The sequence below is a fragment of the Ambystoma mexicanum genome, chromosome 6p (genome assembly GCF_040938575.1).
Source record: "Ambystoma mexicanum isolate Mex_15411 chromosome 6p, UKY_AmexF1_1, whole genome shotgun sequence".
NCBI lineage: Eukaryota > Metazoa > Chordata > Amphibia > Caudata > Ambystomatidae > Ambystoma > Ambystoma mexicanum.
This window is the reverse complement of record NC_090935.1, coordinates 1428162854-1428451211: the sequence shown is the minus strand read 5'-3', so window position 1 is coordinate 1428451211 and position 288358 is coordinate 1428162854.

Below are 288358 nucleotides of genomic sequence, written 5' to 3'. Positions count from 1 at the left end.
GTGCACATTTTGTTCAAAACCTACATCATATAGTTATATTCCCTTTAAGTGTTTATCAAACCCAGGAACCTCTTACTACCACTAATAAAAGAGTGTTGTTAACCCTGTAACCTTGTGTCAATTGTATCATTTACTCAGCCTCGCCCCAAATTGATGGTAGAAGTTGGATATGACCAAGTTCTGATAGCTTTGAACTGACTCACAGACAACGTGCAAGGCCATATGCTGTGACAATATTAAGAAACTACCCTGAATAAAACCTACCCTAAAGAAAAAACCCTAAAGCCGCCCATTTTAAGTGAGGTTGACACCACATATCGAGACATCCAGATCCCATCCTCCTAGTAGCTCTCAGTCTGCCTACTCTACCGGATGAAGGTAGACGATAGGCAGCTAGGCAGCGTAGAATCCATCTACAGCTTCCACTCTGGTGTAGTGGCTTATCCCACACCCATTGGATCACTGGAACAACAAGAGAAGATGTGTAAAGTCAACTTCCCTTTTCCGACAGGGACTAGCTCAATTAACCACCCAGGTCTTCCATATTAGGGAACCCAACAAATTAATATCAAGTGGCACAATTAATCCATCCACCTTGGTGGGTGTTTTAAATATTTGAACAGCCAACCAAGTGATTGTCGATAAGTGCCACAAAAAGTCCCTCTAGCTACTTCACACCGCTGTAACGGGGTCTTGCCATTCCCCCGGCCCGTTACAACTTTTCAATTAAGGGTAAGACTTCTGGGCGCTCTTGTCCAACTACAAACATATCGCAACCACTCCAGCCTCATCCTCTGAGAAAAACACATGCAGCCTGGGCCCACTACTTTTAGGTGACCTTCACGACACCTGTTATGTGTTAAATCCAGAAGGACAACGCTCTTATGGAACCCTTAAGAAGAGTCTTTTACAACATAGTGCCAAAACAATGATTACTATTGGAGGAAGTTAAGAGAACTAATGAATCTCACAGGCAGTTGGCAGGAACAATTGAGGATTCAATCCGACTTAGCCTTGAGCAATTTGAAATATCATTGCCTACTCAACTGCAACTTCCTGTGCGAGAAATGTATGCACCCACCACAGAGTAAGCCTATGGGACACCAACATGTAGGGGGTTCAACACTCTCTGACAAGGACTATAATATATAACTGTGGAATGTGCCAACCCAGAAGGTACCCCCACAACACCCAAGAGTAGAAAGTAGTAATAAATCTTTCCAGGGGGAATCCTCTTTTCCTCTGCCCAACCGAAGGAAATGTAACTACATGGGTGAACCAAATATTGAGGAATTCTCAAACCGCTAACACCACTACTTTTACTTGAGCATTGAAACCAACGTTTACATAGATAACACAAACTCTCATATCCTTCTTTTCCTGTGGCCAGATCGGCCGTATGTCATGACGGCGTTCATGGAATCTTCAACAGGAACCTATGGAGATTGGCTGATCCTGCCCTAGAGAAGATTGGACTAATGAAAACCAATCCCTGCTAGAAGAAGATGCTCTGTTAGAATCCCCACTTCTGCTGGCCCCAGAAGATTGTCTGGGATAGAGAGCCAGCCATCGACAGTAAAAAAACTCATCAAAGATCTCTTATTTAGTTGGTTGTAAAACGAACAGCAGGATGACCAATCCTAATAGATCCCAAGAGACCTCTCGCCAGGAAGAAGGCTTCAAATTACATGTGTCAATGGCGGTTCTATGTCATTTCATTGATGGTTGTAATTTTGATGGGTTTTTTACGAGTATTTTTTGCTGAAAAAACGAATCAAATTGTTTATTTACATTTTTGGGGATTGCCCCCTAAAGCCCCCATCTCCTATTGTTTTTTTTAACTATTTCCGACCCACTCCACCTCTTAAATACACGTTCCCAACCCCCTTACATATTTCGATCTGTTTTTTTGGTAAAAAAAATACTTGTTAAAAAAACCATCCAAATTACACCTGTCGATGAAAGAACGGTATAACTCAATGGCGACTCCAGAGTGTACTCTCAGACTTGAATCCGTCTATATGTCCACAGGGAATGCACCAAAATCCCTGCAGCAGTATTGCCGTTATTGACCGAAGAGACGATTCTGGGTACCAATCTTGCCTACTTGCTGTGTTCTTTGGGTGCTTTGCATTTGCTGTAATTATTATTGGTCGAAACCTGTAGCCGTAGCAGTAATAAAAGGACCATGCAGGGAGCACACTCAGATTTATGTGAGCCGAACATGTGTATGTTTCTCAGGCTCACAGATCAGTTTATCTGTAGGAAAGGCTGTCTCTAATGTTTTTCTTTTGCCTTTCATTGCTACAGGACCTGTAATTTCGCTCTAGCAAACGTTCACATACACCTTTTCCAGTCACCTTCCAAAGTGGAGCAAAGTGGAGCAAAGAGGAGCACCCACCATGCCCCGGCTCCTCATTCCTCTACTGCACGCATGATGCCTTCCACCGCTTGTTCTTACACTTTACACAGCCCACCGACAGCTTTACCATACGTTTATGGAAAGGCAGGCTTCCTCCAGTTGCCTCTTTCTGTAGTCTCAGCAACATTACAGAAATAAAATACTGGAAAACAACCTCCCTTAAACTTGCAATGAAGCCAATCTGTTGGGTTTCTAAAGTTAATGAAGAGTGTGCCAGGCAATTAGGAGGTTAGTGACACATGAAAAGTTACACTTACAATGAAAGCGGTGCTTTTCTTATGCAGAAAACATTTATGTTTCAAATAACTTTATATACCTGCTCAGTTCTCTGTGTCAACATGTCATCAATGCAGCAATCAAAGCAACATTTTGTATACACCGGAAAAACACAGCTGCTTATGATTTCTTTGGAGGGAAAACGGGAAAATACTGAAACCTAGATTTCAGATTATTTTCAAAGCCCTGGAAAAAAACACTAGGATTAAAATAAATCCAATTTGAAAACTGGAAACTCTAACTATGGCTGAAGTGTAGCTCCCTTCTTCCAGGGAATTTGAAGAATTCACGCCTCCCATACTAACCCTCCACCCCCTTCACGTGGTAAGCCCTAGAAAATCAAGTGCAAGTTAAGAACGTCCGATTAGTATTGTCTCAGGCATTTACCAACGGGTTCTCTAAAGAACATTCAAAGGAAGTCATTTGTGCTAAGTGGTCCGAATTCCCACCTGGGACTGAGCTGAGACTGAGCTGGTCCTGCGCTACCTGGTGCTCTTCATTGAGGGTGGATAAGATGGGATCCCACCAGCCCGCTGTCCCCCCAAAGACATCCTAAGGCTACAAAGTGTGTCCGACTGTGGACCATAGAACCACATCCCGCAGCGTGCCAGAGAAACACAAAGACAAAAACGCAGAGAAGCCTGTATACACTGGAAAGGAACTGTGGTTCCACAAACCTGTGGAATTTGCAAGTTCCAATGAAACTAACAAAGAAGATTGCCATCAGGCAAGCAAACAGATGCCACCTCGTAGACTGGGACCTCTGAAGGCCCCATGAAAACTGAGTTCCAGCAGAGAGGAATGCTGCAAAGTAACGCTCTGCCGCCTCTCAGTGTTGGATTTGCAGGCCCAAGACCCTAATAGAACTGAAGCAATAAACCTATACTGAGACCCCACTAATAATAGTTTAACAAGCGGCAATGGAGCATATCCAATCTGGGTAAAAATTCAAACATCAATTATGAAACACATATCAATGGCAAGAGCCCCTAGACAGGAAGACAGAGAAGGAGAGACTCCCGGTGGAGGCAGTGATGCCGATCCTCACTCCCACACACAAGGGGAGATTTGTGCTGTGATGGAGGAAAGTGAAGATACTCTCTGCCCAGATGGAAGAAGCTAATGTGCAAGCCATCCAGACCTTCTGCCCCTGGAAGAGGAAGTGATCCAGCGGCTGTGCTGCACTGTTCCTCTTCCTCCATGGAATTGGAGGGCAAAGCGACAAAGAAGAACCCTTGGCAGGATGGTTGAGGAATATAATTTTCCTGACAAGCACCCTAAAGAGAGGGGAGAAATGATCATTATCAAAAGTTATGAAACCCAGGTCCAGGAGGAACCTGTTATGAAGCCAGATGTGAAGACAAGGGGCCTCATTACGAGGAGGGCGGTAAGGGGTTAACGCCACTGGTAAAGGTGCCGGCGCCGTTAACCCCTTACCGCCTCATTACGAGGTCAGCTCGCGGGCCTGGCTCAGGACGCCTGGTTTACCAGACGTCCTTAGCGGGTCTTGCGAGCGGCCCAGCATGCTAACAATGGGCCTGTCATTAACAGGCCCGTTGTTAGCATGCTCCCCATTCCCATTGAGCCCTATGGGGGCTCAAATGGGAATGGGGATGGACCGGGTCCGGGTTCCCTGAATGGGGAAATACCGGGCCCTCCAAGGTCGGAATGGCCCCTTATTAAGGGCATGGCTACCTCCAAACTCATAATGAGGCCCCTTTCACCTGTTGCGGAACTGGTTGCACATCCTAGGTTCAAGAGGGAACTGTTGGGAACCCACCATGAAGTCGAAGTCCAGGAGGGGCTGGTTGTGTAACCAGTTGCAAAACCAATGTTGGGGAGGCATCCATTATAAAACCATTGTACAGTCAAGGTCCAAGAGGGAACTGTTGCAAAGCCATTTGGAAAATCAAGGTATACAAGCGGTCTATTATGCAATCGGTGTGAAGTCAAGGTCAAGGAAGGGCCTCTTTTGAATCCCAGGACCAAAAGGGACGTATCAAGAACCCACAGGGCTAGTGGAAGCCCAGAAGAGCCAGTGAAGGCTGAGGAAACCCTAGAAAAGGAGAGTGATCAGCGAGACGCCGAACTCCCGGAGAGAAATCTAATGTGTCCAGTGAAAGCAGAGAGGTCGGAGTGAGGAGCCAGACTGTGAGTAACGCTGTAGGCCTTCCCAGAAGGATTTTACTGGCTTTCGTTCTTTCTAAATTATGGATAGACTTTTGAAGATTATGTTTAAGACTTTTTCTTGGGGAAAATCACTGGAACTGTGTGTTGTTGGAGTAGTGGTAGCCAGGTGACTACTGTACTCAGTAAGATTAGCAGTTAGCCATCACCTGTGGATCTTTCTGTTGAGAGCTACTGTGTTTCAAGGGAGACAAACAACTTGGTGTGAGACGCCTGAAGAGAATATCCCACATTTCTGTTGAGATCCCTCATTCACAGTATGTTTAAAACATGCACGATTTAGTTATAATCCCTTAAAGCATGCATCCAACCCAGAAACGTCTTACTACCAGTAATACATTGTTTGTATTAACCCTGTGACCTTGCTTCAATGTATTTATTTATTTATTTAGACCTTTGTAGAGCGCACCTAACCCGGAGGCAACTGGGTGTGTCATTATTTCAGCCTCATCATACCCTCTTGCTGTCATTTCACTCTCTATTCCTCCTCCTCTTTCCTTCACTCGCTCAACCTTCCTCTAGCTCTCTCTCTCTCTCCCTTTATCTTTTCCTCACCCTCTCTCTCACACTCTTCCAACCTCTGTTTCTCCCTCTCAAATTTTCTCGTTCTCTACTTCACTATACAACGCTGACAAGGCGTCCACTCATGTTATCCCTCACTCCATGTTGCCCTGCTAATCTGGTACTTTTGCACCAGCATGGCTGCATGGTTGGGTAAACCATACAGGTTGCTTTCTTTGCAGTTGTAATTGCAGTTCAGAACCCTGCAAAGCAAGCACCGCCATCCAGGTCACATTGTCTGAGCCTGAACCTCCATGTGCAAATGTCCACAGCTGCTGCCATCTCTGACAATACGGCCATTTATATAAAGGTATCCTTCTCATATGCAAACTACCTTTTCACAGCCCCTGTCCAACTTCAAGTCAAATGAAGTGGCGGTATTACTTTCTGCGACATGCCTTTCACAAGCAGAGAGAGGCAGTGGCCCTGAGGCTCCCCTCTGCCTATGCTAAGAGCGCAAGCAAGTGGGAAATGAAAAAGCATTGTGTGGGTGTGCATATTTATGAAAATAACAGTATATGCAAAAATGACCTTGCAAGTGCAGTTTTATACCATAGACCACACACAGAAGGCGGAGGTTGCTGGAGTGCTGGGGCTGGAATCTGCATCCTTGGGCGCAAGCCCTGCCCTCAAGAGAATGCGCTCTGCGGGGAGGCGGGGCTACCCGGATGTCATTTCTCCTCCCCCTATCTAGATCACTCAGAGGTCAGGTGCAGAGGAAATCATGGTGTGGATCGGGATTCCTCTTGATCCAGATCGGTCTTGTAACGCCCAAAACATAAATGCCCAAGTGAAGCATGGTTGTTCCTATTCAGGTTTTTATTTCCACCTGCGTGTGAAATGGAGGTGGGAATGAAACATAAAATGCATTGCAAGTGACAGACTCCTCAAGGCCTACCAATGGCAATTTGCACACATCACCCATGTGCGTAAGGGTTCCTGCAGCCCCGCACCAACATGGGTCTATACCTGAGGCATGCGATTGGTGCTTAGCAAATAATGGGAGGTCCAAGCTGCAAGAGAGTTATGCTCGTCCCCGGTTCACCTAGGTCCAGTTCTCCTCGGAGAATCAAGGACCTGCATACTGGCAATGCCAGAAGCAGAATGCAAGGTGCTCTTTGCTGGAACCCTCTCTTTATCTCAATTAACTGCAGCTGGTGCTTGGAAGGGGAGGAAGTTAGGGAATTGGGGATAAAGTCAACATGCCAATGTCAAACAATGAAGAGAGAGATATGCAGGGCGTTCACGCTGGAACGTTAGCTTTTACTCTGTACTTTTTTCTTTCTGTCATTGGGCCTCATTACAACTCAGGCGGTAGGGGTTTTACGGCGGCGTAAACAGCGCCGACCCTTACCGCATGAGTACGAGGTCCCTTAGCGCCATGGAGGTTTTAACACCTGCTTTTAGCAGGTGTTAAAATCCATGGCGCTAAGGGACCATGGAGTTAATTACGCCACCGTAATTTACGGTGGCGTAATTAACGCCTTCCCCACTCCCATTATGCCCTATGGGGCAAAATGGGAATGGGGAAGGGTAAATGGGAAAATGGGGATTTACCGCCCCGCCAAGGTCGGAATGGGGCGGTAAATCCGCCAAACACCATGGCGTAAACATAGTTTACGCCATGGTGGTAAAGTCACGGCCCAGGCGGTAACTTACCGCCTGGGTCGTAATGAGGCCCATTGTATTTTTCCTCATAAGTCCTTGTTCGTCTATGGGAAGTTGACAAGGATTTATCAAGACAGCTCACTAAGCTAAGGGTGACGCATCTACTTAAGATTGGATGTTCATCCTGGGAAACAAGGACAATGCAATACATCAAATGTGGCAACAATAGAAAAAAGGACAATTTTGAGCTATCAAAATGAACCGCCAAAAAGCGGCTTGTGCAAAGAAGGCACAGAGTAGTGAACAAATACTGTCACGATTCACTCCCTTTGATTTGGTTCCACCGTTTCGGTGCTTGGTTTGGGCTCTGTTAACTATTGGACTTTTCTTTCGACCCTTGAGGTACATTTCTGTGGTGTTCTTGGAGCTCTAGACCACACTTCCTGCTTGACCTCCTATCATATCACTTGTGGGGGTTTCACCGCAGATGTGCTTTTTGTACCCCAAAGTCTACAGGACAAAGTTGGGCGGAGGAGGATAAGGAACACCTCTGGCTGACAGGTAATAGCATTGATCGCACTTAAGATATGTCATAATGTGGCATTAAGCCCCCGGTCCAAAGGCTGGAACAGGGGTAACGGACTGGCAGTCCAAATTAACGGCCCAGTGAAGCCCCCTTGGAATGGAGGCTTAAGTTCATTACCACCCTGGGCTATCAAAGCGGTAACCTGGGGTGCTAAAGAACTCAGGTTAGTTCAATCAATCGTTTTTTCTCCTCGCCCCGTGACAGAGAGAAAATAGCAAAATCCGCTCCACTCCTTTACTGACATTGGAATGGAATCTACAAGGACTCAACACATCTGCTTATGGGCAAAATACTCCACTCACCTCCTGTTCCAGGATCGCCAGTTCTCTTGGTCCGCTGGTGCATCCCCACCCGCCTACGGTCAGCTCTGACACACTTGTCTACTCCAACACCATGCTGTAAATTCTGTGTTCTTTTCCATGCCTGTGCCTCCACAATATCAAAACCGGTGGGGTGGGGGCACCACCTCCCTTGTGGCTGCTTTCATCTCTTGCCGAAGGTCAATTTCAAGCAAAGCGACTCACCCTCCAATGAAGAAGTAACACAAATGTAACAAACCTATTTGAAAAGAGAAGGCTCCTGCCCTTCAAAGCGTTCATTCCTAACTTGCAATAGAATTTATTTTATTTGATTGGTTGGCCAGCCACTTCTACCAGCTGTGCATAAAACAACAATACAGATAATTTAGGCAGTCCCTTTGCAGGGTGCCTTTGTAAAGTTTCATTGATAGTATCTGGGAAGTTTAGGAAAGAACGGTGGTCGACGGGAGTTCCCCTGCTGCAGAAATAAGGTAAATGGGGAGTGGTAAGGCGGAAAGCAGGATGGAGGGTAGGGGGAAGATGGCTGCTGGGGGTGCCGGTCATCAGGTGGGATGGAACGTGGGCTTGCACCGGTGGTTGAAGCCCACGTTCGTAGCCACCTGATTGGCTGGCACCCCCCGCCAGGGTGCTAATTAGCTTTAAAAGCCTCTGTTTACTTCAGTTCAGCAATGGTCATCCAAAAGGATCGAATGCCATAGGGTCGAGTCAATAGGACCTAAAACAAAAGGGTCATATTTTTTTGGGGAAATATATATAGTTTTTTGGGTTTCCATATAGGAAAAAAAGTGTTTTTTACCATAAAAAAGACGGTTTGGGGTGGAACCCCCCCCCCCCCCAAAAAAATTAATAAATAAATAAATCGACCCTTTTGTTTTCGGTCCTTTCGATTCGACCCTTTTGTCATTCGATCCTTTTCATTCGAAACTTTGACCAACAACTGTTGCAGAGTTCTTGTTTGTGGCTGTTCCTCTTGTTGCAGGTTCTATATTCCTAGGTTCTAATTCCATTCCTGTTTCCTGATGCCATGATTTTTTATTTTGTTTGCTCATTAGTATTTCCAGCTTCATGGATTCGCTTTCTAGCATTCTCCTTTTTTGAGATAGCACAGTCCATTCTTCTGTTCCTGAACAGAACAGTTTGTCTGTGTTCTTTAGTTTCCTGACCTAGCTTTGTTCCACAGTCTAGCCCTGACACCCGAGTCACACCTTTTGAGATATTTCCTCCTTCTTGTTCCCTTTCTTTTCCCTTTCCTGGGGGTTGAAGAGAGGTTTGGGCTTGCCCTTTTGGTTTTCCTGCTCCTGTTCCTTGGTTCCCTATAGGAGCTTGTTCCTGGTTTTCCCCTGCTCTCCCCCCTTGGTTCCCTATTGATTGTTAGATGTATTGATCTGCTGTCCAGCAAATGTATGAATGCCGATGTTTCCATCTCTATCCCGTAAGAGCTATTCATATGCACCCTGGGTCAACAGTCCAATGTATAAACTATCCTCCCTTTGCTATTTTAGCCTGTCAGAGGTACCTGTTTTATCACCAGGGTTTATGTGCTGGCATCCCAGGTGGTGTTTCTTGTCCTCATGTGTTTTGCCTTTAATTTGACTTATACAAAGCAAGCAATGGTAGAGTCTGTGAGCTTAGACATTTGACAGTACTATATTTGTGACTTAGGGCTGACAGCATTCCTAATAGCAATTGTGGACGACGGGCTTGCTGACTTCCCTTGTAATCATAACGAATTTCTAAGTATTTACCCTACATGCTTTTTCGTATATATTAGTATCAGTGCGTACTTCCACAACCTGTGTGTTAGCGTGCCTGTATCTTCAGGGGTCAAGTCCTAAAAAAAAATGGGATATGCAATTGGATGTGACATCACCAGAAATTCGCATTTCAATGTAAAATATGCAAATTTCATTCAATTGGCTTTGGATAACCATACAAATTGCCAAGAGCGAATGGCATTTGCCTTTCATAAAATCAACACACACAAAAAACCAAGAGAGGATATTTTCTTCTTATAGTGTCTTGAAAACGTTACAAGGTCTGCATGTTTTAAACTCCAGTAATCAATAGAAATGTTGACCCTGGAACCTGCAGTCCAGAAATGTGGCATTTCACCCTAAGTTGGAAGCTATTTTCCATCAGGTTATATGGTGCAGTTGTGAAGTGCCTTGCCTGGTCACCGCGGTCAAGCCCCAAGGTCGGCATCAATTCACAAATTCCAAAAAAAGGCAGTCAAATGTTTCTCATTTTACACACTGCCTCTAAAATACCATGTGGGATGGCGTCCGCACTCTGAAAAATGTGGGTGGACATCGTCCACCCGCGCGTTCCCTCAACTTGAGCCCTGTGTATCTTGGTTCCTGAGTGCATTTTGTTTGATATGCATTTACACCCTGTGTGATCTTATGCAGATTTCCCTTGCCAATATCATCTGCCTTCTTACTCCCCTTGACAGACCCTTGACAATGACTTAGCTTGTCTATTTAGATCAATGATCAGCACAGGCATGATGGTGTGAACTTCAGAAAAGGATGGCATATACTTTGGTAGGACTAATCCAGAAATCCAGAGGAAGGGAACATCCCTCTGGCATAAGGAACTCTGTCCTCCTGGAAAGTTTGTGTTGGAGTTACGCAGTCTTCTTTTGAACATTTATAAACCACTTAAGGCCAAATACATTACCCTTTTGACCTTAGAGTTTATTTTGTTAGAGCGTCAAGGCATGAATAGTACTGTGGACACCGGACGATTTTGCTTTGGACATTCTGACACTGACAGGTCCTTAGTTTTGTTTTTAGGTAGGGAAATACCTGCAGTGCAGGGACAGAGAGGCATTCTTCCACCTCTTTTTATTTTAATAAAAGTCTTTGAGCAAAAACGATGAATCCCTTGTGTCGAAGTCTCACTCCCGGCTCCTCACAGAATACACTGCTTTCCGATCAGTGTGATGTATAGAACTGTTAGGCCACTCCGATTGGCTGGAACTCAGGTTAGTTCAATCAATCATGGAGAGAAAATAGCAAAATCTGCTCAATTCCTTTACTGACATTGGAATGTACTCTACAAGAACTCAACACATCTGCTTATGGGCAAAATGCTCCACTCATATCTTGTTCCAGGATCGCCAGTTCTCTTGGTCCGCTGGTGCATCCCCACCCACCTACGGTCAGCTCTGACACACTTGTCTACTCCAACACCATGCAATGAATTATGTGTTCCTGTCCATGCCTGTGCCTACACAAAATCAAAACCCGTGGGGTGGGTGCACAGCCTGCAGCACCTCAATTGTGGCCGCTTTTAGCTCCTGCTGAAGGTCAATTTCAAACAAAGAGATTGACCCCTCCAATGAAGAAGTAACACAAATGTAACAAACATATTTGAAAAGAGAAGGCTCCGCCCTTCAAAGCGATCATTCCTAACTGTTGTACGTGATTAATAGGGACACAGCCCCTTTAAGAACACACACACACGGGGAAGCGGGAAGAGGGCGGAAAGGGAGGGGACAAGAGGGGAGTAGGGCATTTACTATGTAGAGGTGAATAAAGGAGGTTCACAGCATGAGCAGCTCCATCTGTCTATTGCGTGTGGACGTGTGTGTATGGTGAGAGCCCCAAGAACTGGCGACGAGGCCGACACAAACCTCCGTGTGACGGCAGCAGTTCAGGAGGGCCTGTGCGCCCAGCAGTTCAAGTGGGCCCGTGTGCCCTACAATCAAGCAGAGGCCTGTGTGCTCTGACGGAGGGCCTGTGTGCCCAGCAGTTCAGGTGGGCCCGTGTGCCCTGCAATCGAGCAGAGGCCCATGTGCCCTGCTGGAGGGCCCGTGCACCCATCAGTTCAGGTGGGCCCGTGTGCCCTGCAGTAGAGAAGAGGCCCGTGTGGGAGAGCCTGCCTGGCCGACGCATCTTGGGGGGCCCGTGTGCCCAGCTGGCGAGGTGGGCCTGTGTGCCCTGCAACCGAGTAGAGGCCCGTGTGCCCTACAACAGAGGAGTAGCCCAGGTGCCCTGCAATCGAGCAGAAGCCTTTGTGCCCTGCCGATGTTAAGGGCCTGTGTGCCTGCACATTGGAGCGGGCCCAAGCGCCCAGCGACCTGGGGTGAACGACCTCGTGGGCCCGTGCAGCCGGCATCTATCAAGTGGCCCGTGCGCCCCTGGAGGGAGGGACCAGCAGCTGTGGAGCCGCCAGAGCGGAAAGGAGAAGACCACGCCTGCGACATCCGTGACTGCGCAGAAGGCCCGGCTGCCCGGCCGCTTTATCCCGCCCATCCGCAGAGGAGGAAGGGAAACAACGGACCGCTCCGGTCACGCGCCATCAAGTAAGGAGTTCTGACGGGGGTCGGGAGAGGAATGACCCACAAATAGGGGAAACCCTGTCTCCCACAAGTGACATTCAAAACAATAATGCTAAAACGTATGACTAGCAGCATTAACCCCGCGTCTCCCACTAGGGGGGAAAGAATAACAACAACAAGCATAAGCGTGACAGTGAATAGAAAGGCCAAACCCTAGGACCCAGCAGCAATATATGAACACACTACAAGCCAAGGAGAATCACACGGCTGGCCCTACCATACCAGGCTAGCAGGTAGAGATTACCCATAAGGAAAGGACATACTGGCACACGAAACAAGTGACCATAGTGCCTCAGGAAACGGTTAAGACCGGTGCCCACGTGACACCTAAGCAACTACACTATACACAGCAGCACCATCATGTCAGCTCCGGATGCAGCAGACGCCAATGCCCAGCCACCAACGCCAGGAGCACCCTCCTCCCACACCAACTTAATGAGACGACCGGCGCCATTCACACTGAATCCACACCACGACCAGGGTCAGCGATGGGAAGAGTGGGTAGAAAAATTCGAGGACTTCGTAGGTGCCATCAGCACACAAGAACCACCCAACATACTCTGCATTTTCGCCAATGTGGCAGGGAGAGAAATCAAAAACATCATACGCACGATTCCCCCACAGGATCGTACCACGTATTCGAAACTCTTAGAAGCCATCAACGAGAAGCTTGTCATTTCACCCAACCGTGACTATGAGCGATACACATTCAATCAATGTGGCCAACTACCTCATGAATCCAGAGGGGAGTTTGTCATCCGACTGCAAAGAAAGATAACTAAGTGCGACTTTGCCAACTTTAATGATGACGAAGCAATAAGGTTACGCATAATAGAAGGGTGCATATCTTCCATGTTTAGGAAACACCTCCTAAAAAAGCTCCTCTCCCTAAAAGAAATTTTGGATTTGGCCAGAGTATACGAAAGAGTAGATGTCCAAGCCGCTGCTATTGAAAACCCAAAAAAAGGAGACATCATCGCAGCAGTAAGCCCCTACACCCGGCATCCGACCTCACAAACCAGAACGACTCCCAGATATTCTGCTCAACGGACCCAGGGTGACCACCAATGCTAGCGCTGCGGGTTCGAGTACCCACACAGAGGACCATGCCCTGCCATCGGCCAGCGCTGCCTAAGATGCGGAATGGAAAACCACTTCCAAGTGATGTGCAAGGAACAGCTCAACTCGCCAACTAACTGCTAGCCGCGCAGGGGAGACACACATGGAACAACAACAATGCCCCATCGAAAGAAATGCAACATATCCCATGAACTCCTATCAACGCCCAAACACCATGAGGGCACTAGAAGGTCTCCAGATTGAGCCAGACAGGAGAGATCATGAACTGTATGACATCCGCCAATGAGAACCAATGCAAACACCGGAAAACGGAGCGACATACATGAGGGACCCCCTGCCACCTCATGAACAGGACATAGACCCCTACACCAACTCCCCACCGAGACATCAGCTAGGGGAAGACGAACAAACCTATTACTTGCAAGATGGCTACGATAGGGAATACGTCTGACTTCTCAGCGTCGACGTCGAAGACGCCTCAGCTCCCAAAGTGACAGTACAAATGGGGAACACCAGGAACAAGTTTGTGGTCGACACGGGAGCGATGGTAAACGTCATGAATGAAGACCTGTACCGTGACATCGCCCCTCTGTACCCCCTTCGAGAATCCAGAACACACATCTTCCAATGGGGAGCAGCCCTACCCATGACATCAAGGGGACAATTTCAATGTGACCTCACATACCGCAATCTCAAGGTGACATCCACGATCCACATCATCAAGAGCCCATCCATAGATCGCTGTCTCCTCAGCTACCAAACAGCCAGTGCTCTGGCACTGATTGACCTACAATATGACCGATTGGAAATAATAAAGGGACACCCCTCAACACAAGAAACCATCATGGCAATAATAGGCCGACCCCTCGCAAAAGGAGACCTCAAACATCAGTTCCCCAAACTATTTGAGGGAGTGGGAATGCTCAAGAACTCACCCATCAAACTACACATCAACCACAACATCACGCCGGTGCCACAGCACCCCTGTAAGGTGGGCTTCCACCTTCAGTAACAAGTGTCAAAGGAGATACAGCTCCTCCTCCTCAATGATATCATAGAGAAGGCAGAAGGCCCAACACCATGGGTATCCCCAATAGTGATAGTGCCCAAAGACAACGGACGCCTACGCATATATGTCGATATGCACATCCCAAACACCGCCATCCAGAGGGAGAGGCACCCAGGCCCAAGCCTGGAAGACATGCTTATCAGGTTAAATCAGGCGAGGCACTTCTCAAAACTAGATCTCAATCAGGGCTACCACCAGCTCGCCCTGGACCCAGACTCAAGACCCATCACCACCTTCGCAACCCATGACGGGCTATTTCGATACAAGAGACTACATTTTGGTATATCATCTGCTGCGGAGATTTTTCAGGAGACAATCAGACGCCTGATAGCATCTGAAATGAATGCCCTAAACTATAGTGATGATATTCTGATCTTTGGAAAGGATCAAGAACAGCACGACAATGCCCTAATAACTGTTTGTAAGACCCTCCAAGAAGCAGGATTGACATTAAATGAACTCAAATGTGACATCAACAAGACCAGCCTCAAATTCTTCGGGCACATATTCTCCAACAAAGGAATAACAGCCGACCCGGTCATTACCGACCTCCAAGCCCCCACGACAGCGGCGGAACTGCGCTCCTTCTTAGGCATGGCAGGATATTGTGCACGCTACCTCCAGAACTATGCCACAATCACTGACCCGCTCCGCACCCTCCTGAAGAAGGACCAACCTTTTGTCTGGGACGCACCCTGCCAAACAGCGTTCACGACCATAAAAGAAAGCCTCACCAACAATCGTCAGATGGCATACTTTCATCCAGAGTGACAAACCATCATTACGGTAGATGCCAGTCCAGTAGGACTCGGAGCCATCCTTGCCCAGACCGACGCCAAAGACAACGCCCGGCATGCATTGGTGGCATACGCCAGCCACGCTCTATCACACGCAGAAAGGGCCTACTCACAAGTGGAGAGGGAAAGCCTAGCCGCGTTATGGGCCTGCGAGAAATATCACCACTTTATCATCGGACGGAAGTTCACCCTCGTAACAGACCATCAGGCACTCCTCTCAATATTTGGCAACCGCAAAACCAAAATGCCACCCCGCATAGAGCGCTGGGGAATAAGACTACAAGAATATGACTACGTGATCACCCACAAACCCGGGGGAGAAGCCAACCCAGCGGACTACCTGTCTAGGCACCCCACGATGAACAAAGACGACACCCTGGCCCATCAGGCCGCTGACTACATCTCCTACCTGTCCTCAAATGCCATGCCACCGACGATCTCAACTGCAACATTTGAGGAAAGAAGCAAGGCCGACCCAACGATCAAAGCCGCCGTCTCCCTCACCCGCTCCAACAAATGGAGAGAGCGCCAAAAAAGAGGTAACAGAGGGGAGGAAGCAGACAAGAAAGAGCTCGATCGGCTAGCCAAAGTGAACAAAGAACTAATAGCCACGGACCAAGAAATATTACTGCGCAGAAACAGATTAGTAGCCCCGAGAGATCTAAGGAAGACCCTAGTAACACTAGCCCATGAGGGCCACAGGGGGATTGACAACACAAAATGAATTCTTAGAAACTACGTCTGGTTTCCTTACATGGACGTGATAGTTGAAGACATGCTCATGCACTGTAGACCCTGCCAACTTGCAGCAAAGGGGCCAACCCCGAACCCCCTCCAACTAACCACACTTCCAACAAGGCCCTAGCAAAAAGTCCCGATGGACTTCTACGGACCCCTGGAAGAAGGGGGGTACCTGCTAGTTATAATAGACGAATACTCGAGGTTCCCATTCATCAAGCAAATACCTTCGACATCATTCACATAAACAGCACCCATCGTAGATGAACTATTCAGCAAGTGGGGCATCCCAAACATTGCCAAGACAGACAACGGATCCCCGTTCCAAGGACGAGAATTTGCGAGGTTCGCGGACCACTTAGGATTCCACCACCAGAAGGCCCCAAGCCAACGGGATGGTGGAACGGTTCATGGCCACCATCAAATTGATCAGACAGAAAGCTGTGGCAGAGCAGACACCCCACATTCAAGCCATCTGAGGAATGCTCAGAAGCTACCGAAACACTCAGCATGATGCGACGGGAAAGCCACCGTCCGAACTCATGGTGAGATACCAACCACGAACACGCATCCCCCGGTTGGAAGATTACACACCAGAAGAAGATACGACCATCAGAGAACGGGACGCCGAAAAGAAGAGAAAAGCCAAACAGTGGACCTACAAAAAGAGGAGAGCGAAAGAACACCAACTAGAGGTAGGAAAAACTGTCCTAGTCCGACAAACTGAACGTAAGAAGACAGACACGCGCTACAGCCCAGAGCCTCGGGTCATCACAGCCATCAAAGGACCCATGATCACTGCGACCGGAGAACCAGGGGACATCACCCGAAACTCCTCATTCTTTAAGAGACTATGGGCCTCATTACGACCCTGGCGTTAAGGGTTTAACGGCGCCGTAAAAGGTGTCGGCGCCGTTAAACCCTTAACGCCTCATTACGAGTTCCCTTTGTGGGACCCGACCTTAACGCCTGCTTTTAGCAGGCGTTAAAGTAGGGTGCCGCAAAGGGACCTTGGTGCTAAGTACGGTGCCGCAATTTGCGGCACTGTACTTAGCGCCTTCCCTATTCCCATTAAGCCCTATGGTGCAAAAATGGGAATGGGGAAGGGCCCATGGTGAATGGGGAATTACCGCCCCGACAACCTTGGAATGGGGCGGTAATTCCGTCATTCACCATGGCGGACCCCGGCATGGACCATGGTGCTAATAGCACCATGGTTTAGCGCCGGGGTCGTAATGAGGCCCTATATCTAGAAGAGCCAGAGAAACAGGAGATAGCGGCTGAAAGTCTAAGCGGGGAAGACAAAACAGGACCCCAGTGGAAAACGACTGGTGAAAGCAGGGAATCCCCAGGGAGACCTCTCAGAACAATAAAGAGACCAGTGAGACTCATCGAACAGATGTAACTGGACTTTCATGTTAAGCACGGGGGAGGTGTTGTACGTGATTAATAGGGACAAAGCCCCTTTAAGAACACACACACACAGGGAAGCGGGAAGAGGGCGGAAAGGGAGGGGACAAGGGGGAGTTGGGCAGTTACTATGTAGAGGTGAATAAAGGAGGTTCACAGCATGAGCGGCTCTGTCTGTCTATTGCGTGTGGACGTGTGTGTATGGTGAGATCCCCAACACTAACTTGCAATAGATTGTATTTTATTTGATTGGTTGGCCAGACACTTCTATCAGCTGTGCATAGAACAACAATACAGATAATGTAGGATCAGGGTTGTCCAACTCCGGGCCTCGAGGGCCAGAAACCTGACAGGTTTTCAGGATATCCCCCATTAATATTCATGAAGAAAAATGTGCATACACTTAGAATCATTGTATACAAATTTATCTCCTGAATATTAATGAGGGGTATCCTGAAAACCTGACATGGATCCCGCCTTTAAAGCCTGGAGCTGGACAACCCTGATGGGTACTCCCTTTGCAGGGTTCCTTTGTAAAGCTTCATTGATAGTATCCAGGAAGTTTAGGGTAATATCAAGGGATGTTTGCTAACAGGGAGACATACATAAGTATGGTGTACATTTAAGCAGTGGCTTATTGTTTACATGATTACCTTTTACATATATGCAGTGGTTTCTCAGCAGGGTTGGACAGGTAGGTCGTTTAGGAAGTGAGTGCATCAAGGATGCCAATTCGCCGGCCAGCAGGTGGAGCTTAAGGGCAAGGGTCAGAGAGGTTGGTGATATTTGCAGAGAGGAGAGAGGCCAAGGGGGAGAGTAGAGAGGGATGCAGTTTGCAAGGTGAGGGGGGGCAGCTTGCCCATAGATAGGAAGAAGAGGAGTAGAAACCTGAAATAGGGGAGCAATACCCTAGCTTTCAATTTAAACAAACCAGAACCTGCAAAAATAATCACTCAGACAAATGCCACCTATTAAATAAAGGTTGCATACTAAACAAATTGCTTGGTTCCTCGGCATTAGTAAATACTGTACACATTATTGTATAAAAGCTATTGCCACTGGCCAAAGGCAGCATACATCCGTGTGCTCATCCTGCTTTGAGAGGCCATGTGTTCTCCCCTTATGGAATGTTAAAACAAAGGGATGTTTCAAGGTGAACGCTAAGGACACAATGTGCCACAACACCAAAGAAATTATGCAGGCTGCAAACACAAGGTGTCCTCCTTCCGGTGTTAAATTGATGTGAGGTGGCACCGGGGTCACGCCTGCGCAGTATAATTGGAGGGAGATGTGCTTTCCCTGATCTCCCACACCTTGTTCTAATTGAAGACCAGGACATTTTAGCCTCGATTCTACTAACCCCGAGTCACTAAATATAGGCTTTGGCAGGCTGAAGAGTCCACCTGAGGATAGTGTAGCTTTAATTAACATTCTCGATTTACGGAATGATGATGCTTTTGAGGTCTTTCCAACATTCATCATTTAAGCCGTGCCTTCTGGAACATCATAAAAACAGTCTTATAGATACCCAATATGTATTGGTCAAAAGTATGTTTTTTATTTGTATTTTTACTGGTTAGCATGTTGATAAAACTGACATGCCAGATAGAAGAAAGTTTGGGCGAAATCAAGAAAGGACGGACACCATAACTAATGCGATGAATATTCAGGATAATGTGCACAAGGGAAACAGTCCCCAGCTGCAATTTAGTGAAGCAAGGCATGGCAATACTCAGGCAAAGTAACGTGAAGATAGCATGTAGACAGCAAGAAAGCAACACATATTTGATGAGTTTGATCAAAATGAGATGTCCACAGCCATGCCAGGAGGCTGTAGCTGTCCCTCCTGTCTTCTCCATGCTTCCCCCAGCACATCACTCATAGGTTTTTTTTTTAATCTCACCAGGGCTGGTTCTCAGTCAGATTTATTTTGAAAGGTGCCAGTGCAGCACTCTCCTTCAGGTTTGTTTTGATTGCATGTTAGCAGGACTGGTGCTTTCTGTAAAACCTGTGATTGGCACGCCCGCGTATGTGGCGCAGAGAGCCACTCACAGGGTTGCCATGGCATAAATGTTGGTGTTGCTGCATGTATGCCCCATTTACACCCTGGGATTAAGTCCTTCCAGGCCACACCAGCGCTGTGCGCCTACATGTATCCAATGTGCTGCTGCCTGCCTATGCCCCTATTCCACAAGACCTAAAGCAAATGTGTGTTTTGTGGAATGTTATGTGTTGCATGTGTGTTTAATGCATTGTGTGTATGAGTGCGTGTGTGTGGGCAAGTCTAGTTGAGTGAGTCTGTAGCTTTGTGTGTGTAGGCACGGTTGCATGTGTACGTTAGGGTTAGAGTGTGTCTGGCATGAGTTTGGGCGTGTATGTGTGTGTATGTGTATTTTAATCATCTATGCATGGTATTTGCAGTGACCAATGCCGGCATAGATAGTTTATGTGTCAGAATCTTAATGCATGTGATTAACAGTGAACATTACTGGCAAAGATAGGTTGATGCCTGCAACCTATCTATGCCAGTGATGGTCACTTTAGATCATATACATGGCGCGCTTCAGTTTAGCCTTCATGCATGTGATTCAAAGTGACCATTGCTTGCTTAGACAGGTTGTGGCAGTAGCTTCATGCAGGTGATTCACAGTGACCATTGCTTGCTTAGAGAGGTTCTCCCATCTATGCCAGTAATGGTCGATTTAAATGAAAAGCATGAAGTCATTGAACCTGCATTCATGTAAATTAAGTGACCATAATTACTGGCATAGATATGTTGTCCTATCTATGCCAGTAATTGTCACTTTAAGTCGTATCCAAAAGCGCATCAGTCATCATGTATCTGATTTAAAGTGGACATTTCTGGCTTAGATAGGTTGCCTTATCTATGCCAGTAATTGTCACTCAAAATCATATCCATGAAGTAAATCAGCCTGTACGCATGTCATTTAAAGTGACTATTACTGGTATAGATAGGTTGCCCTATCCATGTCAGTAACGGTCCCTTTAAACCATATCATATGCAAGAAGGGATTCCTGTATGTGACTTAAAGTAGCCATTACTGTCATAGATGCATATCTATGCCAGTAATGGTCACTTTAAATAAATGGCATCTATACAAGTAATGGGCAGTTTAAATCACATGTGTGAAGTTCCTGCCACAACCTATTATGCTCATTTAAGTCAAGTGCAATCGCCCAGGAGTCTAAGCTTTCTCCTGCCTTGTTCCACTCAAATAGTGGGCTGTTGCACTCAAGCTAAATTCTATCCCAATGTGCCCCGCCATCAGGAAGAAACGAAACACTCTTCTCTTCTGTAGCTGGGTTCAGAGTTTGGGACTAATCACTGCAAGATTCTTCCCCCTTGTCAGATTCTTTTGCATTGTGGGGTGAGGAGGAGCAGTCGCATTTCAGAGAGAAATCTAAGATTCCTATTTGGGGGGAATTGTCTTTTTATTAAGAGAGAGGTATTTGGTGCCTCCATTTTAGAATGCACGATACATGATGCACAGTGTTTTGAATATTATTCTCTGCACCATTCTCAGTACTCATTTTTATTTGCTCAGCGAAAGTACAGTTTCAACAAAAAAAAGCTTAGTGAAACAAATAGCTTCTAAATCCATCATGTAAAAAGGCAATCACAAAGTGCTTAGGCCAGTGCCATTGCTGCCATAGATGGTGGCAGCAACCTCAAGGATGCGATTTACACTGACCTTTACTGGCATGGATAGGTTGTGGCTGAAGCCCCTTGAACATTGTATACAGTGCTACAACATAGTGCACTGTTGTTGGCATGGCATTTAGTGGATTTTTTCTTGCGTTACCCTAGAGAATCAACTGTAAATTGTGTTTTTTTACGTAATTTTTCTCACATATTTTGCAGAAAAATACATAATTTCATCGCATTATTTTAAACATTATTCTCAGGGAGGTTATCCCCCCCCTCACCCTCTGAACCACCCTTAATTATTTTGGCATCTCTCGCTGTGCTTGATCGCTTAAGCTAATTTATTTTAAGGAAAACTGTGGAACCCTCCACTAAAAACATTGACCACCCGGTGAGGGCTCACCCATGAATCACTTTGGCATCTTGGTATGCCTTCAGGAGCTTACCGCCCCTCTGCCCCCATCTCCAAATGCCGCATCCATGACTGACCCATGCACACACAACCATATTTACGCAGCTGTGCTCAGCACAACCACATCATCTCTACACACACAGGAGTAGCACAGGTAAAGCCAATAGGTCTGGTCTGTGGAAAGGGGATCTATATGTGTGCGTGTGTGTCAGAATTAATCCATGTGGAGACTGCCTGCAACTGAGGTGCTGCTTGTAGAATGCATGTCACACACCTTTTCTTAGACACATGTCATACAAAGGGATCATGTGCAAATATAAGGTATACATCTTTTATTTAACCCGTACAATATAACAAAGCGTTATGTGCTGAATGATCGGAGCGCACATTCATGTTGTACACTAAGGCTCTGTGCAGACAAGACAAGGCCCATCATTGTATAAACCGTAACTGCAAAGGCCCAGGCTTCCAGGGGGCTGCAGAAGTGAGAAGCAGGAGAGCGTGCTTAACAATGAGGAAGGCACAGGAAGGGGACCACTGTTTGGCTGCAGACCAGAGAAGTCTGCATATGGGGTGTACGGAAAATGGTGCCCACAATACATGCTAGCATGAAAATAAAAAAAACGCATTCATGCTGCCAGTCCTGGTTTTTAGGGTTCCATCAAATTGCATTTTTGTGCTTGCACTCCTGTGTTTCTGCTGGGAAAATGAAACTACAAATACTTTACAAAAAAGGGAATGGTGTGAGCTATGATGTCAGCATTTGTAAAACATCTCAACAGTTATTCAGGACATCTTGAGAGATTTATTTCTGCATATTTTCAGATGAAAGTAGTGGAAATATCTGCCCCATTATTGGGTTAATTGTTAAATACAAGGAAATATAGTCTCCACAATCTCCTTGGCTGCCCTCACTGTGGCCTCATCCCCTTAGAGATACAATTTCATGACATTGCAAAAACAAGCCCAACCCTCTTCTGGGGTTCCTTCCTGAAGGACACACAACCCTAACATGGGCATACAATACAGTTTTAGTACTTATTCCACTTGGTCACAGACCGGCAACGCTAAATCTGACATGCATGGTTTATGTATGGACACTTTTTGAGGCTATACAGAGCTAACAAAAGGTTCCTTTGATCTGGCACTAACTAGTTTCTGCAAACCCTCTGACATTCTGGATATCCTCTCATGCCCTTTCATCATGCAGCCATCATTTCAATCCATCTGGCCTTGTCCCATTAGACTAATTTCCTTGCTAATCTATTTTGCCTTCTCATTGGCCCGAAGTCATTTTCGCTTCCAGTCACCCTTTTACAATTTTTGCCACTAACCGCAGATTGACACTGCCAGGTGGCAGATGCTTCTTCAGCCACTCAACAACAATTTCCAAGCTCAAACCCTGGGCCCATCGCTCTTCATTCAATTTCTGTCCCAAATAGCTGCTCCCATGTTGTTGCAGCTGTCACCTTCGCCCCTTGGCCAGCCAGTCCCCCAAACAAGCAAGTGTGCATGTTTATTTTTATGTGCGTGTGTTCAAAACAACTGTATCCCCTCACAATGGATTTTCCATTTAAGAGCCTTTTTCCACTTTGTATAAAGCTCTAGCCTTTGAATTTCATTGCGCTAAGTTGTACAATATGCTCCCGAACTATGCTCACACAATCTACATTATGTTTCTACGTGTATGCAAATATAAAATGTATCACCGTAGACACAAATTAACACTAAAAGTAACCTTTAACAAACCTCAATTAACTATTCTAGATGCATGCAAAACTGCAACGTTGGAACAACATCACACCCATTCTTAACATTATATGGTGCGCACAATGTGAATCTCTCCTTTCTATTGAGATAAAATCTGTCTACCCCACAGGACCACCCACATGCTGCGTAGCAATGTAGTAGGCTGGGCGACTCTATGGAGCCTAGACCAACCAGCAGTAAGACGGCAGTGAAGGCAGGTTGGCCTTATGGATTTAGCAATGTTAAAAAGCCAGTATAGACAAGGCAGCCTACTGGAAATAGCTGAGGCAATGCAGCAGTCGGGCTGCCGGCGGAATAGATCTACAATGTGATGACTGAGGGGTCCTGAAAGACGAGCCATGGTGAGGTGCTGAATGGCAGTGGGAAAGACAGTTACCAGTAGTGAAGAGGACTTTGAAACACTTTAAATCAATATCCAAACTGCCTCTGAGAGAGAACCTCTCTAAACGCTCAATAGCAAAGCACAGAACGAAAAGAGGAAAATTGGATGCAGTGATTGGTTTTCAGAATGTGTTCCTGGTATGCACAGGCACGTTGCAGTTCATTGACTTTTGGTTGCTCTGGCCATGTTGTGCACAGGGACGAAGTCTCCACAGTCATACTGTCATCTTGGCATACTCCCAAGACAGAGTGAAATTGAGCTATTGCCCTTGTCTATCATGGATATTGCCATCCCAGTGGAGTAACAAGGTAGGTGTTCAGGTCAGATGTGTGAGGGGTCTACCCAACAGGTCTATGGCAACAGCACAGGGTAATTATAGTAGACAATCAAGAAAAAGGAGCACTTAATTCCGGATAGTAACAGATGATATGGTGGCCAACTCATACTGAACATATTTGTTAGGTTATGTTAAGTTGAGTTATACAGCACACCAATGCCATTTCCATGGTCTTCAGGCCCTCTCATGGCTCTTTAAGATAAAGTGGGGTGGTATGATTTGTGAGGGAGAGAGGGATAGTATAGGTGTTGTCCTCATCTGTTGATGCGTGTAGAACCAGGAGTAACTGGCATCTGTGCGTGTGAGCTTTCTGGGTATGATTTGTTTTGGGCCCTGGGTGCTTATTGTTTTTGGATGGAGGCATCCAGTGTTTGTGTTGTTTGGTGTCAGAGGTTATTGTGTTTATGATTTGGTTAGAGAGTGATGTGCAGGTTGTGTGTTTTAGCAGGGTGGTTTGCTAGCACATCTGTGCATGTGTGGTAAGTGTGAGGTGTGGGAGTGTGGAAAAGAAAGGGAAAATGGTTAGTGTGTTTTGGGTGGTCCCTGGGTATTGTGCAGCTCTGCTGTTGTTTTTGTTTGTTGACAATTATCTCGCTATTCCTTTATTCTGGGTAACAGTTTCAATGCCTTTATAGACAAGGTTTGGGCAATGTATGCAGCTGGAGTGGTCTGTTCATTAGGACGTTTGTTGTGTAGTTGTTGGTCCATTCATATCTTGTTACATTAGTTATGGTATATTCTAATAGACGCTAAACCTACTAACATTCTACTTAGCATGGGTTTCTCTATGAACATTACTAACATTTCAATGGAACATTTCACATAAGACAAATCTTGTTAAAACATTTGATTTTCTCCAACATCAAGACAAGTATGGTGCTAGAAAAATTGACATCATTTACATTTCAAATATACCTATGCATCAACTACCCTGTGCAGGTGGATAGTAGTGAATGCTTTAGTTATTTAGAGGCCACCTGACATATAAGCAAGGACCTTGTTAACGCAGGGCTATGTGTTAAGCTATTTACATGCAAAAGGTAACTTGTTTGCATTGGCTCATGTAACTTTGCATTCACAAATACTGTACTTGGAAATCTTTATTTTCGATCCTGAACATTGACTTCCACTCCAAGACAGGATACTGTTCAAGACTGCATGTATCATCTACAAAGTAGTCACGAATAGCACACCAGCGTACTTGGCAGCTAAGCTCTACATATCTGGTGGCACAAGCTCCTCACACACCAAATCGACCAACCGGCTTGAATCACAACTCGTCTGCAGAGAGATAACCTGCACCCACCCCCTGGAACTCGATCCCGGTGTCGGCTCGGAATGCACCCATAATTCTTCAATTTCACCAATCTCTCAACACATGGCTCTTTCACCAACACCTGACCAAAGACTAATTCCAATGGACACCGATGCACTGACCTCACAGTACTGCGCTACTGTTAAAAGATGCCAGTCCAAATGCTGGTTACCCACACTCTGTACAGTGCTCTGCTGCTCTTGAGCTAGGTCCGCACTTTAAACAATGAAATAAAAATAAATTCAAATGAATGGATTCCCTTCTATCCAGAAAAATGCACAATTCATAAAAAAGCCTGCATGTAAGGCTTTCAGTCTCTTTATATTTCTGGACTGTAGATGCACTGTTAAAGCAATAGAACCCAAGGGAGGGGCATTACTGGTCTGTAATGCCCCCCGAAGCATCAGTTGTGTGAGCCCTGGGGCATTACCAGTGGTAATGCCCCCCTCTTAGGGTCCTATAGCTATTAGTATCCCGGCACGTTATACCAGGGTACTAATAGTTTATTTTTCTCAAGTTCAGAAACAGCGTGTGAACCGTTTCACAACTCGAGAAAAACTACAAAAACAAATCCACGCCATGGATCAGGGGGAAGGGAACTCCATGGAGTCCCTTCTCCCTTTTCATGGCAACCGTTGCAAGATCGGTAAGCTACCAGCACCGTTGTTACCGGACCGGCAAACTACGAGGTCTGCGAGCGGGTGCTTGGCGGGACAGCATCCGCTCGCAGACCTTGCCGTATGCCCTGGCACCATTCATGAATGGTGCCAGTGCACCGTCCTCCCCATTTCCACTGAGTCGAATGGGACTCAAATGAGAATGGGGAGTAATATTTTCTGACGCCCGGAAATGGGCGATTACCAGGTCCGCCGGGGCTGTAATGCCCCAGTAATTGCCCATTCCTAGGCACCAGAAAATCCATGACCCCGGCGGCAGCCATGCCGGTATTTACCGGCATGGCTACCGCCAAGGTCGTAATGACCTCCACTGTATTTTATTTTGTCTATTGTAGAGGAAAGTTTGAAGATTAAATTCTGAATAATATGTCACTTTTCTTAAGAATTATATTTTAATTTAACGGCTACAAGTATAAGATTTTATCTGTTTTGAAAATAGTAGTAAACTGATGAGGGAGTTCCTGAGAGTTGTGCATTTGCGTTACTTATTGTTTTCAGTGAGTCTTTTTAGTGCCTCTTTAATTGGATCACTAAGCCTTGGATCTTACCCCATTGCACCTCAATATTCATTAAGATTTTAAAGTGTTTTCACGCTGAGCTGTGCATTTCCACCTCCTGTTTTTTTCATTTGAATTGTGGTTGGCTCACTTTTTGTTTATTGCATGCAAATAAACAAAGTATTACTTTTACAAGATTAATGCAATTACGACTAATAGAGCTGAAGTATTAGGTTTCACTGAAGAGGATGCACAGAGGATTTTAAATCTGATTAAAACTACAGGAGAAGATTTGGGCAGTGCAAACTTAAAAACTGGACTACACAGCTAGAAAAGCTTATTCATAGAGAAATTAATGATAAGCTACATGCCACAACATTGACTCGATATCACCGAGCACAACGCATCCGGTGAGGATTGCGTGTATCATTAGAGCCAGCTTTGCATAAGGACAACCCTGCCTTCGTGAGGAGGTGGCAGCAGATCCTAAACAAATGTTTGACAAATTTGATCATTTTAATGATTGAGAAGCTGTCCAATTACCTCAAAAACCTTAATGAGGAGATCAACTTGATTAAAACTAACTTAATAACTTTTATGACACAGGAACAGTTACAACCTACTTGATGACACTAATTCCAAATTTGAAACATACAAAAAACAACTTGAGAATGAGAAAGGAAAGGAAGATTCGTAGAGACACAACTCGACTACAAACTTGATATTGTCTACACCTGGCAGACAACCAGGCCTTCAAAAAAGACCGAGACAGGTACCAAGGGCTAGACGGGATAGTCTTACTGATAACCTTTCATCTGACCTTTCCAATGTTGAATCGGATGAAAGAGTATCACATACTGATAAAGGGGAAAGAACAGATCAAGGGGGAGAAGCAGTGATACTGCTGTTCTAACAAATAGGCAGGTCTCTTTTTTAGACCAAGGAAAAGTCGACAAAGCAAAAAGAACAAGCCCTCAGAGAAATGCAACTATTCCTACACAGTGGACTTAGTCGTTAATATCTCGGATTACAATTTATCCAGATTTGAACAAAGGGTTCTGCAGAAAGTTTTGTCTTTTGTGCCCCAAAATACTAGTACCCTGTTGCAGGAGAATATTGATTTTTTACAAACTAGTGAAAAAGATTAAATTGAAATTATTTTTTGAGTTTGAAGTGAAGTAAAAGCAAGAAGTCTGGCTCAGGGGAAATCCCCACGACCAAGTAATGGAGAAGTCCAGAAATGTGACAAATCACTGTTTATTTAGAGCTCCTCTAACAGGGATCAAGTTATGGACAACGCAGCATTCTCCAATGCTTTCTCAACTCGTTACAGGCTTGTCATGGAGTTTTATTCAACTGTGATGCCACAAACAAAAGATACATTTCTAAAACCTCAGATCAGATGGGATTGGGTGAATAGTATGGATCGATATGTATTCTATATGCGGTGGATGATCTAATTGGTCCAGCCATATCTGGTAGCTCGGCCTGCAATCACCTACAAGATGTTGCAAGTGAAATCATGTCATGCTAGTGTGTTGTGAGTGGCTTCTGCAACAAAGTGTGAACGAGTGTTAGAGGCAGGTAGGGATTGACCAGTGTGGGCTTTCTCAGCCTTGATGCCTTGGAAAGTTACCAGCACATGAGCACAATGGGGGTGATGAGAAGGACCTCAGAGTGCCGCCTTTCCCAATAAGGTTACCACTCTTTGACTCCCGGCCCACAATCAAGGACATTCTAGCATTCAACTTCATGCTGTATTGCACCCTTTTGTCCCACTGAAATGGATTCTCTGAATAAGCCTTCTCTGCCACTACAAATCACGTGGGTGGGGATTGCATTTCGGATTATCCTGCTCAGTACCTTGTTAGGATTTTAGCTGGTTTTACTATAGATGTTATTGCCTCCCTTGGCCCCTGGGGACTTGTTCAGGCCTTCTCCTCCTCTGTGTCAAATGCAAGCTTATGAGAACCTGACAGTTCTGCTACATTTGTTTCTTGTTTCTTCAGATAGAGTTATGTCTCTTGCCTGGGATTTGCTTACTGTCTGTACTTTTCCAATGCTGTCTCAAACCTGCCGTTTCATAACGACCTTGGCACTGTGCACTTGGTGTCAGAGCTGTGGCTCTTTTTGCTGGCTCTTTCTCCCCGCAGATGGTTCCCATTCATCTACCATGGCTGCGTTTACATGGCCACTCAGTTGAGTTGCGTTCTTCATCAAGTATGCACTTATATGTGTTATTTGTGTGATTGGTATTTCCGCATAAGAGAGATAGGGTGTATGTGATCTCTATTTTAGTGATTGTAAGCATGTTCTTCGTGTCTAAGAGAAGTTTGGCCTCGGTGTCTGTGTAGCTTCATGCAGGGATGCATGTGCTTCATGTCTAATATGTGTGTGTCTGTGTGTGTGTTCAGCCATGTTGCATCTTCATGATTACTTTGATGATGTAATCCGGTTATGGTCTGTATGGCTGCTTCAGTGAGTTGCATCTTTCACCTTGGTGGCGTACTGGTGGGGGGAGGAGGGGTGGACACCCACTACAATCACCCTTGAAGACCCCCCCACTACTGATGGGTGTCTTGTGGTTCTACACCTTTACCACCCCCTCAGGTCGCTTGAGTTCCTTCTGTGATTGTCCGTGCTCCAGGTCATTTTCGCCTCTTCACTCTGCGCAATTTCAGTGATCTTTTCATCCTCCGGTGGGTGTCCAGTTTGCGGACCCCATCCACTTCTATGTCCTTCGGGGGCACCATCAAGGCTGGTGTGTTCAATGGCTCCAGGGTACATACCCCTCCTCTATTTGAGGGTGGGGGGGCATCTGCATGTGAGCTTCAGGCACTATGGTGGTCAGTGAATACTGCTGTGCCTCCTCTTCAAACCATGTACCTTCGAAATATGTCTGCAGCCTCTGTTCTCTCCAACCTTTACTGGACCTTCATCCTGGTACCATAGTGGTGTTATTCTTGAGGGGCATTCTGGGCAGAGGGCCTGCCTTGTTTCCTACCCATGTGAGCAACTTGACATTCCTTACCCACTCCTTGAGATGCTCATCATTTTCTATCTGCCACGTCTCCACTGGAACTGTCAGGAGAGCTTGTGCTTTACTTCCCTGCAGCCCTTAGACCCATTTTCTCCTGTAAACAGCCATCCACACATTGGTAGTTGATATCTCTTGCAGCATTCAGGCATTCCCCCTACCTCTTTTCTTCCTATATTAATCCATTGCAATTCCCTTTTACTGTTCTTGCTTCTCCTTTGTTTTCATATTGTATCACGTCATCTGCGCTACAGCAACCCTCTGTCTTTGTCCGTGTTTTCATGTAACTGTCCTCATATGGGAATATCTTTTGTGGCATTCATCGTAGTGTAGCCTGCTTCCTCTGCAACCGCCACAGATGTCCTGGAAGTGGGAGAGTACAGGTGGCAGGGCTCTCCTGAAGCCTCTCTCTCCTCTCTCCACAAGTCTCAGATGCTGGTACTATATATATTGTTAGTGGTCTGTGCCGAATTGGTCATACAAGCACTTACGTGTTTAAAATTGGTAATGACGCTCCATTGGAGCTGCTTCATCTCTTTCGTGATACTAGCATTGAGCCAGGTCATTACTTCGGTAACTACGGGAACATATACCATATAACATATACTTGTTCAGATGCATATATGCGTAATGCATGCATAATATATTGTTGCTTTTCGTAATACTAGGAATGTAAAGAAGTAGAGATAGCAGAATGCAAAACAAACCTGGCTACAATTATTTTCCAGCAGTGCAATTGCACAGGTTGCCAGTTTCCACACCCATTGCCTTGTATGCAAGTTATATCTTGTAAAACCCACACCACTACCATCAACCACGAGCATCGGGGTAGCCACCTAAGTGACACTCCAATATCTATGGTGGGATTCAACAGCCCATTGGTAGGTTTTTCGTTTGGACAAGCTGTTATCCCTAAAGCATTTTCTTCTGAACCCCAAAAACTCTTCTCTTGTCGCTGTCCCCTTTGTCATCTGCGTGAACACCATGTTTATTTTTGTAAGACACTAATAATATAGCCTTTCGAAGGCCTCTGGGTTTAAACACCTGCAAATTGCTCCAAGTCTAGGAACCTTTCATCAGTCCAATGCTCCTTCAATGGGTCCTCGTGCTGGATAGTAGGATAGTCAGTTAAAGGGTACACTATGATCATGGGGGACACAAAGTTGGGGGATAGGGCCTTCTGTCTCTGCTCGTGGGCTCGAGTGCAGGGACATTCGATGCACATTCCTCCCTCTTGGGTTTGTTTAAAAGTCGAATAGAACAAATGTGCGGGGCATTTAGACTAGAACCAGCTGCGCATTGCCAAGAACGTATGGGGAATATAAATGCCTGAGTAGATGCACTGGGCATGCTGCGGGTGGTGGTGTAAAAAGTGACTCTCTGTCCTAAGAGTCCCGAATTAAAGTGTATAAAACTGGGAACACAACCACACTGCACAGATCAAAAACAATAAGGTACAATAGAGATATTGTTCCATCTGCATAGTCCTCACGGTCCTTGTCTGGGCTCCAAAAAATATTGTGAATCTCGATCATCTGTCGATGTCTAAATGATAGCTGCAGAGTGCTGAGTTGGCCGGCATTCCGTTACAAGAATAGCAAAAGGCTGTAGTAAGCCGTTCGTTCCTGGACAAGGACTGTGAGGTCGAAACACACGTTGGCTGTGCCGACTACATTAAAGACTGCACCACTTGCAGATGGAACACAATCTCTATTGAACCTTATTGTGTTTGATCTGCGCAGTGTGGGTGTCTTCCCAGTTTTATGCTATTTGTTTAAAAGTCCACTTACCCTGAAACACAAAGGAAATTGGGTGAGTTTCTCAAAGTGTATATACATTTTATTATTAGCACTCCCTGCTATTGCCTTGATACGTGCTATTAATACTCCTACCTTTTATTCACCTTGTGTTCACCTACTCCTTCCATCTCATTCATTTTTCACATGCTCACTTCCCAATTTGCCTCTGTGTTCAATATCATTATTTGGTTGCACTCTTAATTTCACTGAAGAATTAGCTGTCCCACTTTCCTTTAACCACATGCGAGAGAAACAAAGAACAAAACAGAAATGACAGTAATAAAACCTGGTCCGTGTCTTCGCCACTTCTTCTACTTCTTCTGGATATGTTCATGAGCTCAATTTATTTATCCCGTAGAGACCAAATGGGGACAAAAAGTAATGATAAAGTACTGAGTAGAATGTTACTCCCCTTTTAATGAGCTCTCTTTTCCCCTTCTGCGCGTGGATCTTTGGCCTTGCCGCCGTGTGATTCAGCCATGTGACGGGCAGGCAATTTCTGCACCCTGGGCAAATGCGATGGTGATGGCTTTAATGTGAAGTCCAAGAATGTTTGTTTTTTTTCCTTCCAACAACGCTGGACTTGTCGTTTTATGCTAATGTGTTGGCAGGCCCGCATTAGCTATCTTGGTCGTGGCATTTTCTTCTTGTCCATCTTCTTTATGCTGCGTTGGGTCACGACCATTGCTGTTCCCTGCTGTGTTGTTCCTGCAAAACCTAACTGCTGATTTTTGTGCCCTCCCTAATCTTTCCCTATGCTGACACACCTACCCCTGATGCTGAAACAAGTGCATGAGATGTATGTGTGCATGCAGGTGTGACATATGTGTACACAAGTTTGCCTACCATCTCTAATATATACATTTCTGTCCCTTCTCCAAGAACACTAGCAATACATTTCTCATAGAACATAACATTACTTTTCAAACATAACAAAAACATTACATAACCTTTCAGTATATTTACATGTTCTACATCTAATAGAGAGAATTAATTTGTTGTCTTTAATAGCCACCTTATAAGTCCCATACTTTACCTGTGCCTCTTGCATCATACAAAAAATACAAACACTTAAAAACCCATCCACTCCTCTTTCCCTTTCTACCTGTTACTCACCTGCGCCTCCTTCTCTTTCCATGAAGACCAATAGATGACCTCACACACTCCTTTCACTTCCACCAGTACCTCCCATTCACCCGTACTCACCTCTCCTTCACATCCACGAGTATCTCCTTCCTCATGTGTTGCTCCCTCCAGTTACCTTAATATGCTACACCAATGAGGCCATATCAAAGAATGACATCCCTTAACCTTATGGCCCACCCAGTGTCCGTTAATCATATACAAAATATTGTGTTACTTACTCTTGTACGTTGCTTCCTTGCGCTGGCAGATGTGTTCCCATTCTGCAGATTGTGCTTCTCCTTACAGCCCCTCATTCCTGGCCCTTGTTTTGTGTTCAGTCAAACAGTTTATTTCCACTACTCAATCTGTTATTATGCTCATGTTACAGGAATATTGTTTGATATTGTGGGGGGAAATCCTTATGTACCGTAGGTGTTGCACCCTCCCCCTCGCATGGCCCAAAAAGGAAAAACAGGCAAACCCCCCTGTGAGTTACCCCTCTGTTTCCACATATTTTGTGTACTTTGCCCTCTCTTTCCGCACCTCCAACTTTGCGTCCTTCAATGTGCAACCATTGTGCGTGCTACCAGATCACAATTTGCTTAATACTGATGCCAACCCCTCCATGTCTCGGTTTTCTATTTTTAGTTGGTACATGAGACTTATATTAATACCCATTCATTTGGTATAAACACGTCTCCAGCTATCAAATGAGTCAGCCTGTCTGTGGTGCAGGTTTAACTCGCGGCACAAGCGTCTGACACTTTGTGTGATCTTGGGCATAATGTGGTCATGTACTGTATTGTGAATGGTGTGCCATCCCCCCTCTTTGTTCCTGCTAATTATATTACGTCCCTACCCTGCTCTTGCATGCTTGGGGAAATGTGTCCTAATTGTACACGCTTGCTCTCTCTCTCCCTCCCACATGCTCCTCACCCTTTCTGTGGTGATTATTTTCACAATTAAACTACACACATCTATATCTAAGTCTTCTTACTTCTCATAATTATGTCTGCATGTCTCATCGTGGCCCTGTCTTGTTACCTAATGTGTTGGCATGTCCAGGGACCCTTAAAGTCATAACTGTGTCAATGTGTGTGTGGGGAAAAGTTGGGTAAGGCATCTACCTCTTCCGAATTATCATCCCACAATGCATCTAAACTCCAAAAGTGGTTTCCCTTCATTAATCAAAGCGTCTCGCCCCACCATGCTACATGACTGCCCTGTGTACACTGTAATGTGCCCTTCAAAATGTCCCACTCATTGCTGAAGAAGGCACTCGTAATGGTGACACAATATAAAAAAAATTGGGAGAGGGGCTCTAATGTATCCTAATGCAGTACTTGGAAGCAATGACTGAAATATTTCTGGCACAGTCCCAAATCCTAAACAGCAGATCTATTGTGTGCTTTGAAAACCAAAAAGTGACCTGTGGAATTGAAGGGGTTATCTGCTGGGGTCAATCTAATTTGTGCATGTCTTCAATGAAAGGGAATGAACCCTAGTTTGAAGACGTGTGTAGACACTATCATAAATGTTCACATCCAATTTTAACCCACATAAACATATCCAAATGTGAACCAATCACCAAACCCAAATGGGTCTGCACCCCATACAATCTTAAACACAAATCCATTATTCTTACATACCAATTAAAAAACACCCTAATGACACCGCCTTAATACACTACGTGACAAAATCAACTAATTGAAAACCACTCAATCTCAAATTCCTTTTACGGAGGTTGTCAATAATACCGTCCCCAAAAGTGACCTCCACTATCAAAAAACAACATTATTATCCATATATTTTGTAAAAACATGAATAGAAATAGTCAGTCCAGTGAGTTCTGACTCTGGGGCAGCATTTAGATACTGTTAGGGCTGGGCCCAGGCCCAATTAAAGCCCTACATTAATAATACATTTTCCAAAACATATCACAACAACCATTCTAATACTCTCTCCACTGGCAATGCCAGTCAAATACTACTTTGCTTACCATATACAATATTTAGCTTCATCCTGATATAGATAGAAATTGCAAATCTTAAAAACCTATTCAACAATCTGCACTAGTCATATACCTACAGCCCTATAGACCTTATCTATAGCCTTACTCATTCCTATATATTGTAATCCAAATCTCATGCTTTCCCAATATATTTTTCCTGTGCTCCCCTTATGCGGCTTAGATCACATCACTAAAAGGAATGTGTCCTCTTTAATTAACCTACTTCATAGCCCTCTTCTCTTCTGCTCCCAAAAATCACATGTTATAAGCATGCTAAGGTTTATGCCAGCCGTTCACTATCTTGTCAACGGTCCAAAAATACCACCCTCTTCCAAGGCCCCTCTTCTCCTCTTCTTTGTGCCACTGCCATTTATATTTTTCTTTCTTCCCCAAGCCACCATTTCAAACTTGCCATCTCATCTTCACATGTAAGTTAACAACCAGCAGCCAGCAAAACCGCATCTCCTTTACCTTGCATTCAAATATTAGTCAATACAGTTCCTAGGTCTTATGCTCTTTCCCTAATGCATAAACACTTGCAATGCTGTCATTTGTCATGTGATCAAAATCGACATTCACTAGAAAAAAACTCTTCTCTTCCTATATCCAATTGTTTGTGTGTGTTGCTTCTCTAACACCCTTGCTATTCCAAAATGTGGCTTCTCTCGGGGTTGGCCCCATGTATCATTCTTCAATTACCAACTAAAATGCTCAAAACCCTGTCCTTTTACTACTTAATTTTGTCTTCTGTCACTCCAAGACATATGTTAAAAAATAAAGCTGCATGTACAAATGCCCACTGAGCTGGATCCAGCCAGCCTGCTCCAGTTCCCCCACCCTCTTCACCCTGTAGCTGGCAAACACAGCCTGCCTGCTGCAGAAATGTGGTCTCCTGCCAGCCATTTACAAAAGGTTGCTTCTCCCACATGGGGAGTTCTCCTGCAGCGGCACATTTTGTGTTAAGACACAAAGAGCACATAAATTAGACAGACTGCAAAGCCAAAATGCGGACGATACAAAGAAGAAAGGAAAAAAAGCATATACACTTTACTTAAACGACATTAACCATTCATCAAATTAAACAATACATCTTCCCCACTTGCATACAAACTCCATAATCTGACCAAAGTCCACACCCACATTACACGCTCTCTGCATTTGTCAGTACACACTCTCTGCATACCTGGGTGCACCCCAAACATAACAAGAAAACCACAATAAAACCTTCCAAAAAGCACATAACACAAGCCACACTCACTCTAAATTCCGCCCTAAAGGCCAGTCAAAATGCCACAATCTTTTTGTTTCCCAAAACTTCAAAACCACTTTGCCTTGCTACAAAACAATGCCTTTCCCATTTTTCTTGACCAACAACTCTGTACCGCACTGTGGCTCAACAACCTTCGGAGTCCTATTAACAACCTTTTGTGACGTCACCAACCACTGTGCATGTAAAACAATTTGGGTGCCCTCTTAAACCCCTCGACACACAAAAAGACTACAACACAGTGCACCACAAATACACAAATACGGCCGTCTTCCTGTGCTTCTTCACAGGGGAATATGTCTTAAATACCCACTCAAATGCATGTGGTCCTTCTTTTACACCGCAGCCAGCATAGGATCAACCTTTTTTTTCCCTTTTTTCCTATAAAATTCAATAAGGTACTACCGTCCACAACCTAAGCTAACGCCTAGCCGCAGAGAATCATCTCGTCATCCATGACCTAGCTACAGCTTGGAAACAGGGAATCTCTCTAAATAACATAAAATGACAAACAGCAAGACATAACTCTTTCCCCAGTTCCCACCCACCTGTATTTTATCAGATTACCTGACTCATACTTACCCACTCCATGGATCTGCTGAAGCCCTCGGACACCGTCACTCCCAAAATCTGCCACTCCACCTTGCAGATCTGCTGGATGTTCCATGGGAGGCAGGCTGGAATACAGAGGAGACAGTATATTGCCAGGGGTGTTAGCGACCATCCTCTGCTACCACTTGAAGTGAAGTTAAAGCAAGAGGTCTGGATCAGGGGAAATCCTCACGCCCAAGTAACGGAAGAGTCCAAAAGTGTGACAAAACCACTGTTTATTTAGAGCACTCGTAACAGGGATCAAGTTATGGACAACGCAGCATTCTCCAATACTTTCTCAACTCGTTACAGGCTTGTCAGGGTGATTTCAAGGGGGCAGGCAGGGCCGTCCGCGGACCTTCGGGGCTGGGGAGGCCCCAACTCCTCCCGTGTCCCAAAAGGAGTATGAGGCACACACAAGAGCAAGGTAGATACTGCTGTTTATTACAGAAACAGGCAGGGACGAACTCTCAGACCAGATGCATCCGGGAGGCTCTCATCATTAGTGGGCTTGCACGCCCTTCTTACTGTTGTATGATGCGCTACGTGCGTTACCTGGGAAAACTATCCCCAAAACCTAGCGCCACTTCGGGTTGGCTCCCCGAGTGGTAAGATCAGTATAGTTACCTATATCAAAGTGTTAATGGGTGAGGAAGGGTCAGGTGGTACGCTTGTGCCATCCCTAACAATTGCTACAACAAATTTGTTACAAAGGGACACTTGGTGATTGGCTAGACTATATTGGCGTCATGATGCGCCCCTCGTATTCGTATTGGTTCATCCGCGAGCCCCCAGGCCTGGGACCATCGTTGTTCCCAGCTTGCGGTGTACCTGGTGCTGGCAACAATGTGTGGCTATGTGTCAGTGATGGACAATATACAGGTCTGACTAGTGGCTGGTGTGCGTGTCTTTCCCATTGCTGTAGGTGTCCAATTTGTCACTTTATTATTGCAGACTGTGTCCCAGACGTGAGACCCCAGCGCTCTTCTGTCCCGTAGGCTTGGCATCATATCAGGTCGGCTTGGTCACGTGTGGCGAGACCGTGGCTGGAGCAGAATTATGAGCATTTGATTTGTATTTCAGCTCTTACGAGCGTTTAGCAGTGGCAGGTGTAACCTTGGCGCGGGGAGCTTGGCATGTAGATTGCAACATTGCAGCCTTGGCTGTGGGCTCTCGTTGGGGCTCGTTCTGCGTGATCAGCGCTTTGCAGTTTTCGTCTAAGAGGCTTCTGCCTGGGGACTCTTGCTTTGCGGCCTACCTGGGCCTAGGTTCTGGGTGGCGGTACAAGATCCATAATATGGGGGTCGCGAGGGGCGACAGAGTGTCATATGCATTAGTAGATATGTAGGGTGGCGTCTTCATGGCGTTAGTGGCGAAAAAGCGTCTGTAAGCATATACACGAGCTCTTCAGGCATCTTGCCTTTCTGCGGTGCTGTAGGTGGCCTATGTGGAAAATAATAACGGTGCATTTCTGTGGGTGTATACGGTCCTCTGTGTCATAGCACTGAGTATGTTCTTCGTGCAGGTTGGTGTGTGAGTGACCGGTGTGCATGGTGGCACGTGTGTTCTTTTCTGTTGGCTATGTCGTCATGGCATCTCTAACGATGATGGCATTTGTGGTTATTGTTCTAATCGAGTTGGTCCATTAAGTCGACGTCAGTTCCACCTGAGGTTCCCGCACGTGGTTTCATTAATAGGCAGGCTCCCTGGCCGTGTGGGGTGTGGCCACAGTGGATCTTGCCGTCTGGTGCGGGGGTGAGCGGGTCGAATTCTTCTCGTGGGGGGTGCTTGGGCCGTGACGTCCTAGGCCATGGTTTGGATGAGAATGGGGGCAAGGGATTCTCCCATTTTTCCTCTTCAGGCTTGTCATGGAGTTTTATTCAACTGTGACGCCACAAAAAAAAGATACATTTCTAAAACCTCAGATTAGATGGGATTGGGTGAATAGTATGGATAGATATGTATTCTATATGGGATGGATGATCTAATTGGTCCGGCCATATCGGGTAGCTCCACCTGCTACCACCTACGAGATGTTGCAAGTGAAATTGTCATGCTTGTGTGCTGTGAGTGGCATCTGCAACAAAGTGTGAGCAGCGTTAGAAGCGGGTAGGGATTGACCAGTGTGGGCTTTTCTCAGCCTTGATGCTTTGGAAAGTTACCAGCACATGAGCACAATGGGGGTGGTGAGAAGGACTCAGAGTGCCACCTTTTCCCAATAAGGTTACCACTCTTTGATTCCCCGGGCCGCAATCAAGAACATTCTAGCTTTCAACTTCATGCTGTGGTGCACCCTTTTGTCCCACTGAAATGGATTCCCTGAATAAGCCTTCTCCGCCAATGCAAATCACGTGGTAGGGATCGCATTTCGGATTATCCTGCTCAGTACCTTGTGAGGATTTTAGCAGGTTTAACTATAAATGTTATTGCCTCCCTTGGCCCGTGGGGACTTGTTCAGACCTTCTCCTCCTCTGTGTCAGGTGCAAGTTGATGAGAACCTGACAGTTCTGCAACATTTGTTTCTTGCTTATTCAGATACAGTTGTGTCTCTTGCCTGGGATTTGCTTGCTGTCTTTACATTTCCAATGCTGGCTCAACCCTGCCTTTTCTTAACGACTTTGGTACTGTGCACTTAGTGTCGGAGCTGTGGCTCTTTTTGCTGGCTCAGCAAGACTGGATATTTCTCCCCAGAGATGGCTCCCATTCATCTACCATGGATGTGTCTTCCATCTTGCTTTACATGGTCACACAGTTTAGTTGCATTCTGCATCAAGCAAGCAGTTATATATTCTTTGTGTGTTTGGTATTTCTGCATAAGAGAAATAGGGTGTAGGTGATCTCTATCTTAGTGATTGTAAGCATGTTCTTCGTGTCTAAGAGCAGTTTGGCCTCAGTGTCTGTGTAGCTTCGTGCAGGGTTGCACGCTCTTCATGTCTAACACATCTACGTGTGTGTGTGTGTTCAGCCATGTTGCCTCTTCATGATTACCTTGGTGATGTCATTCGTAGGGCTGCTTCAGTGAGTGGCGTCTGTCACCTTGGTAGTATACTTGTGGGGGTGGAGGGGTAGTCACCCACTACAAGACCATTGAGGAGGTAGAGACAAATGAATCGCCTGAGTTTTTAGAAATTCGACCTGAGTAGGTTTAATCCACCTATACAAAACTCAACCTTTGATGATTTTCAAAAGAAAATACATGAAAAGTCTAGTAAAATAAAATCTTTAAGGAAAGGCTATGCCAGTTTTTCTTATCGCCAAAGGAATACGCTGAAAAAATGAATGGACAACAGGGATCTTATCTTGAAGCCAACTGATAAAGGTTGCACACTGTTGTTGATGAACAGATTGCATTATTAAAGAGAGATTGAAAGGCAATTAGCCAATGCAGAAACTTACATTGAGTTATCTCACAACTCGACAGAACAGGTGAGGGCATCAATAAAAGAGACATTGGATGATTCATTTCACAATGAATTTATATTGGATCACACTAAATCATTCCTTAACAACTTACATCCTTTTATTGCCAGGAAACGTGGGGCTGTGTGGGCTCAAGTGGGCATATGCAGCCGGAGCCACCAGAAACGGGCAATTAAGCCGGGGCGATGTTTTGTTCAGGGGCCCCAGACCACGCTGGGACTACATTTCCCATGAGTATTGGCCACAACGTGCCATGCGCGTGTGCGGAAGAGGCATGCACATGAGCTCCGTGCCTGCTCGTGCCAGGTGCTGGTTATTGCTGTTTTAGGCACATACAGGGGAGCGGAAGATCCGTTATGACGTTTGAACAAAAGGGCAGCGGGCGGTCCCCAGCTGCTTGCTGCTTCTCTGTGGCATCTCGGCCTAGCCACGGAAGGCTCACCAACCTTTGGCTGAGGTTGGGAAGGTATTCTGCCATTGTGCTGCAGACTCACTCTACTTGTGACCATGCTGGTTTGGCAGACATTCTGCCTTTGTGCTCCAGACTCGCTCTCCTAGCGACCACAGTGAGCAAGCCGGTTCTTCACGCCTGCGCCTGCATACATGGGGAGACCTCTAGAGGCTTACCGGGCCTGAGATAAGTGCAATGTTGAATGTATGATGTACATGTATAAACTTCTATGTGCCATGCAGTTATACACCATTGGCCTTGTGAAAGTTACAGGGTCATGGTTTGGCATCCATGTGTCTTTACTAATGGCACAGCACCATCATTGTTTGGCTGAGTGCTTAGTACATAGGCTTGCAGCATTCAGTCTGAAACCATGTATCTGTTTGTTCCTAACTTTGCTAGGATGTCTGCTTTCCATGTGCTTGTTTTGTAATGTGGCTGAATCACAGCATTCATGCAGCCACCACTGTATGTGGCTTCTTCCTGTTTTATCTTTGCTAATTGTAGCTATCACTACATGTTGCTTTCCATTTTTGTTTTTGCTGTTCATGTTTGAAGAGTTTTGGGAGGTATCAGGTTAACAGGAATTGTGCAGAAATAAGAACTGGGCAGAAGTATCAGTACAACAGGAGTTTTGCAGACTGGTGTGAACAATAGTGTATGTTCATTAGTAGGTATCAATTTAAGGGTACTTACAGTGTTGTTTTCCTTATTTCCCCCTACCTATCCAATCAAGTCTCTCTAACCCTCTTTCCGGTTCAATAGCTTCCTCTTCCCTATCCACAACCTCTTCCTAGCCCTCTTCCCCTCATTGGCTGCCTCATGGTGACCTGTCAGTTACCAGCCAGGAACCCGTGCCAACCAAGATGGGAGGGTCGTACTCCATTCGGCTTCTGTGGTTAGGGGGGGTTGTGACTTGCACCCTTACAAGCCTGACAATTATGCCTGTTAAGTATGTACTGCCGAAGAACCACAAAAATGTGGAGAACCCTCCTGGAAGACCTATAATAGCGGCTATTGACAGTTTGTTGGAACCACTTGCTCAGTATCTGGATGGGGTGATCCAACCATTGATACAAACTAGTGTGACTTACATTAGGACACCAACCAATTTTTGGCAAAGATACCAGGGATGTCACAAGCCCTTATACGAACATTGGGCATGAAAAAAGCTATGAAGCCATGGAATGCCTTTCTTTTGTCAACGGAGAACTGTCAGGCAGATAAGATGCTTGTTTTGACTCTCTTAAAGATTGTCTTGCAGAACAATCTCTTTAAGTTTGAGGATTGCATCTTCTTACAAATCCCTGGTACACCCATGGGGGCGACCAGGGCCCAGCTATACCTTCAGATTATATTTAGAAAAACAGAATGTTTTATCTTCAGAAAGGTGGATGCAGACTTAGAAATGTTATTTTAGGTATATCGATGACATCTTTGGTATTTGGAAAGGTCCATTACAGGAGCTGCTCAATTTTTTGGAGTTTATGAATCACCTTCGACCACTTATTAAATTTACAGTTAAATATAGCTACACACAAATACATTTTTGGGATGTACAACTATATTACGTAAATGCTGAGTTGAGATCGACATTATTTACTAAACCAACTGATCGGAACAGTCTATTACTTGCGACCAGTTTTCACCCGTCATGGACACTTCAGCAGGTCCCTCTGAGTCAATTCCTCAGATATAGATGTATCATTTAGAACCAAGAGGACTATCAGACACAAATAGGCAGGATGAAAGAGAAATTCCTGATTGAATCAGTAGCTGCACGAGTTACTGAGAAACCTCTGGAATCCTTGTTTGTCCCCAATAAGAGCAAAACATATCCTACGTTAGTTTACATGATAACATACTCTTTACAAAGCAGGAGGATGAAACAAACTGTCAATCAAAACTGGGATACGTTAAAAATGGATCCCACCCTTGGAAGGCTCTTTTCAACACCACCTGTTTGTGCATACAGAAAAAAGTCATAAGGAATTGTTTGATAAGAGCTGACTATCACTCAAGGGGCCTGGCAGATACAGTAAGAATGGCCATGCACCTGTGTAACAATTGCCAGCATTGTAGCAATGTTATCAAAGATAAGGTTATCTCACACCCATATTCAGGGAAGAAGATTACATTGCATCACTCCCGTTCTTGTAACTCAATGAAAGTAGTATATGGTCTACAATGTTTCTGCGGGTTCTTTTATTTTAGTATCACCATGTGGAAAGCAAAGACACATTGGATGGAACATAAGTCCAACGTGCGATTAAGGAATTTGAAATCCCCAATGGTTTTGCATTTTTTGGAAGCGAAACATAATTTGGCACAAGTGCAAGTCACTTTCCCAAGAAGAGGAATGGATGTAAACACAAGATTGTTGCAGAGAGAGCTTTTTTGGATTGAGCATCTGAACTCCATATCCCCTAGAGAAATTAATATTGAATATGATCTGTCCAGTTACTTATAAGTTCCGAGGGGTTTCTAATTCTGTGTACGGCAGAAGGAGATATCATCTCGTTGTCAGATTGTGAGTGGGCTGATATACCAGTTGTATACTTGGTTTAGCGTCAGGGGTACAGTTTAAGTTGTTGTTATCATTCAGAGCCCGAATATACAACATGACAAAGAGTGCGTTTAAAGGGATTCATGTGTTTACATGATGCAGGTACTTTATGTGAAATGCCATTAAGATCTCCTGTGAATTTGAATGTCATATAATCTGAATAATGTGAGCAGGACACATGTGGAGGTCACCCATGGAAGTACTGCAAGGGTACACACATGTATACTTGGGTTCATTCATTTTAAGAACAGGAACCTGTTTTTCTTGTTATTAAATTACAAAGTTAACATGGTTTTAACTGGCTAACTTAAGTAGAAATTAACATGGTGTCATGCATTCATGGACAAGGGCTTGTCAAATGATTACATTATGGCTGTGTTGCCTGTGCATGAGTGACCACTGTGCAGGCAAGGGGTGGTTGTCATGTGCAACGTGGATGTGCATTGTACCTTCTAACTTGTGTTGCAATGGTTATACTTGGCTACGTCATCTGCTCCCCTTCCTGCATCTGTGTCTTGTAAGGGGGGGGGGTCATTGCTTCACTGACTCAGTTTGTTGTGGCCTGAGCCCTCACATGGATTGTGTATGCATGCTGGGGTTCACGTTGCTTGCATGCATGGCAGTCTGTGTGTTTGTGAATGCCTGCAGGGGTGGCCACATATGGGACCATATTTCACTCAGTCACTCACCAGATTGCCCCTGGCTCCAAACTCGGCCACGCCCACGCCTTCGACCCGACCATGTGCAAGATGCCACTGACCATTTCCTCCCAGGGTTTGAGTTGGAGTGGTTCTACTGTGTCACCTCCAGTGGCATCTGTTTCCTGGCGGTGGAGGGATATTAGGCTCCTGACCCTGGCATTAAGATCATTCCATCGCTTCATGTCATCGACCTCGTGTTGGACGTGGCCTACAGCCACCACCTTACCCCTGATCTCAGCCCACATGGTGTTATTCTGCTGTTAGCTCGTCTTGTGGTTTTGGGCCCCACATAGCTCCTCGGAGTTGGCCGCAGCCTGCTCTGCTAGTACAGTCAGCTCTTGCTCTGGGAAATTTGGCTTATGCAGCCTCATAACAGACACCCTGCCTTTGACCTTTCCTTCTGACATTTTTGGAATTGTCTGGGTGTTTGGATAGCACTCCTCTGTCCAGATATTTTATAGATTGTCATTTAAAAAATGGCCGCTGCTGTGCTTCCTTTTATCGTGATGATGAATTTACGCCAACGGTAATTCCACTGACTGGCATGGCGGTAACGGAAATTCCTCAGATTTCTGGTGGAAATTCCGCCATGTACTGGGTTTTCGGATGTAACTCTGCTGAGCAGAATTATCGTTACTGCTGTCGTTCGCTGCGCACATGCGCCAGGTTGGAATACGGCAGTAATTCCATAGTTCCACACAGCGGTAATGCTAATTTCGCTAAAGCGGAGTTACTGCCGATTTTGACCTGTACTCGTAATGAGGCCCAAGTTGTGAATCTTTTACTGGAAGTTAAGAGTTTTTACTTTTTCTTGTTATGGAACTTTAAACAAACCTGAAGAACCTTTGTGATTATATGGAGACCCAGAATCAGGGGAGGTTCTTGAAGACCCTGGGAAGTATCATATTAACCCAAGATTGAATGCAGGGCACTCCACCTCCTTTACCTTTTCTTTGTATAAGTGTTAGGGCCAGTTTATAAGATAGGATTTGGACAGAAGACTATTTTTTCTTTTGACTACTGACAAGCAGCTAAGTTTAGTTTGATAGGCACAGAACTCCCCTTTAGCAGCAGGTCCTCTGGTCCGAGCCCTTCTTCTTGCCACAATAGTTTGTGAGTAAAGGAGTTCACAGTGCAATATTTTTAACTTATGATATTAGAAAAATTTATATGCAATTTGAAAACAATGCTAGATAAGATGATCATTTGATCATAGCTGTAACTGAGAAACATATTTTGTAGACTCTCAAAATAGAATGTGAACTCGTTTCACATGAACAAAGAACAATACACTTTTCAGTATATCAAAATATATATCGTGAGTGAACCCATGATATCACAATGGGCTTGGAAAACAACATAAAAGGCTATTGTGCAAGGTTGGCACAGATAAAACGGATATACACAATACTTACTCATTACTAGGAACACAAGGGTGAACTATTGCAATGTGTTTGTGCATCTGCACCATCATCATACTCAACATGGATCTTGTAATTTGATTTTGAAAAATTGTGTACGCGCACCAGACGGAATAAACCATATTCGGGCACATATGACAACTAAAAGGAAACTGAGTATGAAAAAGACAGATAATACACCATAATCGGATTTGGATTTATCTGAATATGAAGGTTTTCAACCTGTTTCTAAACACATCCAGTGTCTTACTTGTTCTAATCTCCAGTGGAAGTTGGTTCCAGATTCTAGGTCCAAATACTTCAAATCTTCTATCTGCTCTGGAGACACAGTTAGACCGTGGGACAAAGATTAGAAGTTTGTCTTCAGAGCAGAGCTTTCTAGTTGGGCAGTAATGCTTGATCTTATCAGCAAGATAATAAGGGGCAAGCCCCTTAAGGCACTTATAGACCAAGCAAGCTACCTTAAACTTGATTGTATCCACCATAAGCCAGTGGAGGGATCTCCGCATTGTGGAGACATGGTCCCATTTCTTAAGATGACCAACCACTCTAACTGCAGCATTCTGCGCCTTTTGCAGTCTAGCAATCTGTTTGGCTGGGATACCTCCAAGGCGACTCTTGCAGTAGTCTAGGTGGGGGTTGGTCATTGCCCCCACCACCACTGCCTTATCCTCTATTGGAATAAAGGGAAGCACATTCCTTAGAAGACGTAATGAATAGAAAACTGTCTTCACCTTCGCCCCAACCTGTGCTTCACTACCCAGGTTCTCATGCCAAATACATCCTAGATTCTTGATTTTTTTGGAGTAGTGAAGATGTTCCCCTAAAATCAGGGGGGAGGGGACTCTGTCCCTCAACCAACATTTTGGTCTTTGGGCCGAATAGTGCGATCTCTGTTTTAGTTGTATTGAGCTGCAGATGATTGTACATCATCCACTCATCAATCTCCCCCATGCACAGATTGACATTTTCAAAAGCATCAGCGATGTTCTGAATCTCAATGTAAATCTGAGTATCATCTGCGTATGAGTGAAACTGCAGACTATACTTCTTGAATATATTGAATATTGGGCGAAAGTATAGATTGAAAATTAAGGGTGACAGGGATGAACCCTGTGGCGCTCCACAGTCCAGCTCCACACTTTCTGAGGTAAAACCTTCCAGTATAACCCTTTGCATCCTGTCTTTTAAGAAAGATTGAAACCATTTGACCACCAATTCTGAGGCTTTCCCCATGTGCGTAATACATTGCAGCATAATAGCGTGGTTCACAGTGTCAGGTAGGCTTCCCTGAAGTGTTGCTGCTGGGTCATGCATGGTGATGAGGTTCTTCGTTGGCTATGTTGGTCATACAGCCAGAGCTTTCACGGCAGCAAGTGTGCTCCACCAAAGTTGGCATTACTTCACATCAATGGCACGTACACCAAGTGGAAACGTCTTGTATGCAACGAGGATCAGGATCCTGCAATCAATCATCACCACTTTCACTTGATTCACCACCTTTTCGCAGACTTTCGCTCTCATGCATTTCCTCTTCAGTATACGCCAGCTTGTAACGGAATAGTTGAATTCCGGCCATAATTTGTTAGTATTGATGGCAGAGAAAATCAACTGCGGGTGGAAAAAAAAATATATTTTGTTTTTTAAATAAATAATGCATTGATGGTTCTTGGCATATATAACAAAAGTGAGAGAACACACATACATGCTCTAGAAAACCAAAATGCAAAGACATCAGGAATAGGCACAAAGTTGGAAAGTTATTATTGGCACATGGAAAAGCCTACTGATTTAAGAATATAATTTATATCTGGTTTAGAAAAGACATTTGTCAATTATGTAATAATTATTGAAAGGCAAAGCGCTTGTAAAGAAAGTCATTAAAGCTAGTGTAAGCAACTTTTTTTGTTCTATTTATCGTAGTTGTTAGGTAGCTTAACAGAGCAAAAAGGAGTAGTTGAGGCTGAGAATGAAAAAGACGGACACAAAGGCAGGAGAAACTCCAATGTTGTCTGATCAGAAAGGGTTTGTTGACAGTTATAGAGCAAAGAGGTGTCTTGTGATTTCCATCTAGATTGTGAACAGCGGACATTCTAATGAGACGTGCACTTGAGTGGTGTCAAGAGGCATTAGCTTAAAGTTATGATTTGCACAAAAAGGTCTGGGAGCCCATCTACCAAAACGAACACGGCCAAATAACCTCTTCTAATGGAAGGTGCCCGCTCAGGATTGTCACGATATATTATACGGCACAAGCAATTCAGGGATCTCCTTCCGCTGCAACGAACGTGGCGCACAATATAACGCTTTTTATTATGACACCAAAAATTATTTTTAAGGATGCCTCCAACCCGTCTCGCACCCAACCTCCACCAGCACCGCTTGTCACAATAGACCAGGAACCAGGCCGGTGTGTTGTCTATTGAATACTTTATTAATGTATTATTTTAATATCAAAGCAGAGCAAATAGATGACAGCAGCCACTAAAGGAAAATCAATTTTACTTTCAATTGACAGAGGCAACTAACAGGTAGGCTTTTGGCAAAGAGATCACTCACACTTGAAAAACAGGTTGGGTTTAATATGACAGATGCAAATGGGAATTTTTTTGTTTTTAAAACACACAATTTACACACATGGGAAAATTCGTTTTTTGCTCATAATGACTTTAATTCTTTGGGAAAGCACTTTATGACTAGATGACTCACAATACACTGCGAAGAGAGAGTTAGTTTTGAATGCCAACTGTCCCAATCCCGTGAAATAAAATCTAGCAATTCATTGATTTAATAAGCAAAATATACTAGGGATCTACACCTAAACAGAGGTTTATTTCCTGGGAAAGTGACTGAAATGCACAGATATACAAATGATTCTTCAACAGGAAAATGAATTAAGGACTTTCAAGGGGGAAAAGTCTACAATCACAGGCAAAGAAGAGATGATTTTGTTCAATGGAAAACTGACTTAAATGCACGAGCAAACACAGGATTTGTCAATTGGAGAGTTACTACAATGCACAAACAAGTAAAAATGTTTTCAATAGGAAAATGACTGAATTACACAAACAAATACGATAGGACTTATATTTCCATGGGGATTCTCTATGGCAATGCTGAAATATATAGGACTTATTGAATCTATGGCAGGAGAGGTCTATACTTATAAGAAAAGGGCTTTATGATCATGAAGGGGTGCCAGGGCTTCACTGCAGGGACCATCAAGGGGTCAGTCAAAGCCTCTCTCTGTCCTCCACATAGGTCCTATCCAGCTCCTGGCTTTACTCCAAGATTAGGCCCAATCCTGCAAGGATGGTTCCAGATTTTTGGCAGCAGCACACCTCATGATTTTTAGGGAGAGTCCCTCACTTGAGGCAGAGTGACATATTTATAAGCCAAATTACATCACTGATGTGTCATCTTTCTCACAGAATGGATTGGACAATTTTCAGAGGTTCCCTCCTAGCTGCTGGGGGCGATAGGTCCAGAGAATGGAGGAGTGTTTTGAGATGCCAGAGGAGGATACCTCATCCATCATCTAACTAAGAAAGGAGGTTGGATCTGGATTTTGCACATGAAAATCTCCACTATCACAACTGCCCTTTCTCACCATATTATGCCACATATGGCAGCATTTTTGGATACTATATTTTTCAGTGAATCGCATAAACTTTGTTTGATGACTGTGCGACTTGTTGGTGTGAAGCTATAGTATTTCCTCGTTTACGCCCAAACTATATTACTGAAAAATCTGGCATTTGGTGGGTGAATATTTATCACCTGTTACACATTCTCTCAAAATCAATTTCTTTCTTATAACTTTTGGTATGTTGGTGTCACCAAAATCGCTTTTGGCCTACCAGATGCGGGTTTCTGACAGCTTTCCCGAAATCTTAACATGAATATGTTGTGGTGAATATTATGGATATTACAGGATGAAACGAATATCTCCTATTTTACACAATGGGAAATCAGCTCCCTCCTTAAACCTACCCCCTCCTTTGCCATGTGTGGCAGTGACGTCAAGAGGGGCCTGTGTTGAGATTAGATCACATTCCAAGAGCTTCAAAGGGCTAGTTGCCAGCTACAGTGAGTTTTATTGCCGCCTAAGTGGTTTGAGTCATAAACTGCTGCAGAGCAAAGCTATCGTGCCCATGACAATGGGCTTTGAAATCTAGTTTCATGTGTGAAGAAGCCACCAGCAGAAACGAAACCTACTGGCAAGCAATTCCCCTTAACCTTTCCTTCTCAACTGCATTTTGCCTTATTGGCTTGCGTTTTAATTTGACATGAACTCTGCAAATGCACCCCATTTATATATTGAGATATCACTGCCACGCTGTTCGCTGCAGACAGTGGTTACATGTGGGCAACATAATTACATTTTTCAAGACTTTAGCTATACACGTGAATACTTAAAGTGTTCATGTCAAAGGTACAATTTCCAGGTTAATGAAGAAAGTTCCAGCCGTGAAACCTTTCATCCTGCTGTAGTTTCACATCTCTTTGCAGATTCTATGAATTATTCTTTCCTTTTGTGATGGGCTCATGAAGGACAAAATTATAGTTCCGTTTTTGCATTTTTACACACATTTTGAAGAGGATGCCTCTAATATAAAGGGCAAAACGGATTTTGAATGCAATGATTTCTGTCAACAGGAGTGATGAGGGGTGACAAACATCATGGGGCAATGGGGGTGGTGGGGGTGCTGACAAACATCATGGGGCAACGGGGGTGGTGGTGGATAACAAAACATCACAGGCAATGGGGGTTGTGGGGGGCTGCCAAACATCACAGAGGTGGTGGGGGACTCACCTCACGATCTGGTAACGAACAGGGAACAAACAGGGGCCTTAGAAGGAAGGCCTTCGGGAGGGGGTCTGGTGTCCACCTGCCAGCATCAGATTGGCCCTTAACAGCATCCCAAAGGCCAATCACGCTACAGCAGGAGCTGTGGCAGGTAGGGACAAAGGCGAAGATGAAGCATGCCACCATCTTGGAAGGTAGTAGAAAGAATATAGCGCTGGTATGGCCGTGCATGTAACACAAACAGAGTCATGGAAATCCATGGTGCCACTCACCAGGCAGGATGGAAAATGCCAGTTAGAGCGAGGACTGCGCACACTGCAAATCGCATAGTTTCAAAGTCGTGCAGGGATTAGATTCCAAATGGGGCATGCCAGGTTCCACAAAACAGCAGCAGTCCCCAGTGTCGGGGGCAGCCTCATGATGGTAGTCAGGTCCCCAGGAGGGAGGGAGAGCAGGTCCGGTGAAAGCAGAGGGAGGAATGAAGTCGAAGTGACTTCCTCGGTCCGACTCAATCCTTTGAGGAAGGCCAAAACGCAAGAAGATGTGGTTGATCATCAGGGCAGCTGCTGTTTCGGCCTTGCAATTTGGGGCCGTGAGACATTCCACCCATTTGGTAAACAAGCATGTTACCGTTAACATGTACTTGTTTACTCTAGAGGAGCGAATCACTGGCCCGATGAAATCTACCTGGCACACAAGCGTTCCCAACGCCGCGCACAAGTTCCTTTTCCCAGTTGTGATCAACATGGTAGGAGCACCCATCCACATAAACTGTGGGCATCCCCTGGCACGTGTCTTCTTCATAGATTTGTGCGGGGAAGTCAGGTATGACTCCATGTTGTCTTGTGTTTTTAGACTTTCATCCTCGAGACAATTTTCTCGAGCACAATCGTGCAAGTCAGCCAAACCTTGCGCAAGGGGACTCTTCTTGTTTTGGCCATATCTGACCTCCACAGGAAAGCCTTGTATGGACAGAAATCAAGGAAGTAATTCTGGTATTACTCACATCCCCTGCCCGGATTTTGTCACTTTGGAGGTATTGCAAAGGCTGGTGAGGAGTCTCGACGATGATGTGCTCCACCTGGATAAACGAGCAGTTATTTTTCAATGCCCACACTGTTGCCAGGAGTGCTTTCTCACAATCGTTGCATTTTTCCTCCACGGAGGACAAAGTCTTACTCGCATAGGAGAAGACTTTGCTGACCTTGTCTTGTTTCTGGTATAATACTGCTGTTAAGAACGTATTTGAGAACCCCTTCTCCAAGAAGAAGAACTTGTTTTTGATGGGGTAAGCTAGACAAGGCGCTTGTGAAAGGCTTCTCTTCAGTTGTTTCACTTGCTCTGGACCCCACTCCCACTAAACCCCGGCTTTTAAAAAATGGACCAAAAGTGACCTCTGCGTAGTCCTCTATGAACTTTCTACTATAATTAGTCAGTCCAAGAAAGCTTCTAGTTCATGCAGAGTCGTGGGGTCTTTCAGTTTTAGTAATGCTTCGACCTTTTTTGCCTGGGGACAGCGACCCTCAGGGGTGATTTCATGCCTGAGGAAGTTCACGCAGGTCTTACACCACTGTGCCATCTGGAAGGACAGTTTTGCTCCGGCTTCCTTCAACTGTGTCAGAACATAGCAGATTCCTGCTATATGTTCCTCCACGGTTGAGCTTTTAATTAGAACATCGTCTACATAGGCCAAGTTTCCCCTTTCACCCAAGTCTGGCATGGACTTTGTGTAGAAAAATGGTAAATTAATTGCCAGAGTTTATATATCCAAAGGGGGTTCGGGTCCACATGTACTGCTGCCCCCCGAAGGTAAAGGCCAGCTTGTACTTGTCTTCCCTACTCACGGGTACTGTCCAGTATCCATTGATCAGGTCAATGGCGGTATACACATTTGACCCTTGGATCTGTGCCAGTTCCTGAATAATGTAGGGAAGAGGCCATCGGGACATGTGGACCCATTTGTTCAACTCCCTAAGGTCTGCGCACAGTCTCCATTGGCCATTGGGTTTTAGTATCCCCAGGACCGGATTATTAAAGGTACTGTGGACTGGACGAATTATCCCACGGGACTCTAAGTTCTTTATGATCTCTGTGAGTGACTCCATAGACGCAAGAGGCAACCGATATTGCTTCACGAACATGGGAGCCATCCCAGGGTCCGGGGGTATTGATCTAGAATGTATCTCAGTGCGAACACAGTCACAGGAGTCCACAGCAAAGATTTCTTGAAAATCCAGAAACACCTGCTTCAGCTTCTGCTTTTGCTCCTCGGTCTCACAGGCATTAGCGAGGTTGATTTTGTTCCTCAACCATCTGTCTGAAGCCTGGAAAGACCTCAGGTTTGGCCATTTCTGCGGTATCCTCCAGCTGCATGGAGAGATCTCTCGTTATGGTGTTGGCCTAGACAGTAAGTTTCAGGTAGGAGAGGCAGTCACTGTTGACCTGAAATACCACCTCATCCTTCCTGATGTTGCAGGTCACCTCTTCCCCTCGTAATGGCAGGAAGAGTACACAAAGAAATTCCCCTTTGCCGGGTGAAATTTTTTTCTGGAGGTAAGTCATCATCACAGTCATAGCAGTCATTGGGGATCTGTCCCATGATTTTGTTCCTTAAGTCAATAGAGAAATGTTGGGTATTAAACACCATTCCAATGAAGGTGTCTGCCCCCTGAGTGATACTCCTAGGGTCGCTGTTATCCACCAATATTCAAATGGTGTTGTGTTCTAAGTCAATTAGTGGTGTCAGGTTCAAATACAACTCCTGCTGTTTGAGGTGATGAGTAAAATTTACATAAGCGTCAGGTTTTGGAGTTTCTGTCCTCTCTTAATTTTTAGGGGGATGGTGAATTGTCAGACCAGTCCTGGGATGGTGACCTCTTCTCCAGTTTGAATTTCAACTGCAAATGGCAGCAATTGAGCTGACCAAAATGCTTTTTCAGGATTGTCAAAGCCCATGGGGTCACCCCGCAGTTGGGACCAGACTTTGTAATTTATGAGGTCCAAATTAATTGCGAATCGATTGAGAATGTCACTGCCTAAGTAGAAGGCAGAGGGGATATCTCGCACAAACCAACAATTATGCTCTGTGCTTCTATCACCAATGGACATTTTTTGCTAGTCAGGAGATGTTTGGAATTGGGAGTTTCCAGGACCATTTCCCACTTATCAATCAATTTAAATGTGGGAATGGTCTTATCTTTTGGGAGTTTCCTGGATAACGCTTCGCTGATTAAGCTTTTTCCATTATTCAGCCATACTCGAGTGAGAACAGGCTCCCCCCCTCATTTACCTGAATGGGAAGAATCAGCTGTTCACCCTTTTTCTGAATATCAGCCAAGCTTTGAGCTGGTTTTTCATCACCTTTTATCATAGGGTTTGTGATTTCTTCCAATCATGGATCAGTATAACATTTCAGGGTATTCCCTTCAAATCTGGAATGCCACTTGAAACTGGAAGGAAGGTTGATTTTCAGAAATGGAGAAGCGTTCCCATCACCAGTTTGTTCTCCTACAGAGATTACAGTTATGTCGGGGACTTGATTGTTCCTAAAGTGGAACTCAACTTTGTCAGACTGCTGCTCAACCATATGGCAAGTGGCATTTAGACTTACATAGTCGTGCTCTGTTTTAATTTTGTTGGCTGGTTAGTCTGTGTCCAAAGGACCTTGTTCACACAGTTTATTAGGGGTGACAACCTCCAAAGGAGGTCATTCCCTAGGAGACAGGGTGTGCCTTCTGGAGTGACGACTATGACCGGGTGTTTCACCTTGTGTCGCCCAATTTTGATATTTAGATCTGTAGTCCCCTCGATGGAAATGTCATTTCCATCGAAGCTCTGGAGCAGTCCAGGAAGAGGTTTAAGGAGAATTAGGTGACTGACCCCCCTTCCTGAATTGATTTGATCAAATGCCTTTTTGGATAGAAGGGTGGCTTCGGATCCTGTATCCACCAGCACTGAAAATGCACCCTGGCCCTGCACCCTGACAGGGGCCACAAATCTGCCTTCTTTCTCCTCCAGGCGACAAAGGAAATGTGCATTTTGGGCCAGCTGGGCGGGTAGTTTCTTTATTTTGAACTCTGACACTGTGTGATCTTGGGCAATTTTCAGTGTTGAGTTCGGGAATCTGTGAAGAAAATTTGGCATCCTAAGATTTGGGGAATTGGGGATTCCCTTTTTCCCCTGATTCTGTGCTGTCCCCCTTTTCCTGGAGACAGTCACCTGAACCGTTTGCAGGGAGGATCCCTCCTTTATTTCTGAGTCATTGGGGTGACATTTCTAGGGTTCAGGGATAGGCGGTTCTGGGTCTGTCCCCATACTTGCCCAGTCTAAGTTAGGGTCTTTTGGGACCCATTTTTCTTTGGGAGGAATCCCCCGTCCTTGAAAGAGATGACTTTCTAAACTGAATCCACCAGGGATTCTTCCCCTTCAAACTGGAGGACACAGACTTCCTCCACAAAATGGGTCTTCTTTATCACTTGGTTTCTTCTACTTACCCTCTGTTCCCTAGGTTGCAGCTTTTTGGGGGTAGGAGATTTGGGTTCGGGTTCAGAGTTTTCTAGGGGATTTTCACGGGTGTGGAAGGAAGCTTCCTCTAGGACTTTGCATCCCCCTTCCCCCGTGCCTCCTCTTCTGGAACCTGTTGGTTGTCAGGGGTTTCTCCCCGTCATTGCTCTGATGGCCAGGCCCTGGGTTTGAGCTGCTCTGGGCAGCCATGTTCATTTGAAGGCTCTGCTGAGCCCTCAACATGCGACTCAGGTCTTGGGTCAAGCTCTGGACCTGGCGCTCCAGTTGGGACACCCTCTCGGTTTCATCTGAGGGTCTAGGATCAAACCTTGGCTGCTCTCGGAAAGGGTAACTGTCCCTTCTCCCAGAGTAGCTTGGGTATGGAGGGTTTCCCTGGGAGCCCTCCATTCTTGGTCTCCCTTCTTCCTGATTTGGTGGTCTAGAATCCTGAAAGCGGGGAGAGAGAGGAGGATTATTCTGGAAGTTGGGATTTTGAGGGTACCTAGGGAAGAAGCTTAAATGGGAGGGTTGAATATTACTGCCCTCCTGAGGGAAGTTTTGTGGGAAATTTGGAGGTAAGTTTGGTGGGAAGTTTCCAGGGGCCGCACTTACCTGATTGGATACCCCCTTGGGCCGGGGGGAGTCCATACGTACCCCAAGATGGGTCTGTTCCCCTTGTACCTCGGGCTGATGTAGGTGGCAGAGTCAGGTGACACATTTGCGGGGTTCTCTGCCTGGCTACCACCCATTTGAGACTGGTCAGAGGGTCTCCTCTGCCTCTCATTTGGTTTGTTAGCGGGAGGTGTATTCTTAGGCCCCCCCCTTTTCTAGGTCCAAATTTTGGGTATTCTTCACCTCTGCCACCCTGGCAGCAGCGGGGGTGATGGACGGTTTGGGATTTTTGGGGGAATTTTTGTTTTCCACAGGCTTTTGGACTTCATAGATCCAGGTAGCCTGTTCTATTACCCAGTCCAGAGTCCTTTCAACGTGGAAGTCCTTAACCAGTTGTGTCATTATGTACTTAGGGAGAGCATGAAAATAGGTATCAATGAACTCCCTACTGTTTGTGCGCACCCGTCTAGAGGTTTGGGCAAATGCCTGCTACAATTCTTGTACAAACTCTCTCTGTGCCCGATCCTCTCCGAACTGCAGGTTGTAGACCGCCTTGCGAGCCTCCTGGGGGTTGCGGTGCACGGAGAAGTGTTTCAAGATGGCCGCATTGTAGGTAGACCATCTTGAATGATTTTGGTCCTCCAGCCCAACAAAGAACTTGACAAACTCCATAGAATGATGGTAATTTTTAACACCAAATTACGTCATCATCTAGTCATAGAGCTCCAGATGCTCCTGGTATTTTTGTGGTACAGGGTCATGAAACTTGGCTTGTATTTGTCAGATGGGGTCTTTTACCAGAGTTCTCTTTTGTTTGGCAGCCTTCTTTTTCCACTGCTCCTGAGTGCATTCACCCTCAGACCCATAGCTGCTACTATTAGTGGTCTCGTCCCTATCCTTTAGGTGCTCCATGATTCTTTGAGACTGGGAGTCACTTCCAGAATGACAGGGTCTAGTCTCTTCTCCCCTGCTGTATTGTGGGCTCTCTGGGTCACTTCCCTTGGACTCCCTTTTTCGCTCACACAGGAGTACACATCTGACTCCACCCTTCTTCTGAAAGGGTGAAGGTTTTCAGGATGCTCTTTTGGGGCCTAAACTCTGACCCTTCTTTATCTGCAAAGTGGACCAGATGGTCTCTTTGTAACCTATGTCTCTGCCAGTCTAGCTCCCTGATCTTCCCATCATAGGAGTCCTCCTGGTCAGATGTATTGGCCAAAATGTTTTTGAACCTACGCTATGATGAACATTCATCAAACTCTGATGGGGGCTGACCTTCCGGCTCAGTCATGCTAGGCCTACTTAAGTTTAGCTGCCTCCTATTCTCCTGTTCTTGCGAACTCATAGGCATGAAGTTAGCAGTGCCCTGTGCATACCAGGTGGTGAGCTGGCTTGAGGCCCCTGGTACAGAGGGTGTCACACCGTAATCAAGGGTTGCCCTTCCATTCCCTAACTGTTTCGGGGTTCCTCAAGGCCTGATTAAATCTAGCCCGTTCTTTTTCTAATCTCTCTAATTTATCTTTCTCAGCCCCTATTTCTTGGTAATATGCAGAGGCCTGAACTTTGTGCTCTGCTATCAGGGCTTGACCGGCTTCTATGACTTTACCTTGTGCTACTGCTTCCTGGAGTCCCCTGTTCTCCTCACAAACTGTCTCATTTTCTTTCTGTGCATCTTGTATTGTCTGGAAATACGCAGACCATTTCTTTTAAAGGAGACTAATCTTCTCACTCTGCACATTTTTGGGCTGTATTGTCTGCTCTAGGTCACATTCTATTTGTCTCATTTGCCCCATTATTTTTCATTCTCTAATTTTCTGTCAGTCAGTTCCTGAAAACATGACTCACCTTTCTCCAGGTCTCCCTTTAACTGGCACACTTCCTGGCATAGGCGTCTTTTTCCTGATACAGTGTTTTATTCAGTTCACTAAGGTTATCTCTCTGCTGTTTCATAGCACTCAACTTCTGGCGCTCCTGGTCAAATTCCTCCTAGGAATGGACCTCTTTAATAATCAAATGATTATTCTCCTCTTTCACTTGCTGAATCTGATTTTGCAAAGCACACATGTCCTCTAAGCAGATGGGGTACAAGTTTGGCTGGCGCCTTGAAAATGTAACACAGTTTACCATCCACTAAATGTACAAATACTTCAATGGGCTAGTCTGCTGTGCTACACTCTCACGGGTGGAAACAACTCTCTTAATCCCGGACTCGAGCCCCCAAATTTTCACAATATATTAAGCGGCACAAGCAATTCAGGGATCTCCTTCCCCTGCAATGAACGTGGCGCACAATCACAATATAACACTTTTTATTATCACACCAGAAATTATTTTCAAAGAGGCCTCCAACCCGTCTCGCAGCCAACCCCCACCAGCACCCCTTGTCACAAAAGACCAGGAACCAGGCCGGTGTGTTGTCAATGAATACTTTATTCATTTATTATTTTAATATCAAATCAGAACAAATAGATGACTGCAGCCACTAATGTTGTGGCAACACAATGCACAGACTTCTAGAAAGTTACCAGGTTAAGATAGACTGTGATGCTCCTATTTATTTGTATGAAAAGCAAGACAAAACAATTCAACTAAAAATGATTTCAGGAAGGTGAAGTACTCCCCCCTGCAACACACCACCCCAAACAACAATTTGATTGAACCCCTTAGAATGGAAGGCAGTGGCAGCGGTAGGTATACAATAGCAAAATCGTTTTGGGGTGGTGCCCACGGACACAATGTGGGGAACCAGCAAGGAGTGGGGAAATTTCATTTTGGGGTACAATGGAAAAATGGGTTTTCAACGATTTAATACTGCTACGATGGGACAGCACAAAAGGGCACTTTGGGATGCTTACACTAGAAACAAGTAGGGCTTCAGAACAAACTAGCCAGCACACAATAGGAAACTCAATTTTTAGACATGCAACATATAAAATAAAATAAAGGGAATGCAATTGTAAATCCGTTATCAGCAGACAGTAGGGGAAGAGCGATAGACCTGGAATAAACGGTTTTAAAAGGTTAAGCACATTTTTAGAGAAACGAAAATGTAAATCATTCTTGTTTTTCTAATTCTGCAAATGACAGAAAAATGAAAAGGGGATGCAATTTGAAATCCATGATCAAAACAGGGTAAGGGAAGATGGATAGATCAGGAAAATGATTTTTAAAAGGTTAACCGACATTTCTAGAGAAACGAAAATGTAAATAATTCTTGTTTTAACCAAGTCTGCAAATGACAGGCAGGCTTAAGGCAATGGGGAACTCACATAGGAAAAGCTGTTTTCCTTTCAATTGACAGAGGCAACTAACAGGTAGGCTTTGGGCAAAGAGATTACTCACAACTGAAAAACGTGTTGGGTTTAATATGACAGATGCTAATGGAAATTCGTTTTTAAAACACACAATTTACACACATGGGCAAATTCGTTTTTTGCTCATAATGACTTTAATTCTTTGGGAAATGACTAGATGACTCACAATACTCTGGGAAGGGAGAGTTAGTTTTGAATGCCAACTGTCCCTATCCCGTGAAATAAAATCTGGGAATTAATTGATTTAATCAGCAAAATATACTAGGGATCTACACCAACAACAGAGGATTCTTTCCTGGGAAAGTGACTCAAATGCACAAATATGCAAAGGATTCTTCAACAGGAAAATGTAGTAAATATACAGGCATGCAAAGGACTTTCAAGGGTAAAAGGACTATAATCACAGGCAAAGAAGAGATGATTTTGTTCAATGGAAGACTGACTTAAATACATTAGTAAACACATGATTTGTCAATGAGAGAGTTACTACAATGCACAAACAAGTAGACAAATTTTCAATAGGAAAATGACTGAATAACACAAACAAATACGATAGGGCTTATTTTTCCATGGGGGGTTCTCTATGGCAATGCTGAAATATATAGGGCTTATTAAATCTATTGCTGGGGCGGTCTATACTTACAAGAAAAGGGCTTTATAGTCATCAAGGGGTGCCAGGGCTTCACTGCAGGGACCATCAAGGGTCAGTCAAGGCCTCTCTCTGTCCTCCACAAAGGTCCTACTCCAGCTCCTGGCTTTACTCCAAGATTAGGCCCAATTCTGCAAGGATGGTTCCAGATTTTTGGCAGCAGCACACCTCAAGGTTTTTAGTGAGAGTCCTTCATTTGAGGCAGAGTGACCTATTTATAAAACAAATGACATCACTGATGTGTCATCTTTCTTGCAGAATGGATTGGACAATTTTCAGAGGTTCCCTCCCATCTGCCGGGGAATAGGTCCAGAGAATGGAGGAGTGTTTTGAGATGCCAGGGGAGTATCTCTCACCCATCATCTAACTGAGACAGGGGGTTGGATTTGGATTTTGCACATGAAAATCTCACATTATCACAACTGCCCTTTCTCACCATATTATGCCACATATGGCAGCATTTTTGGATACTATATTTTTCAGTGAATCGCATAAACTTTGTTGGACGGCTGTGCGACCTATTGGTGTGAAGCTATAGTATTTGCTTGTTTACGCCCAAACTATATTACTGAAAAATCTGACATTTGTTGGGTGGAATATTTATCACCTGTTACACATTCTCTCAAATGTTTATGGTTGTCACATTTATGCAGAGGTCAAAATCAATTTTTTTCTTATATTTTTTGGTATGTTGGTGTCACCAAAATCGTTTTTGGCCTATTAGATGTGGGTTTCTGACAGCTTTCCAGAAATCTTAACATGAATATTTTGGGGTGAATAGTATGGATATTACACGATGAAACGTATATCTCCTATTTTACACAATGGGAAATCAGCTCCCTCCTTAAACCTATCCCCACCTTTGCCATGTGTGGCAGTGACGTCAAGAGGTACCTGTGTTGAGATTCGATCACATTCCAAGAGCTTCAAAGGGCTAGTTGCAAGCTACGGCCAGGTTTTATTGCCGCCTAAGTGGTTTGAGTCATAAACTGCTGGAGAGCAAAGCTATCATCCCCATGACAACAGGCTTTGGAATCTAATTTCATGTGTGAAGAAGCCACCGGCAGAAACTAAACGTACTTGCAAGCAATTCCCCTTAACCTTTCCTTCTCAACTGAAATTGTCTTTTTGGCTTGCATTTTAATTTGACATGAACTCTGCAAATGCACCCCATTAATATATTGAGATATCACTGCCACGCTGTTCCCTGCAGACAGTTACACTTTTCAAGACTTTGCTGTACATGTGAATACTTAAAGTGTTAATGTCAAAAGCACAATTAATTACCAAGTTACTGAAGAAAGTTCCAGCCGTGAAGCCTTTCATCCTGCTGTAGTTTCACATCCCTTCGCAGATTCTGTGAATTATTCTTTCCTTTTGTGATGGGCTCATGATGGACAAACTTACAGTTCCTTTATTGCATTTTTACACACATTTTGAAGAGGATGCCTTTAATATAAAGGGCAAAACAGATTTTGAATGCAATGAGTTCTGTCAAAGTGAAAGCTCCATTCTGCAATGCAGGTTTACACACAATCTGGTCATTTTTATTTACATGCTGAATGCTGCAGTTTCTGACAATATGGCCTCAGCCATTTCAGACCTTTTTCCAATGTTTTCTCGTGTCTTCCCCTTAGGAGGGGCAATGAACATTTTCAGGCATCTCCACGTTTGGACGCCAACATTCACTCCTTTTTGTTTGGCAAGGGCTTCATTTTGCACATTACTCTAGCGCAGGCCTTTTACTGAGGGGCATGTGCCACCATTGACTCTGGTCTGTAGTTATGGGGTTCAGGGCCATTTCAGCTCACAAGAGGGTCGACAACCATGGTTCTGCTCAATCTACCTTTCACAGAGGAGAACTAATCATTTGCATATCAGTTTTTGTCCCACCCACAAGGGCAGTCCAGCAGGTTTTTTGGCTGTGTCCGTTCTCGGTAGAGGAGCTCCCATACCTTTTTGTGAAATTTTTAGGAAATTGGGGTTTTACCCTAAGTTACCCAGGGTAATCCAGACGTAGACCCCTTGCTCACTGTGCTTAGAGAGGCACAGCTTTACCTAACTGATGACGCTTGACTTGGCAGAAACACATGTCTGGGTTGCTGTTGGTACTCTTGTTCAGAGAATTGCCTAGCATTTCGTTGCTGGACTGCCCTTGTGGGTGGGAGAAAGACTGATATGCAAATGGATATTTCTCCTCTGCGAAAGGTACAGTGTACTAAGACGTGTTTGTAGATGCTCCTGAGTGGGCACCTTCCGATAGAACAGGTTATTTGGCTGTGTTCGTTCTCAGTAGAGGGACTCCCTGACCTTTTTGTGAAATTAAAGTTATCATTTGCTGATATCAGCTAGAAGGGCCTGTGTTATGATTGACTGCCACCAGGGCCATTGAATTTAGGGCGATTGATCAACTTGTTAGATTATCAAAAGATGGGGGTTTTCAAAGTTCCTGAGAGAACGTCTCCTTTAAGCCATCACCAGGTGGAACCAATCATATTGTCCCCTGCATAAGCTTTCAGTTTGCTATTTGGTGTGTGAGATGTCCCCTTGGTTTGGCCTAGTGTGCTCCTTTTCTATTTCCTCGGTCCTGCAGATGCCATCCCTGGAATATGTAATGGTTGCTATTTGATTTGATAATAACTCTTTCTAGGTGGTCAGTGTGGTGGGCAGATGTGGGCTGGGAACCAAATGTGGACCTGGAAATGTTTTGCAAAGAGGCCCCTTATTACACTGTGCAAGCGGATATAGTGAGGAAGACCAACCGCTCTAAGTATGGTTTTGTTGTAGTTCTCCCCCAATCAAATATGGAAAAATGTGTTGAAATGTTGAAAGCACATTTGGTCATATATGAAGTTTAATAAGAAGTTAAACACATCTTATGTGACAGCTTTTTGTTATGAGAGGATTAAGATACTGGAAGCTTCATTTAAAATGCAGTCAGTGTGGATGGGGTGAGGGTAAGAGGAGCAGAAAAACAGGTTACCCCACAAAAATGGCCTGTGATGCACTGAACAAACAGTAAATCTCCAGAGTTCACTGTTGGCCAGTACACCACTGGACTGGCAGGTTTCATTTTTGCTGAATCCTTCTGAATCCTGCAGCCCCAGATGTGCTTCTGCCCCCATTTGCCCTCTTGTACTTAAAGTATAGTCAATGTCTGCTTTTCCAAGTGGTCGCTTTTTACTTGCAAGTTAGGTCCGTATGCCATAGTTCCTTTTGGTGCCATTCCCTGGTGACAGCCATAATACTACTGTGGTCCAACTGTTCTATAATGGTGTCCTTCATTGCCAGTCCGACATCCCTACATTTTGTGGCACTAAAAAAGATCGTTCCCTCCTTAGATCTGACCTGAGGCTGTGAACAGTTACATCTGGTTGGGGCAGTGGAGTTGTAGGACTCATACCTTAAGGGTTGCTTCGACAATTAATGTTATCTGACATGGACCGTTCTGTTCCAGGCTCTACAGGAGCCAAAAACCTTCAAGGACCTCTGCGCCTTTCAAGCTCCTTGCTGTTTCTCCCTAAGCCTCGCTTTCTCCTCCTCTCGCTTCTTTCGAGAACTGGGGGGTGCATGGGGGGAACTGGGGGGTGCATGGACGGCACCGCCCTTTCGAATAGGTCCATTGTTGTCTTATGTGCACAGGCTCTGGAAGCAAGGGGATCAGGCATGGAATTCATGTTCTTCATGACTGCATTTCCTGTAACGCAGGTTGTGGCAAGAATGCTCTAATCTGCTTGATGTTGGGCCCTTGTGGAGTGCATTGTATCACCTAACAACCTAAATAACGATTTTTGCAGAATGCCCAGGCAACAACATGATGTGAAATTGTATCATTTAATAGAATAGAAAGGGAGGAGGGTGATCTTTAGGTACTGTGAATCCTTCACTATAAAACATCCACGCAGTTTAAATCCTGCTTCATGGAATGGTGTGGTAATGTGCTTGCCAGGTACTGAAGGTTTGAATGGAATGTTTAGCGTGAAATGTTGGTCGGAGCGTTGGGTGAGTGTGCTGAGAGTGTCAGTTTGAAGGGAGCTGGCTGGTGTGTGAATGGGACAGTGGTCGTGTGTTACATCTTATCTCTTAAGTGTACTAAGGAACTGGAATAAATACACCTGTATAATTTACGTTAGAATCCTGTGTGGAAATTCTTCACAAGTGCCAGGTTACTTCATTTGGTGACGAGGTGGTCTTCTGCCCACAGACTATGACGGACGATACTGGAACAAGCGAGCTGTCGTGAGGGGATCAGCAACCATCCCCACAGCCACAAATCACCCCTCCCCCCCATGACCCATCCACACACGTAAGGAAGGGGGTGTTAAGTCAGGGTGTCAGTTTGTGGTGCCCAGCTCCTTTGGATTTTAATCAGTCACAGTGCCAGGGCACAAGGTGGGGTAACCTTGGGACCCCATAAGGAGGAAATCTGCCGCTAAGTGAGAGTGATGAGGTGGAGTTCCCAGCAGTCAATGGTTACAAACAGTGGGTCTGCTGCTACTGATCCTTCTTCCTTGCTGATCAGTGGGATCCTTTCGTGGATCAGCAGGCCGGTGGTCAGAGGCATAGACAGGGTAGGGCCTGAGCGGGCAAGGCCCACCCAGTATCTGCAAATGCCCACTCAGCAGCGCTGTGTGGGCATTTACAGATGTTAATGTCACTGCGGTGGGCCCAACTACATTACCCTCAGGCCCCACTTGTTAGACAATCCTAGCCACGCCTCCGGCGGTGGTGTTGACAAGTGCAGAACATGTTCCCTTCAGAGTGCGCAGATCAGCGGGGTGGCTGTAGTGGTGGAGTTTGGAGGAGTTCAGAGGTTCACCATGACCAGGTACGGTGCTGCCGGAGGTCCTCTTCTTCTTGGGATGTCTCCTAAAGGGCCAGAGCTGGAGATTTCCATCTGGAGAGATGATGTTTGCCGTTAGTCACCCTTGTCAGCCACGCAACTCTGCAAAAGCTCCTCCCACTTCCCAGTGTCCCTAACATGTTGAAGGAGGAACCTGCACTGCTTATCCTTGGACCTTATTTTGAGGTGAAGCAAGTCAAATATACTCTTCACTGCCACCCCAATGCTACTCATCCTGGCTATTAGCAATTCCCTCTGCAGTCTGAACTTTTCGCATCCCATCATATAGTGGTCCACCGTTTCTGGGCTTCTGCACACCTCACAATTTGCAGATGTGACTCTGCCCATCTTAAACATCGATCCTTTCAAACCTGCATGGCCCACTCTTAGCCGATTCAGAATAGTTTCCTCTCTGCGTGCCAACTGTACATTCCCCCCCACATCTTTTACACTGAACCTTCCTTTGTACCGCGTACATGTGCCTCCCCTACCTGCTCGTATCACATCTGCATTGCGATTCTTCTTTAACACCACCTTTAAACACCACCTGAACTTCAGACACACTTCAGGGGATCTCTATATCCACTACCACCCTAGTAGTGGCCTCATACGCAGTTCTGTCCACCAATTAATTTCCCAATATCCCACAATGACTGGGGATCCATGCCAACTCAATCCCCATCCCACCCACTGTGCATTTCTGCAGCTGCTGTCTAATACAAAACAATGTATTTTATATCGCCGTTCCATTCCTCAATAGCTTTGAACACGCTCAACGAGTGGACAAATTTCACTTTTACCAGCCGTTTCTCCATAGCTCTAACCACTGCCATATTCACTGCCATCAACTCTGTTGTGCATATGGAAACATTATCTGATAACCTTGCCTTTTTAAACTCCTCTTCCTCCTTAAAATAGTAGGCCATACCTACTTTGTGCCTGTCAGGGTCCCTGGATCCATTGTTATATACTTGTGAACCTGCTTTACCACCCACATACCCAAGTGCCAATTTTTGGGATTTCCCTTCCATAGCCCTTTTTTTTCACCACTACCTTTGTCAATCTAAACAGATTTTCGGTTTGTGCAACATCCATATGAGAAACAGCACTCTGTCAACATTCTCTACAATCTGTAGCACCTCCGCCCAAGGCGCCTCGCTAACCTATCAGCATTAAACCCAAAGGCCCCCCCTCTTGTCTCCCAGCTTTCACCTTTGTATACGTGCATCCAGTTAACCTCCAGGCACTTTTTTATTGGGTGTTACTCACTGTAGGAGTGGCATTTCAACCAATATTTAACACATAGTTCCACCCTCCTCAGGTCCAAGAGCAACACCCCTGCCAACACCTGCACGGCTTTAGTAGGTGATAACCTTACTGTGCATGTCACAATTCTCAATGATCTTGCCTGAACTCTATTCAACAAACCGAGCTGAGTCTTGCTGTAACTAAGCTGCAGTTGAACCCCGCATTCCAACACACTCCTAACCATTCCAATATACAGCAGTCTCATGCTCGTTTGACATCCCCCCACTCCTGGCACGACACCGGCCTTAGCAGATTTAGGTGTCCTTTACATTTCGCTACCGTCCTGTCCACCTGTGTATTCCAATTTAAACGCTCATCACTTGCTCCGGCACAATCCCATGCAGTCTAAGGTCCAGGTTTACTCTTGTTCTACGTCTATGAAACAGCAAACAAACTGATTTGGAGCCAGACATCATAAAGCCCCATTTCGTGCACCATCCTTCCTTGACATCCAATTTCATTTACACTTCATCTGAATATTAGCACTTAGCTTGTTTTTCACCCATAGCACCCCATCATCCGCATAGAACCCGACTTTACATCCACATTCCTGGACCTTTCCTATAACACCATCTACTGCTATATTAAAGAGGAAAGGACTAATAACGCTGCCCTGAGGAGTCCCGTTCTCTATCAGATATTCCTGGGATAGCATATCCCTCACTTTCACACAAAACAATCTATTTTCCCAAACCATCTTCACCCAGGAAAATAATTTCCCTTGAACACCTTTCTCCTGCAAAACGTAGAGCAGACCTCCTGTCCACACCCAATCGTAAGCCTTCCCCATGTCTATGAAGATTGCGCCCGCCATTTCACTGCAGCTCAAGGCCTCTTCAATGTAAGGCATCAGAGCAATCACGGCATTCATAACGGAACTATGTTTCCAAAATCCATGCTGGAAAAAACTTTGTTTACCCTCCTACGCCATAAAGTAAACCAATCTTTTACATGTCATTTTCTCCATTACTTTGCATAGGAGAGATGTCAGAACTATAGGTCGATAAGACCCACAGGAATCGGTTTTGTTTCTCTGGTTTCAAAAATGGGAGGATGGTAGCCCTCTTCCACCCAAGCGGCATCGTCCCACTGACCCACACCATATTATACAATCTGCTAAGATGATGTGCAACAAAGGAGACCCTGGTAAACTGCTCGGCGAGGAAACACAACCAGCCAATAACTCTGAGTGAAAATACAACCCAGCCTCTCCGAGTAATGACTACAAAAAATTGAAGTTAGCACATAATGTGAACTTTGAAAGAAATACACGAGCCCAAAACAAGGATTTTCTAAATGCCAAGACAAGCAAACCATCTCAGGACCCACGCCACATAAGGCAACAGAAAGTACATGCCAAATACCACCTAATATTGGAAAGAACTTTGGCGATAGATGATGGTCTAATCATGAATTTAAATTTTTTTTTGAGGCTCCTACATCATGTTCCATCTCTGCGGACCATCGAGTCTGGAGACATTAAAGCAGTAGAATTTATAAATGAAGCATGCCTTGATAAGGTATACTTGCATATCGATTCTAGATTAGTCTGCGACTCTCTACTCAATTGTGCTTGTGTGTTTCAGCCAAGTGGCTTTGACATCTCTGAATCGAATACCTCGCCAGCACTAGATGGGGAAGAAACACTGCTTAAACAGGACAACAAGCAATATCAAAAACAAAAGATGAAGTCAAATCACACGGAGCTAGAACTAAGTATGGATGACGTGTGGAAGAAGGAGTTTGAAATGTTTAATGCGAGTCGTCAAGTTCAACGTGCACTGCAAGAAGCGCAGCAAGGAGAGCAGATAAAAATGACGGTATAGTGCAACCATCAGTTACTGAAAGAAATGGCAAGCAACGTAAAATCCATGACTAATAGTGGGAACCCTCAGAATTGGGATTGGTTGGCTGTTACGCTAGCCAAACGCAATCAAAGCTAATGCCAAAACAACTAGAGAAGGGGACATTCTCCTTAGGCACTTGGAACACTAGAGGTTTTAGGCATTTATATAATACAAAAGGAGATTGGGCAAAGTGCCTGGACCTATTGTGTTTGCAAGAAACCTGGATTGATGGATGTCTGATTGCTGAAGAATTTGAGATTGCAATGAACCCCTCAATAAAAAAGCAAAAGGATGCCCGTGTGCAGGCCTCCTAACTCTAGTACGCAAACAACTCGGGATTCACAATACGAGAGTCTATAAATACCAAATTCAAGTGGTTGTAATGGTCCAAAGCATAGACAAAGATAAAGATGAATTTTGCTTATATATTATAAATTTATATTGGCACCATAAAGAGGCTGTTACAGTGTCATATATTGATCAAGTGACAGAAATAATTGATGAGATCAAGATTGTGGACAGTCAAGGAAATATTCTTGTATGTGGGGATTTAAATGTAAACTGCATAGAGGAGGCAATGAACACGGTATCGTCCAAACAAAGACTAGCACAAACATGGTGCGAAGAGATGGAATCGCTAGATTTTACAATGCTAAATGGCAATACATCAGGGGACATACCACCTAAAACAACTTGGCAAAGAAATACCAAAAAATCTGTGCTTGATTACATCTTTTCATCTGATAATCTGTTTAGTAACATCAAAGAGATGCAAGTAGTGGAAATGGATAATAGTGACCACAACTTAGTTAAAGCCTCTTTTGCAGCCCCCGTGCTGCGTAAGCCACAGACTTGGGAACATGCAGTAATGACCAACCCAAGCGGAAACAGACTTCCCATGAAAGCAATAAATATATCTGCAATTGCAGATGCATATCGTAATAACATAGATGCCATAGGTGTGGAATACACCCCCTTATTGGAGCAATATAAGGAGCAACCACATTGCTTTCGAAACTGTGCATTTAAACTCAAACATGTATACGATATTCAGGTGGTGAAACGCAAACGTGAAATGCGAAGAGACCTAAGGAATGTGACAGAATATGATCTAGCTATGCTATGTGAAGAAAAAATAAAGATCAAACAAAAATATAAAAACTGGTCAATTGCACATCGCTGCATCAGAGAACAACAAGATGCTGAAAGAATAATGAAATGCTTGGCAAATAAAAACTCGGCTGAATTTTGGAAAGTGCTTAACAATGAGTGTAGTGTACAACAAGCTATACAAACTAACATGGTGAGAGTGCCAATGGATCACACATTTTCCGACCTCCAACAAAAAGGGTCAGGTGGAGAACCTGTTTTTGCCAATCTTGAAAAGGTGGGAGCTTAACATCAAAAAGCTAACCTCATCTCAAGCGCCGGGCCCAAATGGACTAACAAATCATATCTTGAAGTCCAACCCTGAGGCCTGGGCGGAGTTTTGCAAATCACTGTTTGACAAAATAGCAACTGTATGTGCTACCCCTGAGACATGGAAAAAGGCAATTGTCGTATCCATTTTTAAGAAAGGCAGTAGAACAAAGCCCACAGACTATCGGCCAATTGTTTTGTTGGATGTTGTTGGGAAAATCTATGCAACACAACTATAACAAATGCTTTTGACGTGGATAACAAATAGCGGTCGTGTTGATCCTCGTCAATCGGGGTTTGTCAAGGGTGTGGGATGTGGACTAAATCTCCTCCTCATCAATTTAATCAAAATGGATGCCATAAAGAAAGGTGGCAAAGTTTATCTTGCCTTTGTCGATTTGTCACATGCTTTTGATAGTGTAGACAGAGAAGTGCTTTGGAACAAACTCAAGTCATGGAATTCTCCAGATAGCCTATTAGTGGCTAAAAAAGACCTGCACACTAATACGGAGATTAAGACCTGGCTGGATACTAAAGGCACTCTATCTGCTCCAATTAAAACATTTTGTGGGGTCAAGCAAGATTGTCCCCTTGCCTCAATAATCTAATAATCTTTAACCTATTCTTGTCAGACATTGGTGAAGCATTTGAAAATATCATCAGCATTGATCAAAAAATTAATGGAACCTTCTTGAGTTGGATACTCTATGCAGATGATCTTGTTTTGTTAAATCTCACACCCATTGGGCTACAGCAAACAAGATATGCCCTAGAGCAATATGTGGTAAAAAATGAGTTATATATCAACTCGAATAAATCTGAGATTCTAACTTTACAAGATCTGAGAAAAAAATCGAACTATCGCCATATTGGTTAAAGATCTGTCTGCTCCCCGGAGGCGTGGTGCCGTGGTCCAGCGGTGCAGGGCAACTTGACGGAGCACCACATCGGAGCGCTTCGGATCGTGAGTGTACCTTTGGAGGTAAAGCAAGGAGGGAAAGAGGGTTGTTTCTTTTGATTCAAGGGGTTTTGTTAGGGTGGAATTTGAATATGTGGGTTTGTAATTAGTCGAGTTTGCATGGATTGTAAAAGTGGATGTTTTGATGGAGTGGTTGAATTGTTATAATCATATATTTATAATTGTTCTTTTATAACGGGCTTAATACCGGAGACCAGTTTCTAAGTCCGATTCCAAGATTCGAACCTGTGTTGCTATGCGTTTTCTTGCTTCAAAGACACACGCATTGCCCCTGAGCTGTACTTCCGGGCCTCCTGTTCTTTGTTGAAAGTCACTTGTATATATTATTTACCTAGTTTGTTATTTTAGAGGTGTAAGGTGGTATCCTACCCCACATGCCTAGTGTGAGGCTTGTACTGATACCCTTTAGTTTGATTGTCTGTTTGGCTGGAGCCCTCACCTGAAGGTGGGGTGGTATCTTATGGTAAGCCCAACCGTAGACACCTTTCTGAAGTAGGCCCTTGACATTCTCTTGTATTGGCTGTGTGGGCAGAGCCCTTGCCTTGATTTTCTTGGTTAGTCGAAGTGGTGGAGAAGGCCGTACTAGTAAAAGAAGAGAGAAGCAAGAGCAGTGGTGCTGTTTCGAGAAAGCATTGCACCCCTCCTATGCTCGATTGGTGGGGATGTTTCATACAATGCTGTCTTTTGTGTGCAAGTGAGAAGTAGAATTAAAGTTAATATTGGAGCGAGGTAATTGTGGCATAAACAAATACAGTGAGTGAGTGTGGGGAACAACTAAGGAATCGGGTAAGGGTAAAAAGGGAGTTCTTTGGGTGAAAATGTTTTGTGCTGCAGGTTCGTCTCAGAACAGGTTTTTGTGAAACTATTTTTGTGTAACTATTTTTTTATAACTTGGGTTGGAGCATGGAGACTCATTTGTGCCATGTGCTGCCCGGTTATGAGCCAAAACTCCTGAAGTACCATACTACCATAGAGAATGGTTGCAGGAAAGATAAGGTGGTCGGAATGGAGGCCAAGAGTTGGCCAGAAATTCAAGCACATGTGCATTTTTGCAATAGAAGACAAGAAAAAGAGAGGTGGAGTGCAGAGCAGGCACAAAAAGCAGAGGCTAAGCTTGTTCAAAAGAAATTGGTGAAGATTTGTCTCGAAGTGGCAGTAAATACAAATTCTATGGAGGGGCAGCAGGGGCAATCGAGACAACATGTACACAGTGAATTGGGTATGATACAGGGGTGGATGGACCAGTATGTTCCCAGTCTAAGGCCAATGAGGGGGTTTCCAAGGTACAGGGGAGGATTTCCACATGGGTTCGGAGGAATGGGTCCTCGGTTTAATAGACAGATGGGAAACAGTTATGGAGGATTCTATGGGACTCAGTGTTGGTCATGTGGAAGGTTGGGACATGTGTCAGGAAATTGTCGTGAGCGACCGCAGTATTTTAACATGGGAGCTCAGCAGATGCAGGCCCAACCCTGCCATATACCCCAGTGTCTGCGCAATCATAGCAGGTATGGGTTGAACGGGTTCCAGCAACTGGGGCTGCACAGACCTATGGGATCCCACCGACCATGCCAGCACAAGCATCGGTACAGACATGGGACAAGAATCCTTTACCCAAAGGATCCGTAACTGACTACACAGGAGCAAGTGTTTTTGGAGGGAATCCTTTTCCTCTCCTTGGTGCTAATATGTACCAGGAGTAGGACAGCCCACAAAGATATCTGATGTGTACAGTGCTAACCGTTACCACTGACCCGGAAGAGGAACCCCGGATAGTTGTGCATGTAGGTGACCGAACATTCTCATTCATGGCGACACAGGGGCTACAAAATCTTGCATTAAGGAAGGCGAGTTCCCTTTGTCAGGCAAAATGATGGACACACAGGGATTCTCTGGGGCTATTCTGTCGGTTCCTTATACTGAAGATCTTCATTTTAAGGTAGGTACTCAAAATATATCAGCCCCTTTGTTGTATTGTACGGACACCCCAGCAAATCATTTGGGAAGGGACCTCCTGAGCAACCTACAGATGTCGATTGCTTTCACGGATGAGCGTATAGCATGCTCGACCCCAGGGTGGTATCCAGTAAGGGAAGCAGTGCGTTTTCAGACATATTCTAGCGACAGCGCAATTAGAAGGGTTCCCATACATTCAGCATTGTTTCTTTATGGGGTGATAGTTTTGTTGAGTTGGGTTCCAGGGATTCGAAATCCGACTTGGCGGGTACCTATGGAGTTTTTATTTCAGCCTGATGTCCTGCAGAAAGTAACACCAGGTCCCATTGTTATGATAGGCTGTTGAGATCAAGAAGAACAGGGTGGTTCTCTCAGGCACAGATGAGGAAGGCGGACAATGTTGCACAGTTCTATGCATCAATCCGACCTTATCGCTGAGGGACGTGTCCGACAAGCAATTGTTCAAAGACACCAAAGACACAGGAGAGATGCTCTTTGAAATTGGGGTGCCTTGCCAGATAGCGATAAAGCAAAGAGAAGTACAACAGACCATGCTCATTGTTAGAAATACATTGCCATATTGGAAGGAGAATTTGGGAAAATTGCCAGACCATTTATGGACCAGCAATCCTCATGATGTGGGGCTGCTAAAGAGTGTCGGAGCAGTGCAGATAAAATTGAAACTCGGTGCGATATTACTGCGGATTAAGCAGTAGCCTCTGTCTAGGGAGGCGGACAAAGGGTTTTATGAGATCATTATGTTGCTGTTAAAGCAAGGCATAATACAACCCTCTGTGTCGCCATACAATAAGGCTATCTACACTGTGAAGAAAGCAAAGGGATCCAGTTGGAGAATGGTCTGGGATTTGCGCCCACTCAATAATATTGTGAGGTGGGAATTTTCTGATGGTGCCGGATCCTGCCACCATTCTCTGTAACATCCCAACTGGGTCAACCCACTACACAGTGAATGATTTAAAAAATGCTTTTTTCTCTGTTCCCTTACACCCCGATTCTCGGTCCTCACAGCGTTTATGCTTCGTGGTCAGAGATTTCAGCACACAATGGTAGCCCAGGGGTATTGTGAATCTGTGAGTGTCTTTAAGAGGATGGTTCAAATGGATTTGGGAAATTTACATGTGTCTAGTACTGTAATTCAGTACGTGGACAATCTATTAGTCTGTAGCACTTCAGAAGAGCAGTGTCGAGGAGACTCAATAACGCTCCTCACCCTGCTCACGGAGAAGGGGTACAAAGTGGACAAAGAAAAATGGAGCAAGTAATATCGCCTGCAGGAAGAAAGGTATTGCCAGAGAGAGCCACCGCAGTTCAGAATGCAGCTCAGGCAGTCACGGTGAAAGAGATGCAGCTGCTTTTGCGGCTCTGTAACTATTGTAGGTCATGGATCTATGATTACTCTAGTTAAGTGAGGCCCTTACTGCAGGGACTCCAGGAAGCACAGAAGGTGAAAGGTAAGATAGAATGGTCTGAGGAAATGGGGACTTGCTTTTGGCAACTCAAGGCTGCCATCAGCAATGCTCCGATCTTGGTGACGCCGACTTACAAGAAGCCATTTTATCTATTATGTATTTTCCCATTTGAATGGGCAGGTAATGACAGCCATCCTGACCCAGCAAACATCACTAGGCCAATAACCTTTAGCAAATTATAGCAGACTCTTAGACCCAGTGGTGCAAGGACAGTTCCCTTGTGAGCAAGCTCTAGCGGCAGCGACCTTTGCGATTCAAAAGTCTTTGACCATTACTATGGGTTGCTCAGTGACATTCTATGTGGAGCATGCACGTTAATGACTCAGAGTTTCAGGGCATGAGGTAATTTTGTCAAATGCATCGATTCATCCTTTGCAATGTCACCTAGTCAATCCTGCAACATTTGTAGCCAAGCCGGGGCAGCCTGAGGATACTGTTTATGATTGTGCCATGTATGAGGGAGAAGAGGAGGAGAGGGTGAATGTGAAAGTGGATGTCCTGGAGGGGGGTGAAGTGATTATTGTTGATGGGTCTTCAATCATCAACCAGGAGACGGGTGAGAGGCATACGGGTGCAGCTGTCGTGGGTCTTACGGATTGGTAATCCTTGGTCAGAATGAATAGACAGTTGCGTTCTCAATTCTCTGCGTATGCAGCTGAACTAGTGCCACTCATAGAGCCGCTAGAAATGAGTAAAGAGGAAGGCAGGCACTGTTTATTCTGACTCTGCGTACATTACCTCCACCGTTCATTCTGGGTTATCAAGGTGGGAGAGAAGAGGGTTTAGGAGGTCTGACTGGTCCCCTGTCCAGCATGCTGTGCTGCTATTCCGACTAATTGAAGTGTTAACTTTGCCAGCTGTCAGGAAAATAACAGGTGGTCAGTACCGTACAATTATGTTATGGCACTGTACCAGTATCAAAGGGATGTTATGGCAGGAGGCTTATATGTTTTCATTGTAGACAAGGCATCAGATGGCTTCGTATAGCACCCCAACATCATCAAACTTCAGTGCCCAGCAGGCCAGAGTCAGCACAAGCCTTCCACCAGGCTCTAAAACACACCCAAGCCAGTGCGCGCACGCTGACTCGCGCTATAGTCCTTCGCTATAGTCCTTCCAGCAAGCTAGACGTGCCTTCCAAGAGCTCCTGCAGTCAAGCCACCGAGGGCCCAGCCCATGCCTGTAAAGCCTTCAGGATCTGCTCTACACTCAAATAAGTGCTATTTTCAGCACAACGTGGCGCGCCCAAGTGTTTCAACTTGTAGAAAGAACACAGCCTACAAACTCAGATTGCCAAGTCATGGGGGATCGCTGCATGTCATGTTCTGAACTCCGCTTTCTTTAGCTTTATGATATGATATGATATTATATTTTATTTATAGCGCACCTATACACAAGTGTTTCAAGGCGTGACAAGGCATGGGAGGGGAGCCAGGGGGGACAAGACAACAATCTTAGTAGGCCCAGTGACATTGAAATTGCGCAAGTGCAGGGGAGAGGAAAGGGGAGTAGTGCCGGGGCGACGGGGAGGAGGAGCAAGTGCAGGACATAGGATCGAAACATCGGGAAAAAAAATGTGTTCCTTAGTTGAGCTAAGACTTCCTGCAAAAACGTGGCGCAGCTTTGGGGCAATTGAACTTCTTCCAAACTCTGAATGAGACCACTGGCAGCCAAAACAAAAGTCGAAGCTAAGTAGCTTTCACTCTCTTGGTATTGAATAATGTTCCTCACACACAATGTACTTGGTTGAGCAAAAGGTAATGCAAAACTACTGTACGCACACACAGCATCTTCTTGCATGTCTAATGCAAGAGTGATTACACCTGATGCCCCTTTGTAGGAAGTAATATACACACAATGTACCTTTGCATGACGTAATGCAAAGTTCTATTTCTGAGTTCTGAGCTCACTGTGTGCTTCCCGTGAAAGCACACATTCTAAGCCTGATATCCCAGATTCCCTTTGTGATGCAGAGTTACAGAGCATATCTTGAGCAATGTAAAAGTTACTGAGTCTTTGCAAAAGGGTTTTCAATGTCATGCAAAAGAGAGTCCATATGTGCTAACCTATGCCAGAGTGAATGAGTTTACGAAAGAGCAGTGTTCAACCAACTTGGGAGAACCAACAGAGCCAAGGAGCATTTACCCTCATACCCCCTAGCCATCCACAACCTCTCCCTAATCCACTTTCCGGTTACTCTAACTCCCTGTACCCATCCAATTCAGTGAACCCTAACCCTCTTTCCATGGGAGGTTGTGGTTGCCTGTGTATTATCAAGGTGCAGGTGCCAAGACCTTACGGGGACGCAGGAGTTTGTGCTACCTCTGTGCCAGACCCAGAGGAGAACCTGATAGAAGCGCAAGCCTGTGTATTGTCAGCGCCTGAGTAGCACGAAATCCACGTCATGGAGGACATACTAAAAGTATTACAGGACCAAAAGTCAGAGCTCACAGAAACACGACAAGACTATGCAACTTTAGCTAGTCAGGTGCAAACACTCTCCCAACAAGCTTCAGTTCAAGCTATGCCCTTTCCCCCTAGAGCACCAATCACCCCTGTGCAGATGCAAGTAACTACTGAGCCACCAATCCCATTGGTGCCTCCAGAAAGGTATCAAGGTGATCCACAGAAATACAACCGATTTATTATGCAATGCAAATTACACTTCATAACTAAACCTGCAGCCTTCCGCATAACACAAGCAAGAACAGCGTTTGTGATTTCTAATCTCAGGGGTGATGCAGCGGCCTGGGCCACACCATTGGTACACAGAGACAACACCATCCTGTACAGTTGGGACTCTTTACCTGGAAGAATTTAGTAAGATATTCAGTTGGACAGCTTCATTAAGCAAGGATTGAGAGCTTTTAATGCTACGCCAGCAAGGACAGGATCTCATTACTAATGTAACCAGGTTTAACAGGTTGGCGGTGAAGACTGCTTGGCCACATGACAAGAGAATGGCCCTGTTTTATCAAGGATTGAAAGATGAGCTGAAAGATTTGATTGCACAAGTCGAGCCCCAACCAGTGGACTGTTCAGCCATGATAGATCTAGCTTTACGTTTGGACCAAAGACAAAATGAACGGAAACAAGATAGAAGAAAGTGGGAATCGAAACCAAAAGTATGCCTAGACCAGCAAAAGGCATCTCGATGATCTGAGAAGAATCTGGCTGAACCAATGCAAATGGGATTGGTGAGAGGGCCACTAACTAAGGGAGAAAAACTGTAGAGATGCTGCGACAAATTGTGCTTACACTTCTGAAAGGAAGGGCATTTTGTCCGCGATTAACCCACCAAACCCAAAAGTCAGAATCCGGGAAACACCAGTGCTCACCAGTAACCAGGGTTGCCCGGTCAAGCTTGCCTTCTGAGAACACCCGGAAACTCTTGGCAAATATACAACAGACAAATATACCACATATTACCCTTTCCGGCCATTTAAGTTGGCGAGGCAAATGGGTGGCTGTGTCATTGATACTGGCCCCTGGTGACACCAGCAATTTTATTGATGAGACCTATGCATGCCAGTTGGGCATACCACTCATTATGAAGGAACAGGAAGAAGAGATTAAATCAGTGGTTGGATCCCCTTGATATCGGGGCCCAAAACATAACAAGTCATTCTGGAGTGGAGTCACCAGCATAAAGAAAAATAGCATTTTGATCTCATTGCAGTCCCACTGTTTGGTTTGATTTTGGGCTTACCTTGGCTAGGCTTGCACAATCCCACAGTGAACTGGTCCCAGGGCTCAGCACAGTTGTCTTCAAATCATTTTTTAACACATTGTATCCACTTAGGATAATCAATAACACAGGGACCAATCCAACAGACCCCGAGGCATACGATTGGAAGTGTGACTACTGAATTGCTTTCAGAATATGTGGAGTATCAGGACATGTTTAGTAAGGTAGCCGCTGAAACATTGTCACCTCATCGATCATTTGACTGCAGAATAGACCTGGAACCTGGGGCAACATTACCCTGTAGTACATCTATGCATAAATGCAGGCTGAAAACGCTCATCTCAAAGAGTATATTGACACCAATCTCAAGAATGGGTTTATACAACATTCTACTTTACCTGTCTCATCTGCTCTGTTTTTCGTGCGCAAAGAGACTAGTGACCTAAGGACATGTATTGACTACAGGGCAGTGAATCGGATTACAATTAAGAACCGTTATCCTTTACCACTGATTCCGGTTTGCATGGACCAAGTATGTGGGTCAACGATTTGCACCAAAATAGATGTGCGTGGGGCCTACCACCTGGTGCGGGTGCATGAAGGAATGGAATGCTGCCTTCAGAACCAAATTAGGACTGTACGAATGCCAGGTCATGCCATTCAGTCTCTAATGCACCGGCCGCTTTCAACATTTCTTGGATGAGATCCTGTGAGGTTGCTTGGATGCATTTGCCGTTGTATGCATTGATGACATTCTTATCTATTCATAGAGCCCAGAGGAACATCAGAAGCATGTTAAGGGGATGCTACAGCAGTTACGGGAGTATAAACTGTACACAAACTTGTAGAAATGTGAATTTCATTACTCCAGTGTAGAATTTCTCTGCTTCATTTTTTCTCTGGAGGGTGTAACAATGAACAAGAAAAAGGTGCAGACTATCATCGATTGGCCATCTCCATCATCGGTTAAGGATATACAAACGGTGTTGGGCTTTGCCAGTTTGTATAGGCGTTTCATCGATGGCTTTGCAAAAAGGTGCTAGTCGTCGTGGACTCGTTAGCCAATCAACAGACTATTAAGAAAAGGAGTTCCATTTAAGTGGGCTGACGCTGCAGAAACGAGTTTTCAAAATCCTCAAACAAGCCTTTTCGTCTGCGTCAGTGCTGCTTTATCCAGATCCATCACAACAATTTGTGGTAGAAAGCGATGCCTCAGGTTACAATATTGGTGTGATCCTATCACAGTGCGATCATTCAGGACAGCTACATCCAGTGGCTTACTACTTGGGGGAACCCTTCTTCCGGCCGAACAGAACTATGTCATAGCTGATTGGGAATTACTGGCCATAAAGACGGCTTTTGGTGAATGGCGTCACTACCTCATGGGGGCTCAACACACCATCACTGTGTTAACATATCATCGAAACTTGAAATTCCTGAATCCCCCAGGGCCCTGAGCCCCAGACAGTTACGCTGGGTGATGTATTTCATGCTACTATACCATCCAGGAAAAGAAAAGAAGAAAGACAACATATTGTCACGTTCCACAGAGATTCCAACAACCACATCGTCCAGCAAAGAACAAATGAGCACCATAGTACCACCCTCAAGCATTATTGGTAGCATGGAAGTCGCTAACCTCTTTGATCACATAGGGAAGGCCATGACTGGGCAAGATCTGGTTTTCTGGAACAACCCATTTAAGCATCAAACAATAAGAGATGTGGTATTACCCTTTTGTGGATGTACATTGTATCTTCCAGACAAAGCTATTTGAGAGCAAGCCATTAAGTGGTGTCATGATTACCCATTCGCAGGTCATCCGTGAATCGCGAAAACACAATAACTCATCAGTAGACATTTCTGATGGTCACAGACAGATGATTCAGGACATACACTAACATGAATGAACTTGTGAGACCTGTCTACGCAATAAAGCAGATCCTCAGAAACCTACTGGGTAACTACAGCCTTGTTAACCAAGCTTGCCCACTTCATTCCGAGTAGGGGAATCCCAACAGCAAGTACCATGGTGGACCTGTTCCCACAACATAAAATATGTCTCTGTGGGGTGCCATAGCACATTAAATCAGACAGATTCACAATTCACTTGGCGTTTCTTGCTTGCTTTTTGTAAACATGTGAGCATTAACATGCAACTACCTACCAGTTACCACCCAGAAACCTATGGCCAGACAGAACGTGTGAACCAGACAGTGGACCAAGTCCCAAATACAAGGTGGGAGACAAAGTATGGCTAGCAAGATGCAATCTGCATTTGCCAGGGCCACATAAGTTCCAACCAAGATACTTCAGGCTATTTCTCATTAAAGCCATAATAAACCCTGTAGCAGTATGCTTGACTCTACCCTCACATGTACGTGTGCACCATGTGTTCCATGAAGAATTACTTAAACCCACACCAACTTCAGCACGCCTAGAAAGACCCCAACCTATCCTGGTAAAAGGCTTCCCAGAATATAAAGATACAGCTATATTAAATTAATGCATGGTACAGGGTCGCCTATGGTATTTGATAGACTGGGTGGGGTTCGGCCAGAAGAACGTTCCTGGGAGCCCCCACATTACGTATATGCTCCTCGACTCCTCTGCCTATTTTACTGTAACTACCCAGATAAACATGGACCCTCCGGTGGAAGGGGGAGTATTGTCAGGAAAAAACATGTGGTGAGTACCGTACAATTATCAAACACATGTTATTGCACTGGACCAGTATCAAGGGCATGTTATGACAGGAGCCTTATATTTTTCCATTGTAGACAAGGCAGCAGAAGGCCTCTTATAGCACCCCAACAGCATCAAACCACAGTACCAAGCAGCCCAGAGTCAGCACATGCCTTCCACCAGGCCCTGAGACACACCTAAGCCAGTGCACACATGCGCGCATTCACTGCAAGACCTTGCTCGCGCTATAGTCCTTCCAGCAAGTCAGACATGCCTTCCAAGAGCTCCTGCAGGCAAGCCACCGCAGGGCCAAATCCCCGCCTGTAAAGCTTTCAGGCCGGCTGTACACTCAGATAAGTGCTATTCTCAGCATCCTACTCTTAACAACGTAACGCGACCAGGCGTTTCAACTTGTAGAACGAATACAGCCTACAAACTCAGATTTCCGAATAACTGTGAATTGCTGCATGTCATGTTCTGAACTCCTCTTCCGCTCTGCACTTGCACTTACTTTAGCTTTTGTTCTCCAGTTGAGCTAAGAACCCCTGTAAAAGCGTGTCGCAGCTTTGGGGCCTTGAACTTCTTCCAAACCCTGAATGAGACGGATGCCAGCCATAACGAAAGTCAAAGCTAAATAGTTTTCTCTCTCTTGATATTCATTTATGTCGCTCACACACAATGTATTTCTCTGAGCCAGAGGTAATTCAAAATAAATGTACGCACACACAGTGTATTCTTGCATAATGTAATGATTACTCCTGATGCCCCCATGTAGGAGGTAATGTACACACAATGTACCTTTGCATGACGTAATGCAAAGTCCTATTTCTGAGTTCTGAGTTCACTGTGTGCTACCTGTGTAAGCACAAATTCTAAGCCGGATGTCCCAGGTTACCTTTGTGATGCAGAGTTACAGAGCTTTTCTTGAGCAATGTAAAAGTTACTGAGTCTTTGCATAAGGTAATGTGAAGGCTATTGAATGTCATGCAAAATAGAGTCCATATCTGCTAACCTGTGCCAATGTGAATGAGTGTACAAAAGAGCGGTGTTCAACCAACTTGGAAGAACCAACAGAGCTGAGGATCATTTACCCTCATACCCCCGGCCCATCCACAACCTCTCCCTAATCCTCTTTTTTTCGGTTACCATAACTCCTGTACCCATCCAATCCAGTGTACCCTAGCCCTTCTTACCCAGGAGGTTGCATTTGCCTGTGTATTATCAAGGTGTAGGTGCCAAGACCTTACAGTGAGTCAGACGTTTGTGCTACCTCTGCGCAAGACCCAAAGGAAAACCTGACACCAGCAGAGATAGGTTTAGTTAAATGAGCTTCCTATACTATCTGCACTAATTCAATAGCTTTCGAGAATGATGCCACAGACAAAGCGGCGAAGGAAGCAGCATATTTACCTTTTACTGAATCCAAGAAAATGGGAACCATGTCCCAACAGGTACCGTTACCAGCCCAATGCACCACAGTCCCGGTGCTTCAGATTATAGAGCTGCAAGAGAAGGTTTCTAGAGAAGAACAGGAGCTCTGGAAAAAGAGAGGATGGGTTCTCTCACCCACTGATTTGCTGTAGAGACAGGGGGTGATGGGGAAGTTAGTAATGCCTGTAACGCTGCTTCTCTTTGCTCTAGAGCAACTACACTACCCGTTGCATAATTCTCAATGACAAATTGCAGCAGAGCTCCAGGAGTAGTGGTTTATTCCGGACCTACAAGAGCAGGTAAGTAGATTCATAGGGAATTGTGTAGTGTGCAAGGAATTCCATCCGGGAAATACCAAGAGGTGGGTCTTGCACAGGCCCTGTGGTCCATTCAAGGAGCTCCACATTGATTTCGTGGACATGATTACGAGATGCAGTAATTTCAGATATCTGATCATGGTAGCTTGTCCATTCTCCCGGTGGCTTGAGGTTTGTCCCTGCGTACATCCTGAGGCTAAATCGGCAACAAGATTCATGGTGAATGAGGTATTTCCAAGGTGGGAAACTTGTGAGGTCCTAAAATCTGACAATGGAACCCACTTTTTTAATGCCTTGTTCGCAGAAATCACTTCACCTTTAGGAATCAAGCACTGGTTGTGCCTGGTTTACCACCCGCAGACTAACGGACTCATATAGAGGCTCAATGGGATCCTTAAGGCCTGTTTAGTCAAGCTAGGCAGTGAATTAAAGAAATCCGGCTGCTATTTCCTTTCACTGGTGTTATCTTACTTGAGAAGCCCCCTTTACTTAAGCCCTCATGAAATCATGACGTGGCGTGGGCTAAACACACCTCTCTCATCTGCATGTATGGCATCAGATGTACAAAAGACTGCAGCTGTCCCAGGAGAGGAGTTTAGGGAGTATGTTAGGGCTTTAACGAAAAGTGTTTAGATTATATCTTCACAGGTTGTGTCTTCTGACCAAACAAACAACAGGAGAAAACCGCGAGACTACCGACGATCAACACAAGACACAGCTACTCCCAGGAGACCACATCTACGTCCTCACCTTTGTGCATCATTGGAATTAGTGGTGTTTCCATGGGCCCCACCAAGTGATCTACTCAACTCTGACTGCTGTCAATGTGGAGGGCAACAATTGGATACACCTTATTGATACCCGAAGAGATACCGCAGCCCTCCATCAGCACAAGAGACGGCATAAAAGGTAAGTACGCCCAAAGGATTCATCATTTATTTCCGTGCAAAGGGGCATGTGATTGAAGATTCGGAATTTGAATCATTTTGTTTGAGGAAAAGAAATGTCTAAATATGGAGACTGTGTAAAAATGAATGTTTTTATGTTTTTTATGATTTTTGTGTCATCATGTCTGAAGATGACATCCAGTGTAAAAAAAGAAATATTTATAATTATCTTTTTGATAATGTGGATGATGAACTAGATCCCACAATGAATGCACATGCTTTTGCAGAGGATAACGTATGGTATAGCCATATGAGGAAGGTGGGGTGATAGAGATCCGTAGGATAATGCTACATCTGCTCTCTCATCCCCCATGCTTCTGGCATCCCTACAGTGTTTATCCGAGTGAGGTAGAGGTAGCAGATGTGCTATCTCTAGTGCACCTGGCCCTGTGCAGCATCTGAGGGCAGTTTATAGGGCAGTCAATTACGGCATCAATTATACCAATCTATGAAGAAGGTTCAGTTGCTGATCATAAAGAACAAAGAAACAAGGTGTGTTCAAAGAGCCCAATTGACTTTAGAAGGGGCTATTTTTTACTAAAAATCGATGGGATGAAGAGTTACATAGCAGGAGGAATTAGGGGATTCTCAAAAGAAGGGGTGACACTAATAAATCAAGAAGGTGGGACAGTGTAGACAAATCACTTGCGGCATCTGACTTGGCTCAAAGAGCCAGAAAAACCTGTTAAGATACAGACACCCATTTTTCTCTGTGTTTTAAGGGCGATGGCATGGTGCCCACTGGCACAAATGGAAACTGCAGCCGCACGCTTCGCATCACAGATCTGACTGCAGCTATGGCTGCTCTTCTAAACAACTTCTAGACCTGTGGAAAAATTGCATGCAGGCAGTTGCCTCCAGCCTGGCAAGGTGTGTACAGTTTCTCTACCCTTCACGCGCCCGTTCTCATTATCCCTGAGGAACATCTATTTTTGGCCCGTCCCAAGCCTTAAGTTACATCTTGGGCCCTTTGTCCACTGTGTCCCTTGCGTCCCTTTCATCATCTTATATGGACAAACCAAAGACTATGTTTGACAGTGAAAATCAGGAACAATTGCAACATGGGAGACAATCTAACTACCTTTCAGCAGCATCATCACAGGCTTTAGCGGACATTCCCAATCAATACTGGCTGTTTAGCCACACCAACGCTTTCTTTGCCTCTCTTCTGGCACCTGGCACCCAAGCGGAGGCCAATGCCAAATAGCACCAGATGACTAGATATTAACTTTTGCTTTTTGTGAACACTTCTGAGTCCGCGTTTAGTGTGTCATTAGGGAAGAGATGAGGGCATTGTACATACTTGATCTCCTGACAGCAATGGAGGGCAGAGTATGCCAGAAAATCGAGAGTACCCGCTACACATTTGTGTCTCCCAATGACACAGAGAATGGCACCTTAACTCGAACCATCGCCACCCTGCATAAACACAAAGTGATCATGGAGACTGAGGCTGGCATTTGTTTTCTTGGGTGCCTTCCTGGTTGAGCTTGGCTGTGAAGATTCTGTTGCCTATTTTTGTCTTTTTTCTTATCCTTTTCTGTTCTTGTCAAATGCTCTTACGATGTTGCTCTGGTCAGGAACCAACAGCTGCTGCCATGATGACTGTAGCCCTGTCCAAGGCTAGGGCCACCACCACTGCATCCCATATGGGTACTCAAACAGAAGTTGTCTTGTGTCCTCCACCAAATTGGCATGCTTGTGTGGAGCAGTGGGTAGATTGCGGAAATGGTGGGGGAACAAGTTGGGGTTGTCCCACGCAGTGTGCCCATATTGGGACTGGCATGATGGATGGTTGTGGGGTAGTTTCCCAAGGAGATGATTATGATTTGTTAATTAAAGTATTAACTAAAGGGGAGAATGTCGAGGTGGTCAGGAAGGGTCCCCATGATTACGAGGGGTTCATGTTGCACATGCCTTATTGATGACTGGGGGTGGTAGTGAACTGGGCGCAATGTTGCAATTTCATATGTATCAAATGTAGTTATTTATGAATGGGATATGTTACCCTCAGTGTTACTGATGTTTAGAACTGATACATATTAGATTTGCACGCACATAGAAAGATACAATGTTAAAACCACAAATGTAACATGAAAACGATCCATCCACACACAGGGTGCTCTGATGTACATTTAAACTGGGAGACGGAGAAAGTTTCGATGTGCATGCAGAGGGGGGCCTATCCAGAAATCTTGGGTAAAGAAGGAATATTATTCATAAGACATGCACACGTGTGAACATATAAAATTATTTTAATAACGAGTATATATAAATCTGTATGTAGTGGGGTTTTGTGAATCTATTTGGAATTTGCAGTTAGCAGTTGCTCGATGCATTTTAGGTAGCTGGGACTTTCTGGTTTTCAGGCTTGGGGGGTTTACCGGGGGAAGAATGAGTCAAACATTAGAAGGTCAGTTATCGAACAGGATGCAGGTTTATGGCTTAACAGTTCCACAAGGAACAAATGTTATCTTGCCCATTGCATTGAAGTCATTGAAGTTGCATAGAGGGGTTTGACCATTTGTTTGAGCCAGCAATAAAGATGGGGCCTGAGGCCAGGTTGTCCGGTGTTTAATTGTTTTCTCAGGGTGAATCTAGAGGCTGTATGTGTTGGAGTAGTGGTTGCATACATTAGTATGGATAAAGAGGAGTTAGGAGGCTGGGGCAGATGAGATCGCAATCAGTAGTTCAAAGAGAACCTGTTTGCTCAGACCATCCTTGTATTGCTAAGATAACCTGGCGGACCATGTGCAATTACACTTAAGGTTAAAAGGCTCTAGGCCAGTTGTTACTAAGTAATGATGTTTGTTGTATGTGAATGTTTTACTGTGACATGATGTCACGACCTACCATGGACCAATCCCCAGCAAAGGCAGACTTCGAACACGATCAGAAGATGGTAGTAAAGATTGTCGATGACCAATGAGAAAGAATAAATTGCAAAAAGATGGAACTTCTTTGTAAATGTTTTGTCATATCATGGTTGAGGAGTGGGTTGTAATAAAATATCTGGGAGTGTTTAACTGTTGCTAAAATGTATGTACATGTATCAATTGATGTGATTTGTTGAGACTTGTGTTTGTTTGGTCCTTCAGCACCAGATACCCACTCCCCAGATGTTTGTACAACAAACTTTCTTTACGGCCAAACGTGCACTCATTCCTTGGGTGGTAGACCCGGTTGGGGCTGAGGTAATTAGGAGTCTGCCTCCACACCTGGGGGACACAGAGGTGCAACACAGAGAAAGGCAAAAGTAAAAGCTCATAGGCTAAGAGGCTGGTCAATGGCTGGTCTTCACCCTTCCCTGTGCACCCTTCTCTGTTCTGTCAAGGTTGACATGTGCGTATGATCTGCTCATGATTACCTGCTCATGTACATAACTAACATTTTATTAGCTGAACATCCTATGGCATGCAAATCATAATAAGTGCTTTAGAAATGAGTTTTGTACTCCCACATTTTCCCACTATCAAATTGAAGAGCCATCTAATGTGAGTTGTAGTAGATGTTGTATTTGACATGCAAAGTGTTTTACGTAGGGATGTTATAGGTGTTTTTGGTGAAGGCATGTGTTTTATCATCAAAAGTAACCCAGATTATGTCATTTCATGATGCCATCCATGAGGGCTCCAGGGTTAGCATTGAAGATGCCTTCTCATGATGTACCATGTTATGTTGTGGCCTGTGTCAGCAACAATGCATCAAAGTACCACATCACAATGCTATCTTGACAGGGCAGTGCTACACTTCTTTATTGAGGGACGCTTTAAGTCTGTATTGGATGACACTTCATGTCTTTTCTGTGTTCACATTATCAATGCATGGGAATCTTTAACAGTAAGGTTAAACATGCTCTGACAATACAGTGATGATGACATCACACATGAAGCCACATGCCATCACATTTTACAACATTGATGACATCACTGATAACAACTTGCATGACATGAAAAAGGGACCCACAGGAAAAAACAGTTGGACATGACCTTTTACAATGAGTCATGTGACGATGAATGACAACAATCATGTAATGTGAATCACGAGATATGTATGAGAATGAGTAGCCACACACCAATGAATGAATGTGGAATAGACATGTGTAGTTTGGTGAACTAAACCATATCAATACACTTCTCTGAGAGTTGGTTTCCTGACCTCAGTGTGGCTGATTACAGGGCCTGTGTGATGGTGCAGATAAGGCCAGTGACATGTAAGGCCACGCCCCCAATTGTTCCCAAATGACAGCGAATATATAGAATAAGAAAACTAGAATAAAGTGTTATTTTGTGTATGCAACCGCCATGTAGAATGTAAGTAGGAGCATGTTTGTTTTTCCACACTGTAGGGAGCTATTTTGCCACATTCTAGGGAGGATTAGGTTGCTGAATACACAGAGAGGGAATGTAGTAAATGGTGGTACGCACAGGTAGGTGCGATACACATGTATAAAGCTTCATTAAAATGACAAGAGAAATGCAATATTTCCCTTTTGCAAGGCCCTGCACAGCACACAGTTAATAAAAGCACAGCATTGTAGTTACAATGCTCAATAGGGATTTTTGATGCTCCATAATGGTGTTCAGACGACTGATGGTGCCAAGGCTGAGAGGAGGGGAGGATAGCTGAAACTGCATGAATAGGCATTTGTCATGGTTTTAGTTTAGATAAGCAACAATTTAGTTTGTTTTGTTGTTAACAGACAGAAATATATACAAGTTTAATTTCCAGATGCACGCAGTAACATTGCCAATAGCACACTTGCAAGATATACCCACAGCGCCCCCACTAGTGAAGGCAGTTCAACGCACACACGAAGAACACATCAACAGGTTGAATAAATTGAAGCTAAAGGGTCTCATACACTGACCTCCCACTACAATGAATAAGCTATGCACATCATGACCCAATTAAGATCAAACACCTGCTAGCAGCTGCATGTATCAGAAGAGAGAATGGGACGAGCTGTCCAAGGTTGAGCAAATTGCCTGGGAAGTTGGGGCCCAGCGTGGGATGATTAGATGGGAGGAAGTTTGATAGTTCTTGGGCCAAGACAACAATCAAATTCTCCTTTCCCACCAGAAGTTATTGGACTGTTGTGGACAAGTGTAACACCCAAGGACACATCAGTAACAGGCACCAGCATTGTAACGGCGTCAGCAGGTTGTGGTGCCAACCACTTAGAGCACGTTTCGATGATGTACGGGACGTGACGTCTTGCATAGAGGGAGGAACCCCTGGGCAGGCTCAAGGATTATGATTGTCTAATTGAAAAAGCAATTTAAATAGCACTATACGAGACATATTTTAACAACCAATGGTCATTTGTAAATATAGTTTTTCTAATGAAGATGACGTAATATAACCCCATGGCTACCAGGAAGTAACTGAGAATGTCTGTGTACACTTCTAGGCCCAAACGAGATTTCCAAAGTCCTCGGAGGTTCGAAGGCTCCTAGCCGCACTCATTGGATGGTGTTGTTGGCCCGTCGATACCGTGATCTGTGAGCACAAACAAGGAGGTTGGCAGGCATCAAATCCTGCCCGATCTCGTGGGTTAATACACTCAACCCAGGGGAGTGCAGGCAGTGGAGAGAGGTTTGGCTTCTGAAGAGCTTGGAAATCTTAGAACGCGAGTATACCCGTGCACGAAGAACGATAGCTGTGTACATATGTATGATATGTTGCTTGTTTAATTGTTGATGCCAAGAGGAAGAGAAATAAGAGATATTTTTGGGGGAAAAGGGAGTAACAGCCTGTTGATGTGACCCAGAGAGAACACGTGGTTGTAGAAGTAAAAATTATAAGGAAATATTGAAGAAGTGGATAACCCTTTTGTATTAAGGGAGACAGCGTTGCATAGTTTTAGTATTGTGAAGAAAAGAGTATATTCCCAGAGGGGGAAGGGCATCTGTGCAGCGTAGGATGGTCCCATGTATGGAGAGACGACCTTGTTATATATCAGCGTAGTTATTGATTGTTGTATTTGGTATAGTAGGATTTTGTGTGTTGAGAGAGTTGATGTTTGTAATGATGTATTGATGTGTATGAGGGGGGTGAGTTGGATTGGAATTTTGTTTAAGGTGCTTTTTGGGGTATATAATAAATGATGGGAGGGGGATTTGATTAAGAGGAAAAAGGAATAAGGTGATGAATGCTGCTGGAAGAGCGTTGATTAATAAAATTGGTAAGGAGAGTATTTTATTGTGAATGATGGACACCCCACTGGCACATATGTGCACATCACTCCCCCAGTATCATGAGAGAATAGTTAAGTATCACACAGAGTGAGTGCAGGAAATGACAGGTAAAATGTTTAGAACATGGCACAGGGAGGAAACACATATGAAGGAAGTACTGCAGCACATGTGTACCCATCTGACTGCCACATATAAGAGAACGAAGTAAAATAAATAGATGAATCATTATTGAACTGTGAAGGATGTTTGAGGAAGAGGGGAAAGCAAGTTTGATTGTAGTAATGTGCGGCGCGATGAAATATGTGTACCACCAATAGGGCTGTACCGAATAGCATATTTAGTATTTGGCCGAATACTAAATAGTTTGTCAACTATTCGGCCAAAGCCAAATATGAAGCCGAATAGTTGCTTTATTTAATATATCATGTTCCATACTTCAAAAAACACACTTATTAAAAAAACAAATAAAGCACCATTTTAAATGCATTCTATACTTTTATTTCTCCTCAATGTAATTAATGTAGCATCTTTATTTAAAGAATAAAAGCCAGAAATAAAGCAGATTTAACCAAAATGAAGGAACCAAATGTACAGGAGATTGTTACATATTCAGTGCCAGTTAAAGTAGGAGGCTTCACAAATGCAAAAAGGACTGCCTTTGCGAATCAGATGTATTGCATTCTCTATCCAGTTGCAAAGCCGGTGTGGTCGAATTTCGAAACTTCATTGCAGCTCACACAGAAATGTATAAATTGGTTCATGCCGGCTCATGCAGGACACAAGTCAAGAGGAAATCTGAAATGTGTGAACTACATCTCGCAACTATTCACCTTACCCAGAAAAATGCTGCTCACTTATCACTTATCCTTGCCACTCTTTCTCGTCAATACACAAACATATGCAAGTTATAATTTCCTGATAAAATATCAGATAATGTTAAACTCAAGTACTTAAAAAAAGAAAAGGGGGGACTATGACGTACGCAATGGCAAGTGACATGACAGGAACTGAAGTATCTATTCACATTTCTTTCAGTTTGTTTTTTCCAAAGTACACATTGCATATAAACATTTGCCAAAAGAAAAGCTGTTCCTGTATTGTTGCAGGCTAAGTATAAAAGATGAGCACCTTTTTTGTCTAAGAATCTGTAAAAAAATGCCCTAAAGAGCAGATTACAATATAAGATATTTTGCAGCTGTGTGATAGCAATTTGTCTGGTCTAATTCTATTCAGTTTTGCAATATGAAGTTTATATTTGCCTTTCTGAGTTCATGTTGCATTGTATTCAAATGAGAATGTCCAGTTATTTGACAAGAGCCGAATAGCTAGAAACTATTCGGCCGGAGCGGAATTGCTTTTTTTCAGCCGGAATTCGGCCGAATACTTACTCGAAGCCAAAGTTCGGTACACCCCTAACCACCAACTGTTCCTCCTCCTCCGCAATGCATCCCAGCATCGACCGTGCCCAGACAGTTCCCATTACAGACAGCAGCGGGATATTCTATACCCCTGACGAAGATAGTGACAGAAGGACGAGACCGAAAAAAGAGGACAAATGGAATTCTCTTGCGTTGCAGGTAGAAAATGACAAACATCTGCACTTAGAAGAACAAGGGCGAGAAGCAAGGGAGGAACTAGAGCGAGAGAGGCAAGCAAGAAGAGAGGGACAGGAATAGGGACAGTTCCAGATAAATGGAGAGCAGGACAAATAATGTTTAAGATAGACAGCAGAGGTGAGGCTGCCAGCAAAGGTTATTGCGCAGAGCAAGAGGGGGGACCGGCCGAGTGGGCCAGATGGAGTAACCAAACAAATAAGGAGAAGAGAGACAGCCTTGCAGTATTGCTAATGATTCAGTGCATGGGGATGAGGAAGAGGAATGGGAGGATAATGTAGATGAAGTTGATGATATCCAGGGCAATGACAGCAAGTGAATGAGGAAGCGCTACCAGGACCCCATTTGTGGTGCCCCCGATAAATGAGAGAAGAGAATCATTATATAGAGATCGGTTCCAATACCTGCCCAGCCTCCATATGGCTGTGGCAACAGGGAAAAAGGTAAAGATTGTACCAACTTGTATAAAGCGGAGTACACAGCTACCCTTGTTGCAGAAGTTGACGGAATTGGCACAATCCATCCTGTGGTCCCAAACAGATAAGAACAATTTAAGTGCTAAATTGCTGTCTCTTACAGCAAGGGGCAGTCAAGTGGATTCATTAACTGAAAAAAGAACGCCAGGAATAACTTTAGCAGTGGGGGACATGAAGTGTTTATTTGCCTCGATAGTGGGAGACCAGGCACATGACCTGTGGAGAAGGAGAGGATACTCAGGCGTGACAGAACAGTAACAACCATGATGGATCACCATTTAATAATTGCAGGGCGATCATGTGGATGGCATGAAGAGTTATGTAACGAGATACATCAGACAAGACTGGCATAATGATGTGGAAAACGAAGCCATATGAGGACCCCATGCAGTTTATTGAGGGAATGAAAGAGAAATGGCACCTAAAAGCGAGAGAGGAATGGGACAAAAATGTCCCTGTGTTCTATCACATTGTTTGCCAAGGCCTACCTGACAGCGGCCCAAAATGCAATTGAATATTGTTCATTTTTGTAGGCTGAAGCAGGAGAAGGACAGGAAAAAGGTAGAGGATAGAGTGTGTGAGGAAGCGAAATTAATGCAAAAGAAGTTGGCGAGAATAGCAGCAGAGGGAGCAGTGATTACAAATACAGGAGAGGAACAATATCAGCCAAATTACCAGCAAGCAGGACCAATGGGATTTAATGGACGAAGGGGAGAACAGATCTATTATCGCAGAGGGAGAGGGAACTCACAGAGAGGAGAGTGAGGAGGATTTGAACAAGCATATTGAGGAAGATTTGATGGTTTTTAGACCTAGGTTTAGCGCTTATGAGAATTTTGGAGGGCAATGTTGGACATGTGGAATGAAAGGATATTATGCAAGAGGATGCAAAAGTAGAGGAATGGCACCATATGGATGGGTTTCTCAGGGTCATAGAGGAAGGGCAGCACATTTGGGCAGCACATTTGGCACACACGCACCTCCAAGGCAGCAGACACAGTATTCTTATGATGTACCGCAAGCACAGTAGATGTTATATGCCCTGACAAATACTCTTGATTATTGATCATGTGGCCCGCAAGATGACTCGTCCATTCAACAGACGTCCTCATCGCACAGAGAAGAAAGAGGTAACAAGTGGACCTCCTTAATGTCTTCAAGAGATCTCCTGAATGCTGGTGACTTGTTCCCGAGGCTAAACCAAGCTCCCACCTGGGCAAGAGACAGTTCTCACACCAACATTGACTACATCTTCCTAACTAGAGCTTTAGCTGCACAAGCTGTGTCATTTGAAGTATTGAAATCTACTGCCAGTGACCACGACTTACTGGCCTTCACGTGGAAATCACGCCCGCACAAAAACTTTTCATGCAAAATCAAGTTGAGTGCAACCGACAAGGAAACCGTCTAAAACTGTCTGTTAGATCACTAACGGCTATAACAACACACTACTTAAAGGGATCTGAGGAGCGCAGTTCGTTTGTTCTACCAGCACCCCTGGATTATCAGCCCCTAGTGGTCCATATTTATCTGCTGCTGAAAAGACCAAAATCATTCTGAACTCGCTTAACCACGCATATTGTAAGATCTGGTCGGGAAACGCCGAGATCTTAGGAAATTAAAGCGGCTCGCCCGAACACACACGTCACCAGCCAACTTATAACAACTAGGCACTGCTGAAAGATCTTACAAATCTTGAGTTTGACACCACCGCCTACACCTCTACCAACAGGACGCGGAACAAATGTTGAGAAATGTTTGTGGTCATAATCCCTGTGAATTTTGGGCACTACTCGGATCTGCAGATCGATCCGTGGAGGATGCTCTGTCCAATAACATCGGCGAAGAGACTTGGATGAATTTCTTCAAACTACTCTTCCAACGGACCGCCTTACCATCAGCGCCAGAGGAAAAATCCCAACCAGAACACTGGGTCGACTTGAGCCCCAAAGAAGACATACCACAGGTCATACACAGATTGAAACCATCCAGAGCCCCCGGCCCAGACAGCATCACCAATGTGGACCTTAAAAAGCACCCAGAGGAATGGGCGTCGCTCATTAGCCTGATCTTCAAAAGATGCTTGGAAGCAAAGTCGATTCCATCATCCTGGACCACGTCTATTGTGGTCCCTATATTCAAGAAGGGATGCAAAGAGGAGCCAAGAAACTATCGCCCTATTGCGTTACTCGACGTGATTGGTAAAGTCTTTGGAGCCCTCTTATTAAAGTGCTTCCAGCTATGGGCTAAAAACGCCCCCTGTGCATATCCTTTTCAAACTGGATTCACTAAAAACATCGGGACAACGGCGAATATCATGCTCATGAGCGCCCTAAAGAGCAAAATCATCGAGGGGGCTCCTCAAGTTTTCGTGGCCTTCATTGACCTGGCTCAAACATTTCACCAGGTCAATAGAGAGATTCTGTGGAAGAAATTAAAAGAGTGGAACTGCCCTCCTGATATCCTCTAACCTATTCGCGCTCTCCATGAAAACAGCAGACTGAGAGTGAGACTAAATCAAGCTGGTCTGTTATCTGACGAAATTCAGGTAGAACGAGGAGTCAAGCATAGCTGTCCACTAGCCCGGCCTTCTTTATAGCATATATGGGCGATTTCAAGGACTCAGAGTGTGCCATTAGATATTTTCCACCTACCATGGGCCTGATCAAAATTACCCGTCTGTTGTACGCCGATGATCTGATTCTAATGGATCACACCCCTATCGGCCTTTAACACCAACTGGACAACCTGGCTGCCTATATTCATAGAAATGACCTGCAAATCAACGTTGCAAAAACAAAGGTCCTAGTTCCGGAAAAAACACAAAAGCGAAAGGAACACTTGAACTGGTTCCTAGAAGGCTCGGCACTCGAAAAGGTACAACAATTCAAATACCTTGGTGTGACCCTCGACAGTTCAGGAACAAACACAGCAATGCAACAAAGCCTTCTGGAAAAATCAAGAAAACTTTCTACCCAAGCCTGGGCTTTGGACAACAAGTACAGCCGATTCTCATTGATCCCCATGATAAGATTGTACCAATCTAAGGTGGTGCCATCTCTAACCTGTGCCGTGGAGGACCTGCCCCAAATACCTGGGAAGCTATGGATCAGGTTGGAAGGCTACTTCTGGTGTACCGTTCTGGGTCTCCCCAAATCTACATCAATGATCCTAATCAGACGGGAACTCTGCCTCCTCTCACTGGAAGCAAAAATCCAAAGAAACAGCATGATGCTTTACAGGAACACACTGCTGCCCAACTGTACAAACATCCTGAGCATAATCATAGAGGAAACCGTGGGCTCCCGATGCAGTATGCTGAAAACATGGGCAAACACCTGCAAAGCAAAGTTGGATGAAATTCAATCGTCTGAGGCCGAGTTAATCCAAAATCCGATGAAGATTAAAAGGAAGATGGAGGAACTTGACTGGATAAAGACTCTGGACAGTGCCGCAGAGTACAAATCAACCAGTCACCGTCCTCCACAGCTGAGAAAACTAAACTCAGTTCCGAACTACCTAGAAAGATTTCCTAGTAAATCAGTCAGGAACACCTTTATGAGGGCACGTCTAAATCTACTTGAACCCCACGAGATCTTGGCAGTTAGAGGCCTAACCAATTCAAATAAATTTCGCTTTTGCTAAAAGATGAAGAAATTTAAACAATAAGGCATCTGCTCCTCAACTGCCTGGGAACCAAGGCCATATGTTTGAAATACCTGCAGGGGCACCTGTCTGTCTCTTACACCCAGGATGAACAGGTGTGGTGGGAGAGACTTATCAGTGGTGAAAGAACTTCTTGGACTATCGCTACCGCACAGACACTGAAGCAGATCCTCGGATCCTTAAACCAGCAAGCAAGCCCAGACATGCTTGTCATGATGCCTACCTCCATGGAGCCAGGTCCGACCCAGCAACCCCAGAGGCAGGCATCATTCCCCCCAGGGAAGTGCCAGCGGGCCCAAGCTGGGGCCCTTTGGACACAGTCCTGGCGCCTTAGGCGCCAGGCTCATGTTGGACCCCTGTCCTGGCGCCTTAGGCGCCAGGCTCATAAAGCTAGACATGTGTTCAAGTGTTTTAATGTGCACTTACCTGATGCAGACCATGCTGCTACATCCAGGCCCTCTTGAGGCCTGAATGGAACTACTTTACCTGTGGGACTACTTTCCACCTGGGTGTGGTCGGGGAAGGATACATACCTGATCGGTGGAAGGATACATGCCTGGAACTTCTTCCAAAGCTATTTAAACCACGCCCGATCAGCAACTCACGCTTCGCGTTGTTCTGCTCCTCGCAGCTGGACGCTCATCGTGTCAGCTCATGCATCTGGACTTCAGCCACGCCTGTCAGCATCCTGGGTTGCCTGCAAAGGGAGATAAGAGAGAATTGGAGAGAAAGAAGACCTTACCTGCTAAAGCTGCATCACGGGGACATCACACCGACGATCCTGAAAGGGAAGACTTCATTTTAAAAGCATTTCGCTTCGATCGCTGCAGCGCTGCATTTCACTCACCTTTCCTGGGCGCCTCCATCTTCAGCAGCGATCATCCGGATCCGCACCCACTTCCCAGAGCCTAGAGAGAAAAGACAAGAAAACAAGGTGAGAGAAGGAAGGGAAATAGGAAAAGCTCAGTTTCCTTCTAAGAGTTACCTGTTGGGTCATTCCCATTTCATTTCAGGTCCTGCCGCTTCCTGGCATTCCGGACCCCGGCCCCAATGGGTAAAAAAGACAAAGACATTGAATGAGCGAATGCAAAGACATTACCTGAACGCTCATCCAGAACTTACACTTCGGGTCGGCGCCATATCTCCGGCATTCCGAACCCCGGCCCCTAAGGGGAAAAAGACATAAGCATTAGCGATTGCTGCAATAAGACAATGAACATTATTATTAAGCTTGAACTTTTGAACTTGCAACAGAACTCTTACAGCGCCTCACCTGAATAGTCAAGCTTATTTTGAACTCCCATCAAACCTCAATCCAGTGAAGTAACTGGGTTTCAACGCGCCCCTGCATCCGAAGCAGGATGGAGAACTCATCCTTCCAGACCCTAAGGTGAGACTTCACGGGGAATCGTGGAAGGGTATCGAGGAGGGTTGGAAGGGAGTGGGAGGCTTGAGCATTATTCCGTCAGTAGGTAATACTCCCTTTTCACGCACAGGGGAATACTCCTGCGAGCCAGAAAAGCCAGAGTAGAGGGGCCCTTCCTGTCCATCATCAGAGTCCTGCCCTTCACCATTGAAGAAGCATCAGCACTCGAAGCCAGACCTGCGCCTCCGTGGGAATCAGGTGAGCATGACAATACTTCAGAACTAGGGAATCAGTGAAAGCGTGTTTTTACTGCATCAAAAAGAAAACTTTTTTCCTTTTTGTCTTCTCTTCTTTTCTTGTGTTGTTTCCTTCGTCTTGTAAAAATCATTAATTTGATTAAATCAAGTAAATAAAAAAAAACAATTTAAAAATACCCTTGATTATACACAGCAACAGACACAGACCCAAATTTACCAACAGCAACTGAATGTTTTACAAGCACATCTGACAGCATAACTGTTTGATACCAGCAGATGTTATGCCACATTTTGGGGGTTCCGCAATTATGGGAGGGAATCCTTTTTCACCTACAGGCACAAGCATGTATCCGCAATAGGACAATTCACAGGGGGCTCTGTTGTGTCCAGTACTATCAGTAACTGCAGACCCAGAAGAGGAACTGAGAGTGGAAGTGAGGATAAGGAATAGGACATTCTCTTTCTTAGTAGACACAGGGCGACTAGGTCCTGCGTCACAGAGGGGAATTCCTGTTGGCAGACATGATTATGGACACACATGGAGTTCCTGGGGCTATAATGACGGTTCCTTTTACAGAAGATTCACCAGTTACATTCGAAGTCACATACATTGTCAGTATCTTTATTATATTCACGAAGAACAACAGTGAATATTTTAGGGAGAGATTTGATGCACAAATTGAATATGACCATTTAATTCACAGAGAAGGGCATAGTGTGTTCCACACCCGGCATTCCTTATGAGAGTGCCAAAAGAGTCATTCAAGCATTTTGTGGCCAGAGAGTTATGAGAGGAGTGCCACTTAGTGCCAGTTTGTTCTCCTATGGAATACAGGTGTTGTTGGGATGGTCCCCACAATAAAGGACATGGTGTTACGGTTGCCCACAGAGTATTTGTTTACACCTAAAGTACCAACACACATTGAGTGTGGAACTGCTAGCATGGTGCACATAGAAGCATCAGTGGTGAAGGAGGGCCAAGTGATTTTGCATGCAATAGATGAAGAAGGCATTGACTGGTGTGCAGTTTTGGCGATCGACCCAGCGCTGCGACTGACCGACATTACTGACAAGGACAATGATGATGAGTTTATTTTTCCACCACCATATTGTCACAAGGATTTTGAGAAAGTGCCCAAAGAAATATGGACAAGTAACCCCCATGATGTGGGCTTCCGTAAAAGTATAGGAGCGGTTAGAATTACATTGAAGAAGGGAGAAATACTATCTGAGTAAAGCAATATCCCATGTCAAGAGAGGCGGATGAACGAATATATGTGACAATAGCTGTACTGCTACAGCAAGGCATAACAGTACCATCATAATCCCCATGTAACATGGCTGTGTACCCAGTGAAAAAACCAAAGGGAGAGAAATGTAGATTTATACAAGATGTGCGCCCCTTGCACAACACTGTGGAAGCAGAGTTCCCAATTGTTCCCAACCCAGCCACATTTTTGTGTAGCATTCCTACCGCTGCCACAGTTTTTACAGTTGATTTAAAAAATGCATTTTTTTCTGTTCCATTGCATCCAGACTCTCAATACCTCACTTTGTTTGCCTATAGAGTGAAAACATTCCAGCACACAAGATTACCACAGGGGTATTGTAATTCCCCTAGTGTGTTTAACAGAGTGTTACAGACAGACTTGATAAATATACAGACACAAAGCACTGTCATACAATATGTTGACAATCTGTTGGTGCGTAGCACCACGGAAGAGCAATGTAGGGAAGATTCAGTGATGCTCCTGATGTTATTGACAGAAAAGGGATATAAGGTCGACAAAGAAAAGTACTGTATTGTCAGAAAGCAGTGATTTATTTGGGACAAATAATATCAGCTGAGGGAAGGAGGGTCACACTAGAACGAGAAGAAGCTATTCATAAAACACCCCTCCCAGCAACAGTGAAGGAAATAAAGCCGTTTCTAGGTCTGTGCAATTATTGCTGATCATAGGTTTTCGATTATAATACGTATATCAGACCCTTGTTACACGCATTTAAATAGGCACAAAGGGAGAAGGGAGTTCTTACATGGACAGAAGAGATGGTTGAAGCATTTAATGAATTGAAAGATGCAATTACACATGCCCCAGTTCTAGCAATAGCAGATTATGCAGAGGAGTTTTTCTTGTTTTCCTATTCTAGTGGTTATGTGATAATGGCTGCCCTCACACAAAAATCTTTGATGGGGTACAAACCCCTACCATATTACAGTGGGCTGTTAGATCCAGTGATGAATTGACATTTTCCATCTGAGCAAGCACTGGCTGCAGCAGCATTTGCTATCGAGAAATCCATCAAATATGCCATTTCTTGTTGTGGTTGAGTGGACGATCTGAAGATGGTCTCTGTCACAATACAGATGAGAACCACAACTGATTTCCAGTTCACTGCCTGCTGATGGGTAAAACAATATGTCAGTCTTAATTTTTACTTTCTGTGACTGTCTAATATTCGTATATTGTCTATGTATAAGTATGTATAAGTATCGTGATCATTGTTTGTCTGTCCTCATTGTGTTCAACTAAACCAGGGCCTGTCACCCCCCAGTTCCCCGGTAACATAGGAATATATGTCTTTCTCAGTGTCAATTGTGATTATCATCCATAATGTCTTATGATTTTTGTAATATGTTGGGTCTCAAGGTTGCAGTGTAGAGACAGATTCACAGTAAGGTGTCCACACTTAATTAGTGCAACATGCTTATCGTGCACGTAGTTTCACATGTTGTCCCATTTAACAGATCACTAGTATGCCAAATAGAGGCTAAATGGTTTGGCAGAAAAGTAACACAGTAGTAATCCCTATGAGTTTTTAGTTTTTTGGCCCGTGTATTACAGTACATTTGTGTCCCCACCATGTGCATTTACTAAAGAGTGATTATTTTATATTATACTCCAGAGGCCAAGGTCGTGATGTTTGACCTAGTTTTTGTTGAACCATGTCAGCCAAGAACTGTCACTTAATTTCTTAGTTTACTTGCAGCTCCCTCACACTAGAATTGAGGCACATCAAACGCGAGCAATACCCTGCTGCGACTTACTCCTTTCTTCACTGAGGAACAGGCAGCAGGGTTACAGGGACTTCCCAAGCTCTTGCTCAGGGACTGTTTGGTGAGCTTGTTCGTGCACAGTGATTGCCTCATCACAACTTCCTCTTTCTTCACAGAGGAGCCTGTGGCAGGGTCCCAAGGGACTTTATCACTGCACGCTCGGACACAGTTCATTTATATAGCCGTCTAGATGTTTAGATGTTCGTTTTGTGAAAATGATATTGTGATTGTACGTGCATATTGAAAGAAGTCAGTCGATGTGTTCTGCCACATTGACCACAGTGTTAACAATATTTGGACAGTAGACAGTCGATGTGTTTCCGCCACATCGACCACAGTGTTGTAAAATGAGTACTGACATTCCCTGTCACTTGTTGGTTCATGGTACACAGTGTTAAGTGTTGATTGATGACATTCCTACGTCACTCATTACAAAGGAACACACTGTCGCTCTATTTCAGTGAATTTTGATCATACGGTCTCCGTGCCACAGGTCGCCGAGGTTGGTTGCATAGCTTTAATGTTCTTATAATTGATACCTCCTTGGTGGTCCACCCATGTCACACAGTCTGTTTGCTCACTCATCACGGGTCTCCCTACCCGTTCTGCCTTCAAGCCTGTTTAGCCTCTAAATTCTTGCACTCTCTCGGATTGCCACATCCACAGTTTGCAGTGTTTTATTTTTGAAATGTGTTATCTGATCACCTGCTGGCATTCTTAGACACCCACATAAATTCAGACATACGCTTTACTGGCACACACAAGTTGAATCTAATTAGAAAAAAAATATATATATATATAGTTACGCGATTGCAGTGTTAGCCTTGGTGATCGCTCAAGATTCCACTGGTCTCGTCTCCTTACAGTACTTTGCTTTCAATTCTGCAACCACCATCAGTTCTTGCTTGCTTGTACCTTCCTCAATGTGATCACCCCTCTTGTTTGTATTTCAACCTGTCACCGGCTGGGAAAACCAACCACAGTTTAGGGGGTGGGTGGGTTTTTTCGTAGTGAGGTTGCTTACCTGCAGCCCCTACATCCCATTTCTGTCTGCCCGCTCTATATTTTCTAGACTTCAGCATGGGCTCTGATTCCTCCCAAGTCAGCCAGTACACCCACCATAGGAACAAATGCCTTCTTTATGTATTCTAATCATGGAGCATTTACCTGTAGATATCTCACTGATTGGCATTGTTACACATGGTTTCAGAACACCCATCAATGGCCAAAAGAGGGGTCATTTGATTTGGATCACCTAGTGGCTTTGCGTGCTGCATTGGAACAGAGTAAAGCGAAGGTTACACAAGATCAGTGGGGTGCTTACTTTGCTTGGCACCAGGAGGCGAGTAAACGTATTACAGATTTGAGAACAAGATCACTCAAGAACACACAAGCAAGCAAAATTGGAGAAAGAATTAGAACAATATAAGCACTCATCACAGTCCGGCTTCCCAAAATCAAAATCAAACAAAGGCACTAGCCTCTACCCTAGTTTACCAGGGCCTCCCACCACAACCACCGAACAGGACATATCGACTGTACTGCCTGTAGATTTTCTGGACAAACTCAGGCCATACTCACCTCCACTGATCGCCACCACACCCATGGCGCCATCCCTACCCTCCCCAAGACCCGCTACTCCATCCTCACTGTCACCTATCAATCCACCCGCACTGCCAAAAGTAACCCTTGCCACCCCACCTCCTCCTTGTCCACCCGTCGACAACCTCCTCCATCCCAATATTCACAAAGTTTTTTTTGCGTTCTGCCGCAGGATTCCCTCCTATGGCCCATCCCAACCAGCCACACTAACCTTGGACTCCACTCCTCCACCTCAATGCCACCACAGCTTAGAGTATAAATGATCCGACTCCTACATCCAAAGATATTTCACATCGGCGCAGCCAGGCTATCCTGCGGCCAATGCTGCTATGCACACACTCACCTGACAAGACATTCAACTGCCATATACCATAATTTCCAAAACCCCATCTCTAACAATAGCATCCTCTACTGGTGCCACTACGGACACTGCGCTCATGTCCATGCGCACGTATCCTGTAAACCCTGTCGATATAGACGCACAGCCACTAAAAATACATACACATTGGAGCTCTACCGATCTCTACTACCATATGGCACAACAATTTCCATCCCTGCCAGACAGCCCTACCGTGTTCATGAAACATTTCAATACTGTTATCACCTGTTATGACTCTACCATTGCTGACCTCAAATAACTTTTTGGGCAGCCTTGAAAGAAACTATATACAAACAAATTATGGATATGCTGCAATGGCTTGACACATTTGCAAATGCAATCTGATTCTCCTTCCGACTACCTTTCATGCCTCACTGTTTCAATACATTTTCTGGGATTGCAAATGCAAGGGAACAGGCTAAACTGGCGTTGGCCTCACATTTCATCATGGCCCTACTCCCTGAACTGTCAAATAACATTCAGATCGGGGGGCAATCTGATTCAATTGAGAAAGCACTGTGTAAAGCTTGGGTTCTCCAAAGATGACTATGACATCGTCTGATGCTCTAATTGCTTCTTTATTAAAGTTCCAGTACATCATTTTAGGTTTAACATGTCAAGTACATCTGGGCCTAGGGCGACATGCACCGGCATCCTCTCAGGTGAGCTACATCTCTCCAACTGACTCACTCAGAACTCTCAACCATACATCAACATTCTCACAGGCTGCATTCCATGTTACTCACCCAACATTCCATACATTCTCACAAAAGCAACAGGGAAACCAGGTCACTACACACTGCAGGTTGCACAACATTTCTATGACTAAATGAAAAGACAAGAACAAGATGGTGTCCCTCATCTTAAGGTGCTACAGATACAGCATGCTCAACAAGAAACTTTTTCAGGAACCCGGGGATGCTCGTGTCCCCCCATCCCCGCCAACCTTATCTCCAGCAACACCCTCCTTTTGCCCAGGGTCAACAACAACCACAGTTCGCACAACGTTTTCCCCCTCAACAACCACAACCAAGGCAACACTTTTGCAGATATTGCAAGCAGACTGAGTCCCTCATTCAACAATGTGCTACTAGGCCACCCAGACCATGGCAATACGGTTCCACATCTGCATGAAATGACTTCATCAACCCTAAGAATTCTGGTTTCCACCTCCTTCGCCGCCCCCCACATCTGCATCCTGCAACTGTGGTTACCAGGATATGCATATTTTCTATGACCCTCAATAGGAATACCAGAGGGCCCCTGCCGTGATGTCTGCTGCTTTGTTCCCGCTGGGCCAGTCTGGTGCATATTCAAAGTGTAACATTCAAGGAAAAAGTGTTAATTGTTTAATTGATACAGGGACTCGCTGCTCAAAGCTCTCTGCTGCAGAATTCCAAAATGTTTCTGTTTCTGATTAAATTGTCAATGCTGTGGGTATCCCTGAACCACCATTCCACACGCTGTGTCAAATGAGTTGTCTGTCTCTATAGGTCCTATAATGGACCAACGTGCATTTCTATTGAGCCCTTGTTCACCTGCAAACCTATTGGGTATCAATCTTTTATGCAAAATGTATTGTACCAGTTACTGTTCTACTGATGGTATTTGCTTAGAGGTACTGCAAAGTAGACAAGCTGAATTTCTGTTCCTTTTACAACACTCTACTCCTCCAGAGTCACTTCTTTTACAACTGTTAAGTTGAGTGTCCCGAGGACAAGGCGTACCTGTATCTCCAGGAGTCTTGCGTGCCGAGGTAGCCAGGTCGTGGTAGAGGTAGACAAGTAGCTGGTGAAGTCTTCCGCAAATGAAGAAAAGTGACGCAAAGAACCGACCCCGGACCCGTCCTGTAATACAGGATTGAACTGGGGCCAGCTCCTGACGCCACGAATGACACTTCCCAATATTAACGTGGCGCCAGAACAGTGCAAGCACTGATAGGGAAGGTCGTAGATGTTACTGGCAAATACTGGCAAAGTATTCCAAGCAGCTATCCAGGGTGGTGAAAGTTCAAGGTAGCCAGTACAGGTAAGCAGAATGTTCAAGGTACCTAAATGCGAGTAGCAGCAAGTCCAAGGTACCAATGCAGGTAAACAGTAAGCCCCAAGGTACCGGTGCAGGTAAGCAGTGAGTCCAAGGCACCAATGCAGGATGAAGAACAGAGATCCACAGAAGCCGGAGAAGCGGACCAGGACCACAGGAACCCAAGCAGGAGGCGGGCAACTCAGGCAAATCGAAAAGGAGCAGGAAGGGGAACCAGGGGGGGAGGTTCCAGGGAACACAGGAGAACAGGTAAGGAGGAAGAAGAAGCAGTAAGGCAGGCCCGACTAGAGGAGGAACAGGAGAGGACCCAGCCCAGGACCAGGACCAGGACCCAAGAACCCAAGGAACAGGGAAGCGAAGCGGGTGGAAACCAACCGCGTTGAGACGCGGTGAAGAACAAAATCGGATCGCTTAAGTAGCGTTCCTGTTTGAAACTGAGGCTTGAACCGCGCTGCAATGCGCATGCGCAAACGGGTGCCGCCGCGCGAACGAGGCTTGGAACGCAAGCTCGCTCGAACAGCTACGTGAACGGCACCCGTGCCCTACACGGGTCTGGACAGAGAGACTCCGCCGGGGAAATGTGCTTGGAGCAGTGCGTCGTCTCCACAACCTGAGACGTGGGTACAACTGCCAGGAACCAGCACGCCCCCTAGGGCCCCGTCGCCCCGCACAGGTAGGTGTTCTAACAACAACAATCTACTCCCCCGGGGTGTTATGCTTGAACTAAAATGGCGCTGGTGCGCAGTGTATTCTGGGAGCGCTCGGAGCCATGATGGATATTTACTTCATACCGCAGTGAAAAGCTGCACACATTTTGCTGAGTGTTAGATTCACGGTGCTGAGGAAAACATGCTTTCCAAACCTGGTATGCGGTCAAGGACATTTCTGCTGGGAAAGCTAACTTTGGTATGGTTTGTTACTGTTCTCCGCGGAGCGTGTTTTTAGAGGAGGGAGGCACTCTGCTCCTTCAGGGTGGCTCTCGATTGACCCAGCTGGCAACCGACAGCTGCTCATCTACTGCGCAAGTGCCATTTTCAGAAGGTTCGAGAACTGCCACCCCTTTGCGGAGTGTGTATATATGCGGAAACCCAGAGGTGGTCAGGTGAGACTTCAGCCAGAGGAGGACACTTACGTCCAGCACTCCTGTGAGCTGTGGTGCTCTCGGCCTGGCTGTTCCCGGGGTCTTCCAGTCGCTTCTGGGCGAGATGAGGAATCCAGTTATGCTCACGGTGATGTATTTCCTTTTGAAATCTTTGCTTCTTCTGTGATTTATGTCTATGTTACATCTGTGAGTTATTTCTATGTTATCACTGGTTGCTTCTAAACTTTGAATAAATAGCCATATAAGTGCTGATTATCTTCTAAGAGTGTGTGGTTGCGAGTTATTGCGTCTTTCTGCGTTCAAAGTATTTGCTCTATAATTGCATTGGTGATTTATGTTTTTCCGTGCACTCTGGGGAGAGCAATACACAGGGTCTTCCTCACTCCTCTCACCAATGCAATCCATACAGGTACACAACTCATGGACTCACTACCTGTTGCCCTATGGGAGTCTCATGCTAATTATGTGGGGAAAATTCTCTCTACTAAACCCGTTTGCATCACTCTTAATCCTGAGGTTCCTTTGCCATGAATACCTCAATATAGGATCTCCCCACAAGCTGAAGAAGCAATCAAACCTGTCATTACCTCCCTCATTGACCAGGGCATTCTCTACTAAACCACAAGCCCATGCAATACTCCAATTCTTCTGATCTCTACAAAGGGTAGGGACACATTTTGTTTTGCTCACGATTTGAGAGCCCTTAATAAGGCTGTGATTCCCTCACATCCTGTGGTCCCTAACCACCTTACCTTTCTTTCATGCATTCCTCCCAACGCACCATTTTTCACATGCATTGATCTGGCTTCTGCCTTTTTCTCTGTACCCATCCACCCTGACTATCAGTACCTCTTTGCGTTCACTTACAAAGGAAGAACACTCATCTAAAGATCCCTCCCTATGGGTTTAGTGGACACACCCCCCTATTTTCCCAGATACTCAAAGAAGACCTTGAAGATCTCACTTTCCTTGGTGGCTCCATGATGATCCAATACGCTGATGACCTCCTGCTAGCATCCCCTTCTTTTGAGGCCTCCCTCTCAGATTCACAGGTCCTCCTCACCGCCCTAGCTGCCAAAGGTCACAAAGTGAATAAAGCCAAGCTCCAACTGTGCCTTCCCACAGTTCCCTATCTAGGCCATGACATTTCTCAAGGCACTAGGGACATAGCCCCCTAGCGTGTTTCCTGCATTCTGCAGTGCCCCATTCCCGCCACTAAGAGACACCTCAATTTTTAGGAATGAGCTATTTCTGTCACCCCTGGATCCTTGATTATGCCTCTACTGTAGCTCCTATGCAGAAAATGTTCTTGGATTCCCAGCCTGCCAAACTCATTTGGGCCCAGGGGCTACAACAGCCTTTTCTAAAATCAAGACTGCCCTCTCCATTGCCCCAGCCCTTGCCCTGCCTGACTATTCCAAGTCGTTTACCCTATTCTGTGATGAGAAAGAAGGGTGCGCCTTAGGGGTACTCACACCGAAGCCTGGGTATCTACAACACCCAGTGGCATATTTCAGCGCAGTTAGACCCAGTAGCATCCGCTTTCCCCTCGATGTCGCAGAGCGGTGGCTGTTTCAACTCTTCTCCTGACCAAAGCAGACAACATCATGCTCACCTACCACAAAAGTGTGGCAGTGCCTCACTCTGTATCAGCCCTCCTTCTTAGGGGTAAAACTCAACATCTAGCTGCAGCACGTCTCAACAAGTATGAGAAATGTTAACTCTCTGGCACCAACAATACTCTCATTAGAGGTGCCTCTCTCAACCTTGCCTCCCTTTTACCCACTCCTTATGACAGTCTCCCACATGATTGCCTTGCTGCAGCTGACATTGTTTCATCTCCACAAGCCGACCTCAAAGATGTCTCTCTCCCCAAGGCTGACCCTGTGACTCTGTTTCTGCCGTCTGACATCCTGGTACCACCGGGATATCATAAGATGGCGGCGGAACAGTAAATTCCCCATTCCCATGGAGTGCCGGTGCTTCAGTCAAAACACTGTTGGTAGGGGCCTGAACTCCCGGCAGGTCAGGCCTGCCAAAAGTACCATGCCCCTGCTGGCAGACTCATGTTTGGCGGTCTGGAAAGGGTGATATGATATGATATGATTGTTTATTTATATAGCGCCTATACACAATGTGTTTCAAAGCGCTTCAGGTGCCGGTACGTTGCTACTGGCACCCTTATTTCTGAGCCGCCAAACTTATGTTGAAGCCCCTAGTCCTCTTTGTGGATGGTATGTGTCCTAGGGATTCCTTAGGGATTCTCCAGTCAAGTTTTGCCATATGTCCTTTTTTGAAGTGTTTGAAGGCTTCCAACTCCCATCAGTATGTTCAGCACAAGTTGCTGAACTCATTTCCATCACACAGGCCTGCATGATTGCCACACAACGCAAAGCCACTTTATACACAGACTCCTGCAACACTTTTGGCATCTCACATGACTACGGGTCCTTCTGGAAACAGAGAGGCTATCTAACTGCACAGGTTACTCCCATTCTTAATGCACCTTATGTTGAAGCACTGTTTAACGCTATCCTTTCTGAGCTGGCCATTGTCAAATACAACGCCCAAGCATGCTTTTCTGATAGCATCACATAGTGTAATGCATTGGCGGATTGCCATGCGAAAAATGTGGCCCTACATGGCCCTCAGGCTCGTGATTATGTGCTGCTGTTTCGCCTCTCTTTAGAGGACCCCGTAGCAACCCTTTCCATCCTGGCAGACCTTCAAGACGCGGCCCCCCAGGTTGAGAAACTGAGTTGGGAAAAGAAAGGATGGGTTCGCTGCTCTGGTCGTTCCGAGGTCAATAAATGAGCACCACACACCGTGGATAATAAAAAGCAGCGCTCAGATACCTGAGGGTTCGTAGCGCTATATAAATGCTAAATTATTATTATTACTATTATTACTATGGGGTGATGGCATGGGGCATTTAGTGGCTCCAATGTCTTTATTACCTTATTTTGCACGTGTTGCACACTCTATGTCTCATTCAAGCAAGGGAAAGATGACAGCTGTAGTACAAAAGTACTGACACGCTTCCAGGTTCCCCTCCCTCGCACACAAGTGCTGTGCTCACTGCCCCACATGTCTCACTTTCAACCCGGGAAAGCCTGTGAAACAACTCCCGGGGCACACACACCGCCCCATTATTATTTCAATGCAAAAGTGTGCATCCTTTGAATACGTACTTGTAGTAATTGACAAGTTTTCAGGTTGGATGGAGGCCTACCCATGTAAGCACGCAGATTCTATTACAGTTGCAAAGAAATTGCTCAAGGAGTTCATTTCGCGTTTTGGCCTCTCAGTGTCCATAAACTCTGACAGAGGCACTCACTTCACAGGACAAATAGTGCAGAACATTTGTACCGCCTTAGCGATCTTTCAGAACGTTCATTGTAGCTTTCATCCACATAGTTCAGTGAACCCGCCTTGCAATGGTGCGCCACGAGACAGGGCTAGGCTGGCCAGCTGCCTTACCTCTTGTACTCATGGATATAAGGAACACTATCAATAGGGTGCACAGCCTTTCACCCCACAAAATACTTATGGAAAGGCACATGCGAATGCCAGTGATTCCCCTCCGACCCCCCAGTCTCCAGAACTTTGTGATTTACAACTGATCAATGATCTTGTTGTTTCCTATTGCAAAACACTAATGCTCATTGTCAGTTCTCACTTCAAGCAATTACAAGAAGCACTGCCACGACTGCCCAAAGCCCCGGGCCACAACCTCCTGCCAGGGGATTGGATGGTCTGGAGCTTCAACAGCGAAAGTCATCACTGCATCCGTGCTGGAAGGGACCCTTCCAGGTACTGCTTCCTACCCACACGGTGGTTCGCTGCAAAGGCCACGATTCCTGGGTCCACACCTGCATTGTGTGAAAACTGTGCTGCAGGCCGGTGACAACAAGCATCAAGGGGTCCAGGACAAAGACACCCCACCACCTGCCAGCTAGAAAGACACAGAAAAGCTGCCATCTCCAGGGGTCCGGGATAAAGAAACCCCTCTTAAACTACCTACCGGGGACCACACCACAGCACCCCCAGTGGCACATCATCCAGCTCTCCTGAACAACGAGCCTCTGCAACCCGCCCAGAGGTACAATTTGTGGAATGCTGCTACCAGGTTGCCTGTCTCCAACAGGTAACACTTCCACACAGAAGCACATTTCTGCTACACCAGTTTCCTACGGGTGACCCATTACTCTCAATACTTTTGTCATCAAGCAGTTACAATAACGCTGCACACCTGGAGTGTAGGTGTGTACGTCCATCCTGCCGAAGGGGCAGACCTGCTAGGAGAACCCAGCACCTCAGCTGTGGGCTTCATTTCTTCAAGTCTTAATTTATTCACTTGACACCCACACCAGACCCACGTCAGGTCTCTGGGTCCCCTCCTCGATGGTGCGTCTACCTGCTTTGCAGGTTCTGCCTTCTTCATCTTGCAGAAACAGTCTGGTGCACCCATCTGTGTTTTCTAATTGTGGCCCACCAGACAGACATAGCTGAACAGTGGCCATACTGCTTCCATCTCTACGCCATCATCATCGTCATTCCTGCTGGCATTCTGAACTTTATCATCACTTTCTCTCCAATCTAGCAGTACCTCTAACAGCTGGTACTCATTGGAACTTTTGGGCACATGGCCCCAATCTCCACAGGGCTGGACTGTGCAAGTTAGGAATAACGCTACTGTCTCACATATATCGTACTTTGGCTATTGTCTGTTTTCTCCCTAAAATGCAATGCAAACGTCTCTCAGCGCAACCTATGCCATTTCAATGATTACTGCTCACTTCTCCCACTCTCAAGCCACCCAGACTAACATTCCATGGAGAAGCTACTGGCCAGATTGGTGTGCCCGATTTATCATAGTTTTCAGCCTCATCCATCTCATTGCCTCCTTCCTTATTGCATACATTTTTCTATTTTGGACGCTACTCTGCCTGTCACTCCTGCCAGCCCTGCACACTGCCCTCTCTGTGTACACAGCGACAATGTAGGCTGACCCAACAGGAGAGTTCCTGAACTAACTACTATCACACGGTGCTCTTTGTTTCTCTCATTCGTCCCAGGATGCACGTATTTGTTATGTTACTGATATTATGCTGTTGCACAAACAGCTCACACCTTCCTCCAAAAATCAATACCTTCCTTAATGTCTCTTGGACTTACGCTGAGGTCTTGAATGCCTCTGACTGTTACGTCTGTGCACCTAGACCCACACATGCCCAGGGAGGTGTTCCACTGATTCCGGTACCTTTTGATTGATTGAGCTTCAGGGATATACCACACTCCACTTGTCCACTTGTCCACAGCCTTACCCTAAACCTGTTTCCGAAAGACCCCTATATTCCTTCCGGAAACGTTTACCTCCCCCTCGCATCCACGTCGCATTCACTCCAGCTGCCTTGATCACCTACACCCAAAGTGACTCAACGCCTATGGGAATTACCCCTCCACATATTCCTCTACACCTAACACCACTTACATCGCAGAACACAATTTCACGCTCCCTATATACTTGGTTTATGCTCATAGCACATACTACAAAATTAGGGGTACGTATTTAATCTGTGGTGCCTTTGCCTACCAGTGATTTCCCCTATGTTGGCACAGGTCCTGCACTATTGGTTTCCTCTGCCCTGCTCTCAGACACAGTGCCACCTTTCCAATGGCACATCCCACATGAGTGAAGAGGTCTGCCTGGGATTGGTTCAAAGGGGTTCTGGGTTTCCTATTTCCTCTATCAGCGGAGCAGTTAACAGAGCTGATTTGCACGCCCTCTCCCTCCTCTTTGAGCAAGTTGCTAACAATATAGCAAAAGGACTTGCAGTTCTCAACGCCAAACAAGTGGCCCTCAGAACTATGGTACTACAGAATACAATGGCCCTTCATTGTATTTTCACAGCAAACGGGGGGACCCATAAAATTATAGGAAGGTAATGCTGCACATGGGTTCCTGATAACTCCTCCTAGGTTGGGGATGTCATCAGGCACCTTCAAGAGGTAGGCAGCACACTCCACAACATTAATGAGGACTATTCCAGACCCCTATTTGCTTGGATACAGAATATTTTTGGCTCACTGGGCTCCTCCATTTTACATGGCATTCTAGTGATGATTATTGAACTGGCCATGTTAGGATGTCTCAGTTGTTGCCTGCTCGTGTGCTGTGCCAAGTGTTACGCTCACCTGGCTCCCACAGAGGTGTCGATCTGAACTGGACAGCTGCAGTCTCCACCAATGTGACGCGTAGGGCCGAGATGAAGGACTGGACTGGCCCACCTAGCTTAGTTTGCTTGGCCCGTAGGAATATTCTTCTGCAAATGGAGAAAGGGAATTAACCACCCGTGGAGTTGAGCGTAAATCCCCCCACCCCCGCTGTTCTCCCCACAGATCACCTTTGATGTCCCCTCTTATAGTCTCACCTGATGGTTTGAAAAGATGAGCTCTCCATCCTGCATTGAGCGCAGGGGCGCGTTGATAACCAGTTGCTTCACTGGCTTGAAGGAATTGGTGAGTTTCCAGAACAATATTGACTCCGAAAAGTATGTAGTTCGTAAGAGTTCACATGTCTGACTTTCACTCTTGTCCGATTCCTTGCAGTTGCAGCTTGACCCCAGCGAAGAGTTCCTCGTGGTAGCTGACGTAGTTCAAGTACGGATTTGGCTTATCCTACACAGTTCAATAAAATAAGGCCAGAATGTAACCTGTTGCTTGCTCCCTTATTCAGGTGTGGAGAGAAAATATGAAATTCGGGGAATAATGCCTCCGGCGGTAAAATTGGGTAAGTCTATTGTGGTGAGAAGAGTTCCCCTTGTTTGTCCCTTTGTCTCACCTTGTTGTCCTTTTGTTCCCCTTAGGGGCCGGGGTACGGCGAGGATGCAATGGAGACTGCGCCGATCCATGAAGAGGAATAGTACCCCCGGCGGTAATCAGGTAAGTCTATGGGGGTAGTTACTATTGCCTCTGTTTATTCCCTTGGCTCACTTTTGCTGTTCTTGTGTTCCCCTTAGGTGCCGGAGTGCGACAGGAACGTGCAGAAGGATGCAGTGGATCGTGAGGATGCTGCAAAGGCCGGTGAGTTCAACGCGGCGCTGCAGCAGGCGAGGCGGCGCTCGTAAAATACTTCTTTCTTCCAGCTCGAAGGCGCGGTGGATCCGGAATTCAGGTAAGGATCGAAGGTTTTGCTATTATTCTAACCTTTTCTCCATCTGTTCCTCCCTTTTTCTAGGAGCTGCAGACTCGAGGCGGGTGTGGCAGAAGACTGGATGTAGGCTTGCAGACATGGTGAGCATTACGCTGCTGGATGCAAAATAACGCGAAGCGTGTGCTGCTCTTTGTGCGTGGTTTAAATAGCTTCCAAAGTAGTCTTTACAGGTAAGTATTCTTCCCCAGCCCCACCCGAGTAAAAATAGTCCCTAGGTAAAATAGTCCCTTCCAAGCCTCATTTGGCTTGGAGCTCTGCAGCATGGTCTGCATCAGGTAAGCTAGCAGCATGGTCTGCATCAGATAAGTTCTACTCTATGAGCCTGGCGCCATAGGTGCCAGGACTTACTCTCCATATGAGCCTGGTGCCATTTGTACGCAAGTTTTGTGTTTAGAAACTTTTTTTTTCGAAATTATAACCGGATACAGGAGAAACTCACTATCTCTGGAGCCAGCGCATCACCAGAAACACCAACAGTGCCCGAGTGAAAACATAGAAATGCAAGCGGGAAAACACTAGGACACAGGCCTTATCCTCCTTTGCACCCTCTGTCTCTGATACAAGGTGCCATTGCGAATCAGACAGGCACCTTCCATCCTACAGTCCTGGAGATTCTGCACCTCAAAGAACATCTCTCGGATCAGCCGACTCAGCCCCCACCCCTCCAGAGGCGGCTCCTGATTCTGCACCCCCTAACCTTCGCAGCTACCTCTCTTTCCCTGCTCACTTCCTGTAACCTCTGTGTGAGTCCCCTCTGTATAAAGCTACATTGCTGCCCAGCTCGGTTCCTGCATTATACATCCCATACATACATATATGCGCACGCATCATATCCAGTCAGGTGTGCCAAAATCTCCTTTTCAATGTAATGGCTTTCATTGTGCAAACTAGAATCATGCACACTAAAAAAATGGATTGATAACAAATAACAGGCTGTGTGTGAGGTGGTTTTAGAGTCTGAGCAGACAAACAGTATTCTCGCCAGGGCCATTAGAAACAAGTTCCAAAAATGAAAGCTTTAGATAATTGCAATGCAAGAAATCTTGTTTCATTAAATTGATGGAAAGGGAATGATTAATGAAGGAATGAATTAGATCTCCCTTATTGCCACCACTCCCTCTTGTGACCACCGTAAAAGGTCAGACTGCCATGCATAAACAAAAAGCCAAATGGTTATTCGGGATGCAACCTTAACCAATGGGAAACCCGCTTGCTTTTCTGTACACTAAGGGAAAGGATGGCTAGAAATTAAATGTCTGGACCTGCAGAGTAAACATGTAATTGAATCGACATGTTAAATGCCATTCTTAACATACCCGTGTAACACAGGCGTGCTAAACTGCATGGATCGATACCTCGCCTGTGTAATGTGATCAACACTTTCTGAAGATTAACACTGATGGCATTCATTATGCAGCATTCACGGCAGAGATGGATTGGTCAAGAGAGGAATCGAGTGATTTCCCGACAGGCCTGTGCGCCTGACAGGTGGGGGGAGCTGGGAAGGGTTAGTCACATGCCAGGCGAGACACTCAGGTGACCTTGAAACCTTCTTTGTCCATCCTCGTCAGTGACCTGGAATGTGCCGGCAATGTGTGAAGGCATATTTCCATTGGTTGGAAGCAGTCACGCGCCTGGGAAATCTCTGTTTTCTATTTGGTCTGGTAGTGACATGGGCTCATGATGAAAGGATGGCGCTACGGTCTGGGGGACCCTCTGGGCTGTTGCTGGAGGATGTATGTGATTTCTTCGAATATATTTTCCATCTGGAGATTTCACTGAATCCATTTCACCAAAAAAACCACATCTTCTATTTTCTTTATTTCTTTTTTTAATGCAGGGGAGACCCCCCACAGCCCACCCCGTCCCTACCCAGCTTATACCCTTACCCCACACCCCACCTATTATGCATTACACATATACCATTTCCCCTACCTTTGTCAGAGAAATATATTCGGTGAAATCGAAATTCGAAGATATGGTATTGGAAGATATCTATGATAACGCGTGTAACTAAGGTATGTGTGGCAAGAGAGCAGGCTGAACTGGGGGCCAGGAGTTCCTTATCAACCTTCTTGGCTGAGCACAAAGCGGTCTTGGGAGGCTGGGGTGAAAGAGTTCAGGAGTGGGGGGATGATATAGAGGATATTGAGAAAGCTGCAGGAACGCTGGTCTTTTACTTTAAACGGCCTCAAGAGGCATGCATAAGGCGTTATGCTTGCACTGGTGTGCCACGGCAGACCAGTACAGAGACCTCAGTGCAGTTGGAACCTGGTCCTTCTTCCAGAGGTGACACTACAACTGAGCCGAAGCATTCTGTACGTCTGTAAGCTATGGGCGCTTCTTTTGGAAGCCCCAAATTCAGGCTATTTCTGTGTCCATTCCAGAATTGGAGACAATATTACAGTTCCTTTGTGAAAAAAACAGTCGTTGTAGCAAAGCCTTTTAAGGAGTTTTATGCTAATGAAGCAAATCATTTTTTATTAGTATAATATTATTTATTTGTATAGCACAAACCAGCTCTAGAGCAACAGAGCCCTGTAACATGTCACAGAACTTGCGGCTGTCAAAATCTAAATCTAAGAACCCAATGTTTCTTTATATTTATTTATTTATTTAGTTGCATTTGTAAAGCGCACATCGGCCCTTAGGCATCGTGGCGCTGTTGCAGAAAGCTTACTTAGTTGCGAGGGTAGTACAAGGAAATACAAAATATAGGTACGTTTCAGATATCAAAGTATACAGTATGTCCCTTGGTTACCTTGGAACAGGGTCAGGTTAAGAGATTCTTATGCAAGTTAGTTAAACCGTTTTGTTTTAAGAACTTTGCGGAAAATGGTGTAGGATGCTTTGTTTCTGAGAGCTGTGGGCAAGGCATTCCAGTGTTTGGGCGCTAGGTGTTGGAAGCTGGCCCCTCCAGCTTTAGTTCTTTTGAAGGTGGGAACAATCATCATGTTGATGTGATGTGAATTGCAGCTGTCCAAAACTCCATGGTAGGTACCCACAGTCAGGCGTTTGCCCCCAAAAGAATGATGGCAGTCTTGTTGGGTTTCTTTTCCCCTTCTATAGACATGTGAACGCATTTACTGTGTAGTCCGAGTCTTTCTATTTTTAGAGTTATTTGTGTGTTATTGGCGCCGCTAGACTACACAAAAGAGATCATTCTGCATAATGCCATAAGGGCTGGTAAGTAGCATACAAGCTTTGTAAGGTGTCAATTTGCTATTTTATGAACACTTTAACAGATATGATATGATATGATATGATATGATATGATTGGTTATTTATAACGTGCTTAATACCCAGAGGTTTCTAAGCATGGACCGGGTGATCGAACCTGTGTCCTGCTTCCAAGGCGAGCACGTTGCCCCTAAGATATCCTCCCGAGACAGAGCTTCACGAAGTCAGATAAGAGGGGTGGAGGAGGGCCTGTGACATCTTGTGGATTGCTCTACACAGCTCATGCGATTACCATCATTCATAAAAGGCTGGTTCAGACTTCAGATAGTACTGTCAAGATGGCACGATCCTGTCCATTTAAAAAACGGCGGGACTGTATCACTGACAAAGCTGAATTGTGAAAGGCCTGTCTGTGTAGGTCTGTCTTGTATCCCTTTTCTAAAATGTTGATGGTTGGCTTGGCACTAATGGAGTCAAATGCTCCAGCAGAAGGGACCCTCACCCCAAAGTCACTGGGCCTCATTACAAGCGTGGCGGTCCAGAAACAAGGGTGCCGGTAAGCTTACTGGCACCCTTGTTTCCGGAAAGCCACACTACGAGTCTGCCTACCGGGGCCGCTGCGCACGACAGGTCAGACCCTGCCGGACGCAGTGGCCCCGGTAGGTAGATTCTTCACGGAAGCACTGGCACCGTTAGCAACGGTGCTCCCACTCCCATAGACTACAAAGACAGTGGGCCTCATTAAGAGGTTGCCGCAAACCCTGTAATACCGAATCAGGCGGCTGACTTCCTGCACCACCGGGACTTGTGATCTCCCGGTGGCACCAGCAAGGCAGGCGCCTGATTCAGTGTTACGGGGTTGGCGGCAACCTCGTAATGAGGCCCACTGTCTTTGTGTTCATTCTTCTCCTAGAAGTGTGTCGGGGGATTAGAGTGGGGCGAGTTGATATCAGGCTGATGGGGGGAGAGTAGAAAAGGGCCAATTTGCCGAGGTAAACAAGCCCATCTCCTCAAAAGGCCTTTTCATCAGTACATTGCACTTTACGTTTCATTGTAAGTCTGGGAGCCAAATGCGGTCCTCCAAGAAGAGGGCCCCCCTCCACTGTTTCTTGATAATGAAGCACAATCTTGCTGCTTAGTTGCACTCTGTCGACGGCACGAGGACTTGATTCTTGCATAGTCTTGAGCAGAGACTTAGGGAGTGCTACAACGAAGGCAGACCTTTGTCCTCAACAAACTTTCCTCAGTAGTTTATGTGGTAGGGATAACATCCTGCAGAGTGGGCTTAGTCTGCAGCTCATCCCCATGGCCATTGCAATGAGTCGAGTGTAGAGAAGGTGCTCTGAGTGCAAGAGGAAGACTGGGTCACTTATTTAGTGAAATGGTGATGTTGGCTATTCAAGGGGGTGAAGCCAAAAGAAATGCAGTTTGGGGCATCTTTTTTCTTTATTCTAGTGCATCTTTTGGTTTAAATACACCTTCGATATAGTCATGAAATCAAAATCATAGGGTAATTAGTTTAACACTCAAAACAAACACACAGTCAAATACAGTATTAGAAGAGCAAACAATCAGCAAAATTACAGTCTAGGTTAAAAAGTAAGAACGTACCAAGTCACCACACCTAGTTCTAAATAAGACATTTTTCAATAAGTTTCCATTGATGTACACAGAGGCGGACTGCCAAGGGGGGGCAAAGGATCAATTGCCCCCAGACTGGCTGGGCTGTTGGCCAATGGGCCAGAACTACAAAATGTAAAAATAATAATTGAAAAAGACGAAACCCTTCAGAATCTAGACTGCCACAAAAGAACTGAGTGCTGCAAAGCTTGCTCAGATTCTGTGTAAATTGGGCGAGGCATTCGACTTGATTTTAGCAATGATGTAGATTGTGCTTGGGTGGCCCCCACACAGGGGCCTCCACACAGAGGGAGAGGAGAGTCTAGGTGGCAGGGACATGCTCATACCACCCAGTGGCAATGTATGCATTTAAACAACAGATTCTGTGACCCTGGATGGTAATGTTGGCACCACTTCTCCCCATACACCATCAGTCTGTTACAATCCACAGCAGCCTATTCATGGCGCCTAGGAAGGAAGGGTCCATATCTTGGTTTGTTCTTGGTTTGATTTTGTACGAATGCTTACCCAATGTTCTGGTGAATTTCTTCATCACAAGTGTGCTTGTGTCACGTTATATTGCACGGCACAAGCCGGCTAGGGAACTCCTTCCCCTACAATGGATGTGGCGCACAATAAAACGCTTTTTATTTTCAATATACTACGGATTCCTTTGAGTAGGCCTCCAACCCGTCTCGCACCCAACCTCCACAAACACCCCGTGTAACAATGGACCAGGAACCAGGCCGATGTGTATCAATAAGATATTTATTAATGTATTATTTAATGAAAAAGGAAAATACTCAAAATACAGCAGCCACCACTGTTGTGACAACACAAATGCAATGATACCCAATTACAATTCACACAGGTCTTTAATGGCAAAACAGAAAAATATTTTTTTTTTACAAAGTGATAGCACCAACGGTTTGGCACTCCCCCCTGCAACACTCACCCCCGCAAAACCAGCTAAACTTGATTCCCTTGAAGGGAAGGCAGCGGCAAGGAGTAGGGATAGAGAGAGAAAATCGGATTTGGGGTAAAGCCCACCACCACAAGATGGGAAGCCAGCAAAGAAAGTGAAAAACCTGTTTTTGGAGCAAAATGGAAGAATGGGATTTTGATTATTTCTCACAACTGTAGGGGACAGAATGAAAGCAAATTTGTATTGCTTACACTTAGGAGATAGGGAAAGTTTAGAGAATATTAATCAGCACACCAAGGCAAAAATTTAAATGAAGTGGGAAAATCGGTTTTGGGAGAAAGCAAATGCAAAGGGGAAAATAATATGGCAAATGGAAATTCAATTACACTGGGGCTTACACTGACAGGCAGCTCAGGGAATGGGTTTAGCTTACAATAGGAAAATTGGTTTTCAATGACAAGGACAGAGGCACATAACAGGTAAAGTTATAGGCAAAAGGGATTGTTCACAATGGGAACAACGGTTTGGGTTTAATAGGACCAATGCAAATGGGAATTTGTTTGGTAATTCACCCAATACACAGACAAATTTGTTTTTCAAGGAGACTAATTCTTTTGAGGCAACACTTTAATGACTATAACAATTAAATACAACACCAGGAACAAGATGGTTGATTTCGAATGGCAATGATCTTGAACCGTGAATTTCCATGGGGGAATTAATTGATTTACTTCAGAAAAATACTAAGGATTTACACAGACAACTGAGAGGTTTTTCAAAAGATATATGCTAACATACACAGCAAATAAGAGATTCTTCTATGGGGAGATGACTATATAACAATGGCAATTTGGGGTTTTCAATGGGGTTTTGAATTAAATGTACTATTACACAAATTAATGGTTTATGCAATTTAGGGCTGGGGTTATATGCTACTTAAAAAGTGAGGCCTGGTTTAGGATTCAGGAAAGCCAGCTGGATCTCAGGACACTCTGGACAGCTAGGGCCAGGGGTCTGGTCACTGCACGCTCAAAGATGGTAAGGTTCAACAGCCTTCTCTCTGTCCTCCTTCTCCGGTCTCCTGTGTTTTGTTTTTGTGTGCCTTTCTAAGTCCTAGTACAGCCCCCTTATATAGCAGAGATGACATCACTACTTTTACAATCTAAGGGGAGTACCCTGTAATTATCCCTGCCGCTCCGATAGGACAGTTACCATCCTTCTCTCTGCCTCCTGACAGGATTGGTTCAGGGGAGGAGAGCACCATCTGTCTGTTTGCATTTATGATCATTCTTTGTTCTCATTACCACTTTTTGGCAAAAATTAGTTATGTCTCATAACTTCATAATTATACTAGCCACTGTCATATGAAGCAGATATGAGGTTTTAGTTGGTCGTAGGGAATTAGGTAAGCCGATCGCCCACTCCGTACGAGGTAGTATGGCCCTTTGGCACGTTTCTGTTATTTTCATAAAATGTACAACAGTTATGAATCTGCAAATGGTCAAGCATGTTCCTAATTTAATTTTCCATCTTTTCACCAACAGTCACATTTGTCACCTGTTCAGATCCGCCAGAAAACTAGCCTAAATGGCCATTTCAGTCCCCAATGTCCTTGGTAAATGCAAACTATATCTTTAAAACCGCCTGGAAATTACATGAAAAAATGTCATGAAACGAAATGAATCCTCATTCTGATTGCTGCGAAAAAATGTCAATTGGGAGTGTCCTGTTTCACCTGTGGAAGGGCCGTTTCATCCCCCACAGCCATCTGTCTTCCTCTGGGCTCAGCCGGAGACCAGAGATATTTATTAGTCCCTTTGAAATTTACAGTTTGCTCTTTGAAGTGGGTGCAGGAAGGGCTCATACCTCCTGGTCATGCTTCCGCCACACTTTGCCTTCTTTGAAATCTCTTGGGAATTATGACACCCTCAGCAGCATCTCATTTTATTGCGGCATGGTTATAGGATATGTGTGATATCCAGCGGGAAGTGGGGCTTTGTCATTATGAAGTTCCTGCCTTCAGCCCGAACTGGTTTTTCCTGCAGTAAGTGCCTCTTCAAAGGTGACTGGAGTTTTGAGGGTTGGAACATAATATACATCTGCTTTGGACACCCCCCTCCGCCAAATCATTATTTCCCTTACATTTTCTGTGTGAGCATTGCTATCTTTTTCCAATGTGGCTATTTAAAGCCATTTTTTTTTCACACATGTGCCGGCCGTTTTTGCTTGTAATGTTTAAAATCCTATCTTGCAAGTCACAGGATTCTTTGATTTCTCCTTCGTGTGTGAATTTACATTTGCTGTTGGTCCCTTGATAATGAGGGGTAGGCCCCCTTCCACATGGTTCTTTAATTTGACATGAACAAAAAGAAAAAGCCAAGCTGCTGTAGAAGAGGAGCCAAGTACCCCACCTCAAACACTTCACCTATATCACCTATGCTGCCTATAGACTTTATACTGAAATATGAGACATACACGGAGCAGTTAAATCGACAAAGGGCAGAGTATGGACTCTGTGCAGTACCATTAAGACTACCAATATCTAAGAGAATCCTGGAAGCAAGATTCCCATTGTGAAAGCCATACCTGCATACGAAGAAGTATGACAGCTGTTCAAATGAGATTCCTAAAGAAGCAGAGCAGATAAACGGCAGAGATGAATGGCGACGTCACACAGCGTTAAGCTGACCTGTATAGAAGAGATGCAGAGACCAGAGAATGCATATATTCTATAAGGTATCAAGAAAGTATCGAGGATAAGTGACATCTTGGGATCAAGGTGAAGAATCTTATGCCACAGAACTGATGAAGATATCAAGTTAGTTTACATATGTACAGATGAAAGAAATGCAGGCAGCAAAGTAATCATGAAGCTAGCCTTATGCGTTATAGTGAATAGATCGTGACAAGAGCCAATATATACATATAAGCAATGGATGATTCCACTATGCATTATAGCAGTGCTAGACAGTAGCGAGAAGACCTCATTCTACTGTGTTGCAGTTAAAAAACAAGTTGAATTAACAAAATGAATCTCAGAAGGCAGAGTTGGATGAGCCAAGAAGCCAAGGTCTTATCAAACTGGAGCAAACTGACATTGGATACAAATCGTGTGAAAGAACAGAAGTCCTGTTCTTAAGGTATGGACAAAAACAAAAGACATCAGAGGTATATTAAGAATTAGTATTTTAAATACACCAGAAGCTCGATTCCATGGTCTCTAGTCACGTGGAAGGATGAAGTTGGACGAACGAGATGATCACACCTATGCATGAGGGCAGACCGTGCTTTCACTCCCTAAATTTCTCAGAGATAAGAACACTCTATAGGCCGACTTTCAAAGTCCTAATTGACACTAGACCATTGAGGTGATGATGGATTAGTATGCTAATTGGTGGAAGCTGGTACTAAGACGATCTCGCCAGCACCTGGATGTTCAGCCTGCCTGCTGCTGGACGTAGGTGGAAAAGTACTGACAGAGGTTAAAAGCCAACCAATTATAGAGGACCGCGTAATTAAGGGTCCTATATTTTTGTAGCCAATAGGACGTTGTACATTTAGTGATGTTCATAGTGGTCATTTTGAGGGGCGGGCTTAGTTGTCCCACCTGATATTAAGTACCCTATCACTTTCATTCACTGACTCATGCTAGAATAGAAAGTATACTTAGATATTCACTGAGAGCCTATCACTATTGCGCATAAGTTTTTGTAGATTGCCATGTAGGATGACGTTGGTAGTACACAGGTTAACATCATTGATGACTCATTTTGGGTGTAAGAACCCAACTTTTTTTAAGATGCATTGAGTAAGAGGATCGAGCAAGTCCGTTGATGTTCGTTGTACTCGCTGTTTTAGATAATTGAAAATACAACAGTCTTCCTTTTGACAAATTACCCGAGTCATTTTGTTTATTGATGTATGAATAAAATCTGCATCCCCATCCATCTCCAGGGTATTGCTACTCGCCTTAAAGAGCTGGGTAGCCTCCAGGTCACGTGGTAGCGGAGAGGATGGTTTGGTAAAAAATCCATCGCCATAAGTAAACTTTGGAGTCCCGGACATATATCGCACAACCTTTGCCATTCGGTTGACAGGATGTGAAGCTCCTCATAGATAGTGGTTAGTATAACTATTAAAACCCTGCAAAGTGGGTGCAACGAGTCCCTTGGTTTCCACAGAATCCCCTCTCAAGTGTTCGAGCAGCTGATCAGACAATAGTTTGAAGAGGCGGTAAAAGAGGTGTACGATTCCGAGAATCGGAAGAAGGAAAAATGCAAATGGTGAGTAAAAAACTAAGGAGTATGGCAATTGATGCATGCGTAGTGAATAAGAGGAAGTATTAAGGGAAAAGAAGAGTAACAGAGGGAGGTGGGATAAAACATGATGTAAGAATAAAAGTATTAGAGATTTTGAATAGACATTGACTCGAGTGTGGCTGAGCAAGTAAGAGATATCGTGAGAGAGGCCACGATAATATGATACGCCCTATATCCAAGTTTTAAAGAATGTTAGAAGAAATCTTAATCTAGAGGCCCGTAGCAGAACATATAGAAAACAAGTCTGATTAAAGGCAGACTTAAAGAGATTGATTTAAGTTCCGTCCGGAGCAATTTTTAGAGGGTAAGACAGACCCCGGAGAAGGGCTGTAGAGAGAAATATATGTGACCGGTTTAGTACGTCTGCTCGTTTCATGTATTCATGTATTTGTGATGATGTTATAAATGAAAAATTGCTGATAAAAGAGAAGCGCCAAAGTGGAAAAAGAAATTGATTGTTTTAAATTGAACTTGATGGTTGTTTTTTAGCAAGATTAAAGTAAAAAATTGTGATTGAAGGGATTGGAGCGCGACGATGGTGCACGCTCATGCTGTGTTGATTTTTTAAATGAAGTTTTAAATCTGTGGTAAAAGTAAATAAGCGTTAAGAGTCAAAGAATGACGAGGTTAGGAATGGAGGAGATTATTCCACTTGTTTATTTCTGTAAGCGACTATTGAAGTATGCACCCAAGCTTAGACAGTGCAGTGCAGAATGGGTTAAAGAGAACCGCAGACAAAACTTTATGCTGTGGTCGCAAGGAGGGCCACTATTGAAGGCAGTCTTGCAGCACATGATGACATATTTGCATGCTCCGTATAATGGGAAGAAGCTAGACAACCGACTTGTGAGCTTAGAACTTTGGGAAAATTTACCAACAAGAGAACGATTAGCAGCCTCCTTTCAATTGGATGCTTAATGTATGCAAAGAGGGGGGTGAAGTGCCCTCAGCTCCACCCGCCCCACCTGAACCAGACAACGAGAATAAGAAAGACTATGAGTTATACCCATTAAGGGAGCTTAAAGCAGTGACAGGGTATAGTAACCCAACATATGAGTCACCTGTGCAAAGCAGTGACTAGGTCCCAGAGAAAAATACTGAGAAAGATGTAATCTCTAATGCTCCTGAGGGATCGAGGAGAGATGTGAGAAGGAAAGAAGCGATCATGTAAGCACATCTCTAGATCTAGGAAGAGAAATCAAGAGATGGAAGGGAGAGAGAGATAAAACTGATGAGTTAGCACTTGTGCAGAACAAATGGATGGGCGGTCAGATTTTGCTTAAACTTGGTGGTAAAGGCATTGAGGATGTAAGGTAGAGAGGAGATCGAGATGAGCAAGACAAAAAGGATAAAGAAAGGGAGGAACGATCAAAGGACAAAGGGGCTAAAAGAAAACAGACAGAGACGGGAGCAAGGGGAGCAAAGAGGTGGCACATGTGGTCCTGAGCGATGCTTTCCTATGGATAAGGAAGTAAAATGGTCGGATTTAAATGCACCTGTATTTAGAGAGTTAGAATAACTGACACAGTCAGACTGGCCTGAAGGGCAACTCCATGGTGAGAGGGGGGAATCGCCACCATATGTGAGCAGGTCGAGGTCATTGCCAGGTACAAGGCGATGCAGGAATATACTCTCTGCAGTAGATGGGAAATAAGAGTGAGTTTGGAGCGTCACAGTTTTTCTTGCTAGAGAAAGGGGGAGCCAGACTGCAGCATATATTAAGGCCCCAGATGGGTAAAGATAATTTGTTCAGAGTAATAATGGGTTTGCTCCTCGGGGAAGAGGATTTTGTGGAAGAGGGTGGCAAGGTAACCAAGGAAGTTGGCAGAATAATCAGAGAAGCTTCCAAAATAACCAACAGGGTTTCAAGAATATGCAGAATGACGATCAGAATATGCAAGATGGGAAGGGTAGAAGACCCCCCACCTATATGGTGGACGTATGGGTATTTTGCCCGCATGTGCAATATTACAATGTAAGAATGTTTACACAAACTAATGTATTTGCCTAATTCTTCGAGAAGTCATTACTGCATTTTTGCAATTAGCATATGATCATTTCAGTTACTAAAGACAATAGTCAGGATCTTCGTTTGTAAACTTTAGATACACTTCCATCTTCATTTCTTTATATATTTTTCTAGTAACTGTTCTATATTGACACATTTTACCACTAAGAAATTAATATTTACTGTTTCCCATCGATTCAAAATGCGAATATGGTTGTAATTACTTTAGCAAAAATGCATTTTTAAACCCTTTTTTCTGTCCCTATCGTTCTTTGTGGAGACTGCTCGATCTTCACAGTCACTTTAACTACTGGGGCTTCTACATGCTGTGGCTCTTTTTTTTCACCAATGAATACCACTAAGATTTCTTTCTCTCTCTTTTCTTATACTCCAGTTTGGAAACGCATATCTCTACCACAAAACACTTTTCACATATGATATGCAAGACATTGGCCCTCATTCTAAGTTTGCCGGTCCGGAATTGACAGTGCCAGTAGAACCGTACTGGCACCGTTTTCCAGACCGGCAAACTACGATTTCTGCGGGCGGGTGCCGTCCCAACCGCCAGGTCTGACCTGGCAGGCGGAACGGCAGCAGCCCGCAGACGGATGCAGAAACACCGGCACCATTACCACATGGTGCCGGTGTTCCCGTTTCCCCATTTCCATGGATTCCTATGCCACAGGAATGGGGATTTACAGAATGCTGGCTCCGGATTTACCGGACCGCAAGGGCTGTAATGCCCCGGTAAATCCAGGAAATCCGGTGCCGGGAATTCACTACGGGTCCGGTGGCAGCCTGCAGGTTTTACCGGCACGGCTACCACCGGACTCATAATGAGGCCCATTGGAATTTGAAAACTGCTGTGTTATTCATGCTCCAGTGTATTCTTTCCGTTACTGTCTGGTTATTTGATGGTATGGATTACCAATAAAACAAGAAAACTCATTTCTTGGTGTTGGTGTTTTTCTCCCCTAAATGTGATTTTTAAATAATGTGCCAACAAATGTGGTATCTTATTTTTATAATCAGGTTCCTCCCTGTTAACTATTAAGTATTTGAGCTGCGTATGCAAATTAAGGAAAAAGGACCACTTTCATCATCAAGAATGTATGTTTAAATTTGATTATCATCTATTATATTGCATCTTACATTTTTAAGGAAGATGTTATTCCTAGATTATGTTTTTATTGTAATTTTATATCGTTTGGAAATATTAATTTATGTATTTATATACAGGTAGGAAAAATCAGGTTTGACCGGAAAAAGTGAGGTTTTTGCCATGTGGTGAGTTTGAGTGACATTCTGGCCAGGTTGTGGAGAGGAGGAAATAGAACAGTCACCGGGAACAATACATGGGTGGACATACATAGATTAAGGGCAACCAACATTAGACAATTTTAAGTACAGGTAGGCTGTATAGCCAGCAGTGTTAGGGTTGTGACCATCATGGATGAAGTGCTAGAGTGGAGGCAGAGAAAGTGAGGGACAGAAACAGGTTAGAGGCAAGGGAAAAATGTTGGCTAGAAGGGAGATGAGAGGTAGGTTAAGAGGGCAACTCAGAGGCGAGGAGGTAGGCTCTTACTTTGATTTTGAACAAATGGTGCGGACTGTTACGCAGATGTCTGGGGGAAGACAATTCCATGCAGGTGGATTAAAAAGAGAGAAAGAGACGAGGCAAGAGGAAGCACAGAAAGCGCAAGGTGCTACAAGGGTAGTCGAGGAGGCAGAGTGGAGATTATGAGAAGGCTTGTAGAGTTGGTTAGTGGAGGATAGATGGAGTGGTGCCTTACTGTGGATAGATTTGTGAACCAGGAGAAGAAATTTAAATCTGGCCCTGTTTTGCATCATAAACCATCGATCCTGGTGACGGTGCGAGGAGGAATGTGTTAAGTGGGGGAGTTCAAAGAGAGTCCTTGTAGTTAAGTTAATGATCTTGTTGAGAGAACAGAAAGCATAGTTAGGGAGACCAAAGAGGATGCTGGCGCAGTAACCCAGTTTATAGAAGATAAGAGTGGTTAATCGATGCATGGAGTTGTTGAATGGAAGGAGGTGCCTGAATGTGCTCATATTAAAGAGGTTTAGTCGAGCCATCATTGCAGTTTTGGAGATGAAAGTAGAGAAGGTGCGAGAAGGGTCACTGAGGTTTATGACACTGAGGTTTATAGCTGACGAAGAGTAGGGAAGAGTGTCAGGTGGGAACCGGATAGGTAGAGGAAGAGATGAGAGAGAGCATTTGGCAGAGAAGAAGAGCACCTCTGTTTTGGTAAAGTTTATCATCAGATAGTGTGAAGTCATCCATTATTTAATGGCATAGAGCCAGTTGGAAATTTTGATAAGGAGATCTGTGGAGAATTCAGAAAAAGAGAAAGAGAAGAGGTGGGTGTCGTCCGTGAAGAGTTGGTGCGAGAACCCAAAGGAGGTGATTGGTGACCCAAGAGCAGAGGTGCAGAGTGGAAAGAGGACACGACCAAGACAGAGCCTTGTGAAACACCAACATTTATAGGAGTGAGTTGAGAGGTGTTGTTGCTCCAGGAGACAGAGAATTGGCGAGGCTATAACCAGGATTCAATCCAGGCAAAGTCACGATCGTGAATCCTGTGAAGAAAGAGAGTATTAAGGAGATCAAAGTGATTAACCATGTCAAACATAGCGGACATGTCAAGAAGAATTAGGATAGAGGATAGGTTGGAGTGAAGTTGGAGACATTCATAAATGCAGTTCCCATGGAGAGACAGGAGTCGAAACCTGCTTCTAGGGGGTCTCGAAGGTTGTGGATATCTAAGAAATTTGTAAGACGGTTGAACACATCTCTTTCGAGAACTTTAGAGTAGTGCAGAAGAAGCGACACAGGGCAAATGTTAGTCTGTAGGTTTCCGGTCAACCCCTTGCATTTTTAGGAAAGGGATGACCATGGCAGTTTTTAAAATAGAAGGAAAGCAAGCAAGTTGAAGGACAAATTGAAGAGTAAATCCAGGTGAGAGGCCACTCAAGGGGCAATAGGCTTGACTATCTAAGGACCAAGAGGGTCTGAATTGCCACAAGAGGGACTAGCCTTCATCAGTAGAAAAATGTAAAAGCGAGTGTGTAAAATCTTTGTCATATTTGTACAATAGTATTTTAAAGTGTATATGGCATGGCTGGCAACTGTTCTTGTCAAAGCCGGGGTGGTATTTATTTTATTATTTTATGTAGGGAGGAATGCAGAGCCAACCCTAGCCCTGAGGGTAGACTCAGCCATCATGCAGGCCCCACTTCCTGCCCCCTCCCTCTCATACCAGCATGTTTGTTTGCAGACCCTTCTCTCCAGCCTTGTTTCATACCTTAGATACTGGCCATTGTCTCTTTTTATTTTCAAAGACCACCAGCTCAGAGCTGTATGTTTGCAGTGAAAACTAAACAGCTCCCGCAACCCACACACAGAGCGGGGAAAAGGACACCAGAAAAGGAAAGGATGAAGAAAAGCTGCAGAGAGAACCTACAACCACACAGAGACCCGACTGCAGCAGCACACCTCTAATGGAGAAACTCCAGCTACAGTAGCTCAATGACACCATGTGGAGAACCGTGTCTGGCTGAGCTCATAGATCACTACCATCACTACCATCACTACCATCCCACACCACCATTGTCATTTAAGAGATCTCGGACCCCCACCCCCACTATAGAAATTAACTGTGGGGGCTGTGAAACCCAGCCCCAAGCCATAACCGTGGACATTTGCCATCTTGCATCGCTTTTTAAGTTCTCTGGCACGAACACGCAGAGAAAGTAGGTGGAGCTTAACCTGCTCTTTATGCTTGTGTAATGCATATACCCACCCTGGGAGTGGGAGACAGAACAGGATTGGGTGGGGGAAGAAAACCAATGCCCACAGATGAGGGATAGTAAAAGAAGACACAGAAAGTGTGGTTTTATTTTGAGTGAGGGCAATGGTCGAGGACGACCAAGAGTCCAGCAGGAGGAAGGAGGGATCAAAGGCTTGTGGTGGAGATTTGTGGTGCAGGTGAGGTATTGGCCTAGGAGTGGAAGTGGTCCTACAGTGTGAATGTGCGTGTTTGTGGGATGGGTGAGTAGAGAAGTTAGTGCAAGGAGTAAATGTGAATCCAATCGTACAGGGTGAAAGGAGGATGTTTGATTATTTTGTGGGAGGAGATTAGCAGTTGATGGAGGAGAGCAGTAATGGGAACAGGAGAGTAGTATTGTGAAGAAGGGGAATAGCAGCAGAAGAAAAGGAGTAGAGTGGAGTGGGAAGAGAAGTAACACCAAAGGGTGGAAGCAAGACCAGGAGGAGTGAATGATTGAAGGAACAGAAGAAAGGAGGGAAAAGTGAGTGGGAAAACCATCAGAGTAGAGAGTGAGAAGTGCGAGTGGGCATGCAAGGACAGCCTGACTCAAACCATAGAAAGTGCAAGGCACTATCCCAAATTCCATTAGAACACTAACCCTTGGATAGAGTAGGGACAGTTAGGAAGTCCTTAAAAGAGATTAGACAGCCAGTGTCTTAGAGTGCCATTTGTAGCATTGGAAGGTTTTTAGACATTTGCTAACAAGAACGAGGGGTTACTGACGCCTAGGTTATTGAGGAGGGTCAAAATACAGGAGAGAGAAAGAGGGATGGCCCTCTGACACACAAAGAAAAAAGAAAAAAGAAATTGAACTATTTCTAAGTCTCTGAGTGATTTTCTGTGCCATCTGTGACATTTATTAATGTGGTGGATTAATTGTCTGTGGCTCAAAACTAATAATTTTAATTGATTAACTTAATGAGTGTGTCAATTAATAAGTGTCTCCAAGATTAAAAACCAAACATCACATTAGCTTACAAAATCAGATTTTCACCCCACTGCCCCCCTATTCGTGGTGGCTATTAGGATGCACTGTAAGCACTGCCTCAAAGCCCAAACTATCGGCAGGGAAAAGTGAAGATAGGAGGGAGATGAGACTGAAGGGGGGGCATGTGTCGGTGTTGTTGGCTTTTTTCCTACCCATTGGCCACTCATGATCATGCTACACTCTATGGTAATTCCAACCCACTACATGCTCCCCTAACTGCCCAAAACACAGCCCCTCCACTGCATCTTTTTGAGTTAGCTCTGTGCTTGTAAGAGGATGGCAATGTTATTTCTAAGCAGTCTTCAAAAAGGTAATGGCTTATTGCAGCTGTAATTGCAATCTTCCCCATCGATGTGTGCCCTTTCTGCTACGAAATCTTAACTTGTATAGCTATGAATTAAACTTCAAATCTCTATTGATCAAAATTATCGTTTTTAATGTATATATATATATCACAAACGTATAACTCCTACATCACCATAGTCATACTTTCATATATTTCCTATTCCTATTCACAACATGTTAACTACACAGTTAATTGCAGCTGTACATCTGATAATATTTTCTTTATCTGGGAAAATGATTATTGTTCAATCCTCTAGCATATTTGCAGTCCTTCTGAGCATCCGCATCCCCATAACACTTCCTTAATAAGAATACTCTGTGAGACAAAAGTCATGTTAGCCACAAAAACTCCTAAAGCCTGCTCTTTTAATTGTTATACATCAGCAAGAATATAGCCCTGTTTAACGATCCATCAGTCATCCTGACCTGTGATGCATTAGCAATAGTGCAAGGGTGTCCTTTTCATTCAATGTTACATTTTGAATGGTGGCCTGCCCCCATTTCCGGTCTTAGCCCCACCCCTTTTACTTAGTCAGGCCCTTTTGATATACATTTAATATAAATGTGATCTACATTTTATATACATTTGATAAGAACTCTAAAAATGTTATATCACTTTGATTGAATCCCAATAATTTGTATATACATTTAAAATATTTGTATCTACTTTTTATTTTTATTTGGATTTGTAGAGCGCACTACAAGCAAAAGGCATCAAGGCGCTATTGCAAGAGATTGTAAGTAGGCTTGGTTCAGGGCTACATTGAAGGCAACCCAGCAGTAGTTTCTTAGTTAACATTACAATACTTATACATTTTATACATTTTATATACATTAATATATTTTTTATATATTTTGTATATAATATGTATACATTTTTGACATAATGTATACACATTTCATATATTATAATATATATTTTTATATAAAAAAATGTTAAGTCTTTTTATTATTTTTAAGCAGTAAGCATCTTACATAAGTAACAAGAAATCAAATAACAAAGGACAATGAGCTCCGCAGTTAACGTTTTTCCCTCTGCCCACCAATAAATTGTCATGGTCTTCTCAATGTGTCTTTCACCAGTGTTGGTGTCTGTACCTATGTCTCTATCGGGCCCGTTGCCCGACAACATTTGGCTGGGATGCAGTCTATTGTACTTCAGTGTACTTTTCGAGGCATATCGGAGTTTCTCCACTCTCATGTAGTGTCTTTGGCCTCTCAATTATCCTGCTATGGCTCCTCCCAGCGGTTATCTCAACCACGACCCTTTTGTGCACTACCATGACTCATTGTCCCACAACAAGACCAGAACCCTAAACCCCATTGCCCCCCTCCCCTCCCAACCCTCATTGTTAACATCTCTATCCCCTGCTACACTCAACTCTCTCCCCCATACCCATGTGCCGCCCCTCCCTATTGCTCCCCGTGGCTCCCGTCTACCGCCCTGTACCAGTATAGGTGAGGAACCCTTCCTCTTGCAGTGCTTCCAGCATTTCCTTCTCGCGCTTCCTGTGCTTACTGCCCTGCGTGCACTAAGGGGGCCTCAGATCCTGTGTGGATGCTAACTCATTCAGCGGCTGACCCCAGTTCATCACTAGAGCATTTTCCCCTTCCGGGTCTCTGTGTCGGTTTAGATATTCTACTTCCGCCAGCCCCCATCGGCGTACCTCGTGCAGCCACAGCCGTTTTGACGTGCCAGTCCCATTCTTCCACTCCATCGCTATCCTTCTCTTTGCTAGTATGAAGAGGAATGTAGCGATTTTGTTTCGGTTTTTATACCTCTTTGCTCCCGGTAAGAGTCCCCATAAGCACACCTCATGAGAGCATTCCTAGCTTCCCCCCAACATAGCATTCAGTCTGTGTACCACCTCCTCCCTGTTTTTTGCCACCACTGGGCAGCTCCAGACCATCTGCCAGAGACCGGCTGTAGTCCAGTTAAAGTTTTGAAAACAAAAGGATCGAATACCAAAGATGAAAGTGCATTCGACTGAAAACAAAAGGATTGATTTTTTTTAAAAAATGCATATATATATATATTTTTTGCTCTAGTTTAGCTTAAAAAAGGTGTTTTTACACCAAAACCCCCCCCCAAAAAAAATGTGATCCTTTTTTTCGGTCGAATTGATCGACCCTTTTGTCATTCGACCCTTTTGAGTCGAAACTTTAACCTATAACCAGACCGGCCTGGTCCCTTCTGCATAGCGTGCAAGCATGTGGTGCCGTGTGGTTGATCGCATTTATCCTTTCCAGTGTTAGGTATACTCTGTGTAAGTAGTAGAACTGTGTGAGCTGGAACCTCGCGTTCATGAATACTTTTTTAACCTGCTCCCACATCCTAGCCCACTGCTCTTCCGGTATAGGTGCCCCTGTATACCTCTCCTTTTTATCCTTGATTGCTTGTTCCCCATCTTGCCTAGCTGTCTGCAGGACTCTGTACATTCTTGATACTCTACCCCTGCCTTCACATAGCCCCAGTAGCATCGGCATCACCGGATTTTCCTCCGGTTCCTCCGGGATGCTGACCCATAGTGCTGCCATTAGTTTGACCACCTTGGCGAATGCTAGAAAGTGACCTTTCGGTATCTGGTATATTTGTCTCCACTCCTCACATGTCTGCAGTTTGCCATCCCTGAATAGATCTCCCACTGTGGTGCATTGTTTGTCCGTCAATGCCTTGAGGCCCTCGCTGAGCAGCGCTGTTCTAATAGTGGTGTCGAACCCGATCGGGAGATCTTTGCAGTATAGTTGTGTAACCTGTGTTTTCTTCAGCATCTTTGTCCACACCGCCCGGACCGTCTTGAAGACCACTGTATCCTGTCTCCCTCCTATGGGCCCCCATAGTAGTTATACTCCCTGTCTCTCCGGCTGTAACCACCCCCAGTAGGCCTGCCAGCTCCCCATCTGGCCCCGTCCACCACTGTGCTGTTGCTTGCAGTTGTGCCGCGGTGAAGTACAGCTTGAAATCTGGCATATTGAGAACCCCCTCCTCTCTCTTGCAGCATAATGTCCGCATAGCCACTCTGGTGTGACCCGTGTGCCATAGCAGTTCCCCAAGCATCTTGTCCAGCATCTTAAAAAATAGCTTCTTCACTGTGTGCAGGATATTTGTGGAGTAATATAAAAGGTGTGGGAGGACCACCATTTTGCAGAGTGCATTCTCCCCATTAGGGATAGTCGTAGCTTCTTCCAGAATTTCACTGAATCCCCTATCCGTGAGTTAGCCGTCCCGTATTGTGGACAAAGGTGTCCTCCATCTCATGATAAATTTGAATCCCCAGGTATTTGAAAGATTCCCATTCCCATCAAAGTGATCCCAGTGATCCCCTCCCCCCTCCTGTCCTTCAGACCCGCCAATGGGAAGACCAGTGATTTTTCTTTATTTACCTAAAACCCGATAGTTTGCGGAAATTGCCTAGTACATCTAGGATCACTGTGATGTTTTCCAGTGGGTTATCTATGAAGAGGAGCACATTGTCTGCATAAAGCAAGATATTGTTTATCACCCCGCCTGCCTGTATGCCCATTTCTACGATGTATGACCGAAAATATCTTGCCAGTGGTTCTAGCGCCAAAGCAAATATGATGGGGGAGACCGGGCATCCCTGACGTGTACCTCTCTCTAGACACCATTTTTTCAAGACCCACCCCCCTGTTTTGACTCTGGTCGTGGGGGTGTTATATGGCATTTGCAACCATTTTAACATCACTTCACTCAGGCCACATGCTTCCAGCACCTTAAATAGCCATGACCATTTGAGAGAATCGAAGGCCTTGACCGCATCAACTGCCACTACAGCTAATTCTTTCTGCAAATGTTTGACCAGGTCCATGACATGGTGTACCCTGCGTAGGTTCATCCTGGTGTCCCGTCCCCCTATGAATCCACATTGGTCTGGGTGTATTAGACCGGGTACCACTCTCTCCGGCCTGTTTGCTATCACTTTACCCAGGATTTTTGTGTCTATGTTTTTTAACAGAACTGTGATTACTGCTGCTCTCATTGACTTTGGAAGCAATCCCTTCCGGAGTGCGTGATCGTAGACTTGCTTCAGTTGAGGGACTAGAATATCTGCAAACGTCCTGTAGAACTCCACCGGGAAGCCATCACTGCCTGGTGTTTTATTAGCCTGCATTGACTTAATTGCCCCCAGTATCTCCCTCTCCTCTATGGGCATATCCAGACCCTCCCTGTCTTCCTCACCCAACCTGGGCATGTCTACCAACTCCAACAAGTCTGAGACTTCCTGTTCCGTATACGTCCTTTCCGACAAATGTAATTGCTGGTAGTATCTCCGGAAGACTCCATTTATGTCCTGCTGTGATGACACCAGGCCTCCCTCTAGGTCCTGTATTTGTGTAATTGCCCCCCCCTGGTGTTTCCCGTTTTATTAACCAAGCCAACAGCCACCCGCCTTATCACCTTACGCATGGATTTTGGTTGTATATGTCCCCTTATAGAACTGCTCTAGTGAGTTCAGCGCTCCCCTATGTAAGCTGAGTTTTTCTTCCAGTGCTTCCCCCACATGTCAGCCCCCTTCCTGGTTGCCTTATTTCACTCTCCAGGTGTTTGATGGTGTTGTCCAGGGATCTCTGGACACCCACTGCTCGGGACATGCATACTCCTCTCAATGTCACCTTGAATGCCTCCCACTGTACTCCCACATTGTCATGATGCCTACCTCCAAGGAGCCAGGTCCGACCCAGCAACCCCAGAGGCAGGCATCATTTCCCCCAGGGGAGTGGCAGCGGGCCCAAGCTGGGACCCTTTGGACACAGTCCTGGCGCCTTAGGCGCCAGGCTCATGTTGGACCTCTGTCCTGGCGCTTTAGGCGCCAGGCTCATAAAGCTAGACATGTGTTCAAGTGTTTTAATGTGCACTTACCTGATGCAGACCATGCTGCCACATCCAGGCCCTCTTGAGGCCTGAATGGAACTACTTTACCTGTGGGACTACTTTCCACCCGGGTGTGGTCGGGGAAGGATACATACCTAATCGGAGGAAGGATACACACTTGGAACTTCTTCCAAAGCTATTTAAACCACACCCGATCAGCAACTCACGCTTTGCGTTGTTCTGCTCCTCGCAGCTGGACGCTCACCATGTCAGCTCCTGCATCTGGACCTCAGCCACGCCTGTCAGTATCCTGGGTCACCTGCAAAGGGAGACAAAAGACCTTACCTGCTAAATCAGCACCACAGAGACATCACACCGACGATCCTGAAAAGGAAGACATCATTTTAAAAGCATTTCGCTACGATCGCTGCAGCGCTGCATTTCACTCACCTTTCCTGGACGCCACCATCTTCAGCAGTGATCATCCGGTTCCACAGCCACTTCCCAGAGCCTAGAGAGAAAAAGACAAGAACAAGGTGAGAGAAGGAAGGGAATAGGAAAAGCTCAGTTTCCTTCTAAGTCTTACCTGTTGGGTCATTCCCATTTCATTTCGGGTCTTGCCGCTTCCAGGTATCCGGACCCCGGCCCCTATGGGGAAAAAAGACAAAGACATTGAATGAGTGAATGCAAAGACATTACCCGAGCGCTCATCCAGACCTTACCTGTCATTTACTGGAACTGCACGTTTCACTTCGGGTCGGCGCCATATCTCTGGCCTTCCGAACCCCGGCCCCTAAGGGGAAAAAGACAATGAACATTATTATTAAGCTTGGACTTTTGAACTTGCAACAGAACTTTTACAGAGCCTTACCTGAATAGTCAAGCTTACCTGAACTCCCATCAATCCTCAATCCAGTGAAGTAACTGGGTTTCAACACGCCCCTGCATCAGAAGCAGGATGGAGAGCTCATCCTTCCTGACCCTAAGGTGGGACTTCACGGGGAATCGTGGAAGGGTATCGTGGAGGGTTGGAAGAGAGTGGGAGGCTTGAGCATAACTCAGTCAGTAGGTAATACTCCCTTTTCACGCACAGGGGAATATTCCTGCGAGCCAGAGAAGCCAGAGTAGAGGGGCCCTTCCTGTCCATCTTCAGAGTCCTGCGCTTCACCATTGAAGAAGCATCAGAACTAGAAGCTAGACCTGCGCCTCCGTGGGAATCAGGTGAGCGTTACAGAACGCGAAGCCTACCCACAATTTCCCACCCGGGCGCTATGGAGACTTCCGAGACTGACCAGCTGGCCCAGCTTTTGGGGGAATTACGGGCGGAGGTGCACTCAGCCCGCCAGGAGACTAACGCTCTCAAAAGAGAACTGATCTTATCCAAGGAAAGAACAGATGACCTAGCCAAAAGGTTATTACAGGCCCAGGCAGGGCACACTCCTTTACCTAATTCCGGAGACATTTCCACATCAATGGGTTTGAGTAACCCGGTACAAATTAATCTACCTGGACACATGCCTTTGGCCCCGCCTGAACGTTTTGCGGGGGATCCCAAGAAATATGCCGTCTTTATGAACCAATGTCGTTTACACTTTCTATGCAGACCCGGAGCCTTCCCTAACGATCAGACCAAGGTAGCCTTTATACTATCTTACCTCAGTGGCAGTGCTGCCGATTGGTCTATTCCATTGGTAAATCAGGATGATCCCATTCTCCAGAATTTTCAGGGCTTCCAGGCCAGCATGGAAAGATTGTTCGCTCGACACTCTCAAGGACAGGCCCTTGATAACAAACTGCTATCCTTACGACAAGGTAATCAGGATCTTCTGTCCTACATTGCCACCTTTAACAGACTGGTTGTGGAAACTGTATGGCCAGAAAACAAAAGGATCACATTGTTTCATTGAGGCCTGCGCGGAGAGCTTAAGGATGTTCTAGCTCAGATAGTAAACCCACCCCAGGTCTGCGCAGACTACATAGACTTGGTGGTTCAACTTGATCACAGACTTCAAAATAGAAAAGCAGATCGGTTCAAGTATGAAAACCGAGTACCGATCAAAACCCACGCTAACTCCAAGAGTACCGACGTATCTGAACCTATGCAAATCGGTGGTGTTAAAGGACCATTAACGCAGAAAGAACGGGAGAGAAGGCGACAAATGCAACTTTGTCTGTATTGCGGGACTTCCGGTCACTTTCTTCGAAATTGTCCAGTTAAACCACTTAAGAAGGTGGTTGGAGCTACTGATAACGAATTATTGACACCTGATTCGGGAAACGACCTAGCCCGACAAGCGTAGGGGTCCGCTTGCCGAGCTTGAAAACTAACTCTTTGACCTCGCATTTTGTCATGCCAATGGTGCTTGTGGACCCAAAACAGCCTCAGCAGTTGCATGCTATAAAAGCATACATCGACAGTGGAGCTATTGGAAATTACACAGACCGTGAATTGGCTTCCAGGATTAAGCTTCCTCTCCACCCGAAAGTAACCCAAGATGTCATTACTACAGTAGATGGAACCGAAATAGCCTCAGGGCCTGTAACGCATTCCACTGTTGAAGTGACTCTGGTGGGTCAGGATGGACATCGGGAAGCAATCGTGTTTGATGTGATCAAGGCCCCACAATTTCAAGTACTTCTTGGAATTCCTTGGTTAGAAACACATAATCCCAGAATTGACAGGCGAGCAAAGAAGATAAGTTTTCCTGATTGTGAACCAACTTGTTATCCAAGAAATCCAGCTATGGTCTAGCCTCAGCAACTTCCACCCCTGTACAGCTACCGTCAGAATACCAAGAATTCCAAGATGTTTTTCAGAAAGAACAGGCTAACACGTTACCTCCCCATCGGTCTTATGATTGCCAAATCGATCTGGTACCCAATGCTCAACTACCTTGTAGTAGGATTTATGCTCTTACGGAACCCCGAGAACCTGCATTTGCGTCAGTATTTAGATCAGTACCTAGCCAATGGTTTTATTCGCCCGTCCAAGTCTCCTGTCTCTTCAGCTCTGTTCTTTGTGCCGAAAAAAGAAGGTGACCTTAGAACGTGTATAGACTATCGCGCCCCAAATCAAATAACGATTAAGAATCGTTATCCTCTGCCCTTGATCCCTGAGCTTATCGACCAGGTGAAAGACTCTTGTGTGTACACCAAGTTAGATCTCCGAGGAGCCTATCACCTGGTGCGCATAAAAGAAGGCGACGAATGGAAGACTGCATTCCGCACCAAATTTGGGCTCTTCGAATATCAGGTGATGCCCTTCGGGTTGTGCAATGCACCTGCCGCCTTTCAGTACTTTATGAATGATGTTCTTCGGGAACTTATCGATGTCTGTGTCATTGTTTACATTGACGACATCCTGGTGTACTCTTCTTCAGAATCTGATCACAGAAAACATGTTAGGGCAGTTCTTGAGAAATTGCGCCAGCACAGACTATTTGCAAAACTCGAAAAATGCGTTTTTCATACCACAGAAGTTGAGTTTCTCGGATTCATCCTGACACCTCAAGGAGTCTGAATGGACTCGCGAAAGGTGGACGCCATCCTCAAATGGCCATCTCCTAGCTCAGTGAAGGGAGTTCAGAGCATGCTCGGCTTTGCCAATTTCTATCAAAGATTCATCCCGGAATTTTCCCGAAAAGTCCAACCCATCACCGCCCTCCTAAAGAAAAACAAACGCTTCGAATGGACTCTTGAGGCCGAACAAGCATTCCAGGACCTGAAAACCAAATTCACCTCTGCACCTGTATTGAAACACCCGCACCCAGATCTCCCGTACATATTGGAAACCGATGCATCCAGTTCGGCCATGGGAGCTGTCCTGTCGCAAAGAGACCCAAAAACTAACCAACTACACCCAGTGGCCTTTTGGTCCAGAAAATGTTCTCCTCCTGAAATCAACTACGCAATTACCGATAAAGAGTTACTGGCCATCAAATCTGCTTTCAAGGCTTGGCGTCACTACCTTCTCGGGGCAAGACACACCATTACCGTAATTACGGACCACAGAAACTTACAGTATTTAAAGACGGCCAAAGCTCAATCTTCACGACAACTCCGATGGGCTCTATTCTTTGCGGAATTTGATTTTGTAATTACCTATCGCCATGGCTGCAAGAATGGAAAAGCAGACGCCTTATCCCGGATTGGCATGGAAGAACCTAATTCGAGCTTAGAACCTGTGCCCATCATACCTGAGCAAAGAATCTTAGGCTTAACTTCATTGCAAACTATTGAGGACATCCAAACGCAAGTAAAACAACTTCTAGACTGTTCAACCTTACTGGAATGGAGTCAGAAGGGTCCTCAGTACACCGTTAAGGATGACTTACCCTACTTCCAGGAGCGGTTGTTTCTGCCAAGTAAAGAATTGCAAGAACTTGTTATTGCCTATCATCATGAATCCTTAATGGAAGGACACCCTGGTATCGCTAAAACGGAGGAAAAAATCAAACGTCACTTCTGGTGGCCTTCTTGGAGAAAAGACATAAAGTCTTTTGTTCTGTCTTGCAGAATTTGCGCCCAAAACAAGGCTCAAAAGAAAAGGCCAGCCGGCCTACTTCAACCCTTGGATATTCCACCGGCACCATGGCACACCCTGTCAATGGACTTTATAACCGACCTGCCTCCTTGTGCTGGTTACAACACAATCTTTGTAATTGTGGACCTATTCACCAAAATGGCCCACTTTATCCCTTTAAAGGGTTTGCCTTCTGCTTCCACCTTGGCCAAGAAATTCCTGGAGAATATAGTTCGCATACATGGTTTCCCTTCCATACTAGTCTCAGATCGTGGAAGTCAATTTATCTCCCATTTTTGGAAGAAGTGTTGCCAACTAGCACAAATAGATGTGCGGTTATCCACCAGCCACCACCCCCAGACCGACGGACAAACCGAGAGAACCAATCAGACTCTCGAGCAATATCTTCGGTGCATGTTACACCAATCCGAGTTAAATTGGAAAGACATCCTTTGGATCGCAGAATATGCATACAACAATTCAGTGCATTCTGGAACCGGACAAACCCCCTTCTATACTTTGTATGGTCACCATCCTCGGACCTCTGACCTAGATCCACCTCTGACCCTGGAAATGCCCGCAGTAAATCATCTGCATTCCACAATAACCCGAGCCTTCAAAGAAGCTGCAACTCATTTACAGCAAGCCAAGAAAAAGTATAAAGAAAACGCTGATTTGCACCGAAGTAAAACTCCTCCTTACCAAGTAGGAGACCAGGTATGGTTAGCAACTAAACATTTATCCCTCAAGGGCCCGCGAACCTTCAATCCCAGATTCATAGGACCTTATCCCATCAAGGCTATAATCAACCCAGTGGCCTTTAAACTGGATCTACCGTCCAACATGCGTATTCATCCAGTTTTTCATGCATCACTTTTGAAGCCCGTACAACCAGGAACCCAATTGTCCAAGCCTCCAGATCCAGTTCAAATTGAAGGGGAATTAGAATTCGAAGTTAAAGACATTTTAGACTCCAAGGTGGTAAAGTCGAAACTCTTCTATCTTGTTGACTGGAAGGGATATGGACCTCAGGAGAGATCATGGGAGCCTAGTAACCATGTCCACGCACCTCGATTAGTACAAAGGTTTCACCGGAGATTTCCGAACAAGCCAAAACCCCCGGAGGAAAGAACCTTGGGAGGGGCCTTGAGGGGGGGTACTGTCATGATGCCTACCTCCAAGGAGCCAGGTCCGACCCAGCAACCCCAGAGGCAGGCATCATTTGCCCCAGGGGAGTGCCAGCGGGCCCAAGCTGGGGCCCTTTGGACACAGTCCTGGCGCCTTAGGCGCCAGGCTCATGTTGGACCTCTGTCCTGGCGCCTTAGGCGCCAGGCTCATTAAGCTAGACATGTGTTCAAGTGTTTTAATGTGCACTTACCCGATGCAGACCATGCTGCCACATCCAGGCCCTCTTGAGGCCTGGATGGAACTACTTTACCTGTGGGACTACTTTCCACCCGGGTGTGGTCGGGGAAGGATACATACCTAATCGGAGGAAGGATACACACTTGGAACTTCTTCCAAAGCTATTTAAACCACACCCGATCAGCAACTCACGCTTCGCGTTGTTCTGCTCCTCCCAGCTGGACGCTCACCGTGTCAGCTCCTGCATCTGGACCTCAGCCACGGGTGTCAGTATCCTGGGTCACCTGCAAAGGGAGACAAAAGACCTTACCTGCTAAATCAGCACCACAGAGACATCACACCGACGATCCTGAAAAGGAAGACATCATTTTAAAAGCATTTCGCTACGATCGCTGCAGCGCTGCATTTCACTCACCTTTCTTGGACGCCACCATCTTCAGCAGCGATCATCCGGATCCACAGCCACTTCCCAGAGCCTAGAGAGAAAAGACAAGAACAAGGTGAGAGAAGGAAGGGAATAGGAAAAGCTCAGTTTCCTTTTAAGTCTTACCTGTTGGGTCATTCCCATTTCATTTCGGGTCTTGCCGCTTCCAGGCATCCGGACCCCGGCCCCTATGGGGAAAAAAGACAAAGGCCCTCATTACGACCCTGGCGCTAAGTGAAAAACGATGGCGGCAAATGGTTACCGCCATCGTTTTCCGCTAGGTCCGATCATGACCCGTGACCGTTAACTACGATGCCATTAGCGGCATCGTAGTTAACGCTGCCGCTAACTGCGCCAATGGCGCGCGCACGCGACCTCCCACACCGTACTTAGCGTCATGGCGTAAAGGTACGCGAATGCCGACCCAAGCGGACATGCACCTAACGCCATCACCCAGCCCGTTAAGTACCTTACCGCCATGGTGCTAATTACGCCATCGCGAACCAACCGTAAAGGGCCTTGTGCAGTGAATCCAGCTGCCACAGGCGCACAGATTCAGCACAGGTGGAGGCAATACAGTCAGGAAGTACAAAAAGAGCACACCCAACCCCTTCCCAGACCCAGTCACACTCCACAATGATTCCAATAGGACTAGCAATGTTGGGGCTGGAGGACCTGATAGCAATGCAAGTGCTACAACTTCAACTACAACAACAACAACAATAGGCTGCACAGAGGAGACGCAGGAGGAGAAGGAGGGCAAGGCAGGGCCAGCAAGCCCCACCAGCACAGCCAGTGGCACCACGCAGGCAGCCCACAATCCCACGCATCAGAGCCAGTCCATTCAACCTCACCGCTGAGCAGATCCACACCCTGTACCGTTTGGACCGGGACACCATCAACACCATCGTATACATGATACACAAACAGCATGATAGAAACACCAAACGCCATCCCACCCCTACTGAATACCCCACCTGGCTGTGAGTAGCAGAGACAACGGAGCCAGATCATACCCTAAAGCAGCACAAACCTCAGCTGACACCACTAAACCTAATGCCCGATGTATGCAGCACCACCACGTGAATGGAGGTGTGCCCCAACATTGACACAACCATCTGCAAGTGCATTGTACCAATTCACACCACATTGACCTCAACGAAATGCACCTACATGCACGTCACCAGACACCATCCACTGAAAGGCCTGTCCCCATAACTGCGCACGAATGAGGCACATGACGGACAGAAACATCAACACACCATCACACAGACAGCAAGGCCCACAAAATGTCCCTATCAACATCAGTATTGCTCACTGGGGTCATGATGATGCTGACAGCAATGTTGCAATGATGTGAGCGTCGACCTCACAGGACACGTGCCAGGCCACCAAAACAAACGGCATGAACGAACACAGTGGATGGACACTCACAAGGCACTTGACCCCCCTGCATACATTGGTTGATGGCATGCACCACATCCCATAGGAGCCATGAGCATATACTGGTCGCATAGTGTGAATCAATTAGTGCATTCAAAAGAGGTCCGAAGTAACAGTTGGATGCAAGCCATGGTGGCACGTCATGTTTTGAAATAGATGTCATGACTGACACATACATTCTCGCCCACATACAGGTGATGCAGGCTATCCCCTGAAGAGGTGGCTCCTTACACCAGTCCGGAACCCACAGAACCAGCACGTGGAGGACTCCAACCGTGCACATACACGTACCCGTGTGGTGATTGAGCAGGCATTTGGCCTATTGAAGGCACGGTTTTGCTGCCTCAGCAGGTCTGGTGGGGCACTCCTGTACCGCCATGAGAAGATGGCAAAGATCGTCATGGCATGTGTCATGCTACACAATATATGCGTCAGACGCAATGTGCCCCTGCCCCCTGATGCTGAACTGCAACCACCTGTCGATGAGGATGATGAAGGTGGGGATTCGGCAGCACCTCATGGAGGCGGCGATGCACAGGAGGGGCGTGAAATGCGTAGTACTCTGATCAACCAATTATTCTAGCACACGCGAATGGGGGGTGTCATCTGGAGATGACGATTGTGGCACTGTGTGCGTCTGTTATATGGACACTGGGGACTGTTTACCAATAAATCACACATACGCAATGAGCAATGTCCACACATCTGATTTGTGCAAATATGAAAAGTGTATTGTGAAAGTGATTTTGTTGAACACACCCACTCCCCCCTCCCCCCTGAACTCCCCACCACGCCCACTCCCCCCTCCCCCCTGAACTCCCCAACACACCCACTCCCCCCTCCCCCCTGAACTCCCCAACACGCCCACTCCCCCCTCCCCCTGAACTCCCCAACACACCCACTCCCCCCTCCCCCCTGAACTCCCCAACACGCCCACTCCCCCCTCCCCCCTGAACTCCCCAACACGCCCACTCCCCCCTCCCCCCTGAACTCCCCAACACGCCCACTCCCCCTTCCACCCTCCCCCCTGGAATCCCTACAAAGGTGTGAGTAAGTCTGTGCAGCAGTGTCTGATGTAGGATTTCTCCACTGTCCGGCCACTATTGGCAGCCCCCTCCCCTGGCCCCCGGGGCACCCCTGCCTATGCTGCGCAGGTTCCTCCCCGATCGGCGGATGGGGCTGCTTGGTGTCGAGCTGGCAGCCGAGGAGGTTCCTGCCTGCTCATTTGGACGCATGTCCCGAATTGTCTGCACAAGTTCTGTGATGACGTGCCGCACAGCGGCGAGTTCTGCGCAGATGTCCTTTGTGGAGGACTCTATAGCAGCCTTCACTGTCTCCGCACATTTCTCCATTGCTGCTGTTGACCCCCCACATTCTGCAACATGCTCATTGAGGAGCGAGGATAGTTGCTGCTGCCGGGTGACGATCTCCTCCAGGCTTTGTTGTTCTTTCTGGCCCATAGCTAATGGCAGTGGTATTCCCATTGGGCTGCTCACCTCCTGCAGCGGGGATGGAGAGCCTGGCCAATCGTCATCCTCTGACTGCCCCTGTGTAGCACCCGCATGCGGGCTGCTTAGGGACAGGTAGGGGGAATGAGGGTGGGCAGTGGGGCTTCCGACATCAAACTCCTCAATGATCCCTGCTTCGCTATCGGAGGAGGCTGCGATGGCAGCAGTTTCCCCAATAGTGCTGCTTGCAGCAGAGCCTGTCCCTTCTGTGGGCACGATTTGGGTAATGTCTGCTGCTGCTGCTGCTTCTGTGCTGCCTGCTGGGGTGGCTGTCAGTGCCCTGTCCTGTTTTCCTGGCATGGATTTTGGCTGCTGTGGGGTTTTCCTCGGGACGGCAGAGGTGGAGGGTTGTGGTGTTGGCACAGTTGTCCTGGCCCTCTTGGTGGGTGTGGAGGCAGTGGTGTCCTCATCCTCAAGGTCGGAATTTGAGCCTGTGGTGGAGCAAAGGAGGGAAAGTGTTATTGATGGGTCTGTGGACATTGGGCAGGCATTGTGACGACTGACATCTTATCAGTTAGTACATGCGGCACATTTGAGGCAGGGGAAAACAGGTTGTCTCCCTTTTGTGTGGAAGTAGCATGGAGGTATGTGGGTGCCTGCAGTTAGGGTGTGCATACTGCATGTGTACAGGGTGGAGATCGGATGTATCTGTGGGCAGTCTCCTGCTGATGTGTTGCATTTACACTATGGGGCAACATTGTACTTCACATGAATGGACTTTGGTGAATTTTGCATGGCTTGATTTGAGCCACCTACCTGCATCGCCTGATGTCGGGGCTCCTCACTCCATTCCTCCTACTCCTTCTATGCTCTCCATTCCGATGGTGGAGGCACAGATTTCCTCCCCTGGCTGCAATTTAATAGGGGACTCCGATCCTCCCCCGGTTGCCGTGGCCAGGTTCCTGTTTGCAGATAGTATGCTCCTGACTCTGAGCCGGAGATCGTCCCGCTTGCGGCACTGTCTCACATTGCGGGGTGTTGTTCCCACGGCACTAACCCGCTGAGCTACCAGTGCCCATATGGCCTTCTTCTTGGCTATGGCCGGTATGGTCATTTGGTTGGAGAATACCACTGCGGCGTTCTCCTGGAGGGTCTCCGCAAGCATGGTGAGCTCCTCTCTGGTGAAGCGGTCTTGCCGTTGGCGGTCACAGGCTTTTTTAACCACTTTAGGCATTTTCTTGCAGGAAGAAGGTTGATGATGGTATTTGCTGGGTCCCAGGCTCAGATGTCCAGTGGTTGCGGAGGTTGGCAATGGATTGTGTTTTTAAAGATGGCCGCCGTGCTCTTTCCCGTTCCGCCGCGGTGACGCTACTTCCGGTTCCGCTTATCTACGGTCACCGCTAATTGCGGTGACCGCTAACTACGGTCATCGCTATGAACGGTGGTCGGGGTGGCGGTGGTGCACCTTGCGCGGGATACGATGCCGGTAGGTGCCGTTTTGGGGGCATTAACGCCATGGCGCAGTTTACATTACCGCCATGGCATAATGCTCGTGCGCGATGGGTCGTAATATGGCGCTCTTATCGCCATCGGACCATGGCGTTAACGCTCATTACGCCATGGCGGTAATTTCGATTACTTACCGCCTGGGTCGTAATGAGGGCCAAAGACATTGAATGAGTGAATGCAAAGACATTACCCGAGCGCTCATCCAGAACTTACCTGTCATTTACTGGAACTGCATGTTTCACTTCGGGTCGGCGCCATATCTCCGGCATTCCGAACCCCGGCCCCTAAGGGGAAAAAGACAATGAACATTATTATTAAGCTTGGACTTTTGAACTTGCAACAGAACTTTTACAGAGCCTTACCTGAATAGTCAAGCTTACCTGAACTCCCATCAATCCTCAATCCAGTGAAGTAACTGGGTTTCAACGCGCCCCTGCATCAAAAGCAGGATGGAGAGCTCATCCTTCCTGACCCTAAGGTGAGACTTCACGGGGAATCGAGTAAGGGTATCGTGGAGGGTTGGAAGAGAGTGGGAGGCTTGAGCATAACTCAGTCAGTAGGTAATACTCCCTTTTCACGCACAGGGGAATATTCCTGCGAGCCGGAGAAGCCAGAGTACAGGGGCCCTTCCTGTCCATCTTCAGAGTCCTGCGCTTCACCATTGAAGAAGCATCAGCACTAGAAGCCAGACCTGCGCCTCCGTGGGAATCAGGTGAGCGTTACACACATCCTCCACTGAACCCTCATTGATCTCAAAAAATGAGGTGATCGCTTCTCTTAGGGTCTGTACATTAGCTACATCTCCCATAAGTCCCTGCCTCACGTGCCATAGTTTCGTGTCAGGTCGGTTTTTTGCGCCCTCAAACTCGGCGACTAGTGGCAAGTGATCTGATATAGCTTTGTCTAGGTACCTTGGGTCGTGAAAGTAGTGAAAGCTCTCCTTTCCCACAAATAGGTAGTTTAGTCTGGAGAACGACCCATGCACCACTGAGCGGAAGGAATGCCCTTTCTCTGCTCCATGAGTTTCCCTCCAGAGATCCACAAGGTCCATTATTTCTATCCTTCAATGCTTCCCGGGCCAGTGGATTTTTTGTGTCCCCTTCCCCCATACGATCTAGTTCTGGGTCAATAGCTCAGTTAAAATCCCCCTCAGATATATAGTCCCGCCCGTTGTCCACCTGTAAATTCCAATACTGAGGTAAAGTAGGACTTGGCATAAGTGTTCGGGCCGTAGAAGTTTACCACACAGATATCTTGCCACACCCATTGACCCACTAGAGCTAGCATCCTGCCCTCCGTGTGCCCCATTGTGCGCTCTACCTGTATGGCGACCCCAGGGGCCATCCAGATCAGAACGCCTCTTGCGTAGGTGGCGTACGAGGACCCAAACACTTTGCCCCCCAATTTGGTTTCCAGTCCCTTCAGCTCCCCCCTCTGTAGATGTGTTTCCTGCAATAATGCCAGTTGTATCACCTGCCTCTTCAAGTATTGTCCCACCCTAACTCTCTTCCCTTTACTCCCTAGCCCCCACACATTCCATATACCTATTTTAAGGTGGGTCCCACCCTTGCCCATATTGATATTGTTCCCTGCTGGGTATGCCACGGTCTTGAAGCCATTCACTCTGATGGCCTTCTCCTCAAGTCTGAGCAGCACTAAAGCCCACATTGTCCCCAATCCTCAACAAATAACTATCCCCTAACTCCCTCATGAAATTCCGCCTCCTATCACCCCTGGGTCTCCTCAACTTCCCTCCTTCCCCCACACTCCCCCCATGTGACCCCTTCAACACCCCAACTCCCTATCCCTTCCTCCCTCCCCTCACCCTCATTCCCTTCAACTTGTTCCAATCGGGTTCAACCTCCAACTCGCATCCCTTGTGCGGTGTGTTGGGTGGGTCCCGATTTTGGGGTTGGCTGGGGTCTTTCTTGCTCCAGCCACCTTTACAGCACTCAGTCACCTTTTCCTCATAATGAGCAATCGCCTCCACCCTTCGCTTTTAAGGGCTGGTGGGCTCAACGTCAGGTATCCTCAGTGTCTTGTTTCCTTAAGCTTGAATGTTGGAGTACGCCTCATTCCTTGCGTTGCTGGTTATCCGGTTCCGGTGCTGTTTGCTTCGGGTCCCTTCCATCCAAGCAATCCCAAGCATCTTTTGGGGATGTGAATATGAGGGACCGTTCCCTGTCCATTACTTTCAATTTTGCCGGAAAAATTGTCATGTAGCAAAGATTCAGCTCACATAGTCTGCGGCGGGCCGAGTCAAAGGATCACCTCTGCTCCTGTACCTCCTGCGTGAAATCTGGGAAGATCAGAATTCTGGCGTCGTCTTTTTCAATGTATCTGGCTTTGCGTGCCACCTGTAGTATTGTGTATCTGTCCCTAAAGTTCAATAGTTTGGTGATTATCGCCCTGGGTTAGGGGTGGCTGTCTGCCTGGTACCCGGTGTGCTCTCTCTATTGTGAAGAATTTTGATAGGCCTTTTGGGCATAGGGTCTCCAGGATTAGCTTTTCTACAAACAGTTCTGCGCTGGGTCCCTCCCGACCTTTCGGAACCCCCACCAGACGTATGTTATTCCGATGGGAGAGACCTTCAGAGTCCTTTGCCCTCATTTCAAGCCCCTGTGTTGCTCCAATGAGTCCTCGTACCTGATTCTTAAGCGTGGTTAAGTCGTCATCCACCGTGCTTACACGTTGTTCTACCTCTGTCACTCTTTCAGTGGTTTTGTGCAGGTTGGCTCACAGCAGAGACACATCTGTCCCAACCTCCTGTATTTTCCCTTCCAACGATGTGCGAGAGTCCTGATTGGCCGCCATCAGTCCTTCCAGCATGACATTTTGGCTCCTTTCCACCCCCGGTCCTGAGGCATCATCCTCCGCAGACTGGCTTTTAATCACCTTGTGTTTGAGGGGTGCAAAGTGGTCGATATTTTGTTGGCCTTTCACCATCGTGCTGGTGCTGGGAGCCCTGTCCCAGCCGTGCGAGGCAAGCTGGTCGAGGTGTTTGTTGCGTACAGATGGGGCTGTGGCACCCTGCTTCAAGTATATATCCCTTGCCGTTGTCTGTTCATGGAATGCAGCACTACCTGCCTGCCTTGGGGTCCTGAAGAGTACGCCTGCGGCCTGTGTTGTGCAGTGGGCATTTTGGCCCCTTCTTCCCCTTGGTTCAAGCCCTCTTCTTCTTGACCCCCGCTCCTTCGGCCCTGAGAAGGTCTTGTGCCCTCTGGTCATTTTGTATTGTGGTTCTAAGCAACCTCCCACTTCTCTTTGTATTGGCCTGTCCTCCTAGCTTTGCTGTCTGATTGCCTATTACTGGTCCGGTGTAGGGCAGGCTGTTGCCTTCCTCTGTGTGTATGTGCTTTATTTTCCGTTCTCCATGTGGCAGTGGGGCCTGTGATTAGTCCTCCTCTATGGGTCCGGGTTGTGATTCTTTGTTGTGCCCCCTGTGTTCAACTCTGCAGCCTGTGAGGGGGGAGGGCGGGCTTCCCAGTGGTCTGCCTGCCCCTTGAGCCGGTTGAAGGTCCGGACTCCTCTGTATCCGGGCACTCTCCCAGGCCGGGTCCGTACTTTTGCTTTACGGGGTTCCCCCTCTTCCCTGCACCACAGTGTTTCGGGCTTTCGTGGCCCTGTTTGACTGGATCCCCGCACGTCCTCACCTCGGCGCCATGGCTCCTTCGATAGTCACTGCCGCAATCTGCAGGCTTCCGCTCCTCTCTTTCAGCCATCCGTTGTATCTGTCACCGGGCGCCTCTGCTCCCCTGTGGTGTTTTCCTCCTTCCACAGCCTCGGGGGGGGGGTGCCTCTTTGGAGCGGTCCTCCTCTCCCCTCAGCCTCATGCTGCTTCCCGGTGTCCACGCTCCAAGAACCGTATCTCTGTCTGACTAATTTGCATGGTGATTCCCGCTTCTGTGCGCTGGGGTCTGCCCCACCGTTTCTGTCGCCTCTGATGGGCGGCTGGTCTGTTTTCCTGGGCGTCCCTCTGCGGCTTGTTACTGTGGTGCTGTGTGGTCTGCCCGATGCCATCTGCCTGCCTTATGCCGGGCTCACCGTTTTGCGGATTCCAGTGTCCTTCCCCGACTGCCTCTCTGGCTCCTCTGTGTTCCCACCCCTCCACAGACATGAGAGACGATGAGTGGTGCCTCAGAGCGATCTTTTGCTCCACCGTTCCTTCCTATATTTGGTTCCATCCCTGGGCCGAGGCAATCACTCGGATTCGGTTCATACACTTCCCGCCAGGTTCACCGGCTCCTCTCCCCGATGACAATGGCCATCTTGCGGTTTATCGGCCCTGCGTCCTCCCACACTGCGATTGTCCTCGCTGAGGCTCAAACAGGACGTCTCCTGTTCTCCAAAGCGCACAATTCGTGCCTATGGTGATCCGTTTTGCTTTTCAGCCCAATTCCGCTCTCAGGGTGAACTTTTCCAGGATAAGTAACAGATGGGCATGTGACTTTGAGCAGGAGTTCCGGAGCTTCACCACCTCATCTGTCGCTCGCTGGCCACGCCACCACATTTTTATATTCCTTTATATAATTTTGATATACATTTTAAATCATTTTTCATATAAACTTGATATACATTTTATATATAGTATAAATCCATGCCATGAAGACTGTGCAAAAATACTCCTATAAATTTGAGTTTGCTTTATGTGCAAACTGTGCTTCCCACGCCTATACAAAAGCCCAAAAGAGAGGGGGAATTGTCCCAAAAAGCAGTAATGGGAAGGGACTCTAAACTAAGCAAAACCAAGTAAAGAACTTTGTGTAGATTATTTAATGGGTGTACCAAAAAAGGTATCACTAAACTATTCCAATTAGGCTACTGTAGACTCAAAAGGCAATCGAGGTAGTCTCAGGCTAAAAGCAGTAAACATGTTTTATTTTGTTATTTCTTGGTAAAACAACATGAAAAAAGAAGAAATGTTTAAAAGAAAAAAGAGAACAATTTTTACATAGAAGACCCAAAAACTAATAATGAGTAACTAGTCAAAACAGAAACAAGAACAGAAATAATCATCTGCCCCATCCCCCGTGGGGGTGTCCTGATTGTAGTCCGGCAGTGGAATCTCTAACATGGGTTTTGGCTGACTCCAACCCTCACTGGCGAAGATTAAAATGGTGAGCTGCCTTTTATTTTTAAACTAAACATGTATATGAGTTGGGGTATTTTAAGAACTGTGTTTCACTGTGTTGGGCCAGTTTTTATTTTTTTAAATGTACTTGTAGAGCTGGGATGTTTCTGGGGTGCTACTTTTGAAGCTCCATAGAGCTTGTCAGTCTTTAACTATTAAATGTGGGGCTTGAATTAAATGTGGGGATTTTGTTTAAAATGCTAATACTACTTATGTACAGTCTTGATTCAACAAATATTGTGCCTAATTTCAGAGTTACCCGTTTGAAAATAATAGCTTACATTAAAAGATTTTAAAGAATATTCTATCAAGAAGGTATAGATACAAACACAAACACAAATGGGCAGCTAGACCCTTTCAAATAGAACATTTAAATAAAATGTGCCCTTCAAATATAGGCACTGCAGGCTCGAAGCTGGAAGTCCTGTGCCAGGCTGCATATCTGCCTGAATGCAAACTGTATTCTGCTAGAGAAAAGAAAGGCTCTTTTATTTACACTTATATTTTCTCTCCACTCTAACCGATTCTTCACAGCTTATCAAGCTTTCCTTTTAGATAAGACGTTTCCGTGACTTTCTTAGCGTACGTTCAATCAAAAGAAGTGCCCTACTGTACATTAAACAGTATTTCTATTTAATGTGATTGAACAACGTACTATGAATTATTGATGGGCATAAATGTATAATATACTAGCACATTGTGCATGTGGATATCTACTTTAGACTTGTCGTAAAACATTGACCAGGATTGTATATTTTTAATCCGCAAGCAAAGCAAGCCATTGCTTAAAATGCATATCTACTATTTATCCATCGATCTATCAACCTCTTTCACAACACACACACACACATTACTGTACAGCGTTCAAGAATAGAAAACCTAACTTTGTATTACGTGAGACAGGCATGGTATCCAGAGAAAAGCAGACTCAAGGGTCATAGTTTCAAAACCTTAATTAAATAAAGTTCTGGGGTTGGTGTAATACCTAACTGGCCCTAATTCTAAAGGTAGTGTTCCCTCAAATGATGTTTCAAAGGGCTGTCAATGTCTGAAAGTCCAAAACCAAAGTCCATCTGTGTCTAAACCTATGCTTGCCCTCACTCTCTGACACAATGTGATAGGAAGTCTTCTAAAAGGAAAAATAGTGGTTCAAAAAGAATATAAACCGAGGTTGTTTTCAGGTGGTTTTACCAATAGGTGCAGTTCTGCCAGTTCAAAATATTTCTACTCAAAAGGGTTGCCCTAGGAACCTTCCACGTAGGGCTCTTGTAGCATGTCAATAAAGTTCACAATGTCTCTGGGTTTCTTGGGGTTCCCTTCCCCAAACTCGGACTCCACTGGTTAAAAAAAAAACACACAGTTCTTGTCAGGCCTCTCAGGGTTCCCTTCCCCAAGTCTAGGCTTCCCTTTACAAAGTTCAACAATGTCCCATGCACAGTTCTTGTTAGGCCTTGCAGGGTTCCCTTCCCCAATCATAGGCTCCTTTTGTCTTCAAACAAACAAAGCTCTCCTTGTCAGGATCTACCTTTCACTGTACTGTTCTTAAATGGGGGTAGTATCAGAGACTTACGAAAACACTGGGCTCTTTGCTCCTCCCAGGCGCGCCCACTTCGATTTCTTACCCCTCTCCTTATTCTCTGTACCTTTCTTCTGGTGCCCTTTTCCTTCTGTGCCTCTCATTCTTTTCCTCTCATTCTTTTCCCCATGACTGTGCCTCCCACACACTTCCTGCACACCTTTTTTTCTATTGCGCACACTTGCATCCACTTTTCATCTTGCCATGCCTCTTGCACACTCCCTGAGGGATTAACCCAAAACTGACAGTTGACAATTACATTTTCTTCATTGCAAAAGGCAGAGGTACAAACTTTTTTGATGGTGCATTCTGTATGACTAACCAGTATTTGTCCGGTTTTGAAAAAGGCCCCAAGGACGAAACACGTGTTAACCATTGGGCATAAAGTCATAATAATAAATGAACATGTGGCACATTGTACTGAGTGACTCTTGATCCATAGTCTTTTGGAGCATGGGGTAATACTCTTTTTGACTCTTGAAATGCGACAAAGTGTTTAGACCAGTTGGTTTATCGGACGAAAATTCTGTCACAGAACCTATCTTCCTGAATACCCCACCTTCTATATATACAAGCTTTTGATAAAGGGAGGTTATAACGCGGAAGGGACAAATTGGATTATGGCTGAATATTTATTGTCAACAGAGGAGGAGTCTAACCTGTTTGCACCAAGAGGCAGCATGGAACATGCTTTCCGTCCATCAACTAACATTCGGGAAGATCTTAGATCCAAATTCGTTAAACTAGAACAAGCTTCAATTAAGGAGATAAACAAATATTGGGAGATGGTATCTTTGAAGAATTATGTTCAAGTGGATCAAATCCCCAGAGGATTGAGAATACTCATATGCCCATATATTTTAAACTCGGATGATACAGAGCTTGCAAACTAATGGGAGGCAAATTTAAACAGTAGTTCTAAGAAAATGCTACAAGGGAGCGCGCAAGGCCAGTCAAACAGATTGAAATAATAAAGAAAGATTTAGCCGAAATCAAATCGCCTGAAACAACTAGGGAGAATAATGATCACAAAATGCATAGTATTTTGAAAGAATACCAAGATGAGGTTAAACTGTGAAAATGAGAAAATATTTTTGAGATGAACGCGATTATAGGGAGGATTACGTATAAACCTTTCAGAGTAAATATGATCTCAAGGTATCACCTTCTTCAAGGAGCAGTACCTGAAATACATCAACAGGAAGCTCGGATATTGAATCTGACCAAGAGGCATCAGGCTCAGGAGAAACTGGTTTGACCAGCATCAACAAAGGGTACATGTATCAGATCAAGAGATTTCTGCAGGGGAAATATGCAGTGCATCACACTTAGGTAAGTTTTTAGATGAGGAGTGTTGGGCATTTGTAGGTCACAGAGCTGCCATCCTTGTAGGTGATTCAGTGCTCCAGACATGAAGTGAGCCACGAAAGGGCCAGCAGGGGTTTTTACATGGAACAAGGATTCCTAGAAATAAGTAAGCCAGATGTTCCCACTGGGGAAGAAGTCTAGGATGTGCAGAGCACAGCAGTACTGCACCGTCCGTTGCAGATTCAAGAGACATGCAATGGCAGTATTTCTTTTGCTTCCTCGGGTCCCAGAGTCGGAGAAAGATATGCTGCAGAAAAGCCTATTCTTGTAGCAGTCTTGACTTCTGGATGCACGATGCACCTTTAAATCATTTAGAAGCATCCTAATCAGAGTCGGTTGCCACATTCAAACGTTCCTGGGCTTTTTCCCAGGCAAAACCTCACGATGTGAATTCAGCAGAAAATCACAGACACCCGTTCATATATGTGTTCATATTGGTCATGGATGCTCTGAGCCCCAACCTAGAGTCCCAGGAAGGCCACGGTTGATATGGCAATGTAGTTGTTCCTATGCTTACAGTGTAAACACAGCCTTGCTGAGCAGTCTCACTGGTCTACTGAAACCAGATAGCCATTTTATAGGGATGTGCAAGGAGCAAGGTTTTGCTCCACAAAAAGGCAAAATGGCTGCAGGGCCCTATAGCATTCCAAAAATACACTAAGAGCTGCCATCACCCATTGTATCGCAGAAGGAGCCGAGCAGGGAGACACTTTGGGAGTATTATAGACTTGCAGGCACATATTACACAGAGAAACAGGTGCCAATGAGGCCCTGGGTGGGAAGTTATTGAGGAGGGAAAGAGTTCATGGCAACAATATGGCAAGCATAACATGTCAGGTGGACACGCATAAGCCGCAGTCTAGGACTTTGGCTGCCCTGTGGCTCCTCCCCAGTTCAAGGCCCATCCCCACCCTAAGACCCATGTAACTTTGAAAATCATCCATATCATCTTGGGAGGATAGCTCAGGGGTAACATGCTCATGAGGACCACAACACGTTTGATCCCCGGATCCGCACTTAGAAACCTCTGGGTATTAAGCGCGTTATAAATAACCTATCATATCATATCATATCATACTACAAAGCACATGGCCACCTACAGGCCCCTCCCTATCCGAGGTGCATCCCCACTTTGAGGCCAATCACCACCGTATACGCAATTCTCCTCTGAGGCCCATCCACGCTCCAAGGCCCATCCCTGAACCTTACTATGATGACAACTTGGAAGCGAAAGTAAAATACTAGTTCATTTCAAACTCCCCAAGTACATTAATTTCCTCATCAGTGCTGTTGTAGATGATCTCAACAAACCTTTCTTTTACTTTCATTGTTTTTGGTATTAGAAAGAATAGCCCACCAGTGTACTTTATAAGGATGTAGAAAGTCACAGAGTTGTGCGAACGTAAATGGCATGGAACCCCTCTGTTACATTTAAGAGCCATAGAAAGTATAGTTGGGGGTACGTTATTCCAAATACAGGCTGCATTTGGGGTTGGTGTAATGATTGTTAAAGGGGAAGGTTTTACTAAAGATGGCCGCCACACGTGAGTTATCCGTTGTAGTATCTGAGTGCACTTCGTAAGAATTCGTCCTCTTTCTTGCCATGCGGAAGTGTATGTTTTAAGTTAGAAGCAATCAGTGTTCTGCTTAATGCTCATAGTGATTACTGTGTTCCATTGTGTTGGCAGTATGTGCTCAGCTAATTAGAGACCCAGCGGATTGGAGAATCTTTCAAATGAATGTTGCAAGTTAAAAATACTCATTGATTAGCAAATGATGAATGACTAATTTAATTAGCAGATACAGGTCCTGAAGCAGGGCAGGGAGCCTCCCGCCCTGAAGCGCCCTCCCAGCGCATAGGTAAAGCGCTTTCCGATAATTACAAAACCAACAAAGGGGATCCTTACTAGCCTTCTTTGTCATTGCCAGATTTCCAGCCTCGGCTCTCATGTTGGAAGGCTTTAGCAGTGGACGCATCTGTTACAATGGCACTGGTAGATGCTATGTAATGAATATGTGCGGGGGGGGGATAAGGTAGAAACAGATACTCTTTCTACGATTCTATCAGATTTGTATTTGTCTTGTTTCAAATGCACTAAGGCACCACGACCAGCTTCACTAGATCTTAAGTTAAATGTTAAAGGTATTTGTACCGCGCACCGTCACCAACGGAATTGGTCACCAGCCGCTCTGGCGGATCTGCAAATGATAAGGAGGGGGGGGGATTGGTTAGTAGGGTGAAGAGGGAGTAGGATAGTGGGAGGAGTGGTGTTCTGTTGGCAGCTTCAACTCGGTGTACACCGGGTGAGCTTTGGTGCGGGTATTGGATCAGTGTGAGTCCGCGTGTGCTGTTGCTCCGGTTTATGTGTTGTTGCAGTGTTGTGAAGTGCGTGCGGCTTGTTGTGCGAGAGATGGTTGTGTGAGTTTTTTGAGTGAGATAAGTATGCAGAGTTTGAGCTTTTATTGGTTAGTGGGTTACATGACCTTTAGCATGCTAACATTCATAGTTTTGTCTAAGTGTGGCACTTGCCGGCCCTCACAATCTCATCCAGACGCGGCGCAGGCAAGCGCCCAGAACTCCATCCAGGAGTGGGCATGCCAACACCCACAGTTCCATCTAGATACGGCGCAGGACAGTGTTCAGAAATCTGCCTAGGTGTGGGCATGCCAACATTCACAACCTAATCCGGACGCTATGCAGGCCGGTGCTCACAACTCCAAGTGTGGCACATGCCAACATTCAAGTTTCATCTAGGCGCGGGCATGCTATCCTTCAATCAATCCTATCCAGATGCGACGCAAGCCAATGTCCACAACTCTAAGTGTGGCCTCTGCTAATCTTCAGGTCTCGCGTAGGTGCGGGCATGCCAACATTCAAGGTCCCATCCAGATGCGACACACGCCAACATTCACAACTCCTTCCAAGCGAGGACATGCCAACATTCACAATTCCATCCAAGTGCGGGCATGCCAACATTCAAGGTCCCATCCACATGCGAAGCAGGCCAACATCCACAATTCCGTCCATGTGTGGCCATGCCAACGCTCACAATTCTATCTAAATGCGTCTGCCGGTCTGGATATGGTCCGTCCGGTACGTACGAGTGGGTGAGTCACTTGAGGGCTTTCGTCTGGGTCTAAGTATGTCATCTGTCTATGAAGCCTTCCTTTGGTGGCTATTTTCCATAATATCTTATGCTCTGTCGAGTGGTTGGTTCTTTGGTTTGAGTGTTTTTCGAATTTGAGAGTGGCCGAGGTTGGAGTTATTTTCATCGTTGTTTTAATGTCTGCGCATTCTAGTGCGTCTCCATTGTGGTTATGCTGTGAAGAGCCATGTTTTGAGGAGTTCCTGAATGTGACTTATGGAACCATATGGGGAGCATTGTGAAATAGTGCTGGAAGCTATGACCAAGGCCGTGTTTGAGGCTAGAGGATGGGGCTGGGGTGACTCTGGGGGGCAGCGGTCCCCGCCCACTCTCTGATCAGCCACCGGAAAGGGTACAGAGAGGATCCTCTGGTCTTCCCAATCATCCATAGCCTTGTTTGTATTCCCCACTGTCTGAGTTCTGGGGGCACCGCAGCACACTTAAATAATAACAGAGTCCCACAACAGTGACTTGCCTCAACTCCGTTTGATTAGTAACTGAGGGCTTCCCGTCCGCCAACATCATTTCCCTTACCAATGATCCCACCCTAACCCCGCCTCTAACATTACGAGGCTAATGAAGAACATGACACCTCCCCCTTCTTAAACTAAACAATTCTAACAACCCATTTCTTCAATAAGTCTTACGGGTTTAAACTTGGCTCGGACCGGCCGCCCTTCCCTTTGCTGGGTGGGACTCCTTCTTGGCGAGGTAGAACTCAGGATATCGCACCCTATTCATGCTCCCCTGGCATTCCTTGAAGTATGATGCATTTCACGTGACCGTCTTTCCTTCATTGTTTTCCGCCGTGATCATGATGCCCCTCACCTGCGTGACTGTGAGCGCACCTGGGGCGAACATGGGGTCTTCCTTCCGGCATTTGGGGTTGCTGCACCACCATTCTGCGCCCGACAGTAGGGCACTGTCTTGCACGCCCCTCATGTTGCTTTAATTTTGCTCTTCTACCTCGCGTCTTTTCTCAAAGCCCAGGTCAGAGGCCCTTGGCACCACTGTATCAGGACCAGTGTTCCCTCTAAGGTTTGCTCATGTACGAGTGCCGAGCTTCCTTCTGGGTGCTGCTTAGAAGAATTTTAGCAGTGCACACAGACAATTCCAACTTATTCAAAAAAGATTTAATAAGACACAAGCCACAGCATGTACCTAATATTTGCTTTCTCTCAAAATGACGCTAATTCATACTAACTAGTCTTTATATTCTGATCTAGCCTATTTACATTGCCCTGTTATGCAAGCTTGATCTTAAAAACCTAAAATCCTCAAAATATAATACACTCACAGGAGGTTAAAAACAAATGTGAAAAAGTGGCCCCATGAACAGACCATATAACTAAGATATGCCTGCACAACAAATTACCCCCTCTAACCTATGACTCCTATACTTGACTCTACCACACTTATACCGTATAACTCGAACTCCACCTCAGACCACATTCAGATGTTACCAGAGAACCTTGACTCTGCTCTGCTCTGCAAAAGGTTACCAGACTTAGATACAAGTATTGTTTCATGTTTGTTATAATATAAATGACGTTCAAGCACATGCATTTCTTTTGTTCACGGTGCCTTAGCAAAAGCGTTACCCACACTATGTAACCAAAGAGTCAGCTCAAATATCAGATACTGACTGTAAGTAAGCAGGCTACCAGGATGTGTACACTCATCCCATACCTCTTATTCTTTGTAAATATATCACACAAGCACTTTGAAGAGACCCCCCTTGCAAGTTAAGGGATTATAAAAAACCAAATATTAATTTACCCTCTAAGGATTTTGAGTAGGTAAATGTCATGCATCAGCGTCTCTTACTTTAGCATTCCTAACATTACCCTATAAGTGGAGAGCAACATTGCAATATCATTTACTTGGGCTGCAAGGGACAATTGGTATGGACTCTGCCTGGCGTTTCATATATAAAATGAAGGCAACAATATTAAGATAACTAGAATGCTTTCCACAAAATCTGCAACTTTTCAGAATTTTCAGAGCTCCATGGGGCATAGACCTTAACAAATTATGGGGCTGATTCATGGAATTATTTGCGCCAAAAAACGGGGATTTGTGTGCCATTCTCCCCATTTGTTAAACAGGGATTTGAGGGCAAAATGGTGCACAAATCCCCGTTTTTCGGCGCAAATAATTCCTTGCTATACAAAAATGGTTTCACTGAGCACGTATACAATCCTACACAACAATTGAAATGTGGGGTATGTTGCAAACAATCTTGTATGCACTTCATCGTAATTGGGCAGATGCAGATTCATGACATTTTCTAAAATTGAATATAATATCATCACAAAGATTTAAATAGAATTTGCTTGCAAAGTAGTGTGGGTATGCAAATATCCCAGTTAGGGTTTTACTGCTACAATCCCTCATATCTTACATAGCACAGGAGCCTGGGAGGGGCACGAGTGGAAGGGCACAGAAGAACACTCCTTCAGGCAAAGAACAAATCAGCAACTTTCAAAAACCAAACAAGATGTTTTGGCAGCACAGTGAAGGAAATGTTTGTTTGCTAAAGGATAGGAAACTATAGTAATAGCCTAGGAAACTGCACCTTCTATTTCTTTCTATGCTCAGCTGCTGAGGGATTTTCAATATAATCATGGGTTTGCATGTATTGCCTCCAGCATACCCATACATCTTGTTCAACTGATAACAGTGAATTTCCAAAGAGGAGCCCTAGTTAAAGAAGAAGATGCTCAACATGTTGTACATGTGAGCATTGCAGCTGTTGACCTAAAGGGCAAATATGTGTGATTATCTTCAACGGGCGCCAGAAGAAACCTCAGTAAGGCTCTTGTTGATTTGTGTCTAGGATGTGGTGAGCAAGGATGGGAAAAACTATAAGCTGTATTATGTGCCCTGTGATTTCACTTCCTATATCAGGGGTATGTGAGAAAGCTGAAGGTGTCTCCCTGACTACTCCCCGGGGGTCTATTATCCAGGTGGCCAGGACACGGCCATCGCTATTGGATACAGTTCCTGGGGGTGGATCATTTAGGTAGGATCCTCTGGATGGAGGTCCTCGGGGAGTGGAAGTGGGACACCGACGGGTGAGATGCGGTATCTCCCTTCTTATACCTTTTCCCCATCCTACCCCGTAGAATACTCAAACACTCTACCCCCTTCCCTTTTCCGACACAAACCCTTTCACAATCATGAAAGATGATGGACAAACACCAAAGCCGTTTACCTGACATGTCCCAACGTCAGGGTCAGGCAAAGTCAGGCAATTGACCAGAATCACACACACCCAACGGCCCTTTCCCTTCCCCACAGGGATAAAAAGTGGCGCACAAGAGCACAATACATGCAACTCAGACCGCACGACTAGAGAGATAACTCAGCACAGCAGTTCAAGAGGAGGCAAAAGATGGCACAAACTAAGAGGGCGACAAAGAGAGAAGCAACCTTGTCATTTCCGAACCAGGCCTGTGAAACCTCCACAGAGGAAATTGTAAAACTGCGAACAATAGCCAGTGCATGTTGCTGCAGATGTCAACGGTACACAAGGCCCTCCTCCGCTGATAACCAAGCCGAGAGGATGACACTTGCCACTGTGGTACTGGCCTTGACTCCAGAGACAAGAAAAGCCAAGCGTTTCATCACAGCCAGTGAGTCGACGGGAGAGCCGATAAGAAACCGAACTGTGTTTGAACAAAAGTAGCAAAACGGCTAACTGAGGAAAGTACAAAGCACTGTTTTGATACGAGACGGGAAAACCAGCTACAGAGGAGTCAGTCACCACGTGGGTGTTCACTTGAGAAACTCTGGGTGAATACCCTATGGTTGAAACTACTGTTACCAGAAAGCTTTGGGAACGGTGCGAGAAGAGAGTCCAAGTGGTCATAAGTGGGTCTCCCCAAATCCTCCATACAGTTGAAAGTCTTTGATCAGCAAATCAAGATAAAGCTAAGAGAAGTGAATCCAGCACTGTGTGAATTGCAAGAGTGAACCCGACAGAGGGATGCCGATAAAGAGGGGGCAAAGCCTGAAGTCCCAATAAATAGTGGGTTGACAAGAGTGAACCCAGCACAGGGTTGTCCACAGTTAACTGATTAAAAAGACATTAAGATCCGTGAATGTCACAGAGGAGATTGTGTTGAAAGCCGTAGTGAACCTGATGGAGGGAGGCTAACATTCGGGAAGGGTCTGAACCCAGAAATAGGGATCCAGGGGTGAAAAGGCATCGCCCAACGTACAAGCAGAAAGGAACTTTTGCTTATTATTTTGGAACACATCAGATCTTCGGAGACAAGAGACTTTTTGAAGAAAAGCGATTTAGCCACTGAAGGCCCTGATAGTTGAGAGCGGAACTGTTAGTTTGTGCTGGGAAAGCTCGAGCGTGTGCTGTGTTTCAGAGTCCTACCATGTCCGAATTTAGCATAAACATTGGCAATAGGTTTTTATTAGTATAGGCCCTTTTATTTTGACAAAATGCCACTAGGACTGCCTTATTATTATTTGATGGTCGTAGCTTGCTCCCATCTTATATTTAGGTTTAAATTAGGCGTTTTTCCAAACGGTATATACATTTTAATAAACACCTTTCATCTGTGATCACTTGTGTCTGTCTTTACTGTTGCCACCATAAGTTCCTTACAGTTACAAGCAAGGTTCTGATATGATTTGACTCCCAAATAGGAATCTAAAGATTTTCCATGGAGTAAGAAAGTAATTGGCTTAGCCATTAGGAATATTTCATGCTTATTAAAATATGTTTAGAAGTGCATTTAGAAGATGAATTTAGAAGTGTGCCCAATAGCCTCTTTGCAGAGATTGTCTGAAAGGACATATAACCCAGCATATCTCACCAACACGCTTACTCTCTCCTTACATCACCACTCAACTAGAACACAGGGATACTATGACACCATTCGGTCTAACTGTTCTCATACCAACATTCGCCGCTCACTCCACATCATTCTAAGTAATCACTGCTGCTTACACACACCCCAGCCAGGCGTTCTCCTCAGGCCTAACGCAGCCACATCAGATCTGGATGAATCCTGCCAGAACAAACACATACTCCTGACCTCTCAACCATCACACCTACCGCTAGAAAGCAGCTATTACACGGATACCGCACGGGCTGCACACATACCCGGTGGTCACACGCACCTTTTGACTCTCTCTACTCCCTCTACTGATATGAACTTCGGTTCCCAAGGGCGTTCAACCTACCAGCGCCTTCAGACAATACCAATGGTATGTAAGGCGCTATATAAATGCAAAATAACATAACATAACATAACCCTGCAGGGAACCCACACTTCTGCAAACATTGTAAGAGCAGCAATTGCAGCACACCAGAATGTACGACAGGGGAAGGGATATGGGCTACAGTTAGTCATAACAGAGGAGGTAGGAAAGGGCATGGCCACTAACTAACCCTACTAAAAACTCACTCTTCTGCATTCACCTCTGAAATTCTGAACTAAAAACAACCATAACTCTATAGCACAACAAACCGCACACACTCCACTACACAACAACAAAACAAATCACACATAGCTTCGCTGAACAGCACATGGCGGCTACCAACTAAAAAACACAACTACACTCAGCAAACGGTGTCACCCGAACTGAAGCGGCCAACAGCACATCACAGTTCTCTTACTCTTTCTCCCGCTCAGTCCTACTAACTTACCCTCTCCTCCCCCACTGCCAGAGCGCCAATAAACCATGCAGGTGACAACAGTGCGCTGTATAAAAACCTTTAACATAACATTAACATTACTTTTGAGACCATGCAGTAATATTATTCGAGTTCTTACCAATGCCACTGCTCTTCTGGTCACTGATTCAAAAAGATAGAAGTAGAACTTGGTGGCTAGAAGCAGGGGTAGATTCCTATATGTTTATGGTTTCCCATTTTTGTTGAGCACTTTGCCCTGTTTTTAGGGAGTAAAATATATGTTTTTTATGCCTCCTAGCTGTAAGGCTGGTTTTGAGTAAATGTCACAACTCACAGAACAACATAATCTGAATAGTAAGCAGAGGCCCAGGAATTCTGAACATCCTATTCTGTGGTACAGTTATTCTGATGCATTTATCGTCCTTACACAAACTATGAGAGCCATTTTCTCCTGGCCCTTGAATTACTACATTAAAGTGGCACATGAATTCCTATTGGCATGTTTTCTGACACATTCCTTTAATTTGCAATTATTCCATTTGCAAAAATTGCATGATGTCTGAATGTTTTGACAGCCACATCAGTAATTAGCGATGCTTGTTTTTTGTAATAAACATGTCACAGAGGTGGCCTACGGCGGGGCATGGGCCGATGTGCAGGAAGTTGTAGCCACATCTATAGCATTTCTTCTGTTCTTGGCTTTGTTCCAACGTGCATATAGAGCACAGGGATGCTGATGACGCAGTCTGTGTGATTTTTATGTTGCTTCGGGATTCCGTCTGTAGGGACAATGCAGAGTCCGCTCTGGCAAGTTGGATAATTTCCACATGGGTCCTGCTTTTCTGCAATAGACTGGCACTATGGGCAAGACAGACTGGGTGGGGCCAACAGCTGGGTCAATGATGTTTAATTCTAGCAGTCGCCGGATTTCTTCTTCCACCGGTTTCTGGATATTAATAAGGATTCCTCTGTAGTGTTGGGCGACTGGTTTGACCATTGGGTCGATGTGTAGATGTTCTTTGCAATTGCATAGCTTGCCCAGGCCCTTGAAGAGGTTGAGGAAGGCTTGCACTACGTCACCTGTACTTGTGGACCATCATGTGATAAAGGATATGCATGAGGCCCATGTCGATCGCAGTCCGAAAACTCAAAATACACCCACTGTTGGCTTCCGTGGATAGCACATGTAGCTGTATGTGGGCTTTATGGGATTTGTGCACACATACTGTTGTGAACATTCCTTTGCTGGGTAACGGCATGTTGGAACCGTAAGGGTATATGTCCACACATGACGGTCTCAGTTTCAGCAGGTGGGGGAGCCGACACTATCATGGGCGTAGGACATGGGTGGGACAGGGGGGACAAATCCCCCCCACAATTTTAAGTGGGGGGGTGGAATGTCTTTTATCCCCCTCAGAATATGTGTTTGGTGTGTCGTGCAGGGATCTGTTTTTGAAGTGGTGGGAGGGGGTGCTTACTATGTAAGCTGCCCTCTCCCCCCACCCCCCAAAGCATGGGGGCAATACCCTGGGGCAGATGGGTGATCATATGCCCCCTGGGAAGGGGGACAAACAAAAACATTTTTTTTAATCATGGTTTTGGGTGGGGTGGGACCACAAGCTATCAGGGAATTTTGCAAGGGGGGGTGGCCCTCTCCCCCCACCCTAAGTGAATGGGGGCACCTTATGTAGCCCTCCCTGGGGCAGATTTCTGCCCCTAGGAAAGGGTACATGAGATGCCCTCCATCCATTTGGGGTGGGGGAAGAGGCCACTGCAAATATTGCCAGAGCCACCCCGCTCCCAAGTCTGGGGCAGTACGATTTGCCACCCCCCTGGGGGCAGATGGTCACACACATATGCCATCTGCCCCTAGGGAAAGGCTAAAACAAAAATATATATATATGATAACTTGTTTTGGGTGGGGGTGGGTGGCCCACTAGTCCACCAGGATTTTATGTGTTTCAAGGGGGGTTGCCCTCTCCCGCCACCCTAAGTGGATGGGGGCACCTTATGTAGCCTTCCCTGTGGGCGGATTTCTACCCCTAGGAAGGGGTACATGAGATGCCCCCATCCATTTGGGGTGGGGGGCACTGCAAATATTGACAGAGCCACCCCCCAAGCCTGGGTCAGTACGTTTTGCCCCCCCCGGGGGGCAGATGGCCACACACATGTGCCCATCTGCCCCTAGGAAAGGGGCAAAAACAAAAATAAAACAAATTATAACTTGTTTTGGGTGGGTGTGGGGGCCATTGAACCACCATGGATGTTTTTAGTAGAAAGGTGGGTGGCCCTCCCCCCCACCCCAAATGGATGGGGGGCATCTCATGTAGCCCTCCCTGGGGGCAGATTGCTAGCACAATCTTCCCCTAGGAAAGAGGCAAAACAAAAATAAAAAATGTATAACGTCTTGGGTGGGTGTGGGGGTCACTAAACCACCATGGATATTTTTAGTGGAAAGGGGGTTGCCCAGGAGTGTCTTCTTTTCAGAAATGCATGGGGTTCTCTGTTTTCCGTGGTGGCTTCGACACCCTTAAGCTTTCCTACCCTTTTCTTCCATGCTGTCCACACATGTCTTATTGGACAAAAAACGCCAAAATCGCCTCCCTCTCACAAAACAGCTGATTAGCATGTCAAAATGTTAATTTGGTTTCCACTCAATCTGTTCTTGAAAGCCTGGAAAATGGCGAATCCAGCACAGCAAACCATTTGTTCCTAGCTCTTACAAGGAAAACACCACAGGTTTCTTTGTACAACATTTTATTGGCATTTCTGAAAAAATCCCAAATGTTCTCCTTTTTGGTTATTTTCTCTCACCCCCCTACAGCAAACTAGGATTCCTCTGTGGTGTTACGACCGCCTTCATGTGGGAAAAAAGGGGCCAACTTTGGCCGAGATATCTCATGTAACAAAGAAGTTACAAGGGATTGAATGGCGACATACTGAAATCACCAAAAAAGGCCTTGGCACTGGAGGGAAATACCAATGGCAGTTAAGGGGTTAAGACGGTAAAGCCCCAGAGGAGATATCATTTGTAAGGAAGCTCAGTTTGTTAATTCTCCAAATGCAGATTGTGCACAGAAATATGTAACACCTGTGTTCAGCACATGGCTTAATCTTCCTGTGGGATATTAGGCAGAGTGAATGCATTCAGCTTCCGATGCAACACAGCATTTTCCAGGTCAATTGGTTCAGAAAAAGTGGTGGAAAACACTATTACTGTCGCTTTTTCTAATTGGCCAGATTTTCGTGTATTTTCTGGGTGGAGTTCGGGAGCCGAGTGGACACACCAGGACCCCCTGTATTTCCCACTCCACCAGACAAATGCGGCCTTACTGCCAGCATGGATTCTCATGCTGGAAATAAGGAAAGGGATTCCTCTGGGATCTGCTTGGAAATTAATCCTGGTAAAATCGAGCGGAGTCCAGAGGAAGCCATTGTGAATTCCGCCAGCAATCGCTAATTGCGTGAGGTATTTACACTCTTCCAAAGTGGAAAATCAATGTGATTGCACCTGCCTTTTACGCTAAAATCTTCCATTTTGTGGCGGAAAAGTAAAAATGTGCGCCAATGGAAGTGGTCCACTCCATGCAATTTACTTTGCGCCTTGATGCTTGGGGGTTTTACGTGATGCTACACATGTAATAAATAAATACATTTAACATGACCCCAGTTAAATGGCAATTCGTGATCAGAATGAGTGTGCATGGCATGTAGCTGGTAAGAGGGTGGCCTGTGCTTCTTGAGTGTGTTGGCAAATGCCCTTAATTGCCATCTCGCGTTAATCAGGTGCTGAAACCCATCAGTGTGGATTGCGCAATAATAAGTCGACAGAGGTATTTCAAATGGCCAATTCCGCTCTTTGGGTGACATTGTCAAAGTGGGAGAATGTTGCCCAGCATGTGCCACTTTCTCTGCGGAGTGAATTGTGCCCACCCCGATGAAGAAGTGTGAAAAACCCACAAGGGCACTGTGCCCTGCTCTTTCTGTGTGTGTCTTCCCCACAGGGTGACAGATGCAGACTCAGACATGGGTAAGTCTCAGGTGACAAGCATGTACCCTAGTTGATGTGGCAAAGGATTCCAGACTTCTGAGGCTGATAACATTAGTAGCATTGAGTTACATGCCACCTGACAGGTATGTGTGATAAAGTTGCAAAGCAGAGCTGTTAATGGGGTAAAGCAGGTGGCAATGTCTGCCCACCCTCAAAGGATACGTACAACCAAAAGTAATAGGCCCCTCCCCCCATCATGGCTGTAGGGACCAGGCTCCAAAACAGGGCAAGAATGCCCTCCAATCATCTATGCCCAGGAGTAGGGTACCACTCGTGCTCCAGGAACCCTGTTGAGCAACCTCTGTGCTTTCCAGGTGATACTAACATTATTTAAATCCAGAAGTCTAAAAGGTAATCGCTTAATTACAGCTGGAAATTAGCTCCTGGCGTGATCAAAATGTCTTAACCAAGTGTGACATCATCCCCTTCCTTTATAAGCAATATGTGTGCTCTCGCGTTTCTTCATCCACTGAATTACTGTTAGAAACAAAGGCAAGAGTTGTGTCTGATATGCCCATGTTCTTCCAATATTGACTAGCTGTTGCCCTCCTATGACCAGGTAGAACCATCATGGCAGTGACTGGCAAATGCCTTTCCCCTGCAGACAGAAAAGACAAAATAAGTGTCCAATTCAAGACACAGAACAAATAGAAGTTAAGACAGACTGCAGCTGCCTTTGCTGTGTTAGGGAGAATATGTTGAGTGTTCAAGCAAGGAGGAATGTATTAAGCAAGCAAGCAGTGAGACAAGGGAGAGGCAAAGAAAGGCCAGTGGGGCTCTTTGAATAATGTAACAGGGCAGAGGACCAATGCTCTGCCGTCCTAGTAACATGTGAGAGAATCAAATAGATCAGGCTTTGCAGCAAATGTTAAGTGAGAAAGGAACAGAGTCTAGCTCTGCATTCAGAATAACAAAGGCAAAGAAAGGCTAGGCTCTGAAGCCAGCATGAGATGGAATAAGAGGGACCAGACTCATCTTGAGAGGCGGGCCCGGCCCTCGCAGGGGCGCTAGAAGGGCAGCCCACATAGCGGGCTGACCCTCTGCCCACCCCCTGGGACCACATACACCCCACCTACTAGGCATACCCCGGGTCCGACACATCCGGCCACGGATGTGGGGAGTGCTTATATTGGGGTGCGCTTGCGATTGCTCATCCTCCTTGTTTGCTGTACCCCTCCCCCCGGAGGACAGTTAAAGCAGCAACATCACACACCTGGTCCCTCTACTCCCATAACAGGGCTTACTCAGAGGTACAAACAAGATTTCCAATTTCTTTGAAACCCCCATCTTTCCATTCCAAGAGACACACGCGTCTCCTTGCCCCACACAAAAAAAGTAGCAACTTGCAGTTGGTAGAAAAGGCTTCAACTCCTTTATTTGGCAGGAGTCCACTTACAGGTGATCTGCCTCTTAACGAGCTGGCGTCCTAGCTGTGGCCCACTGGAAGTAATTGTTATTTCCTCTCTCTTACCATGAGCTCATAGTCAGATGAAAAATCCAGAAATGCAACATACAAAGACATGTTCTTTGCTGCTGCATCCTTTAATTTTCTTCTGCTTTCTTTTCTTCTTTTCTCTTGTTTTATACAGTAATATTTGTAATTTAATACATACTGCTATTGTGATTCTAATTTTGTGAAAAGTCGAGTTCTTTGACTAAAACACAATAAATAAATAAATAAATAACTAAAGCAAAGTCCCCAAGTGATCCCCTGTCCCCCCCAAGATTTTATGTGTCTCCTACGCCCCTGGACACTATGCCTCTTCGCTCATCATGTTCATTGTCGCGCCTGTGTCAATCAAGAATTCGGTTGGTGCATTGTGGACCTGCAGGACGTGAGTCGGACTGTCTTCCTTTGTGACTTTGTTACCCCGTGCCCACATATATCCCATTTTCCGCTGGTCGCCTGGAGAGGAAGAGGAATCACTCCACGACTAAGATCTCACTTCCACATATTGCATGTTTTGCCGGGTCCTGTACAACCCTCTCCTGTATGGAGATCTGTATGACTTGTGGGTCTGAGGTCTGTCACTCTCAACCTCTGCCGGCCAGTGTTTCCAGTACTGTAACCCACTTCTCGGCAATGCACCATGTGGCGAGGTAACAGGGGAATTGCAGCACACCGCCCAAAAGTGATCATCCCCACCACAGGCTGCACACTTTTGTCCTAGCGCCAGGCACGTGCCTTTGTGGGGGAATTCATATCCGCACCGGAAGCTTGGCTTGTTGGTGACTTTCACACCATCTGGTGATGCGGTACTAGCTTCTTGACAGATTACTGATCTCTAGGAGCTGGGTACACTTTCAGCCAGCCCATGTTGTCTACCTGCCATGAGATGGCACAGTCTGTGAGTGCCATGGCAAGGATCTCGTGCAGGGACCGTTGCTTCTGTAACATTTTCTTTCGGAATTCAGGAGATCCGACCCTGCAATAACCTGAGAGCATAGAGCCTCTTCATTGGAGTATCGATGGAATGCAGAGTGTTTTATGCAAATGCGGTGGCGCATAACAAAATTGTCCAATGTTTCTTCTCTCTCCTGCACAGTATTGAGGAATATGTGCCTCTTGTAGTCCACATTGGTATGTGGGGCAAAGTATGTTGCAAGTGCTTCCTGTATCTCCCCAAATGTGGACTAAATGTGTTCAATATAAACAAGGCAGGGGAACAGTGGGGAGGAGGAACAGAGTAAGTTAGAGAGGGGAGCAGAGAAAGGAGAACAAGTGAAAGAGAAGTCAGTGGTGACATAATTGAGACTAAGGTAGGGGAGTCAAGGTGAAGGAGCGATCTGTGTGGGAGAATGGCGAGGATGCCAGAAAGAGGTAAAGAGGGAACAAACCGAGAAAGCGAGAGAGAGAAGAAAAGGAGACAGGGTGAAAACAGAAGAAGAATGTGGAGGAGAGGAGGAATAAGGATATGAGTGGAAAGAAAGAGGGAAGCAGTGAAGAAGAGAAAGAGATAAAGGAAAGAAAGTTCCCAGAATCTCAACCCTAAGCAGTATCATACAGTGGTGGAGACGGCCCATGTGGCAGTTGAAGATCTGGAAGAATAACGAGCTCATCCAGCTCTGCACTGCAGAATGGGTAAGAGAAGCTTGCTAATCCCAGGGTTCAACACCAGGGGGAGTCTGACACCCAACTCCCATCAAGACAACCCAGGGCACCAGGGCTGGTGATGCCAGGTATTCCAGAAGTCCAGGTGAACTAAGACGGCTCCTAACAAGTCCAGCTGAAGCCGAGAAATACTACAAGATACCAAGAAAGAAACGCGGGAAATTCAAATCTGTGAAGGCTGCAAGTGACTATTTACCACTGGGAAAGTGGATTTGTTCAGGAGAGAAAGGGAGGGACTCAGGGCCTTCCTGGTCCTAAGAAAATATGATTAATTAGCACCCATTCCAGAATGCCACCCCAAAGACTCTGTTAAACCTTTTCCCCATGTTTTCTGTGGTATCCAGGAAAGACATAAACCAACACCTTAACTTTAAGTTATCTGTTGACCAAACCCCCCCAAGCCTTGACAAAGTGAGAAATGCAGCAGAGCCATCTGTTGAAATCTAGGACAAGTTAGTATTTGAAAACGATGGGGATGCTGCTGCTGGCAGCAGGGCCTCTTCTGTAATATTGAATTCTCAGTGCATTCTGGAGGAGGCATTGTTCATTTACATGCAAGTATCCTTCATGGTAATGAGGGCGTACCCTTTTTCTTATTCATGTTTTCCGGTTAAGGGCCATGCATGATCTGCCTGGAGAAACACAATATGTCCTTCAGCACCTCCTGCTCACACCATCTTCCCACTTAGTGGCACCATGGGAAGGCGCATGGAGGAAAACAGGGCCTAGACATGTTCAGTGCTTTTCTGTAAATTGCTTTGTGAGTCCTAGGTCCGGATTTCCACAGTGATCCATGATTGAGAAGTATTACACATACTTCAAGGCTTGTTACTGGGGTGAAAGCAGCCCAACGCGATCATTTATAGTGTTGGAATTATTTTCTCAGAGAGTGTGCCTACCACTGAATGACCATGTGAACCTTCTGCTCTCTGACATTGCCTCCTTTTACATGTTCATGTAATTGCGTTTCCAAACACTTTTATGCCCAGCGCTGTTCTCTTTTGACAATTACTACATTATTTAGTTCACCCTGAAGCAGCTGTTCTTATTCTCGCTGCTGCCATATCAGTGAAGTGCTGCTTTTCAGCTGCTCCAGATTACCTATTGTTACAAACTGGACACAGTCAAAGATTGTAACCTAATAGTGGCCATTTAGGCAATTTTCAGTTGGGTGGCCTTAGATAAGTATACCTGCACTGAAGACCAAGTCATTCAAATATGGATGCAGCATAATTAATGACTTGGTTTTGGTCACAAGTCATCTGACACCTACCTGCCTGACCTCCATTTTTACCAAATTGAGAGCCTTGCTGTGGTGTTCTGTACCTTTAGCCTACCATATTTATTTATTTATTTATTTATTTATTTATTTTAATTCTTGTAACGCGCCAACATGCCCATAGGCCTCAGGGCGCACATGGAAACTTAACAGGACAGACAAACATATAGAGTAACCTGTATAGAGCAGAGAAGGAGATAAGTCAAAGAATGTATTCCATGTTGAAAAAGTATGTTTTTACGGCGCGTTTGAATACGGTGTAGTTCTGTATCTGCCGCATCTGAGCTGGAAGTTTATTCCATAGTAGGGGTCCCTGTGCGTCAAGAGTAGTGCCTCCAAATTTAGCTGTCCTAGTTTTTGGCTGTTTGAGAATAATGGCCGAGGATGACCGAAGGTTGCTGACGTTTGGCTTAATGCTTATGCGGTCTGACAGGTAGGTGGGACTGCTGAGACTAAGGCATTTATGGGTCGTGGTTAATATCTTATGGGTTATTCGATGTTTGACAGGGAGCCAATGAAGTTTTTTCCTGAAATTGGAAATGTGTGTGCGACGGGACTGAATGAAAATATTGCGCACAGCATTATTCTGAGCCACTTGTAATGACTGGATATTGAGAGCTGTGGTGCCCGCAAGGAGGCTGTTACAGTAATCCAGTCTAGAATTAATTAGTGTGGTGGAAAGAAGAGCGCAGTTCTCTTGTGATATGAATGGGCGAATGTACCCTATTCTCTTATTTATGAGACCACAGCTTGATTTAATGCTGGAAACATGAAATTTCATTGACAGATCTTCGTCGAGAACAACTCCCAAGGTCTTGACCTTGTTCTGGACGAGAATGGTGTTGTCAGCAATATGGAAGCTAGCATAGTCGGGATCTAGTTTCGCCCTAATGTTTTTAGATGCCACGATGAGGATTTCAGTTTTTTTATCATTAAGGGCAAGAGAGTTGCAGGCCATCCAATCTTGTATAGCTTTATATATTTTGTTGATGGTTGCAGAATCGCTGCTATATAGGCCACTCAGCTGTATAACCACCTGAGTGTCATCGGCGTAGTTCGTATATTGTACGCCTACTTTGTTTAAGAGGTCAAGAAGGGGACGAATATATAGATTGAAGAGCAAGGGCGAAAGACAGGAGCCCTGCGGATCTCCGCATGTCTGAGAAATTGGAGCAGATTGGCTATCGCCCACGCAAACTCTCACCATTCTGGGACCCAGAAAGGAGGCAATCCATCTGGATGCATTTGCGGAGCACTTGGCGACCTCTCCGAGCCTTGACACCAGTGAGCTGTGATCAACTAGGTCAAAGGCTGCAGAGAGGTCAAGTAACATGAGCAGGGCAGCTTGATTATTATCAGCTATGCTAGATCTCAAATCTACCTTAGCTAGCATAGCTGTCTCAGTCCCGTGACGTGCCCTGTAGCCCGACTCACGGGTGCCCAGGATATTGTATTTTTCGACATGGGCCTGTAGCTGTAAGTAGGCTAATTTATCGATTATTTTAAGAACATAAGGCACGTTGGTAATAGGCCTGTAATTGTCGTTATTCGCTGGATCGAGGTTCTCCTTTTTCAACAAGGGTGTGATCCATGCCGACTTTAACAGTTCCGGCACTAGACCCTCATCAAAAGAGAGATTAACCATTTTAATGATCCATGGAACCAGAGTTTCTAAAGACTCTTTAAGAGTGCTTGTGGGACAGTCGTCCGCAGGACAGGATGTGTCTTTGAGGTCTTTTATGATTTTAAATACTTCATCTTCAGTATAGTGTTTAAAGGAGAATTGAGGAATATCGTTTTCAGAGTTGCTGGGTGAAGTGGTGTCAGTAATGTTTTGCGTGGATGTTACATTGCCTAGGGCTTTTTTTATTTTTTCCTTGTGAGAGTCAATCTTGAGTGAAAAAGCTTCATGAATACTCTGGCACCATTTATTGTCCTTGATGATGTTGTGAGTGATTGGGGGCTGACTTTGGAATTCTGCTAGGATTTTAAAAAGCTCCCCTGTATTAGATTGAGCATTCACTATTCTTGCATTGTAATGTGTGGCCTTTGCTTCTGTGATTAGTTTTTTATAATTAAGGATGGATTTGTTGTAATTAGCCTGTGTATTGTCGTTAGGATCCTTCCTCCAGGCTCTTTCGAGTGCTCTTTTTTCTTGTCTGGCTACAAGAATGTCATTGGTGAACCAGGTGTTCTTTATGGTTTCAGTCTTTATTGTCTTCATTTTCAGTGGAGCAAGATCGTTTACTGTTTCTTTGATGTTGTTAGACAAGTGGTTGATAAGTTCAGAGGATACCGTGAAGTTATCGAGGGGTTGAGGTTTAGAAGACAGCAGTGTGGTAAAATTAGAAGCTTTTAGATTCTTCAGATTACGAGACATTTTCTGTATACGTGGGTGGGCGTTGAGTTTTAGAGGAGGGGATGGTAGTGAAATCTTGGCTTGAATAAGAAAATGGTCAGACCAGATACATGGTGTGGCTGAGATATTGGAAATATTGGCATTTTGGGACAGAAGCCAATCCAGAGTGTGACCCCTATTTTGCGTAGGAGACTTCATCCACTGAGTAAGGCCAAGAGAGGTGATGGTATCCATCAGCTTAGTGCCTGCTTTGCCCTGCTGGTTGTTAGCCCAGTGATTAAAATCACCCATAATGATAATTGGGCCTTTAGTGGTACAGATCTGGGCCAGTAGATTGCTTAACTGTTCTTCCAATAGGGGCATGGTTTTAGGTGGGCGATAGATTGTTAGTATATTTAGAGTGGTGTGTGGGGAGGTTTTTATTTTCACCCATAAACTCTCGCAGCCTTCCGGAGAGGTATGGGGAATCTCATAACATTCGAGACTTGATTTACACATCAGAGCCACTCCACCGCCTTTCCCCAGCAGACGATCAGCTCTGAAAAGAGTGTAGTCGTCGGGCGTGGAAAGAGTAGCTTGGGTGGGAAGCTCAGGGTTGAGCCACGTTTCAGTTATACCAAAGAAGTCGGGCTTGAGCTCTTTAGTTAGGTCTGAGATTTCCACACCGTGCTTGTATAGCGAGCGCGTGTTAAGAAGGGAGAGAGAGAGAGCACCAACAAGGGTGCAATCTTGGAGTTCATATTTGACTTGCACAGTGTTTTCTTTAAGCACATGATAAAGCAAAGCGACGTGCATAAACAACTTACTTAGAGGAGGAGGCGTCTGCTGGACGCAGAGTTTGCCCGCAAGCCGGCGAGCTGCGGCGATGACCGGTGAAGACCGGCGCGACCCAGAAGCGCCGGCGCTGAAGCGCCTGAACAATCAAGAAGAACCGTAGGGGTTCTGGGAAATGTAGTTCAAGAAAACTACTTCCAGTTCCTTGCAGACCTGAGAGTGCTTTGCTCTCTGCCACTCACACACACAGTCATACAGTGTGTTTCCTACTGACACTGGTAAGTTACACAAAGAAATTCCTGAACAGTAGAAATCCAGGGAATCAAAAATAAAGTCGACCTAGAAGCCGTGCCCAGCGTGATGACATGTGCAGTGCAGACAGGTAAAAATGCTAATGGCAACAACAGTACCTGAAAAGAAAGATGGGGGGGGCAGAAGTACAGAAAACCCCTTCCAGACTTTACAGTGTCCTCCTGCATTGATTCTGCACAAAACAATTCTTGGATATGACACCTCAGTCAGTGGGCTTAGCACTGCCACACGTCCATCCAGTTTACGTGAGGGGGGAATTCAGTAGGATTAGCTGAATAAAAGGCTCCACAACTTATAGGTACCCTTGCGTACCTCAAGGCCATCATGCATCCAAAACATTATTTAAATTAGTACCACTCTTACATTGTACTATTAACGTCCTCCATGACAGTTTGCTTCAATACTGGCAACTTTCTTTTCCTCTCTTGATCATGTTTTCTTTGGACCCAAACTAACTACATGCATCCCAGCAATCACCATCATACACCCTCTATGCGATATTTTCCTTTATACTTTGATTTATGCCATCTGTTGTTGTTCCTGTCCTTCTCCCCTTGTCCTGCGTGCTCCCCTTCTTCTCTGTAATTCCAAAGACCACAATCTGGTTAGTACCATGGCACAGTCAAAATTTACCGCTATCACTACATGGCTTGGTGTGCTAAGAAATAGAACATAACATGACATAACATATGGACGACCTGCTTGAAGGTTGTCTGGTGGTAGTTAAAATCAAACAACTTCAGGTGCGTAAGCCTCATCCTGTATGTATGGGCGGGCACCCTGTTTCTGTAAGTGAAACATGGAGCACATCTCTCATAAGAGATGTTGGCGTCCCGTTCAGAATCGGGGATCTCTTCATAGAAGGTGTCAAGTAGTAACCTTTCAGATCAAGAAAGACACCTAACTTTGAAGGCCAGTTGAAAATGTTTACATGGGGATAATTTACATACTGTGCTAATTGGAATGAAACAATTCAAAGGAAACAAGTGCCAAAATGACCGCCCCTAATTCATGGTGGGGCTATACAAAGCCTGTTTTTTCTCACAATGTCCTCACTTGTCCCTCCTGGATCTGTAGGATTCTACAGACTTGGGTCGAACTTCCAAAAGAAAACCATATGTCCAGTCTCTCTTTGCACCATGAGGTTTCCCTCCAGCTAATATCTCAATGACTCAACTGACTAGCTAGGCACAGGATTACCAAGGACCCAAAGCCCACGAGTGTCTAACACAAATGTCTTGCTACTGTTGCATGGTGAGGGGAGTCTTCTTGGTGATAGCCAGGAAGAGGTGAAGGGGTAGTCTGCCAGAATGTGTCTTCCTCTGACCTATTCTGCTTCTTCCCTTCTCACCTCCCTAATCCTGTATTGTACTTCGTGACACCCTATGTTCCTTCTCCCACTGTCTGTTTCTACATAGCTTGAAATGGGCCATCAGAACCTGCCTTTGATAGTTGTGGAGTCTAACCTTTAGTTTTTGTTCTGCCAGCTCTTTTTCTGTCATTGCTCTTCCTTCCAACACATAGCTGCGTGTAGTCCTCCTGCCAACTCACAGAGTACTCCCTGGAGTCATATACATAATCTTCAAGATCTTCTTCCTGAGCCCAACTTCCCCATTCACTTCTCTTCCCTTGACATCTAGCTTCAAAACAGGCCTCACCATAACTCCCAACCACTCTATTGGGGGTTTTCACTATCTTTCCCTCCCAATGTCCAACTGTTGGTATCACCTCCTTGTTCCCACAACTTCCTTCTAGTGCTGCTATTTCTTCCTTTTTACCAGCCTCCAACTCTTCTGCCCAGTCAAATATCACCTCATTAAACTCCAGATCACTCCCCTCTGTCTCTTTATCTGGTGACATGTACTGTCCAAGCTGCCATTTCCAATGCAGTGTTTACTTGATTGTCTTTGTCATGCAGGTATTTAGTGTGCCACAATGGTAGTCGATAAGATCGTGGTGGGGAGTGGGATGGAAACGGGCCAAGGGGGGTTACTAAAGTGAAATGGAGGGAGGCAGTGGATGGCAGGAAACCAAGAGTGTGGTTGGGGGTTGGCGATACGACAGCTGTAAAGGGAAGTATGGTATAGACCCACATGCTAAAGACTCACAAAGTTAGAATGGTGCAGATAACCAGACACACAAATGACATGGAAGCAACTACCTTCCTCCTTCAACTTGTGTCTACTCTGACCACTTCTAGTAAAATCCAGCTCTCTGTCCCCTTTTAAGAACCTTCTGCATATTCCCTTGTTGGGGTCTTCCCTTCTCTGACTTCTCATTACTGGCAGTTCTTGGTCTCATCAGCCTCTCTCTGCTGCTTCCACTATTTCTGGGTATAGCAACCTCCACCTCCTGGGCACTATTACCCACCTCTACCGTTCACTGACAGTGCCTCCTCTTTTAAGCACCATGGATTTTATCACTAACATCCTCAGCGCTTACTTCCCCTCAGCTCCACTTCTGATCTCACCAACGCCCTCCACTCAGATCTTACCACCACCTTCAGCACCTCTGTAGATCTCAGCAGAACCCTCCATTCAGGTCTCACTCTTCTTCACATGCCTTCTCCAGGCCTACTACCACCTCTGCCACACTTGTCACTACAACTACCTTTCACTCAGGTCCTGCCACTTCCTCTGCCACCTTCCGCTTGTCTATTACTACCTCCACCTTTGCTGTCACTACCACCATGCCCCAGGCTGCTGAACTAAGCACCTCCTTCCCTTTCACTATAATCACCTCCTCTTCCACTTTAAATGTAACAGCTTCCACATTCCCCGGCATAAAGTCACCATAATGTTGCACAGCGAGAAACAGCTGGTATCCAAAAATGAAATGGATCTGCCTTCATTAATCTCACTATTTCTACACACAGGCGCTCATTTATATGATCAATTCTAAGTACATTAAGTTCAGAATAACACTATAGACATTCTAATTACACTTCTGCCATGTGTCGGTTAATATCTCTCAAAATCCTTGACTTCACAAAATCATCTTTACACTATGTACAAAGTCACATGTGCAAATGAATCAAATCAAGTTTTACTTTACCCAATGACACCCACCATTTACAGATTTAGAAAACTGACTGTTGTTTCACAGCTTCTCGTACCAATGTGGTGCAGTGGCTTCTGAACATATGTGATTTTCAACATGCTTTCACAAAGTAATGTTTTTAATTAAAAAATCCACACACTCTCATCTCTCTCCAACCAGCCTAGAAAGGGATTCAGAACGTTTAGAATGGATAGGAGCTCCGTTGCCCTTAAAATTCACAAATTAGTCCCCCTGTGTAGTTAGGAATAAGCAGTTACATGGGTTTTACTTCTGCACTATTTTCTGTGAATAGAAACAAGTCCTCAAAGCTATTTCCCATCCACAAATAACTTTTAATAACTATGGCTCTCACTGTGGGCAAATTATCAATAGTTTGCTGTCAGGTTATGAAACTCCATGATTGCTTCATAGCCCAAATCCTCTACTATGCTGGTAGAAATACATGAATTCTATTTTAATTGGGGTTTACTTTACAAAAACAAAACTGCACTTAAATTGCACAGACGTGCTGTCGGTTTACACTGCACAGTCAATGCAAAACACAATTGGTTTATGGAAATTACATTTCACTTTGCCCTTAATTGCAATATAGAACATGGTACATTTTATCTTACACTGCTACTGGCTACTTTAAAACTAGAGTCCCCTTTTTGCCCCCAGACCACCCACTCAAGGCAATTATCATTGACAGGACTATTATGCAATCTGGATTCAGTTTGGTTATTTGTACTTACTTTAAATGTTGTTTCCCATTTTTGGAAATCAGCCTGGAACCTCTCAGATTGGAATCTCTCACTCAGCAAGGCCCCAAGCTTATCAGTGCATGTTCCCATGTGGCCTGCTCATCTCCTCAGAATAGGGTTCATCCTTTCTACAGCGTATATCTAGAGATATCTCCTCAATCCATATTCATCTCCTCTAACCTTATTATTTATGTGCAACTTATTTTACAGTCAAAATATCCTCCTATAGAATACACCCCCTAAACTTCATTAGTTGGTGATGAATTCCAAATTCGTGATCATAATAATGGCGGGTGCAAACCACTCCTTATGCTGTTGACAACAATTTTATTTTTGTTTTCTAATATCTGAGTTGGATATGCTAACTAAAGTGGCACAATTCAGTGGCATCTTTATTTATAAAGTTATCATTTGTTCATAATATGTATTATTTTTCCACTAGAAACAGTTGGTTCCAGGTTCCTATCACTTTTCTTTGATGAGTTATGCATTTTCTTCACTTTTTACATTTAATGTTCATGGTAACACATGGGTTTTTTACTTAATTCAATGTGGAATGCACATTACTGAAATTCCATTTCTTTCCACACAATGTTCTCAATGTTTCAGCACAGATAAGCTACCCTTCATAAGAGTTTTTACAAGCACAGTCATCTATTGTAATCTTACTTTGAATACTATCTTGTGCTTATTCCCATGGCTAAAGTAAACAGACCTGTATGAGGGATTCAAAAGAAGACTGTTTGACAGGGCTCTTTTGTTCTCTTCCATATGCTGAGCAGTTGGTTGGATTTATTTGTCACAGCAAAGTTCCCAGGTTGATTGCCTTTGAAGCTTGTAATTAAAGTAGCCTGGTTCAAACTACCAGATAAGTAACTCCTGGGTAATCACTAGTCTACTTTCTTCTTCCCCAATGAGGTTTCCAAAGGATGGCGCTGCATAGAGCTGAAACCTTGGTCAATTCAAATCAGCACCATGGAGGAGAGAAATAAATACCCAGACTTTCAATGTACACACAATGTGGCTTTTCAAATCAAGTGCAGTATGTAATATGTTAGTTTAAATGAAGTCAATGTGTCATTATGGCTTTGTACAATGATCAGCCAGTTAGTGGAGGAATAAAACATCACATTAAAGAAAGCTTTTGAATTTTTGGAAAAACGCAGTTGCATTGTGTTCTTGTTATAACATTTGAAAACATTGAAAACACAGCAACATGCTGGGAACTTGGGATAATTTACTTAATTTTAATTTCTTCAAAATAAATGTTGTGGGGTTTGGCCTGCGTTCTTTTGCTGGTAATTGCATTTCAGACATCTGACCCTTAATATTTTTGGATGTGACCATGTTCTATTGCAACAGGGATCGTTCTTATGCTTTCAGTGTGGCCTTTCGAGGAAGCAGATGAGTGATGAAATTGTATATTCATTTAAAACGACATGTTCTTACATTGTCTCTAGCTTTACATTTGATGCAGTCTCCATGTCTTTTGTTATGTGCAGTTCATAATGACGGTTGAATCAGATGTTTCATGCTTGAAGAAACAGTGCGGGTTTGTAGCACCTTTCACTGTACTCTGAGGCATACTTTCTTTGCCTTTTGATTCTCCCTGCAGATTCCCTCCAACCCCAGACCAAAGTCTTGAGGGGTCCATAAGAGATCAAATAATATCAATTCCCAAGTGTCGATACAAAGTAATTCTTCTCTCCTCGCTTGATCTGGTCGGGTACACCCAACCCTGGATACAGTCATTCCCTTTTTAGTATTCTTTTTCTTTAGTTAAGGGTACTTAAATCCCCACCCTTTTCATCTGCTGGAGTGTGCGGTTGGCACTATTTCCACTGGGTTCTTTCCTCTGCCCACGTTTATCTGTGAGGCTGGAAGGAACTTGGAAGTAATTTGATTTAGTTCACTAAAGAGAGGTGTAGAAAAGCTGGTTCAGTATCACATAATGAGAGTTTCATGTTTTACAGCACATTTAGTTCCCTATCCTATTCAAATCTTTATACAATGTTTCAAATATCATTACATATAATTGTATTTACTTTATAAAACATTACACAATCATTCATCCTTTCATCCAAACATTCTTACTCACTTTTGATGTAGGTCTCTTCTTAGTCAGAAGTCGTTTCAACAGTAGGAGGAACGAATTTCTCAATGTGATGAAGGGCATTCGGGGATGACAGGTTTGCAACTGGTTTACATGGATCCAAAGTTCCTCTGTCTGTTCCCCTTTTGGAATTTCTATCCGGTATGCATCAGGGGAGATCTTATCAATGATCTCATATGCCCTGTGCCACCTGGGATGGAAATGTCGTGCCTTAGCTTAATTCCTTTGGAAATTATAGAGGTAAACTATGTCACCTAATACGTACTCCTTTTCGGATGTCTGCAGATCATAGTAGGTCTTTGTGCTCAGCGCAGATTGCTCCAGGTTTGTTTGTGCATGGGCAAATGCATGTTGGATTGGTAGAGGCCTATTCAGAAGTGGGAGAGGCATTATTCAACATCTTTTCCTGTGTTCGGTATAACAGATTTAAAGGCAAGACCAATTTCCTACCAGTCACGAGTTCAAAATGGCACATCTTACTAGCAAAAGTGAGGGTCGACGTCAGAGTCATCAGGACTAGTGGTAATTGAAATTCTCAACTGGGTCCATACCCACCAGAAACTTCTTTGATATTCCTGCAATTGTTTTCTTAAATCACTCCATCCCCTGCTGGATGCTGGGTGGAAGTTGTTATGTAGTTTATGCTATACTAAAACTTCCCACATCTTAGTCATGACCTGACTGGTAAAATGACTACCTCAGTTGCACTCAATCTTTTGAGGAAGGCTAAACAAGAAAATATGTGTTTTATCAAAAACATAGTTGCTGTCACTGTGTTGCAATTTGGAGCAGGGAGACATTCAACCCACTTGGTGAAGAGACACGTGGCGGTCAACATATATTTATTGCCATTTTCAGAATGAGTCACTGCACCAATAAAGTAAATCTGAGGATAAGACTATGGTAATGGCATTGATCTCTTTTGTAGACAAGCCTGGTGGAAGGGGTGAGAACTCAGTTGGTACTGAGCATACTCAAACACACCTTGAAATAAATATTGAGGATCTGACCCATGATGGCCAATAAGCAACCTCATGTAGGATCTCCATTGTCTTTTGAAAACCCTGATGACCATCTATTTCTGCCTCGTGGCCGTGATTTAACAATATGCTTTGGAATGAGGTAGGTATCACCCATTGATTGTAACCAGATGGAGGTTTTCTAACCAAAAGTCCATCTTGAATTTTAATCATCTTCTGAAATGTCATTAAACCTGAAGATCCTTCTTGCCCATCCAGTCTGTTTAACAAAAATGAACAGCTGTTTTGGTCTTCTATATATTGGTAGAATGTTCCTATGATTGGTTCTTCTTTCTGTGCAGTAATTAGACCTTGGTCTGGGGCCTCTTTACTCCATTGAACAGTAGAAAACTCACTTTCAGTTGAGTTTGCATTCAAGTTGATACTGTTCCATATCAATGTATTTGCCTTGGATTGCCGTGGTTTTGGCTAGCTGATCAGCCAAATTGTTTCCTGTTTTATCAGGGTCCTCATCTTTTGAGTGTCCCTTTATTTTCTTCCAAAATGTAGTCATGTTATTTGATGTCACTAATACATCTATTGTTTGTATTAACTCACACAAAGCATACTCCTGGCTTTCCACTTTACTAAATGCTCAACAAATCCATTGGACATAGTCTGAATCAATTATGATTACAAGTTCCTGGAGCTGGTGTTTACAGCAGTAAGGATAGCATGATATATGGCTATCATTTCTACCACCTGACTACTCATTGGACCAATTTTATAACTAGCAGCGGGTTTGGGTATGTCATTCACCCAAGCATTCCTGATGCAGCTACTAATTCCTTCTCATCATTTTCTTTAATGTGGAAGGAACATCCATCCACAAACTATGGGCATTCCCTGACAGGTGTTCCTGTCATACACCTCAGGAGGAGAAGCTATATATGCCTCCATATTATTGGTTGTATTGAGCTATTCCTCATCTGCACACTTGTCTTGGCCACAACCATGTAAATCATCCAAACCATGTGCCATTGCCTCCGTTTATTTTGTCCATATCTGATTTCTATAGGATAACCCTGCATTGAAAGAATACAGGAAGTATCTCTGAGTTAGAGACTTTCCCAGTTCATATCTGGTGGGGGTTCTCCACTATCACATGTTTGCTATGGATCAATAGCTAGTACGTTTTCAACGCTGGTACTGTTGCCAGGAGTGATTTCTCGCATTCATTACATTTGATCTCAAAAAGTGATAAAGTTTTGCTTCCATAGGGGATCACTTTATTAACCTGATCATGCTTCAGACATGTCACCATGGATTAAAAGGTGTTGGCTTGCCAAATCCAGTTACCAGGTATAATGTCCTATTTATGGAGGTTGGCATAGACTTCTTTTCAGTTGTTTCAAAGCCTCTATTTGAGAGTCCACCCCCTCCCAGTTGAACCCTGCCTTCAAATGATGGACCAAGGGTTGAGTGGTCTCTGCGTTCTCTATGAATTTATGACTGTAGTTAGTCAATCCTAAAACATTGAAATACACTTAGATTGGGGGGTGTTCTTCAGTTTAAGTAGAGCTTTGTTCTTCTTTTCTGAGGATTAAGACGATTGGTTGTGATATTATGGCCTAGAAAGTTCAATTTAGTTCTCACCACTGTGCTTTCTGAAGTGACAATTTCACACCTATATTTTTCTTTTGTGTAAACACATGCCAGGCTTCTTCCAATTGTTCTTCCACAGTCTGGCTTTTGATTAGAAGGCCGTCAACATAGGCCAAATTCCCTCTTTCTAAAAAGTCAGGCCTGGCTTTATGTAAGAATATATTAATTAATTTCTACTATCAATACAGGCAAACAGAGTTGAGGTCCATGCGCATAGTTGCCCCCCAAAAGTAAAGACAAGTTTATATTGATGTTCAAATAGTATGAAGACAGACCAATACCCAGTAGTCAAATCAAGGGCAGTATATCATTTAGAACCCTGGATCTGTGCAAGTCCCTGATTGATATGAGGAAGAGGCCCCTGTAACATGTGCACCCTTTTACTAAATTCACTTAGGTCTGCACAGAGTCTACATTGTTCATTGGGTTTCTACATTCCTAGTGGGTTATTGAAGGTACTGTGAATTGGTCGAATAAGCCCTTGGATCATCTCTGTTAGTGATTTCATGGTCAATAGAGGTAGCCGGTATTATCTTACAAATACTGGTGTCATATTAGGGTCCTTAGGTCTGGTTGTTTGATGAAGGGACATAGGCCCACAATCATAGGAATCGACAGAACATTTTTGTTTTTGCTCTCCTGTTTCACAGGCATCAGACATCCTGATCTGCCCTCACCCATCTGAAGGAGGCCTGGAAACATTTCTGGGGTGACCTATTTCGGAAGAATCTACTAATTGGGTAGAGAGGTCTTTGTTTATGACATCCACCTGGGCAATTGATTCTTTAACGTCAAGGTAGTTACTAGTGACTTTCAATACTTTCTCATCTTTCAGCATCCTCTACTCTATAGGGGCACAGGCGGTACATCATAGAATTCTCACCTTGTCGGTTACAAAGTGTTTTTGGTCTGCTACTATCAGTATTGATATAACAATATTCTGGTATGTGACCAAGTATAGAATTGGCTAAATGCATGTATCTGGGGATAATGTTATGCTTTGTGGATCGTTATTATCAACCAATATTCAGATGGTGCCACCCATGAAATCTACTAATGGAGTTGGATGTAAAGACAGGCCCAGTTGCTGAAGAACATTATTTAATTTAGTGAAAGTGTCTTCATTAAAAAAGGTGTGATCTTTACAGGTAATGTGTTTTGTCGAGTATTTCCAGGAATAATAACTTTAATTTGAACTTCGGCAGCATAAGGCAGTAATTGAGGTGACCTAAATCCCTTTTCTAATTCTTTGAAGTCCATTGGGTCTCGCCTGATTCTGGACTGAAAAAAATTAATCGCAACTTGATGTAATAGGTCAGTACAGATATAAAAGTCAGAAATGACACCTGTCACGACCCAACAATTACGATTTATTGTTTTGTTTTCAATTGAAACTACAGCATACACATGCTGGAAATTCATTAATTAATCTTTTATAATGTGCTTAATGCAGGAAAGCAGCCTCTAACCGTGGCACCAGTATTCGAACCTGGATTGCTCTTTGTAACTGTCCAGATTCCCACTTATCAAGTAAATTAAATGTGGGATTTTTCTGAACCTTCTGTAACCTGCCATGTAATTTTTTTGTTGATGAAGCATCTTTCTAGAATTAAGCACACTTTGGAGAGAACAGGTTCCTTACCTTCATTGAGTTGAATATGGAAGAAAATAAGTTCTCCTTTCCTTTGCAGTGGAGTTAAAATGCTGATTTTATCTTCTCAGTTATCGCCCGGTCGACCTTAATTCTTGCTCGATGTCTGCCCTTGATAGAATTTCAGTGTATTTCCCTCCAAAGTGGAAAACGACTTGTTAGTTTGAGGAAGATTGATTCTGAAAGGTTCTCTGCAAGTCCCTTCAGTATCATTTATTCTTTCAATATGATAGTGATGACTGCGACCTGCGTGTTTTCGAAGTCAATCTCCACTTGGCCTGTTGTTTTTCAATCAAGTGATAGGTGGCATTAAAGGTAACACAATTGGCACTTCTGTTTGGATTGATCTGGCAGCGAGTTTGGGTCCAGAGGACCTGGTTTACACAATCTGTCAGAGGTGAAGTACATTGTTTCCCAGTATAACAGGTCTGCCCTGGGGTGCCACGACTGTCACTGGATGGGTGAGTCTAGGTCACCCTATTTTGATTTTGATTTCAGTAACCTCATCTATCTGGATCTTCTTTCCATCTAAATTTGGTAAAACTGTGAGAACATGCTGCAAATCTGCCTCTGGCCTACCCCTAGTGGGCGACCATGCATCAGTCTTAGACAATCTCCTGGGCGGTGTGGATCACTATGCCCCCCCTGCTCTTATATCTCAGGGCCTTTGTGCACTGTGTTACTCCTAGATTACTCCTAACAACATACTCCTATCTTACTCCAATGGACACATTAACATAAGACACAAAGAAAACACATGAATCGATTCAAACAATAGAAACACTTTTATTCATACATAACAATGCACGATGCAAGCACTACTATAATGCAAACTCGAATTTGCACCTTTATACTTTTGGTGCAAATCTAGCATGCAGTGAAATAACCGTAAGCCTTACAGGATTCTAATGCAAGCAATACAATTCCTCTCCATACTTCACACTCTCTCTCTCAGACAGACCCTGTCTGATTACCCCCTCTATCATGTCAGCTAAAGCTCTGTGTGAGTCTGTTCTAAATCCCCATGCACTTGTCTTTTTCAGCAATACTCCCCTTTCCAGATCTGTGTCTCTCCTCTACCGCTAACATCTGCAACCAGTCAGTCAGTGTCATGGCCAGCCCTCTCTTTGAAGATCTGGTCACTCGAACTGCCTCAATGCCTCTGCCAAGCTCTCGAATCTCTGCTCCCATCAGAATGCTTCCCGAAGCTTCCTTGATCTCAGCTCAATCTCTCGGAGCGCAGCTCCCTCCAAAACTCCATCTCCAACAACTAGAAACTTCCCAAAACCTCACCTCAACTCTCATTATACTGTTCAATGACGTACACATATCCATGGTTACATTAAGCATTCCCTCGTTTCTCTGTGTGTCAGCATTTCTAAATCCGAGCCATGCCTAAATGTCTGTGTTGCATGTACTTTACTTTGCAATCACTGCATGTTCTTTGTCAATGTGACATTTCGGCCTATCTATAGCCTATCTATCTTCTGTCTCCCTGCAGTACACCATCTATTTCTATTTCTCCATTCATTCCCTCTATCCTCCTGCATGGAAAGCTCTCCCTGCAAAGCTCCTCTCCCTCTCTCCATGGCGCTGCCCTCACCTTTTCTCTGTCTGCGAAGCACAGCCAGCCATGCTGATAAGGCCAGAATCCCTCTCCTCTCGGACAAAGGTTGTGTTATCTCTGCCTGCCAAGCAACTGTTTACGAATACTTTTACACTAACTCATAACAATCTCTCGCACTCTGCGGCGCGAACAGCTTCTGTGTGTCTCCATTCAGAATGGCTTTATAATGCCATAGGCCTCATTCTTTCTCTAGTGCTTACTCTCTCATTCACAAGCCCAGGCGCTATCTATAATGCAAACTTAATGCATGTTCTAAGTGCACACTCAATGCGTGTCTCTCTACAATGCATACATAATACATAACACATCTCTACATGTGTAACGTGTCTCTACATGGCTCTACATGGCACTTCAAATATAACAGGTCTCATTCTATAAGCAAATACAAATGGCTACATATATCTGGCAGAATAATGTTGTACTAAACAGGATGCAATGATGGATAACTGGATCCCTAAATGGGTTATAATGGGTAATGATTCCATAATGATGAGTAATGATTCCATAATGATAACAAACCAGGCTTCTCCATACTATCAGGTTCTACAAACCGCAAGCAGAGGTCTGAGGGTAATACAGTTACTTTTACCTCTTCCTTGGTTCTGAGCTTCAAGTACTTATTGAGTACTTAATAAGTCACACTGTCCTTGAACTTGAATAGGAGTGAAAAACCTTTCATCATTCATCTCCAATTTACAGGGAAAGTGTGAGTTAATGGATAATTGAGACTGTAAAAGTTGGATATTTGGAATTCCATAAGCACAACTTTGGGAGTCCGCTCAGGGGCATATTCCTCAGGGTCAAGCTCATGTGGGTTCATCAAGGACTAGAAATTAAAATACCTTTAGAAATCAACATTTCAACAGGGACTTTCCCCTTTCCTATGGGTTTCAGGTCACTGCTACTTCCTGGACTGGGTTGCCTACAAGGATCTAGAGAGGAAGGAAAATCATTTTATTTTGGGATTTCTGCTGAAATTGTTGGATTGTGTTCTTTGTGGGTCTCGCCTACAGGGGTTTCTTTCTTACTCCATTTCTTTTCATTCACGCTCTTTGTCGTGCATCTTTTAACTCAGATTTTCTGCTCTTTTTGGAGGAGACATCAGATCTGGGAAGGAAGAAACGCTGTGTTCTGTCTCCCCAGAGTTCTTCTTCTTTCAAATGTAATTGTCCCATTGTTTTATCATTTTTTAATTTAATTAATAAAGAGAGTTCACCATTGGCATTGTCAATTTTTCATCAAACTCAGAGGTATTTTCGTGTAAGATAAAAGAAGCTTAATTCAAGGATTGGCATATCTCTTCTGTCATCTCTCCACTTTCCTCTTCTCCTTGGGTATTCTGAACTGGGACTATTTCCTCATGTTATTGTCCACCCTCACCTGTCGATTCAGTCTGACCAAGGCTTCTGTGACATTAAAATTAGAATTTCCCTGTTGAGATCTCCTGATTTGGCGAATGCTCTCTGTCAATTGCTTGGCATGTCACTCAAGTTGTGAAAACCTTTCTCTACTCTCTTTTCTTCCTTAGTAGGATAACTATATCTTCTAGTAGGAGGAGTATCATTTTCTTGGTAATTTGTCCTAGGAGGTGGTGATTGGCTTCCCTCCCTGGGAATATTCTGACTTGGACTTCCCTGAGAGCCTAATCCTGGGCTCTGAGCATTTCTCTCTGAAGTAGCAACATACATGTATCCCAGGGTAGGTGATGAGCCTAAATACAGCAGACTAATGCAAGTCTCTGGTTTTATGGGATCAGTATTTTGCCTGCCTGGTGGAGGGCTAGTCGGTTGGCTCTAAACAAAAGTTCTTCTCTATGTGTTAGGATCATTAACAACAAAGTAATACATCTTTGTCCCCTGTCTCTAAGTCCAACTGAGGAGCACTCTGCAATTTAGCTACCTTAAGGGCATCTGAAGCAGGTGTTTATTTGGGGTTCTTCTCTTTGTTATTGGAAGCTGTTTGATTCTGTAATTCGTAGATCCCGATAGGGTGGGTGATTATCCACTTGAGACGTGAGTCATTGAAATAACAAACTAACTGAGTCTCTGTGTATTTTGGAAGCGCATAGAAGAATGTAGTTTTGAAATCTCGACTTTTGATATCGACATGTTAAGAAATCTGGGAAAATGTATGATTGAGTTCTTGAGCAAACTCCATAGGAGATTGATCCTCAACACACATTAAATTAAAGGCTGCCTTCCAGGCTTCTTGCTGATTTCTGTGAGTTGAAAAATATTTCAAAAAGGCTACTTGTGAGAGGACAAATTGTAATGAGAAAAGCAGAGAAACTAGAAATATTGGGAGAGAACATCCATTTGATGAATTCTATGTTGTTTTGGTCTTTCTTCAATCCACACGATGCCATCATCTGTTCGTACAATTCTAGATACTCCCAAACAGGGTATGTTTATGGTAAGGAGTCCTAACGCATTTTATAGCCTAAATCTGCTTGATTAGTTCTTTCACAAACTGTGATGGTGGTTTTCTTTCTCTTTGTCTCTACACCTTGGTCCAAGTGTCCTCATCAGTCAGAGCCACTAATGGAGTCCCACACCCAACTTGCATATTTGCCACCCCCCTGTCCTAATGACTGTAAGGAGGTTTCCTATGTGTATGGTAGAGGGGACCCTCTCTGTTCTCTCTTTCCCATTGGTCATCTGGGTTATGGGAGTCACATTTCTTCTGAGGGGCAGGATATTAGGACATGTCTTCATAGTGTCAATCTGAATCACTGTACCCCCATCTACCTGAGGGTTCAGGGGTATCCCAATAATCCCTGGCAGAGATATGGTTTTAAAAATGCCCTTTCTAGTTTGCATCGTCTGTCTCTCAATGTGAGCCAGTCAGGCTAATGAGTCGCTTTGTTGGATTATACACTCTAATTTGTGGTCCCTCAAGTCATTTTCTTATCTTAACTCACTCACTCGGTTGTGCTCTCAGAATGTCTCCTGTCCCCTCCTGACATGCTAAGTGTCACTCCTCTCTCCTCTCACTTGACTTTTTCTGGATGTCTCTGTATCTGGCATGGAAAGCAGGGCTCCTCTTCTGTATGTGGGTGAGTTTGGGAAGAGGAGATTTGTCTGTCACCCCCTATATCCTGACTATGGATAGGTGCACCCAAATGACCGGCATGGCTCTGGCAAGTCTAGGGTAATGAAAGGTAGTACCAGGAATTGGGGGTGATTATCTTCTTCTATGAAACATGTCTGTCTGGGAGTTTTGGACTGTGAGTCTGAACTTACTTGAATAGCTTTGATTTCTTATCTTAACCCAGCATTATGATCCATTGTAACATTCACCTGCTGTTTAATTGATACAAACTGTTTACAAGATCCATTCAGACAAACCTGGTCAGTGTCAAATGCTCTCGTTTAGGAGGCCAAGTTTCTTGTTTTATAGCTCTTTCTGCACAGAATCCTTTTCTTTTTCATAAATATATTTTTTTGGGCGGACTCTTGGAGGATAGTCTGCCAGCTAATTAACTCTTTCTTCAGGTGCTCAATCTCTGACATTTGGTTATAAATATCATTTCTTAAGCTTGAGACGTCTCTCATAATGTTGCATTTTCTTCTAATCATTGCATTAATCCTTCTACAGCTACCTTACTTTGATCACCCTAGGCTTGTGCCTGTGTCAATGGTAAAATGAGCTGATGTATTTATTGAACTACTGTGTCTTTGTCCTGTGCTAGCTAAGCTTGTTGCTTCTTAATGATTTTTACATCATTATATATTAGATCAAATTCAGCTTGGGAGCCTATATCCTTCACAATAAGAACAATCTATGCCCTCTTTCAATCGTGTTTTTAAATTCATCATGTCATCTAGTAAGCTATCATTATAAGTGGCTTGATTAGTTATGTTGGCCTTTAACTTATCATGGGCCTGTAGTCATTGACTAAGAATGTCATTAGTATTTGAAAATTCTGCTTCTAGGCACTGTTTGGCTTCTTTACACTCTTTCATTTTTGTGTTGCCTCTACTACATATTGTTGTTTCTGTTGTGACCATTGCTTGACACTAAGTGACTCTTTCAAATGTTTGAGCTCTTGTTCACATCGATATTAGCTTATTGCACGAGTATCATTTCTGTTGAGGCTTTTTGGGCATTTTCTGTAAATCTGTGCAAATCATGTACGTTTTCAGCCAGTCTATTTTCTACCATTTGAAGGTGAAAAAAGAGATAGCCTTTGCGGAAGTTAAGTATATTTTTTGCAAGGCTTCACCGGAGGTGCCATTTCTCCCATTTCATGTTTCCATCTTTGAATGTCGGGTGTCAGACATATGCCATGCAGAAATGATCTTGTTAATGCATGGTCAAGAGCCACACCAAAATCTGCCCCGACGTCCTGTGATGACATGGCTAAGTTATATCTCATCACAAACCTCCAATCAATAAACCTTCCACCTGAATTTTCACTTCGAAATCCACTATCTTGAAAGCTATAATTCCAAAAATGGCAATTCAGAATCAGTGCCTGAATACTCTATGAGACTAGACAAGAGGGACCATCTAATTCCATGCATTAATGCAACTTCGCAAGCAAGTGCGATCTTGTGCCCATCATAATTTGTGTACTTTAAAAGTCTGTCAGCCCATTCTGCCATTTTTACTAAATAGAGCAATGGTTTCTGTACACTGGGTTTGGCTATGGGGTGGGAGGTAGATGACGGGTGGAGAAAGACTAGAGCAGGTCGAACTACCACTATCAGAGCTGGCAGCAGCCCAGCCTCTACATTTAGCAGACACACAGACATTATGGGCCTCATTACGGCCCTGGCGGAAGACCATGGTGCTATTAGCACCATGGTCCATGCCGGTAAGTTACCACTCTGCCATGGAGAAAGGGGGAATTACCACCCCATTACAAGGTTGGCGGGGTGGTAATTCCCCCTTCCTCCATGGCCCTTCCCTATTCCCATTTTTGCCCCATAGGGCTCAATGGGAATGGGGAAGGCGCTAAGTACGGTGCCGCAAATTGCACCAAGGTCCCAAGGTCCCTTTGCGGGTCCCTACTTTAACGGCTGGTCTACACCAGCCGTTAAGGTCGGGTCCCGCAAAGGGACCTCATATTAGGCGCTAATAGTTTAACGGCGGCGCAGCCTTTTACGGCACCGTTAACCCATTAGCGCCTGGGTCATAATGAGGCCCTATGTCTGTTTCCATTATGAATACAACCAGGCAGAGAGAGACTGGAAGCCACAGCGCTTATACAGGTAATAGTCAGATACAGACAATCTGAGACAACATATCATTGAGTGGACGATAATAATACTGCCGCGGGTGATTGGATCTGAGTGTGGTACTCCTGCCCACGGACTCCAACAATCAAAAACTAAACAACTGATACAATCACACTGCACTTCAAGTAATTTTTTTATATGAGTAGAATTGGTGGATTGGTTTCAGCCGTCACTGTCTGTTTCCAACTAACTTTTAGCTAGTTTATTTATTTATTCACTCATTTATAAAAGCGCGCAAAGCCCGGAGGCATCTAGGTGCTAGTTACATTAAGGTGAAAAGAAATTGAAAGACAGTAGATAGATGGTTAATTGAAGAGGTGAGTCTTTAGCGTCTTGCTGAATGACAGGTATAATGGCTCAGCCCTCAACGTAGGAGGTAGATTGTTCCAGCGGCTAGAGGCGTGCACTGGGAAGCTGGATCCTTCTGCTTTTTTGCAGTTGTATCTGCGTGTAGTCAAGTAATGTTTGTAAGCTGTACGTGTGGCTTTGTGGACCCCCTTCTTTTGACCGTCTAGGAGAGGTAAGTCAGTGTGTGGTTGGATAAGCAACGATGGGTAATGGAGACAGTCTTAAACATTATTCTCTCACTGATGGGGAGCTAGTGAGCAGATCGCCTGGCTTCGGAGATGTGGGCATGTTTACACAAGTCCATTGCCGCATGGAGGGCATTATTCAGTGTGATTTGTAATGTGTTAAAGTTTTTTCTGAAGTGCCACAGAGTAGTGCGTTATAGTAGTCCAACTTGGACCCGATAAGGGCCCTTGTGACAGTGAGTTGGTTTTCTGTAGAGAGTAACGGTTTAAATGCGTAGATAGGTTTAGTGGCATAGGCCGATGTGGAGGTGATGTGGTTTATCTGCTGTGTCATGTTGAAGCTGGCGTCCAGGTAGTCGCCAAGGTTTTTACTGTGGGAGCCACTGGAATTTAATGGCTGTTGGTGGTGGAAGATTTGAAGGCGGCGTCTAGTTTGGTAAGGCTGGCTGGGAACCAATAAGCAATAGCTGTTTTTTGTTGTTTTTTAGCAGAGGTTATGCACGGCCATCCATGTTTGAATGTTCTCGTAAATTAAGTTTACCATGATTGTGTCTTGGGTGTTGTCGCCGGACAGCAGGATGAGAATTTGTGTATCATCAGCGTAGTTTGTATCATGTGTGCCAAGGGAGTTGAGTGGTGTGGGGTCGGCCATTGCATTAGCTGCAAAGACCCTTGAAATTCTGTTGGATAGGAAGGCAGCTATCCATTTAGCTGCGCCAGGAGAGAAGTGCGCGGAGGTAATGTGGTGGTGGCACAGTGTCTAGTGGTCGACCAGATCGAAAGCCGGCGAGAGGTTGAGGAGAAGGACAGAGAGTTTTCCAGCATCAATTGTGTCATCAAGTTGGTTTTTCATATCCAGAAAGCCTATCTCGGTTCCATGTCTGGGCCGGAAGCCTGATTGCCCAGTGCCTAGAATGTGGTAGGATTTGAGGAAGTCTCGAATTTGGAGGTATGCCACTCTATCGATAACTTTCAGGAGGAAAGGGACCCTAGTGATGGGGCAGTAGTTGGTCCTGGGCATAGGGTCTAGGGATTTTTTTTTAGTAGTGGAGGGATCCAAGATTCCTTTAGGGTCGTAGGGATGGAACAGGATGCAAAGGAAGTGTTAGTGGTGGCCGTGATGAGGGGAAGCAGTGGTTCAGCGCAGTCTATGGTCAGTGATGCTGAGCAGATGTCCTCTTTGCATCGGGATGGCTTAAGACCCTGGATTATAGTGGCTAGATCAGATACTGAGATAGGTTTGGAATTGGAAGAGAGGGGTGTCAGTAGGCGTGCAAGGATGAGGGGACGAGGGCTGGGATGCAGTGTTAGAGGAGCGTTTGGTGGCGATTCTGGCTTGGAGTTGCAAGATTTTCCTAGTGAAGGTGTCTTGGAGGATGCCGCACAAGGTGTTGTCTTTTACCACTATGCAGGAGGGGCGATCAGCGTTTGTAGCTCACGAAGGATAGTGAATAGTTCACGTGCGAATTATAGAGTGTTGGCAATTCTGTTGTAGGTGGCTGCTTTAGCTAGGTGAATATTTTGTTTGAAATTCTTTGCGATAACTGCAAAAGCAGCTTTGTTTGAGGCGGTAGTACAAATACGTTAGAAGTGCCTAGAAGCGGATAGAGCAATGGACTGAGAGAAGGGAGGAAGGTAGTTGCAACGGGTGAAGGAGTGTTTAGCGTGGGAGTAATGCGAACAGAGCAGCAATATGTGACTAGCAGGGTACATGGCAATGCAGTGATCGAGTCAAACTGCTTATGCTCATGCTTACCTGTAGGCGCTGGTCGTAGTGCATGGTGCAGCATGGATCCGACGGCGTGCAGCATATCTGGCGAAGACCAGCTGAGAGCGCAGACCCAGGCCTTATGCATGGGCCCTCTGCTAAAACCGGCTTCACCTGCCGGTTCGTCTGGGTTTCTGCTTCCTGCAGGGCTAGTGGCCAGTCATGTGCAGGCAGGCCTGGGGCAGCCCGGGATGCTGGTGCTGCGCTCCAATGTGGGTCGGCCATCTCTGCATGTGGCTTCAGGTCCGTTAGTACAATCAGGCTGGCTGTGTTCATACTGCAGGGGGAGCTGCACAATTCAATTGTAGATGCAGGGATTTCTAGTTGAAAGGGTCTGAAACATGGGACTGTGATTGGACACAAAGAAACATAGTTGAAGTTTCAAAAAAGGGGTTATTTCAGAGGTGCTAATAAAACAGTACAGGAAGCAAGTTTCACTTTCCAACTTACTGAAAAGTCCTTATTGTGCTCAGAAAGCAACACAAAGGAACGAGTAAAAATGGCCATAGCCAACACAATAATAGCATTACAGAGAATTCTATGGCCCATTCCATTGGAGGATTGTTGGGGACGATCATGTCCTTTCTGAATTATTTACTTAAATCTCAATCTCTATTTGCACGTTGCAGGATAAGAAACATCAGCGATGTTGTAAAAGGCGGGAAAACCAACCCCCGTGTTTAAATTGTGAATGGTCGTCGAATATAATCCAAACAACATTGAATCCAATGGCAGGATTAATTTGTTAAAATACAGATTTTTTGGACTCGTGGTTCAAAAGGGGTGATGGGGAGCTGGATTATGAAACACCCATGAGAACTGTTATACGTTGGATAGACAAGTAGAGCGACAAAAAAAGGACAGCGAATGAAAATCATTCTGCAATTCGCACACAAAAAATCAAATCTTCAAAGGCAAAATATTGCATAAAGGACACAGTGTGTATCGCAATTGACAGGCAGTCGAAATTCTGAGAAAAAGCTGCTTCAGTGTGAAGACTTTCCGGAAGCTTATTGCTTCTAGATTAACTTCATAGCAGGACTCGGTTCTTTTACTCTAGAGACTAAAGGACTGATTTACAAATATGTTTTCAATGGGACTTTCCCGTGTTAAAACGTTTTTGTGAATCAGGCCCCAAGTGCATTTTTGTCATGATAGAGACACTTTGGGGCAGGTGACTTTTAGGTGAACCCTTCCTGTTGGAAGCTCCAGGAGGGCCCATAGACCTGCGTGACCAGGTTTATTTATTTATTTGCATTTTTAAAGCGCTCACACAGCCCAGGAATTTCCTTTTTTTTTTGCATAATTGTTTTTTTTGTCTTAGTTGTATTTATAACGTGCTTTAAGACCCAGAGGTTTCTAAGCACAGACCGGGGGATCGAACCTGTTTTGCTTCAAGTCGTCTTGCTTACAAGGTGCGCACGTTGCCACTGAGCTATCCTCCCAATTTGTATGTTTTACAAAGCACAGGAACATGCAGTGCTTTGGTTGACAGTATATTTAAGCAAACAGTAGCCGCTCAGCACATGAAACTGCACTGTGAGCGCCCCCGCACCTCCTCCCTACCCCCCATGCAGAAATACGTTGCTGTGTCAAGCATGTTAAAGGGATGGTCTAGTAAAAAATTTTATTTAAAAAATAGATAGGCAACATAAAAAAAAAAATACTAGCATTCTCCGTTTCCGCAGGCAGAAACAACGCGGTTGTGTTGGAAAACGCTGCGGTTTTTCTTTCCGAGTTTCTCAGGCTCCTCCGAGCCGGAGGAGCCTGAGAAACTTGGAAAGAAAAACCGCAGCGTTTTCCAACACAATAACGTTGTATTTATGTTTGCGGTCGCTTCAAAAGCGACCGCAAACATAAATACAACGTTTTTAAAGCTGCGGTTTTATTTCTAAGTTTTCTGGGCTCCTCCAGTCCGGAAAACTTAGAAAAAAAACTGCAGCTAGTGCTTATTTTAAAAATAAAAATAAATGGCACTTACCGAGATTCAGCTGCAGCTTTCCTGCTCTGGTCTCCGGTCCCCGTCCTCCGCCTACAGCACTAATGAAGGGAAAGCCACCCAGCGGTAGCCTTTGTTTACTACAGCTGGCTGGCTTTTCCTTCATTAGTGCCGCAAAAGCAAAAGCCAGCACAGGAGGGCCTCCATTTCACAAAATGGATGCGCCCATGTGCTTGCTTTTGCGAATTTTGAGCTTGAATAGCTCAAAATATTACATAGGAAGTTTTAAAACGGAGAATGCTAGTATTTTTTTTTATGTTGCCTATCTATTTTTTAAATAACATTTTTTACTAGACCATCCCTTTAAAAGCCTGCGCCGGAAAGTGCGGCTTCGGCACCGCTTCACCCTCTTCCTGCTTGTATTTTAAATTTGAAAGTGATTGGGCGCCACCTTATGGAAATATGAAAAATAGCATGCACCAATCGCCCAAAAATCAGTTATCAAGTTTGTAGAACACAAGAAGCTTGAAAAGAGATGTAATGTGAAATATCTACACAACTCAGTGGAGTGAGACCGACTGCATGACCCTACCCTCACAGCTCAATTTTCTTCCTATTCAGTACTCAATTTTGTGTCTTACAAAACCGAAATATAGTAAAGTAACAGCTTTCATCATAAATCCTGACACAAGCACTTTGTGACAACATCCCCAAAAATAAATAGATACAATCCAGCAGACCATCAACCAAACCCAGGCTAATACAACCTCAACCGCCGAACCACAAACACTGGGTGAAACAAAGACTAAAGCAAAACTCGCCTGCCTAGGATCAATCATAGAAGAAACCTTTGCCACACTGATCAAGGACACCAACCTTGCAGGATCCCCAAGGAACCCATGTCCCCCTTCAAAGGAATACTCAACCACAGAACCACAGCGACACACTTCCAGAACCTAATGAACCTATCACTCAAAAGAGGAATCGTACCGTTCACCTTCAAGTCAGCATACATTAAACCACTGATAAAAAAAGAATCAGAAACCGCAGAGGACCAGAGCAACTGCAGACCAATATCCAACCTGCCCTACCCAATGAAGATCCGGGAGAACCATGTGTACAAGATTCTAATAAAATACGTAGAAAAAAAACGGAATACTCGACTGGTCACAAGATGGCTTCAGACCAATGACAGAAACAGAATCAGCACTCCTATCGACATGGGATGACCTGAAAATAAACGCAGACGGCACCCAATCGGCCTTCATACTATTGGATATATCAGCGGACTTCTATACAATCAGCCATGCAACACTAATAAAAAAGACTGGCGGAATGTGGCATACAGGAATCTGCACTAAAGTGGTTTACCTCATTCCTAACAAACCGCACCGAAAGAACCTACCTACCACTGCTCACCTTGAACACCAAAAATATATCCTGCGGAGTTACCCAGGGATCCAGCCTCTCTCCTCTGCTTTTCAACATCTACATGTGCCCACTGATGAAAATCATTTGAACCCTCGGACTAACTACCTACAACTACACAGACGACACACATCTGATTGTGAAAACAAACACAACCTAGGAACAAAATAACTGCCTCAACAACTGCCTCACAAACATCTACAATTGGATGACAACAAACAACCTTAAACTGAACCTGGCATAAATGGAAATAATGCTCTCACGTGCAGGAATTGACGCAGGCAACCCACAGCTGGACTGGCCAGCCGGCATGGGAATGCAACCAGAGACTATCGGCGTAGTAAACAACCTAGGAATGCTCATGGACAACGAACTATCCCTGGAAGTGTAAGTCAACGCAGTCACCAAAAAATGATTATTCCTCCCAAGACCACTCAGAGGATTTTGCCCCTGTCTGTCCTTCCCCCACAGAACCCTCACAATCATATCCCTGATAGTCACAAGAATTCACTACATAAACAGCCTCTACCTGTGAATGCCGGAAAGACTCACCAAGAAACTCCAAAGGGTGCAAAATACAGCAGGCATGATCCTATTAAGACTACACAGAAGAGACCACTTCACTCCAGCACTGAAAAGCCTACACTGGTTACTAGTAAAAAAGCGCATTAAATTCAAAGCACTCTGCATCGGCCACAGGGCCGTGCACAGACAAGGAGCTGAATTCCTCCAAGACAAGATCAGCCGGTACCGCCCAAGAAGGGACCTAAGATCCAGCAACGACCTACAAATAGAGACAAAACACTATGAAAAAAGGAAATTCGGTTTAGCAGCTTTCTCACGTCTAATTGCAAACCTCTGGAACACCATACCCAAAGATATTAGAACCAGAGAAGACCACATCAGTGTCAGGAAACTACTAAAAACCTGGTTATTCAACAGACAATGACAACCGCAAAGGGACACTGGCAGCAATAATATCACAGACAAACAACTAGAGAGAAGGCGAGATGGGGAGACGCGCTGCAACCAACAACGTGGGTAGATACCAACTAGCAGCAACCGAAGAGTCACACCATAGGCTCCAACAAACCGACCAACTTACCCACTTCCCCTTCCTCTAACATAACCAATGCCACTACACTAGACCTTGGGCTAGCCACACTACGCATAAACACACCGAGAATCAATTCAATGTTCACACCCACCATCTCTGAGATTCTGAAAGCACACCTACACTGAACCACCCATCACATAGTCCATATACTGTGAACGACTCAAGTACACACCAAGATACCAGATAGTCATACAGCAACAGCCACCCAGGACTATGGATCCCTTATGGACAGAACCTAACCAGTGCGCACAACCACAACCCACCGCAACATCACATGACACACTAACACCAACACAAACAGATATGACATGTTATTTATAATGCACTTAATACCCAGAGGTTTCTAAGCGCGGACCCGGGGATCGAACCTGTGTTGTTCCTTGTCGTCTTGCTTCTAAGGTGAGCACGCTGCCCCCGAGCTATCCTCCCGAGCTATTAGCACACACCCGAGGCAATGAGTCTTGCCCATACGGTTAGAAGGCACGGGACCTCCCGCACCAAACTCCCACAATGCAAAACAATACTCCAGATGCTAGTTCCTCTTGGTTTTGAACCTATCCTTTCATACTATCCTCACTAACCCCTCCAACCCCTCTCTTGCAGAGCCACGTGAGAGCCTGGAGACTGCCCTTGGGTGGTAGCGGTGCACGGTATATAGCAACATCACATAACATACATTTTGAGGTAAAGTTTGAAGTCACTGAGTTTATGTAAAAACATGGGTAAGAAATAAACCATAGAAATGAATGCAGTCTATCTGTTCATATGGTTATTAGAGAGCCGCTAAGGACTGGTCACTCTGTGGTTTGTTGTGATAAAGACAAATATTGTTTGTGCCATTTACTGTGCTAATGAAAATAACTATTGTAGTCTCAGTTCATGGAATCTTTTTCCTACTTACTAGTGTCATATTAGGGTCCTTACGTCTGGTTGTTTGATGAAGGAACATAGGCCCACAATCATAGGAATCAACAGAAAATGTTCAGAAAATCCAAATATAATTGTCTTCATTTTTGTTTTTGCTCTCCTGTATCACAGGCATCAGACATCCAGATCTGCCCTCACCCATCTGAAGGAGGCCTGAAAACATTTCTAGGGTGACTATTTCGGAAGAATCTTCAAATTGTGTAGAGAGGTATTTGCTTATGACATCTACCTGGGCAATTGATTCTTTAACGTTGAGGTAGCTACTACTGACTTTCAATACTATCTCATCTTCCAGCATCTTAGACGTAACATCCTCTACTCTATAGGGGCACAGGCAGTACATCATAGAATTCTCCCCTTGTCGGATACCAAGTGTTTTTGGTCTGCTACCATCAGTATTGATATAACAATTTTCTGGTATGTGACCAAGTATAGAACTGGCTAAATCCATGGACATTTTTTAAAATCAACAGCCATTCCAGTGGAGGTATCTGGGGATGAAATTATGCTTTGTGGATCGTTATTATCAACCAATATTCGGATGGTGTCATCCATGAGATCTACTAATGGAGCTGGATGTAAAGACAGGCTCCGTTGCTGAAGAACATTATTTAACTTAATAACAAGGTGTGATCTTTATAGGTAATGTGTATTGTCGAGTTTTTCCTGAAATAATAACTTCTTCTTGAATTTGAACTTCGACAGCATAGGGCAGTAAATGAGGTGACCTAAATGCTGTTTCTAATTCTTTTAAGTTCATTGGGACCCGCCTGATTCTGGAGCAAACATAATTAATCGCAACTTGATGTAATAAGTCAACACAGATAGAAAAGTCAGAAATGATCTATCACGACCCAACAATTATGATTTATTGTTTTGTTTTCAATTTAAACTCCAGCATATACATACTGGTAATTAATTAATTAATATTTTATAACGTGCTTAATACAGGAGACCAGTCTCTAGCCGCGGCACCAGGATTCCATCCTGGGTTGCTCTGTGTAACTGTGTTTCCCCTGAGCTATTCTCACAGTAATCATATGTTTTGAATCCATCGCATCAAGTCCAGATTCCCACTTATCAATTAGATTAAATGTGGGATTTTTATGATCCTTCTGTAACCGGCCATGTAATTTTTTGTTGATGAAGCTTCTATCTAGAATTAAGCACACTTTGGAGAGAACAGGTTCCTTGCCTTCATTGAGTTGAATATGGAAGAAAATAAGTTCTCCTTTGCTTTGTAGTGGAGTTAAAATGCTGATTTTATCTTCTCAGTTATCCCCCGGTTGACCTTGATTCTTCCTCGATGTCTGCCCTTGCTACTTCTTAATTTGAGGAAGATTGATTCTGAATGGTTCTGGGTAAGTCCCTTCAGTATCATCTTGTTCTTTCACAGATACTCTTGGTGCCTGACCTCAGACCCCCTTTTTCCAGGGACCCTGAAACTCTTGCAAGTACTTTCAACACCATCATTACCCAAGCTGTAGACACCATTGCCCCACTCACCCTAAGGAAAGGCAAGCGCACCAACCACACCAATGCCTGGTTTTCCCCTGAGCTTCTTGAGCTAGGCACGAGAAAGAGGGCAGCTCTCTCCTCCTGGAAAGCCAACCCTAGCAACTCCTCCAAACTAGCATTCCAAAATATTTCCAGAGAATACAAATCAGCCATTATCAAAGACAAAGCCTCCTCATTCAATAATAGGATAGCCAATGTGAAATCAGACACCAAAGAGATATTCGCCATTTTCAGGGAGCTGGAAACACCCACTCCCCCGTCTACTCTCACCAAGGACGAAGACTGGTGCAACAGCATTCAATCCGCCATGCTAGACAAACCTAACACCCTTCAAAGTAAAATCCTCACCCACCAACAGTCCCTCAACCACCAAATAATTAGCCTCCAAAGCAACATCCCCTGTGACACCCCCTCCTTCGTCTTTAAGTAAGTTAACAAAAAGTAAGTCATCTCCCTCCTTAAGTCCATCAAACCCTCCAATTGCAAAGGGGACGCCTGCCCTGCTCAACTCTTTAAATAGTGTGCCTCAACCCTTGCCCCCTTCCTAACAGCTTTTTATCAACACCTCCTTTGCCACTGGCCATGTCCCAACCCGCCTCAAGGAATCATGGGTATGCCCTCTCCTAAAGATACCTGCACTCGACCGAACCAACCCGGGGATCTACAGACCAATCAGCACAGTCCCTTTTCTCTTAAAAATCCTTGACAAAGCAGCCTATATGCAAGTACAAAAATTTCTTGCAGCTAACAACCTTCTCCGGTATTCAGGCTTCCGTCTAGGCCACGGCACCGAAACTGCAACATTAGACCTCAAAAATAAAATGGATGAACATCTTTAAAACACTCACCCTCACGCACAAATATATCCACAATACTGCCCCCTGTACCTGTCCCAGAGAATCACCAATCCATGAACAGGGGGGTGTCCTGCCCTCTAGAATTAGAGTCTTTGCAATTATTTAATGTAGAAACACTCAAACCCTTATGTTAAGCCAATGGGGCAATGACAACATTGTCTCATGGGTCAGCGACCTACAAATACACAATATCCACTGTAGTACTTCAACAGCTCTTTATTATATAGCTGTTGTGTTTTTAAGAAGTTCAGCATATCATAAATCAATCTGTGGTGCCAGTTATGCTAGAACACCGCATCTAGTGAACATTACAGTGACCATACAAACTGTTGAACATTTACAGCAGGAATGATCAAACACAGAAAATGACCACAGCATATCGTGGCCTACAACACTGTGAAAAGACAGTAAGCATTCATTATGTGACTTATACTGCATAAGTGAATTAACATTGACATCATGTGATGTAAAGACCGTGTGGAATAGTGTGTTTGTTACACAGTCTAAGTTTTTTATCCAATTGGTATTTTACCGTAGTTTTACTTCAGTTCATTTTAGTTTTGGCTATTTGGTAGAGCTTAAATGCTGCCGAGAATCACCAAACCTATCACAAGCAAACCCACCAGAACCGCATACACCAACCAAATCACAATTCCCAAGACTTTGAGGGCTCATGCAGGAGGCTCCAGTTTACCATTCATGGCCGCGACCCACTGGAACTCCTTACCATCCCACCTCAGAAGCATAGATTCACATCTAGCTTTCCGTAAAGCTATTAAAACTCTGCTGTTTGTATGAACGGGCCCCCGCCCACTGCGTAGCCTTCATTGGTGTTGTATGCTACTATCCTGCCTCCTGTAATCAACTTTATGTACGCTGCGTAGCTTTCACTTTTGTAGTATGCTGCTGTACCTTATAACCACCACTATGTAACCATCTGCGCTTACACTGTAAGGTGCTATCCTCACTGTAACCCTGAGCAAAGTATTTTCCATGTAACTAAGACACTTTCTTGCAACACCGCCTCGATGCCTCTGGGCAGCTAGTGCGCTTTATACATTTTTAAAAAAAATTTAAAAAAATGTTAGTAATTCCTGCGACCTGAGTGTTTTGGAAGTGAATCTCCCCTTGGTCTGGATGTATTTCAGTCAAGTAACCATTAACAGTAACAAAATTGACACTTCTGTTTGGATTGATTGGTTTACGCAATCTATCAGAGGTGAAGTAAATTGTTTCCCAGTATAACAGGTGTGCCCTGGGGTGCCACGACTATCACTGGATGGGTGAGTCAATGTCGCCCTATTTTGATTTCGATTTTAGTAACCTCATCTATCAGGATCTTCTTTCCATCTAAATTCGGTAAAACCGCAGGGAGAGGCCTGAGGGCAATACAGTCACTTTTACCTCTTCCTTGGTTCTGAGCTTCAAGTACTTGTTGAGTACTTAATAAGTCACACTGTCCTTGTGGGATATTTGGAATTTCATAAGCACAACCTTGGGTGTCCCCTCAGGGGCATTTTCCTCAGGGTCAAGCTCATGTGGGTTCATCAAGGACTCTGTAGAAATTAAAATATCTTAAGAAATTGACATTTCACATGGGACTTTCCTCTTTCCTATGGGCTTCAGGTCACTGCTACTTCCTCGACGGGGTTGCCTAGAAGGATATGGAGAGGAAGGAAAATCATTTTATTTTGGGATTTCTGTTGAAATTGTTGGATTTTGTTCTTTGTGTGTCTCGCGTTCAGGGGTTTCTTTCTTACTCAGTTTCTTTTCATTCATGTTCTTTGTCGTGCATCTTTTAACTCAGATTCTCTGCTCTTTTGGAGGAGACATCAGATCTGGGAAGGAAGAAACACTGGGTTCTGTCTCCCCAGAGTTCTTATTTTTTCAAATGTAATTGTCAAATTTTTTTCATCACCAAATTTTACTTTTTTTGTTTTTCTATGGTTTTAATTTAAGGAATAAAGAGTTCACCATTGGCCTTTGCCAATTTTTCTTCAAACTCAGAGGTATTTTTGTGTAAGATAAAAAAGCTTAATTCAATGATTGGCATATCTCTTCTGTCATCTCTCCCCTTTCCTCTTCTCCTTGGGTATTTTGAACTGGGACTATTTCCTCGTGTTATTGTCCACCCTTACCTGTCGATTCTGTCTGACCAAGGCTTCTGTGACATTAAAATTTGAATTTCCCTGTTGAGATCTACTGATTTGGCCAATGCTCTCTGTCAATTGCTTGGCATGTCGCTCAAGTTGTGAAAGCCTTTCTCTATTCTCTGTTCTTCCTTAGAAGGATAACTATCTCTTCTAGTAGGAGGAGTATAATATTCTTGGTAATTTGTCCTAGGAGGTGATGATTGGCTTCTCTCCCTGGGAATATCCTGACTTGGACTTCCCTGAGAGCCTAATCCTGGGCTCTGAGCATTTCTCTCTGAAGTAGCAACATACATGTAGCCCAGGGTAGGTGATGAGCCTAAATACTGCAGACTAATGTAAGTCTCTGGTTTTATGGGATCAGTATTTTGCCTGCCCGGTGGAGGACTAGTCGATTGGCTCTAAACAAAGGGTCTTCTCTATCTGTTAGGATCATTAACAGCAAAGTAATAAGTCTTTGTCCCCCTGTCTCTAAGTCCAACTGAGGAGCACTCTGCAACTCTGCTACCTTAATGGCAGCTGAAGCAGGTGTTCATTTGGGGCTCTACTCTTTGTTTTTGGAAGCTGTTTGATTCTGTAATTCGTATATCCCGTTAGGGTGGGTGATTATCCACTGGAGGTGTGAGTCATCGAAATAACAAACTAACTGAGTCTGTGTGTATTTTGGAAGCGCATAGAAGAATGTAGTTTTGAAATCTCGACTTTTGATATCAAGATGTTGAGAAATCTGGGTAAATGTATAATTGAGTTCTTGAGCAAACTCCATAGGAGATTGATCCTCAACACACATTAAATTAAAGGCTGCCTTCCAGGCTTCTTGCTGATTTCTGTGAGTTGAAAAGTATTTCAAAAAGGCTACTTGTAAGAGGACCATTTGTAATGATTTTGATCCTTAAACCCAGCAAAGAAACTAGAAATATTGGGAGAGAACATCCATTTGATGAATTCTATGTTGTTTTGGTCACTCTTCAATCCGCGTGATGCCACCATCTGTTCGTACGATTCTAGATATTCCCAGAGAGAATATGTTGCATTTTTATGGTAATGAGTCCTGTAGCATTTTATAGCCTAAATCTGCTTGATTAGGTCTTTCACAAACTGTGATTGTGGTTTTCTTTCTCTTTGTCTCTACACCTTGAGCCAAGTGCCCTCATCAGTCAGAGCAACTAATGGAGTCCCACATCCAACTTGCATATTTGCCACCCCCCTATCGTAATGACTGTAAGGAGGTTTCCTATGTGTATGGTAGAGGGGACCCTCTCTGTTCTCTCTTTCCCATTGGCCATCTGACTTATGGGAATCACATTTCTTCTGAGGGGCAGGATATTAGGGCATGTCTTCATAGTGTCACTCTGAATCAGTGTAACCCCATCTACCTAAGGGTTCAGGGGTATCCCCATAATCCCTGGCAGAGATATGGTTTTAAAAATGCATTTTCTAGGTTGCATCGTCTATCTCTCAATGTGAGGCAGTCAGGCTAATGAGTCGCTTTGTTGGATTATACACTGTAATTTGTGGTCCCTTAAGTAATTTTCATATCGTAACTCACTCGCTCGGTTGTGACCTCAGATTGTCTCCCGTCCCCTCCTGACATGCTAAGTGTCACTCCTCTCTCCTCTCACTTGACTTTTTCTGTATGTCTCTGTATCTGGCATGGAAAGCAGGGCTCCTCTTCTGTATCTGGGTGAGTTTGGGAAGAGGAGATTTGTCTGTCGCCCCCTATATCCTGACTATGGATAGGTGCGCCCAAATGACCGGCATGGCTCTGGCAAGTCTAGGGTAATGAAAGGTAGTACCAGGAATTGGGGGTGATCTATCTTCTTCTATGAAACATGTCTGTCTGGGAGTTTTGGACTGTGGGTCTGAACTTACTTGAATATCTTTGATTTCTTATCTTAACCCAGCATTATGATCCATTGTAATATTCACCTTCTGTTTAATTGATACAAACTGTTTATAAGATCCATTCAGACAAACCTGGTCAGTGTCAAATGCTCTAGTTTAGGAGGCCAAGTTTCTTGTTTTATAGCTCTTTCTGCACAGAATCCTTTTCTTTTTCTTAAATATATTTTTTTGGGCAGACTCTTGGAGGATAGTCTGCCAGCTAATTAACTCTTTCTTAAGGTGCTCAATCTCTGACATTTGGTTATAAATATCATTTCTTAAACTTCAGACGTCTCTCATAATGTTGCATTTTCTTCTAATCATTGCATTAATCCTTCTACAGCTACCTTACTTTGATCACCCTAGGCTTGTGCCTGTGTCAATGGTAAAATGAGCTGATGTTTTTTTTTAATTACTGTGTCTTTGTCCTGTGCTAACTAAGCCCTTTGCTTCTAAATGATTTTTACATCATTACATATCAGATCAAATTCAGCTTGGGAGCCTATATCCTTCACAATAAGAACAATCTATGCCCTCTTTCAATCGTGTTTTTAAATTCATCATGTCATCTAGTAAGCTATCATTATAAGTGGCTTGATTAGTTATGTTGGCCTTTAACTTATCATGGGCCTGTAGTCATTGACTAAGAATGTCATTAGTATTTGAAAATTCTGCTTCTAGGCACTGTTTGGCTTCTTTACACTCTTTCATTTTGTGTTGCCTCTACTACATATTGTTGTTTCTGTTGTGACCATTGCTTGACACTAAGTGACTCTTTCAAATGTTTGAGCTCTTGTTCACATCGATATTAGCTTATTGCACGAGTATCATTTCTGTTGAGGCTTTTTGGGCATTTTCTGTAAATCTGTGCAAATCATGTACGTTTTCAGCCAGTCTATTTTCTACCATTTGAAGGTGAAAAAAGAGATAGCCTTTGCGGAAGTTAAGTATATTTTTTGCAAGGCTTCACCGGAGGTGCCATTTCTCCCATTTCATGTTTCCATCTTTGAATGTCGGGTGTCAGACATATGCCATGCATAAATGATCTTGTTAATGCATGGTCAAGAGCCACACCAAAATCTGCCCTGACGTCCTGTGATGACATGGCTAAGTTATATCTCATCACAAACCTCCAATCAATAAACCTTCCACCTGAATTTTCACTTCGAAATCCACTATCTTGAAAGCTATAATTCCAAAAATGGCAATTCAGAATCAGTGCCTGCATACTCTATGAGACTAGACAAGAGGGACCATCTAATTCCATGCATTAATGCAACTTCGCAAGCAAGTGCGATCTTGTGCCCATCATAATTTGTGTACTTTAAAAGTCTGTCAGCCCATTCTGCCATTTTTACTAAATAGAGCAATGGTTTCTGTACACTGGGTTTGGCTATGGGGTGGGAGGTAGATGACGGGTGGAGAAAGACTAGAGCAGGTCGAACTACCACTATCAGATCTGGCAGCAGCCCAGCCTCTACATTTAGCAGACACACAGACATTATGGGCCTCATTACGGCCCTGGCGGAAGACCATGGTGCTATTAGCACCATGGTCCATGCCGGTAAATTACCGCTCTGCCATGGAGAAAGGGGGAATTACCACCCCATTACAAGGTTGGCGGGGTGGTAATTCCCCCTTCCTCCATGGCCCTTCCCTATTCCCATTTTTGCCCCATAGGGCTCAATGGGAATGGGGAAGGCGCTAAGTACGGTGCCGCAAATTGCACCAAGGTCCCAAGGTCCCTTTGCGGGTCCCTACTTTAACGGCTGGTCTACACCAGCCGTTAAGGTCGGGTCCCGCAAAGGGACCTCGTATTAGGCGCTAATAGTTTAACGGCGGCGCAGCCTTTTACGGCGCCGTTAACCCATTAGCGCCTGGGTCATAATGAGGCCCTATGTCTGTTTCCATTATGAATACGACCAGGCAGAGAGAGACTGGAAGCCACAGCGCTTATACAGGTAATAGTCAGATACAGACAATCTGAGACAACATATCATTGAGTGGACGATAATAATACTGCCGCGGGTGATTGGATCTGAGTGTGGTACTCTTGCCCAGGGACTCCAACAATCAAAGACTAAACAACTGATACAATCACACTGCACTTCAAGTAATTTTTTATATGAGTAGAATTGGTGGATTGGTTTCAGCCGACACTGTCTGTTTCCAACTAACTTTTAGCTAGTTTATTTATTTATTCACTCATTTATAAAAGCGCGCGAAGCCCGTAGGCATCTAAGTGCTAGTTACATTAAGGTGAAAAGAAATTGAAAGACAGTAGATAGATGGTTAATTGAAGAGGTGAGTCTTTAGCGTCTTGCTGAATGACAGGTATAATGGCTCAGCCCTCAACGTAGGAGGTAGATTGTTCCAGCGGCTAGAGGCGTGCACTGGGAAGCTGGATCCTTCTGCTTTTTTGCAGTTGTATCTGCGTGTAGTCAAGCAATGTTTGTAAGCTGTACGTGTGGCTTTGTGGACCCCCTTCTTTTGACCGTCTAGGAGAGGTAAGTCAGTGTGTGGTTGGATAAGCAACGATGGGTAATGGAGACAGTCTTAAACATTATTCTCTCCCTGATGGGGAGCTAGTGAGCAGATCGCCTGGCTTCGGAGATGTGGGCATGTTTACACAAGTCCATTGTCGCATGGAGGGCATTATTCAGTGTGATTTGTAATGTGTTAAAGTTTTTTCTGAAGTGCCACAGAGTAGTGCGTTATAGTAGTCCAACTTGGACCCGATAAGGGCCCTTGTGACAGTGAGTTGGTTTTCTGTAGAGAGTAACGGTTTAAATGCGTAGATAGGTTTAGTGGCATAGGCCGATGTGGAGGTGATGTGGTTTATCTGCTGTGTCATGTTGAAGCTGGCGTCCAGGTAGTCGCCAAGGTTTTTACTGTGGGAGCCACTGGAATTTAATGGCTGTTGGTGGTGGAAGATTTGAAGGCGGCGTCTAGTTTGGTAAGGCTGGCTGGGAACCAATAAGCAATAGCTGTTTTTTGTCGTTTAAGCAGAGGTTATGCACGGCCATCCATGTTTGAATGTTCTCGTAAATTAAGTTTACCATGATTGTGTCTTGGGTGTTGTCGCCGGACAGCAGGATGAGAATTTGTGTATCATCAGCGTAGTTTGTATCATGTGTGCCAAGGGAGTTGAGTGGTGTGGGGTCGGCCATTGCATTAGCTGCAAAGACCCTTGAAGTTCTGTTGGATAGGAAGGCAGCTATCCATTTAGCTGCGCCAGGAGAGAAGTGCGCGGAGGTAATGAGGTGGTGGCACAGTGTCTAGTGGTCGACCAGATCGAAAGCCGGCGAGAGGTTGAGGAGAAGGACAGAGAGTTTTCCAGCATCAATTGTGTCATCAAGTTGGTTTTTCATATCCAGAAAGCCTATCTCGGTTCCATGTCTGGGCCGGAAGCCTGATTGCCCAGTGCCTAGAATGTGGTAGGATTTGAGGAAGTCTCGAATTTGGAGGTATGCCACTCTATCGATAACTTTCAGGAGGAAAGGGACCCTAGTGATGGGGCAGTAGTTGGTCCTGGGCATAGGGTCTAGGGATGTTTTTTTTAGTAGTGGAGGGATCCAAGATTCCTTTAGGGTCGTAGGGATGGAACAGGATGCAAAGGAAGTGTTAGTGGTGGCCGTGATGAGGGGAAGCAGTGGTTCAGCGCAGTCTATGGTCAGTGATGCTGAGCAGATGTCCTCTTTGCATCGGGATGGCTTAAGACCCTGGATTATAGTGGCTAGATCAGATACTGAGATAGGTTTGGAATTGGAAGAGAGGGGTGTCAGTAGGCGTGCAAGGATGAGGGGACGAGGGCTGGGATGCAGTGGTAGAGGAGCGTTTGGTGGCGATTCTGGCTTGGAGTTGCAAGATTTTCCTAGTGAAGGTGTCTTGGAGGATGCCACACAAGGTGTTGTCTTTTACCACTATGCAGGAGGGGCAATCAGCGTTTCTAGCTCACGAAGGATAGTGAATAGTTCACGTGCGAATTATAGAGTGTTGGCAATTCTGTTGTTGTAGGTGGCTGCTTTAGCTAGGTGAATATTTTGTTTGAAATTCTTTGCGGTGACTGCGAAAGCAGCTTTGTTTGAGGCGGTAGTACAAATACGTTAGAAGTGCCTAGAAGCGGATAGAGCAATGGACTGAGAGAAGGGAGGAAGGTAGTTGCAACGGGTGAAGGAGTGTTTAGCGTGGGAGTAATGCGAACAGAGCAGCAATATGTGACTAGCAGGGTACATGGCAATGCAGTGATCGAGTCAAACTGCTTATGCTCATGCTTACCTGTAGGCGCTGGTCGTAGTGCATGGTGCAGCATGGATCCGACGGCGTGCAGCATATCTGGCGGAGACCAGCTGAGAGCGCAGACCCAGGCCTTATGCATAGGCCCTCTGCTAAGACCGGCTTCACCTGCCGGTTCGTCTGGGTTTCTGCTTCCTGCAGGGCTAGTGGCCAGTCATGTGCAGGCAGGCCTGGGGCAGCCTGGGATGCTGGTGCTGTGCTCCGATGTGTGTCGGCCATCTCTGCATGTGGCTTCAGGTCCGTTAGCACAATCAGGCTGGCTGTGTTCGTAGTGCAGGGGGAGCTGCACAATTCAATTGTAGATGCAGGGATTTCTAGTTGAAAGGGTCTGAAACATGGGACTGTGATTGGACACAAACAAACATAGTTGAAGTTTAAAAAAAGGGGTATTTCAGAGGTGCTTATAAAACAGTACAGGAAGCGAGTTTCACTTTCCAACTTACTGAAAAGTCCTTATTGTGCTCAGAAAGCAACACAAAGGAACGAGTAGAAATGGCCATAGCCAACACAATAATAGCATTAGAGAGAATTCTATGGCCCATTCCATTGGAGGATTGTTGGGGAGGATCATGTCCTTTCTGAATTATTTACTTAAATCTCAATCTCTACTTGCACGTTGCAGGATAAGAAACATAAGCGATGTTGTTGTAAAAGGCGGGAAAACCAACCCCCATGTTTAAATTGTGAATGGTCGTCGAATATAATCGAAACAACATTGAATCCAATGGCAGGATTAATTTGTTAAAATACAGATTTTTTGGACTCGTGGTTCAAAAGGGGTGATGGGTAGCTGGATTATGAAATACCCATGAGAACTGTTATACGTTGGATAGACAAGTAGAGCGACAAAAAAAGGACAGCGAATGAAAATCATTCTGCAATTCGCACACAAAAAATCAAATCTTCAAAGGCAAAATATTGCATAAAGGACACAGTGTGTATCGCAATTGACAGGCAGTCGAAATTCTGAGAAAAAGCTGCTTCAGTGTGAAGACTTTCCGGAAGCTTATTGCTTCTAGATTAACTTCATAGCAGGACTCGGTTCTTTTACTCTACTAAAGGACTGATTTACAAATATGTTTTCAATGGGACTTTCCCGTGTTAAAACGTTTTTGTGAATCAGGCCCCAAGTGCATTTTTGTCATGATAGAGACACTTTGGGGCAGGTGACTTTTAGGCGAACCCTTCCTGTTGGAAGCTCCAGGAGGGCGCATAGACCTGCGTGACCAGGTTTATTTATTTATTTGCATTTTTAAAGCGCTCACACAGCCCAGGAATTTCCTTTTTTTTTTTTGCATAATTGTTTTTTTTGTCTTAGTTGTATTTATAACGTGCTTTAAGACCCAGAGGTTTCTAAGCACAGACCGGGGGATCGAACCTGTTTTGCTTCAAGTCGTCTTGCTTACAAGGTGCGCACGTTGCCACTGAGCTATCCTCCCAATTTGTATGTTTTACAAAGCACAGGAACATGCAGTGCTTTGGTTGACAGTGGCCCTCATTACGACCCTGGCGGAAAGTGACTGACCGGACCGCCACAGCGTAACTAGCGTTTCCGCCATTGCACGAAGGAGCAAAGTGCGGCCCATTCCGACCCATCGGGCACGAGCACCACGGCATGGCGGAAGTGCAAAGTCCGCGATGGCGGAAATGACCCCAAAACGGCCCACACCGCCGCCGTACGGCGCCCTAGGTGCAATACCGCCACCCATCTCAGCGGACACCGCAGTGTGTGCCTACCGGAAAGTACGGTGACCGGAAATATACGGAAACGGAAGTTAAAACATGGGCCCGGAACGGGAAACATCCCGCCGTACACCCATAAAACCACGAAATCCACACAACCACTATAAACACTACCCTGAGACACACCCCAACCCGTCAACCACCCTAGCGAAACCAAGAAAAATGGGAAAAGTAGCGAAGAAAGCGTGCGACCGCAAGCGGCAGGTCCACTTCTCCCGTGAGGAACTCACCGTGCTAACAGAGACCCTCCAGGAGAATGCCGCCGCCGTCTTCTCCACGCAAATGACCAGGACGGCACTTGCGAACAAGAAGGCCATATGGGCTCTGGTGGCACAGCGGGTAAGTGCGGTGGGGACCGCACCCCGCACCCCACAGCAATGCCGTAAGCGATGGGACGACCTGCGGATACGCGTCCGCAGCATACTCTCTGCCAACCGCAACATTGCCACAGCCACCGGGGGAGGTCCTGAATCACCCATCAAGTTGACCCCCTGGGAAGAAATCTGTGCCTCCACCATCGGAATGGAGAGCATAGAGGGAGTCGGAGGGATGGAGAAAGGAGTGCAGACATCCGAAGATTCAGGTAGGTGGCCCTAACAAAACAATGCCAAATCCACAATGTCCAATCATGTGAAGTACCATGCGTCCACATAGTGCAACAGAAACACATGTCCAGGAGAACGTCCACACACATCGGCCTGATAGCGCACGTTAAAACCCACAATAAATACATAAATAATTAAAAACCCCTAATACACGCACTACACGTGCAGCAGGCACACCCTAACTGCAGGCTGCCACACAACTGCACCCTCACTCCACACACAAATGAAACCACCTCCAAGGCCCCGACCCAAATCACCCTCTGGTACCACCCCAATGCATGTGATACAATGCCATTCCAATTCCCACAGACCCATCAATAACCCTCGGCCTCCTTTACTCCACCACAGGGTCCGATCCAAACGACGAGCTCCAGGACACCCCTACCAGCACACCTGCAAAGAGGGCCAAGACCAACGGCCAAAGACCCTCCACCTCAGCTGCACGCATCAAGACACGGCAGCAGCACAAATCAGGTGCCAGCACACAGGAGGGAACATCAACAGGCACCCCAGCAGCCAGCATGCCCACACCACCACCACCACAGGTCCCCCCAACGGATGCCACAGAAGGCACTGGCTCCGGTGGCAGCAGCACCATAGGTGACACCCCATTGATGGCAGCATGCTCCGACACAGAAGACGGGGATGTCGAAGTCAGATCCATCCATGACCTCTCCCAATCCCCCTGTCTGTCCGATCCCGTACAACCTGAGGATACCACGCAGGGGCACCCACAAGACGACGACCGGCCATCCCCCACAAGCCCTGTGGCAAGGCAACATGAGGACAACAGCCCCTCTGTGACACCCCCGCAAATGGCCATGGCCCAGCAGAGGCAACAGTCCCTCGACCAGTTAATCGTGCAACAGCAGCAACTGGCCACGCTCCTCAAGGACCATGCCGATGAATGTGGGGGCACTAAGGCAGACATAGAAACATCAACTGAGACACTTAGGGCAGAAATGGAGAGAGGTACAGAGACACTAAGGGCACAAATGGAGAGTAGCACCGAGAGCCTGAGAGTCCAAATGGAGAGAAGCACCGAGAGCCTGAGGGGGGAACTGCATGCGACGTCCAAAGACGTATGTGCCGAACTAGCCGCAGTGCGCCGTGTGCTCACTGAGCTCTCACAAACCCTTAGGGACATGCATGGACGTGAGCAGGCAGAGACATCATCCGTTGCAAGTTCCGTCCAGGGCAGCCCCCAACGTAGATCTGGGAGGAACCTGCGCTCCACAGGCAGGGGTGCCCCTGATACCCGCAGAGGGGGCTTGCAATAGCGACTGCCCACTGACAATGAGCATCTTTGGACACTGGTGTTCGGGGGGGAGGTAGGAGGGTGGAGGGGGTGTGTTGGGCTCACTTGGGTGGCGGGTCGATAGGGTGTTCAACATGATATCACATATGCCATAAACAGTGCACGATCAACCAATGAGATGTGTGGACATTGATCTTTGTGTACTAGGCCATCATAGGCGTACAGTCCATATTGTGCATGTCCCAGACACACACAGTGCCACGAGTCCCGTGTCCATGTATCAGCCACCAGGCGTGAGTGCTAGAAGCATACATCAATGAGATGCTGACGAATTTCACGGGCCTCCTGTGCCTCGCCGACTCCTTGAGGTGCTGCCACATCCCCACCCTCATCCTGACCATCTTCAGGTGCATGCAGTTCTGCGTCAGGGGGCATGGGCACATTTCTACGTACGCACATGTTGTGGAGCATGACACATGCCATGACCATCTTTGCAACCTTCTCATGGCGGTACAGGAGTGCCCCGCCAGACCTGCTGAGGCAGCGGAAACGACCCTTCAGTAGGCCGAATGCCTGTTCAATGACTACACGGGTACGTGAGTGGGCATGGTTGTAGTCCTCCTCATGCTGGTCCCGTGGGTTCCGGACTGGTGTGAGGAGCCATCTCTTCAGTGGATATCCAGCATCACCTGTATGTGGATGAGAAACGTATGATGTGGAATGCCATTGCTACGTACGCACACCCCCCCCCTTCCTGCCAGGTCATTGCCGAATCACATAGCCCACATTATCATGCATGTAATGAGACTCACCGAGTAGCCAGGATCTGTTCCCTGCGTGTCGCTCCATGTAGCGTGGTATTGTAGAGTTCCTCAAGACCATAGAATCATGGGTTGATCCAGGGAATCGGGCACAACAATGTGTAATGATCCTGTTGGAGTCACACACCATTTGTACATTCAGGGAATGAAATTGTTTTCGGTTGCGGTACTGGGCCTCCATGGCATGTGGGACGACCAATTCCACATGGGTGCAGTCGATGGCACCAATGCAACCCAGTATGCCGGCAAGTGCATGGAATCCCACTTTTGTGTTCGTAATTTCCTGCTCCGAGCGTGGTAGGGAGATGTAGTCGTCTGCGTGCTGCAGGAGGGCATCGAGCACTTGCAATAGTGTCCGTGAGAACAGTGGCTGAGAAATGCCATGCAACTGTCCGACTGTGTGCTGGTAGGTGCCTGTGGCCAGGAAGTGTAGTACAGACACCACCTTCAGTAGGGGTGGGATGGCGGTTGGGCTATCTATCATGCTGACAAGGTCAGCCTGTGTCATGTCCACAATGGCGGCTATGGTGTCCCGGTCCAGACGGTAGAGGGTGTGGATCTGCTCATCAGTGAGGTTGAACGGATGTGCTCGGAGGCGTGGGATTGCGGGCTGCCTGCGTGGTGGTAGTGGCTGTGCTGGCGGCCCTTGCTGGCCCTGCCTTGGCCTCCTCCTCCTCCTGCGTCTCCACCGTGCGGCCGGTTGTAGTTGGTGTTCGTCTTCTTCTTGGAGTTGGAGTACTTGCAGTGCTATCAGGTCCCCCAGGGCCAACATCGCGAGTCCTGCCGGTAGCATTTCGGTGTGGTTGTGGGAGGAGACTGGGTGTGCAATTTATGTGTTTTCAGGCTGTATGGCCTCCACCTGTGGTGATTCATTCCACCTGTGCAAACTGCTCTCCCCTTTGGCCGAGCACGTCCCGCGCACAACGCTGCAATTCGGGGAATGGCATCTTGCTATTGCAATCATGTATTTGTACCCGATGGCCGTGTAACATTGGTTGACATGTTCATTCTGCTGTGGTCCCATTGTTTCACATACTATCTGTGCAGTCGCGAACAGACTTGTGAAGGGTCAGTGGAACGTAGTACTCGAGTAACGGTGGGCCCTCATGCATCACTGTACCGAGTTGCAACGACGGGCGGGGCGTCCCATTTGTGGGTGAAGGCAGTTGCCATTTTCACACACAGCCGCACTCGATGGATTAATTAGTGATTTCAAGCGGCCACAGATGCCTTTTCGCCGTGATGTTGCAAATGAGGAATTCGAAGGGCGGCGCTTTCGGTTATCAGCTAGCGGCGAGGAGATGCCCACAGGTCTGACTGCAAATATAACGTTCTATTGTTCAATGTCCTTGAGACAGGGGCCATGGCGAGGATGCAATGATTGATATGAATAGTTTGGGATGCGCAATAGCGACGTGGGCGATGAGGCCGGCCGTTCCCAAATACATGTTACTTCACAACACTGGAATTACGGGCTGGGGCACTGTGGATTTTGCAGGCTGCATAACGCACAGACTCAATGGATGTTTCTAATGTTATGTGAGTAATTATTCAGGCGTTTTGAACCCGGGATGAGGGAATGATGAATGGATGCATGGGCAGGTGATTTGATACAGAGTTTGCCATGTACAGGGCTTCTTGGGATCTATCCGCCTCCCCTACGCTATGTGATGCAGGGCTGCCATAGTGGGACCATCGTCTATCTGGCCTTGTTGAGCCCTCCCTGTCTCGACGCGCCCTCAGACACTTGTGTCCATGCATGTCAACATTCCCATCTGATGGATTCTGTTTTGACAGACGCATGCACAGGTACACTCGTTTGTGATGGTGTTTGCACCTCGATATAGATGGTTATGAGTCGCTAGTGGTTTTGGGGTGGTGATGATCCTTTGGAGTGGGCTAGCATGCATATGGCTGTGGATTTAGTGTGATCATTGAAGTGAGTTGTTGGAATGTAGTTCTGATGGCCATTCTGTTCTTTTTCTTTTCTTTTGGTTGACAGGTATCTCCTCCCCTTTTGCCACTGCCATCTGTATGCCACTCCTGCAGATGGGTTTTACTCCCGACACCTGCTGCTTCGTGTTAATCAGTGGAGCAGCATTACGATCTTATGGGACGATCGCCAATGGGCCACATGCCCTTACGCAGTACTGGTGGCTCGGAGCAACATTTCGGCCTTTCAGCTGGACTAGTGCCTCCCCATTGGGACGGGCATGCGGTTCTGTGCGCTTCCATGTTGCCTTTTCGTACGTGATTGTGGCTCTGTGTACCATGGGGGAACAGGGCGACACACAGGTAGTGGCTGGTCATTTCTTGCGGAAGCAGCCCACAATGGTGATTGGTGTTTTGGAGTTCATGGCCTGATGGCTGTATGGGCTTGGTGATTTTGATGTGCATTAAATTTCTAATCGGATTTGGCCCGTGTAGCGTTTTCTTTGCAAGTGATGTGGCATATGCCAATTTGGGGGGCGATGTATTGTGAGGAGATCTGCATCGGGTTCCGGCTTCGGGGTTTAGTTGCGTGGTACTGTACTGGCCGCGTTTGCCTACGAAGCCCAGTGAGGTCAGGGATGGGGGCTGGCAATATGACAGTTTGAATGTTGTCATGCTCAGGGGCGGGGGATTGGGTTTTGTGTGACAGATGCCGGTCAGCCAGGTGGACTGGTGGAATGATGTGATTTTCGGAATATTGCTGGTCACAGGTGCCTGTGTTTGCGTGCGTTTCTTGGTGGGGGACTGTGGTCATGTCCATTGGGATGGCTTCTGTATTCGTGCCATCTGTGCCCTGCAGCTCCCATTGGCCCCTGTTGTGTTTCTTTTGTTCGTTGGCATGCATGGGTGACTTGTACATTTCAATGGTTGCATTGTGGCTTCATTGCACCTACGGGGAGTTGTACTTTGTGGGCAGGGAGCGGTGTACAGGCACTCAGTGGGGCCGTTTACGGTTGATTCGCGATGCCGTACTTCTCGCCATGGCGGAATGGTACATTACGCCATGCCTGATGGCGTTAGGTACATGTCCGCTAGGGTCGGAATTGGCGTACCGTTGCACCATGGTGGTGTTTGCGGTTTGGCATGGCGCGCGCGCGCGTGCTTGGTGCAGTTAGCGTTGGCGTTCACTACGGTGTCGCTAATGGCTTCGTACTTTGCGGTGACGGGTCATAGTCGCACCGAGCGCTATTCGATGGCGGTATTGCATTTCCGCCATCGTTTTTCGATTTCCGCCAGGGTCGTAATGAGGGCCAATGTGGCTTTTCAAATCAAGTGCAGTATGTAATATGTTAGTTTAAATGAAGTCAATGTGTCATTATGGCTTTGTACAATGATCAGCCAGTTAGTGGAGGAATAAAACATCACATTAAAGAAAGCTTTGGAATTTTTGGAAAAACGCAGTTGCATTGTGTTCTTGTTATAACATTTGAAAACATTGAAAACACAGCAACATGCTGGGAACTTGGGATAATTTACTTAATTTTAATTTCTTCAAAATAAATGTTGTGGGGTTTGGCCTGCGTTCTTTTGCTGGTAATTGCATTTCAGACATCTGACCCTTAATATTTTTGGATGTGACCATGTTCTATTGCAACAGGGATAGTTCTTATGCTTTCAGTGTGGCCTTTCGAGGAAGCAGATGAGTGATGAAATTGTATATTCATTTAAAACGACATGTTCTTACATTGTCTCTAGCTTTACATTTGATGCAGTCTCCATGTCTTTTGTTATGTGCAGTTCATAATGACGGTTGAATCAGATGTTTCATGCTTGAAGAAACAGTGCGGGTTTGTAGCACCTTTCACTGTACTCTGAGGCATACTTCCTTTGCCTTTTGATTCTCCCTGCAGATTCCCTCCAACCCCAGACCAAAGTCTTGAGGGGTCCATAAGAGATCAAATAATATCAATTCCCAGGTGTCGATACAAAGTAATTCTTCTCTCCTCGCTTGATTTGGTCGGGTACACCCAACCCTGGATACAGTCATTCCCTTTTTAGTATTCTTTTTCTTTAGTTAAGGGTACTTAAATCCCCACCCTTTTCATCTGCTGGAGTGTGCGGTTGGCACTCTTTCCACTGGGTTCTTTCCTCTGCCCACGTTTATCTGTGAGGCTGGAAGGAACTTGGAAGTAATTTGATTTAGTTCACTAAAGAGAGGTGTAGAAAAGCTGGTTCAGTATCACATAATGAGAGTTTCATGTTTTACAGCACATTTAGTTCCCTATCCTATTCAAATCTTTATACAATGCTTCAAATATCATTACATATAATTGTATTTACTTTATAAAACATTACACAATCATTCATCCTTTCATCCAAACATTCTTACTCACTTTTGATGTAGGTCTCTTCTTAGTCAGAAGTCGTTTCAACAGTAGGAGGAACGAATTTCTCAATGTGATGAAGGGCATTCGGGGATGACAGGTTTGCAACTGGTTTACATGGATCCAAAGTTCCTCTGTCTGTTCCCCTTTTGGAATTTCTATCCGGTATGCATCAGGGGAGATCTATCAATGATCTCATATGCCCTGTGCCACCTGGGATGGAAATGTCGTGCCTTAGCTTAATTCCTTTGGAAATTATAGAGGTAAACTCTGTCACCTAATACGTACTCCTTTTCGGATGTCTGCAGATCATAGTAGGTCTTTGTGCTCAGCGCAGATTGCTCCAGGTTTGTTTGTGCATGGGCAAATGCATGTTGGATTGGTAGAGGCCTATTCAGAAGTGGGAGAGGCATTATTCAACATCTTTTCCTGTGTTCGGTATAACAGATTTAAAGGCAAGACCAATTTCCTACCAGTCACGAGTTCAAAATGGCACATCTTACTAGCAAAAGTGAGGGTCGACGTCAGAGTCATCAGGACTAGTGGTAATTGAAATTCTCAACTGGGTCCATACCCACCAGAAACTTCTTTGATATTCCTGCAATTGTTTTCTTAAATCACTCCATCCCCTGCTGGATGCTGGGTGGAAGTTGTTATGTAGTTTATGCTATACTAAAACTTCCCACATCTTAGTCATGACCTCACTGGTAAAATGACTACCTCAGTTGCACTCAATCTTTTGAGGAAGGCTAAACAAGAAAATATGTGTTTTATCAAAAACATAGTTGCTGTCACTGAGTTGCAATTTGGAGCAGGAAGACATTCAACCCACTTGGTGAAGAGACACGTGGCGGTCAACATATATTTATTGCCATTTTCAGAATGAGTCACTGCACCAATAAAGTAAATCTGAGGATAAGACTATGGTAATGGCATTGATCTCTTTTGTAGACAAGCCTGGTGGAAGGGGTGAGAACTCAGTTGGTACTGAGCATACTCAAACACACCTTGAAATAAATATTGAGGATCTGACCCATGATGGCCAATAAGCAACCTCATGTAGGATCTCCATTGTCTTTTGAAAACCCTGATGACCATCTATTTCTGCCTCGTGGCCGTGATTTAACAATATGCTTTGGAATGAGGTAGGTATCACCCTTTGATTGTAACCAGATGGAGGTTTTCTAACCAAAAGTCCATCTTGAATTTTAATCATCTTCTGAAATGTCATTAAACCTGAAGATCCTTCTTGCCCATCCAGTCTGTTTAACAAAAAGGAACAGCTGTTTTGGTCTTCTATATATTGGTAGAATGTTCCTATGATTGGTTCTTCTTTCTGTGCAGTAATTAGACCTTGGTATGTGACTCCATTGAACAGTAGAAAACTCACTTTCAGTTTGAGTTTGCATTCAAGTTGATACTGTTCCATATCAATGTATTTGCCTTGGATTGCCGTGGTTTTGGCTAGCTGATCAGCCAAATTGTTTCCTGTTTTATCAGGGTCGTCATCTTTTGAGTGTCCCTTTATTTTCTTCCAAAATGTAGTCATGTTATTTGATGTCACTAATACATCTATTGTTTGTATTAACTCACACAAAGCATACTCCTGGCTTTCCACTTTACTAAATGCTCAACAAATCCATTGGACATAGTCTGAATCAATTATGATTACAAGTTCCTGGAGCTGGTGTTTACAGCAGTAAGGACAGCATGATAAATGGCTATCAGTTCTACCACCTGACTACTCATTGGACCAATTTTATAACTAGCAGCGGGTTTGGGTATGTCATTCACCCAAGCATTCCTGATGCAGCTACTAATTCCTTCTCATCATTTTCTTTAATGTGGAAGGAACATCCATCCACAAACTATGGGCATTCCCTGACAGGTGTTCCTGTCATACACCTCAGGAGGAAAAGCTATATATGCCTCCATATTATTGGTTGTATTGAGCTATTCCTCATCTGCACACTTGTCTTGGCCACAACCATGTAAATCATCCAAACCATGTGCCATTGCCTCTGTTTATTTTGTCCATATCTGATTTCTATAGGATAACCCTGCATTGAAAGAATACAGGAAGTATCTCTGAGTTAGAGACTTTCCCAGTTCATATCTGGTGGGGGTTCTCCACTATCACATGTTTGCTATGGATCAATAGCTAGTACGTTTTCAACGCTGGTACTGTTGCCAGGAGTGATTTCTCGCATTCATTACATTTGATCTCAAAAAGTGATAAAGTTTTGCTTCCATAGGGGATCACTTTATTAACCTGATCATGCTTCAGACATGTCACCATGGATTAAAAGGTGTTGGCTTGCCAAATCCAGTTACCAGGAAAAATGTCCTATTTATGGAGGTTGGCATAGACTTCTTTTCAGTTGTTTCAAAGCCTCTATTTGAGAGTCCACCCCCTTCCAGTTGAACCCTGCCTTCAAATGATGGACCAAGGGTTGAGTGGTCTCTGCGTTCTCTATGAATTTATGACTGTAGTTAGTCAATCCTAAAACATTGAAATACACTTAGATTGGGGGGTGTTCTTCAGTTTAAGTAGAGCTTCGTTCTTCTTTTCTGAGGATTAAGACGATTGGTTGTGATATTATGGCCTAGAAAGTTCAACTTAGTTCTCCACCACTGTGCTTTCTGAAGTGACAATTTCACACCTACATTTTTCTTTTGTGTAAACACATGCCAGGCTTCTTCCAATTGTTCTTCCACAGTCTGGCTTTTGATTAGAAGGCCGTCAACATAGGCCAAATTCCCTCTTTCTAAAAAGTCAGGCCTGGCTTTATGTAAGAATATATTAATTAATTTCTACTATCAATACAGGCAAACAGAGTTGAGGTCCATGCGCATAGTTGCCCCCCAAAAGTAAAGACAAGTTTATATTGATGTTCACATAGTATGAAGACAGACCAATACCAAGTAGTCAAATCAAGGGCAGTATATCATTTAGAACCCTGGATCTGTGCAAGTCCCTGATTGATATGAGGAAGAGGCCCCTGTAACATGTGCACCCTTTTACTAAATTCACTTAGGTCTGCACAGAGTCTACATTGTTCATTGGGTTTCTACATTCCTAGTGGGTTATTGAAGGTACTGTGAATTGGTCGAATAAGCCCTTGGATCATCTCTGTTAGTGATTTCATGGTCAATAGAGGTAGCCGGTATTATCTTACAAATACTGGTGTCATATTAGGGTCCTTAGGTCTGGTTGTTTGATGAAGGGATATAGGCCCACAATCATAGGAATCGACAGAACATTTTTGTTTTTGCTCTCCTGTTTCACAGGCATCAGACATCCTGATCTGCCCTCACCCATCTGAAGGAGGCCTGGAAACATTTCTGGGGTGACCTATTTCGGAAGAATCTACTAATTGGGTAGAAAGGTCTTTGTTTATGACATCCACCTGGGCAATTGATTCTTTAACGTCAAGGTAGTTACTAGTGACTTTCAATACTTTCTCATCTTTCAGCATCCTCTACTCTATAGGGGCACAGGCGGTACATCATAGAATTCTCACCTTGTCGGTTACAAAGTGTTTTTGGTCTGCTACTATCAGTATTGATATAACAATATTCTGGTATGTGACCAAGTATAGAATTGGCTAAATGCATGTATCTGGGGATAATGTTATGCTTTGTGGATCGTTATTATCAACCAATATTCAGATGGTGTCACCCATGAAATCTACTAATGGAGTTGGATGTAAAGACAGGCCCAGTTGCTGAAGAACATTATTTAATTTAGTGAAAGTTTCTTCATTAAAAAAGGTGTGATCTTTACAGGTAATGTGTTTTGTCGAGTATTTCCAGGAATAATAACTTTAATTTGAACTTCGGCAGCATAAGGCAGTAATTGAGGTGACCTAAATCCCTTTTCTAATTCTTTGAAGTCCATTGGGTCTCGCCTGATTCTGGACTGAAAACAATTAATCGCAACTTGATGTAATAGGTCAGTACAGATATAAAAGTCAGAAATGACACCTGTCACGACCCAACAATTACGATTTATTGTTTTGTTTTCAATTTAAACTACAGCATACACATGCTGGAAATTCATTAATTAATCTTTTATAATGTGCTTAATGCAGGAAAGCAGCCTCTAACCGTGGCACCAGTATTCGAACCTGGATTGCTCTTTGTAACTGTCCAGATTCCCACTTATCAAGTAAATTAAATGTGGGATTTTTCTGAACCTTCTGTAACCTGCCATGTAATTTTTTTGTTGATGAAGCATCTTTCTAGAATTAAGCACACTTTGGAGAGAACAGGTTCCTTACCTTCATTGAGTTGAATATGGAAGAAAATAAGTTCTCCTTTCCTTTGCAGTGGAGTTAAAATGCTGATTTTATCTTCTCAGTTATCGCCCGGTCGACCTTAATTCTTGCTCGATGTCTGCCCTTGATAGAATTTCAGTGTATTTCCCTCCAAAGTGGAAAACGACTTGTTAGTTTGAGGAAGATTGATTCTGAAAGGTTCTCTGCAAGTCCCTTCAGTATCATTTGTTCTTTCAATATGATAGTGATGACTGCGACCTGCGTGTTTTCGAAGTCAATCTCCACTTGGCCTGTTGTTTTTCAATCAAGTGATAGGTGGCATTAAAGGTAACACAATTGGCACTTCTGTTTGGATTGATCTGGCAGCGAGTTTGGGTCCAGAGGACCTGGTTTACACAATCTGTCAGAGGTGAAGTACATTGTTTCCCAGTATAACAGGTGTGCCCTGGGGTGCCACGACTGTCACTGGATGGGTGAGTCTAGGTCACCCTATTTTGATTTTGATTTCAGTAACCTCATCTATCTGGATCTTCTTTCCATCTAAATTTGGTAAAACTGTGAGAACGTGCTGCAAATCTGCCTCTGGCCTACCCCTAGTGGGCGACCATGCATCAGTCTTAGACAATCTCCTGGGCGGTGTGGATCACTATGCCCCCCCTGCTCTTATATCTCAGGGCCTTTGTGCACTGTGTTACTCCTAGATTACTCCTAACAACATACTCCTATCTTACTCCAATGGACACATTAACATAAGACACAAAGAAAACACATGAATCGATTCAAACAATAGAAACACTTTTATTCATACATAACAATGCACGATGCAAGCACTACTATAATGCAAACTCGAATTTGCACCTTTATACTTTTGGTGCAAATCTAACATGCAGTGAAATAACCGTAAGCCTTACAGGATTCTAATGCAAGCAATACAATTCCTCTCCATACTTCACACTCTCTCTCTCAGACAGACCCTGTCTGATTACCCCCTCTATCATGTCAGCTAAAGCTCTGTGTGAGTCTGTTCTAAATCCCCATGCACTTGTCTTTTTCAGCAATACTCCCCTTTCCAGCTCTGTGTCTCTCCTCTACCGCTAACATCTGCAACCAGTCAGTCAGCGTCATGGCCAGCCCTCTCTTTGAAGATCTGGTCACTCGAACTGCCTCAATGCCTCTGCCAAGCTCTCGAATCTCTGCTCCCATCAGAATGCTTCCCCAAGCTTCCTTGATCTCAGCTCAATCTCTCGGAGCGCAGCTCCCTCCAAAACTCCATCTCCAACAACTAGAAACTTCCCAAAACCTCACCTCAACTCTCATTATACTGTTCAATGACGTACACATATCCATGGTTACATTAAGCATTCCCTCGTTTCTCTGTGTGTCAGCATTTCTAAATCCGAGCCATGCCTAAATGTCTGTGTTGCATGTACTTTACTTTGCAATCACTGCATGTTCTTTGTCAATGTGACATTTCGGCCTATCTATAGCCTATCTATCTTCTGTCTCCCTGCAGTACACCATCTATTTCTATTTCTCCATTCATTCCCTCTATCCTCCTGCATGGAAAGCTCTCCCTGCAAAGCTCCTCTCCCTCTCTCCATGGCGCTGCCCTCACCTTTTCTCTGCCTGCGAAGCACAGCCAGCCATGCTGATAAGGCCAGAATCCCTCTCCTCTCGGACAAAGGTTGTGTTATCTCTGCCTGCCAAGCAACTGTTTACGAATACTTTTACACTAACTCATAACAATCTCTCGCACTCTGCGGCGCGAACAGCTTCTGTGTGTCTCCATTCAGAATGGCTTTATAATGCCATAGGCCTCATTCTTTCTCTAGTGCTTACTCTCTCATTCACAAGCCCAGGCGCTATCTATAATGCAAACTTAATGCATGTTCTAAGTGCACACTCAATGCGTGTCTCTCTACAATGCATACATAATACATAACACATCTCTACATGTGTAACGTGTCTCTACATGGCTCTACATGGCACTTCAAATATAACAGGTCTCATTCTATAAGCAAATACAAATGGCTACATATATCTGGCAGAATAATGTTGTACTAAACAGGATGCAATGATGGATAACTGGATCCCTAAATGGGTTATAATGGGTAATGATTCCATAATGATGAGTAATGATTCCATAATGATAACAAACCAGGCTTCTCCATACTATCAGGTTCTACAAACCGCAAGCAGAGGTCTGAGGGTAATACAGTTACTTTTACCTCTTCCTTGGTTCTGAGCTTCAAGTACTTATTGAGTACTTAATAAGTCACACTGTCCTTGAACTTGAATAGGAGTGAAAAACCTTTCATCATTCATCTCCAATTTACAGGGAAAGTGTAAGTTAATGGATAATTGAGACTGTAAAAGTTGGATATTTGGAATTCCATAAGCACAACTTTGGGAGTCCGCTCAGGGGCATATTCCTCAGGGTCAAGCTCATGTGGGTTCATCAAGGACTAGAAATTAAAATACCTTTAGAAATCAACATTTCAACAGGGACTTTCCCCTTTCCTATGGGTTTCAGGTCACTGCTACTTCCTGGACTGGGTTGCCTACAAGGATCTAGAGAGGAAGGAAAATCATTTTATTTTGGGATTTCTGCTGAAATTGTTGGATTGTGTTCTTTGTGGGTCTCGCATACAGGGGTTTCTTTCTTACTCCATTTCTTTTCATTCACGCTCTTTGTCGTGCATCTTTTAACTCAGATTTTCTGCTCTTTTTGGAGGAGACATCAGATCTGGGAAGGAAGAAACGCTGTGTTCTGTCTCCCCAGAGTTCTTCTTCTTTCAAATGGAATTGTCCCATTGTTTTATAATTTTTTAATTTAATTAATAAAGAGAGTTCACCATTGGCATTGTCAATTTTTCATCAAACTCAGAGGTATTTTCGTGTAAGATAAAAGAAGCTTAATTCAAGGATTGGCATATCTCTTCTGTCATCTCTCCACTTTCCTCTTCTCCTTGGGTATTTTGAACTGGGACTATTTCCTCATGTTATTGTCCACCCTCACCTGTCGATTCAGTCTGACCAAGTCTTCTGTGACATTAAAATTAGAATTTCCCTGTTGAGATCTCCTGATTTGGCGAATGCTCTCTGTCAATTGCTTGGCATGTCACTCAAGTTGTGAAAACCTTTCTCTACTCTCTTTTCTTCCTTAGTAGGATAACTATATCTTCTAGTAGGAGGAGTATCATTTTCTTGGTAATTTGTCCTAGGAGGTGGTGATTGGCTTCCCTCCCTGGGAATATTCTGACTTGGACTTCCCTGAGAGCCTAATCCTGGGCTCTGAGCATTTCTCTCTGAAGTAGCAACATACATGTATCCCAGGGTAGGTGATGAGCCTAAATACAGCAGACTAATGCAAGTCTCTGGTTTTATGGGATCAGTATTTTGCCTGCCTGGTGGAGGGCTAGTCGGTTGGCTCTAAACAAAAGTTCTTCTCTATGTGTTAGGATCATTAACAACAAAGTAATAAGTCTTTGTCCCCTGTCTCTAAGTCCAACTGAGGAGCACTCTGCAATTTAGCTACCTTAAGGGCATCTGAAGCAGGTGTTTATTTGGGGTTCTTCTCTTTGTTATTGGAAGCTGTTTGATTCTGTAATTCGTAGATCCCGATAGGGTGGGTGATTATCCACTTGAGACGTGAGTCATTGAAATAACAAACTAACTGAGTCTCTGTGTATTTTGGAAGCGCATAGAAGAATGTAGTTTTGAAATCTCGACTTTTGATATCGACATGTTAAGAAATCTGGGAAAATGTATGATTGAGTTCTTGAGCAAACTCCATAGGAGATTGATCCTCAACACACATTAAATTAAAGGCTGCCTTCCAGGCTTCTTGCTGATTTCTGTGAGTTGAAAAATATTTCAAAAAGGCTACTTGTGAGAGGACAAATTGTAATGATTTTGATCCTCAAGAAAAGCAAAGAAACTAGAAATATTGGGAGAGAACATCCATTTGATGAATTCTATGTTGTTTTGGTCTTTCTTCAATCCACACGATGCCATCATCTGTTCGTACAATTCTAGATACTCCCAAACAGAATATGTTTATGGTAAGGAGTCCTAACGCATTTTATAGCCTAAATCTGCTTCATTAGTTCTTTCACAAACTGTGATTGTGGTTTTCTTTCTCTTTGTCTCTACACCTTGGTCCAAGTGTCCTCATCAGTCAGAGCCACTAATGGAGTCCCACACCCAACTTGCATATTTGCCACCCCCCTGTCCTAATGACTGTAAGGAGGTTTCCTATGTGTATGGTAGAGGGGACCCTCTCTGTTCTCTCTTTCCCATTGGTCATCTGGGTTATGGGAGTCACATTTCTTCTGAGGGTCAGGATATTAGGACATGTCTTCATAGTGTCACTCTGAATCAGTGTACCCCCATCTACCTGAGGGTTCAGGGGTATCCCAATAATCCCTGGCAGAGATATGGTTTTAAAAATGCCCTTTCTAGTTTGCATCGTCTGTCTCTCAATGTGAGCCAGTCAGGCTAATGAGTCGCTTTGTTGGATTATACACTCTAATTTGTGGTCCCTCAAGTCATTTTCTTATCTTAACTCACTCACTCGGTTGTGCTCTCAGATTGTCTCCTGTCCCCTCCTGACATGCTAAGTGTCACTCCTCTCTCCTCTCACTTGACTTTTTCTGGATGTCTCTGTATCTGGCATGGAAAGCAGGGCTCCTCTTCTGTATGTGGGTGAGTTTGGGAAGAGGAGATTTGTCTGTCGCCCCCTATATCCTGACTATGGATAGGTGCGCCCAAATGACCGGCATGGCTCTGGCAAGTCTAGGGTAATGAAAGGTAGTACCAGGAATTGGGGGTGATCTATCTTCTTCTATGAAACATGTCTGTCTGGGAGTTTTGGACTGTGAGTCTGAACTTACTTGAATAGCTTTGATTTCTTATCTTAACCCAGCATTATGATCCATTGTAATATTCACCTACTGTTTAATTCATACTAGATGTTCCCTAGATTCATTCAGACAAGCCTGTCAGTGTCAAATGCTCTAGGTTTGGAAGCCAAGTTTTCTTTCATGTTTTATAGCTCTTTCTGCACAGAATCATTTTCTTTTTCAAAATATATTTTTATTGGGCGGACTCTTGGAGGATAGTCTGCCAGCTAATTAACTCTTTCTTCAGGTGCTCAATCTCTGACATTTGGTTATAAAGATATTTTCTTAAGGGTCAGACGTCTCTCTTAATGTTACATTTTCTTCTAATCATTGCATTAATCCTTCTACAGCTACCTTACTTTGATCACCCTAGGCTTGTGCGCCTGTGTCAATGGTAAAATGAGCTGATGTTTTTTTTTTAATTACTGTGTCTTTGTCCTGTGCTAACTAAGCCCTTTGCTTCTAAATGATTTTTACATCATTACATATCAGATCAAATTCAGCTTGGGAGCCTATATCCTTCACAATAAGAACAATCTATGCCCTCTTTCAATCGTGTTTTTAAATTCATCATGTCATCTAGTAAGCTATCATTATAAGTGGCTTGATTAGTTATTTTTGCCTTTAACTTATCATGGGCCTGTAGTCATTGACTAAGAATGTCATTAGTATTTGAAAATTCTGCTTCTAGGCACTGTTTGGCTTCTTTACACTCTTTCATTTTGTGTTGCCTCTACTACATATTGTTGTTTCTGTTGTGACCATTGCTTGACACTAAGTGACTCTTTCAAATGTTTGAGCTCTTGTTCACATCGATATTAGCTTATTGCACGAGTATCATTTCTGTTGAGGCTTTTTGGGCATTTTCTGTAAATCTGTGCAAATCATGTACGTTTTCAGCCAGTCTATTTTCTACCATTTGAAGGTGAAAAAAGAGATAGCCTTTGCGGAAGTTAAGTATATTTTTTGCAAGGCTTCACCGGAGGTGCCATTTCTCCCATTTCATGTTTCCATCTTTGAATGTCGGGTGTCAGACATATGCCATGCAGAAATGATCTTGTTAATGCATGGTCAAGAGCCACACCAAAATCTGCCCTGACGTCCTGTGATGACATGGCTAAGTTATATCTCATCACAAACCTCCAATCAATAAACCTTCCACCTGAATTTTCACTTCAAAATCCACTGGCCCTCATTACAAGTCAGGCGTTAAGGGTTTGAAGGCGCCGTCGGCGCCGTTAACCCTTAACGCCTGATTAAGAGGTCCCGGGTTTTAACGCCTGCTTTTTGCAGGCGTTAAAACCCATGCCGCAAAGTGACCTTGGTGCTAAGTACGGTGCCGCAATTTGCGGCACCGTACTTAGCGCCTTTCCCCATTCCCATTATGCCCTATGGGGCAAAAATGGGAATGGGGAAGGGCAAATGGTGAATGGGGAATTACCGCCCCACTCACCTTGGAATGGGGCGGTAATTCCGCCATCCACTATGCCGGAGTCCGGCATGGACCATGGTGCTAATAGCACCATGGTCCAGCGCCGGACTTGTAATGAGGGCCACTGTCTTGAAAGCTATAATTCCAAAAATGGCAATTCAGAATCAATGTCTGCATACCCTACGAGACTAGACAACAGGGACCATCTAATTACATGCATTAATGCAACTTCGCAAGCATGTGCGATCTTGTGCCCATCATAATGTGTGTACTTTACAAGTCTGTCATCCCACTCTACCATTTTTACTAAATAGAGCAATGGTTTCTGTACACTGAGTTTAGTTATGGGGTGGGAGGTAGATGATGGGGCAGAGAAAGGCTAGAGCAGGTCGAACTACCACTATCAGGGCTGGCAGTGGCCCAGCCTCTAAATTTAGCAGACACACAGACATTGGGCCTCATTACACGGAAGGCGGTAATGGTTAACGGCCACCGTTAATGGTAACGGTGACCGTTAACCATTACCGCCTTACTACGAGGTCCCTTAGCGGGTTGGTGCTTTAACGCCTGCTTTTTGCAGGCGTTAAAAACCAACCCGCTAAGGGACCTCGGAGCTAATTACGGCACCGCAAAATTGCGGTGCCGTAATTAGCGCCTTCCCCATTCCCATAGAGCCCTATGGGGCAGAAATGGGAATGGGGAAGGGCAATGGCGGAAGGGGGATTTACCGCCCCTCCAACCTTGGAATGGGGCGGTAAATCCCCTTTCCGCCAAGGCGGTGCCGGTATTTTACCGGCATGAGCCATGGCGCTAATAGCGCCATGGCTCACCGCCTTCCGTGTAATGAGGCCCATTATGTCTGTTTCCAACCAACGTTTAGCTCGTTTATTTATTTATTTATTCATTTATAGCAGCGTGAAAAGCCTGGAGGCATATAGGTGCTAGTTACATACAGGTGAAAAGACAGCGAAAGACAGTAGATAGATGGTTAATTGAAGAGTGAGTTCTTAGATTCTTTCTGAATGACAGGTAGGATGTCTTAGCCCTCGGCGTAGGGCGGAGATTGTCCAATAGGCTAGAGGCGTGCACTGGGAAGCTGGATCTTCCTGCTTTTTTGCGGTTGTATCTGAGTGTGGACAAGCAAAGTTGTAAGCCGTACGTGTGGCTTTGTGGATGCACTTCTTTTGATCGTTTGGGAGAGGTAAGTCGGTCCGTGGTTGGATAAGCAACGATGGGTAATGGCCATAAACATTATTCTCTCTCTCTGATGGGGAGCCAGTGAGCGGAACTCCTGGCTTCGGAGATGTGGGCATATTTACCCAAGTCCATTGCCGCACGAAGGGCATTGTTCTGTGTGATTTGTAATTTGTTCAAGTTTTTTCTGAAGTGCCACAGAGTAGTGCGTTACAGTAGTCCAACTTGTACCCGATAAGTGCCCTTGCGACAGTGAGGTGGTTTTCTCTAGAGAGTAACGGCTTAAATGCATAGATAGGTTTAGTGGTATAGGCCGATGTGGAGGTGATGTGGTTGATCTGCTGTGTCATGTTGAGGCTGGAGTCCCGGTAGACCCCCAAGGTTTTTACTGTGGGAGCCACTGGAATTTTATGGCCGTTGATTATGAAAGATTTGCAGGCAGGCTCTAGTTTGGCAAGGCGGGCTGGGGAAACCAATAAGCAGTAGCTCTGTTTTTTTTATCGTTTAAGCAGAGGCTATGCGCGGCCATCCATGTTTGAATGTTCTCGTAAATTAAGTTTACCGTTATCGTGTCTTTGGTGTAGTCGCCGGACAGCGGGATGAGAATTTGTGTATCATCAGCATAGTTTCTAAATGATGTGCCAAGGGAGTCCAGGAGGTCTAAAGGCAGCTCTGTGTAACTGTTATACAGGGTGGGTGAGACACAGGAGCTTTGGGGGACACCGCAGGAGTTAGGTGTGGGGTCGGCCATTGCATTACCTGCAAAGACCCTTGAAGTTATGATATGATATGATATAATAGTTTATTTATATAGTGCCTCAACACAATGTGTTTCAAAGCGCTTCAGGGCAAGGGAGGGAACAAGGGAAAATACAATGACATTCTTACAGGCCATGAACAGTAAGGATGTGAAATTAACTATCGTACTCAGCCTGACGACAATTTAGTGCAAGAGCTAAGACATAGATAAGGAAGGGACGGGGTGATTTGTGTTTGATAGGAAGGAAGCTATCCATTAAACTGCGTCAGGAGAGAAGTGAGCAGAGGTCGTGAGGTGGTGGCACAGTGTCTGGTGTTCGACCAGATCGAAAGCCGGCGAGAGGTTGAGGAGGAGAAGGAGGGAGAGTTTTCCAGCATCAATTGTGTCATCCAATTGGTTTTTCAAATCCAGAAAGCCTGTCTCAGTTCCATGTCTGGGTCAGAAGCCTGATTGCCCAGTGCCTAGAATGTTGTAGGATTTGAGGAAGTCTTGAATTTGGAGGTATGCTACTCTATCGATAACTTTCAAGAGGAAAGGGACCGTAGTTATGGGGCAGTAGTTAGTCAGGGTCATAGGGTCTAGGGATTTTTTTTTAGTAGTGGAGAGATCCAAGATTCCTTTAGTGCAATAGCGACGGAACAGGATGCAAAGGGAGTGTTAGTGATGGCTGTGACGAGGGGAAGGAGGGGTTCAGCGCAGTCTATGATCAGTGATGCTGGGCAGATGTCCTCTTTGCATCGGGATGACTTAAGCCCCTTGATTATAGTGGCTAGATCAGGTTGGAATTGGAAGAGAGGGGTGTCAGTAGGCGTGCAAGGATGAGGGGACGAGGGCTGGGATGCAGTGGTAAAGGAGCGTTTGTTGGCGATTCTGGCCTGGAGTTGCAAGATTTTCCTAGTGAAGGTGTCTTGGAGGATGCCGCACAAGGTGTTTTACCACTATGCAGGAGGGGCGATCAGCGTTTCTAGCTCACGAAGGATAGTGAATAGTTCACGTGAGAATTATAGAGTGTTGGCAATTCTGTTGTTGTAGGTGGCTGCTTTAGCTAGGTGAATATTTTGTTTGTAATTCTTTGCGATGACTGTGAAAGCAGCTTTGTTTCAGGTGGTAGTACAAGTACATTAGAAGTGCCTGGAGGCGAATAGAGCAATGGGCTGAGAGAAGGGAGGAAGATAGTTTTAACGGGTGAAGGAGTGTTTAGCGTGGGAGTAATGCTAAACAGAGCAGCAATATGTGACTAGCAGGGTACATGGCAATGCGGTGATCGAGTCAAACTGCATATGATCATGCTTACCTATAGGCACCGGTCGTAGTGCATGGGTGCAGCATGGATCCGACGGCGTGCAGCGTATCCGGCAGACACCATCTGAGAGCGCAGACCCAAGCCTTATGCATGGGCCCTCTGCTAAAGCCAATTTCACCTGCCGGCTCTTCTTCTTCTTCTTAGGATGACTCTAGAAATCTGAAGCCGGCGATTTCCATCTATTAAGATGATTTTCCACAAAAAGAGCACCAATCAGCCATTGATCTCCACTAGATCTCATCCCACTTCCCAGTCTCCTGCACAAACTGAAGCAGGAATCTACATTGTTCATTCACCACCCCTCTTTTCCAACTGAACAGATCAGATAACCCCTGTACAACTACCCCAATGCCACTCATCCGGACTCTGAGTAATTCCCGCTGTACATCAAACCTCACACAGTCCAACATATAATGAGGCACAGTCTCTGGGCACCCACAAGCCTCACACGTCGCTGATGTAACTCTACCCATCAAACACTTCCATCCCGCCAAACCCGCATGACCCACCCTAAGGCGATTCAAAATAGTTTCCTCTCTTTGTGTCAACTCTACCCCCCCTCAAACGCCCAAACCCGCACTTCCCTGCACACTGCATACAACTGTTGTCCTTTTGAACTCATATCCCATTGATTCTGCCACATATCCTTAATTCTTCCACGCACTATCACCTGTATCTCAGCCACCGTCAATGGAACTTTCACATCCACCTCCCCCTGCAACGTGGCCCCATACGCCGCCTGATCCACCAACTCATTACCCAAGACTCCACAATGACAGGGAACCCAAGCCAACTCCACCACAGTACCTCCAGCAACACACTCTTCTAATCGCTGTCTAATGAGCACAACTATATCCCTCCTATCACAATTCCCCTCCTTGATAGCTAACAACGCACTCATCGAATCCACAAACACCACCACCCTAGCCAACTGTTTCCCTACAATCCGAAGTACAGCCATATTAATAGCCATTAATTCTGCTGTGCAGACGGATACATCATCTGACAACCTAGCCAGCCAAAACTCCTCATCTGCCTGAAAATAGCAAGCCATACCAACCCTGGTCCTCTCTGGATCCCTGGAACCATCCGTATATACTTGAGCGCCAACTTTCCCCTCCACATACTGCACCACCAATCTCTTAATCAACCCTCTATCACCACCCTTCTTGGCCACCACCTTGGCCAGATCCAAACAGACAATTTGATCATGCTGCATCCAAATCAGTCCTACACCCTATCCACATCTTCCACCATACACAACCCCTCCACCCCCAATCGTTTCACCAGCCTGTCCGCATGGAATCCAAAAGTCCCCCCTTTCCTCTCCCAACTCCCACTCTTATAAGCATGCATCCCATTAACCTCCAGACACTTCTTCGCAGGATGCCACACACTGAGGGACTTACAACGCAGCCAATACCTAGCACTCATCTCCTCCCTTCTCAAATCCATTGGCAACATCCCTGCCAACACTTGCACGGCCTCTGTGGGGGATGACCGAACAGTCCCAGTCACAATTCTCATTGCCCTTGCCTGGACACCATCCAACACATTAAGCTGAGTCCTACCATAACTGCACTGCAGCTGAACTCCGAACTCCAACACACTCCTGATCAACCCCACATACAACATCCTCATACTCCTCTGCCCTCCACCCCAGTCCTGACCCGACACCGCCTTCAACAAATTAAGACGCTGTTTATACTTTGTCACCGTCTTTTCCACTTGCAACTTCCATGACAGGCGCTGATCCAACAGCACACCAAGATACCGGAATTCCGTCACCCGAACCAACTCATCCCCGCTGTACTTGAGATCCAAACTGACACCACTACGTCGTCTGTTGAACAACATAAACACTGTTTTAGAGGAGGACACCTTAAAGCCCCAATCCTGACACCACCTTTCCATTACATCCAAAGCCTCCTGCAACTTTCCTTGAATCACTCCGCCCACCTTACCCCTAACCCAAATCACTCCATCAACCGCATAGCAACCCACCTGACAACCACACTCCCGAACTCTCTCTATAAGGCCATCCACCTCTACAAGAAACAAAATAGAGCTGATAACACTACCCTGGGGCATCCCATTTTCCATCAAAAACTCTCGGGACAACACGTCCCCAACAGGCACCTGAAACATCGTATTCATCAGAATCCTCCACATCTCTTGCCAATGCCACAACTGCATCCATCACAGATCTAGATTTACGAAACCTGTGCTGATACACACTCAGTCACTGTTCCGACTCCTGAAAGTGCACCAGACAGCCACACACCATTTTTACATCACCTTGCATAACACTGATGTCAGAGCAATGGGTCGATAGGACCTGCACAAACCATCCGACTTCCCCAATTTCAGAATCGGCAGGATAACAGCCCTCTTCCACCCACTAGGCAATGTACCGTGATCCCACACAGCATTAAACAGCCGCAACACCTCCAGCAAGCAAACATCCGGCAAATGCTGCAAATAAATATACTGTACCCCATCCTCCCCCGGACTTGAATCCCGTCGGCCCCTTAGCACAGCCCGCAACTCACTCAAAGTGAAGGACATGTCCATACTGGATGTCCATTTGTCTACAACATTCAGCGCACCCTGATTAACTGCCATGAACTCTGCCATTTTTCGTCTGGACACCAGAGAATAATTTTCCGTGCTTTGCACACCTGCAAAATACTTTCCCAATGCCTCTGCTTTAAGACCATCATCCAGCATGTCACACCCCGCATCTGTAATCACCGAAATCCGAGTTCCGCCTCTCGCCTGCCCGGACATATGCCAAAACCTTGCCCACACCTTTGACAAACATGTATCACTAGAGAGAGTACTACAAAACATTCCTCCAATACACCCGCTTATGACATGGAATCACCCTCTGCACCAGTGCCCTAGCTTTTTTTATATGCTACAATGTCTGCCACCGCTTTATTACGCATGGTCTTCCTCCGCTTCCTTTTTCTATCATGAACAACCGCTGTACATTCTGACAACCACCACGGGACCTCAAATTTCCTGAGGAGCTTACCTCGAGCCGGGGCCAATTCTGCCACAACACTCCGAAAGATATTTTGCAGAGCCAAATCCATTGCATCCACAGTGGGTGGCACACCCCTCCCCCTGAGCATCACCCAAACCCATCAACCTGCTACACCCCTCTCCAAACTTCACCCAATCCAAATTACTGAAATTACACCCCCTCGGGGCAGGACTTGCAGACTTCACCACCCTGACACCTACCTCTACGGATATAGACCGATGATAACTCCCCATTTCCCCATCCGTCCTCAGTTTCCAAACACACCTAGAAACCATAGAAGCTGATACCCATGTCAAATCCCAACATGATCCCATACCGGTATGAATGTCAGTCCTAGTATTCCCCAGTGAATTCAATAAAACAAGTCCACACTAATCAGCCAGCACCTCTAAATAAGCCCCATTAACATCTGTCACAGCACTATTCCACAACGTATTGTGACAGTTAAAATCCCCACAAAGAATATATCTGTCACGCTGCCCAAGACCTGCTGCAAAGCCTCCACGTCAAGAGGTCTACACGGATTGTAGAAATTCAAAATCACCAGCACATCAGAACCAGTAAATAACCTCACTCCAATCAACTCCAACTCCCCTCCAAACTCAAGGACAGAACATTGAATACCAATCTTCACCAAAATGCATACCCCTCCCCCACGACCCGCCACTCTACCTTTCCTAAACAACACATATCCCGGGAAACGAAAATTAATACCCTCTCTTAACCATGTCTCTTGAACACATACAACATCAACATCACCCACTTTCACCAACTCTTTCTTCAACTCCTGCCCATTCGCCAACAAACTCCTCGCATTCCATTGCCACAGCCTCAGACCCCTGAACCCTCATGGGGAACATCACCACCACTCATCATCTTATGCGCATCCTTATCTGTGAGATATCCAATCCTTAATTACATCTTTGCTGCCTTCACCACTGCCGGTAACCTGTCCGATTTCGACTGACAACCAGCTGTCATATTAATAGTTGCGATAATAAAACACAACAAATCCGTCATTCTGATAGTAACACCCCCTCCAATCACTCCCTCAACCCCCAAAGACTGAACCTCCCCTACCTCCACCTGTTTCACCACTGCAGCAGGACTACCCCCCACCACCACCTACTCCTCCTCCCGTACCTTTTGAACTGCTGCTGCAAAACTGATGTTTTGACTCACCTTAGTGCTCACAACCTTACAGGCCTCCATCTGTGTAACACACACCCTAAAAGAAGCAACATGATCCCCACCACAATTGCAACACTTCGGTGTACAATCGGACGCACACTCCTTAATATCATGGGGACCACCACACTTACCACACCTCCTCTCCCTCCTACATGACCGTGCTACGTGACCATACTCCTGACACTTATAACACCTAAGGGGGGCTGGGACATATGGCTTCACCCGAAAACGCTGAAACCCCAAAAACACATGCTCTGGCACCTCACTCCCCCTAAACCGAATAGCCACAGTCGTAGAAATTACACCGCCATCAGGATCTTTCCTACCCAACCTCCACAACACCAAAACCCCCACCTCCTGCAAGGAACTCACCATATCCCTATCATGCACACAAAGAGGTACCCCATAAATGACTCCCTAACATATCGCACCACCCTGTTCTGACACAGTAACAGGATGTCTTCCAAGACATCCCAAATCCATCACCTTGTTCTTGGTCACCTCACCCACAAACACACCCCACTAATTACCTAAACAGACTGCACAGCACCAATTCCTTTTCTGACCCACTCAGATACCACAATCGGGCTAACACCACTAAGATCTTGATTGGGCTTCGTCGACTTTATGACCACCTGCCAACCTGACTCTGCCTCCATGGATTCAACTGCAGCCCCACTCTTACTCACATACTGCTGTCCACCACCAGAACCCCCACTGCCCTCTACCCTGCGAACCACAGCGGATCTATTCCAAAGCATTGTCCCACTATCATCCCCAAGAGACCCCAACTTCCTCCTCCCAACATCTACACTCCTCCCAGCATCAACACCAACACCTGCCAAACCCTCCGCCAGAGACTGGTGACCACCACCTGTACCCAACTTCCCTTTCCCACCATCACTCTTGCCATTCTTCTTCAAACCTTGCCCCCTACATTCCTAAGGGACTCCTTGTCGGTTTCACCAACACCTACACCTCTATACCCATGGGTCCCCTTACCGCTCAAAGTATCACTCTTCCCAGGCGCAGGACGTACGCCATCTTGCACCCCCACACCAGCACCCGCAGCCGCTGTCTCCAGAGTATTCCCCTGCCCACTCATAACAGCGGGCAGGGCCACCCACCACACACGTACCAACCACCAACTATCGTATCACTTTCGCCCTCCCCAACACCGAGCACACACAGCCCCTCTAGCAACAAAGCATGCCGCCTTTGCAAACATGCACCTCACCCTTCTTGCTCGAAGTGCTCCCTCCTCCTCCCGTGCCCGATTGTCCTCCCTCCTCTGCAGACTCAGGCCTCCCCGCATCCCGCGTTCCCAGATCCAATGGAGTCAGGCTCGCAGAGTGACTGGAGATCCGCCTACTCTCGGGCGGGAAAATGGGGAACTACTTGCAATACAAATGGCCCTCATTCCGAGTTAGGAGGTAAGTATCGTCCCTTACCAGCATGGCACAAATAGCGTGTCCGAGCTGGCAGCAGCCCGCTAATAGAGGACTATTACGACTTCGCGGGCATGAGCTTTGCGCCATGCCGGTAAGGTACCTAGCGCCATGCCGGAAAAGGGCCCCAAAAAGCCCTTACCGGCATCAAGCGCACCGTAGATAACACTACCGCCATAGTCCAAATCAGCATTACCGGTGACCGTAAGTAGCAGTGACCGTAATTAGCGATCACCGCTATTTACGGTCACCGCTAAATAGCGGAAGCGGAAATAGCGTCATCGCATAGGAACGGGAAGAAGCACGGCAGCCATCTTTAAAAACACAATCCATTGCTATCCTCAGCAGACAGGACCCCTGGGACACTGCAAATCGACCAAAAAGTTCATCCAACCACTGAAGAATGCCAAAAGCACTCAAGAAGGGATCTGCCTGCCTCCGAAAGGAGAGATTCAGCCAGGATGAGCTGCAGATGCTTGTCGACACCTTGCATGAGCATGCAGGGACTGTGTTCAGAAGCAACATGAGGAGGGAGGCCGTATTGCGCAAAAAGGAGATTTGGGCACTAGTATGCCAGAAGGTCAGTGCAGTGGGCAACACACCCCGCACGGTGAAGGATTGCTGGAAACGGTGGGATGATTTGAGACTGAGGGTGCGGAATATCCTATCTGTAAATCGATCCCAGGCCTTGGAAACCGGAGGAGGACCAAGTTCTCCCGTTAAGCTCACCCCGTTGGAGGAAACATGTGCGAGCATGATTGGCCCAGAATCAATCGAAGGCGTAGGAGAGATGGAGTGTGGCGGCACGACATCTGCGGATGGAGGTGAGTGTCCAAAGTAAAAACTGCTAAGGCAAATGTGATGAAAGTCAATGCCAATGTCTGCCCAAAGAGTGACGCCATGGTCGGCCACACACACACTCCCTGTAAAGTATGCCAAAGCAAGTGAGACACATGCCGATGCCTGGTGCAAGGCCGTAACGTACATGACACATACCACACAAAGTAGGAAATTCCATGAGGCACACAGCGTGCATTACCTAAATTGTGAGCATGTCAGACAGCAGTGTACCTGGCCAACATGAGTGACACCGACATATGGCTGCATTTACCACCCATGTATGAAATGACGTGCCCTTCCCAACACAAATGTCTATTACCCACAATTGTGTGGATGTGCAATCGTACCAATGTATGTATGATGCCTATCCAAACATCACTCATGCCACCCCTCTCTTTCACCCCCACAGGCAGTGTGCATGACAGTGAGGAGCAGGACACCACCCCTGGTCAGGACAGCAACCGTCCGTCGACATCCAGGGGCCAAGCCAGGGGGCGCTGTGTCCCAGCAAGGAAGCCACCACAGGGACACATACCACCTCCAACACCAAGGCCCGTGGAGGGCACACCACCCCACCCCCAACCCCCACTGTACTGCCTGTGGACACCTGTCCGACACCACGTTCGGAGGAGTCCGGTGTGGCTGGGGAGGTGGCAGCCACGGCACCCCTTGCCGTCGAAGACATCCCCGATGACATCTGGGGCACCATTGAGGATGACTCAGTGGATGTTGTCCACACCCCAACACAATTGGCATCCCCCCAGGTATCCATGAGTGACACCGTTGATACCAACACCCCGGAGCAGCCTGTGCAAGACCACAACCATGGACATATCAGCCCGGTATTCAGTCCCAGGGAGGATGAGCAAGCTGGGCATGCCAGCCAGATCTCCAGCACGGCCACAGGTCCAGCCACAGGAGCACAGCGGGCTGACCAGTTCACTACACTAATCCAGGAATTCTTGAAGGACAATGTCAGGCCAGGGAGGAGTGGCGCACGGAGTTGAGAGCACTGGGCCAGTCCATCACAGATAACTCGAACCGCCTCTGCGAGGTACTAGGGCGCATCGCTGATGCTTTGGAGGGAGGTCTTCCCGCCCAACAGCCTCAGCATGAGGCCACCCCATCCACCAGTAGTTCGACACAGACCAGCCCACTCTGCCGGTCGCAATGTGCGCTGCACCGACGGGACATGCCACCCTCTGGCTCTGGGAGTGCAGAGTGACTGTTCTGGCAGCCTCATGTAGGCTCCGTGGACCCTATAGGACTTGTGTGGGGGAGTTGTGGGGGGAGTCAGAGGGGGTGAGGGCGTGTGGGGAAGTTGTGGGGGGAGGCGGAAGGGGTGAGGGTGTGTGGGGGAGTTGTGGGGTGAGGAGGAGGGGGCGAGGGTGTGTGGGGGAGTTGTGGGGGGAGGGGGACGGGGGTGAGGGTGGTGGAGGGTTTAGTTATTCACGTTACTATTGTTACTTTCAATACACCAGTTGTGTAAAAAAATAACCAGAGTGGACATTCATCATTGCAAATGTGTCATTTAATCTTGCACAGTGCATAGTGTACATGTACCCCCACACCCAGTGCCCTATGTCCAACCATTATGTCACCCTCTGCTGACATGTATGTCAGAAATTTTATGCGATCACTGACTGGCGCATAGCACGTCCCTCCTGTGCATCGCCAACGTGATGAGGTCCTGCCACATCTTCATCATCCCCTTCATCATCATCAGGTTGTAGCAGTTCCATGTCAGGGGGGAGGGGCACGTTCCGGCGGATGCACATATTGTGCAGCATTACACATGCCATGGTGATCTTGGCCACCTTCTCATGTCTGTAGAGGAGTGCCCCACCCGACCGGCTAAGGCAACCAAATCGTGCCTTCAACAGGCTAAACGTCTGCTCAATTACCACACTTGTACGGCTATGGGAACGATTGTAGTCCTCCTCGTGCCTGTTCTGTGGATTTTGGACAGGGGTCAGGAGCCACGACTTCAAGGGATAGCCACCGTCACCTGCATGAGAGGCAAATGAAGGTAATTGATTGCAAGATCATGTTGGACAACTGTACTAGTCTGACATGGCTGCAGGTAATCGGTGCCCACATGCACATGTCCCTGGATGCATTGACCCGATTTCATGTCCTTCTGTCCTGTGCCATGGACTAATGGTGTGGGTTGCATCCTCAAGATGATTCATGGTGTGCACTGACATCTTGTTGCACGTGCATCGTATATGCAAAGAGCAGTGTTGGAGTCAAATTAGTGATGTGTTGTGTTCTGTGAGATTTAGTAGTAGGGAGCGTTGGCAGTAGTCTGTACAATATTGGGCATTCTGCACTGATCATTCCCATGGTGACATGCAGCACTCCTGTGGGTGTGCCAACCCGGTGACACACTGTGGATTCCCTAGTTGGCTCAGTTCAATGCACTCCCAGGGATGATTGTCCTGTGTGGTGATATGCTGGAGACAGCAACATAGTGCATATGCACTGCATGGTGCTGGATGGCCTTATGGTGGGTGAGGGCCGCTGATGAGTGGTGCATGTGTTGTGGAATGTGGGCTGGTTTCCTGTTAGTCATGTAGTGATAGGTGTCGACCTTACTTCATCACTATGGTCTTTGGGTGTCATGTACCGTTTCAGATGCTTTGGGGCACAGTGTTCGGTGATGTGCATATCGTGCAGGCACATCAACATTCCCACCCAGGTGGAGTATGAATCCACCCCCATTCCCACCCAGGTGGAGTATGCATCGCCCCCCATTCCCACCCAGGTGGAGTATGCATCCACCCACCTCACAACCCTGATGCACTGCCATGGCCCAGTCAGGCAACTCACCAAGCAGCCAGGCACGTCTTCCAGCATGTCGCTCCATGAAGCGTGGTAGCGTGGAGTTCCGCAGGACCATAGAGTCATGAGTTGATCTGGGATATCGGGCACAGCAATGTGTGATGATCTTGCTGGCGTTGCATACCATCTGCACATTGATGGAGTGGTATTGCTTGTGGTTGCGATACACCACCTCCATGGCATGCGGGACCACCAACTCCACATGGGTGCAGTCAAGGGCACCTACACAATTTGGCATGCCTGCCAGTGCATGGAAGGCAACTTTTTTATCGAATATTTCCAGGGGAGTGCGTGGTAGGGATATGTAGTCCCTTGTGTGCTTGAGGAGGGCATCCAACACTTGGTCAAGTATCCGGGAAAATAAGGGTTGTGATATGCCATGCATGTGCCCCACTGTGTGCTGGTAGGTGCCTGTGGCAAGGAAGTGGAGCACAGACACTACCTTCAGTAGAGGGTGCGATTGCGGTGCGTATTTCTATGAGGCTCACTATGTCGTCATATATCAGGTCCACTATGGTGGTGATGGTGTCCCGGTCAAGCCGGTACAGGGTGTGGATCTGCTCAGGGGTTAGATTGAATGGACTGGCTCTGATGCGAGGGATTAGGGGCTGCCGGGGTGGTAATGGTGGCTGCACTGGTGGGGCCTGCTGGGCCTGTCTCACCATCCTTCACCTCCTGCGTCTCCTCTGTTGTGGCGGCTGTTGTTGTTGTTGTGGCAATGCAACGCAAGTCCTCCAGCTCCAGTAATGCGACTGCTATTGGAATCATCTTGTTGTCGGAGGGGCTCTGGTGTGTGGATGTGCTCCTTTTGTACTGGGCCTGACTCCATTACCTCCACCTGTGCTGATTGTGTGCACCTGTGGCAGTTTGGGACACTGCTCAGGGCTTTTTACGGCATGTCGGCGATGCCGGTAATTACGCCGTGCTGGTAAGCACTTTTTTCGGCTTCATGAGGCCGTTATTTGCATGTCCGCCTCAGTTGTGATCTACTCCGGTTTACAGCATGCCGCTAATGCTGCCATGGTGGGTCGCGTGAGCGCCACCAGACGGTTATTAACTACATCGTACTTTACGATGCCGTTAATTGCGGTCTGGTTGGTCGGAATATGCCCTAGCGGTAATCGATGCCGGTATTCCTTTACCGGCATCGTTTTTCCCTTTGCATCAACCTCGGAATGAGGGCCAATTTCTGCCTAGTTCCAGCAAGGTGATCTCTAGCTCCCACGACAACGTAAACGTTCCCTCTCACAGACCCGAGCCACCTGCCGGCTCTTCTGGGTTTCTGCTTTATGCAGGGTTGGTGGCCAGTCATGTGCAGGCAGGCCGGGGGCAGCCTGGGATGCTGTTGGTGTGCTCCGATGTGGGTCGGCCATCTCTGCATGTGGCTTCAGGTCCGTTAGCACAATCAGGCTGGCTGTGTTCGTAGTGCAGGGGGAGCTGCACAATTCAATTGTAGATGCAGGGATTTCTAGTTGAAAGGGTCTGAAACATGGGACTGTGATTGGACACAAAGAAACATAGTTGAAGTTTCGAAAAAGGGGTTATTTCAGGGGTGCTTATAAAATAGTACAGGAAGCAAGTTTCACTTTCCAACTTACTGAAAAGTCCTTTTGTGCTCAGAAAGCAACACAAAGGATTTAGTAGAAATGGCCATAGCCAACACAATAATAGCATTAGAGAGGATGCTATGGCCCATTCCATTGGAGGATTGTTGGAGAGGATCATGTCCTTTTTAAATTATTTACTTAAATCACTAGTTGCACATTGCAGGTTAAGAAACATAAGCAATTTTGTTGTAAAAAGGCGGGAAAACCAACCCCCGTGTTTAAATTGTGAATGGTCGTCGAATATAATCGAAACATTTAATCCATTGGCAGGATTCATTTGTTAAAATACAGCTTTTTTGGACTCGTGGTTCAAAAGGGGTGATGGGGAGCTGGATTATGAAATGCCCATGAGAACTTTTATATGTTGGCTAGACAAGTAGAGCGACAAAAAAATGACATCGAATGAAAATAATTCTGCAATTCGCACACAAAAAACCTAATCTTCAGAGCCAAAATATTGCATAAAGGACACGGCGTGTATGGGAATTGACACGCAGTCGAAATTCTGAGAAAAAGCTGCTTCACTGTGAAGACTTTCCAGATTACTTCAAGCGCCTAGAAGCCCCTAATGACAAAATAAATAAATAGCAGGGTTCGGTACTTTTACTTTAGAGACCAAGGGCCTGATTTACAAACATGTTTTCAATGGGACTTTCCCGTGTTAAAACGTTTTGTAAATCAGGCCCCAAGTGCATATTTGTAATTATGGAGGCCCTTTTGGCGCAGGTCCCTTTTAGGCGAGGCCTGTTAGAAGCGGCCAGGAGGGCGGAGAGACCTGCGCGACCAGATTTGCATGTTTTACTTAAATATATGGTCAAACAAAGCACTGGAAAATGCAGTACTTTGGTTGACAGTATATTTAAGCAAATAGAAGCCGCTCATGGAGCTGCACTGTGAGCGCACGTTGCTGTGTCTTCGCCTTCTTCCAGGTTGTATTTTAATTTGAAAGTGACTGGGCGCCACCTTGTGGGAGTATGAAAAATAGCATGCGCCAATCACCCAAAAATCAGATATCAAGTTTTGTAGAACACAAGAAGCTTGAAAAGAGATGTAATGTGAAATATCTACACAACTCAGTGGAGTGAGACCGACTGCATGACCTTACCCTTACAGTTAAAAAAAAATTCCTATTCAGAACTCAATTTCGTGTCTTACAAAACAGAAATATAGTAAAGTAACAGCTTTCCTCATAAATCCTGACACAAGCACTTTGTGACAACATACCCAAAAATAAATAGATACAATCCAGCAGACCATCAACCAAACCCAGGCTAATACAACCCCAACCGCCAAACCACAAACACTGGGTGAAACACAGACTAAAGCAAAAGTCACCTGCCTAGAACCAATCACAGAAGAAACCTTTGCCACACTGATCTAGGGCACCAAACTTGCAGGGTCCCCAAGGGACCCATGTCCCCCTTCAAAGGAATACTCAACCACAGAACCCCAGCGACACACTTCCAGAACCTAATGAACCTATCACTCAAAAGAGGAATCGTACTGTCCACCTTCAAGTCAGCATACATCAAACCACTGATAAAAAAGGAATCAGAAAGCGCAGAGTACCCGAGCAACTACAGACCGATTTCCAACCTGCCCTACCCAATGAAGATTCTGGAGAACCATGTGTACAAGATCCTAATAAAATACGTTAAAAAAACAGAATATTCAACTGGTCACAAGATGGCCAACAGAATCAGCACTCATATCGACATGGGACAACCTGAAAATAAACACAGACGGCGCCCAATCGGCCTTCATACTATTGGATATATCCGCGGCCTTCTACACAATCAACCATGCAACACTAATAAAAAGACTGATGGAATGTGGCATACCAGAATCCGCACTAAAGTGGTTTATCTCATTTCTAACAAATCGCACCGAAAGAACCTACCTACCATTGTTCACCTCAAACACCAAAAATATATCCTGCGGAGTTACCCAGGGATCCAGCCTCTCTCCTCTGCTTTTCAACATCTACATGTGCCCACTGATAAAAACATTTGAACCCTCAGACTAACTACCTACAACTACACAAACGACACACAACTGATTCAAACTAGGAACAAAATAACTGCCTCAACAATTGCCTCACAAACATCTACAATTGTATGACAACAAACAACCTTAAACTGAACCTGGCAAAATGGAAATAATGCTCTCACCTGCAGGATTCGACGCAGGCAACCCACAACTGGACTGGCCGGCCAGTATGGGAATGCAACCAGAGACTATCGGCGTAGTAAACAACCTAGGAATACTCATGGACAACAGACTATCCCTGGAACCACAAGTCAACGCAATCACCAAAAAATGCTTCCTCCTCCCAAGCCCACTCAGAGGACTTCTCCCCTACCTGTCCTTCCCCAACAGAACCCTCACAATCATATCCCTGATAGTCACAAGAATTCACTACATAAACCGCCTCTACCTTGGAATACCGGAAAGACTCACCAAGAAACCCCAAAGGGTGCAAAATACAGCAGGCAGGATCCTATTAAGACTAAACAGAAACGACCACATCACTCCTGCACTGAAAAGCCTACACTGGTTTCTAGTAAAAAAGCGCATTAAATTAAAAGCACTCTGCATTGCCCACAGGGCCATGCACAGACAAGGAGCTGAATTCCTCCAAGACAAGAACAGCCGGTACCGCCCAAGAAGGGACTTAAGATCCAGCAACGACCTACAAATAGAGACAAAACACTATGAGAAAAAGAAATTCGGCGGAGCAGCTTTCTCACGTCTAATTGCAAACCTCTGGAACACCATGCCCAAAGATATTAGAACCACAGAAGACCACATCACCTTCAGGAAACAACTAAAAACCTAATTATTCAACAGACAATGACAACTGCAAAGAGACACTGGCAGCAATAATATCACAGACATACAACTAGAGAGAAGGCGAGATGGGGCGATGCGCTGCAACCAAGAACGTGCGTAGATACCAACAAGCGGCAACCAAAGAGTCACACCAGAGGTTCCAACAAACCGACCAACTTACTAACCCACTTCCCCTTCCTGCTCCTCTAACATAACCAATGCCACTACACTAGACCTTGGGCTAGCCACACTATGCATAAACACACCGAGAATCAATTCAATGTTCACACCCACCATCTCTGAGATTCTGAAAGTGCGCCTACAGTGAGCCACCCGTCACATAGTCCATACACTGTGAACGACTCAAGTACACACCAAGATACCACATAATCATACAGCAACAACCACCCAGGACTATGGATCCCTTATGGACACAATCTAACCAGTGCGCCTAACCACAACCCACCCCAACATCACACAACACACTAACACCAACACAAACATTATGATATGATATGTTATTTATAACGCACTTAATATCCAGAGGTTTCTAAGCGCGGACCCGGTGATCAAACCTGTGTTGTTCTGTGTCGTCTTGCTTCTAAGGCGAGCACGCTGCCCCTGAGCTATCTTCCTGAGCTATTAGCACACACCCGAGGCACTGAGTCTTACCCATACGGTTACAATGCACGGGGCCTCCCGCACCAAACTCCCACAATGCAAAACAAAACTCCCAAGCGCCAGTTGCTCCTGGTTATGAACCTATCCTCTCATCCTATCCTCACTAACCCCTCCAACCCCTCTCTTGCAGAGCCACGTGAGAGCCTGGAGACTGCCCGTGGGTGGTAGCAGTGCACGGTATATAGCAACATCACATAACATACATTTTGAGGTAAAGTTTGAAGTCACTGAGTTTATTTAAAAACATGGGTAAGATATAAACCAGAGAAATGAATGAATGCAGTCATCTGTACATATAGTTATTAGAGAGCCGCTAAGGACTGGTCACTCCGTGGTTTGTTGTGAAAAAGACAAATATTGTATGTACCATTTACTGTGCTAATGAAAATAACTATTATAGTCTCAGTTCATGGAATGTTTTTCCTACTTACTGGTGTCATATTAGGGACCTTAGGTCTGTTTTTTGATGAAGGGACATAGGACCACAATCATAGGAATCGACAGAACATTTTCAGAAAATCCAAATATAATTGTCTTCATTTTTGTTTTTGCTCTCCTATATCATGGGCATCAGACATCCTGATCTGCCCTCACCCATCTGAAGGAGGCCTGGAAACTTTTCTGGGGTGGCCTATTTCAGAAGAATCTTCTAATTGTGTAGAGAGGTCTTTATTTATGACATCCACCTGGGCAATTGATTCTATAACGTCGAGGTAGTTACTAGTGACTTTCAATACTATCTCATCTTCCAGCATCTTAGACGTAACATCCTCTACTTTATAGGGGCACAGGCAGTACATCATAGAATTTTCCCCTTGTTGGATACAAAGTGTTTTTGGTCTGCTACCATCATTATTGATATAACAATATTCTGGTATGTGACCAAGTATAGAATTGGCTACATCCATGGAAAAGCTTTCGAAATCAACAGCCATTCCAGTGGAGGTATCAGGGGATGAAAATATGCTTTGTGGATCATTATTATCAACCAATATTCAGATGGTGTCATCCATGAGATCTACTAATGGAGTTGGATGTAAAGACAGGCCCAGTTGCTGAAGAACATTATTTAAGTTAATAAAAGCTTCTTCATTGAACAAGGTGTGATCTTTATAGGTAATCTGTATCGTCGAGTATTACCTGGAATAATAACTTCTTCTTTAATTTGAACTTAGACAGCATTAGGCAGTAATTGAGGTTACCTAAAAGCTTTTTCTAATTCTTTGAAGTCCATTGGGTCTCGCCTGATTCTGGACCAAACATTATTAATCGAAACTTGATGTAATATGTCAGTACAGATATAAAATTCAGAAATTACACCAACAATTACGATTTATTGTTTTGTTTTCAATTTAAACTCCAGCATACACATGCTGTTAATTTATTAATTCATCTTTTATGATGTGCTTAATACAGGAGACCAGTCTCTAACCGCGGCACCAGGGTTTATACCTGTGTTGCTCTTTGTAATCGTGTTTCCCCTGAGCTATTCTCACAGTGATCATATGTTTTGAATCCATCGCATCAAGTCCAGATTCCCACTTATCAATTAGATTTTATGATCCTTCTGTTACCACCGATGTCATTTTTTGTTGATGAAGCTTCTTTCTAGAATTAAGCACACTTTCGAGAGAACAGGTTCCTTAACTTCATTGAGTTGAATATGGAAGAAAATAAGTTCTCCTTTCTTTTGTAGTGGAGTTAAAATGCTGATTTTATCTTCTCAATTATCCCCCGGTTTACCTTAATTCTTCCTCGATGTCTGCCCTTGATAGAATTTCAGTGTATTTCCCTCCAAAGTGGAAAACTACTCGTTAATTTGAGGAAGATTGATTCAGAAAAGTTCTGTGTAAGTCCCTTCAGTATCATCTTGCTCTTTCACAGATATGATAGTGATGACTGTGACCTGCATGTTTTGGAAGTGAATCTCCACTTGGTCTGGATGTTTTTCAATCAAGTGACAGCTGCCATTCAAAGTAACAAAATTGTCTCTTCTGTTTGGATTGATCGGGCAGCGAGTTTGGGTCCAGAAGATCTGGTTTACGCAATCTGTCAGAGGTGAAGTGCATTGTTTCACAGTATTACAGGTGTGCCCTGGGGTGCTACGACTATCACTGGATGGGTGAGTCTATGTCACCCTATTTTGGTTTCGATTTTAGTAACCTCATCTATCAGGATCTTCTTTCCAACTAAATTATGTAAAACCGCAGGGAGAGACCTGAGGGTAATACAGTTACTTTTACCTCTTCCTTGGTTCTGAGCTCCAAGTACTTATTGAGTACTTAAGAAGTCACACTGTCCTTGAATTTAAATAGGAGGGAAAAACCTTTCATCACTCATCTCCAATTTACAGGGAAAGTGAGAGTTAATGGATAATTGAGACTGTATATGTTGGATATTTGGAATTTCATAAGCACAACCTTGGCAGTCCCCTCAAGGGCATTTTCCTCGGGGTCAAGCTCATGTGGGTACATCAATGACTCTGTAGAAATTAAAATACCTTTAGAACTCAACATTTCAACAGGGGCTTTCCCCTTTCGTATGGGTTTCAGGTCACTGCTACTTCCTGGACTGGGTTGCCTAGAAGGATCAGGAGAGGAAGGAAAATCATTTTATTTTGGGATTTCTGGTGAAATTGTAAGATTTTGTTCTTTGTGGGTCTTGCATCCAAGGGTTTCTTTCTTACTCCATTTCTTTTCATTCACGTTCTTTGTCGTGCATCTTTTAACTCAGATTCTCTGCTCTTTTTGAGGAGACATCAGATTTCAGATAGTGCAAGAGCTAAGACATATATAAGGAACGTAGGGGGCAAGTTCTGTCGGATAGGAAGGAAGCTATCCATTTAGCTACGTCAGGGGAGAAGTGAGCGGAGGTCGTGGCACAGTGTGTGGTGTTCGACCAGATCAAAAGCCGGTGAGAGGTTGAGGAGGAGAAGGTGGGAGAGTTTTCCACCATCAATTGTGTCATCCAGTTGGGTTTTTCAGCTCCAGAAAGCATGTCTCGGTTCCATGTCTGGTTCGGAAGCCTGATTGCCTAGTTCCTAGAATGTGGTAGGATTTGAGGAAGTCTTGAATTTGGAGGTATGCCACTCTACAGATAACTTTCAGGAGGAAAAGGACCGTAGTTATGGGGCGGTAGTTGGTCGGGGGTCATAGGGTCTAGGGATTTTTTTTAGTAGTGGAGAGATCCAAGATTCCTTTAGGGCGGTAGGGACAGAACAGGATGCAAAGGGAGTGTTCGTGATGGTCGTGATGAGGGGAAGCAGGGGTTCAGCGCAGTCTATGATCAGTGATGCTGGGCAGATGTCCTCTTTGCATCGGGATGGCTTAAGACCCTTGATTATAGTGGCTAGATCAGGTTGGAATTGGAAGAGAGGGGTGTCAGTAGGCGTGTTAGGATGAGGGGACGATGGCACGGATGCAGTGGTGGCGATTCTGGCTTGGAGCTGCAAGATTTTCCTAGTGAAGGTGTCTCGGACGATGCCGCACAAGGTGTTGTCTTTTACCACTATGCAGGAGGGGCGATCAGCGTTTCTAGCTCACGTAGGATAGTGAATAATTCACGTGCGAATTATGGAGCGATGGCAATTCTGTTGTTTTAGGTGGCTGCTTTAGCTAGGTGAATATTTTGTTTGTAATTTTTTGCGATGAATGCAAAAGCAGATTTGTTTGAGGTGGTAGTACAAGTACGTTAAAAGTGCCTGGAGGCGGATAGAGCAATGGACTGAGAGAAGGGAGGAAGGTAGTTGCAACGGGTGAAGGAGTGTTTAGCGTGGGAGTAATGCGAACAGAGCAGCAATATGTGACTAGCAGGGTACATGGCAATGCAGTGATCGAGTCAAACTGCTTATGCTCATGCTTACCTGTAGGCGCTGGTCGTAGTGCATGGTGCAGCATGGATCCGACGGCGTGCAGCATATCTGGCGGAGACCAGCTGAGAGCGCAGACCCAGGCCTTATGCATAGGCCCTCTGCTAAGACCGGCTTCACCTGCCGGTTCGTCTGGGTTTCTGCTTCATGCAGGGCTAGTGGCCAGTCATGTGCAGGCAGGCCTGGGGCAGCCTGGGATGCTGGTGCTGTGCTCCGATGTGTGTCGGCCATCTCTGCATGTGGCTTCAGGTCCGTTAGCACAATCAGGCTGGCTGTGTTCGTAGTGCAGGGGGAGCTGCACAATTCAATTGTAGATGCAGGGATTTCTAGTTGAAAGGGTCTGAAACATGGGACTGTGATTGGACACAAAGAAACATAGTTGAAGTTTCAAAAAAGGGGTTATTTCAGAGGTGCTTATAAAACAGTACAGGAAGCGAGTTTCACTTTCCAACTTACTGAAAAGTCCTTATTGTGCTCAGAAAGCAACACAAAGGATCGAGTAGAAATGGCCATAGCCAACACAATAATAGCATTAGAGAGGATTCGATGGCACATTCCACTGGAGGATTGTTGGGGAGGATCATGTCCTTTCTGAATTATTTACTTAAATCTCTAGTAGCACGTTGCAGGATAAGAAACATAAACGACGTTGTTGTAAAAAGGCGGGAAAACCAGCCCCTCCCCCCCCCCCCCCCCCCGCCGTGTTTAAATTGTGAATGATCGTCGAAAATAATCGAAACAACATTGAATCCAATGGCAGGATTAATTTGTTAAAATACAACTTTTTTTGGACTCGTCATTCAAAAGGGGCGCTGGGGAGCTAGATTGAAGGTGACGATGGAGAAAACCCCAAAAATGGAGGAGGTGCCCCGATAACTCTGGCAGGGTCCTCCTCGTCTCCCTCCCGCCTGGGTAAGGAGGAGGAACAATGAGAAGCGCGCCAAGCGCTGGGTAAAGCCTGTGAAGGGTGAATAAAGAAAGGGGGCGGGCTAACCCCCATATAAGCGGTGGGCAGCCAGGGCAGAAGTATCCAGCCCCTCCGGCAGAAGGACGTCGCCCGCCACAGCAGAAAGGAGTATTTCGTTTCGGTGGGGGCACACGTTTTGTACCAAAGGCGCAATAACGCAGGGGGAGCATTGTAAGGTGGGCCCAAGGCTGCACACAGGGCAATGCAAGGCGGGCTCGGCACACCAGTTTTGTGGGCAAAATTTACTGCAGTACAAGCGGGGGCAGCTAATTGGAACACGCAGCCGGAACCAGCAAAAGGATATATACAATGCAACAAGGCTTTTTATAACATGCTTACACAAAAAGTGCTTCATTCATCCAGTGCAAAGCCAGAGGGCATATCAATTGTTTATAACGCGCATATACATAAGTATTTCAGTGGCACTGAGAAGCCGGGGGTCATGCCGTTTTTAGGGCACCTATAACACGAGTTTCAGTGATCCTGTACTGCAGAAGGTCATGTCAATTAATTATAACGTGCTTACTTATACAAGAAAGCTACTTTGGCCAACGGTAGCAGAGCATGGGTGGAAACAAGGGGCAGCAGCTCCCGCGGGCGGCTGGGCACGAGGCCCGCACACAGGCAGGTGGCGAGACAAGTGGCTAGTTTCGGAAGGCAGAGGGCCGGGGATAAGAGGAAGTATTTAGCAAGTATCCCGCCAGCCGCAAGGAAAGGGGGTAAGCGCGAAGAGCACAAAGGACAACTATTTAGGCTTTCCGAAGGGGAAAGCGGTTGCGCAACCGCAAGCACACCTGAAACGCCAGGTTTTGTCAATTTTGGGACAGGTTACTGTAACCATTTTGTGTGAACCTTTTGTGCCAGGGCTGCATCTCAAGGTGCCAATAATGACAAGCAGGGTTCCTGGATATGATGGTGTAGTATGGCAGAATGACAAGGCGCCCGTCTTGGAAGCGTGTCTCGTGGGAAGAGATGGGTTGGCCTGATTTAAATAGACAACTGTTGGGTAAGAAAAGGAGGTTGAGGAAGGGAATATAAAGAATTTCCCCTACAACTGGGAAAGTAATGGGTTGAATGGCCACAGCCTTTGTATGTATGGGGCCTGTACGTGAACAGAGAATGCCGGCGGGCCGTTGATCAGGGGTTGGCGCTCAGTGTTAGAGCTCAGGAATCCATCATTTTCGTTTTGGCTGGGTTAGTGATTGGATTGTTATAGGAATGAGAGTGAAAGCGCGTTTTAGAGTAGGTGGGCTACAGGATGGCATGCGTGTTTTTATTTGTGTCAATTTCTCGTGTGCAGCACAAAGATTTTAGACTTGCGTGGTACAGGGCTTCCATTTGCTGAAGTGTTCCTGGTAATGACGGAAGCACAATGTGTTCATGACATGGCCCTGGTTATGTTTTAACGCAGAGGCAGGCTCTGCATTAAGGATTCCTTATGGGTTTCAGGTTAACAGCATCACTACAAGGCTGGTAAAGCAGCAGAGGGGCGTGGTCTCTGCCGAATATGTGGTCCGTGGAACATGCAAGCACAGCCTCTTGGGGCACTGGATTTTAGGGGGAGTTTGGGGTTATAGCACAGTTGTAACGCCATGATGGGGGTGCTCTTACACGGAAGGGGCGGAATCACAACCAGTGGAAGTAATGAGCAACGCTCAGAGGCCGGTGGGTGCGTAGCTAAGATACAGAGGCTGATTAGGAAAGCTGGTAAGGGGTGGCTGTGCAGAAGCGGACGCCGCTAGGAGTCAGCTATTTCCGTACGCAGTAGTGGGTACGGCTTCAATAATGTAAAAGAGGGTGTGGTGGGGGGTAGTACTCATGTTCTCACCACTAGTACAGAATTGGAGGGGAGGTGAAGCATGCAGAACCCTGGGTAAAGGTATCTCTCACGACTGACCCTGGGAATAGCGAAAGTGCTGAAGTAATGATTGGGGCATGGGCCAGGCAGGTCAGAGGCGGCAATAGAAAGGTGAGAGGCACCGTTCCTTTAAATAGGGGGGAAGGCAACGGTGGTGAAGGTGATGTGGCTGTGCCCAGTTTGGGGGTAAACCACCTTTGGGGTGAAGTGAAAGTGATGTGGACTGTTGCTTTGCCCAGTTTGGGCACACAGCGGTTCAATTTGCTGCCGGGGTCAAGTCCTAATAATTAAAGTGGGGGCACTCATCAACAAATACAATGGGATGTGACATTGCCAGAAATTAGCATGTCAAGGTGAAATATGCACATTTCATTTTTATTGGCTTTGCATAAACACCCGAATTGAACGGGACGAATGGCATTTGCCTTTCATAAAATCCACACACACACAAAACCAAGAGAGGATATTTTCATCTAATAGTGTTTTTGAAAACATTAAAAGGTGTGCATTTTTTACATCCAAAAATCAATACAAATGTTTTCCCCGAAACTCGCAGTATCGAAATGGGTACAGTGTTGGCACTGTAGGTTGGGAGTGTTGGAATGTGGTTTATCAGGTCAGCAAGTCCAACTCTGCCGTTCAGCCTGCTAAAGGAATCGAAGTAGGGAAGGGCCCAGCCCTTTCAAGGCAGGACCTGCACTACTCCAGCCCAAAAGAAATCCTGCAAGGACAAGCAATCCGCTAGGGATGAGGGTTGGGGGGGAATTGGGCCCACGTGACAAGCAATATGGAAGGGGGGAGCCTTCCTTTAAAAGATAAAGAAATGTATAGGAGGGGGACAAGGAGCAGTGAAGGCAAAGTGGTTATTGGAAAATCAAGCAAAAGAATACAGCTCAACCTCACCCGCCAGAAACGGCGCTCTCCCAACATGGCAACTCCTCCAAGTGCAGGCAGAGCAAGGATAAGTTGGTTGGAGGGCATTTGCCAGATAAATGATGGTGGATGAGCCATTGCAAGGCCGGAATGGTCTTAACTCTTTCGGACCAGCGCCTCTTGGGAGCCTAAGCGGCAAGGACGTCTGGTGGTAGCAATGAGGGCTCAGCTTCCTGCATAAACCGGAAGGGTCTTTACTCTTCGCGTGACCAGCGCCTCTTGGGAGCCTAAGCGGCAGGGGCGTCTGGTGGTAGCAATAAGGGCTCAGCTTCCCCCGAATAACGGCGCTCTCCCAGCCCAGGAACACCTGCAAGGGCAGGGGGGGCTCAGACATGAAGGGCTGGGGGAGTTGAACCTAACTACTGTGGACTTTGTTGGACAGAAGGGGGAAGCAGGTGGCTGGGCAAGCAGCAGTCTCCGCACGTAGCTCCTGCAAGGTATGCCACTAAACTGGAAGGGGCTTGACTCGTCTCGTGACCAGCGCCTCTTGGGAGCCTAAGCGGCAGGGGCATCTGGTGGTAGAAATAAGGGCTCAGCTTTCCCCAAATAACGGCGCTCTCCCAGCCCAGGAATACCTGCAAGGGCAGGCGGGGCTCAGGCACGAAGGGCTGGGGGAGTTGGGCCTATCTACTGTGGACTTCGTTGGACAGAAGGGTGAAGCAGGTGGAACGGCTGGGAGCAGTCTCTGCACGTAGCTCCCGCAAGATATGCCACTGGAATTAAGAAGTCGGTAAGGGGGGAGCCACGGTGGACGGTAACCCACTATTGGCGTGTTAGTGTTTTGGCAACTAGTGACAAGACACAGACTACGAATGAGCCATGGGAAAGCCGGAAGGGTCTTCGCTCTTCTCGGACCAGCGCCTCTTGGGTGCCTAACGGCAGGGGCGTCTGGTGGTAACAATGAGAGGCTCAGCTTCCCCCGAACAAACATCACTCTCCCAGCCCAGGAACACCTGCAGGGGCAGGCAGGTCTCAAGCATGAAGGGTTGGGGGAGTTGTGCCTACTATGGACTGTGTTAGGAAAAAGGGGAAGCAAGTTTTTGGACACGGAGCAGTCGCCGCAACTTCGGACCTATTTTATCTAGTGTTTTATTATATGTGCGAAACTAAAATCTGTGGCCTTTTATGCCAAAAAGGAAACATGTCTCAGTCTGCACCTTACAGGTTGGGGAAAGTAAGGGGCCAAGAGAAATTAACAAGAATAATGTATGTTGGCATAATAATGGACAAATGGCCGGGTTATATGAACTGCCCATGAGAACTGTTATACGTTGGATAGAGTAGAGCGACAAAAAAAATGACAGCGAATGAAAATAATTCGGCAATTCGCACACAAAAAATCAAATCTTCCAAGGCAAAACATATTGGCCCTCATTACAACTCAGGCGTTAAGGGTTTAACGGCGCCGTCGGCGCCGTTAACGCTTAACGCCTGATTACAAGTGTCCCTTTGCGGGTTGGTGTTTAACACCTGCTTTTAGCAGGCGTTAAAAATCCAACCCGCAAAGGGACTTTGGAGCTAATTACGGCACCGTAATTTACGGTGCCGTAATTAGCGCCTTCCCCATTCCCATTATGCCCTATGGGGGCAAAAATGGGAATGGGGAAGGGCAAATGGTGAACGGGGAATTACCGCCCCACTCACCTTGGAATGGGGCGGTAATTCCGCCATCCACCATGGCGGAATCGTAACCTTAGCGCATGGACCATGGTGCTAATAGCACCATGGTCCTCTGCCAATGTTGTAATGAGGGCCATTGTATACAGGACACGGGGTGTATGGGAATTGACACGCAGTCGAAATTCTGAGAAAAGCTGCTTCAGTGTGAAGACTTTCCAGAAGCTTATTGCTTCTAGCTTAACTTCAAGCGCCTAGATGCCTGTGTTTTGTGCGCTATACAAATGACAAAATAAATAGCAGGGCTCGGTTCTTTTACTTTAGAGACCAAGAGCCTGATTTACAAACATGTTTTCAATGGGACTTTCCTGTCTTAAAACGTTTTTGTGAATCAGGCCCCAGGTGCATTTTTGTAATGATAGAGGCCCTTTTGGCGCAGGTCCCTTTTAGACGAGCCCTGTTCGACGCGGCCAGGAGGGCGCAGAGACCTGCGCGACCCGATTTGTACGTTTTACTTAAATATATTGTCAAACAAAGCACGGGGCCAGTATATTTAAGCAAACAGTAGCCGCTCAGCACATGGAGCTGCACTGTGAGCGCCCCCGCACCTCCCCCCTGCCCCCCATGCAGAAATACGTTGCTGTGTCAAGCATGTTAACAGCCTGGTCGGAAAGTGCGGCTTAGCCTTCTTCAAAGTGGTATTTCAATTTGATAGTGATTGGCCAATTGGCCGCCACCTTGTGGAAATATGAAATATATAGCATGTACCAATCACCCAAAAATCAGTTATCAAGTTTTGTAGAACACAAAAAGCTTGAAAAGAGATGTAATGTGAAATATCTAAACAACTCAGTGGAATGAGACCGACTGTATGACCTTACCCTTACAGTAAAAAAATTCCTATTCAGAACTCAATTTCGTGTCTTACAAAACAGAAATATAGTAAAGTAACAGCTTTCCTCATAAATCCTGACACAAGCACTTTGTGACAACATCCCCAAAAATAAATAGATACAATGCAGCAGACCATCGACACAACCCAAGCTAATACAAACACTGGGTGAAACAAAGACTACAACAAAACTCACCTACCTAGAACCAAGCACAGAAGAAACATTTGCCACACTGATCAAGGGCACCAACCTTGCAGGATCCCCAAGGGACCCATGTCCCCCTTCAAAGGAATACTCAACCACAGAACCCCAGCGACACACTTCCAGAACCTAATGAACCTATCACTCAAAAGAGGCATCGTACCATCCACCTTCAAGTCAGCATACATCAAACCACTGATAAAAAAGGAATCAGAAAGTGCAGAGGACCCGAGCAACTGAAGACCGATATCGGACCTGCCCTGCCCAGCGAAGATCCTGGAGAACCATGTGTACAAGATCCTAATAAAATACATCAAAAAAACAGAATACTCGACTGCTTACAAGTTGGCTTCAGACCAATGAGAGAAACAGAATCAATGCTCGTATGGAAATGGGATGAACTGAAAATAAACCCAGACGGCGCCCAATCGGCCCTCATACTATTGGATATATCAGCGGCCTTCGACACACTCAACCATGCAACACTAATAAAAAGACTGTTGGAATGTGGCATACCGGAACCCGCACTAAAGTGGCTTACCTCATTCCTAACAAACCAAACCGAAAGAACCTACCTACCACTGTTCATCTCGAACACCTGAAATATATCTTGCGGAGTCGCCCAGGGATCCAGCCTCTCTCCTCTGCTTTTCAACATCTACATATGCCCACTGATGAAAATCATTCGAACCCTTGTACTACCCACCTACAATTACACCGACAACACAAAACTGATTGTGAATACAAACACAACCTAGGAACAAAATAACTGCCTTAACAACTGCCTCACAGACATCTACAATTGGATGACAACAAACAACCTTAAACTGAACCTGGCATAAATGGAAATAATGCTCTCACCTGCAGGAATTGATGCAGGCAACCCACAGCTGGACTGGCTGACCGGCATGGGAAGGCAGCCAGAGATTACCGGCGTAGTAAACAACCTAGGAATACTGGACAACAGACTATCCGGGAACCACAAGTCAACGCAACCAACAAAAAATGCTTCTCCCTCCTAAAACCACTCAGAGGATTACTCCTCTACCTGTCCTTCCCTCACAGAACCCTCACAATCATATCCCTGATACTGACAGGAATTGACTAGGCAAACAGCCTCTACATAGGAATGTCGGGAAGACTCACCAAGAAAATCTAAAGGGGCCAAAATACTGCAGCCAGGATCCTATTAAAACTAAACAGAAGAGACCACATCACTCCAGCACTGAAAAGCCTACGCTGCTTACTAGTAAAAGAAACACATTAAATTCGAGGCACTCTGCATCGCCCGCAGGGCCATGCACAGACAAGGAGCTGAATTCCTCAAAGACAAGATCAGCCGGTATCGCCCAAGAAGAGACCTAAGATCCAGCAAACGACCTACAAATAGAGACAACACATAACAAAAAAAGGAAATTTGGCAGAGCAGCTTTCTCACATCTAATTGCAAACCTCTGGAACACCATGCCCAAAGATATTACAACCATAGAAGATCATACCACCTTCAGGAAACTGCTCCAAACCTGGCTATTCAACAGACAATGACAACCGCAAAGGGCTGCCAGCAGCAATAACATCACAGACAAAAAACTACAGACAAGGCGAGATGGGCTGATGCGCTGCAACCAAGAACGTGGGTAGGTCCCAACAAGCAGCAACCAAAGAGTCACACCAGGGGCTCCAACAAACTGACTGACTTAGTAACCCGCTTCCCCTTCCTGCTCCTCTAAGATAACCAACGCCACTACAGTAGGCCTTGGGCTAGCCACGCTACGCATAAACACACCGGGAATCAATTCAATGTTCGCACTCACCATCTCTGAGATTCAGAAAGCACGCCTACAGTGAACCACATAGTCCATAAACCGTGAACGACTCAAGTACACAGCAAGACACCAGATAGTCATACAGCAACAGCCACCCAGGACTATGGATCCCTTATGGACACAATCTAACCAGTGCACACAACTACAATCCACCCCAACTTCACACGACACACTAACACCAACACAAACATTAGCACATAATCGAGGCACTGAGTCTTACCCATAGGGTTACAACGCATAGGGCCTCCCGCACCAAATCCCACAATGCAAAACACTCCCAGGCGCCAGTTCCTCCTGGTTCTGAACCTATCCTCTCATCCTATCCTCTCTAACCCCCCAACCCCCTCTCTTGCAGAGCCACGTCAGAGCATGGAGACTGCCCGTAGGTGGCAGCGGTGCACGGTATATAGCAACATCACATAACATACATTTTGAGGTAAAGTTTGAAGTCACTGAGTTTATGTTAAAACATGGGTAAGAAATAAAGCAGAGAAATGAATGCAGTCATATGTACATATATTAGAGAGCCATTAAGGACTGGTCACTCCGTGGTTTGTTGTGAAAAAGACAAATGTTGTGTGTGCCATTTGCTGTGCTAATGAAAATAACTATTGTAGTCTCAGTTCATGGAATGTTTTTCCTACTTACTGTAGTGTGTGATGGTGTGAGCATGCTGACTAGAGACAGACAGGCAAGACAACAATATACATGTTTTATCTACTCTTTTAACCCTTGCCTTACCTCGTATCTGCCTGTCTTGACTGCCCAGGAACCCAGGGATTATGCCAGGGAATGGATGGAGGGTAAATGCAGGAATACAGGGAAGCGCAATGATAAGGTACATTGCAGGAAAAGGATCCAAAGTCCAAAGTCTCTTAAGTGAAAATAAACACAATATAATACATACCCACAACATCATTTATTTTTATTTTTATTCATTTATAAAGCGTGCAGCAGCCCAAGAGCATCATGGCACTGTTAGAGGAGTCTTAGGCATAGGATACAAGGCATATACACGCAGTTGTCGTTGGCAATAGTTAGTACACAATTCGTATTGGTCTTATTTGAACAGCCATGTTTTGAGTGCTTTGCGGAAGGCTCCATGGGAGGGTTCAGCTCTGAGCGATTGGGGGCAGTGAGTTCCAATGTTTGGCCGCTATAAAAGGAAGCTCGCTCCACCTGCTTTGGTGCGTTTGACTTTTGGTATCAATAATCTGTCAGTGTATGGTATTCTAGTGGGCCTGGAGGAGTGGGCTCTACTTCTTTTCTGGGAGAGATAAGGCGGGACTGAGTTAGCGAGGCACTTGTGCGTAATGGCTAATTATCAGTCAATAATACTTTATTCGGCGTAAAAGCCATAAAAGTTACAGACATAAAAATAGACAACAATGAAATACTAAAACACAGCCAGCTAAAATGTATCACATAGCAAGAAAGAGTACACAAGTTAAAGTGCATAAAAAACGAAGAGTAAATATGACCTTTTTTTTTAGAGTGCAATGGGGAGATTATAATCGGAGCCCCATTCGCACTTAGTGGCAGCAGTGGTAAATGTCCATATGCCGGTTCTAGCCAATACAAAACTAATTTTCCTCATTGAATAGCCTAATCCGTTTCTGCCTAAGAAGCCAGGCTCTGTGGGCATATTGGGCAATACAACTTACAATATATGGGTCTGGGTTTCCTTTGTAGAAATCCAATGCCTCGTTGATTGAGCAAACGCCAGCTTCCCTAAGCAGCGGGAGCAGGTATCTCACTCTCAAAGGTCTTGAGACCTCAAACAGAAAGTGAACCACTGTCTGTTCACCCAGGCTGCAGACAGGACAGATCTTCGAACCCCCAACCCCCAGCCCATCGGTGTGTTAGGGAGGCTGTCTGCAAAGTTCCAAACCTCAAACTGACAAAAAGTGATCTTGCATATGAGGAGGTTATGTAATTAAGATATCTTTCTAGGCCAAAGTCAGATTTACAAGGTAGGTAGGCCGGTCCTAGGTGCAGCCTACCTGCATCTTCAATCATCTTGCTCCTGGCGAGAACAATGGCTGCTTTCTTAAGTCTTCTAGAGACTGCCTTATCTATGCGTTGCCGCTCTTCCCCCAGCCTGGCCTCATTCTGCTCGAGAAGGCCTTTTTTAACATGGACCACCCAGGCAATGCTCTTGCCACCCTCAAGGCTCAGGAGATGTTTCAGGGCATGTAAAGGCTTCCCCAGCCCTTTAGAGCTCCAAAGCCCCACCCAGTACAATGTTGGATGGAGGGAGGCACGGTTGCCAATTGGGCACACATCAAGCTCTAAATGTAGGAGCATATTAGGGGTGCTGCTAGGGAGCTGTAATAAATGCTTCAAAAATGTATTTTCCTCTATGCTAAGATTAGATGTGTTTGCATTGCCCCTTAGCTCTGAACCATACAGCGAGACAGGAATGGCTTATTTACCATATGATATGATAGGTTATTTATAACGGTCTTAATACCCAGAGGTTTCTAAGCGTGGACCCGGGGATCGAACGTGTGGTGCTACACGTCGTCTTGCTTCCAAGGCGAGCACGTTGCCCTTGAGTTATCCTCCCATAAAGCTATTAAAAAATTATATTGTTGCTCCCCCATACTTCCCCAACGTGGCGCGTGCTGCATTCTCTTCCGGCATGGCCCAGAGCCCATTCGTGTGATATCTGGTACCCAGATAATCGTAAAATGTAACTTGTTCCAGTAGGCGACCTTCGATACTCAGTCTGCAATGCTTAGTGAATTTATGTTTGAAGACCATGACCTTAGTTTTTTCTACATTGAAATTTAGGTCAAGGTCTCCACATTTCTTCACAAAGTTACCAGGTAGGTTTTTAGCCCCCTAGGGGTAGTGACAATAAAACTGCATTGTCTGCATTGAAAAGGGTAGGATGTCTATCCTGACCCATCTTTGGGCAACCCGCAATATCCTCTAATAAAGATGTTACGACTTCATCCATATATAGAGAGAAAAGAAGAGGTGCAAGAACTCAGACTTGTCTCACACCCCTATAAACAGGAAAGGGGGCAGTCGTCTCACCAGCCAAGCCATATCTTACCCGCGCCTGCTTATTGCTCTACAACTCCTGGACTAAATCAATCAAGTGGGCGGGGCTTTTCTTTTACATCGGACCTGACAGAGTTTGTCTCTAGAGACCTGACAGAGTTTGTCTCTAGAGACCGCATCAAAGGGGGTCTTCAGATCCACGAACACTGCATGTCAATTCAACCATTTAAAGACATTATAAATCAAGTGCCAAAAGGCACACTTGGTTATTACACAAAGAGCCAGTTTATAGTGGCCAATATGCCATCACCTTAAAGAATACGGCTTAGAAATAGCAAAGGGCGCTTTAGATGGTGAGGGCAGGTTGAGGGTAAAAATGGTCATACGGGCTAGCGTGACCGTGTGTCATCAATGGGTGGATACAATTCCATTCAATACCCACAACATGTGCGTGTCCCCTCACATCCCATCTGCCTCCTAGCTTCACTTCCTGTGGCAAACGTTGTAGCTTACGTGCTTGAAACGGATGGCGAATATTATCCCAAGTCATTTATCTCATTTTTGTGCTACTTTTTAAACCTGTGATTGCAGAGCTCTCAAGTTTTAAGTGTCCATGTATGAGAAGGCCAGCAGGGCACTTGTAGTTTTTTGTTTCGCATTTGAAATTTAGGAAAACTGAAAGTCCCAGAATTGCAAGCAAAAACACTACTGAAAGGCGATCTCACGCCTGACCATGGGAAACTTGACAGCTCTGTGATTTTTGCCACTTAGGACAGTTCAGCCATTGAGCTTGGACTGAAATGTTATCAGCGACTTCAAAAGTACTTCAAGAAAGCATTTTGATTTGCCTCCATCTACAAACTAATGTTTACGGTTGGTTATATTGTGGTGAACCCCTAGCGACTTTTCCTCTTCAGTCCCCCATTCCAGTCTCAAAAACACAGGGCAAACTGATAATAAAAGGATTTTCTGCAAATATTTCAGGAAAGGTTATAGGGAAATTCAAGGATATGACTTGTGGCCAATGAAAAAGCAGCCAGAGAAAGAAAGGTGTGTGTAGGCTTAGACAAACTAGGAATGGAGCTGTGCATTAAACTATGAAATAATCAAGGATGTGGAAGTGGCTACCTTTTGAAAGCTGCCACTGAGAAAATGCCCCAATTAGCGCAGAAATAAACCCTGGTTAAAAATAATTCATAAACATTTAAAAATCAATATCATGGCTTTTCTTAATCATCGTCCAGAAAACCTTTGGACCAATAATTACCAAATATATTCAAGCAATGAAGGTCATACATGCATAAGATATTTTGATATTTTATTTAATACAGCTTATTTAGTGAGAAACAAATTGATAGCCACTTATTAAATGGTTAGATGTAAGGAATACGTTCACTCAATAACAAGTGATGATGGTGTCCAATGGGCACAGCCTCTTTAAAGCTGCTTATAATCAATCACACATCAGAGCATGTTCTTGTACCCAGAAGACATGTCTGGATCAGCACAGTCTAAGGTGGGGACTATGTTAGACTCAAAGGAAATCACACAACTTTACAGCTCTCACCCGTACCAATGCAGGATAGAGTAGTATAAGAAAGTAAAATAAACTGTTGGCTTTATCAATGCTTGTTTCTAACATTCTAACAGGACTTTTGTGCAAGAAATATATATAAATCAAGGGGCTATAAGCTCACCTGGTTAAGACATTTTTATTATACCAGTACCGCATATTACAGCTTCAATTAAGACATTAACTCTCAGCAGACAGGTTTGAAATAGTACTGGAATGCCAAAGTTTGATGTTACTTCTTGATAAAGATAGCTCAGGAGGATGCGTTTTGGGCAGGATGGGTTAGTACTGGGAGGAAATGAACATAGGAATTAGTATGGCCATGGGCTGTTAATGGATGGGTAAATAACCAAACAACACCTACAAGCAGTGCCTCCCTCCTAACATGCCATCTTCCCCCCAGCTATAGTCCAATGCAATAGTGCCAGCTTATATGTAGGGCTGAAGTGTCACCTAACAGCCAAAACTAAAAAGATTACTCTGAGCAGTGGTGGTGCGCTGACAGTCCTGTCCTGTCCGTGTGGGTATTCTACCAACTGCAAATAGTGCTAGGAGTAGGCTGTTGAAGCACTGGCCCTCGGTGATTCAAATGGGATGAGAAATTGGGGGGGGGGCTCTAACAAGGGGTGTTGTCTAAGGGATGGGAGTTGCCTAAAGTGTGATCAGAGTTACCTTAGGGGGAAGGGGAGGTACAGCAGGCAGCATAGGCAACGGCTGCCTGCCCCAAACAATTCATCACGGGACCCTGTAAATATGTGTTTTGGATCAATCAGCATGGTCCTAGGTGGCTCTAGGTACATCCATTCTCCATTCTGCCAATAAATATCTCTGGTTCTGTTGTAAATGAAACACTCTTTCGCTCTGTATATTAATAATTCAACTCATTCTGTAGATATATCACCTATAAAAAAGGGGAAGGAGACAAATAAAACCAATGTGGCCAGGGCTGGGCCTAAGATTTGCGGACCCCTCTTCTGCAAAATAGGTGCAGTCTCCCCTAATTTGAAGGTTGTAACATCAGTGATTGTGACAGATTGCCTTTTGACAAGGCGGTAAAGCCCTGACTTTTTCAATTTTTATTCATTTAAAAAAATGATGTGTGTAATTCCATCTCTCATCAAATAATCTGCTGATCAGATTTTCCTTTCATAAGCTCCATGCCAAAAGCATTAATGTACACCTGTGCGCTGCTCCATCAGTAGCCCCTACCCTGCAGTGGCACAGAGCAGGTTCAGGTCACAGGTGCCTTCTTGACACCCAAAGTCACTGCAGCACAGAGGTGGCATTTATGATATGCACCCCTATTCTGAAAAATTATGATAATCAGTAACCCATCCTAGTGGTAGGGTAAACTCTAAATGTAAGCCATGCCTGAGTAAGGGTATGGTGCATGGCACTGCTCATAATAATTGCCGCCACATTCAATTTTAAATCACATAGCCAGCTCAGCTGTGGAAGGTGATGTGTATTCTGGCCAGACAGGCTCGTCCTGCCAAGTGACAGGACAGGAACCTTAATGGTCATGCCTCTTCGTTGATCCCTTTGTGATGGTAAGTAACGGCCTCCACCAGAGACAGCCACTCAACAGGAATCTATCCTGGCCCAGGAATCAAAGGAGCACCACACCCATTCAAAAAGAGTAGCTTCACACCAGGGTGCTGCATACCAAATTGGACTTTGATCCTATTGAGAAATTAATGGGATGCGGTTAGTGAGGACAGGGAGAGTTCTACACAGTTTGGGGAAGTTTCCACCATCTTGTTTCTCTCTGCCTCTCCTTCCTGTCGCCCTCCACTCCCACTACCTCCAGCATAACGCACTTTGGGTGTGATGTCAGAAGGGCGAAGTCCACTTCTTTCAACAACAGGGATTTGACCTGTAAAGTATGCTAGCTTTAGTCCAATCACCTGTGGACTTTAACCCTGAAAAGACGGTGTCTCACACCACTTATTTGAATCATGTTTTGGACTCCAACCTTTAAAGATTTCATTGCACATCTGTTGGGAGAGTTGATCTCTTCAAAGTCTTCCCGTTGTGAGTTGAAGACAGGTGTTCTAAGGCAGAGGCTTGAGAAAAGGTCTCATCTTGTTCCTGAGATCCTGGATTGGGACTCACAGCACTCTGAGAGCCCAGACAGCTGGGATCCTAGCTTTTTTGCAGTTGAACTACTTAGAGACGTGTTTCATGAACCGTTGGACATAGCTGAACCACCCGGGCCCTCCTTTTCTGGCTTTTGCACTCTTCCAATTGCTCAGCACCAAGAACTCTGGTTTGGTGCTGCTGGACCAGCTCGAACTGCAAAAAGGTACTATTGACCTCTAGCTGCCCTCTTGGTCCATTTGTGGGCCCTAGAGATTGGTTAGGTCACTAATTCAATTTTTGTATCCAAGAAACAATCCTTTTGAAAGAACATACTAGGCACCACATCACCAAGGGTGTATTCCAACCATCTGAGGTGGGGAGTAAACCTTTTGAGGCATTTACACATCAGTCTTTAGACTCTCGGTCTGGACGGGCCGCAGGTAGCAAGGTTGACACAACTCGGGGCATATCGAATTCGGCTGCGTGTGAGAATATCCTTAAAATATGTGATTTGGAGTACACCAATGTTTAAGGGACATGAGTGACACAAAGCCTGTGGAGCCTGAAAAGGTTCCAGCCAGGTACATGAACACAAAAAGGATAAGGTGCATGCATCCAAATTAAAGGCAACTGCCAACAGTAAATGCATGAAGGGAAAGGGCAGAGGTGCTGACCCTTTTTCCAAGAAAAGTCCACAAAATTCCAAAGGTAGATCCCACATCCATTGTAGGTCAACTCCCACCAGAAAGCAGTGGCTGGGCACCTCTAGCACTGAGGCTTCCACACACTCCACAACCAGCAGTTGTTCCCAGTGTGGAGATTTGACACATAGGGAGGGAAATCCTGTCGGCAAGTAGAAACCCAAGCAGGCAATTATGACTGTGGATCCGCCGCGAGGAGGAGGCCACAGTCAGCGTGGCATCTTAGCAGATGAAATCCAACTAGGCCAGGGAGTGGCCGAACGTTCCCTCACTCAGAGTCGGGGTGGTACTGGGTCCTTTGAGGGGACCCCAGTTCGTGCCATGACTCAGATGTTTCTGGACTGTGTCTCTAGAAACAGGGAAAAGTCTCCCACCTTGCATGGCACTGCTGCTTTTGTCACAGCGGTCCTGCAACTAGTGATGGTAGGGCAGTATACTCCCAGAACAAATATGCAGGTAAGAGGTTTTGACAGTCTGAGTTACTATCCCTTGGAAATAGTAGAGCTTATTTGGAGGTGCAAACCCTTCCTGCACCATATTGCAGTCATGCTCTCTATTCTAGCAGGGTGCCTGTTAGGTAATGATCTCCACGACCCAGATTAGTTATGGCAGTTACTGGATGGGAGCTCTGGGAGCAGCACAGGAGGAAGTGCTTGAGGGTCGCGGCCCTGAGGCTTCCTCAACCAGACTGAGAAAGAGACCGGTGTCACTGGTAGCTCCGTCTCCAAGCCTGAAGTCCCATGAGGTGCCTACTCTTGTGAGAGAGGGCCCAGTGGCCGCTGAGGTGACTATTGTGTTACCACAATGTTCAGTGATCTCCAGGTTGTCTACTGGCATAGAAAAGGAACCTTAGATTGTGGGCAGGGTAGTTTCTAGCCTGGAGGGTACTCCAGGACTGAGTGAGTTGACATCCGCTGGAGTCACAGGTCAGGCTGTTCTTGCCTGGAAGAGCAGGGCTGTTTCACTCTACCACGTCTGTTTAGGTAGACCACAGGGCAGGTACAGGGTGGGGGTCCTGAACTGCTCCAAACAAGGGAACAGGCGCAGAGCGAAAGCCCTAGCCTGTTCCACAAACAGGAGGATTTCTCAGTTGGGGAATGCTATAGACCGGTCTCAATGGTGCTTCCCAAGCAAGCTCTGAAGTCTACTGACGCTCCTACTGTTGTGAGAGAGGACTCAGAGGCCACTAACTTACTATCATGTTAGCACCACATTTGGTGTGCTCAGGGTTGTCTACTGGCATAGAAACGGAACTTGAGATGGTGGAGAGGGAAGTTTCAGACCTGAATAACCTGGGATAGCTGAGTGAGTGGTCTTCATCTGGAGCCACATGTCAGGCTGTCTCCAGCAGGGCACATGGACTCTGTCCCACCCTAGCAAGTCAGCTGAGGCAGAAAGAGGAGCAGGTGCAGTACGGAGGTCCTGAGCCACTCCAAAAAGCAGAAGAATTGCAGAGAAACAGCCCTGGCCAGCTCAACGTCAAGTAGCCCAAGAATTCTGGGCCAGGGCCCAGCCTGGAACTGGTTGTTCACCCAGGCCCCACGAGCTTCCTACCGGACATTGCCCCTGACGCCCTTGCTGGTCACTTAGACGTGAGTGGGACATCTGACAGCTTGTCAAATCGTTTTTACAATCCATGTGTGGATTTAAAAATGGAACCTGTGCACTCTGTCCAGTCCCGCCTCAGAACAGACAGGACCAAAGAGTAACCTCCGACCCTTTTAAATCCACTACCTGTGTGACATGTATTTTTGCCCAGACGTCCCCGCCTGGGGCAAACCATGAAGCATCAGATGAAGAAAAAGTTGCACCTCTGAGTCTTATTTTGAGCTCATAGAACATAAGTGAAGAATTTGACTACTTGGGGCTTAGGCCTAGCAAAATTCAGTTAGTTTATGTCATATTCAGCTTAGAAGCACTGAGAATCGATATTAACCTGCCTTAGACAAGGCACTAGATGTGTAAAAACATGCAGCATCTCTTCTAGAGTGAGAATGCTTATAAAAGGATGTACATTCTGAACTTCCTTATATATTTATGTATATAGCTCATAGAAGTTAATGGCGTAAGGTGCTATATAACCTGAAACATACATAAATGCTTATTTTGAATACATTATATATGAGAAGTGTGTAGCAATACCCACCGTAAAAATATGGAAGATGGGGGTGTGGCTACGCACGTCATCAGCAAGATTGCTCCCTAAGAGCCTCTGGCGAAGTGAGGGTGAGTATTGCAAAGTACCCCTCTCCTAGTGCCCAGTGTTGGCAAGGAAATGCAGGGATGAGCTGCTCACAACCCCGTGCTACATTTGAGTGCTTTTCTGACCTCTGGCGGTGCCCACAACCCGAAGATTGCATCTGATGCTGTACGGGCCATTTGCCTCGAAGATGGTGCCGGCTGCCGCAAGCCCAGCATGAAGGAACGAAACGCGGCCTCAGACGAGGTTTGGTGAGCGGCTGTAGTTGTGTACACTTTCAGCTGAGGCTCATGTTGCCACGCCTGTGTGGTGGCACCTGACGCGGGCTGCGGAGCTGAGCCTACAGCAAAGAAGGCAGCAGCGTGGGGTTGAAAAGCAACATTGCTGGCCCTGTGGGCGTGTGGCGGTTGGAGGCCCGCGACTGCTCCCGGTGGCAGTGAGTTCTTGTGGAGCGCGGCGTCTGCTTGCCGGGTCTGTGCTTTGCCTCAGAAGGCGCAGCAGAGTTGGCATTCTCTGCAGAGGCACAAGCAACTATTCATTGCGGGACCCGGGCCAAAGTTTGGGCGGTGCATTGATATTGATATTGATATTTTATTTCTATTGCGCTCGTATACAAGTGTTTCAGAGCGCGACAAGGCAAGGGAGGGGAACAGGGGAGAACAAAACAGCGATCTTACTAGGCCCAGTGACATTGAGTGCATGGGAGAGGGGGAGGGGAAAGGTTCATGGAAGGGGGAGAAGTGGAAAGTGCGAAGCAGAGGAGAAACAGATAAATAGCAATAAATAAATAATAAAGGCAACAAACAGTTTTAGTGCAGCCAGCAATTTGCGAGTGCTAGGTTTAAGGCAGCAGACAGGGTAGGTCTGATAAGTGCAGGAAGAAAAAGGGGGGGCTGTATGGGTACAGATACAGACCCCAGTGCAAGGGTTGGCCTTGAGGCAGTGCAGGAGGGTGGCAGGGTGAGCAGGTACCTGGGCCCGGAGGACAGAGGGTGGCCAGGTGCACAGTGCCAAGAGAGAACAGATCAGCAGGGGAGAGGGGGAGCGAAGGCAGAAGAAAAGACAAAGGTCTTGGGGTGCTTCCGGAACCGGAGATGGTTCTCCTCAAGTTTTAGATTGGCAGGGAGGCGGTTCCAGAGGGAGGCCCCAGCCGAAGACAGAGATCTACCCCCAACTCGTTTCTTTGAAAAACGACTGACCCTGAGGGAGTTGAAGGTAGAGGAGCGAAGAGCTCGAGAGGGGAGGTATTTGCGGAGGGATAGCTGAAGGTATTTTGGACCCAAGCCCCAGAAAGCCTTGTGGACAATGCAGAGGGTTTTGAATTTAATCCTTGCATCCACTGGGAGCCAATGGAGAGATTTCAGAGCTGGAGAGATACGACCCCAGGGCTTGAGGCCAAGGACAAGTCTCGCAGTCCTGTTCTGGATTAGTTGCAGAGGGCAGAGAGTAGAGGCAGGTAGATTTAGAAAGAGGCTATTACAATACTCCAAGCTAGAGAGAACCAGAGCTTGTGATACCATGAGCTTCTGGGGGAAGGAGAGGAAAGGCAGAGTACCTCTTAGGAGGTGCAGTCGGAAATTTGACTTTTTAGAGACCTCAGAGATGTGGGCGGAGAAGGAAAGGGTGAAGTCAAAGATGACCCTGAAGTTCTTAGCCTCGCAGGTGGGGGTAGGGGGAGGGCCAAGGGAGGCCGGCCAGAGAGTGAGAGGAAAGGATGGTGAAGGTGTGCCGATGAGGAGGATCTCCGTCTTGCTGGCATTCAGACAAAGATCATTGGCGGCACACCAATCTTGCAGAGTGCAGTGAGATGGAGTGCAGAGTGCAGTGTCCGCTTTCCAGCTCCTCTGCTTTGCGTCAGAGGGCACGGAGGAGCCGGCATTGTCAGCCATAGCACAAGCGTTCTATCTAATACAGATCCCGGGCCGAAGTGACGGCGATGCTGGGCTGATACTGCGAGGCCTGGTTCGATTGAAAGCTACTTGTCTGCAAGTGAGGCAGGCAAAGCGCAAATGGCGCTGTTCCTATAGTCCAACATAGAAAGCAATATTTCGGCAGCTCACAAAAAAATATAATCAAGATATGCGGATTGCCAAGCACATTTTTTCCTACCCAGAAACTACAGCGGGCTCTCAATCAGTCAAAATAACTATACTCTGTGGTGAAATCGTTCTCATCTACTACTCGTTTCTCTCCAGGAGTCCTACCAACTCAAACACTATGTGACTCTCTTTCTGGCTTTTTTATTGTAAAGTTGGCCGATATCCAGAAAATTATCTATGCTGGGAATCCATGTAGGGTTGTTTCTCCTCCTCCGATAGCTGCTGATTCCACCATGAGCGAGTGGGCTCAGTTCCCTGAATTCTCCCTGGACGAGGTCTCGCAGGCAGTCCTCCGACTTAAGTCCACCGCCCCCTCTGACCCGATTCCATTGGCCACTCTTAAAGTAATTATGCCAGGCATGGTTTCTTGGGTCACGGAAGCTGTGAACTCTGCCTGTCAGACAGGTTCTTTTCCAACTGAACTTAAACAGGTGACTGTTATCACTCTCCTGAGGAAACTGTCACTGGATGCATCAGTGTTGGCTAACTTTCGCCCCATATCACTTCTTCCTTTATTTATGAAATTGCTCGAGTCCCTGGTGTCCCCGGTTCTGTCTTCCTTTCTGGAAACCTCTCTATTCTTTGACTCCTTTCAGTCTGGGTTTTGGCCAGGGCGAGGCACAGAGAGTGTCCTGGTGACTGTGGCCGATGATCTGACCATGCTGATTGACCAGGGTGGAGTGTGGGCCCTGATTCTGTTAGATCTGTCGGTAGCCTTCGACACTGTCAATCACTCCATCCTGTTGTCCCGACTAGTAACGGCAGGCACCTCCGGGCACGTCCTGACATGATACACATAATTCCTAACTGATAGCAGTCAGTTGCTGTCACTTTCTCCCTTTCTTTTCTCTCAATGTGCACTAACTTGTGGTGTTCCTCAGTCACCCATGCTTTTTTTAATCTATGTTCCTCCGCTGGTTTGCCTCATCTGCTCCCATGGCTTCCCATGCTACTCCTACACCTACGACACCTGAATTCTGGTCCAATTAGATCTGGACCAGAACGGGATGCCATTGGGGTTGTGTGAGTGTTTGTCAGAGGTAGTGGGGTGGATGAGTGTGAACTGGCTTAATCTAAACAGGGACAAGACAGAAATATTAGTGGTGGGTCCCATCTATGGTTCCACTATGTGGGAATCCTCATTCTGGCCTTACACACTTGGTGATCTTCCCACTCCAGTGACAGTTGTCAGGAATTTGGGGGTTCTTTTGTCATCTTCTCTCTCGATGACTCCGCAAGTGAACGCGGTGTGCAAAATGGGCCACTTTCTTCTTTGAGTGCTCCGACAAGTACTCCCTTTTCTCCCTAGTCTTCTGCGAACTTTGGTGGTGGCATCACGTATTACTAGTCACATTGATTATTGCAACGCTCTCTACTTGGCTCAAGCCGTTAGCTCTATTCATCGCCTGCAACTGCTTCATATTCTTGCGGCTCGGGCGGCCACTAACTCTTCCTATGGAGCACACACCAGTCGCATGCTTTGTGCTCTTCATTGGCTTCCGGTGGCCCAAAGAATTAAGTTCAAGTCCATGTGTGTGGTCGACCAGGCCTTTTATGGCTCAGGGCTGAATACTTCAGAGATACATTTCGCTCATATATTCCAGGATGATCACTTCGCTCTGATAAGGCCAATTTGGTGGCAATCCCCAAAATTCATCTATCCTGAGTTGAAGGACAGGCTTTTTCTTTCACGTCTGGAAAGCTGTGGAATGGTCTTCCTACTGACCTTAGAGGAACTAAGAATCACCTTCAATTCAGGCAGGTCCTGAAAACCCTCCTTTTTTAGCTGTCCGCTGAGGGGCTATTACCTTGGAATCTTCATGCCAAGATGCCTTGGGGTGAATATGTGCGTAATAAATGTAAATAACATAACAGTGTTCTGCGTCTCCCCTGGTTAGTGCATATGTTACTGATAACCGGCTTTGGCGCTGGGGATACGTGACTGACCCTGCTGCTGTAAGGTGTGTACACCGCTGTCATCCGCAGCCGGGCCGATTGGCGGATACTTCCGCATTGGAGGCTCTGGCACAGACCGTAGTTCCAGCACGTTGCTTTCGCTACGTGCAGCCGCGGTCTAGTTCTCCGGCAACATGGCGGTCGCTGGGAGGTATTTCAGCCTCTCACTCCCAGCGATCGCTGCGTTGCAACCCCTGTAGTTTTTGCTTCCTGCTTTGGGTGAGAACGCTAGTTTTTTCCTTATCGCGGCTTGGTCCGTGCTTTTCCCTTCGCCTCTCCTATCTTCGGTTGAGGCTTTTCCCCTCTCTCTCTCTCCTCTCCTTTGTTTCACTTTGGCTTTCTTTCAGCTCCCGCGGCTCTCTCTGGCCGCCGGCTCGAGTCTCTCTCGCTACTCATTCTTGCGAGGCGAGGCTTTCCTTGTCTCTGCTCCTACCAGCTCACGTCTACTTCCTCCAAACCTCAGTAGCCGACTACCCACTCTTCTGCAACCACTGGAGCCGACGTATCATCAATCTCCTTGGAAGACTCCGGTTTGGCCTCGTTCCTTTCAAGGGTTTTTTCTGCCGTCAAGGCTTTTTCCCTTGTCGCCTGCTACGGGAGAGGAGTCCCAGGACTGCTTGTTTCAAGCATTCACTGTGGCTTCCTCTCGTGGTAGACAAGTGTCTTCGGCTACGAAGAGAGACTTCTGCTCACGTCGGCATCTCAATCCGGAAGAGTTGGAAGATTATCGATCAGGTGAGGAGAGTGGGGAGGAGAGGGAGACAAAATTGGACAGTTTGCAACGCCAAGAGAACACAATGTCGGCCGAAGAACAGATCCAGGAACTCTGGAAGGCGGTTCAGGGCCTGTCACAAGAATTACAGACGGTTAAGGCTGAAAACGTGGTTCTGCGACAACTTGCCACGACTCGGGAGGTTTCGCCTGCTGAACTACCGATAATGTCGCTCCCTTCGGGGAAGTTTGATGGTTCGCCAAAGAAGATAAAAGAATTCATGGAGGCTTGTGTAGTGTACTTTACATTTCGGCCTCGTTCCTTTGCTGCCGATCAATCCAAGGTAGGCTTTTTGATCTCAAACATGACTGGTAACGCCCTTTCTTGGGCCACGCCATTGGTGACCAGTGCCAACCCCATATTACATGACTTTGCCGGGTTTCAGGCATTACTGCAACAGACATTTGAGAGACCGGAACTAACCTTCACTGCATGTGAGGATTTGTTGGATGTACGGCAAGAGGCCTCAGATGTTCTAACCTATATATCCCGATTCAAGACTCTGGCGGCAGGAGCGGGTTGGCCGGAGCAAGCCCAGTACGCCATCTTCAGAAGGGGCCTAAGAGAAGAGATTAAGGACGAGCTTGCCAGGCCCTCTCGTCCACCGACTTTTGCCGATCTGCCATCATCCACATTGCAGATTGAATATCGTCTTCAAGAACGCCGAGCAGAACGCCGCAAACATCGTGTTGCGACAAGCCCTCATGCATCCAATACATCTACGTCCTCTTCTCACGCCTCCTCCCACTCCCTCAAAGAGCCAATGCAGATCGGAGCTACCAGGGGTCCGCTTTCATTTGCTGAGCGAAGACGGAGAAAGGAAAAGTGGGTCTGAGCAGCACCAGCTTAAAGATTGTCAGGTGGTTCCAACCAGATCACAGGGAAACGAACTTCCTCGGCGCCAGTAGGGGCGTGGTTCCGAGGATTAACTTGCAACCCATTTAGTCCCTATGTTTCTCTCTCCATTTCAGCTCCCAACACTTTGGAGGATTCCAGGTTGATGGTTATTCCTGTACGGATTGAATCCCGGGGAAGGTCTATAGAAGCCCTAGCCCTCCTGGATTGTGGGGCGGCCGGAAACTTTGTGGACACTCTCTGGGCAGAGAAGGTGGGCCTTCATAGGGTAGCCCGCAAAGAGGATCAAAAGGTAGAGGGTGTGGACGGATCTCCCCTCTCGTCGGGTCTTATAACCCATACCACGGAGGAACTAGGAGTCACCATCTTCCAACATAGAGAAGTGCTCAAATTCGATATCATTCGAGCAGCGCACTTTCCTATAATTTTAGGAGTTACCTGGCTTCGTAAACACAACCCTCAGGTAAACTGGACTAGCAACCAGTTGAGTTTTTCATCTCTGTTCTGCAGACAAGATTGTCTATCAGGACCATTTTATGGTGAGCACCTTACTTCGACGGTGTTAACAAGTGATCATGTCACCACGCATTACCACACTATTGTTTACCCTATCAGGAGGTCTTCAAGGAGACTATACCTGCGGATCTACCCCCACATAGGCCTGAGGATTGCTCTTTAGAGCTTGAACCTAATGCTTTAGTTCCTTTCAGCAGGATGTTTTCCTTAACCCAAACTGAGAGACAGGTATTAAGGAACTACTTGGATACAAATTTACAAAACGGCCTTATTCAACCTTCCAAGTCTCCGGCAGGAGCTTCTTTGTTTTTCATAAGAAAGAGGGACTCCACCGATTTGCGTCCTTGCATTGATTACAGAGGACTTAATAAGGTTACAATCAGAGACCGCTATCCTATGCCGCTAATATCTGAGATCATAGAGGCCGTACAGGGGGCCCGCATTTTCACCAAACTGGACCTTCGGAACGCATACCATTTGCTTCGCATTGCCAAGGGAGATGAATGGAAGACGGCCTTTCACACCCCGTTCAGATTATACGAATACAAAGTAATGCTATTCGGATTAGTGAATGCCCCGGCCATTTTTCAGCGATTCATGGATCGACTATTTTCCGAACTATTACTGGTTACGGTCCTCATCTATTTGGATGACATTTTGATTTACTCATCCGATTTGAAATCCCACATCATTCATGTGACTCAAGTACTTGAGTGCCTTCAACGTTATAAACTTCTGGTCAAACCTGAGAAGTGCGTTTTTGCAGTCCCCTCGGTTCACTATCTCGGATACATTCTCTCGGAAGAAGGGATTTCCATGGATTCAGGCAAGGTCGCTGCTATACTCGATTGGTCCTCCCCGGACAGTGTAAAGGAGATACAAAGATTTCTAGGTCTCTCAAATTTCTACAGGAGGTTCATTCCAAAGTTCTCAGAGATAGTACTTCCCATTACAAGACTCTTAAGGAAGGATTCAGGGCCTTTCCTATGGTCACCCGAAGCTGAACTTGGTTTTAGGAACTTAAAAAGATTGTTCTGTTCCGCTCCGATTCTTCGACATCCGGATCAAAACCGACAGTTCATTGTTGAGACTGATGCCTCTGCCATGGCTATAGGGGCAGTTCTTTTACAAACCTACGATGGTGTGGAACATCCAGTCGCCTATCTCTCGAAGACTTTGTCTCCCAGCCAACTCAACTATTCGGTTCTAGAGAAGGAACTACTCGCCATGAAGCTGGCCAGTGAGGATTGGCGACATCTACTGATGGGTGCGCGTCATCCTTTTCTCATTAGGACAGACCATAAGAATCTCAAGGCACTACAAAACATGGAGTGTGTTAATTCAAGGCAAGCCCGATGGGCTTATTTTTTTGCCCAATACGACTTTCATATCACCTATCTACCAGGTACCTCGAATAAAGTCGCAGATGCCTTATCAAGGTAGGAGGTTCCTGGAGACTTTATCCCTCATTCTCGAGAAGCTATGTTCAGAAGAAACAAGATCCTGGGACTTGTCAACGTTTTCTTTCAAGAAGTGAAGACCGCATTGGCATATGAAAAGATGAAGTTTCCTAGGTTTCGAGGAGGGAAATATACCGAGAAGGAAGATTTAGTGTTTTATGATAACCGGCTGTACATTCCAGAAGGCCCTTGGCGTAAGAAGATCATTCATATGGGCCATGATCCACTTACCGCGGGTCATAGAGGAGTGCAGAACACTACTGAACTTATTGCAAGAAGATTCTTCTGGCCTGAATTGAAAGGAGAGGTTAAGGATTACATCAAGGCCTGTCCAATATGTGCCAGAGCGAAATATCCATCGGGCAAGCCCTTAGGTTTGCTGACCCAACCTGAGATGCCTACACGCCCTTGGGGTCTCATCTCTACCGATTTCATTGTGGATCTACCAGAGTCCGAATCCTGCACTTGCATTATGGTGACGATAGATACTTTCACGAAATTGGCACATTTTTCCCCGCTACCTGGCTTACCTACCGCCACTCAGATGGCAGAGACCTTCACACGAGATGTTTTTCAACTACATGGCTTACCTGACAAGATCATTTCCGATCGAGGTAGTCAGTTCATCTCAAACTTCTGGAAGGCTTTGTGTACTAGAGTGGGCATGGAGAGAGCACTATCATCTGGTTTACACCCTCAGTCGAATGGCCAGACAGAACGACTGAATGCCACCTTGGAGCAATATCTGAGATGTTATACCAACCGACATCAAGACAACTGGGTGTCATTGTTACCCACCGCGGAATTTACGTACAACAATTCTACACATTCCGCGATAGGTCTTACTCCTTTTTTTTGCACGTATGGTGTGCATCCTCGATCCATTTTTCCCATGATTTCAGTTCCTACGAACTCTCCCCCTGCGGAAGCAGTACTTCAGTCCGTTGCGGAGGCGCATAGGATTGCGGAATTCAGTCTGAAAAGGAGCAGAATCCGGAACAAGGAACAGGCGGATAAACGTCGGCAGGACTGTCCCGATTGGAAGGAGGGAGACATGGTGTGGCTCTCTACTAAATTTCTGCCTCGATGGGTCCACCCTTCAAAACTTTCTCCTCGCTTTTTGGGACCCTTTTCTATTCTATCTAAAATCAACCCTGTCGCTTTCAGATTGAAATTGCCTCCCACTCTCAGTCGCATTCATCCTGTTTTTCACTCCTCCCTTCTCAAACCTTTTGTTCCGGATCCTCACCTAAGATCCCTTCCCCGTATGCAAGTTCAGGGTTCTGGAGGTACGAAGGAATACAAAGTTTCGGCCATTTGTGACTCCAGATTCTACAGGGGACGTTTGGAATACTTGGTCTCGTGGAAGGGTTACCCGGAGTCGGAGGACTCTTGGGAACCGGTCTCCCACATTCATGCCCCCCGGTTGTTGAGTACTTTCCATCGAAGTTTTCCGGCAAAGCCTGGGGGGGTTCGCTTTGTGAGGGGGCATACTGTCATCTGCAGCCGGGCCGATTGGCGGATACTTCCGCATTGGAGGCTCCGGCGCAGACCGTAGTTCCAGCACGTTGCTTTCGCTACGTGCAGCCGCGGTCTAGTTCTACGGCAACATGGCGGTCGCTGGGAGGTATTTCAGCCTCTCACTCCCAGCGATCGCTGGGTTGCAACCCCCGTAGTTTTTGCTTCCTGCTTTGGGTGAGAACACTAGTTTTTTCCTTATCGCGGCTTGGTCCGTGCTTTTCCCTTCGCCTCTCCTATCTTCGGTTGAGGCTTTTCCCCTCTCTCTCTCTCCTCTCCTTCGTTTCACTTTGGCTTTCTTTCAGCTCCCGCGGCTCTCTCTGGCCGCCGGCTCGAGTATCTCTCGCTACTCATTCTTGCGAGGCGAGGCTTTCCTTGTCTCTGCTCCTACCAGCTCACGTCTACTTCCTCCAAGCCTCAGTAGCCGACTACCCACTCTTCTGCAACTACTGGAGCCGACGTATCATCAATCTCCTTGGAAGACTCCGGTTTGGCCTCGTTCCTTTCAAGGGTTTTTTCTGCCGTCAAGGCTTTTTCCCTTGTCGCCTGCTACGGGAGAGGAGTCCCAGGACTGCTTGTTTCAAGCATTCACTGTGGCTTCCTCTCGTGGTAGACAAGTGTCTTCGGCTACGAAGAGAGACTTCTGCTCACGTCGGCATCTCAATCCGGAAGAGTTGGAAGATTATCGATCAGGTGAGGAGAGTGGGGAGGAGAGGGAGACAAAATTGGACAACCGCTCCCATAAGCATACAGCCTACTGTGGGGCCCAACGCCACAAGCTTCACAACGTGGGATCACCATTGCAAGCCTTATAAAGTGCGGATACTGTGAAGTGACTGTGTACTCTCCCGTGTTTCAGCTGATACCTTGGTTGCCCAACAGAGAAGACTTCCTGAGGACTTGGCGATCGAATTGGACAGGACCCACCAAACACTCGAGCGCACTTCTTTCAGCTGAAGGAATGCATAATGACTGTGACTAGATCCTCGCCGACCATTGCCCTCCGTAACATGTCTCTTTCCTTATACCAGCACTTGGCCTCCACTACTTTGGTAAAACAGAGGGCGTTGGATGAATGGCTGCAATGTAAGGAGGTGAACGACAGGTGAACTACAGGAGGGGGCTTCTACTGCACCCCACTTCTTGTATCAAGGGAGCACGATGGACTGTTCAGATGCTGAGAAAGTAGGGAGCCTGTTGAAGGATGGGGAGGTTGTTGGTGGGGGGCAGAGGTGAAGGGGCTGAGTTTGGGTCCCAGACAGGAGGTGCAACAGAAATGGATGAAGGTGGGCTGGGGGAGGAAGGTGGAGGGTCCGGTCAGGACTACATGAGTAGATTTGCAGCCAGTGTGGTTGTGATTGGGGGTTGTGGTTCCTTTGTGGGTGGGTTCACTTGGCCTATAATAAAAGCTGTGATGGGTAGGTTTGGGCCTTTGTGGAGGTGGGGCTGGGAGAGTTGTGGTACAGTTTGAGGGTGTTTTGTGTTGCCTTCCAAGTTGGACTCCCGTTCCAGATTTCGGGTTGACTGATTTACACCTGTGGTTGAGAAATGTTGACTGTCTGTTGAGATGGGGAGATGAGTGAGGGTGGATGGGGGGGGGGGGTTAAGTTACAAATGTTTACTGTGGGATTGGTGTTGGATTTGCACTATTCATGGGTGTATATCTGGAGGTGGGATGGTGGGGTGGGTACAGCCTGGCCAAGGAGTGAGTCATGACTAAGGAAGTAGTGGATCTGGAGGGGGAGAATTATGTCCAGCTGGGCACGTGGAATGTTAAGGGGCTGAATTCCCTGATGGAAATGAAGTCTGTCCTGAGGAAGGTAGGGGATATTTCTCTCTCCATAGTTTTCTTGCAGGAGACTCACTTGCTTGCACAGCATGAGAAGCGGCTGTGTACTAGGGCGTTCCCAAGACAGTTCTTTGATTCAGAGGGCGAAAAGAAGTGGCGTGTGGCAATAGTGCTGGGTGAGCAGATCCATTTATCCAGGGTTAAGGGCTTACGGGATCCCCAGGGGAGGTATGTATGTGTCTAGGGTCTACTCTGGGAACGCATGTTTACTTTGGTATCTCTGTATGCCCCTAATGCAGGGCAGGAGGTTTTCCTGGAGGATTTCCCTTTACATGCACTTCCCTTTGCAGCGGGGCAGATTCTGATGGAGGGTGATTTCAACCTGGTGCCCAACCCCTTGTTGGACAAGCCTTTGCCTGCTACCAGGCTAGACTTTAAACATGCCATATCTTTTGCGTCTCTCCTTCGGGAATTGGGGCTGCTGGATGCCTGGAGACTGTTCCATAGCGAGAAGAAAGACTTCTCATTCCATTTGCATGTTCACAATGGCTTCTCCAGATTAGATCTCATTTTGTTCCTAGTGCAATGTACAGGTGGGTTAGTGAGGTGGAAATAGGTTTGAGGACACTTTCGGACCATGCTGCAGTATCACTCACTTTGTCATTTTTGGGTAAGCCAGAGAGAGGGTCAGGCGCCCAGGAGAATTGTACGATCCATTGCTGAGGGACCCGGTTCTGTGTCCTGAGATAGGGGAAGTAATAACTAACTATATTCAGGAGAATAGCACCTCAGGTCCTCCCCTAGGGATTGTTTGGGATACCATGAAGGCAGTGGTTTGGGGGAATTAATTAGGAAATCTGCAGTATACACCAGGGAGTGACAGCTAGTGCAGATAGGCCTACAGGGGAAAGTTAAGAAGGCTGAGCAGGAGCACAAAAGGGCAGGTTCGTGTGCAGCTTTATGCTCTGTGACAATAGCGCACAAGAAGCTTGAAGAACACCTAGCAGATAGCCCAGCCCAAGCAATGTTGAAGGCCATGCAATATTACTACACTAATGGGAACCGGGCTAAATCGTCTCCTGGTAGCCAAATTGAGAAAACTTCAAAACCGAAACACAGTATTCGCCCTACGTGATGGTCAGGTTAGGGTGCTTACGGGATACCCAGGGTGAAACTAACCAATTGGGGATATTTGAGGGCCCACTTTAGAGCAGTGTTTCGTGAGGAAGCCAGCCCACTTGACATTCAAGCTCAATATTTGGAGATTGTGGATTTTCCCAGGCTATCACTTGAGGCGCACGAGCCTCTGGAGGGTGGATTTTGCCAGGTTAGTAGAATGGGCTATCAAGAAACTGAAGAATAAGGCTCATTGTCCAGATGGGTTTACGGCTCCCTTTTTAAAAATGTTGGCTCCCTTCTGGTTTCCCCTTGGTGGATCTCTTTAACTCATTTTTGGTGATAGGTAGGGTGGCTAAATCTATGAGTATCTCAACTACTGTTCTGATCACCGAACCAGGGAAGGATCCGATGCTCTGCGATTCCACACCTCCCATCACTCGAAGATATTATCTAAGATTTAGGTGCGTCGCCTGATGGAAGTTCCCCCTAGGATTATAAACAGGGTTCATTACGGGGCGCAGCACCCATGACAACTTGAGGCATGTCCTGAATCTGCTGGAGGTGGGGTAGCTATCAGGGGCAGATATGGGGATAATCGAGCTAGATGCCCATAATGCTTTTGACAGGGTGGACTAGGGGTATCTTTGGGGTGTTCTGGAACAGTTTGGTTTTGGTCTGGCATTCATTAGGTTGGTTTATGGTCATCTATCAGGATCAGTAGACCTCCATCTTAGTTAATGGACGACTTTCATCTGGTCTGCCAATAACTGGGAGTCCAAGGCAGGGCTGCCCGCTGTTCCCATTGATGTTTGCTGTGAGCATGGAGCCGCTGGCTTGTCACATTAGGAATAACGCTGCCATAGAAAGGATTTTGGTATGGGGTCAACTATAAGGTTTCTCTCTATGCAGATGACATTCTGCGAACTCTGCGGAACCCCTGTACCCCCTTGGCTGAGATGTTGCGTGAACTGGCGGATTTTGGCCTGGTTTCAGGGGTCCGGGTAAACTATGAAAAGTCACATGGGGTGGATGTCTCCTTGCGGCCTCAAGATAGGTCCCTGGTGAGCGCTCTAACCCGATACAAGGGTCTCAAGAATCTATCTCCTAACTAGGCATACAAATTCCCAGTAAGGTCTCTGAGATTTTTCATCGTAACTTCCCACCTTTATGCAAGGAGTTGTTTGAGGATTTATCCAGGTGGGGGAGGTAGGAAATATCCTGGTTTGGCAGGATTGCTGCAGTTAAGATGAACCTAATTCCTCAGTTACTTTACCTCTGTTTGGTGTTCCCTTTCAAGGTCCCGGACGCAGAGCTCTGCATAATACAGGGGAAGATCCTCTAGTTCATATGGGGCAATCACCGGTGAGAATCTCAAGGATGGTATTGTTGAAACCTGTAAGGGTGGGTGGTCTGGGGTCCTTGATGTATTTTGCTATAACATGGCTGTGCAGATTTCACATATGGTTACCTGGGGGGACGCCAACATGCAGCAAAATGCAAAACAATTGAACTGGCCTATTCTGATAATCTGCAGCAGTTATATAGGGATGGGCACCCTCTGACCTTTAATGAGTGCAAGGAAGCTTTCGCTGTACCCGCATGTCATCTGACTACTAACAAATTGCTGGCATGGATGCACTGCTGTGGACTCTCCTTACCACATGGTATGGACATGTGGGAAGGTGGGTCTCGGGTCACTTTTGGAAGGAAGTACTGTTCAAAATTAAGGACATCACAGGTCGGTCTCTACCTATGCATCCCCAGGTGGTATTGCTGGGTGATACAGGTGAGGGGGTATTTCTTTTGTCGGGCCCAATGGCCACACTGATTGGGCACTTCCATCTGGCGCCTAAGCTGACATCGCCCGAAACTGGAAATCTAGAGAGGGTGCGGTGTCCCAGATGCGGAGGGTGAAAGTATATATTGGTGGCAGACATAAATACTGAATTTTATGAGGGGAGATATGGCAAATATGTTACCACCTGGAAGCCTTTCATTGACTTTGCGGAAAGATACCCGGCTATTGTGGCGAAACCCCTGCTTATTCTGCAATTCTCACTGTTGTATTAATGGCTGTTTGGGGTGTGGGGCAAGAGTTTTTGTTGTTTATGATGCTGTGGGGTAACGGGCCAAAGGACTTATAATACTATGCATGGAGCATGGCATTCTGTAAATCCTGCCATTACATTTCTTTGAATTGTGATCTTTGTGTTCATACCATTTCCCACAGTATGTTAAATAAATGTTTTTGGGAAGAAAAAAAATGGAAGATACAAAAAGCAGCTGCACATGCTATAAGAACATTTGGCCTTGTCCTTTGTAATGGATTCTCCAGACAGAGCTAAGAAGATGTTTTGAAATGATGAAGACACTTGCTTTTGCTTACTATATGAGCTGCCTGGGGCATTTGTTGACAGAATTGTGTGCCCTGTGCCCAGTGCTTTTTGTAAATAAGAGTGACAAGCACTCTGCTATATGCAGATGGCACCATGAGTACCAGAGGGAAGATGATGCAACGATGCTAGAATAGGTAAGGCCTTCCGCAGAGGCATTGTGTCATGATGCCTACCCCCGGGCATCCGGACCAAGCCCATCAGCCCCGGGAGCAGGCATCCAGGTGCTTATTAAAAGCCCAGCAGCCCCGGCTAGGGGCTGTCTGGGTATAGTCCTGGCGCCATTGGCGCCAGGCTCATAGAAGAAATCAGTCCTGGCGCCATAGGCACCAGGCTCATACACATTACTTACTTCATGCAGACCATGCTGCAATGACTTCAAGCCAACGTGAGGCCTGAATGGGACTACTTTACTTCAGGGACTATTTTTTACTCGGGTGTGGTTCTGGGGGAACTTCTTACCTAGGACTACTTTGAAGGCTATTTAAACCACGCCCGAACAGCAGCACACGCTTCGCGTTATTCTGCATCCAGCAGCGTAACGCTCACCGTGCCTGCAGTCAGCACCCAGTCTTCTGCCACGCCCGCCTCGAATCCAGAACTCCTAGAAAAAGAGGAAAGAAGAAGAAAAGGTTAGAACATGGACATTCTTTTAATTCCTTACCTGATTCCAGACCCATCACGTCTTCGAACTTGGAAAGGACATTATTTTTGTATGCGTCGCATCGCCAGCTGCAGCGCCGCGCCATACTCACCAGTCCTCACAGCATCTTTCTATTCAGCGCTGCCTCCATCATTTTCTTCGCCGAACGCCAGCATTTAGGGGACAAAAGAAATACAAGATGAGCCGAGAGAACCAACAAATACAATCTCTTTTTACCACCATAGACTTACCTGATTTACCACCGGAGGCATTATTCTTTAACACGCCACATCTTCTTACGCCGCACCTGTAAGGAGAGAGAAAAACAACAAGTTAAATACACGCATTTTTACCGGACAGTGTTGGGTAATACAGACTCCTACCTGAACGCCATCAGCTGCCACAAGACAATCTTCTCTTGGACCCAGCTGCAACACAAGAAGGGAATGGGACAAGAGTGAACATCGGACATATTGAACTCTTTGAACTTTATACTTACGGTTCTCGCCAGGAACCTCGGAGTCAATATTCATCCGGAACTCTTCCAACGCCTTCTAACCAGTGAAGTAACTGGTATCTACGCGCCCCTCCATTCCACGCAGGATGGAGAGCTCATCATCCAAAAACATAAGGTGAGATTACTGAAAGGGAATATCGGAGGTGATTAGTGGGGAGAACAGTGGGGTGCCATCACTAGAATCCACAGGTGGCTAAATCACTTTCTCCACTTGCAGGAGAATACTTCTACAGGTCAAGCAGATGAGATTAAGCGGGCCAGTCAAGTCTGTCATCTCTGCACTACGCATCACGTTGAAGGAGACCGCAGCTGTCCGGGTCCGATCGACGCCCCTGTGGGAGCCAGGTGAGCGTAACACATTGCTGCTGGGGCAATGGGGGGTGAGGGGGTTATAGCCCCGGATCTTTTGGTTGTAGCCCTGGATAGAAACTCAGCGGCTACAACCAAAAGGCTAGCTAGCCCAGAGTCCTGACAATCCCGATATTAGCGTAGCCCCAGATCTTTTCCAGACCTAGCAATACCACTGACCTTCCGGAAGAAGTTGAAAGATTGTATTCATTTAACCATAAGCTCTTTGCTTTTCACTCACGTCATGAAAAAGCTTAAAGCAGATGCTAGGAGAACATTTTTTACTTATTTGTAGGCTTCGTAGTGTTTATTTACATGTTGGAGTTGCTTTGAGCACTCCTACAGAAGCCCATTATATAGGAAACTATAAATGCCCCAGTTTAGCAGCAGAATGAGGCTGGCGCTGATCGCAGAGGAGTATGTTCTGCCCAGCATGCTGCCCTTAGTCCGGGTGGACTGACCTCATATCCAGAGTACCAGGCCTGAGCATGTGCATTAAGGGGTCCCTCACACAGAAGTGTGTGCTTTGAATATTAAGAACCTTAGGGTCTGAAAGCTTTTTCTAAATTGCTGATGTATGCTTTAGCACTTAGCAAATAGACAGGCATAATTTGATTGCCACTGCAAGTTGCTTTATGTTTTTACTATTCTTGCTATGCATTTGATTTATGATCAAATCTCTCTCCGGACCCAGAACCAACTGTCCTGGAGGTGGAGTAGCCCAGATCTTTCCGGACTGTGTCCCAGCCTCTGTCATCCCTACGCAGGCCTACTCCTCCTTTGAATGCCTGGTCTGCAGGCAGGGGTGTTGCTAGGTCTGGAAAAGATCAAGGGCTAAGCTAATGTCGGGACATGCAGGATTTGGGGCTAGCTATAGCCTTTTGGTTGTAGTCCCTGAGCTTCTATCTGGGGCTACAACCAAAAGACCCAGGGCTATAGCCCCTTCAGCCCCCCCAAGCAACGCCTCTGTCTTCAGGCTCTCTAACTCTCCTGGCCTCTCTCTAACTGTGGCCACAGTTCACCCTCTTCCTCTCAGAATGGGCTAACCTCTCCTCTTCGCTCCTTGCCTCTACTTCTCAACTTCTCCTCCTCTGAGATCTCAACTTCCACATGGATGCTTCTAATCCCTCCTCTGGGCTTTTCCGCAACCTCTGCGACACACTCTCTCTTTCCATTCGGCCCTCTTGCCCGACACACTCCGCCGGACATACTTTGGATGTTTTCATCACCTCTGACATCCCCCTCTCAAACCCTCTCACCACTCCTCTCTCTTGGACTGACCACGTTCTACTCGCCTCTCATCTGGAACTCACTATCCCTCATGCAAACCCCCCCCCCACAGCACTGCCACCTACCTTCTCGGTCATTCGGCCCATGAAGCTTGTGTCAGTGGAGGCCTTTGCCTCTACTTTCTCTTCTCCTCCTACTCCTGCGGCTGACTCACACCCTGACACAGCCCTTTCTAATCTGCATCTTTCTATTTCCAACACCCTGGACATCCTTCCCCCTGTTATGAGAATCCAGCTGAAGCCTACCTCCAAGTGCAACTCTTGGTATGATTCTGACCTCACCGTCCTGAAATGCAAGTGCAGGGTGGCTGAGAGGGAGTGGAGTGCTTGGGGCACATCCTCTGACAAACTGGCCTGCTCCAAAGGCAATACAAACTCTCTGTCCTGTCCAAGAAGAGAGCCCACATTCAAGCCTGTGTCTCTGTGGCCTCTAATAACATGGCCAAACTCTGCAAGGAACTGGCCAATCCTGTTGCAATCTCTACCTCTCCTTTTCCCTCCCAGGCCCTCTGTACGGCTCTGGCCTCTCACTTCTTCGCTAAAACTCAGGGCATCCTGTCCTCTATCGCCTCTTCCTCTCCCTCTTCCTCACTTAGCACACCTTTGGCCATCTCGCCCTCTCCTCCTCTTTTCTCCTCTTTCTGACAACACCTGACGAGTTTTCAAGAAAAGTCTGATCTATGAAAGTGTCGTCCAAACAGGTGCTCCCCTGCTCCTCCAGAACCATCAAGGACCATACTGACACCTTTGCTCCAGCCTTGGCCGATTTCTGTAATCACTCCTTTGCCACTGGAACATACCCCTCTCCCCTTAAGCACTCCCTTGTACAGCCCCTTGTCAAGCAGCCATCTTCCGATTATAACTGCCCAGCAAACTATCGCCCAATCTCCATCACCCCTTTCCTGGATAAACAGTTGGAAAAGCTGGCCATCTCCCAACTTACTCTCCAAACTGGATCTGTTGGTTGTCTCCATGACCATTAGTTTGGCTTCAGAGCTGCCAGAGGCACAGACAATGCTCTCCTGAACACCAGTGAAGATCTGCTCTCTACGCATTCCTTCTGTCCTCATCCTCTTTGATCTTTCCTCTGCTTTCGACACGGTCAACCACGTCATCCTGATTAATCGACTATGTGAGAACCTGGGCATCATGGATCAGGCCCTGGAGTGGCTGACCTCCTTCCTCTTAGACCGCCCCAGGTCTAAGAGGAAGGAACTTGGTCCAGCTTGGTCCCTTTCTCTCTGCCACCTCTCTCTCTACCTGTGGCGTTCCCCAAGGCTCTATCCTCTCACCCTGGTTTTTCAACCTCTACTTGGCCCCTTTGGCCCACCTGATCTCTACCTTCTCCTCTAACATTCAGTGTTATCTGGATGACACTCAGCTTTCCTTCAGGCTTCCCTCGGCCTCATCTCCTCTCTCGCTCATTCCTGAATGTCTATTCGCGATTCAGGATTGGTGCACCTCCAATGATCTCTGCCTTAATGCCAGTAAGACTGAGATCCTTCTCATTGGGACCCCCTGCTTTCCCTCTCTCACTCTGGCCGCCCGCCTTGGGCCCTCTTCCTTCGCCTTCCTGCGAGGCAAAAAACCTTAGTGTCATCTTCGACTCCACTCTCTCTTTCACTACTCAATCTTCCACTCCCGTGCCTGCTCCGCTCCATGGACAGACTGGCGGGAAAACTGGTGAGAGGAGCCGGACGCAGTCTCCTCCTCCCCCTCTGCTGAACACTGCTGAAGGAGCGGCGCAGAGCCCATCTCATCTCCTGGCGCCACTGAGAAAGCAGAAACAAGGGAGGTACCCAGCCACCTTCAGGCTGAACGAACCTCGGGAGGATAGCTCAGCGGCAACGTGCTTGCCTTGGAAGCAAGACGACACGGAGCAACACGGGTTCGATCCCCGGGTCCACGCTTAAAAACCTTTGGGTATTAAGCGCGTTATAAATAACCTATCATATCATATCATAACCCCAGCTCCAGTGTGACACTGTGAGGCACTGACACTCTGTGCCCCCCGGCCCCAAGTGAAGACCGGGGCAAACTAGCACAACCTGGGCTGTGACGTGCCAGGCTCTGTACTTGCCATCAACCTGGGTGGTAAGTGCCAACCCAGCAACGCCGCTGACTCTGCGCATACTACAGGTCTTATCCGGTGCACATACCAACACTAAAAGAGTCGGAACCTTCCAACACAACACCTGCACAACTGAGCCTGGCCCGCAGACACATTACCCATAAAGGAACTGGGTTGTCGGAGAACACCTGACAACCCAGTGTTATACGCAGCCCAGCCCCTCCCCTGGAGACACTGGGGGAAAAGAGATTTGAAACAAGGAATAGGCCCTGCCGTCATAAAGTGAGCAAACCCCTCGCTCCTGTGTGATACAGGTCACTGACTGCATGCGACAGACGATCTCTGATCCCCCGGCCCTGTGTGGCAAACTGCCTATCACCCCACTACGCACTAGCCTAGCACTAGCCCAGCAAGTAGTCCACCACCTGGGGGTCCTGGGAGAGCAACTGGTGGCATGGCTAAAAGAGACACTGCCATGGCCTGGACTGGCACACACACGCTGCAGGCAACAGTGGTGCAGAAGAGCACACAACAAGTTGGAGAGGTGGGGTGGCCGTCACCAAAGAGAAGTGCAGCACCCAAAATAGTAAAAGACAAGGCCAAGAAGCCAGTACTACAAAGCAGGATCGACTAATTCACCTTGGGAGGCACCCAACTTGCCACAACCTGCACCCAGGAAATGGTGGCTGGGGGAGTTGATGCGCAGAGTGCCCCGATCTTTCGCGTGATATTATGACCGCCATTGGTGAATCCAGGTCGTTAATATAAGAAAAGATAGGCGGCCTTTCAACGGAAGTGTCCTTTTTGCGACAAGACCTCATGAACCTGGCCTCAAGGATGGGAGAATCGGAGCAGCGAATTTCAGACTCGGAAGATGCAATTAAACAACTGGACAAACAATTATCAGTAGTCACACAGAAACTCATGCATCTCAAAAACAGGGCAGAAGACAGTGAGGGGAGGGCGCGCCGAAATAACATGCGCATCCTCAGAATGCACAAGAAAGAAGAAGGACACTGCATGGAACTCTTCCTTGAACAATGGCTCACTGATCTATTTGCTCCAAAAAAGCTGTCAAAGTTCTTTTCAGTTGAACGCACACATAGGATCACAGCGGGCATGCCGGTCCCCGGAGCATCACGGCGGACGATCTTCGCAAGACTCCTAAACTACAGAGACCACGATACAGTGCTACAGATGGCCCGGGCCACCAGCCCCATTACATACAACGGCTACAAGATCGGCTTCTTCCCGGACTACACCAGGGAGGTCCAAAAGGCACAACAATCGTTCGACTCTGTGAAGAGGAAACTACAATCGCTCAACATGAAGTATTCACTTTTCTTCCCAGCACAGCTTAAGGTGCACCATGGGGGAGTCCTACACATTTTCCGCAACCCTCGAGATGCATGAACATGGCTGGAATCCCAAATTCTATCTGGACCGGGACCACATCCGCCAGAGGGGTGCCCCAGACGGAATCCTGAACACACCCCATCCCCGGCCCGGTCTTGAACAACAATCTTTGGATCGACTCACACCAGCCAAGAAAGGAAACAAACAGACATACTACAGATGATACAGAAAGAGCATGCAAGACCTCCGATCAGAACAGATCCCTTGAGGGGGACTGATCAGATGCGGCTGCGACCCTTGGATGCAGACCCACCATCGCAGCAACAGTGGTTACCCCGCAGAAGTTTGACTATGTTAGTTATGCACTGGTTGAGTGCACGTTTCGGGCGACAGGTGCTTCAAGTTTGGGGGAAGTACAGGGTGGAAAGCAAGTAAGCGTGGGGGGCATTTGAAATATTTGAAGCACAAAGAGTACCTTTTGGCTCGTCAAGAGCTGTTGTTTGGGGTCTTTTCCTTTGCTGATCCTTTGTTTTTTCTAGTCGTGTCTGTTGCTGATTTTCTTCAATATGCGAGCCGTATTCGTCCATGTTTTGATGACCTCGAGGCTCGCCGGAGCTGTGATTGTTGTTGTGCTTCATCTGACTTCACGTACGTGGAACGGGTCCAGTAAGATTTTGTTGTAGATGATGTTGTTGGTCCATGGCAGCCCCTAGGCAACCCCTCGGCAAACACTCTGCAACGCTCCACATCGGGATTGGGGTTTTAGTAGGTGGAGCTGCCTCACAGCAATGGAAAGAAAAGAAAGACTCAAAAACACGCCAAAACACAGGAAAAAATGTAGAACACTGCTAGCCTCAGTAGATGCTGCCACACTCTGCCAACACCCAAGAAAGACTACGAACTCCTGAGGAGACATTTTGACACTGTCCGTGCTCAAGCTGTAAAATATAGAGCTTTGGAAGCGACACCATCAGCACCCAGACCAGTAGTAGGAAGGGAGGAAGGAACACTTTCTTTCCAGACCCTCAAAGCCTTATTGGGCACCCGCCCCACAAGGCATTAGGACATCCCTAGATGGTGTTCCTCTAGTTTGAGCTAGCTTGAGGCAGCCTACCCTCAAATCACCCTTCTGCAGACACAGAGCGCAGTAGCATTCACAATGCCAACAGGT